This window comes from Pseudocercospora fijiensis, assembly GCF_000340215.1.
Source record: "Pseudocercospora fijiensis CIRAD86 unplaced genomic scaffold MYCFIscaffold_3, whole genome shotgun sequence".
In the NCBI taxonomy this organism is placed as follows: domain Eukaryota; kingdom Fungi; phylum Ascomycota; class Dothideomycetes; order Mycosphaerellales; family Mycosphaerellaceae; genus Pseudocercospora; species Pseudocercospora fijiensis.
In genome coordinates, this window is record NW_006921534.1 from 1,609,655 (window position 1) to 1,877,096 (window position 267,442).

A 267,442-nucleotide genomic window follows, 5' to 3' on the forward strand; every position below is an offset into this window, starting at 1 on the left:
AGGATTCGAAGGCCACACTTCGCGCTCATGAGGTGGTCGTGAATCTATTGGTGGTATCGGTGCGCCATAGCGATGAGGCAGCGGCTCCTGAGCGTCCGGTCTGGGCAGCGCGAAGCGTTCGCCAGGGTAGGGAGGCAGTGACCTCGGATGCGCTTCATGGTAATGGCCATCGAAGAAAGCCGGGTGTGCGTGAGTGGTCTCGTATTGCTGCTTCGCTTGGAGGGGCACGACAGCTCTTCCTGCAGTTGGCTTGGTGCCTCCAGGTGGCTTTGGCCCATAGCCGCCGCACTGGAAAGAACCACGCATGCAGTTGTTGCATGTGGGCTTGCTCTCGTCACACTTCTTCTTGCGCGCGCGGCATGTGTGACAGCCGGTCTTGGTGCGATTACTGAAGTTGCGCTTGCGTCCCTTCTTGAGATCATTGTCGCCGTTCTGGGCCTGCTCACCGGCATGAGGTTGTGATTCCTGTCCGTCGTCCTGCTCGTCTGGAGGCGAATCGCTCCTGCGTGCTGCATGCCCGGAGCCGAACTGCTGCTGGACTGACTGCGCCAAAGCAGCAGCGACTTCTGGTCGAGGCCTCGGTGGAGGCGTTCCAGCTGTGAGTCTGTGGACAGGCGATGGTTCTCGGACGTAGTTACCAGTTTGTGGATCTCCAAGACCTTCCTGATCATGATCATCCGAGTAGGTCGGCCCTGGCGATGGCATGCCACCATTATGGGTGGTGACTCGTCGTTTCGGCGACTGAGGAGTGGCTCCAAACGGCGCGCCATCTCGGACGTCTTCTCTGGGATGGACACGAGGGGATTCTGCTCGCTTGCGCTTGTTTGTCTCGGGGCTGCCCAGCGGCCGCTCGGCATTCTGTTCTGTCGAAGGCCGCGTTTCCGTTGGACGCCAACCGTGAGACTGATAAGGCGCCGGCGGATGCGACTGTTCCGAAATGCCGTTACTTCGATATTCGACCGGTGGCAATGTTATTGGGCCCGGGCGTGCCGCAGACTGTTCGGGCCGAAAAGAGGTGTTGTTTCGATGGAGATCGCCATTCACAGCGGTGAAGGCACTCGCAGCAGGCTCCGTAAATGGCTTTGGCAGACCAGACGGTCGACCTCCGTTCAAAGTCGACCCATTCAGAACGCTGGTCTCTTCTCGCATTGGGGAATCAGCTCGCACGTCCACTGCTCCCACTCGATCGGGCCGGGTCAAGCGGGTCTGCAGCATCGAACATGAGCAATGGCAGCGTCCACGGGGTGTGCGATGTGGTTGTTGGCCGTCTCGGCCGCGCACGTCGGTTCGGCAGGTGTCAATATCGGACGGGGTGCTGCAATGCAAACAAATGCTTGCCTTGTTCCACGGTCGTGCGTGAGAGGCGCGCTTAATGTCGGCTATTAAACGCAACCAGTGACTTCACCCAGTTGTCCGTGCAAGATGCTGCTTCATGGACGATGTGCGGCCGTGGCCTGCGTTGCTCAGCGGTATGGCGGGAGCGAGTGGAGGCCAATGGTGTCGCGGGGAGTCAGGCAGAAGCAATGGCAATGGCAATGGCAGAAGCAATGGCAATGGCAATGGCAATGCTGGACGCTGCTGCAGCCCGCCAAATTCCGCCGGTCAATCCTGGGCGACGACGTGAGCGCGTGGGGAGGGCAAGGGCAGGGCAGGGCAGGCAAGGCTGGCCGACGCAAGGAGCGAGCACAGCAGAAGGCACGGCGGAGAACGGGCGAGGGCCAAGAATGCGGGGAGTCATATGGATGGCTGAACAGGACCTCTACCCACTGGCGACCGAGACTGCTATAGTAGTGCGAGCTTCGCTCGCAATGAATTCTCAGCCTTAGTCGCGCTCTTGCAAAGGCACGTGCTGCTATAATAAGATATTCCTACCAAATCTCCGTGCTTTGGTCCTGCCTCCAACTACAAAGCCCATGCTGTGACACCCCAATCACTAAACCTGATTCCAGCCTTCATGTATTCGATCACCAAGTACTTTCTCGATGGCGAGTTCCTATCTCTGCTACGCTGACACACGTTATGATGTGCTTCTACAGAGCGACTGAGGCCGCAGACGCTTGGGTCGTGTCGCTTTGACCATCCATGGTGAAGGGAGGTGCCCGCAATTGAGACGAAACTATCGCCAGCGACTCCTCTCACAGCAGGCCCTACCGTTAGCATGTCCCCTTTTGGCCACTTTGATCCGAAAGAAGCATCAAAGGTCCTGTTTCGTGATAGACACCGGTCTTTGATCGAGTCTACAACGACTGAAACGTTTACTTCTTTCGGGCACACGGATGATTACTGCCGCGTGAGCGAGATAACAGCAAACTGGTCAGATAATCTCGACAGAATTTGAAAATCATTCCTGTACAACGCCGAATTTGCGGAAAGCTCGCCCAGTCGCTCGCATGTGGGTTGCAGACAGGAATTGACCGCCGAGAGATCCGCCGAGGCAGGCCATTTTGTCCCAATAACGGCCCATACAGCCAACATATTCCCGAATTGTCTAGCTAGCGTCAGCACGCCCATCTAGGGTAGACCTAGGATGGTCTACTTACGCGTGAACAATACTGTATGCATTGGGTAACTTATACCTCTGCGCATGGTTCAAGTATCGAATCGACTGGAACCCAGCCCAGAGACACGCCGTCACAGCGTCCTGCACCATCAGTTTGAAGGCCACTGTGCCCTCCAGATCGCAGTGTGCCTGGTCCAAATTGTGTAACACGTGGTCCAAGAAGGGGCGTCGAACGAGGTGGCATGCTTTCCAGTACTCACACCTGAGCCTTAGCGAGAGAATGTCATCCGGTGCACTGTCATCGTTGTCCCAGCGCAACGACGGATCCAGGGCCCTTCTCCATGAATTGAGGCTTTCTTGGTAAGGTTGGAGGCGTTGAATGAGATCGGTAAAGCTGTCAGAAGCGCTGACTGGGAAAAGTTCCGAGCACAGGCGATGCAACATGTCGCACAGCATGATGTAAGAGATGTGGTGAAGTTGGACATATCTCTCGTCAGGGTCTTTCCACAGGTTAGAGTCGTAAGGTAGAGGAACCCGCGGAAGGAGCTCAAGCGTAGTGTTTGTTGGCAGGTCTAAATCGGCTGCGACGGAATCCCACATCAAATAGGCTGTCCATGCTGCCAGTACGACCTCTTGCTGTCGCGGACTCGTTATAATAGGTTTCTGGGTCTCCTCGCGGAAGTGCTCTCTACGGAGCAGATGCAAGATGCAGCGACTTGCCTTATCAATCCAGCTCATTGCAGTTTCTGGCTTAGCGAGACGCCAGTGGTATAGAGCCACTAGGAGAAACATTTGCGCATGCGTACGAGTGTCGCCGTCAAGTTGATCACCAACAATGGAGATAGCGATATCGTAGTAGCCTTTGGCGACTGCCCCTTTGTCCGAGACATCGATCGAAATTGCTCCAAGGGCGATGGCCAAGCAAACAATGGCATTCTCCGGCGATCGCTCCAGGAGACCTTCGCTGGGGAAATAGCCCTTAAGTTGGTTTTTAAGCCAATTCTTGTTGATAAAAGGGTTGAGAAGATAGTCATTCTCCAAGTAGCTTGTCAATAAATGGCCTGCAGTCGCAGGATCACGATGCCTGAGGACCGGAGGCATGTAGCACGGCTGAACCGGTGATGCTGGACCAGACCTTTGATCAACATTGACCTGGGCTGCTGCAAAGATTCTTCTGACCTCATGCCACGATAGTACGAGGTTGTGTAGACCTCTGAGTGGAGATTTTGGTCCAGTTGAGCAGAAGCTCGTGTAATCTTTGCTCCGTTGCAATCCTGGGTGCCTTGCTATAGACGCTGCATCGCCCTCGAGCGTCGCTATATCGCTCTGGAATGAAGCTATGCGTTTGCTCGCTTTCTCATGTAGTTTTTCCCAGTTCTGGACCACTTCAAGCGCTTTATCTTGTAGCTCAATACTTCTGAGCCTTCTTGTTCGGCCTCTTGTTCGATGGCAAGGCTGACCTATGCGTTCGCACCGGCTGCATGGTGTGAAATCAGAACACTTCGTTCTCAGCTCCTTACACGGGTCGCATGCCTATCTCCATCAGCCTAGGATCGATTGCTGCGCCTGTGGACTCACTTGTGCTGCCCGAGATTCTTTGGCACTGGCGGCTCGCATCTCTAGCTTCGAGAATGAATGGAAGAGGTCGCGGAACCATTCAGATGTGAGCAGTCCGCCAATTGTCCGTATGCGTCCAGGGGAGCCTCGGAGACTGTCAAAAGTCATCGCTATTCCGAGCATTGCACAAAGTGGGTATCCCACGCTACGCGATCGTGTGGTCAAGCACGATCTGGGCCGTCTCAGCAGGTACCGCTGAGTCACCAGGTCTGCAAATATTGATTTTCTGGTGCTGGTAGGCGGACGGGCACTTCAACCCTGATGCTTTCGCTCGACCTGTGCATGTAGGATCAGGTATCCAACGAGAGGCAGGAGCGTAGGCCTCTGCAGCATCCTTGCCACGTCACAGAGGCGACGGAAGGCGCACTGTCCGAAGTCTCTGCTGAGACCCTACACCGGGTCTCTACGACGCCTGGTCCAATCGCAAACAATTATCACTCGCCCACCGCGCCATGCCAAACGTTGGAATCGCGCTTCTGCAAGTATCCCAGCTATGTCACACATATTCAAAGTCAACATATGGAGTGGGTAGCACTTTGAGGCCCCTGCTCGGATCGACTCTGTCGTGCAAGAGGCACGGTCGTCCACTTCGTCCAGATGCCAGTAGCATGCCACGTCGGATGAAGAATGAAGGGCAGAGACTTGGCAAGCAACTGTGGGAGAGTCCAGCTTCCCTCGGCCGCTCACAGCTCCTGTCAAACTCCACAGGAAACACACCAGGTAAGACCCCAAATCATGATCCGGCGCCCCAATAATGACGCTAGAGTGCGTAGGCCATGCCCGAGCAGTCCTTCACAGGCGTATTCGAGATTGGGGTTCAGTCCAGCTTGCGAAGCATTCCAAGGCTGAAATTGGACTTCACCCAAGGGCCTGGGCTGCAGTTGCAATACACTTGCACATTCAACTACACTGGCGATACCCCATCAGAGCACATCCCCTCCAGAAGGACGAGTGCCGCCATCCTAGCACTCGTGCAGTCACTCAATGACTCGCCAACCGATCAGGCAAGGAAAATATGCAAGAAAGTGGTAGACGGCGTCACGGTGGGCCGCGCAAGCTTCGAGCGACTCACAGAAGGCGAGAAGTCGAACTGGAGACTCCAGATCGCACAGCTCCAGAAAGCAAATACCAGCGAGCGACTCGATTATCGTCCCGAGGTCCAATGGATGGGAGTGCTTTGGGATGCTTGTCGACCAGACATCAGAGGCAAGTTGAAAAAGAACATCGCCTTTCGTATTCGACTATTCAAACAGTTGATGCTTCGCTTGATTGGGAGGAGCCCAAGCATAGCTGTCTATATGGCTGGTAAGAAAGTTTCCCTACAGCGAGGGACTGACTGATCCGTGTCTAGCATGTCCTTCCAAATTGTTGCCTTCGCAGTTGTCCCAATGCAAGACATCGGATATCGAGAGTGCTGCAAAGCTCGCAGTGGAATGTCGCTCGACCATAGTCTGGCCGACCTGAGTGAATACTGTATAGACGTCGTAACGTACGTATTGTAACACGTCTACTCCAGGCATTGCATGACTGACTAGAGCAGAGCGCCTATGGCGGATGGAATGCAAGCCCTTCAGTCCGCTGGCGCAAGTGCTGAAGGGACCAGAGTTAGTGAGATGGCTTTGTCGGGCGTGAAGTATCTCGGAAGCCCAATAGACTTGGTCCAGACATATTTGATTTCGAGGCGTCCAGCGTTCGGAAACGACAGGCGTCAAAGGAAACTGCCGATACACCAGGCTTCAGTCTGGCGATATTGCGGCCTTGTTGCTGAGCTCGAGAGTCAGATACTCACTTTGCGGCAAGGATATCAGACGGCTCCTTACCTGACGCACGATGGTCATGATTTCTACGACCGCTGGAGTGGGCTGGAAGTGATCGCAAAGCTCTCGAGTGGACGTTGGTGCTGAGGCAGCAAGCTCTCTTGCGGCTCTCGCGCACAGCTCGTGTGCAACAGCCTCTGGAATGATGCTGAAAGCTAGAAAGTTCTGCGACATTATGTACACGGTTTTTGTGCGAATTGTTCCTTTGTGCCGGTGATGCCCTCGCTTGTTGTCCACGAAATATCACGTGATGTGCGGGAATACCCATTTCAACTCCAAGAAAAAGAACTTGCCTACGCAGTATCTGTCTACGGCCCTTGCTTTTGATTGACTTGCAAGGACAGTTCTCCCACCGCTAGACACATGCCCTTAACTACGCTTTGGAGTATATCCGGCTGACACGATAGAAGTCGCAAGTCTTCGACAAATTGCTTGCAGACCCATATCATGAACCTTACTGCCTTTTCCCTCGGTATTCTCACATCGTACGCCAGGCAGAAATTCCACAAATTCGTGTCGACGATCTTTCCAGCCTCTACCCAGTGCCCGCTCTTGATGTGCAACACGGCAAGGTCAAGAAGTGCGCATTCGAAATCCAGGAACGCCTGAGGCGGCAAATCTAACAGATGCTCTTGATGAAATTGGTATGCTCGGGCCAAGGTATTATTAGCTATCAGGCTTACACGCTCACTGTCTGGTCGCTCTGTACGCAGCCGATGAACCACCCAGGCAATGAGGCTGTCTGCAGCTTCCAAGGCTGCCAAGCGCGTCCCTGGCAGGTCGTTAATCCCGGGTTCGGTGGACTGAAAAGCGTCTCTCGAAGATTGCCATGACACGGTATCGAGCGCATCCTCCTGAATGCTGAATGCTACTCGGACATTTGCGAGGTCTGCAACAGAGAGATAGCTGAGACACTCTTGAAATATCTCTGTAGGTATGTTGCTTGGAGTGCTGCAATGTGGCTTTTTAGGTCCCATGATGACAACCTTGACATGGCGTTCTACCCAGAGTGGAACGGCTAGCGAGCAACGACTGCATATTTATGAGCTCGGCGGAACCTTCTCGAGCGAAAACGTCCCAAGCTATGCCTGAATCAACGGATGACTGCTGTTTTCGAACAACCATTAAACATGAGGTGCTCCGCAGACCATGCGGTGTATGCTTACATGGATCACTTTTGATCGAGCCGTGATTGGTCGTTCAGAAAAATCAGAGCCCGCGATTCGTTGCCGAGGACCTTGCAAAGCCAACCCTCTTGACTGGCCCATCATCGTCGATTCGTCGGCAATCAGTCTGCTCGCTATAGTCTGGTCGCCATGGACTTAGATTCACAAAGCACGATTGTGATGGTGAACTGAATGAATGACTATGATCGAGCGGATAGACTAGTTATTTACAGAGGCATGTTGTCCTGTTCCCACTTAGTAACGGCATCAGCAGCAGTTACCTCCAAGTTTTCGGCAGGTTCCCAGGTATCTTCCCAGCGGACTTTGTAGAAAGTCTTCCCATCCCACATATGGCGGTCGACGATTCGATCCACCTCCCAGAACGGTACTTTGGGACAGTTTAGAGCGCACTGCAGGGAATGAGTGAGTTGCTGGAGCCTAGCAGATGAGACTGTTGTATCGGTCTGTGATTGCTTCCGTACACGTGGACGACGTCGGCGGTCCTGCAAAACTTTTTAGACTGCGCTTATAGGACTCACACTACGGGTCCAACATACCTGCCAAGAGCTCAACGACGGCCTTGCAGCTCGCACTCGGCCCAAAGGGTGCGCGACGCTTGAGGTGCTGGCAGTCTCTTCGTAGTGCACAGGCGCAGGCTGTGAGAGTGCACCTGTGGTCTCCGCAGCTGAAGGTGTGCGCACAAGCGACAACGCTTCTGGAGACACACAAGCGTGCTGCGCGGCCTCGCGCGAGGGGTTAGGCGTTTCGAAAGGGCCGAGAGGTGGAAGGTCCGCAGTCTGCAGAGAGACGAAAAGTTCTTCCTGATTCTGAGGCAAGGAGATCGGCTGCAGGCGTGCAGGAAGCCCACGCTCTGGGCCATTGTAGAAACGAATATTGTCCATCCTAAGTGAGAGACAGTGACACAGGTAGTAGCGTTGCGCGACCACGAGGGGAGAGGTACGGCGCCTTATTTGTATGTTGCCAGAAGTGTCCGGGCTGTCGAAATTATACAACTGCCGTTATCGTCACTCCACAGGCATAGAAATGCCGCCGTCGCCCGGCTACCAACTTTCCACCATCCTCTTGCCTGTTATAGACAGCTTCAGCCTCCATCTGCCCGGCTCCGCCTGGGTGACGGGGACCTTGGGATGAAGTCAAGGAATGCAAATCAAACCACCCGAGGAGCCTGCTCAGCTCAGAGGCCCAGGACCTCGTCTGCTAGCCAGGGACTGAGGGCATGTTCGCATAGCTGTGCCACGCAGCGACTATGCAGTACGATGGGTTTGCGCGCCGCACTTGCGCAGCGACGAAGCCAGCAGGCGCGTGATCGAAGGAGCGTGAGCACAGAGCTGGTCGCAAGCGAGGCGAGGCATGGTCTAGATTTGTCGATGCTGGCCGTGACTGTGAGCGGGAGCCTAGCGCGATTGGTCGTCGAGATATGGGCGACAGAGTAGAGAACCATGTGGACGTTGAAAGGAAGAAAGGAGCGTAAATACTAAGGAAGTGGGCGGAAGGCCGGGAGTTATATTAGATCCCCACGCCGGGCAGTCGCGCTCCGGGCTCGAATAGGCAAGTCGCTAGCCCGATGTTTCGATAATCGCGACTACCGTTTAACGAAATATAGATTTTCTAAAAGGAAAATTACGTAAAAACTATGCTAAAATTTTAAAATCGGCTATAGTAACGACCTAGATAGCTATCTTCTATATACTAGGTATAGTTTTCTATTTACGAGTTTATATTCTACTATTTTCTAGTAAAAACTTTCTATTCTAATTAAAAAATCGTATACAGACTAAAACGATAAAGATCTTTTTCTAAAATATATCGCCGTATATATAATAGCTTAGGCGAAACTCGGGAATTAGCTATAGTAACGACCTAGGTAGTTTAGATTACTTTAGATATACTAGATAGTACGATTCCTTATCTACGAGCCTGTATCCGTCGATAGGAACTTTCTAATTAAAACTAAAAAAAGTCGTCGTTTTTTCTATATATGCGCTCTAAAATCCGAATAGAAACGGCCTAGACGAGAGATATCGTGCGAACGCTAATTAGTGTGAAATTTCGCCGTACTATACCCTATATACTTAGAGTCCTATCCCCGTCTAGTCTAGAGATAGATCTTATATATAAACTAGTGTTTATATAGCTCGAAGAGCTATAAGTAAAGGCCGAAGAGCTATAAGTAAAGGCTAAGGCGACAAGCGGGGTAGGGTGAGCTAGATTCTAGAAGATTCCACGGCGGCTATTGCCGTGCCGCGCTAGGTAACAAGGCGGAAATCGTTATAAATCGCACTTTTTAAATCGCGCGCCTTTCTAACAACAACTTTAGGTATTAGAAAACACTATTTAGAAACGCTTATAGTAAGTACTATTAGAAACGCTTATAGTAAGATAGTCTAAAATATCTAAAGTAACTACTTCCGGAATACGCCTATAGTAATTACTATCCGGAATACCTATAGCGAGTACTATTCGAAATATCTATAGTAGATAGTTCTTTCTAAGTAGGAACGCTTATAGTAAGTACTATCTATAAGGCGTATAGTAAGTCTAATCTAAAACGCCTAAAGTAATTTTAATCTAAAATACTTATAGGAATTCTAATTTAGAATACTTATAATACTAAGTACTATTTAGAACGCGTATAGTAACTCTAATCGGGAGCGCTAATAGTTAGTACTACTATCTATAACGCTTATACTAAGTTTTATTTAGAACACGCTATATAGTAATTCTAATCCGAAACGTATATACTAAGTCCTATCCGGAACGCGTATAGTAAGTACTATCCGGAACGCGTATAGTAAGTACTATCCGGAACGCGTATAGAAAGTCTAATTCGGAACGCTAATAGTAAGTACTATTAAGAACGCTTATAGTAAGTAGTACTATCTAAAATACCTATACTAAGTACTATTTAGAATACTTATAGCAAGTTATATCCGAAACGGTTATAGTAAATACTACTAAAAACGTTTATAGCGAGTACCCTATATAACGCCTACTACGAGTACCCTATAAAATGCCTATAGCGAGTACTCTATAGAATATCTATAGCGAGTAGTACTATCCGGAACGCGTAGGATAAGCCTTATTTTAAACGCTTAGTATAGTTAGTTCTATATAGACCGGAACGTTTCGAACTGTTTATAGTAAGTACCTTATATAACGCCTACTACGAGTACCTTATAAAACGCCTATAGTAAGCACTCTATAGAATACCTATAGCGAGCAGTACTACCCGGAACGCGTAGGATAAGCCTTATTTTAAACGCTTAGTATAGTTAGTCCTATATAAACCGGAACGTATATAGCAAGTCTTATCCGAAACTAAATACCTATATTAAGTACTATCCGGAAGGCTTATAGCGAGTAGTACTATCCGGAACGCTTATAGTAAATACTATCTAAAACGCCTATAGTAAATAGTATTCGAACTACCTATAGCGAGTACCCTATATAACGCCTACTACGAGTATCCTATAGGACGCCTATAGCGAGTACTCTATAGAATATCTATAATACTAAGAATAAGTCTAATTTAGAACGCTTATAATACTAAGTACTATTCGGAACGTATATAGTAAGTCTAATCCGGAGCGCTAATAGTTAGTACTACTATCTATAACGCTTATACTAAGTTTTATTTAAAACGCGCTATATAGTAATTCTAATCTAAACGCTTATACTAAGTCTTATCCGGAACGCGTATAGTAAGTCTAACTCGGAACGCTAATAGTAAGTACTATTAAGAACGCTTATAGCAAGTAGTACTATCTAAGATACTAATAGTAAGCACTATTTAGAATACTTACAGCAAGTTATATCCGAAACGCTTATAGTAAATACTACTAAAAACGCTTATAGCGAGTAGCAATATTTGAAACGCTTATAGCGGTAACTATCCGAGGTATCTATAGCAAATAGTACTATCCGGAACGCTTATAGTAAACACTATCTAAAACGCCTACATTCGAACTACTTATAGCGAGTACCCTATATAACGCCTACTACGAGTACCTTATAAAACGCCTATAGCGAGTACTCTATAGAATACCTATAGCGAGCAGTACTACCCGGAACGCGTAGGATAAGCCTTATTTTAAACGCTTAGTATAGTTAGTCCTATATAAACTGGAACGTATTAAAGGACGGAAACTAATACTACTACTACTACTAGCAGTAATAGTATAGGCTACCGAGGGTAATATAACCTATAGCAATATAGGCAACTATGTTTAGCATAATAGGATAACAAGACGGTTGCTTAGGCTAATAACTAGAGCCCTGTAACATAGGCATTATAGAAGTGTGATATAAACAATATACTATACGAGGTTAGTAATCTATCTACAATATAGAAGGAGGCCTCTTATATAGGCTTAAAACTTAGCCTAGGTATATAGGGCCGGTTACTAGCTAATATCCCTCCCTTTCTTCGTATCTAACTAGACACGCTTTACATTGTACGCTTAAAACAAACAGTTATATAGTAACCTTAGGCATCTTAGCTAAGGCTATTTTTTAGAGACTCCGTAATAATACCCCCGGGGTAGCATTGTTCCTAGATTCTATTAACATGCAAAAACAACTTCCTAAGCATCTAATCTACTACGCTAACTTACTACTGCTTCAATGCACCGTAATCCTTACTAGCAATAACCTTATTAGCTAGTCGACTGTCCTAAACTCCTCCGTAGGTATTAAAGCTATTAGCACTAAAGTACTCTGCCTCGAAGCGAGCTTAATTGACGAGGAGATTAGTAGCCTTGTCCTATATAGCCTTCTCCTACTCGCGTAGATAGTCCTTAAGCTCCTCCTTACTAAACTAGAGGATTTGTTTAACTTCGTTCTAAATAACGTAACTTAACTAAGGAATTCTACCGACTAGGGTATCGGAAATGCAACTAAGGCCTTCGACTAAGATAGTAGTAGGGAAGGCGAACGGTACGAAGGTATTAGAACCTAGAAGGGCGGTTAGATTGCGGTATACCTTAGCAACCTTAGCGACGGTTAAGTTGTCGTAGCCCTTAATCTTAGTTCCGTCGATAATACGAGAGTAGCCTAGGTCGATTAATATACGGTCGCTCTCGGGCTTTAGGTCGCTATACGGAAGGTATAGCATCTAAATAGAGACTTCGCATTCTTTTAGAGGGGTAAGGATCTACTAAGCTACCTCGCCTTCGTTAGGCTAACTATCGAATATATAACCGAGGTCGTCGTTAGTAAGGTGCTTGTTAGTAAGCTTGCTAATCTTGTTTAGTAGAACTAGGCTACGGGTATTAAGCTTCTTAACCTAGTTCTCGAAGACCTCTAGTTTGTACATGCCCTCGATAATAGTTAAATAGGCGGTCTTATCTTTAGATATAAGAGAAACCTTAATGCGTAGATAGCTAGCACCCTTACTAGCTGCGAGCTTAACTATATCTTATCCGAGACGAGAAGTCTCCTTCGTAGGGCAGTTCTTATAACCGCTATTACCTATCTTAAAGTACTTAGTAGGCTTAGGGACGGAGATAAGCTCGTATACGTAATTAGGTCGAAGGGCAACGGCTAAGAGCTATAAGGCGGGATACTAACGGACGATTTAGTTACTTACTCTATAGGTTTAAAGGGTATTACGGCCTTCCTACTTAGACTTAGGCAGTTTACGCATATACTAAAAGAATATACGAAACTCCTCCTATATTAGGTCGACGATAAGAGGAAGGTACGCTCTATAAGGCGACTATATCTAACCGAAGACTCGAGGGAAGATAGTATTGCTAGTCTATCGAAAGCGGTCGAAGGAAGTGCCTTAGCCGAGAATGCTAGTAATTAACTTATACCGACGCTTAGTTAGCGTAAGATCGCGAGTAATAGTACTAGTAGGGTTGAATACGTAGAGTCCTAGGGAGGTCGGGGCGGTAGTAGGGCGTCTAGGAAACTAGTTAGTATAACTAGTCTTAAAGGCAGCGAAGGTATCCTAATTAGCAATCTCGCGTCTAATCTTTAATAAGCGACCGATAAGAACACTCGTCTTAGCACTAGCGTAAAGACTATAGACCTTAGCGGCCTTCTTAATATAGTTAGCATATATAGTAAACCGCTCTTTACCTAGCTTGCTAAGGTCGTCGAGCTATTAATAGATAGATAGGGCGGTAGGAGCTTTGCCTATATCGGCTTTAGGAACTATATCGATGTTAGTAATAAGGTACGCAATAGAGTCGCCCTTATAAGAACTATAGATATTCTTAGTTAATAGGATCGGCGAGAGGCCTCTATCTCTACGCTCGCTAAAGGAGCCTTCGAAGGAGACATCTTCTAGTAGTATATCTAGTATATTAACATCCGAGTTACTATAGTTAGTACTATAGTTAGTACTATAGTCGGTACTAGAAGGAGTACTATACTTCTTAGTAGCCTTACGGAGGGCCTAGCGAGCATACAATACCTTCTTACGTACTGCTTCGGCCTTAGCGCGCTCGTCTTTAACTTCTTAAGGGACCTTACGGTTGCGGGTCGAGCGACGATCTTTAGCCTATATTTCTATAGCGAGCGCAAGACTAGTAGCCGTATCGGCCTCGGTTTCTAAGCGAAGAGCCTTACGTTTAAGGACATCAACGATAGGAGCCTCTTAACCTTTAATAATAAAGCCTATACTATTAATACGATAGCCCTTCTCTTTTAGTAGATCCTTAGTTGTTTATACGTTAAGATCGACCTAGACAATCGCATCGTAGTGCTTCTTCTAGTAGGCTATCGTAAAGTCGTTAAGCGTAAAGGACAAGTTAAGTAACTACTTGCCTACCTTCTTACTAGCGGTAGATACGCGATAGATTATAGTATAGGAAAGGTACTCGGCGCCTTAACGACGGACCTTATACTTGTTAACGAACGAAGAGACCTACTTAGTACGCTCTTATCTACCGTAGGCGAAGTTAACAAGGCTCTTAGGAAAACTGCTTAGTCCTCCCTAATATTCGAAGGCCTAGTCGAGGGTCTTAAAGCGTAAACGAATCTAGGTACCGGCCGTCTCGAGGCTATAGACGATAGGAAAGGCTTGTTCGATATCTATATCGTTAAGAACCTCGCGCTTAAAGATACGCTTACCGATAGACTAACGCAAGTTGTTTATACTATATATAACTAAGATAGTAGCCTTCTTAATATTCTTATTAATAACGCGTAGTAGGGTGCGAGCGTTCTAGATCTTCTCTTAAGGGTCTTTAAGGGCGGTAACGATCTAGAAGCAGTGCTCGAGGCTAGTTATAGCAGCTAAGGCGCTATCGGATAGGGCTTCGATCGGAACTAGGGCGGCTAGGCTTAGGTTAATAGGGGTAGGTAGGTCGTTGCTACTACTAGCGCCTAGCGGATTCGGGGCGCTAGAAGTTATAGTCGACCGAAGCGGAAGTAGATTATAAACGAGCTTATAAGTGTATTCGTTGCTTAACAATAATGTTTAAAGGGTTTAGATAGAAGGGGGGGGTAGTTAGGCGGTAGTAAGTTAGTTAGTAATCGAGTAGAAGAAGGAGCTTAGGAAGCTCGCTTTAAATATAGTACGAAGGTAACGTAGTCCGTATATTCCGCGCTAGTAAAGCAAACGGATAACGGCTATATATAAAAGTAAAGCTATATACGAGACTTCTTTATTATTAGGGTAGGCTAAAGTTTAACAATCGATTTAGCTAATTGCTAGTAGCGACTACGCGCCTTTTATTAAACTTTAGCTATCGTAGACTCTCGCGTGCTCGAAATGTGACTAGTTAGTTCGAGCCCCTAGTAGAAATCTATAGTAGTAAGGCTAGCGGGACTAATAATACCCCCGAGGTAGTATTAGCTTTTCTCTAGAGATACTCGGTAACGAGGAGCAAGTCGCCTAGGCCTAGCGTAGCTAATCCGTTAATATATTAGCCTATAGCACTGCCGTTATAGGTATAGCATTACCTTTTATATTAGCAAGCACGTAAAGGTAGTCCGTGCGTTTACCTTCTTTCTTCTTCTAAACACTAAGCTTAATAGCCTAAGGTCCCTATTCTTAGAGGCTATCGGCCTAGGTTGCTATATCTATCTAAGATCTAGGAAGGGAGAGGGTTAGGTTCGGCTATTTTCCTAATGCTACCCCCGGGGTATTATTAGGAAAACACGCCTCGTATAGTTCTATCTAAGGAAACAAGAGTAAGGGAATGAAGTTACAGCAACATCTCGAAGGCTAAAGAGCAAAACAATAGACAAAGTAAAGGCAAAAGAGGGCAATAACTATAAGCATTAACACCGTAGGAACAAGTAGTAAGGACTAAAGCTATAGGGCGGCACTATATTAATAGCGCGGAGAAGGCAAGAAAAACAACGTAGTAGAGGCAGGGAAAGACAAGCAATTATTTAGTCTCGGGATCTAGCTATAATTCTAGGCGGTCTTCGTCGCTAGACTAGTCGAGCTCCTCCTCGGAGTTAGAGTTAGATAGCTAGAAGTCTAGTTTACTATCGGAATTAATATCGGAAATACTCTACGCGTAATTAATACGTATATAACCCTCTCTTTGTTTATAAGTTATTTCTAATAGCTTACTAAGACGTATCTAGGGATGCGTATAGTTGTTAGGTAGAACAGGATCTATAATCGCGGTAGGATCCTCCTCTCGATAGGCATCTAAGGTCGGTAGAGGGTCTATAGAGGCATTAACTTCCTCCTTAGTCGGGGGAGGGCGGGCAGGCTCTCTTAATTCGACGATCTTCTTTAGGTTAGCCCGGGGGTGCGAGTGCTTCAAGGTAGCACTATTAAGTTCCTAAAGACGGTACGTAGAACTATCGTAAAGGACCTCCTATACTCTATAAGGCCCTTTCTATTTAAAGGCTAACTTATAGGAGTAACTATATTCTAGCTCCGACCGGTATAGGAGAACTATATCGCTAACCTTTAGAGATTCCTAATTAATAGCATTATAGTTATCGAAATACTGCTTAGCCTCTTTACGAAGGCGCCGTTGTCGAGCAAGACCCTCTTAAGAAGTAGCAGTTATATCCTTAAGAGCCTTAGCCCGTAGGGTAAGAAGATCTGCCCTCGTATAAATAGACCCCTAATCGTAAACGCTATACGTGCGATAGGACAACTTAATAGGAAGAACGGCGTCCCTTCTAATTATAAGCTCTACCGGCGTAAGTCTAGTAGTATCGACAATAGTAGTTCGATCCGCCTAGAGAAGGGCTAGGACCCGGGTAGAGATAGGAACCGACCTATCCCCTCTATTAGTTATCTTAGATAGGGCATTAATTAAAGACCGATAGCTACGTTTAATAATAGCATTCGACTAGGGATAGTATAGGGAGATGTAAACGTTTTTCGCCCTATACGAAACAAGTAGTACTTAAACTTCTTTAGCTATATTATTCGTAGCGTTATCTAAGATAATCTCGTAAGGTATTCCCTAGCGGCAAAACAGATCTTTAAATAGGAAGGTAGCTATATTACGAGCATTAATAGCGCCGCAGCCCTTATAGAAATAATAGGCCTCCGGCTATCGAGAAAGACTCTCTCGAATAATATACAAGCTATTATTGCGACTAAGATAGACCCTATCGCTATACTATCGCTCTCCGACTAATTAGGCAGTAGGAATACGCAGCTCTCCTAGACGTCGGTAGCTATTCCTAAAATTGTACTTAGGATAGCTCTTATAGTAGCGGGAGACATTAGCCTATACGCCGTCCTACTAGTAGCGCCGACGAAGGATATCGAAGGTGCCCTCCGCCGCCCGGTAGCCGAGCTTATCGTAAACGGAACGAAGGATCTCTTATCGGGTTGCTAGGTCGTTAATAATACGCTAGAGAGGTGTATTAACTATCGCTTATCGCTAAAGGATTCGATCTTTAACTAGGAATCGTCGAGAATAGCGAATAACCCGACGGTATTAACTCCTTAATAGGCTAGGCGCTTTCTTCGTATAGGTTAGGAAGTAGGCGATATAATAGGAGTCGTCGGAGTAGACTCTATTAAGGATATTATCCCTCTCTAGTTTATCCGCCTTAGCTTTAGCCTAGTCGTTATCGTTAGTAGTAGGGCTCTCGTCGGGTAGGTTACTAGGTTAGCCGCTAGGTTAGTCGTCGGTAGTAGGCCTAGTAATCGCTAGTATAGTATTAATATAGAAGGTAGCGAAGAAAGTGCGGTTAATTACCGTATCGATATCCTCTTCTTCTATTATCTCGGCGATGTCCTCTTCTATAGCAGGCCTTCTAGAAAGGCTATCTAGTCTAGTATGCTTCTTGCTAGGAACGTAGAAGACGTCGAAGTTAAACAAATAGATCTAGGCAACCTACCGAGCTATCGCAGAGTTTAGCAGGTCGGACGCTATACGGTTAAGCTAATAGACTAGCGTCTAAGTATCGATTTCTAGACAGAAGAATATACTAAAGAGCTATAGTCGGAACTTCTTTAGAGCCTTATAGACTCTAAGGCATTCTCGCTTGCTAGTATCGTACCGGGCCTCGATCGGTTTCTATAGTCCGGAGTCGTATCTAATAGGATAACGCAAGGATAGCTCCTTACGGTTATACTATATTAGTATCTCGCTATAGCCTTCGCCGCTCGAGTCGATAGCAACAATTATTAAACCCGTACCCTCTAAGTAGTTAATAGACGTAAGTGCAGGTACGCTAACGAGTGCCTTAGTTACCTTGTCCTTAGCCGCTTAGTATACGGGGGTCTATTCGAATTTAGCATCCTTTTTAAGTAAGGCGTATAAGGGCTTGTATACTAATATAAAGTTTTCGACCTAGATATAGAAGTAGGAGACTACTCTAAGCTAGGTTCGGACATCCTTCTAATAGGTAGGATCCGGCTAGGATACTATCTTTAGGACCCGTGCATTATTAGGATAGCGGCCGTTCTTATTAGTTATAAACCCGACAATGTTTATTCGTTTATATAGGAGCTAAAGCTTCTCTCTATACACCGTTAGGTTAGCTCGCTCTAGGTCGCAAAGGACACTATCGAGGTTCTAGATATATTCGAGAAAGAACCTACAAATGCTAGGCTCTACTTCTTTATTGTCGTACCTGGTTTTAGGGCCCTTAATGCCGATATCGTCGAGGAAAGGCATCGCTATATAGGAGATATAGGCCGCGAGGACTTAGTTTATAATGCGAACGAACTAGGCTACGGAGTTAGTTGCCCCTTAGGGAAGGGTAGTTTGTCTATATAGCCTAAGAGGTATCTCGAAACTAGTAAGGTCTCGGCTATTAGGGTAGAGAGGAATTTAGTCGTAACCCGAGAAAACGTTAACTAGTAAGGCTACAACACAGTTAGCAAAGGCTTCCGAGAACCTATTAGTCTCTAGAGGGAGGTTAGTATCTCTAATCGTAACTGCGTTAAACTTTTGCGTAGCGTTAATTAGACGGTACTTCTTTAGTTCCCTAGGAGCTGTTTTCTTTTAAACTAGGAAGTATAGATTACGATACGAGGCATAGGAAGGCTTAAGTGTGCCGGCCTTTACGCGCTACCGTATTATATCCTCGACTATACCTCGTAGGCTTAGGTTTAGCTTAAAACCTAGGTAGGCCTAAGGCTTATATTCGATCGTTCGGATCTTCTACGGAGGGGCAACCTCCGGGTTAATTCTGCCTAGGTAAGTAAAGTTATATGCTAATATAGCTTCGCGATTATACAGAAGCTTATATAGCAGGTTAAGCTTAAGATCCGAAAGCTCTATACTAGGTTTAACCTTCGCAAGCCTTTCCGGTATTAGCCTTATACCCCTAGGAATAGTAGAGAACTTTTTAGTAATATATCTCTAGTCGTACGGACTATCCCTAGGTAGTAATGTTGCTTCCTAATTAAGACACTTTTGTCGCTAGTTAGGATTCCCGCTAGGATTAGACCTATCGGTAATATGTACGCTACCTTTTACGGGCTTAATCTTGTTAGCTACCCTCTTATATAGGGTATAGACACTAATCGATTGTCGAACCCGAGCTCTCTCTCTTTATCGTTAGGCTTAGAGATTAGCGCAACAAAACAGCGCGTAAACTTCCTTAGAAGTCTCCTTAAGTCGATAGGTATATAACTAGTAGTCCTAATTTATAACGCCGGCGAAAACGTTAGATTCGTAATAATACCCCCGGGGTAGCATTAGACTCGCGCTCTAATTAGTTAGTTCGGGTAGACCCGCGTCCGGTAGTAATACCTCCGGCGACGATATATAAGATAGTATTATTACCTTAACTCGGGCATTAGGTATAGGTAGTCGTAGTATTATACTCGCTATCGCTTCGAGCACTCGTCTTCTTAGTACAAATCCTAGAAACTTGCCTTAGCGTACGGAGCGGCGCACTTCTAGAAATGACCTATTTAAGCTATACTAACTTATAGCGCAGATTGCCGGGCTTACAACCGCGCCGTAGCGTTTCCCGAAGACCGTCTAGAAGCAGTAAGGATATCCTCGTAGGACTTGTAGCTAGTGTTGCCGATATAACTAGTAAATACGACTCGGTTGCCCTTCTAGTTAGCAATAGTTCCCTCCTAGGAGCTATCGTCGCAGTTGCGCTAGATACTACGAGTTATACGAGACTATAGTCGACCTAGAATAATTAGCGTATTTAGGTCGGCGGCAATCTAGAAGGTAAAGGAAAAGCATATGCCGAAAGCGTCTGCTATAACATTGTAGTAGGTACCTACTAGCGCAACCTCCCTATTTACTCCCTATATGCCGAAGGAAATGTCTCTGTTTATTAGCAGCCTAAGTTGTTTAGCCTAACGCTTACTTATAATAAGTAACTCCGAACCATTATTAGGCATTGCTAGCATCTATTAACTGTAGCTCCCGATAGTAACTTAGGTATAGATAGCGGGAACGACGGCGAAGGAACGGGTAACTGCGGAAAGGTCTATATTATTAGGGATAGAATAAAGTTCCTTAGGTCGAGGAGGTCCTACTCGACCGATTTGTTAGCTAGTAAATCGGACAGCCTTAATAGAAACTAAAACTAGAGTAGGGTCGGGATTATTACTATCCCCTCGGCCTATCTCCTTAACTCCCTCTTCGTTAGCATTGTCGATAGTCTCTTAGTTCTCGTAGGTTACCGATTCGCCTTCTACTAACTCTTAGGCACCTAAAAATTTAGGAAGGAACTATAGGGAAGAGACGTCGATATAGTCTTCTCGTCCCTATTTCCTTCGGAGGGTAGCGAGGTCTTTTATAAAGGTAGTATCGTTAGGGATTCGGCTCTAGAACAGGTTAGTAGGCAAACCGTATACTAGTAGCTCTCCTATAGACATATTAGACTTAAGGTCTAGGAACTATAAAGCCTAGAAGAGAGCGTTTGCCTTTGTGTCTAAGGAGTTAGCCGGGCTAGTACTATACTTTTTTATATACCTATTAAAGCGAAAGCTCTTTAGATCGGATAACTTTCGCTTATAGGCCGGTAGGTTAGCTAGACCTAGGGTACTACTAATGTCGGTAGTAACATCCTCTATATCGACCTCTAGAGTCTCTAGGACGACTAGGCCTTCTATAGGTAGGGTGCTAGGTACGGTGCTAGGTGCGGTGCTAGATCGGGTAGCGCGGTCTATAGCTGTCTAGAGAGTCTTAGTTTTAGCGGTTAACTCTCGCTATTGCTTAGCCTTATCGGCTGCCTTGTTCTTTAGTACCCTAGTAGAGGCTGCCGTATATTAGGGCTAAAGAGGCTATACGTGATTGGTATATAACTAGGCTAAGTAAAGCTAGGGTCTTAGTACCTTAGGCAGGGCTTGGCGCTTAGCAATAGGCTAACTTGCCTACCTTCCTCCCTCTCCTCCTAGCTCCTTATCGAATACTACCTATACCTACTACCACCCTATCTACCTGCTAATAGACCCTTCTTATATAGTATTCGATCTACCCTTCGAGGGCAGTAGCTAGATAGTTCTTATTTCAAGCTTTTAGCGGTATAGCTACGAATAAGACTAATCTAACTATATTGTGCCTAAAGAACGGGACCTACACGTACTATTCTATTAAAACAACCGTACCAATCATTAAGCAAGGCCTTCTATACGGCCTATTATACTAAGTTAAGCACATTAGAACGATACTCGCTAATTCCGCTATACCCGTATCTTAGGGGCTAACAATACATTATTAGTGTCGCCCCTTATAATAGCTAGTTTATTACGAAACAACAACCGTGCTGCCGCTAGTAGCGCTAGCAACGACAACGCTAGCGGCATAGTGCCTGCTAAAGCGCCTCCTACTAAAGTGCCTACCGGAGCACCTACTAAAGTGCCTCCTGCTAAAGAGCCTGCTACTAGGCCTACCGAAGAACCTATAATTCTAGGTAACGACCTAGAGTTGCCTATTAACGACATTCTTAGCAATATTGTTAACCGTCGATATAGCTAACTAGCCTTTAGCCCCTAGCTAGTAGCGAGGCTTTAAGAAGCTACCTAAAACAGGCTTACTACCTTGCGTTAAGAACAATAGCTAAAGGATAATCTTCTCGAGATTCGCCGCCTCTAGGAATCTCTAACAACAACTACTAAGCTAATAGCAGGACCTTCTTTACTACCTATCTAAAAGAAGGACGCTAAACTTAAGGACTGCACCGTATTTAATAGCTCTAGTCGAAAGCAGTACAACGACTACATTCGTAACTGTAAACTTAACTAGCGCAATGCACTAAGAGCGCTACTAGACGACTATTCCTTAGTCGTATACGCTATATAGTACATCAATAGCGACCTAAAGCGCATATAGGATAACTATTTCGACTCCCTCGACGACTAGACCGCTATTTAGTAGCAGACCTATAAAACTATTATACTAGATACCCTTAGAAACCCTATACTAAGGCAACAATATGCTTAGGACCTGTATCTTCGAGCTAAATAGAAGACTAATTAATCGGCTCGCTTATTTAAAGCCTATTTAAAGACCCTCGAGGATAACCTTCCGCCTAAGACTAATTCTATATAGATCTCGGAAATACGCCTAAAACTTAGATAGGAACTTATCCTCGAATTAGACCGTCGCCGTGTATTCGAACAAGCCAACCTAATACGCATTTAATTTATAGTCGAAGTAGAAACAGCCGAACGAGCTATCTAGCTCTAATAACGACTAGAATCGAGGATCCGGCTAGCTAGTACTAACCGCGGCAATCGTAGTAGCCGCGGAGGAAATTAAGGTTCCTACTATAACAACAATGCTAACAATAGGAACAGTAATAATGACCGTAGAAGAGGCCGTAGCCGCCGGCTATATAGAGGAGGCCGCGATAGGGGCCGTAGAAGGGGCTCGTATCCCTATAGTACTAATCGCTTAACTAACAATAGCAGCAACAGCGGCTATAGCAACCCCCTAACCGGATTGAAGTGCTTTAATTGTAATAGTACTAGCTATCTACTAGGCTAATGCGACAAACCTAAGGACTAGGCCCGAATTGACCGTGCTTCCGCTAAGCATAGGAAACACCTTTTAGCCGCTAATACTACCCTAGTCGGCTCTTTTAATTAGTCGAAAAAAGAGTAAGCGCCGCACTAACTGTTAGCCTTATACGGCGTAAGACTATCGACATTGTGCTAGCTATTATACGTACCTGTCTTATATCTAGGCGCGATACTAACTATAAGGCAAAGGTTATACTAGACCCCGGAAATTCAGTTAGTGCCCTTATTAGCTATCGCCTAGCTAAGCAATTAGACCTCCGACAACTACCGAAAACTAACCTGCCAACCCTTGCTTAGTTTAATAACGCTCGGCACTTAACCTATAGGGCCTACTATATTCCTATAGTTCTAAAAGACGACCTCGGAAATAAACGCCTACTGAACTTCACTACCTACGCGGTAGATATAGATAGCCTCCTATCCGACATTGTTATTAGCAACCCTGTTCTTAAGTACTATGCTATAGTTATAGACTTAGGCAGTTAACAATAGCGATTTAGAATCGCTAGGAAAGAGGACATTAAACACATTAATGTTAGCGAGTGTCCTAATGATATTAGGGTCCTATTTATTAGCAACCTAACACTAGCCTCCGCCTTAGCTAATCCGACTACCGACCTGCTCGGTAGTAATAACGATAAACCTGTGCCCCCTAATAGCATAGACCCTAATTAGCTCGAACGTATACTAGTACCTATTCGAGAGACCTATATTAATATATTCAAACATTACCTAGCATCGACATTGCCTATGTTTAAGGAGATAGATTATAAGATTAATATTATAGAGGGCAAGGAGGTTCCTTTTAGCCCCCTCTACAACCTTAGTAAGCGAGAGCTTGCTATATTACGTGAGTACCTAGAGGAAAACCTAGCTAATAGCCGCATTCGGTACAGTAACAGCCCTACTAGTGCCCCTATCCTATTCGTACCAAAGAAGGATAGTAGCCTACGCCTCTATATCGATTATCGTAGGCTTAATACTATTACTATCAAAGATCGCTGTCCACTTCCTCTTATTAATAAGACCCTCGATCGCCTTTCTAGTGCCTACTACTACACTATATTAGACATTAAGGACGCCTATTACCGCATTCGTATTCGCAAGGGCGATAAATAGAAGATAGCCTTTCGCACTCGCTATAGCTATTTCGAGTACTTAGTTATGCTATTTAGGCTAGCTAATGCCCCTGCTATATTCTAGTCCTACATTAATCGGGCCCTATTAGGCCTATTAGATTACCTCTATATAGTTTACCTAGATAACATCCTAGTTTATATACACTTACCTAATATTGCGGAGTACTAGGCTATAGTCCGCAAGGTCCTTAACCGCCTACGAGCCTATAGACTGTATTGCAAGCCTTCTAAATGCACCTTTGCTGCTAAGAAGGTAGCCTTCCTTAGTTTTATCGTATTAACTAATAGTGTTAAGGCTAATCCTAATCGGATCAAAACAATTACTAAATAGCCTGTTCCTACGTCTATTAAGGAGCTTTAATCGTTCCTCGGCTTCGCTAATTTCTACCGCCGTTTTATTAAGGGCTATTCGAGGCATGTAATGCTATTGACTAAGCTTACTAAGACTAAGGCAAACCCTTCTAGAGAGTTCAGGTAGACTAACAAAACGCAAGCCGCTTTTAACGGTCTAAAGAAGCGATTTACTAAAGTCCCCTTATTGCACTATTTCGTGCTAAGCAAACAGATCCGAATTGAGACTAACGCTTCACAGTTCGCTATATTAGCTATTATGTTACAACAGGCTAATAACACCTACTAGCACCCGATTGCCTTCTTCTCGAGGAAGATAATTAATGCTAAACGTCGCTACGAGACTTACGAGCAAGAGCTCTTAGCTATTGTTAAAGCCTTCAAGCATTAGCGCTACTATCTTAATAGTGCTTAGTATATAATTCAGGTCTATACAGACTATAACAACCTCCGTAGCATTACTAAGGTTACTAGGGTTATAGGTCGACAGGCTAGATAGGCCGTCTACTTCGCCGGGTTTGATTTTAATATATTATACCGGCTAGGCGTAAGTAACCCTACCGATAGCCTATCGAGGCGACCTAATTACGACAGCGAGACCTAATATATTAATTCTTTGTTTCCAACCCTGTAGTATAAGATTGCTATAGCCTATATTGTTAATAAGCAAGCGTAGGATAAGCGGACTTCCGGACCCCGCGGCGACAACAAATACTATAGCGGAGTTGTCGTTCTTCTAGTATACGTTAAAAGAAAGGACGTAGATCGCTCGAGCTATAATAACTCGATTAAAGACATTGCTATCTATAGTAATAGCCTATATAGCGACAGCACTGTAGAAGAGGTTATAGTAGTTCCGGCTGCTAGTGCTATTAGATGCATATAATACGTACCTCGTTCGATAGCACGGGTGCTATTAAATAACCTTGCAAATAGGGATAGTTAATCGTTTATAGATAAGCTGTTGCGTGCTTAGCAGAGGGACGCCTTTGCTGTCGAGCGCATTAATAAGCTTGTAAGTAGGCGGGCGACTCGATCTAGCAAGAGTAATAACAATTAGTCGATCGACGACAAAGGTTACTTAAAGTTTAAGGGCAGGTATTATGTCCCCGCTAAACAATCGATTAGACAAGAGCTTTTAAAGAGGCACTATAATAGTGAACTCGCTAGTTACTATAGTATAGAGAGGTCGTACGAGTTACTATCGCGTATATACTACTAGCTAAATAGTAAGCGGCATATAAAGGAGTATATGCAGACCTGTACAGTATACTAGCGAGTTAAAGCACTAAAGCACTTACTATTTAGCGAGTTGTCTTTACTCCCTATTCTAAAGAAGCCTTTTGCAGAGCTTACAATGGATTTTATTATAGGTCTTCCCTCTACTAAGCGAAGAGGAAGCAAAGACGTCTTTAACGCTATACTAGTTATTATAGACTAATTCACTAAGGGTGCTCGTTATATTCCTACTCGAAAGGATTAGACTGCTATTAATATAGCTAAAGCCCTATAGAACAATATCTTCTGCAGCTATTAGGGGACCCCTAAGGGGATAGTCTCCGATAGGGGCTCGACATTTATATCGCACTATTAGAGCGAATTATGCCTATAGCTGAGACTAAAGCATCGGCTATTAATAGCCTTCTATCTACAGACTAACGGTTAGATAGAGAGGCAAAATGCTACGCTATAGCAGTACCTGTATAGCTACATTAATAAAGACCCTAACAGATAGGTTAACCTTCTACAACTAGCCGAATTCGTGTATAACAATAGTGTGCATTTATTAACTAAGGTCTTACCCTACATAGCTATAATAGGCTAGAACGCTGCTATGCTATAAGACCCCCTATCGCTCGAGGCCGAGCGTAAGGAAAGGGAAGCGCGTTAAATACCCGAAACACTAGCGGCTATTAAGAGGGTTTAGAAAATGCGGGAAATCTATACTAAGATAGCCGAGAAGTTGACAAAGGCTTAAGAGTACTAAAAGACCTACTACGACAAGTACTATACGCTAAGGACCTTTAAACAAGGCGACATAGTTATACTAAGCACTAAGAACCTCCGCATCCGCAAGTACCTATTACCTAACGGCAAAACAAGGCCTAAGCTCGCACTAAGATACATTAGTCTATTCCGCATTCGAGAAGTTAAGGGCTCCTCCGCATAGGCCTATTAGTTGTAGCTTCCTCCTTATTATACTATCTATAACACCTTCTATATATCCCTCCTTAAGCTATATTACCTACGCGAGGAGGATGAAGCCCCTACTAAACATAAAGATATACTAGCGGATAGTAAAGAGCTATAGTCTATAGAACGTATTCTAAAGCACTAGACTAGGCAAGGCAAGAAGGAGTACCTATTGAAATGGCAAGGCTATTTACCTAAATAGGACTTATAGGAAGCTAAAGGTTCCTTTAAGGACATAACTAAGTTGTTAGATAAGTATTAGACTAGTGTAAAGAACAAGAAGAAGGCTAAGGGCCTATAATGTTACCTAGGAACAATACTACCCCTAGGGTGCTATTAGCTAACTAATTAGAGGCAAGCAATTGTTAGCAACAAAGGACAATAAGACTATACTACTATAGAATCTACCTCTTTACTAGCGCACCCTGCAAGACCCTTCTCTTAGCGCCCCTCTTGTTCCTCTATTCTATCGAGGCCCTAAGGCCTAAGCGATCGACGAGGGCGATACGCGCGCGCGTACGAATAGCGGTAAGGAAGATAATAGCGTCGCGCTACGAGCTAGCAAAGGGCAGCGCGGCTAGCGCGGCTATATTAGTAACAGTGTTACGGGGTATATTGCTATTCGAGAAAGGAAGGATACCGCTATATTAGTAACGGTGTTGCTAATATTATTGTTAGTTAAAGAAGGAAACCGGAAGCAAGGTAAAGTTAGCGCTAAGACGGCTAGCGCCGCTATTATTAACATTACCTAGTCGCTACTGTTATTAACCTTACCTACGTTAAAACTTTAAGGCACCTTTAATTAAAACTTTAATCAAACTTTGAGGCTAAGTTAAAACTTTAAGCCGCTCAAAAGATTAAGTAGACTAATAGACTAACTAACTAAGGGCAAAACTATAGAGCTAAGCTAGCCGGGGTCGATCTTGCGGACAATAGGTTACTCCTCGATCTTTCTAACCCTTTAAGCGAGGCGAACCTTAACTACTGCACTTATAATAGCCTTTACCTATAGAAACTAGACGAGCTGTGTTTTTTCTAAAAAGTAAATAATAGCCCTCGTAATAATAAGAACAAACCCTCGGAAGTAGACAACCCTCGGAAGCGGACATTACTAGGTCTTTTAAGAGTAGACGCAAAGAACTCGATACGATATCACTTAGAACGGAGGTAGTGCTACAATACCCCGTATACCTACCTATTGCAGTAGGGAAGGTACGCTCGTATTATAATTAGTCGATAGTCCTTAATTCTTGTAGCTTTATGTCCCTTTACTTTATTATATGCAAGGATAGCGCAGTTAGAGTTAGATATTGTATTAGAAGGTGAGGTTTGATATAGTTACATAATCAGGTGGTTAAGTGTTTAATTTAGCGCGGGCTAAGCAGCTTATTAGACTTGCTAAGTTAGCGGCAATAGAGGTCGTAGAATATAGACAGGCTACGAGGGCGCGGCCTTTAGAAAGGAAGCGTGTATTAGGGCTAAAGAGGCTACACGTAATTGGTATGTAACTAGGCCAAGTAAAGCTAGGGTCTTAGTGCCTTAGGCAGGGCTTGGCGCTTAGTAATAGGCCAACTTGCCTGCCTTCCTCCCTCTCCTCCTAGCTCCTTATCGAATACTACCTATACCTACTACTACCCTATCTACCTGCTAACAGACCCTTCTTATACCGCACTAGGGCGAGTAGGGTTCTAAGGGGTCTTGCCCTTGTTTTAGGACTAGGTCTAAGACCGTATAGCAGCGTAGACATCTATACTGTTCTTAGTAACCGCGTAAACATTAGTAACTGCGTCCGGATCCTAAGAAACAAAGTTAACCTTAATAGGCTTAGTAGTACTATTACTGCTCCGCTCCTTAACCTGTTTTGCCCTAACCTTCTAAGTTTCTCGTTTAGTAATAGCGGCGAGGGTACTGTTCCTAGTGTCCTTAAACTCGATCTTGCCGCTATACTTCTTTTCTAGAAGGGTCTTTAGCTAAGGCAGCTTCGGGGCTCTCCGATCCTATTCGAAATCAATCTTATCGCCGGTGTCTATATAGTAGAATCGGCTATTTACTTGTATAATAAGCTTCCTTTTAAGAAGCTCTTTCTAGATAGGGTAGGACGATTAGATATATTTAAACCCGCTATATATCTAGTACTTGCTATCTAAGTTAGAATAGATCTTCCGTATAGCGTAGACATCTACTAAAGGGGCTTTAGGGTAGTTAGGATCTGAAACCTAGTAGACTAGTAGTATATCGCCTAGTATAGTAGTATTAATAACCTCCCTAACTCGCTATAATGCTTTCGCATTTAGGTTTAGCTAGGCTAGGGATTTAGCTAAGTCCGCGATATCCTAAGAGTGCTTAGTAATAGTAGGAGTTACGGTCTTAGGACTACTTTGCGATTTAGGAAGGAACTTAGGTCCCTTGCTTCCTAAGGCTTCTTTCCTAACCTACGCTAGGTTATTCCGGTCTTCGCCGTAGATAAACTTCCTCGTATTAGCTATACTATTAATATCGGCCTTAATATATACTAGGACCTCTTTGTATTTCCTAAAGCTCTTAGGATCGGCCTCGCTAAGCTTATAGCGGCGGAAGATACGCTAAGCTATAGGCTACGGCAACCCCTAGAGGAGCAGCCTCGTTCTCTAAGAGTTTTCGAGGTTACTCTGTTCGATGCTATCCGCTAACTCGACAAACTCGCGGATATACCCCTTTAGGTCGTTATCCTTAGTACGCCTTACTAAGTAGAGGGACTCGAGCTACGTACGACTGCCTTTAATACGACGGCTATCGCGCTCCCGATACTCCCTTATAAAGGCTATCTTAAAGGTCTCCTAGTTAGCATTAGACTTGTCGTCCCTTTCTAGGTAGCTAACTAGGGTTTTAAGGGTTCGGTAAAGCTTAGAGGAGGTAGTCCTCGTAAAGGACCGAATCTTATACTAGTCGGATTCTCTATCGAGCTCGTAATTAACTAAGCCTTCCTTAAAGCGCTTAATATGTGCTATAGCGTTCTACCCTTCGAATAAGGGATTTGTACTGCTCCCTAGTTCTAGCGGGCGACGCTTGCTCTAACGGAGAAGCTTAGTTTGCTTCTCTATTATCTTTATAAGGACAGTATAGAGCGCCTCTAGCGTAGAGGGCGTAGGAGGTTCGCTTATATTAACTAGTCGCCGCCTAATTTCTTCGTTAATAGGATTAGGGGCGTTTTCGGATTCAGAAGATTCCGCTAATTCTTAATGCTCGTTTTCGCTAGAGCTAGAGCTTATCCGATTGCTTGTAAATTAGTTAAAAAGGAATGCTATATAAAGTTGAAATAAAATGCTATATAAACGTGTTTTTAGTATATTTAGTTTATTGTAATATTGCTACGCGAGAGAATAGTGTATTAGGCTGTTTTCCTAATAATACCCCGGGGGTAGCATTAGGATTTAGCCCCCTAGGGGTCGCCTAGACACTACTAGGAGCTTTAATTTAGTAAACTTAGGCGAGAGCCGCTTAGAGGGAGAGACTGCAATCTCTGTTTATACCTAGATATTAGGACTAAAGAGGCTATACGTAATTAGCATGTAACTAGACTAAGTGAAGCTAGGGTCTTAGTGCCTTAGGCAGGGCTTAGCGCTTAGTAATAGGCTAACTTGCCTGCCTTCCTCCCTCTCCTTCTAGCTCCTTATCGAATACTACTTATACCTACTACTACCCTATCTACCTGCTAATATAACCCTTCTTATATAGTATTCGATCTACCCTTTAAGGGCAGTAGCTAGATAGTCCTTATTTCAAGCTTTTAGCGGTATAGCTACGAACAAGACTAATCTAACTATATTGCGCCTAAAGAACGGGACCTATACGTACTATTCTATCGAAACAACCGTACCAATTATCAAGCAAGGCCTTCTATACGGCCTATTATACTAAGTTAAGCATACTAAGCCGATATCTACTAATTCCGCTATATCCGCATCTTAGGGGCTAATAATACATTATTAGTGTCGCCCCTTATAATAGCCGGCTTATTACGAAACAATAACCGTGCTGCCGCTAGTAGCGCTAGCAATAACAACGCTAGTAGCACAGTTCCCGCTAAAGTGCCTACTAAAGTGCCTCCTACTAAAGAGCCTACCGGAGAGCCTATTAAAGAAGAACCTATAATTCTAGGTAATAATCTAGAATTGCCTATTAACGACATTCTTAACAACATTGTTAATCGACGATATAGCTAGCTAGCCTTTAGCCCCTAACTAGTAGGGAGACTCTAAGAAGCTACCTAAAACAGGCTTACTACCCTACGTTAAGAATAACAGCTAAAGGATAACCTTCTCGAAATTCGCCGCCTTTAGGAGGCCCTAATAACTAATACTAAGCCGATAGTAGGGCCTTCCTTACTACTAGTCCTAGTCTAGAAGAAGGATGCTAAACTTAAGGACTGCACCGTGTTTAATAGCTCTAGTCGAAAGCAATACAACGACTACATTCGTAACTATAAGCTTAACTAACGAAACGCACTAAGGGCCCTACCAAATGACTATTCACTAGTCGTCTATGCTATATAGTATATTAACGGCGACCTAAAACGCACCTAGGATGACTATTTTAACTCCCTTAATAACTAGACCGCTGTTTAGTAGTAGACCTACAAAACTATTATACTAGACACCCTTAGAAACCCTATACTAAGGCAACAACACGCTTAGGACTAGTACCTTCGAGCTAAACAAAAGACTAATTAATCGGCTCGCTTATTTAAGGCCTATTTAAAGACCCTCGAAGATAACCTCCCGACTAAAACTAATTCTATCTAGATCTCCGAAATACGCCCTAAATTGAGATAGGAATTGGTCCTTAAATTGGACCGCCGCCGTGTATTTGAATAGGCCAATCTTATACGTATTTAATTCATAGTTAAAGTCGAAACTGCTAAACGAGCTATCTAGCTCTAGCAACGACTAGAATTAAGGATCCGACCTACTAGCAACCGTAGCAACCGTAGCCGCGGAGGAAACCAAGGTTCCTACTAAGACAACAATGCTAATAATAGAAATAGTAACGATCGTAGAAGAGGCCGTAGCTGGCGGCTATATAGAGGAGGTCGTAATAGGGGCCGTAGAAGGGGCTCGTATCCCTATAATACTAATCGCTTAACTAACAATAGCAGTAATAGCGGCTATAGCAATCCCCTAACCGGGTTGAAGTGCTTTAACTGCGATAGCACTAGCTATCTACTAGGCTAATACGACAAACCTAAGGACTAAGCCCGAATCGACCGTACTACCGCTAAGCACCGTAAGCACCTTTTAGCCGCTAATGCTACCCCTGTCGGTCCTTTAAAAAAAGAGTAAGCGCCGCACTAACTATTAGCCTTATACGGCGTAAGACTATCGACATTGTGCTAGCTATTATACGTACCTGTCTCGTATCGGACACGTATAGGACTAACTATAAGGCTAAGGTTACACTAGATCTAGGAAATTCAGTTAGTGCCCTTATTAGCTATCGCCTAGCTAAGCAATTAGACCTTCGACAACTGCCTAGGACTAACCTACTAACCCTTGCTTAGTTTAATAACACTCGGCACTTGACCTACGGAGCCTACTATATCTATATAGCCCTAAGAGACGACCTCGGCAATAAGCGCCTGCTAAACTTTACTGCCTACGCAGTAGACATAGACAGCCTCCTATCTAAGATTGTTATTAGCAACCCTATTCTTAAGTACTATGCTATAGTTATAGACTTAGGCAGTTAATAGTAGCGATTTAGAATCGCTAGGAAAGAGGACATTAAACACATCGATGTTAGCGAGTGCCCTAACGATATTAGGGTCCTATTCATCGGTAACCTAACACCTACCGCAGCTAACCTAATAGTCGACCTATTAGGCGATAACGATAAGCCTATACCCCCTAATAGCATAGACCCTAATTAGCTTGCTCGTATACCGGAGCCTATTCGAGAAACCTATATTAATGTGTTTAAACACTACTTAGTATCGACATTGCCTATATTTAAAGAGACGGATTATAAGATTAATATTATAGAGGGCAAGGAGGTCCCTTTTAGCCCCCTCTATAACCTTAGTAAACGAGAGCTTGCTATATTGCGTAAGTACCTAGAGGAAAACCTAGCTAATAGTCGCATTCGGTATAGTAACAGCCCTACTAGCGCCCCTATCCTGTTCGTACTAAAGAAGGATAGTAGCCTACGCCTATGTGTTAATTATCGTAGGCTTAACGCTATTACTATTAAAGACCGCTATCTACTTCCTCTTATTAATAAGACCCTCGATCGCCTTTCTAGTACTTACTACTACACTATATTAGACATTAAGGATGTATACTATCGCATCCGCATCCGTAAGGGTAATAAATAGAAAACAGCCTTCCGTACCCGCTATAGCTATTTCGAGTATCTAGTTATACTATTTAGGCTAGTAAACGCCCCTATAACATTCTAGTCCTACATTAATCGGGCCCTTTCGGGTCTATTAGACTACCTCTATATAGTTTACCTAGATAACATCCTAGTTTATATATACTCCCCTAATATTGCGGAGCACTAGGCTGCAGTCTATAAGGTACTCGATCGCCTACGAGCCTATAGCTTATATTGCAAACCTTCTAAATGCACCTTTGCTACTAAAGAGGTGTCCTTCCTTAGCTTCCTCGTATCGACTAAGGGTATTAAGGCTAATCCTAACCGGATTAAGACTATTACTAAGTAGCTAATACCTACTAGTATTAAAGAGCTTTAATTATTCCTCGGTTTTGCTAACTTCTACCGCCGGTTTATTAAGGGCTATTCGAGGCATGTAATGCCCCTAACTAAGCTTACTAAAACTAAGGCTAACCCGACTAGAGAGTTCAAATAGACTAACAGAGCATAAGCCGCTTTTAACGGTCTAAAGCGACGCTTTACTAAAGTCCCCTTATTATACTATTTCGTACTAAACAAGCAGATCCGAATTGAGACTGACGCTTTACAGTTCGCTATATCGGCTATTATGTCCTAGCAATCAGATAATAACTATTATTAGCACCCGATTGCCTTCTTCTCGAGGAAGATAATTAACGCTAAGCGCCGCTACGAGACCTACGAGCAAGAGCTCCTAGCTATTATCGAGGCCTTTAAGCACTAGCGCTACTATCTCGATAGCGCATAGTATACTATTTAGGTCTATACGGACTATAAAAACCTCCGTAGAATTACGAAGGTTACTAGGGTTATAGGTCGACAGGCTAGATAGGCCGTCTACCTCGCTAGGTTCGATTTTGATATATTATACCGGCTAGGCGTAAGTAACCCTACCGATAGCCTATCGAGGCGACCTAATTACGATAGCGGGACTTAGCAATCCATTAATTTATTGTTTCCAACCCTATAGTATAAGATTGCTATAGCCTATATTGTTAATAAGTACGCGTAGGATAAGCGGCTTACCGGACTCCGCGACGGCTTAAAGCATGTTAATACTCTTACTATATTAATAGTACGTATTAAGGCAAGAGCTAAGGATACAGACAGGAGAAGTTATAATAACTCCCTAGTCGATATCGCTATATATAGTAATAGCGATTAAAGCACTAATGCAGTTAATCTAGCTACTAGTGCTATTAGATATATATAATGCGTACCTCGTTTAACAGCGAGGGTGCTATTAAATAACCTTGTAAATAGGGATAGTCAATCGTTTATAGATAAGCTGTTACGGGCTTAGCAGAGGGACGCCTTTGCTACTAAACGTATCGACAAGCTTGTAAGTAGGCGAAAGACTCGATCTAGTAAGAGTAATTAGTCGATCGACGACAAAGGTTACTTAAGGTTTAAGGGCAGATACTATGTCCCCGCTAAACAATCGATTAGACAAGAACTTCTTAAGCGACACTATAATAGCGAGCTTGCCGGTTACTATAGTATAGAGAGGTCGCACGAGCTACTATCGCGTATATACTACTAGCTAAATAGTAAGCGGGACATAAAGGACTACGTAAACACGTATGCCGTATATTAACGAGTTAAAGCACTAAAGCACTTACTATTTAGCGAGTTGTCTTCACTCCCTGTTCTAAAGAAGCTATTTGCTAAGCTTATAATAGATTTTATTATAGGCCTTCCGCCTACTAAGCGCAGAAGAAGCAAGGATATATATAATGCTATCCTAGTTATCGTAGACCGATTTACTAAGGGCGCTCGTTACATTCCTACCCGAAAGGATTAGACGGCTATTAACCTAGCTAAGGCGCTATAGACTAATATCTTCTGTACCTATTAGGGAACCCCTAAGGGGATAGTCTCCGATAGGGGCTCGATATTCATATCGCACTATTAGAGCGAAATATGCCTACAGCTAAGACTAAAGCATCGGCTATTAACAGCCTTCTATCTACAGACTAACGGTCAAATAGAGAGACAGAATGCTACCCTATAGCAGTACCTACGCAGTTACATTAACGAGAACCCTAAGGATTAGGTTAATCTCCTATAACTAGCCGAATTCGTATACAATAACAGTGTCTACTTATCTACTAAGGTATTACCTTATTTCGCTATAATAGGAAGCAACCCTGCGCTGCTATAAGACCCCCTATCGCTCGAGGCCGAGCGCAAGGAAAGGAAAGCGGGTTAACCTAAGACACTAGCGGCTATTAAGAGGGTTTAGAAGATGCGAGAAATCTATACTAAGATAGCCGAGAAGTTGATAAAGGCTTAAGAGTACTAAAAGACCTACTATAACAAACACTACCTTCTAATAACCTTTAAGCAAGGCGACATAGTTATGCTTAGTATAAAGAACCTCCGCATCTGTAAACACCTATTACCCGATAGCAAAACAAGGCCTAAGCTCGCACTAAGATACATTAGCCTATTCCGTATTCGAGAACCGAAGGGCATACAGGCCTACTAGTTATAGCTTCTACCCTATTACACTATCTATAACACCTTCTATATATCCCTCCTTAAGCTATACTATTAACGCGAAGGCGATAAAGCGCCTGCTAAGTTAGAAGAAGTCTTAGCTAATAGTAAAGAACTGTAGTCTATAGAACGTATCCTATAGCACCGGACTAGGAAAGGCAAGAAGGAATACCTCCTAAGGTAGCAAGGCTATTTACCTAAATAGGACTCGTAGGAAGCTAAAGGATCCTTTAAGGATATAACCGAGTTGTTAGATAAGTATTAGACTAGCGTAAAGAACAAGAAGAAGGCTAAAAGCTTATAATATTACTATTAAGGCCTAGGACAATACTACCCCCGGGGTGCTATTAGCTAACTAATTAGAGGCCGGCAAACTAGGACAATAAGACTATACTAGGCGCGCTACGACGCGTTAATTAATTAATCGCATGCTCTTTCAAGGGCTCTACCTCTTTACTAACGCGCCCTATAGATCCCCCTCTTATTCCCTTATTCTATCGAGGTCTCGAGGCCTAGGCAATCGGCGAGGACGGCGCGGCCGGCGCGGCTATATTAGTAATAGTGTTGCGGAGTGTGTTGCTGCTTAAGAAAGGAAGGATATAGCTATATTAGTAACGGTATTGCCGAGTTATTATTAGTTAAAGAAGGAAATTAGAAGCAAGGTAAAGTTAGCGCTAAGACAGCTAGTACCGCTATTATTAATATTACTTGCTATTGTTACTACGCCTACGGGCACAACCTTACCTATACTACGAGCCTAAGGCACCTTTAATCAAAACTTTAATTAAAACTTTAAGCCGCTTAAAAGATTGAGCGACTAATAGACTAACTAACTAAGGGCAAAACTATAGAGCTAAGCTAGCCGGGGTCGATCTTGCGGATAATAGGTTACTCCTCGATCTTTCCGATCCTTTAAGCGAGGCGAACCTCTACTACTACACTTATAATAGCCTTTACCTATAGAAACTAGAAGAACTAAGTTTTTTAAAAAGATATAATTAGTTAATACTTAAAGGCTGCTAAACCTAACTAATTAGGGCTAGTGAAACTACGATAGTAAACAATAGCCCTCGTAATAACAAGAACAATCCCTCGTAATAACAAGAACAACCCTCGGAAGCGGACATTGCTAGGTCTTTTAAGAGTAGACGCAAAGAACTCGGTACGATATTACTTAGAGCGGAGGCAGGGCTGCAATACCTCGTACGTCTACCTGTTATAGTAGGGAAGACGCGCTCGTATTATAATTAGTCGAAGGCCCTTAATTCTTGTAGATATATATTACTTTATAGTTTATTATATATAGGGATAGCGCAGTTAGAGTTGGACATTGTGCTATATTAGAGGTAAGGTTTGACATAGTTACATAATTAGGTAGTTAAGTGTTTAATTTAGCGCGGGCTAAGCAGCTTATTAGACTTGCTAAGTTAGCGGCAATAGAGGTCGTAGAACATAGACAGGCTACGAGGGCGCGGCCTTTAGAAGGGAAGCGTATATCAGGACTAAAGAGGCTATACGTAATTAGCATATAACTAGACTAAGTGAAGCTAGGGTCTTAGTGCCTTAGGTAGGGCTTAGCGCTTAGCAATAGGCTAACTTGCCTGCCTTCCTCCCTCTCCTCCTAGCTCCTTATCGAATACTACTTGTACCTACTACTACCCTATCTACCTACTAACATAACCCTTCTCATACTAGATCCTAGAAACTAGCTCTCGTATCTCCTTTAGCTAGGCGGGGGGGCGGTAGCCTTCTTTTCCTAGTAGAAGGCTAAGTACTATCTAAGCGAGGCTGCGAATCTAGGAAAGCCCTATCCGATTAATAGGGGGCTCCCCGGCTATCTAGCCTGCAATCCGTATTTGCTATTAATTAATAGTCTTAGCAAACTAAGCAAGGCCGATAGGTAATTAATCTATCTCCTCCTTAGGCGGGCGGTAGCTTATCTCGAGCAAGCGGTGCTAAATAGGTCTTCGACCCGGAGCCGAGTCCTTAGAAGCTAGCTATAGTCGCAGACTAGGCCCTAAGCTATAACAGTCCTAAGGGTTTGCAGCTTTTCGGGTTAAAGCGATGCTCTCGTTAAGAGGTTTCTCTGCTTATCGTAATAGCCCCTCGAGATACTTCTATATCGTCTATATTGTAGGCTCTTGTCGTGCCCTCGCTTCGGTTATAGCTATTCGTGCCTAGAGACCACCTTTAATATACCTAAACCTGTTAGATATAAAGAGATAGCCCTACCTTCGGCTCTAATAAAGGACGGAAACTAACACTACTACTACTACTAGCAGTAATAGTATAGGCTACCGAGGGTAATATAACCTATAGCAATATAGGCAACTATGTTTAGTATAATAGGATAACAAGACGGTTGCTTAGGCTAATAACTAGAGCCCTGCAACATAGGCATTATAGAAGTGTAATATAAATAATGTGCTATACGAGGTTAGTAATCTATCTATAATGTAGAAGGAGGCCTCTTATATAGGCTTAAAACTCAGCCTAGGTGTATAGGGCCGGTTACTAGCTAATAGTATATAGCAAGTCTTATCCGAAACTAAATACCTATATTAAGTACTATCCGGAAGGCTTATAGCGAGTAGTACTATCCGGAACGCTTATAGTAAATACTATCTAAAACGCCTATAGTAAATAGTATTCGAACTACCTATAGCGAGTACCCTATATAACGCCTACTACGAGTATCCTATAGGACGCCTATAGCGAGTACTCTATAGAATATCTATAATACTAAGAATAAGTCTAATTTAGAACGCTTATAATACTAAGTACTATTCGGAACGTATATAGTAAGTCTAATCCGGAGCGCTAATAGTTAGTACTACTATCTATAACGCTTATACTAAGTTTTATTTAAAACGCGCTATATAGTAATTCTAATCTAAACGCTTATACTAAGTCTTATCCGGAACGCGTATAGTAAGTCTAACTCGGAACGCTAATAGTAAGTACTATTAAGAACGCTTATAGTAAGTAGTACTATCTAAAATACCTATAATAAGTACTATTTAGAACACTTATAGTAAGCTATATCCGATACGCTTAGCCTTTCGAGTATACCGCCTCGAGTAAATATCCCCGGATTAGGCGTAAACGACTATATAGCCTCGAGTAAATACTACCGGATCGGGCGTAAAAGATATATATAAGATCGGAAATACTACTATTATAGCGGCGAAGCCTTACGATACGTACTACGACTACTATGTCCTCCGAACCGGTCGCGAACTAAGGAGTTTTAACGTTCCTCGGATATAGCTAATTAGAGGCGGCTTTTAGATCGTTTTAAGCCGTACTAAGCCTAAAGTAGACCTACGGTTTGTTAAGTTATTATTATATTAGAGATAGCGTAACCGCGTAATACCGCCGCGAGCAAATACCGCCGGATTAGGCCTAAAAGTTAGATATACCCTTCCGGAATACTACTATCGCGGCGGCAACGCGTTATAGAGCACACCGCTTCGAGCAAACACCGCCGGATAAGGTGCATACGACGAAGACGCCCTTTTCGAGACTGCTATCGAAGTTATAGCTCGTCGCGGCATACACTGCGACGTCTACGCCCTTCCGAATCGCTGAGGTATTGACGTTCCTCGCGTCCACCAATCAGAGGCCGCGGTTGGCCCGTTTTGAGCCGCACTAAGCCTAAAGGGGCCCCAACTTTTGTTGAGTTGTCATATTATTGAGATACAGACGTTCGGTAGTTACAGCAATTGGATTATTGGCTCGTTTACACTCGCTGCTACAGAGAAAAAAGTCGGGTGGCATGCCACTCTCCCATCGCGAAATTGATCAATGATCTCGACAGGCCAATCTTGTGGTTCTGCGAATGACGCGGGCTAACAGGCGATTCTGCATAATACCTCCCAAACACCTTAGACTATAGTTGTCGAGTGCGGTTTCTTCAGAATCCGGAATCATACAGTACGAGCTAAAACACCTTGTCCTTCTCCTTCTCTCGCATCTCTTCCCCCTGCGTATCGCATACCTCGCATACGGGTTCAGTTTGGATGCCACTCAAGTGCTTTGCATGTTGAAGTGCAGAACTCTCTAGCCAAACATTCGGAAACCAATCTCTATCCCTGTACAATACATTACGACCAAGTGGATATGGCAGGTCCAGAAATTTGATTGTCAGAGAGGACAATTTCATCAAGATAGCGTCAGGTACGCTTTTGAGCGTGTAGTCTCGAGCGATTCGAAGAGCAGCAAAGCCAAAGCCATCATTGTTGCGCGTCTGGGTTCTCATGGGCTCCTCTTGGTCGCCATTGCCCTCTCGTAGAACTTCGAGAAGACGCTTTGGCAACCAAAGCTCAGTATACCTACCAGGCAGACTGTCAGTGTCACCGCTTCGCTTCACTCCATGCAACTCTCATTCGGATTATACTTACTCTGGCCGGTAATGAGGACGTCGTCCTATTGGAACTTGGTCAGTTTGCACCCAATATTTGAATTTCGTTCTGTCTTCCCCGGCTAGCCATTGTCCAGCTACGGAATAAGGAACAGCGAAGTTTGCTAAATCCGCCTTCTGCACGTCACCGACAAACAAGGTCAGCTTAGAAAAGTTTGTGAAACCTGATAGTGCTCCCATATTGGCTGGCCATTCTTCGTGATCGTAAGGGGCTATGGCAAAATAACCCTCACCAATTGCAACATCGCATACAAGATCCTTGAGCTCGCCTGGTTCAGTCTCCAGAAACCTCCGCACATAGTCCATCGTGTCGAATACAAAAGTGTTACCATTCCACAGCGCAGTGGTGCCGCAACGGCCCAGGTACTTGCAGCTCCTCAGCACTGCCGTAGGAGCTCTCAAGATTGATTTGCGCTTGGCTGGCTCACCCTGTAGGGTCGCTGCTTCTCTCTCAAATCGTCGACTTTCTGCAGAATTTAGAGCATGGCTAATGTTGATGCATTGACCTTGAGGCAGCACGAAGGAGAGTATCAAAATACCCAATTCGGCGGGGAGATTGACAATGCGTAGACGAGACACATGAGTATGCGCGACACTTGAAGCTGTAGGGTAGCCCAATCTTCGAGAAGAGCCGGGGGCAGATTGATGACCGTGCCTCTTGCGCTTTCCAGGCATGACGATGGTGTGGTGTACTGTAACGTCCGAAATGCCAACATTGCCCGAAGAAATATTCACTAATGTTTGCTCTGTGGCTTGACGAGTGATTCTGAAAGGCAGTGGGTCAAACAGCGTTTCGAGGCAATTCCAGTGGCATTCGATTGTGCATACAGAATCATGTCTCATATGCTTTTGACCGATATGCCGCATTAAGATCAGGAAGGAAGGGGCCCAGCAGATCGGATGCTGAGGCGCTGGAGGCGGATTATTCGACTCCAGTCTTTGGATTTGAGACCATGTAAACGGGCGAATGTGCTTTCATGATGCGAAGACCCGCATAATCCAGTAGTAGGACTCCCCCAAGTCTCTTCCAAAGCGTTGTTGCTATTGAACACGCATCAGATGTTCTTCACTCTAGAGTCGAGCGCGAGCCGGTCAGGAGCAATCAGATCCAGTGCGCCGTCCATGGTCTCTTTAAAAGCCAGCAGCTCCTGTTTGGCCTTGTCCGTGAGGTTGGAATTGTTGCCGTCCTCAACCCGGATGGAGGTCTCGATGATCCAGCTGCCGCTTGGGTCGATAAGCTTTTGGTCCTTCGGGAACAGCACTGTCGATGAGATTGGATCTGAAAGATCAGCGCCGTGCATCCTGAACACCTGAGAGCTCTTACCTTGGGAGTCTGGGGCTTGTCGCATTCGATACAAGCGAGTGACAACATTGTTGTGAACAAAGCGGTTGGCTTCTGTAATGAATTGACGTCTGAACTGATACAAGTCAGGCTGCCTCAGACGCTGGAGTTCATCTTCTGTGGCCGAGTGCTCGTCGTAATTCCGGGCAATGTAGTCTGTCAATCCAGGGTCCGGAAGGGCTTCTGCGCGGAAAGTCCATGGCCCAGCCTCAGCCTCGCCAGATTCACGGAAATGAATGTCTCTGATGAGCTTGTGGTAGTTGAGTTGAGGAGCTTGCTTTGGAGCTTGCTGCTTTGCCTGTATCTGGACGAAAACGATGAGACGAGGTTCAAAAAAGGAGAGGTGCAAGATCAAGCCTACCTTCTTCGAGACAGCGGCGTCAGGTGCCTTCGTCTGCCCATAGATGGCCACTTGCTGCCATGCTGGGACTGGCTGCGAGCCTGTCACGCCTGCCAATATGCTGAGAACCTGAATCTCACGAGCGCGTGGAATTTGCGAATAGAGCAAATACTCGCGCATGGTGGCGGTTTGAGTAAAGACTCGAGGCCTTCTTCCGTTCTTCGCCGGTCTCGGACAAGTCGTGATAGATCAGGCGGGTCAAGTCCGACAACCTCGCTGGAAATGGCACAATGGCGTGAGAAGCGGCTGGGATGTGAATGATTGCCGCTCAAATCGCCGCTCGAGGCGTGCGAATGCCGACGAGAATCTACTATATGCGACGGCTTCAAGATGCGTAGAGTGATGCGGAGTTGGCCGCAGGAGTGTCAGAGATAAGAATTCGCATGTCGTCTCTGCCCAAAGTGATAGACGTGATTGTCGCGTCGCGCATGTGATTGTGGTGTGGCGAAGGTTTCCAAGCTTCGCGTGTGATTGAACGAATCCCGCACCACTAGGGAGGCCCATACATACCAGATTGTCAATGGAGGTTCTCACCGCCTCCTCTACTAGCCCACCTCTACGACTAACTTTCTATGTTTGCCCTCGCACTACACTCGCTATTGACTCGCAAAATGCCTCTACGTATCGATCTCTCGCTATAGAGGGCTTAGATAACCTTACAAGTTAATAGCGGCACTATATAAGGCGAAATCCTACAGCACCTTATATAAGAGACTGGTTACTAGATAGCTCTTTCTACGCTTTATCGGAGGCTCAAGGAATGGGGGGTTAATTATAGCTATTACGCTTACTATAACCGAGTCAATAATATCGAGGCACTAAAGATCCGAGTCGCATATACCTTCTCCGCTTTACGCTTAACTAATAAAGAAGCGGTTGAAGTACTAAAGATAGATAGATTTAATATTAGCTAGCGGAGATATCAACGGATACGTTAAGAGCTTAGATTAAAGAAGGCATTATCGCGAGATAGATAGATAGAAGCGGAAGAGGAGATAGTAGAGGTCTTATAGGAAGAGCTCGAGAAGTCTACGGTAGAGTCCTTTAGCCGACGGCACCTATATACCTATATTAGGTCCAAATACAACATTATTAGTAGAGATCGGCTGTATCGTATAGCTTGCTTACTAAATCCTAAAGGGTTGCGAGTCCGCCGCGAGCGGGCGCGAAAGTACTATAGAGCGATTGTTATACTAGGCCCTAGCTACGCAATATCAATAGATGCTTACTATAAATTCGAGCATTAGGGGATACAGATCTACGCAGCTATTAATGTCTACTCGCGTTACATTATCTAGGTCTACGTAGGGATTACTAGCCGTATAGCTGTATCCGTACTCGCTCAATATATTGTAACGATTAAGAACAGTAGTATAATGCTACAGATTATCCGATTAGACCGTAGGGCGGAAACGATTCTAGCCGCGGACGCTCACTATACGACTCGCCTTACGACTCGCCTTGCGACTCGCAGTAACCCGGATCCGGAACCAGAACTAGAACCACTGGCTTTCGAAGACTGCTTTAAATACGGTACGAGCAAGATAAACTAGCGGATCGAGGCATAGTAGCGCTAGCAAGTACCCGCATTGAATAGCTAGAGGGGCTATTTTTACGAGTTGCTGCGCGAGTTACTATACGATGCTGAATTGCTAGCCGATCGGATTGCCTTCCTTACAGTCTATATACTAATTATGCGCTATAAAGTCCTCGAATTTGTTTACCTCTAGAACAGCTATCGGATTAGGAAGCAGGCCAATCGACTATACGTCGTACTAGGTATTCCGTATATTCTACACTATTATCTAGAGCTGAGCGGGCATTCTCATTAAGGTATTCCTGTGCCTAATAGCGTACTTAATAATATAGAGCAAGACCTTCAAGGATTCGGTATATATTAGATTCTATAGTACTCGCTACAGACTCGCTAATAGACTCGCTAATTCCTAGATCTTAAAGCCTACCTACCCGAGGCTACGCTTACTTAGTGTTAGATAGCATTGTAGACTCGCGGCTTCTCGTATCTAGTTAGTAGTAGCGAGAATAATAGCGATAGAGAGCGAGTTTACCGCTAGGTATACTTACTTCTTCGATAGCTAATTGCCGAGCATATAGCTATAGGGTTAGGGCCTAAACTAATAGAGTTGGATAAGCCATTAGCAGCTCGTAATTGGACGTTAGGTAGGGCGAATACCGGGGCTAGATTGATTGAGTTTACAAATGATATATACTAATCTAAAATAAGGGATTTGCGAGCCGGCCGCGAGCCGGCCGCGAGTCGCTTATTTCAGTTCTATTTCCTTCTTAATCTTTTAATTCCTATCTTGTTCTACCTCTATACTACTGCTATAGTTCTACCTCAGTTCTACTACTAACAATGCCTGTCTAGGGTACCTTTTATACTATTACCGGCGCCAACTATACAATACTATTAAAAGTATACGCATTCTGTAACTAATATAGTCTTGAGAACCCTAATCTACTAACCGAGCGATTTATACGCGAGCCGTTAGTAGCAGCCGCAGCTGCTGCCGCTGCTGCTACTGCGAGTTTAACTGCGAGTACGGTACGAGGCTTTAATGCGTTCCCTTCTCTACCTAAGGCGGCGAATACTGTACGCAATGCTGCTATTTAGTAGTATAAGCTAACTTTTCGACTAAATGCTAGATCTCGGAGCCTCTCGCAACGTCTACTAATACCTATACAACTATTAAAGGAGCCAATAAAGGTATTATTTACCTGCCGCTATTCAGTTTTTAGCTAGCGAGTAGAGGTTTCTCGTAGGGGTAGAGTCGACCTATAGGAATATAATCCGCTAGTCCTATAGACTTCTATTACTAATATCTAGTCTAACAAAGACTTCGAAGAAGCCAATATGTTACTTATAGACTAGGTTCTTAGTCGGATTAACGCTAAGGACCTACCGCAAGGTAGCGTCTATTAGGTCGACGACTATGCGGACTACTTCTTCTATACTAATTTCGATAATGAGCGCTTGTTACTAGAGAAAGTCGCTTCTAAAGCACTCGGCCTAGGACTAGTTAAAGAGGCTCTTATACTCTTTAAACCGCAAATAGGAGGGAAAGCAACAAAGCAGCTACCAATCTATTACCTTAAAATCTGTATCTAACAATAGCGGAAGCTATAGCAATAAAGGCAACTAAAGCGGAAGTACCGGCTAAGTACTCCTACTACGAGTAGTAGCGCGAGTACTATAGCGAGTTAGGACGGGGTTATTCTATCTATAGAGATTAAGTAAGAGAAGCTATAGAAGGAGAAGGTAATCGATATAAAAAAGCCGCCTGAGTTTATTAACCTAAGCGGCGAGGACACCGCGAGGCTACCGCGAGTTACGCCTATTCTAAAAGAGTCGAGCGAAGCTAAGGACTAGCAAGATAGCTAGCAAGATAGCTAGCAAGATGGCTAGTAATATAGCTAGCAAGATAGCTAGTAAGATAGCTAGTAATATAGTTAGTAAGATAGCTAGCAAGATAGTTAGAGCGGACAGAAGAGTTAGAAGCTAAAGCGTGCTTAGAAGCTAGTTGATCTATTGTCTATAGAGATACGATCGAAGAAGAAAGGAAATAGAAATGTAGACTCGCAGTAGACTCGTAGTAGACTCGCTATAGAACTCGCTATAGAACTCGCTATAGACTCGCTCCTTAAACATTATCTACTAGTGGCTCGCGATCGCTATTTGGCTATAGCTCCTTCTATATCGTATACACATCCTTAGACTTAATAATGGCCTTATTCTTAAGCTATTTGAACTACGAGAGGTAATATCCTTCTAACTTATCGAACTTAGCTTCTAATACCTTAATCTTTGCCTCTAATGTAGTATTCTTTGCCTCTAATATAGTATTCTTTGCCTCTATAGCCTCGACTCGCGCCTATATCGCGGCTAGCTCGCTATTTCTATCCTCTTCTTCAACCTTAATCTCGCTAGTAGTATAGCTACTCTTGCCCTAATACTTGTAATAAGCGTAGACTCTCTCTCCTTCGATATCTAGTACGCGACACTTATAGCCGTTATCGTAGCGAGTACAGAAGTAATATAGCGATAGTACTAGCTTTCCTTGCTTAGTCTCTATAATAATACCCGCAGCCGAGTATTTACGTAGTCTGTTTAATGCTACCTTCTTCTTTTATAGATTTGCGGTATCGTCGAGGAGGTCTTGCTATATCTGCTCGCTATAGTACTAGAAATCTTTCGTATTTGTAGTCGTAGGACGTCGAAGGCTAGAGCGAGTTAGCAGCGAGTCTATAGCGATACGCCTCTTAGCTTACGATAAATATAGTCCTCCTACTAGTAATATAGGTACTAAATCGGGTGCTAAAGCACCTATAGCAGCTATAAGAATAAGGTCGCGCGAAATACCAGTTATAGCTCGAAACGGTAGTAGTAGTAGTAACGCTACTGTCGCTATCGCTATCGCTGTCGCTATCGCAGTCGCTATCGCTGTCGATAAGGGTACAGGAAGAACAACATAGCGAGTCTAGGCGCGAAGTTATAGCGAGTCTAAGTAAAGTTTGCGATATAGTAAGGAAGGCGCAACAATAGGAAGCGACAATAGACTGAAGTAAAGCCAAACCTCTATTGACAATCTGGTATGTATGGAGCTCCGTCCACCACCACCACCACCGACCGCGGCATCGGGGAGCTTGAGGCAGGAGCTTCCGAAGAACAAGCAGATTAGAAGCACGTCTGTATCCATCCTCTCACTACCACTACCAGCCAAACCCACCTCCTCAGTCTGCTCAATTCTCCGCCTCGAGTTGGGACTGCGATACAACCGCTAGCAACACTCAATCCCGAAGACCCGACTTGATATAGCATTCGACAACGCCGGAAGAAATCGGAGCCGTGTCTACGACTCGAGATCTCACTCCCTCGTTTCTACTACACCAGACAACACGCAATGCAAGCTACACGGATGCTATGGCAGCATCGCCAGCCTATGATCAGATTTCTGGGCAAGCGTCAATTGCCAAAGCGTACGTCCATGCCATTGATGCCACTTGCGGGACGAGCACTAACAACTTACCGCAGAAGTTGACCATTCGCCAAAGCCACATCCTGAATCACCCTCTCACGACCTACCACAATCATTCGCCAAGTACCGAGAACAAGCGATCCAACATGGTCCTCTCAAGGGCGGACAGCCACGACAAGCAGCTCCATCCGGCGGCGCGTCAGGACCGGCACCCATGAACCCGTATGGCTCAATTGGTGGAAAGAGCGCGAAGGAGCTGGGACCAATCAAGCCTGGCAAGGGAGAATTTGCGGACAGAAATGAGCTCCCAGCACGGTTTAGGAGAGTGCCTTGGAGCATGGCCGAGATTGAAGCCATTGAGAGTGGAGGAGCGAGCATGTTGGGATGATTGAGGGCCAGGATCGAACATTGGATGATTGGCTCTTGATATCACAGCATCTCAATGGAGCGCCTTATGGAGGATCTAGATACCAGCGAGCAGAGCGTTACAGCAAGCGAGTTCGCATTGGAGGTTTGGCATAGACCAAACGGACTTACCACCGGCTGAGGGAAGTGCTCCCCACTTGCATTTGTATATATGAGAACTATTGACGTACGGAATGAGAACAGATACACCACTACACAAGGTCGCCTTTCTCGTGGTGTTAGTTCAGGATGAGTAGGGATCAGCAAGATGTTTTCGCAAGTGAATGGTCTTGGAAGTCACGCGAAATCCCGCTCAGACTTATGACCTGGGAAAAACAACTCTCAAGCAAAACTTTCTCTTTTCCGATTAAAGAGAACCCTAAACATCCCATTTCCCGGTAACGAGGTCTTGCCAGCAGATTCGAGTGTAGGATGCTACAAGCCGATCCAGCGACTGCCTTTGCAAGGCCATCAAAACAGCTTCCAATGGCGTAAGTCCGTAGTCCTGCTGGAAGGACTCGAGGCTGACTTGCGCAAATCAGTGACCTCTATAGTGCCACTCTGGTGTCGGTTCAAGTTGACCGCAGTTCCTCTGCTCGCCGTTCTGACACGAAGAAGACCATGTCATCTCCCATGACTGAAGAGTTCAAGATCCCGCGAGGAAAGTGGCACCACGCCTGAGAGTCTCGAGTCCTATGCTAATGGCATTCTAAGACTGATCTGCGCGTATTCCAAGTACTTCGACAGTCTCTTCCGCAAGCAATTTGCCGAGAGCAAGAGTCTCCACTCCCAGCTATCAGACGTGGAGCCATGGGTGTTCCGCTGCTTCCTGGGCTGGCTGTACACCGGTGCCATCTACTACGACTTCGACGCCGCGGCCCCACCGCCACCTCGGCGACATAATGAGCCAACTACGAATGAGACCGAGGACGATGAGGATGGCGATGAAGATCTTGGTGGAAATCCGGTCACTTGGCCTTTCCGAGACCTCTTCGAGCTCTACGTGTTTGGCGACTACGACGCCATAGAATTTCGCATGTCTGTCATGGACTTGATCCAGGCAAAAGCATTGCAAACAGCGCCGACGCAGGACAATTTCCCCAGCATCAGGGATATCAAGTGCATCACTAGCCATGTCCCGTCAACTTCAGAGTTACTGCGGTTCCTCGCAGACGCCTGGCAGACCATGGCGATGTCATCAAGTTCTCCTTCTAATGAGGTGAATGATGATGATGAAGTGGTCTTTGAGATGCAAGAGGACATGGAACGCTTTCCAAAACCCTTTCTTGTGCTGTGTGCGAAGGCTGCTGTACGCAATGCACTGGCACTAGCGTGCGTCAGCTGCGGAGTTGAGAGCGATGTTGTGCGGTCTACAGCCGAAGAGGGAGCACCGAAATGCAATACGAAGGGTCACAGCTTCGAAGATCGCTTGGACTGGGACGATAAGGATCGCTGCGTCTATCATGAGCATGGTAATGACGAGCGGGAGAAGGCGCAGTGCCAGGAGCGATGGGCGAAGATCGCTTGGAGGCTTGAGGTGGATTGAAGACATACTCTGTGAGCTATCTTGCCTGCGAGCCTTGCGCTAGCTGTTCTCTGCGTGAGTGGCGCTAGCGTGCCTGACTTTGTTGCGAACATGTGAGCGCAAAAGCCGTTGTCAAACGCGGAAGTCAACCTCCCACATCACACGTCCGCCACGGCGCACTCGGCGCATCACATCACACAACTCTTGCAAGATCCAAGTTCCAACCAAATACCTTTCAGCGTCATCATGGCGACGCGCGCGCACGGCAGGTTATCCGTCAAGTAAGCTCTGACCTACTCAACTTCGGTCGCCGATACTGACAAGCTTCAGGAATCTCTACGTCCCCGAAACTGTTCACATCATTGTCGGACCCAAGAAGCGAACATTTGTTGTTCCGCGCGGCCTCATATGCGACAGATCCGACTACTTCAACAAGGCCTTCCAGCAACACTTCGAAGAGGGTCAGCAAGGAGCTATCACTCTGGTCGATGTTGAAGAATGGGTCTTCGAATGTTTTGTGGGATGGCTGTATACTGAGCGCATTTTCTGAGAGCCTCTCGATGAGTCTGTCGACCCCGAGGGACCTACACCGCGGACCAAGCCGGATAAATGCGAAGATCAGGACTTCGACGAAAACGATCGTCAAGATCCTGTGACATGGTCCTACTCCGACCTCATTGAGCTATTCATCTTCGCAGACCAATACGACACTCGGCTTTTTCGCAATGTGGTCATCAAGCATTTCCAGATCAAGATGCTGCAGTCCGAGCCCAAGGAATACAGCTTCTTCTCTATGCGCGAAGCCCAAGTCATCTTCGGGTGTTCACCAGACTCTTCAACGCTTTACCAATTTGCGCTCGACATGCTTGTATTCCGCGATGTTCCAGGTCCTTTGACGCCCAAGTCGGTATCTAACTATGCAAAGCTACCTGCGGCAGCCTTGGCTGCCATGACGATCAAGGCAATCCAGCTTAGACAGAGAAAGGATTGCATTGATTGTCACGAGCGCAGGTCCTGCGTTAAGAACAACCATCCAGATGTGGCACATTGTGAGCCTGATTTCTCTTTCGATATTTGTATCTGTCATGAACACGAAACGGAGCAGGAGAAGCAGTCATGTCGGCAGGAGTGGAAATGGCTGGATGAGGAGCACGGAATGGGCTTGATCTTCCCGGATTAGACGTGATTCCCTAGAGCAGGGGCACATCAGAGGCATTAAGATAGCAGTGATCACTGCAATCCTATGCCACCATGATACCTTCTACACTGCGTTCAATGCATAGTGGTATCCGGCTGAGAGGAAATCATTGCAAATTTTTCTCCGGCCTAATCAGCTTCTAGCGGTTGGCACATTCCTACTCCACTGCCCTCGACTGCACTGAGCCATACCGACCGTTTGTATCGTGTCGGAAGACGGCCTTGGCCGCAGCCGTACAGGCATGTTGATCCTTTCCGAGACCCTGGCCCTGGCCCTGGCCGCCAGGCCGCGCAGAAGGGAGATCAGCCTCCCGCTTACATTTGTTAACTGTTCCTGAACATCACTCATTGACATCTTCTCATTACAGTATTATTTTCTATAGCCATGGATTACGAATATCATGGAGCGTTACGAGACATCTCTAATGAGCATATGCCAATGCCGTCCACCTCCAGACCGGACATGGAGCAATGGATATACTTGGATATGGATCTCACGATCCCCGACGCAATGACAATCGACCCAAAGGATTTGGCGATATCGAATGAAAACGACATAGCCACTCAAGGCTCATTTGCTGACGGTGCAATGCCCCTCGATGATCAAGCGATCCCTCCAAGCGGTCAGCTTCACGACCCATCGCCCGAGCAGCCTGCAACATCATCATCCCTCGAGACCAAGGCGACAGCTTCTGTGGATCAACTACAGGCTCAGATCAATCAGCTTCGAGAAATGGTAGCCCAACTGGCAGAGGAGAAGCAAAGCCGCCAGCCTGTTCAGTCTCGGAAGCAGAGCCTAGACTCAGCGAGAGCAGACTCCATTTTTGGTAAAGGAGGTCTCCAGAGCACGAGTCACACGACACCAAATGCTAGCGATACCACTGAAATACATGAGCCTTCTCGCAATGTCGACGTCGAAACACATGCCGAAGACTCTCAGATATACTCGAGAAGAGGATCTGACAGCTCTGTTCCGAGCAAGCGCGGGTGAGTGTATCGAAAACTGCAAGGCGCGAATCAGTCCATTTAATCCACACTCATAAGGAAAATGCCACTGTATTTAAGAGACTCGCTAACCGCGTGCTTCCGCTTCTAGTCAACGCATTCCAGGAGGATATCCTTGTGCAAAATGCGAGCTTGCGTTCGACATACCCAGCCAGCTGAAGCATCATGAACGGAAGCATATGGCGAAGGAATCCAGGCCGTGGCCTTGCTCTCAGTGCGGCGAGAAGTTTTTGTTTCCCAAAGACCTGGCAAGGCATAAGGAACGGATTCACGGCATCACCAATACTGTATCTCAAAGCAATGCCTCTTCAGCCTCCATCAATCTAGACGACGATGACACCCGGAGTTCTGTTAGTATCTCAAATCAGGACATGGATGAAACAAGGCTGACATTGTCACAGTCTACGGAAGAACATTATTACTCTAAACAGAACTGGCAGTCTCGAGTCTCTACAGTCCGCCGACACGAAAGTCTGTGGCAGCAACGAGACTCTAGGAGCGGCATTACCAAACGTAAACATTCGTCTACCATGCTCGCGAGCAATCATCACCTAGGAAATGACGTTTTGAATGCCACGATACCTGAAACTGAAGCTATCAACACCACATCAACATCACACGTCGACGCAATCCGAGGGCTTCAGATACAGATTGATCTCCAACAGCAGACCATCGACAAGCTCGAAGTGAAACTGGCCAGGGCCGAACAACAAGCAGAAGCATGGCTCGAAGAGCGCAACGCATTCGCCAAAGTTCTTCAACGCACAGGAGGATCAGTAGCTCCACGGCCCGGATTATTCTTTGAGCAGAAGAACAAGCGATTACCATCACTAGCAGAGCGAGCAAAAGGCTGGTTGGGCGCGATAGACAAGATGCTCTCGACCAACTCCACCGGCAGACGTTCTGCTGAGGATGCACAAACCGGGAAAGCTCTGGAGCATATTTCATCAGCTTTGGATCGACTTGATCTTAGAGATGGTCATATTTATTAAGATTTCAGAAATGAACCCCCCCCCCCCCCCCAATGACCATTTCTCAGGCCGATTAGTTTTCATATGCAGCACACACTGCCATGCTTCAATGCTGTCAGAAAGTCTCCACACCCCGAAAGCGATACCACATATAAACCAGCCCAGGAGTAAAATAACATCACCACCACCCACAACCGCCATCCCCATCTCTCGGACTCCCATTCCTCACATACCCAAAATTTTTCTCCTCCGCCTCCCAAACATCCCGTCCTCCGCACCGCATTCTCCTAAGAAACCTTCAAAATCCGTAACCCACCCCAAGAAATTGAAACTCCTAATCAACCCACGGCGTAGTTATCCCCCAGCGCCAAAGAATCTTGTGCACCACTCTCAAAACGTTGAAAAGGCCTTCGTTAGTCGCAAATCGAATTCGTCCGAACCATGCATGTAACATGTTCCATTCCACGTCATCTTCATTATCACACATCCCACACCTAAAGTCTTAGGCGGAGAAACTCGTGGTGTTAGTTGGGTACTAGCTATAACAAATTCCAACTGCGCCGCATTACCAAGGTGGTAGGTAGGATAAGGATCTACCAGATCAGAAATTCTCCGTCTTCTTGACCTTGCGGAGGAGACGATTCCGACATACGACACAGAAAGTATACATAAAACCGCTCAAGATCAATAAGAAACATGTCCAACACATTCCCATTCTGCACCTACTCTGCCCTACCCTACCCTATTCACTTCAGCTAAATACCCTTCTCGCCTTAGCCTTAGCTAGCAAGCTACTAGATTAGAAAAAACCCCCCCATAATATCTATTAAAGATAATGATGAAAAATTGCCAGCCAGCAAGTATGCAGTACCTTAGTGTCATGGGTATCAATCAGATGTGCTCCAAGAGTGAGTGAGTCTTTGCCTGTAAAATTTAAGCAGCCTCGCCTCGCCTCGCCTCGCCAAAACCAAGCAAAACCCCAAGACTTCAAAAAAAAGAACACCTTCCTTCCTTCCCGAAAGATTCCCAAGCGGATGATGATGCTGAAAGTGACCCCCCAAAAAAATTAATCCGCGGTCCATGCCGCATGAACGCTGCAGTGTGTAAATCAGATCCCCCAGAGCGCCGTCGCTAATCAATTTATGCAGTAATCCAGCTGCCAGTATTTCCCGCTCCAGGATATCAAAGTAGTAGTTGGCAGATATGTACAGGTTGTGGAAGGAAATGGGGGGAGGCCTTGGTTCAGATGGCCTGTGTAGAGAGGTATGCTCCATATGTAGCCGGAGCTGGCTGTTGAGTTTTGCTCAGGCAACGCATTATGCGGGTTGCCTTCGCTGTTGTGAAGTCTCGGGTGCATCGTCGCCCGTCTGCTCTGCTTCGCCGTCCTTCTTCGATTGCTGACTTGGTCCGGACGACGATTCTGGCGCCGACATTTGGCTGGGCACGTCTGTCACGGTGACGCTCACGGGTAGCCATTTGCGGCCAGGGGCGTAGATGGCCGTCGCTACGGGCACCGTCGGGCTTCCTTGTGCAGACGTGACCATTGTGCCCTCACTTCCGCTTTCAGATGCAGAGTCATCATCAGATTTCAGAGGATTGTTGGCAAGGTAGACCAGCTCCGACCAGACTTGCCAGTGAAGTGCGATGATGTGGGTGAAGCGGCGGATGATATCTTCGTCTGCATCCGCTGGTGTGACAGGCGCGGATGGCACAGGCTCCATGACCGCACCAAAACCCATCGAGGTGCGATTTGTGGAAGTGACTTGCGGCACAAGCATGTCTTGAAGGTCAAGCGCCGACATCCGCACATGTTCGGCTACGCGCGCTTGAACTTTGGGGACCAAGTTTCGTGTCAGGACAGCAGCATGTCTGGTGAATGATTCAGAATCGGGTTGGAGGTATTCGGCAAGCTTCTGCTCCACGACGTTGAGGAGTTCGACATCGAATAGTGGGTTCTGCCCGCGCGCCACAAGTGACACGCGAACAATTTCAACAGCGATGTTGTCGAAGCGGTCGGCAAAACGTCCTTGCACACCGACGATGGCCGAGATGGAGCTTTGAAGCATATCGCACGCCTTTGCGAAGTCTACTGCGCTCATCCCAGGAGGTGTTATCTCCTTCAGTACGTCGCGGCACACGTACTGATACACGCGGCTGTGCAGTTCCACTCTCAGTGCGCGCAGGCGATCAGTATCCAGGTAGAAGGTCTGCGGACACATGTGCGCCAAATCGTTGTTGAGCATGTCCCGGATGAGACCGAAGGTGAGAGCATCGAGGTGGGAATCTTGATCAGGCAGGCACTCTTGCAGCCAATCTCGAGATTCAGGCATGTTGATCTTACCAATCGCTATTCGGTGCATGTTGTATCGCCGTTGAAAGTTGATCGTGTCATCGATCAAAAGAGGTCGCATGTGTCTTATCTGATGGTTCGCGACGTCCAGCTTCATGGCCTCGAGGATGTTCATGAGCTGCCTCAACCCCGACACAAGCTTCTCGTGCTTGCCTTCTGTGGCGCCTCGTCGGATCTCCTTTTGCATGGAATCTACCAGCATATCCCGCATGGGCGCACAGTGATTTTTCAGGACCTTTGCTAGCCAATTTCCGAGGTCGACAAGGTCACACACTCCGTTCTGAATCTGTTGCATGATGTGATCGACTTCTAATCGCTCCAAAACAGCCTTTTGGTCATAGTCTGGAACCAGTGTTTTGAGGATGTCCCGGATCGCATGAAAGATCTTGGGCAATCTCACCATGCAGCCTCTCATGCATCTGTTCCAGTAGTCCTCGTTGTCCGCGCTCGTTGCCCGTCGTGTTGCGACGAAGTTGAGCATGACCAACTCGGCCTCAAGTGCTCGCCAATACTGATCTGCTTGCAACATCTTCTGCCTGCCTTTTGATCCATCCAAGTTCGGTCGGAAGTGTAGTTCGCGGTCAAAGTTGACATCATGCCGTAGCTTGGGGTTGTTTATAATTCGAGGCATGTCGAGCTCAGCTAAGCTTTCGGGTGTGATTGGAGGTCTTTGGTCGGCGTTTTCGAAACACCACGAAGCATGGTGCTGACCACCGGGGTCCATTTCCTCGTGGATGTATGCGCAAATGTCCAGGAAGATCTCGTCGTCGGTCGGGTTTGAAGTATCAGGATTGTCTGATTCAAAGTCCATCGGCGAGGGAGGTATTTGTTCGAACTCAGGTTGTGGAGTTGGTGCTTGACCGGGAGAGTAGGCAATGCCATGTGTCTCAGACGTTTGTTGTTGTGCATCTTGCGCCTCTGTCACCTGCGCCTGCTGCGGTTCCTTTCTTGCCGATGCTACGCTTTTGTCTCCGGTGTAAACCGATTTCCTACGCGCGTGAGTCGGGCTTGAGAGCGGGACCTCTGGTTGCCGGCACTCGTGATTCGACTCTCGTGGATTATGCATGATGGCTGGGGTGGGGCGGGCCCAGCCTGCAGATGGTGCTCTGGTCTTTATGTGCTCTCTTCGATGTTCGGAAGGTTAATTATTAAGGTTGTGCTACGGTGTATGGTGCATCGAGCGGTATATATGCCCCCGGAAAGTGGCTCAGATAGAGAGCAGACAAGGTCGGAGTGCGGACGCTGTGGATTCCACAGTCGATGGCAGAAACCTGATATGGGCGAGTCAGCGCTGTACAGACGAGGCAGCACACAAAGGCCACAAATACAGATACAGCGGCTGCTTGCATTCACGACAGCTGCTGTCCAACCCGACAACCGGCCCGTCGATGTGCTGGCGGACGGCGGGGAGTGTGGATGGTATGGCACGATGGCTTACCTGCAATGCTCGCGGTGCAGTGGTGTCTGCGGGAGGTGGTGCCAGTGGTAGCCGTCGCGCAGGAGTGTGTTTCGGGGGAGCAGTGTGAAAGCGGAGGGGAGGTATGGAGTGATCGTATGACGGGAACGGACTATGGCATTGCGGACGACAAAGGAAACGAAGCAGAGAAGGGTGGCACTACGAGGAGCGAGTGCAACGAAGAGGGTAAGGAGCGAATCAATAATAAGAAATGGAAGCAGAAGCGGCCGTGGAGGGTGGTAAGGATGGGGCAGTGGCTGCTCTGCGGGTGACGGCGTCGGCGTCGCAGGAGGGCCAGGCCAGGCAAGGCAAGGTACAGGCTGGCTGGGTAATAGAACTAATGAGAGAAGAAAGCGTGAAAGAGAGTCGTGGAATAAGTTAATGCGCGGGAGTAGGTTAACGTTAGAATAGCGGGATATTGACGTGCAGCAGCAGCAGCATGCATGCAGTCTATGCGCGGTCAGAAGCAAGGCAGTGTGCAGAGAATGATGATGAATTCCACCTTCCCATGTATTAGAACTAAGTTAGGGGAAAGGGGGCCTGCACGGTGGAACATGGTTCTTGTTGCTCACTAGCACGGCGAATCTGATGAGAGTAGTAGTGAGACCAGACGACGCATCCAGGGGTCCGCTCTCTGAAGCCTCGGAAGCTACCAGTGCAGAGCATCATCTACTGTATTCGATGCTGCATATTGTATGCTGCGTGCACGCTAGAAACATATTCTACATACATGCCGACCAACGACGTCTAGGCATGAGTGAGGCGAATCGTCATCGGCACGCAGCGCAGCGCAGCGCAGCATGATGATGATAATAACAACAATACCAATTAGTGTGCATACATGCAGCAGACTGCAGATGTCGAAGCCACCCGCCGTGCTCTAGCCGAATATCATCAACGCTTGTCCCGCCCACCAGCAGACCATCCCAAGTTCTGTGCTCCTCGCTCTTCTCTTCGCAGTCTTCCCACTGTCCACTGTCCAGTCCAACAGCCTGTGCGTCTTACCGTCTTCAACCATCCACAAGAATCCTGCTGCGGCCCGACCAAGGTATATGCGTGCAGCGATAGTGGTCTGACGGGTGTTGGAGTGCCTTGCCAGAGTCATCGGTCTCTGCTACTGCTGCAAGGACTCTCCCTCGACCGCGCCTCAGACATGGTGCACGGTGGAGGCGGGAGTTGCTCCCGCTTCGAGGTACGGCGGCATACATTACATGTACCTGCAGCGCAATGCGTGCGTGCGTGCGTGCGTGCGTGCGTGCTCCGCCACCATTGCTGCGATGGATGATGTTGTCTTGTCACATCACGCGTCCATGGCACATGTTGCTGGCCGTAGCGGAGGCCAGCGGATATGTTGGCCAAGAATCTGGTGTCGTACTGTATATAGAATTAGCGGGACCATGCCAGCCAAGCAAACAAAGCACTCCCGAACAGCTTTGGCTCGCACGCGCAATATGATAGTTATGTTGGTGATGTCGGCCGTGTTGCCATGTTGCAGACGTCCGTTGGCCACCGATCACCACGGCGACCCAACCATCCAAAACTCTATGTCTGCCTTGCCGGCAACGCCGATCCCAGGCTAGACAGCCTCGCGCGCGTCGCTCAGGCTCTCACTGAGATGATTTGCACTGATTCGACTGCATGTCGTCTTCAAGCATGGCGATACTGCACGCACTCCGATGCTCCACCCGCCGAAAGCCCAATCGGCACAGTCATGCAGATGGAAGATTGCATTCGCCAACCGTGAGTAGGTGGCTGCGATGCTTGCAGGGATGTTCGATTGACTGAGCTGTATGGCACGACGACGAGCACGCAGTGGTCCGTCTCACCACAGTTATTGTAGAACAGCAAACCCGATCCTTCGGGCGGGAAATGCTTCTTCGACCATCTGTCAATGTCGCAAGTGGTTGTCACGAAGCTTAGCGGCATCATCACACTTTGCCTGCTCCCGTTCATCTACAAGATGTTTGAGACAGCGTTTCAATCCGACGCGAAACATCAGAACCATTGCCATCCAATGCCATGCCGTGTCAAGGAAGAAAATCGCATGCCTTTCCCTGATCGCGGCCTTACAGCTGCTAGAAGCATGCGCAGTGTGAACAAGACCAAAGGACATCCAATCGCCTTACATGCCGAGACTTGCTATGAAGCTCTCGATGATCCTCATAAAGTCAGCCTGAACCTCTACCATTAGCCTGTGCTCAAACATTCCTGCAATATGCAGCGCCTCAGCAATCTCGCAGGCCCCCTCACACCCCTCCTCTGATCTCACTGCGAAACGTACTTCACAGGCGTAAATGCGCCAGCACACTCCTACAGCTCAGCCAGCCGGTCTGGAGCGATGCGTTTGCTTGAACTATCATTCCAAGGTAGCTAGCGATGGCCTTTTAGATGGCACCTTGGAAAACGGCGCCCTGACAAGAGATCATGCCATTCCTCATCCTACCGACTCAGAACATACCCGCCCCACCATTAACATGAATAGTATGACCATTAATCCACCTCGCGCCTCCAGGTCCAGCCAAGTAAGCAACAACATCAGCCACTTCCTCCGGCGTCCCCATCCTCGTCTCAGCAGTCGCATCCTCTTCAATCATCCTCCTCAAATCCCCCGGCATCTTCATCATACTATCCGTATACCTCCCACCCGGCGCCACAACATTCATCGTAATCAACTTCTCCTTCGCATAAGCCGCGGCCAAAGTCCTAGTCAAATGCTCCAAAGCTGCTTTCGAAGTACTATCCAGAACGAGTCCCCCGCCGATAAGAGGACCGCTCCCTCCCACTACTCGAGCTGCCGTTGAAGAGATATTGGAAATGCTTCCACCTTTTGCAATCACGGGAAAGATGGATTGCGTCAAGAGGTACGTAGCCTAAACATTCCAGTCATAGAAGTCATGAAAGTCTTTCGGCGTGATCGGATTCTAGAATACGGCATTAGAGCAACGATGAGAAATCCAACAGTGACTGCTCTTCCACGAATCTGACCCGGCCTCGCCAACCTACGAGAAGACCAACACCAAGACGCCGACCAGAGACGTTGGGTCAATCCGTCCTCAGCAGTCGACCACCAGAATGATGCCGCAAACGAGCACTGTTCTCATCAGTCACTCGTCCTCCAGGAGGGACAGATGTCGATCCATTGAGCTGAAAGCATCATCACCGCCGTAAGAAAAACCCGCCGAATGATCGCATCTCCAGACTCGCAGTCCGAGCACCGCATATCTCCTCAGTCCAGCAGTAGGAAGATAGAAAAGTGCACCTTCTTCCTTCACTCCTTCCGCAGCCTCTTAAGTCCCAATTTCCTAAAACACTCCCACTCCCCATCCTCCCTTCGAAATTTCTACCACTCCTCCCAAATCACACGCAAACAACCCATCCCTTCCAGATCCAACCACAATCCCACACCCACCTTCTTCCAAGTTCCACATACACAATACCACCTTCCAAACCCCCCCCCCCCCCCCCCTCACTATATATCAATACTCCATAAACTTCTCATCTCAAGCTCGATATTACAAGCCACAGGAGTATCTATACTCTTCTTCCCGTTTTATACCTTGGAAATTCTTTTCTCAAAACGCGAAAACCACACCCCCCCCCCCCCTTGTTTCAGCGAGGAAATCCAAAATTTTGAGACGGCTCACGGCAGGATGAATGAATGAGGAGGGAGGGGTCGCTTTGGAGGATTGCGTCTATGAAGATGGATTGGAGTTGTGGTTGGGAGTTGGGGATTTGGCCGAGAGGAAAGGGTGGATAATGGATGGATGTGATGATTCTGCTTCTAGAATTCAATGGGGTGTTGGAAGGGATGCTGCCGTTCCCATTCTCTTCCAAAAGCGCTCAGATTACGGTGGGAAGGTCTGAGTCTGCGACAATGAGATATGTAGGAGACAGGTCCTGTATTTAATAGAAAAGAAAGGAAAAAGATGGCCGTGGTTCGTGTACTTAAACAGTAGGAGCTCACTTTCCACCACCTCATCAATGCCAACAGTACAAGTAAGTCAGCACTATACCAATGTAAGAAGAGATGCTCAAGCCCACCTGGGGACTGTATTTTCACCCTAAAATTTCAAGGATCTATACCTACCAGAGAGATATGTACAATTAGATATCAGCACCACCTGGAAATGCAAGTACTGCCTGAACTTCTTCTGCATGCACAGATTCTATACCCTCTCAACGCCTGCCTTTTTGCCATGCCCTGCCATTACGAAAATGTATCATTCTTCTGCCGCTAGTGTCTGCCTCATCAGCGGAGTTCCGCTTTTGCTCGCCCATCGCTTGAAAACGGGCGATGTGATTGAATCTGACGTCTCAAACATTCAACAGCCTCTTCAAACACATCATCAGCTTCCTCTTCATGCTCCTCCAACCAAGATCCTGGCATGCTGCTCCTACCATGGCACCCATACTATGAGTGCGGCAACTTGTCAATAATCCTCTCCTCACTAGGAGTCTCCACAAGTCTTTGCCTGCCTCTGCTACTTTCAGCCTCATCATCAATGGGACTTCGATCTGGACTATCAGTAGGACTCTGTGCTCTCGAGTCGCTCAAGTTTCTCCTCTTGCTGCCTTCCATCCAGCCCTTCACACCACCAATAAGACCCATCGCATATCCTGCCGCGAAATCCAAATTCGAGCCACGACCTTTGCTCGGCGTGCTGCTGCGTGTAGCATCTCTCAGCAGGCGATCGCTCGGGAGAGGGGATGGCGCAGGACTGTCTCTACCACCTGCAGACAAGCCATTCCTAAGTGAGCCAGCTGCAGAAGGTGCAGGACTGCTAGGTCTGCTAGGCTGCCAGAATTGTCGCAACTCCTTGCTGAGCTCCTGTCCCGTCGTTGTCCAATTGTTGCGGACGGTATCCCTCAACTCCGAGACGTGGCGTTTGATGTCCAATTCGTTCTTCTTGAGCCAGGAAATGTTCAATTCTTGTCTGCGCGTGCCTCTCTTCAATTGTCTTGCAACATACTGCTCGTAATCTCTCACAATCTTGGTGATGATGCCTGTCGTCGAGACGCCTTCTGTCCGTTGTGTGACCAAGAACATTCCCTTCTCCTTGATCGGTTTGTACACATCGTCGCCCTCGGCCGCGGCATATGGAAGATCATCGTGCGCAACAAAATCGATCTTATGCTTCTCCAGGAAATCCAGATCAATCACCCAAGGACAATCCTCAATGACCTCGTCAACCCAACGACAGTGTCTGACACTCTCTGCTCTTTCCGCAGCGCTCATCACAGTCAGGCCCTTCCTCTTGTGCGTTTCGGTATCACCTGTCACACCAACAATGAGGTAGGTATCGGGAAAGGCCGTCTTGGCTTGCTGCAGTACTCGCGCATGCCCCAGATGAAACATGTCAAACACACCATCGGCGTACACTCGCACAGGACGATCCTTGGGCGGTGGGTTTGTCTTGTAACCACCAGCAGGATCAACGAGACCAGCTTTGGGCGGGGCTGCCATTCGCATTGTGCCTGCCTCTCCATGCTCGCCCTGGCCATCTGCAGCGCCGTTCGCAGGCATAGATACTCTGTTTCCCGTGGAAATGGTGATCTGGGGCTTTTCTTGTTCTGTCGCTGCATTGGCCTTCTTACTGCCATTGGTCGCAGAACTGCTGGCTCTTGTGCGCTTCGATGGAGGATCCATACTGTTCGCATCTTTGCTTGTTATTGCCTCATCGTCGCCATTGACATCTCTGGAGGCAGACTGCACGGCCGGCGCGGTTTCCGACATGGGGGCGTTTTTCGCGGACGAGGTCGCTCTTTTGCGTTTAGGAGGCATTGTGATGAATGGATGCGTGATGATCCAGAGGCAGGCGCGTGTCGGTGTAATGTGAGCTGGCAGGCGCGTCTTGCTTTCTCAAAATCTATCAAGACGTTGATCAAGAGGAATCTTGAAATTATAGGAGGACAGGCCAGGTCAGAGCTTCCGTTCCCATGCACGTTCCACAATCACGCTGTCACGCAACGGGCCTCGGGAGTGGAGGATGGAGCCTCCGATGCTTCTTTGTGCTTCCGAAATAAAAGAACAACGAAGCTGATATTATGTACGAGTCAAGTCTACATCCCCTTAACGAAGTCCGTGGTTAAGCTATCAAAATCAAGAAAATCATCGTGCATGCAGGCTTTTCCAGCTGAACAGCATGTGAACTTACAGTTATGCGTACCTACGTCACAAGCAATATACGCTTCGCCTTTGCCACACTCTGCCACAGTTCCATTTATCACGACAGCACCAAGCTCTCGCCTCTTGCCATTGATCAAGCGATTGGTCGGCGTCGCGAGCTTGCACATGTGGCGCAAAGTGACATTGAGATCAGGAATGGTGGGAAAATGTTCGGTCCGAGCAAGCTGCTCGCCCAAGACGCTGTGCTACGCATCATACAAGACACATTTGTGCGCCGCGCGGAACGGATCATGCAAGTAAGATTTCCATCGTCTGTCTAATGCCACCCTGCCGCGTCCTGTTCGTTGTAGAGAGATCATCCGCTCCCGGGCAGCCATGCTCCGATGTAAAGGCTCGGGTAAACAGCAAGCCGGAGACGTATGTCGTTTGGAAAGAGGTTAAAGGTAGAAGTCTGTGCATCGTCAAAAGGTGTCGTCGTCCGTAAGTAGCTGCTCTTGGTCTCGTCGCAAAGTGGGTATCAATTCCAGAAGATTGACTGCAAAAGAGCTCCTCACTTCGTCTCCTCTTTGCTCTTCTCACCGGCCTCAGTGTCAGTGGGTGTGGTGGTCTTCGGGGCCGCAGTCGACGTGAGCCGCTGTTTGCTCTCCTCAGCTTTATTCGACAGATCAGTTCCCGTCGCGGTGGCTGTTGGCGCAGGCGTTTCCTCTCGCGAATTTCTGTCTTCTGCTCCATTCGGCTTCGGATCGCTTCGCAGCTGCTCTTCGTCCTGCTCCTCGGAAGAGACATCCTCGACGTCTTGAACACGGTCATCCATGTCAATGTCACCGTCTTCGTCAGAATGGCCTGTCAGAATCTCAGTACCGTCACCGAGAAGAATGATACGGCCACCCCGACCTAGCATGCGTGTCCGCTGATCCATATCCATATCATAGTCATCCGGTGAATCGTCGAAGCGGTGATGCATTCCCGGACCGCGGAACTCAGCTGTGACATTATTAGCTTTGCTCTTCGCTTCATATCCTGCAAGCTTATGCCGAGAGGATGCAACGCATACACGGTGTGCAGCCATCACAAGCTCTAGCGAAGTCAAGTGTGAGAAAGGAGAGGGTCAAGACTTGCCGTACTCAGGTGGCGCGCAAGGACCATCTCCGTTCGCAACTCGCTCGCCAATCATCTTGTACCACTCCTCCTTGGTCTTGTCTCGAAGAAGTCCAACAATGATCATGGTCATGTTGTCACAACCAACTCCGCCAGTCTCGCTGTTAGATGCTAGGCAGTTGTCCATCATGTTCTCACAAATAGCGTGCAGCTCTTGCTTTGCGGCAATTCCTCTTCGGACAAATTCGACGACGGCTTGTGATGATTGGCAGTCCCAGATACCTGTTCATTATCAGCCTCGACGCTCTCGTGACATCTGTAGGATGGTCTTGCTCACCATCGCAAGCAATGACGAGAAATTCGTCGTCATCGCCAATCTCATGCACGGTCACATCCGGGTATGCAGTAACAATTTGCTGCTCCGGAGGCAGGTCCGCACTCTTCTTGAACTCAAAGTCTCCAATGGCTCTGCTGAGCGCGAGGTTGCCGTTCACACGGCCGAAATCGACGAAGCCGCCTGCTGCGCATATACGTGCCTTCTCGCCCTCATTCTGAGGCTTGTGGTCAAAGGACAAAGGTTTCGCACGTCCTTTGATGCCGAGAACGGATCTCGAGTCTCCAGCATTGCCCTGTGCTGATCAGCGCTCTGCACTTGACAAGTCGATGCGCAAGTCAAGTCATACCACATAAATCTTGTCCTTGGTAGCAATAGCCACTGAAGCTGTACATCCCGATACCTCCTCTTCATATCTGGGATCTGGAGAGCGTATTTGTCAGCGATCAGGTTACTAGCCAGAAAGCTGCAATGTATGCGCAACAACCTACCACTGAGGATGGCACGATCGATAGCCAAAAAGCCGTCTTTGAGCGCTTGTTCGAAGTCCTTGTTCTTGAATGACTCTTGCTTCGCGACGATGTTGTGCAGATGCTCGCCGGTATATAATGCCACCTTGTCGCCTCCATGGCCATCGTAGACACCGAAGAAGGACACTCGGACGTCTGCTGCGGCAGGTTTGAGCTCCTCGTCGCCTTCGAGCGCTTGTAGATCGAGTACTGCCGCATGCGCGTCCTCCATGCTTATTCTCCATCCTTGCATGGCGCTGACGCCAAATACGACTCGGTCATCTTGACCTTCGTCTGATTTCTGCGCAAATGGTGTGGTCAGTCGCGTTTAGAGACTCGAGAGCCTTTCCAATGGAGCATCACAGTCACATAGCACTGGGCAGATGGGAGTCATCGCGTCACGTTCAAAATTGGAGGAGTAATTGCCGGCTGCCGTTGCCAACGACGAGGAGGAGTGCATAGCATACCTTGTCCACTACGGGCTCTGACAACGTCTGACCCATGCTTCCTTCTGCTCTCCGGCGCTGCGAGCAGTCTGAATGTGTGCAATAGCGAAATTTCGATCAGGGCGGTAGGAGGAAGTGGGGTTGTTTGGACGAGGTTGGCAGTCGCGTGACGGTGTATTATCGAGTTTGAGTCGGCGCACCGTCAGGATTGCACATATAGGTAGGGGAACAAGCGATGTTCGTGCGGGCTAGATTGTGGTGAGAGCAGAGCCGTCGCCAGTGTCTCGAGAATTAGCGCGAGGTGTGATGTTGTTCGAGTGGAGCCCCCGGTAGCGTGGAAGGAACTGTGACGTTCAAAACTTCAAGCTAGCCAAGTCGAATTTGCCTTCAAACTTTCCGTGGCAAAGCTCACGCAAAATCCTCACCTCGCTGCCTGCGTGAGTATCGTCAAGGCAAAGCTATTCTCAATGCGATCACGCCTCTGTTATCATAATGCGGTCGCGCCCAGAACCGGCATCTATCCGACAGACAAAGGACATGCTCGGCATGCGTGCCTGGCCAACCGCCGGGTAAAGAAGAGCCGCCGGCAAGCTCCAGCATGCATACATATATTATTATAGCAATCTTTCAGCGCAATTACATATCATTGATGTATTTCGTCTAGGGCTATACAAGTCAGCCAACAGACCCTTCATGACGTGTCTGACAGCATCAACGACGTCTTCCAGTGCATCCATACTAACAATACCGCCATCAACCTGTATGCCGGCGTGGTTTGATAAGACAATGCCATCGTATCTGACCTCGATGCACATCTTTGCGTCTCGTACGTTTTGAATCCACTTGATCGCAAACGGCTTCCCGCCAGACAGCTCCTTCCAGGTCTTGATCAGCCAAGGCATCTTCTCCCAACTCCATGCACGTCCATGCCAGACATGATCGATTCATTTCGCGCCTGCCTGCCCGCCTCCTTCAATCTCTTCTGCAGAACTGGTCTGTAAGCCCAAGGTCTGCTCCAAGCCTATGGTAGAACACGTAGTTGCTAGTATTCACATCATCATGTATCCACTAAGCCGCCACGTGTCGACTGTGAGAATGCAAGCAGTAAAACCCGGATTCCCCGTTGAAAAGGTAAGCTCATCATCGTGTGGCATATGAAGCTGGAAGAATCGTGGTCCTTCTCCATTCCCCTCAGCCACATCCTCACTCGAACTGCTCCCCGCGATACTCAAACAGTGGGGCAGGTTCAACTCCTTTGCAACCTTTGCTACAGGGAGCTCGCCCCAAGGATGATAGATCTTATTGACACTAACAGCAGAGAAGCCGATCGGAGCTGCAACCTTGTGTCCCTAACTCTCACGTGCGGTGTCCCGCTTGTTGGTATCCACAAGCATCCGTGTAATGATCTTATGTCGATAGAACGCGTGTCGATTCGCGAGATGGGTGAGAGGCTCGTCGGAATTCGAAGAAGCATAATACCATCCTCCCTCGTTCAACTTCTGCAGCGCTTTTTTCTTCCAGCTTATTCGCATCGGTATCGAAGGGCCGGACTTCGCCATCATTGAACTTCCGGAAAGTCTCTCGCTAAGACGCCGCGAACTCTCGAGTCGTTCGGTATTTCTCGTTCTCGTTCGTGGTAACCATTGCTAAGCTCTCGATGCTATTTTCCTACTGAAAACGATAAGAACGACTTCACACCTACCGCTTACTTACGACGCAAAGAAGGCGACGCGTGAAGGAGGGAGGTCGTCGCGAATGGAGTGACGATCATTCAAGATTCGAATGGCTGGAAACTCAACCACTCCACTTGACTGAACGCAGCAAGTGGAGCTGCGGCTCGATGCGATCATCATCGTCATCCACGTCTGAACCTCACGCCTTTCCACCCACGACATCAAGAGCGACTCTGGAATGATACACGGTAGCGAGATTGTTTATTGCACTTACCAAAAGTGTTTTGCTTCATCGCTTCATCTCGACAACATCATGCTCAGACCCCGCAAATCCACAACCCATTCAAAACTCCCGAATACTCGCTCCCTCTACTCCTCAACCCAATAAATCCCGCTAACCTCATCCCAAAAACATGCAAAATGGTATCATATCCTTCACACAGCAAACAAACCAAAAGTAAAAACAATCGCTCAAAATCTCAACTCTCCTCCGCAAAGCGTTCCTACTCCTCCAATTCATATTCCAAAGTATGATCCTCACTACACTCCGAGCAATAAAATCTACTCAAACCCTCACAAGTCACAGCCTTCCTACTACACATATCCTCACCCCACACGTCAACCGAGTAGCCGCTAAGCGAGCGATTGGCGCAGAATTCGATGGTGTCGTTGATGATGTACCAGCCGCAGCCGCAGTAGTAGTAGAGGAAGGTGTAGGAGCACATATTGATATAAGCGATCCAGTCGCGGGAAAAGAAAATTCGGGTTTGGTATTTGAATGTGAAATGTAAAATGTGCGGATATACCTAATACCAGCTAGTTAGCGAAAAAAAAAAGAACAGAAGAAAAGGTAAGAGTATTCGATCTACTATACCGGAATAATGTGAGGGTTTAAGATAAGCTCGATATATTAGTTACATACGAGAATAGCCTCTCTTGGAGATTTAGACAAAGAGATAAACAAGACACCTCCCTTATATGACTTTCTGCCTACCCTTTGTCAGACGCTGCGCCGACGCCGCCGCCGCCCTCCTCCGCCTTTGATAATGCTAGAATATTCGTCAGGCGGAGGACCAGCCAGGGCTTCCCTTCCCTATTACAGCGGTATCCGCTGTATAATGAAGCTTCAGGTTCGTCGGCAGTTCCAGTCTTCCAGATTAACGGATCCCGGTCGGGTTGTCTTGCTAGAATGTATGTACCATGGTCATCCTCACCCTGAAAATTGTTATCACATAGGGACATTCGACATATTCGGCTCAAGTAAACAGCTTCCTTCATCATAGAACGCTGATGAGAGGAGTGGTTGGAGTTCAGCAAGTCTCGTTGTCGAGAATACATGCTTTCCTAGTCTCCGGGAAAGATGGAAGCCTGTACTGTACGGCCAGCGGCGAGCGAGACCCTGCATTTCTTTATCGCAGAGCCGCATTGAAGGCCATTGGCCTGTCCATCGATACCATGAGTGACGTCTAGATGAAGAGGACACAAACACGAGCAACCAGTGCTACGTTACAGAACTAGCTCTGCTCGGGTTAAGATACATCGAGGTCCAGTGATTCCTCCTTCTTTCCATTTCCAACCCTGTCCTTTTCCAGCCGCATACAATCAAATGGGTATCTCTTGAAGGAAAATAAGGAAAAGAAAAACACATGCACCTCTCGTGACTTCCTTCCAGCGTACAGTCATGTCCAACCCTTGGATAATCCACTACATCCCGGCTTTAGAAGCCGGTAGGAAACGTTCCTTCGTAATCGTAACAAGCTCATCCACGAAAGTGGTCTCAGGCTTCGCAGTGCCAACAGCAACTTTGAGACCATAAGGCACGGCCAGGTCATCTTGATCGTCGTTGGAGAATTCGGTTTTGCTGTCAGTCTTGATGACAGTCTCACTATTCACGAGAATGCCTCCCCAGTCATTTCGTTGTTGCTTCTCACTGCCTCGAGATGAGTCTGATGGATGCATTGGCTCGTCGACAAGTTCATGCGTAGACGAGTGCTCGTCAATACGGTCCATGCTTTCGCGTGAACTAGAAGTTTGACCTCCAATCGAATGCTTTTTGAGGTGTGCCATGGGGCTCGATGCAAGTGCGACAGAAAGCTTGCCGTGTCGACGATGCTTCTTAGGCTTTGGGATCTTCCGAGACAAGAGTGGACCAAACGACGCGTGGATGTCCTTTGTCAACATGGTGTGGTCGGGCGAGCCTGCGTAGCATCGATGGCGAGCCTCGAAGAATGTTCGTGGTATCCTGGTGACGGCGTCCGAGGCTTCGATGGAGGCATGCATGTCGCCGATGACTGTGAAAGCGTACAGCGTCGTTATCGTCGATCGGGTTTGCAGTCTGTGCGAGTAGTGTGCTGAAAGTGGCCGAGCCCAAAATCTTGCTTGGTTTCTCCATTCAGCAGGAAATTGCTGGGTCAATGTCACCATGGCTTGCTTCACCATCACTGCAAACTGCTGTTCATGTGGTGCTCGAGGGATCGCACTGGTGCGGTTGTCGCAAAAATCCACGCACTGCTTCACCAAAAAGCCATCCAGTTTCTCGAGAAACAGAGCCTGCCATTGGAATGGCTTACCAGTAAGGAGAGGCTGGTCCGGTAGTTGGTCTTGGCAGTCTTTCCTTACTGCGATGTCAAAACCTTTGCCATTTGGCTTCGGAATCATCGCGAAAAAACTGAGGTAGGTTCCGGGTTTATCCATGCTTATCAGGTGCTCGTTGTAGCGCTTCAGTCCGCCCATATGCGCATCAAGAATGTTTTGCGGGATCTGCATAGCTTGAGCTATAGTCCTACCCACATGCTGCACGTTGGCGAATTTGAACCCAGCGTTCAGCATGTTATTGGTTTCATCCTCTGACAGCTCCTTGGTGATGAACATGAGCTGGCCTTTTCCGAACAGGTTCAATCGAAGGGCAGACTCAACTTCAGCCAAACTTCTCTCTTCGGATGACTTATTCCGTTTGTGATCCTTCGCTTCGACCTTGAGTGTCCCTGTCTCGATGATGTTGTCGTATAGGACACCAAGTTGTTCAACTGGAAGGTGCATCGACGCAGCCAACGAAGACGCCGCTACGCAAAAGCGTTCTTTGAAGACCAGTGCATAGTTGCTGTAAGTTTCTGCGTCGTATATCACGCTCGATGACGAGCTGGCCGGACGCGATTCCTCACAAGTACTCTCTCTTTCTGCAGCGAGATGGCTCTTCATCTTTGGAATCAATTCGCTTACGCCAGACCAGTGAAATGTCACTCGATAGATCCATTGGAAAACCGGATGGGTGGTGTCAAAGTCCTCGTCAAATGTCCTATGGACGTACTTGTCTGTGATCTCTCGTGATGGTAGCACACCATCAGTGGTGACAAGAACTCGACCTGTGGGATCAAACATAGCGCATGCAAGCATGACTTTCTGGGATCTGTTTCTCAAGATCCGGTATCTGGTCCGGGTAATGAGCAGAACGCCCAGGACCATCAATGCTGCGGTAGCACAGAGGACGCCGGCGACAATCACCTGAGTGTCGCGAGAATCGATGTCTTTGCCAGAATTGACGGATTGAAATTCGTATTGGCAGCTCGTGGAGGCTGTGAAGTGCATTGCAGATATGCCTCCTGCAAGTGCTGCCGCGCACATCACACGTTTCCACCACGCACTGATCCATTTTTCGCGCAAGTTGTAGAATAGAACCAATACTGTGAGGCAGTCTCCGATGGCGATGACGATCGATGCTGCCAGATATCGAGAGCTATAGTTGAGCCTGTAATTGGCAACACCGAAGTTTCCTAAGTAGTGCATGCCTACCACCGACAAGCCAGCAAAGACTCCTGTTAGTGACAATGCAGCCCAGTGAAGGATTGGTTTTTTCGCTGGAAGCTCGGCGGCGGAGAAGGCGATGGTCAGTCCGAGGATCGGCAGAAACACAGACAGGACTGTGTATCCGGGATTGTAGACAAGCTGATATTTGGGCATGCCATTTCCGAGAACGATTGCACGGTTACCAATGAAGTGCATACACCAGATTCCGACAAGTCCCATGGAAGTGGCGCATGCCACTGTCTCGGCCCTGCAAGAGCCATCAGCCATTTTCATCATCGAGGTCTGCTCATTTCCATACCAACTTCTGACGTTTCCGAACGCTGTACCACGGCGGTGGAGAATCTCGACGGTCAGGAGACATCCTGTCAGGCTGGCGAAGTAGGAGGCTGCTACAATGCCAGGATCAAAGGTGCTGGGAACGACGGTCCCTCGCTCGTAGGCCATGGCTCAGACGGGGAGCCACGCGTTCGTCGTGAAGCTCTCAATTCTCTAATCAGGCCAGGTTGTTAGCACTGCTCCGGGCGTTGAAGTCGTGAAGCATATCTCGAAGCAAGGCGGTGTTGCGCTCAGCGAAGATGCGAGGTCGATGAAGATGTTGTGTTTGGTCGATGTGGTCGATGTGAAGGCATGCACTCGGAGCGGAATTGAAATTGCGGTGAAAGTTGTGATGTTGAATGCGAGTTGAGGGACGGCAATGTCTGCCTCACTTGTCCTTGGATATATCGCGCGATAGTGAGTCAAGCCAGCGCAGCGGGCGAAGAGGAGTGAAGTCGTCAGATGCAGTGAAGTGAAGAGAGTGCAAATGAGGGACGGTTAGATTAGGCTGCACAACAATAGACGTCAAGTCACAAGGAGATGAGGTGTTCCCAGGATCAGTGGTTGGTAAGTCGATGTCGTCTGGCGTCCTCTCCGCAAGGGACCAAAAGCGGTGTTGTACAAAGCTGAGCCGTGGGGTGTTGGACGTCAAGCGCGAGCATTTGGACGGCAGGCCGAAGGAAGGAGCGAAGGCGCAGGCAGAGGGCAGAGGGCAGGAGCATGCCGTGCCTAGCAGACTGACCAGACTGACTGTACATAGTGTGCCGAGGGTGGGAGGGTGGCGCTCAATGCTCTGGTCTGAAGCGCAGCGCACGAACCGTACGGCACCTCGCCAGCCGCAGCGCTGTGCATCCACTTGCATATCACAAGCGGAATCATTGGATCGCGCTTTTCGAGCCACAGGTGAAGCGAATGCCGGTGCTGAGAACGGCAGCACTGTGCCACCTCTGCGCTGCCTGCATTCGTGTTCGGTGTGCGACAGAGACAATATGCGCTGCTTGTCGTGTGACGCTGGAGTGGCCGGTCAGCAAGCGCCGGTCAAGAATGTTAGATGTAGGTGAAGCGAAGATGCAGGTGTAGTTGCATGCCCGTTCAGGTCGGCGACTTCGAATTGCGGAGACGACAGGGAGAGACGGCGCACAAGACAGACGCAGATAAATTGCAACTCCCCTGCCAACGCGTCTGCAAACACTTCTTGGACCTCATCGACAGCGTGTAGATGCGCATCGCCTGATAGCATCTACCTTTTTCCACTTGTGATGCCGTGGAGGAGTGAAAAGCATTGGTCCGACAGCCTCCCTCACCTCACGCCGCAGCAACCACATGTCGTGTCCTGGAGCGTTCCATGGCACTGCGATGCAGCATTACGCGCTCAGAGTTCGAATGTACTCCTGTTCTGCACTGAATATCACAAGATCGAAAATTCTTGTTGGCGCGGCGTGTCAAAGGAGAGAGTTTGGCGTCGCAGAGTCTTCCGGGTTTTTGGATCTTCATGTTCCTTCGCTTGCGCCATGCCCGCACGTGGCTTTTGGGGAACCCATCCGAGCATGCGTACAGACAGACATTATTCCTGCCATCGATCATCAGAGGCGGACAGATCAAGTATTAATATCAAATCAACAGTTGGCGAGATTGAGACATGCAATACACGCTATCAACAACGCTGTAGTACAGATAACCCTACACTGTCAAGCACTGTCACTGATCACAGCAGCATCTCATCATCCATGTCCACAACCAGAGGCTCAACGCACGGGCTGTAGCCCACCATCGTTCCCGCGCCGCTCCCATCACAAATCAACATCTGGTGCTGCTCCGCCACATCCAACAAGTCAAGTGAACCAACGCTTTCGCAGATGGACGAGAGATCGTCCTCAACCACGTCCAACTCCTCGTGAGCATCGCGTGGCCATGCATCCTGTTCTTCACCATCCTCTATTTCACCCGTCAGCCCCCTTCTCCATGCACATGCGAGGCTCTCCGGGCTACTTGAGCACACACTCCACCTCCCAGCCGTGGTGCTGTGACGGTCGAGAATCTCGTCGTCCAGATCCGAGCGGCTTTCATCAAATTGCTTTTCGGGGGGCCTTGGTGGCAGAATGTCTTGGAAAACTTTTGATTCAAGAACATCTTCATCTGCGGAATGACCGTGCCCTGGTGTAAGGTCGGACGTGCTTATTGGCTTCGGCGGGCTGGCTGAGGTAATGCCATGTGCATTTGTGTTAAGAATGTGCCACAAGCGGAGAGACAACGGAGGCTGAAGAACAGATTGTGTTTCGTGCGCGATGTCGTTGGCGTCATCGTCCTCGGAGCAAGAGCCAGCCCGCCTGCAAAGCTCCGCCAGCTTACTTCGCAATGCAAGACTCTTCGCCTGAGCGCCGCATACATGGCTCAATGAGTGAGTGATTGTCGGAAGCAGTGCCGCTCTTGTCGAGATGTGTTCGAGGTAACCTGGAGCCCAAAGTGTCGGAAAACACTCCGAAAGGTATCTTGGAGATTCATGGCTGATTACCTTTGCAGTCGTCCACGGACGTTTCACTGGTCGATCTATTGTGTTCATTAAAGCCGCCCAAAGCGAGTCGAGATACTCGTTCCGCATTGCGTGTGCATCTATGCTTGGCCTTGCATGTTGGGCGAATGTGCGTTTCAGCTGCTGGGAAGAAGTCGAATCTTCCACTGACGTCCAATTTAGTGCCGCTTCGCTACCATCATCTTGTATTTGGGCAGGACATCCATGCTGCTTCGTTCCCAAAGATTTCGTCATCCTCGTTCCGAAAGATTCATTGACATGTCTGTATCCGTCTTCTTCAAGAACCAGCAAATCATCCTCGACGCTCTCTTGCTCTGGCTGAGTCCTGCCAGTCTGCGAAGATGATGCACGCAAACCATCCTCTGGCCTTGGTCGTTGGTGCTGAGAGGCGCGCGAGAATTGTAGGTCGAAGCATACGCAATTGAGATGAATAGCTTCCACACCCTTTGGCGGCCTTACATCACGGACGGGCACTCCTTGCTGAAGCTTGTGTTGTCTCTGGCTTGTCGTTGAAGCATCGTCATGTTCAAGATGGATGGCAAATTCGTGGCAATCACTAAGTAGATGATCGGTACATTGCTTAGACGAGGCTCTCATGCCAAATTGCTGCCAGAACTGAGTTTTATGAGCGATGAGCACAGCACCTGTCTCCTTGGATCCAATCGCTCACTTACCTTAGACTCGAAAAGTGCCTCAGCCAAGTGTTCCACGAGAACCTTTTCCTGATCAGCGGCGTGATCTTCCTTGAATGATATTCTCATCATGAGATGATAATTTTGTCCTCTTGAAATCCATGGCCGACTCGATGAACTTGATGTCAGTGCTGCGATTGTAAGTCTGGCGGGATCATTCGCGTCCTCTCCGGACGAAGCAATGTATGCGCGGCTCGTGGCCTGCAGTGTGAGATTGGAACCTGGCGAGATCAGATTCAAAACGCCAAGATCGATACCGTACTCGGCCATTGAGATCGGTCATCTTGGTGGCATGTCTTGTTTTGTGATTGTCTGATGGGAGCACTTGCAGGCGTTCATCCTTGAAGGAAGTCGCATACAATAAACTTCCCGACACTTCCCGATGCCTGCCAAGCGTCCTCACCCTTGCTCTCTCGACACCGCGTTTCTCTCCAAACTACACACACAACCAACATGGCCTCAAAAGGACATCTGCTGCGGCAATTGTGCCGCCAACAATGCACTGGGGCTCTGCGACAACATGTCCGCCAGTTTGCAAGCTCCAATCGCCGGAGTACAGATGGTGTCTTCCGGGCCTTGACTGGCGAGCGCGTCCAGAAGCCATGGGTTGAAGCATTTCGAGAACAGGGCCAGGGCATTATTGAAGGCTCAACACCTACTCAGACTCCCACAGATCGTAATCTCTCGCCCAAAAAGATGTCCGACTCGTATCACAGCGTTGTATGTTCTTGGAGACCTAGAGCTATGCATCCTCGTGGCTGATGCGGTAAGTATAGGTTCTGCCGCTTGCGCAAGAACCTTGGTTGCTTGACACATACATGAATGCATCCGGCCATATACGCATAGGAACCATCCTCATGGACCTTGATGCACTTGCCGGAGTCGTGGCTTACAAGCATACTGGCGACGGAGTGACGACCGTCACCGCCGCTTTTGACAGAATCACGATCAATCATCCTCTGACAGAAGTATGCGACCTAGAGTACAGCGGACAGGTGACATACGCTTCTGGACGTAGCAGCATGGAAATCACATTACAGGTGGCAAAGGCTCCTCCCGCAGGCCAAAAGCCAAAGCCAGAAGACATTATGATCACAGCCAAGACCACTATGGTCTGTCTTGATCCGGCAACGAAGAAGCCGGTCAACATTGCTCCAGTACGAACCGACACAGAAGACGAAAAGAAAATGTTTGCGGTCGGTGAGAAGAATAGCAAGCTGAGGAAAGAATTGGCACAGAGGTCTCTCCTCAAGCAGACGCCCAACGATGAGGAAAGTGATCTCATCCACGCAATATGGCAAAAGCAGCTGCAGTACCATGATCCTCATGATCCACTTCGAAAGCCCGCCAATGCTCATTTCATGGATGCCACCCAACTTAGGACAGCCAGCATCATGCAGCCACAGGTGAGTGAAGCGAATAGCCAAAGCGCTCGCCCTGCAAACTCCCGCCTTGCAGCCCTCCTGTCGCGCTGGAACAGCGCCAATCGATTCATCTGGTTGCCAAGCGCATTTCCTCACTAATGACATCTGCTGACACTTCTTAGTATCGCAATCGACATCACTTTATGATTTTTGGAGGGTATCTACTGAAGCAAACATTTGAGCTTGCTTTCTGTTGTGCTGCCAGTTTCGCGCATACCAGGCCAACCTTCGTTTCGCTAGATCCATCGACATTTCAAAACCCAGTGCCAGTCGGATCGGTGCTGTACATGACCTCTACGGTGGTGTATACCGATCCTCCTCTTGTAGCTGGACAGAATGACCCGGCAGAGCAAAGCGGCAAGAAGTCAGAGCTCACCCGTGTTCAGGTGCGAGTTGACACAAAGGTTCGAGATGTTGAACATGGTACGGCGAAGCCCACAGGACAGTTCAACTACACCTTTACAGTGGAGAAGGACATTAAAGTCATTCCCAGAAGCTATACTGAAATGATGATGTACGTAGACGCTAGGAGACGGGCACAGAGCATCAGAGAGACCGTGAGACATGGTAATGCAGACGCTGGCAAGCAGGAACGCATCACAGAATAGTCCTCTACGATCTATTGCCCCTATCCGCATGCATGCACAGCTACTCGAAAAGGTAGAAGAGATGCACGGTATCTTGACATCCGTAGCTCGGGATCTGGGTGCATTGCAACTTCCAGATTCGTGCTCGTGTGAATTTCTGGTAGCTTTCCTGAGCGCAGCCTGACCGACTGCTGACCATTTCTCGCTCTCGCATGGCTCGCCTGAGCCGAGATCGCTGGCCCCACCCTGCGTCATCCAGAATTTCTCGAGCTCGATCAATGCCAGAAAGCAGACAGCTCCATGTGCTCTCACACCTCGCATATCACCGCTGGCAAATCTCAAGAGCACGATGCCCACACTGAAGCCACTCGCTACATTTGCGCCGCCTTGCAATACACGGACTTGGCTCTCAACACCTCATCCTCATCTACCGATAATCGCAACGGCATGTTCAGACAAGACAGTCCGCGTGTATTCGCTCCAGAATTTCCAACAACAGTCTGTGATATCAGGTGGGCACAAGCGCAGTATCAGGAGCTGCGCATGGAAGCCGAATAGCGTGGGCGAGAGTGTTTTGGCAACGGGCAGTTTTGATGCTAGCGCGGGGATCTGGAAGAGATGGGAGGAGGGCGCGGGAAGTGGGAGTGTAGGCGGGCTTGGAGCTGGCGGTAACGAGGTTGATTTCACTGGCGGACTGGCAGGCGGGGACAAAGATGGTGATGAGGATGATGATGAGTGGAGGTTAGAGGTCATACTCGACGGGCACGATTCGGAGATCAAGAGCTTGGCATTCTGTCCGACTGCTCCTCTACTGGCAACGTGTTCCCGAGATAAGAGCGTCTGGGTATGGGAAGAGCTGGATGAAGACAATTTCGAGACCATGGCGGTGCTGCAGGACCATGAAGGCGATGTGAAATGCGTTGCTTGGCATCCAGAAGAGCAGCTGTTGGCCAGTGGGAGTTATGACGACAGAATCCGGCTATGGCGAGAGGATATAGATGACTGGGCATGTTGTACGTTGCTCGATGGCCACAAAGGAACAGTGTGGTGGGTAGAATTCGAGCCTGCGAGTCGGGTGGGAAAGGTTACCAACGGAGAAGTGAGTACCGATGAGCAGAAAAAGGCCATAGAAGAGAGGACGAAGGCTGGACCCAGATTAATGAGCTGCTCAGACGACAAGACGATACGAGTATGGCGACGAATACCAAAGGACAAGCCAGAAGCGCCAACTGGACAAGGCCGCATGCCGACCATCTGGAAGAACAACGACTTTGAGGAAGAGTGGGTTGAAGAGGCACGATTACCACAAGTACACGAACGCCCAATATACTCGATCAGCTGGAGCGAGAAGACTGGTAGAGTCGTGAGCGCAGGTAGTGACGGTTTGATCTTTGTGTATGAGGAGAGGTGGAGATCCGGCGAAAGCAAAGACACCGAGATGACCGATCTGACGCCGCCTCCGGAGGCGAACGATGCTGTTAATCAGGCCAATTCGCCTACAGAATGGGTTGTGATTGCGCAGATCGAGAATGCGCATGATGTTTTCGAGGTCAATCACGTTGTGTGGTGTCCACGCTACGACAAAGGCAAGACTTTCGATGACGAACAGATTATTGTCAGTACCGGTGATGATGGCGAGGTCAAAGCATGGGTGGTTGAAGATTGAGGACGCCTATGCCGCCTGAATCGAAACGATTCATTCTTTCACACGCAAGCACGCAGAACTTGGAGCATTGGCGGACTTGAACATCACTTCGGCCCACGGCCTACCTGAGGGTGATGCGAATGCAATCCCTACTCTCGTTACCGATGACGCCAAGGACACCTGAAAACCTGAAAAGCTGCACGGGTCAAGTCAATGCCACGATCATCCCTCCGCTACGTCTGGCCGCAGATGCCATGAGTCGGACTTGGAGGCTACTGTCTCTGCTATGGCAGGTCATTACGGCCATTCAATATAAGCATGGGAATTTGCTTCTCTAAACATGGCCGCGTACAGGATTTCCTCCGGCATGTATTGCTACTTGATATGGCTCACCTGGACATCCTGCTGACTGCACTTCTACTCATCAGCTTTGGTGCAACTCAACTAGAGCCACCAGTTGTGCAAACACAGGTGATCAGAAGTGCGGTCCAGAATCAGGCGGAGTAGGTTGCGTGAATCGATATGCTGCTGTGATGCCATACCACTTCCATCGAGCGCCCGTATTCGCAATCAATATCACAGAGGTGCATGCCTGATAGGACTGGAAAGGATAGAGAGGTCTGGCTCATGGGTAATGGGAGGATCTCGAGAGTCAGGTGGGAGTTGGAAGGTATCGAGTTGATTACAGGAAGATGATGCAAGATATACTACACTAAAATTACAAAATCGACATCCGATGCTATGCAATGCAACGCGCTTTCTACGTCACTCGCCTCAAATCCATTCAAATCCCTCCCCATCTTGAATCCTCTCGCTATGCACATAACTGTCACGGTTCCTATTGCCAAGCCCAAAATCAAACTCACTCATACTCCCCTTCTGATCAAAATGCAACGCCTCCGTCTGCCCCGTCTCCATCCCACCATTTTGCAACGTAGGAAAATGCACCCAAGTCTGCTCCGTATACGCAAACCCATCCTCATCCCTCAAAGCTTTGAAATCTCCTTCCGAACCATCAAATCTTCGTGCCGTGAAGGGCCTCCTACCAGTGAACCGCTCCTTGCTCGAGTTTTGAAGAGACAAATTATTGTCGAGAGCTTCTTGCATGACTTTTTGCATTTTCCAGTGCGCTTCTTCGCCTCCCAAGATCTGTTTTGGTGAGATTTCTAGGAGCGAGCCGGGGAGGCTTGGGTGGGGAACGTAGTGGCGAGGAGGGAGGACTTCGACTTGCAGGATTGGTAGGACGCGGTGGAAGACGTCGTGGTTGTGGATTTCACGTGTGATTGGCTGGTGTAGGATTTCATGGGTGTTGACGATTGTTGTGTTGTGTGTTACTGCTGGGGTGTATGAGGTGTATTGTCTAGTGTCCTCGGTATTGGTGAGATCTACTACTCCATCAAGCGAGACTGGGCTCGAAGAGTTGTAGACTGGATAGTTGGGATTTTCGGATTGTGAGTCTGCACTTGAAGTTTTGTAACGGTGTCCATGGTTTGGTCGACTTGAATTTCTTGAATGGCTTGACACGGTGGTTTCTGGTATCACTGGTTGTAGTGACGTCTTTTGAATTGGACTGCTTCGGCTCGCCGCTTCTATCTGGCTTGCATCGTCGTTGCCGCCGCTCAGAGGCCAAGCTGGCTCCGCTGACTTTTGCAAAGATGAGCTGCGAGCAGGGACAGCTTTCGCGGGAATTGTTACGTCTCCAGAGTAGAGGTCTTCGTCTGGCTCGACGATCGGCGCGTGTCTGCGCGACCTCTTGACCTCAGACGACTCACTTCGCCGATGTCCAGATTGTACATTGTGTCGTTCTTTCTCCAGCGCCGCCCGGATAGCTCTTGAATCGTTCAGGTCTCCAGCAAGGATAGCTTCGTCTCGCGAGATGTTCTTGTTCGCGTATCCTTCCGCATATGGATCTTGAACTGGCCCAACGAGAACTCCCCGCGACCTGCTCGAATCACTGCTGGGTCGCTGCGATTGCTCTGAGTGTAATGTATTGCCCGACTCTTGCCGACGATGTTCTGCCGTGGCTAGCTCCGGGTCGCTGCGATCGATGGTCGAGGTTCGGAGACGCTCATCGTTGAGAGTCAAGTATCGCAAAGCCTCTGGTAAGTTTCTGTGTCCTGCTGTGTCAGGCTGCTTCTGCACATTCTGCCATTTCCCGTTCGGACTGGGTATGAATGGTCCACCTTCCGCGCTCTTCCTTGATCCTGTGTTTTCTCCAGCCTTTTCTGGACTAATCGGCTGTGGAGCAGAGATGTTGGTCTCACTCTTCTTGCTCTGGTGCAGCCCGTAAAACAACTTCTGCTTGAGAGACGACGGCATTGACGCTGCTTACAGTCTGCTTACCAGGCGTGGGTAAAGGCAGCAAACAGCACAAAAGCCATGACCTACTGTGCCATGGCTGGACAGAAGCACCACCAGCCATTCTCACTCACTTCCCAGCATGTCACGACTGGGTGGTCTAGTCTACCGCCGCGGGTATCTACCAGCCCTTCCCGTGCATCGGTTGTGGCTGACAGCTGACGGAGGAAAAGTGACGACTTGGTAAATCCATGGCTTCGCTTGGTAGAACTAGGCCATCAGTGCTGATAGTGCAAAGCTTCTGCGTCCTGCGAGAGATGTGTTCCGCTGCCCTCGCGAACAAATGACGTTGGCGCTCCTGAGTATGGTCACGGTAAATCATGGTCCACTCGGCGGCGGCTCCGATGATGCGTTGATTCAGACGATACCGCGCGATCTGCAACACGTCAGGCGTCTACGGCGCCCTTGACATGCTTGGCGGATCTGGCGAACCTCCCTCCACGATCCATCCACCGCACCAGGACTGCCACCATCTTGGAAACCTGGAGATGTTCCCAGGAACCTGGCCGAACCCTGCCAGCGATGTCAACCCACCCCCCCCCCCCCTGGGACCCCCGCGGATCCAGATCTCAGCAGATCATCAACCAAGCCTCGCCTGCAGATGGCAGCTTCTTCACATGTCTTGTCCCGAGGATACCCCGGTCCATGGCTTACGACTTCATGCTGGAGAGTGGGCAGTTCGGTCCGGAGCCCTCTGCGATCTGGCACGATAGGCTTGCACAGTATGCACAATGGAGCCGCGATAGCAGCTTGACAGCACAATGATGTAGCAATTTCTCGGGTGTGCGGTGCACAGCTGCCCGTATTGGCCTGATCGTCCAGCTTTGGCACCGCTGTCTGGGTCAAACTGCCGTTGACTGCATCACCGTTCTGATCGAGCCTCATCTACACCGATCTCTTCAGGAAAATCAAGCTTGCTGTTTGCCTGCCAACCAAACGCGTAGACACCCTCTTGGATTGGCGTGGCGTAGCGCGTCTTGGATCTTTCATGATGACGTTGTTGTACAAGTCGTTTGTGAGGTGAGTACATAATATGTCTCCTCTCACCAACTTGTCCACATCTTCACACATATCATTATCCATCAATCCACACTCTACATTCCATCCCAAATCTAGCAATCATGCAAGCCGCCAAGGAAGCAGTCAACAAGTTCACCAGCAAGCATGGTCACCATGACACTACTGTGCACGAGAAAGTAGCACCTTCAGTCCAGAACGAGACAGTCACACGAAACCAAGAGGATCGAGTGACCACCGCCATTGACAAGGAAGTGCACCAAGATCACTACCACACTAGTGTTCAGCCTGTGCACGACCGCGAGGTCCTTCCAGAGAAGCATCACCACAATCTTGTCGGCGTTGAGCACCGAAACATCGAGCACGATGACCACAGCAAGGTCAAGTCCACTCTTGACCGGGAAGCCGCCAAGTTCAAGGACACCACCGAGCGTGTAGAGGGTCAGCACACCACTACCGCCCAGCCAGTCGCTACTGGCGAGCACGTGCACCACCACGTGCACGAAACCATTCAACCTGTCGTCAACAAGCAGACTATCGAGCCACACGTTGTGCACACCACCGTTCCAATCCATGAGGTTCACCACAACGCAGCCCAACATCATGCTACTTCTCAGCTACCAGCTGTCAGCATGGCAGACTACAAGAAGCAGGGCGGCGCCTTGAATGGACGTGATGAGCGCTCAGATGCTTTCAATGGCTGCCCAAAGCCAATCAGCGGTTCCAGCGATGATGTCCACAAAGCTGGTGCTGGCATCACCTCCAACGGTAACCACACCCACGGCAGCAACGGTCTCACCAGTGATCGCAGCCGCGAGACCAATGGCGCCGGTGTAGGAACAGGTGTGGCTGCTGGCGCTGACAAGCTCGCACACAATGGCGTGCACAACACGACTAGCAATGACGGCACTCACGGTGGCTACTCTGGAAACCGATACAAGGACTTACCAGACAGCATCACCGGCCGCGACACTTCTGCCGCGACTTCTGGCGGTACTGGGGGTGTTACCGCAACTGGCATGAAGAACGGCAAGCCTTCCCTCCTCGACCGTCTCAACCCAATGAAGGATAGTGATGGAGATGGAAAGAAGGGTATTATGGATTAGAAACGATGAGATATGATTACGATTCTTGATCATGAAAATTACGACGATACCAGCGGATTAGCGTAGCGTATATACTACATGAATATTCACAACTCTTGGAACGAATTGTTTTCGACTTTCTTCTTCACGGATCATGACTTCCTCAGTCGCTTTCATTGCATTACGGTGGCAAACATCGATACAATCCTTCCAGAAAAGTAACATGTGCTGTCGCTTTTCAGTTTGTGGCCATTACTCGAGCCAAAGCTTATTTGGTCAAGTGTCGATAGAGGTGAAAGAAGAGCTGAGCTTGTTGCATAAAGATAATTGGAGGGATTGTGAATTCTTCTGCTCCTTTTCCAATGCGTCTCTCGGTCGCTAGCAAGGAGATTGCAAAACCGAGGAGTGAGATATGGATCAAACCTGCCAATCCCAACCAGCTTTTGACCCGTATGGGGACTGCAAGAGTGACGGAATGCCTTGTGCTCTGTATGTGAGGAGGTCAAAGGAGTTGATGCCGATGACCCATGAAAGGCATATATGTACGTTCGGCTATTCTGGTGCATTCGTTCACTTGCGATGCCGGAACAGCCGATTCAATGTGAACGCATGTAACCCAGTGTTGGGATATTACCTGACCCTGGAGTCGCTTATTGAAGCGCCGTGCAGACGCGGTCATAGATCACGATGATCCTGATGACATGTATCGACGGCAAGTTTCTGCTATAGGGAAGACTCGATCTGCCTCCTATCCCGATGAGGTTGTACACACAAGAGACTCGGCCACGGATGAAGACCCTAGGCCCAAGCGGAAGAAGATTGTAGAGCCAGCTTCCATCGCGAGCGACGATCAGCCAGGCTCGAACCCAGAGCTTCTGTCCACAGCCAAGGCAGGCGTGTTGGAGCAAGGCAAGACACTAGGGAAGACTGCTGCAGTTGAGCAGAGACTGTGCGAAAGCGAGACATCGTTCTCTAACTGTGAGCTGTTGAGACTGATCCAGACAAACAAAGCACAGCTTCGTCCTGCGGTAACATACGAGCAGCATCTCGAAGGTTATAAAATGCTCAGATATGTCAACGTAACTCCAGCTGAGGTCTGGGCTATTGTAGCCGAAGCTGACACTATGGGCGATGCATCGACGCAGGCGCTGGTGTCGAGTCGCGGTCCTGGACTTGTCAATGCAACCATGATTTGTATATTTACCAACTCACCATCTCCACCGCATCTACGATATACATTCGTTCAGTTCAAGTATAGTTGCGCATCATCGCAGTGCGCCGTGAGTTTGGGGGTAAGGAGCGTGGAATCATTCACTCACGAAGCTTCGGAAAATTGTGGGCCCCCAGCCATCTCATTGGTTGCCGACGCGTTTCAGGCTCCGCATCACGAACCCCAAGCCCAACTTAACGCTCTCGGATACATCGTGCTCATAGCAACTTTTCCAAAACATTGGCAGACTCAACAGCACGAACGCTCCCCTTACTCTTTTCCAAACCAACAGCGATCCGCATTGCGAACATCACTCGCAATTGCATAAGCAACACCGACAAGATGTCTCGCCTCTTCATTGCCAATCGGTCTGAGACCGGTATGCGCAAGAAGTCGGCGTACTTTCGGAAGCAGATGGCGGAGGAAGATAGAGAGATCGCAAAGCGTCTCGCTGAAGAGAAAGAGGCGGAAGCAGAGCGTGCAGAGGAAGCGCGAATTTCGAGGATGCCAGGATCCTGGACAGACGAGGACACAACCACGCCCAAGCAAACGGTCTACTTTCCGAACACTCCAGAGGCGCCGGAGAAGAGCGACGCCGTCGGACGCAAAGCATGGATTAGAAAGTTAGTTGCCAAAGAAGCTGAGAGACTCAAGCGCCAGCATGCCTCGAATATCATCACGCCGAGTCGAAAGCCGGGCTTGGAGAACAGTATGCCACTGAAGGAGGGCAGCGTTCGAGTCATTCCTGATGGTCGACATGAGGCTGTGAAGAAAGACCAACGCATCCGCAAAGAGACCTTGACGCCTCGAATTCCAAAGAAGCATCTCGATACCTCGCGCATTGCTAAGGCGGGTAGTGTTCGGCCCCGGAACGCAATTCATGAGAAGGACAAGGCGATCAGCGCAAAGCTCCAGTACGCATACAGCCAATATGACGACCGCGTGCGCCAGTTCGAGCAAGCGTCTGGCTGGGAATATGACACAGCGGTCGAGAGCGGCGCCACTGAATATTTGCACTCGGCCAGCAGCGCGTATGATCGACTGCTCAAAGACATCAAGCGTTGGACCGACGAGGTCCATAAGCATGATGCAGAGCTCGACGCTCACAGGGCGAAGTATCTCGAGCCAGCTCCACAGAGTCGATCACTCCAAGACGGCAAGACACCAAGCCATTGGAAGGGCAAGGCCAGCAAGATTGAGCATCTAGAACGCTTTCGCGCATTTCGAAAAGCAGCTCCACAACAAGGTCTGCTCGTCGCACCAGAGAAGACAGATACCTCCGAGTCTGAAGATCCTCCAGCGCCGAGATGTGCACGCGCGACCGGCGATAGCAAGTATAAGGATCAGTCCATGCCCACCTCCCCCAATGAGGTTGAGAATCTTGCTTCGCAGCACGTGTCGCCCCTGGAGCAACCACATGCCGAGGCCATTCAGTATATCGAGCCGACACCAGCGGAGCCAGCGCAGGTGGAGAATGCATTGCCACAGTCTGAGCAGTCGCACATCACCTCCCCAGAGCCGGTCGTCCATGCGCTCAACGGTGGGAAGAAGTCTACAGTACCAGCAGCAACCCCATCCCAACCATTGCCATATAATGGCGAGCGTCGGTGGACGCATCACAAGTGTAATATGAAGCATTGCAGAGCTCGTTCTCCCTTCATCAAGAACGACCCACATGCCGGCATTCACGATGATCGTCCTCAAGTACTTGGCAAGCGCCGCTCAATTGGCGATATCCTCAGCGTTGAGGAGTATGGTATGGAGACACGTAGAGTCCGGCAGAAGCGCAAACAATTCGGCATTGCTCTCGTGCATGTACTGGGCGCGGGATACCTTGATGACTATAGACCAACCGTTGTAAAGGCTCTCAATGACGAAGAAATCGCGAGCATTGCTTATGTGCCGGCCGCAGCGAATCCTCTTCTGGCGCCGGTGTCTGCGGTCAACAGCATCCAAGTCCAGGAGAAGTCTGACTACGAAGAAGCCATGGAGCTCTACGACAGAGGCTTGCATTTCGGGGCAGGCGGCCTAGAAGGCAAAGATGACGATGCCACGAACGGGCAAGAAGCCAAAGATGTTGAGGATGACGGAGGTCTCGAAGAAGACGAGCAAGTCCACGGATATGTCGAGCAGTTCATCATCGACCCAGTCTCCCATAACGGCGTCTACTTCATTCATCGTCACTCCGTTCAAGGCGAAATGATCAGAATCGATGTTCCTCGCGAAATCTGGCTGCGGCAGAATGACCACCATGAGGAGAACCTGGACCGAGCCCACATATCTATCCTGACACAGCTATGCGAGATCGCTGACCGTGACAGAAAAATGGACCCGAGTGTGGCTGGCCAGCGGGCGGATAGCAATCTGGATATGATTCTTCGAGCGGCCGCTAAATTCGCGAATTCTTACTCTTGGCTCGATCGCTGGACCTCACGTCTGCGAGTGCGCGAACTTTTGGACGAGCTGAACAAATCCTCGACCGCAGTTGATGGCGACGGCGACCAGACAATGCAGGATTTCGATGATGATTCAGATGGTCCTGCAGCACACGCGTTAAAAACGTTCAGAGCAATGCTTGCAGAGACTGAGATCAAGGCTAGAGCGCCAGCATCAGCAGCGCCAGCAGCAGCGCCAGCATCAGCAGGACAGGCGCCCAGAGTGAGAATCACTGCAGAAGAGCTGGAAATTGCCCCTACCGAGATTCTGCAGGAGGAACGTCCAGCGCCCCAACCTCAGACATTAGTTGATGGTGCAGAGGAGGCGCTTGAGGACACAATGAGCAACGCCGGTGGTGCAAATGGTCTTCCGGTGCATGTTCCTACCGGGCCAAAGAACGACCGTAGCAAGGGCAGAGACCGAGGTGGTGATAAGGGCATGGCAGGCGCAACCCCATCTGGACGCGAGCCAGGCACGGCTAGAAGAGAAAGCAATGTCCACACTGCTGCCAGCGCCACGACAGGTGGAAGTCGAGATACCGCGATGTTTGAAGCCTCGACTGGTGTTCCTGTTGGAGCTCCAACTGGCCCCTCAGCTGATCGTCGTCCGATGATTTTCGGCCACGACCGGTCTGAAGGCTCTGGAGGATCTGGTGCTGGGCGGATCGATGGCGGCGCTCCAACGAACGACCAAGACCGACGTGCCAACTCGAAGGGAAAGGGCAAAACCCGTATGCAGCCAGAGAATGGGGATCAGAACATTGCCATGCGAGATGCTCCAGACGAGCGCCCGAGGCAGCCTCGAAAGGAGGCGAAGCCAGCTACTACCCTGCCTACACTTGACGGCTCTTGGAAGCTTCGTCCGCGTAGAAGCTCTCTGACCTACGGGGAGGTGGATCAGGACATGCTCGATGCTGAGCGAGCTCTCAATCTGGGGCCTCGTAATTTCTCTGGCGTTGAACAGACTCCAGCAGAGCCACAAGAGATGGACATCGATAATCCTGACAGCAGTGCGAATGTACCAGACGATTCTCGCGGCAGCTCAAATGAACCGCCACCTACTGCTCCTCGAGGCCCTCGTAAGCAGCAGCAGAAGAACGGCCCTAAGCCTCGGCCATTGAAGATGCCGCTTCGTCCAGATAATCCAGATACTCCATCGGGTCCGCCTAGGTTGAGAAATTCGGATGCTGATGGTCGCCCAAAGAGCATGCCTCCTCGTCGGAATGAACATGCTGGAGGCCGATTCGGTAACGGAGATCAAAGTGCTGGACGAGGACGAACGCAGACTCGCGATGAGCAGGCCACGAGACAGGGTGGAATACAGGAGGATGGGCGAGCGCAAGTCGCTTCCAACCGTAAATTCAGACCCCAACATAGATATTCCGGCCAGCAGCAACAAGAGCGGCCACATCGTCCAGTAAATGACCATGCAGGAGACCACCAACATCAGCCCAACAGGAATGCTACACACCGTCCGCAGGGCAGCACCAATGCCCACAACAACCATCAACAACCGTCTCACGGACGCAATGGAGATTCTGCTCGCCAGACCCAGGGAAACGTGGACCCATATGCCCAAGCGCGGATGCAGAATAAACAGAATCGCAACAAGCAGAACCGTCTAAGAAGCAACGCGACGAGCGGCAGTCGTTCACACATCGAAGATACCTCGAAGTCTAAGTTGAACTACAACTTCAAGGGCGCGGCAGCTCGAAAGAATAGGCCGAATCCGCACGCAGAATTAGACGGCTCAAATGACGCGTGAAGCTCTGCAGCTAGACTCCCATCATGGTCTTGACGTCGCTGCTAGGGACTTTGGCGCAAGAGTTCGCGCTCGGTATGGCTACCAAGTGATCCACCACGACCTTGCACGGCCTTATGGCTCAAAGGTTCGATAGCAGCCCTTCTTCTGCAAATCCTTGGCTTGAAGCTCGTTTGTTGAGAATGCGGGGTGTGAGAGCATCTTCAGTCGACAAATCGAACAGCTTTGCATGGACCAGCTTAACATGTTCGATGCCAACGCTCTTCGGTCGAGATATGTATGGCAAGTGGCGCCACCTTGAATCCACAAGTCGGCCTTAGGGCTCAGTCATGGAACAAGGGCTAGGCTTACCCAATATCATGCACTTTCTTGCGTGTTATTCAGCACTGCTGATGCGTTCGGCACCGACGGAGAGCGGCATAATCTATTCTAGTGTCTCGCGTGGGGGACGGTTTCCTGGGTGAAGTCGATAATTGATAGTTACAGGGTTGATCTTGGTCTTGCGCAAAAGTTTCACCTTGTATCCTGGAGTCTGACCTCGGAGTCTCGGACCGTGGCATGTGAACGATGTGATGCCCGCCCGCATTATTGATGAGGGATACGAAGTGACGGAGATAGCGCCAGAGCCGGCGATGAATGACAGCTAGGCATTGAATTGGCCAGCGCGACCTGCGCAGGCAGATGTGAGGAAAGATGATGTAATCCTCCCTTCTCCGAGATTGCGATCAAGTGCGTGAGGTTTGTTCTCGCACTCGCAGTCTGGACGGCTCAATTAATCGACCTGTGAGAACAGATGCTGCCTCTGTGTGGGACTCATTCGATCAAAGCCGCTTCAAGCTTGCTCTTGTGTGGGTATTAATGGCCTGTTCTCGACTCGTGTCTTTCTAGCCTCGACTAAATGGCTCCAATTGTCCAGCTCAAGCACTTCTCCATAGACCAAGACGTCTGGTCGGAAAGGCTGAGGCTCAAATGGAGTTCACCGGGTAGCGTTTCATGTGTCTTGTCGCAGATTGCCATATCTCTTCATGACAAACCTTGATCAGTCTGAATGCCAGTAGTCAGAGGATGGCAAGTTGGGAAAGCGCAGCTACCCACCATAACGGCAGTGCTTTTTTCATGAGTCGATGGTGTCGAGAATGCAGGCCTCGAAGCTGGTTGCTGTCCAGGCTCCATAGCTTCCCGCTTCCAGCTCGGCCGCTCAGCCGATAGCCCTCACGACCCATGATCCATGATGTGGACGGGCTTCGATGCCTGCAATGCTTAAACGTTGCCCGATGATTTGGTAGGCAGCACACTGAGTTTTACTTCAATGCCATGAAATGAGATCGGGAGTGTGAACATGGTGGTATTTGAGATGTCCATTGTCAGATGTGATGGATGGCATTGAGGCTGGCGTCATACACGACTCAGTACCTGCATATAAAAGACACTACTGCACACCATGCCCGAGGCGTGGCCTTCTGCGCCAAGTGATGCTCCTGGAGATTGATGCCGCAGCCCAATCAAAAGATGCGCGAAAGGTCTCTTTGGGAGAAAATATCGTTTGTTTCACAGCTGCGCGCAAGCCACCACAGTCCCAGGCCGTTGGGTGGACAGGGGAATCGGCACACCGCATCAGTCCGCCAGGAAGTGCGGGTAGGGGGCTGCGTTTCGGTGTGGGTTGGAATGGTTTGAGATGCCCGCGGCCGGGACTTCGTCGAGTGGCAGCGGAGGACATGCGTCGGTATTTGCGAGGTTCAAGAGACATGGCAGCAGCAGTGCATTCGCGCATGCCGACGCAACCACCGCCGCCCTGACCCTCGACACCACCCCCACCGCCACCCCCATCCCCACCCCCAGCGACCCCAGCCCCGTGCACATCGACGAGCGAGGTGCAGTCACGGGCGGCAAAGCGGTCACCCACCGCCGCGAGAGCAGCCTGTTCAGCCTGACGACGACGGTGACCGGCAGCGCCAAGGATTTGAAGAGGAGTCTGAGCGTGCGAAGCCACAGGACGACGCTGAGCAGCGGAGCTTCCTCTCTCGGCAACAAGAGCAAGACAGGCAGCGCTGCCAACGACTTCACCCCGCTGAGCTCCGCCAGTCCGGTCGGCGACGACGAAGGGCGAGTCGTCGACGTCCTCAAGTCGCCGCTGCCTCCACCGTCTGCGCCTGCCGCTGCACAGCAGCCGCGTTTGAGGAGGAAGCTGTCGTTGAGTGCCAAAGGCCTTTCACGCAGCTTCAAGTCTACCGAGGCGCTTCCGGAGCTCACCGCACCAACATATCTGAAGAACCTTGCTGCCTCTTCGCCGCCAATCCATCGTACCAACACTCTGCCTGCCATGTTGGCCGCACCACCGCCGGCTCCTGTCCAGGGAGGCAGGAAGCCATCTGCCGACCATCGACCCGGCCTCCATCCTCAAACCAGCTTCAACAGTGTCGTGAGAGACATCTCTACATCGCACAGCAATGGAGCACCCCTCCAGCCAACGCCGTCGCTGCCAACGAGCATGCCTGGGGGACCTCTCAATCCAAATACAATATACACACAAATGCAGGAAACCGCGACGAAGCGCATGGCAACCATCGAGTATCTGCGCAAATTACACGAGGGTGACATGTTCCACTTCAATATGTACCACTATTCGCAAGCATCGTTGGCCACTATTCCGTCGATGGCGCACCACAAGCTCGGCAGGAGGGCCACGAATTATTTTTTGCTCGGATACAGTCTCCCAGCGGTCTTGGACATGAACTCAGGAACGCCGCTGGAGTATCTCAAAGCCCTGTCGGCCTTGCTCACAGAATTTGAGGAGTATCGAAATCTCAGCGGATTTGATGCAAGCGGGAATGCTGTAAGCAAAGGCAGGATGGGCTCAATGTTCAAGTCTGGGATGGGCTTTGGTGGTCGTGGCACCAAGGGTCGGAGATCGAGCACTGCAATCGCCCCGGACAATCTCTCCATCGACACGAGGCAGGCAGAGCTTCTAGGCGTCTCGAACTCCGGTCGAGGGTCTGATGTCGGCTCACCACAGGACATGAGCGTGCCCATCAACCCCAGCGGACACGAATTTGCATACCTGCTGACGCCACACATTCCTTTCGAACCAGATTTCATCACAACACTAGGCACACTCTGTGATACACTGGTTGATGTGTACGCCAAGCTCATGGAGATCATTGGTGGCCCAGACAGCTGCACTGCAGCAGTCGGCGATGCCTTTGCGAAGGCGGACAAAGCCATTCGAAAGATCCTGATATCAAACCTCGTCCGCGAGTTCGAAGACAACACTCGCGCAGGTATGAAGGGCGAGATCGCAGGCTTGGGCAAACTGACGCTCGGAGGTCTCATGTAGGACATGAGCGAGCCTCAGCTTGACAGCCAGAACTGTGGATGAATCTATGACATATGTTTCGCAATAATGACGGCACAATTGGAGGAAGAATCAAACGACACGACAGACTTAACGACTACAACCACATGATACCCTTTCGATTGCACAGGCAGGCGCTGGCGGGAGGATTTTGTGAAGCAGAGATTTTATCTAGCTGCGGTTCCGCGCGGCTTAACATGTACAGTGGATATAGCTGATATGTCAGAAACGAATGTGTACATCATCATCCCACTTCATCTTCGTCTTTGAGCCCCTTAATCCTGATAAGCCAGTGGTATCCTGCTCACTGCATATCTCCGAAAGATGCCCAGAGCAGCGTAAGGCGTGTATGATAGACTGCACTCTGGATTCGAAGTTGCAGAACAGATTGACGTTCCAACAAGACGGCATGCTTCATTGACATACACCCGTTACGTGCTTCCATAGTAGTTCCTCGATGATAGAGATATCAACTTCGGCTTAAGCCTCCCCCCAGCGACATCGGCCACCTCGGGCAAACAACTAACGCCATGAATACCCGCTCGGCTCAAGGAAGTTTTTTCTTACCACCACACATCATCAAACCCAATGCCTCACGCTGCATCGAAGATCATATAAAGCCGTACCTGCATAAATTATAACCGCGTATCAATGTGCATGCATTTCGGTCTTGTCGCTTTCCCGAGCCAACCAGCCAGCTAGCTAGCCAGTAGGAGTCATGAACTGTGGTTGGTTGTTGTTAGTATGACTCCTTGCATAAAGATTGCTTTGCTTTGACCGCTGTCCGCTGTCCGCTATTCGGCCGTTTCATTCAGTCATACGTCAATTGACATTGGCTTATTATTACTTGCCTGCCGGATTCCCTACTTTACTCCCTGAGTTTCTTTCGTCTTTCGTCTTTTGTTGTCCATCGCTACTTGACTCATACAACAAAACCGGGACGGGACGAGCACTTCAGAAGAAAATTTCTTCACTACTGCAACCTCAAACATCATCTCTTGGAAGACTCATTCCATTCGCATACAACAAGAGAAAAACAACAACAATGGCCCCCGCAGCCCTCACCCCGGAAACATCCGGTGCCAACACGCCCACCTCAACATCAGCCTCCGCCCTCACCCAAGCAGGAATCAAGCACGCCTTCAAAAACTCCCCAAGCGCCGGCCCCGATACATCGAAAATGACCTACACCTACACCCGCACCCCCCGCCCCGTTCCCGACCCGGACTCCGCCGAAACAAAAGCCCAAAAGACTTGCACCGACCACATGGTCACGGCACGCTGGACTCTCGAAACCGGCTGGGACGCACCGGAACTCAAACCCTACGGTCCCCTCGCCATCATGCCCTCCGCCTCCGTCCTGCACTACGCAACCGAATGCTTCGAAGGCTTGAAACTTTACCGCGGCTACGATGGGAAACTCCGGTTATTCCGCGTCGCACGCAATTGTGAGAGGATGTTGAAAAGTGCGAGGAGAATCGCGTTGCCGGATTTCGAGCCGCGGGAGTTGGAGAAGATGATTGTCACGCTTTGTGCGACGGATGGGGAGAAATGGTTGCCGAAGGAGAGGGCGGGGCATTTTTTGTATATTCGGCCGACGTTTATTGCTACGGATGCTGCGTTGGGGGTGCAGAGACCGAGGGAGGCGCTTTTGTATGTGATTGTGGCTTGTTTTCCCGATATGAGTAAGTCGATGCCGCCGGCGTTGAATGGTGCCGCGAAGCATGCGAAGGAGGGGTTGAAGTTGTTGGCGAGTAATGAGGATACGATTCGTGCGTGGCCCGGAGGGTTTGGGTATGCGAAGCTTGGAGCGAATTATGGGCCTAGTCTGGTTGCGCAGGGGGAGGCGAGGAGTAGAGGGTTTGATCAGGTGCTGTGGCTTTTTGGGAAGGAGTGTTGGGTGACTGAGGCTGGTGCGTCGAATTTCTTCGTTGTGATGAGGGAGAAGGAGACGGGAAAGCTTCAGTTGATCACGGCACCTTTGGAGGAGAGGATCATCTTGGAGGGTGTGACTCGTGCTTCTGTGCTGGAATTGGCGAAGGAGCGCTTTGCGAAGAAGACCAATGAGACCGAGGAGGTTGAAGTTGTGGAGCAGCGCTTCACGATGCATGATATCGTTGCTGCTAAGCAGGAAGGTCGTTTGGTGGAGGCTTTTGCTGCTGGGACTGCTTTCTTCATTGCCCCGGTCGGCCTCATTCACTTCCGCGGCATCGACCACGATATCCCAATGGCTGATGGCCAGAGCGGAATCTATGCGAGGTTGATCAAGACTTGGCTCGTGGATATCATGTACGGTAATGAGCAGCACCCGTGGGGCATCGAGGTGAAGTAATCGATTTCTGCCGAGCGTTTTCATAGTCGGGCGCCTGGAGTGTGAAGGGATTGGGTAATGGTCTTGAGTGTTCATAAAAGCAGATTGTAATGCCACGCTTGTGCGGACATGGGGTTGATGTCTCCTTCTTGGCTGTCCTCCAGCCGTTTCATCGCCGAATTCTGAAGAGGGTGTAGCTCGACTGATAATTTTGCATGGCAATTCTCCATGGCCGCGCGCCTGTGCCTATCTCAGGCCTCGTGCAAATACCTTGGATGCATGCAAGAGCTCAGCGATAGTCGTTGATACTCAGCTATAACAGTCTAGCCATGAGTATAACTCCGATGCGTTCTCAGCAAGAGCATATGGTAGAAACCATACCAAAACCTGCAAGTGGGACCGGGCGTAGACGAAAGCACTTTGATTAATGTGTGGAGATGCTTTTCAAGTTTGCTCCCTTCACCAAAAAAGTCAGCCCTCATCCACACACTCCCATCCCATCCCGTCACCCTCGTCACACTCACCCATAAGCACTCTTCAACTCCTTAACCGAACTCTTCGCAAGATAAATGGTCAAAACAGGAACCTTCCTCTTCCTCTTCACCATTCTCTCATCATCCTCATCCTTTTCGTGCAGCAGCTCAAACGCCTCATCATCATCATCATCCTCCTCCTCATCCTCTACATGCCCTTTCCGTGGCATCTCAACCATCTTCGAGCTCAAAGCATTATACTGAAAGCATTTCTCCCCTTTAGCGAGAAATTCTCGTTTCGAAATTTCGGCGATACTGATTGATTTACTCGCGGTTTTGGAGGGGGCTGTCAAGGCGATTAGGGCTTTTTTGTTTTCTTTGCTGTCGCTATTTTGTGAAGAGAGATGTTTTGTGATGGCCGTTGTGCGGCTTGAGATTTTGGTTGATGAGGATATTGAGAGGTTTAGGAGGTTGTATTTGTTGTGGAGGGTGGTTGAGTCGAGGGCCATGGGCGGCGGTTTCTATGGTCGAAGTCCGTATATCAGCCTCGGATGAACACGCTACACGTGAGAGCAAAGGCTGGTGAGCGCAGAAGGTTCAAGGGAAGGCGGCGGAGATTAGGCAGACGCGATGCATGTGACTTGTCAGAAGTTGATGGCGGCGGCGTAGAGCCGAGAATCTGGCGGCGTTCCGGGTTGCGGGACACGAATTATTGACTACGTGCTGTATAATAGCTCTTTCGCCTTCACGAAGTTGTGCTTGACGATGCTAACAAGGAAAGCATCAGCTGCGATGGCATGCACGATGCAGTGTATACATCATTGTGGTACGGAGATTCCATCAGACATCAGACACGTACGCTCTCAGCCTCATGTGTTGCGTGATGATTGCTTCTCACGTGTTTCTCAGCACCTAGCGCTGCTCGTTTCGCATTCCAGCATGCTTGCCCGGCAAACAAATGTGCCGACAGCCTGGCTCGCGAGTCGTTTGTTGTGCACCCACGACATGCCCTCATCAACAACGTGAGAGCCTACAATAGTATTACTAGTAAATTCCCACGGCACTTGGGATTGGGAGTGGAAGCACGACAGAAGCTTCTACCGTGCGCCTCTCAGGGGTGACGGGAGGGTGAGGGCACCTCATTATTATTGTCATATTGATGGCCCAAAACAGTCTGGCACGATCGCCCGACCAGCGCGGACGCGAGGAGGTCGATCGCGTCCGGCCAATGGGGAGGATTACCAGCTTCCTCAAGCTTCCGACGGGCATGCAGCCGCCGGCACCCATGCGTGGCTCTTGCGCAGAACGAAACACGCCTGTACTGGCAAAAGCTATTTTGCAGGTACCTCCATGCTGTTTTGCAGGTACCCACCCGAATCGGGGAGGCAGTATCCGCACTGGGTATAGTACGCTTGACAGTATAAACTGGCTAAGAATGGTATAGCGTGCTAGGCGCTCGACGCGTCGCGTGTTCTACTTCGTAAATTCTTATATTCTTTATAATTCAACGGTATAGCGATTCTAAGGTATTGTTTACTACTTAATATACCTATATCCGCTTCTTAAGCTCTTTACGAGTCGTCCGTACTAGAACCTAGCGATTTCTTCTAGGATACTAAAGACCTCGGAGATCTAAGACCTAGTAGTAATAGTCCTATTAGAGATAGTAGTTTTAGTAAGAATAAAAACGAAGAGGTAGATTTAAATAATCTAAATAATAAGGAGCGTCGTAAGTACGAATTAGAAAGGCAGGCGCGGAAAGAAGACGAGGATCGTAAAGCTGCTAGTAGTAGTAGTAATAGTAATAGTAATAGAGTAGTATAGACTGCTTAGTAATTAGCCTCTTAGGTTAAGAATAAGGAAATCGAGGTCGAGGAAGAAGATAATAAGTCCGTAGCGCCACTAGCGCTAGTGCTAGTAGACACCTATTATTCGATAGCGGTATATAAGCGTAAGGTTTACGCGTATACCGCAAAGGCGCGTTATAACCTCTATATTAAGTCTACGACTAAATCGCGAGCGCTTAACCTATAGCTTCGTAGCAAGATTATTAGTCGCTAGATATAGTGTGTAGGAGCTAGTAAACCGACTAATAAGAGTGCTAAGACGAAGAGAAAAGAAGCGACCTCTAAGCGCTATAGGTGTCTAGTGCGCCTTACTATTAAGGCTATAGATTCTATAAAGCCGGATAGTCGATAGCAAGTTAAGAGGCAGGTTAGCTCGTATAACTACGGTCTAGCGGATTCTACGCGCGACTTCGCGAGTTACCGTCGGCGGTAGCGTAATAAGGCTATATAGAAGGCTATTGTCGACGATCTAAATGCTAATGCGAGTATATATACGACGTTATATAGGTTTATAGAAAGCAACGATTATAAGTTGAATTCTTCGAAGTTAACCGGCCGAGTCTCGGCCGGTTAATATTTAGTTACTTCTTCCCTTCTTAACTTAACCCTCTTGCTTATAATACACTATCTATAGGCATTTAAATCGTTAAGGACCTTTAGAATGTTAGGCTCTAGGTACGGAAGGCTGTATAGGGTAATTTAACTGCCCTTAAGGCCCTATTTAAGCAGCTAACTAAGCTAGGTTTCTACTTTAGAAAGCAGGTAGACCTAAGGAACGGGAAACTCGACAAATTGCTCGTAATCAACCCTTAAATAGCCGAGTTGTACAAGCTATATCCGGACTACATTATTATTAATAATACCTATAAGACAAACAAGTACAATCGGCTATTGCTTAACATCGTGTCTAGTACTAGAGCTAGAGATATAATCCCTCTTAGGTACTATATTATAGGCAATAAGGATGAAGCTGCCTTTACGTAGTTTGCTAAGAACTTCTAGTCTATTTGCTAGGAGTACGATCTACTATAGCCTAGTCTATAGGTTACTAATCGAGACTGTAGCTATATAAATGCCCTCGATAAGACCTATCTACGCACTCCGGCTCTTATTTGCGCCTAGTATGTATTTAAGAACGTACAGGCGCAGGCACGGAAGCTAATGCCTTAGAAACAGGTACTTAATAAAGAGATAGGCAAGAATGAGTAGCAAGACGACCCCGACTGCGCTACCTTCGTAGACAACTTCCGGACCTGCGTCTACGCTAAAACAGTAGAAGAATTTAACTCTAAAGATGCCTTCCTTAGCAACTATAAGAACCCTTACTTCGTAGCCCTTCGAGACTATATTTAGCGTAAATACTAGCCTTATAAGCATAAGCTAGTATACTGCTTCTAGTAGCGCAAATTCCCTTTCTACGGGCAGTTAGTTACTTCTAGAGCTAAAGGCGCTTACTTAACTATAAAGAGGTAGCTTACTAGTAGGCGGTATAACATCCTTACACTCTTCCTTAAGCTAAAGCTATAGTAGATGATTAGGTACTCGGAGATTAAGGTACGAATAGGCCGAGAGCGGAAGGGTATACCTATAGTACTACGCCGACCGGAGTTTGCTAATATTAATACAAAGCTATATAGGAAGGCCTTATAGAAGGGCCTTAATTAGCTTAGATTAGCGTACGAAGAGATAGCTAAGCTTGCTAAGCAACTAGGTAAATAGCGCTCTTAATGCTTAGGCTGCTTTTAGAAGTTATAGGGTGTCGTTTGTAAGCATATAATAATCGATACTATTAAGTTAACTAGGTCCTTCGAATTCGACCCCTATATATACTTCGATAGGCACTAGCATATCGACAAAGCCGCGGCGCTAGTAAGGGCTATTATTAAGCTTAAGAGACCGGTTTAAGAGCTATTAGTATTGCTAAACAACCGCTATAGAAGAGGTAGAACGACTAGGAGATACGTCCGTGCTAATCAACGAGAGGCTTCTAGCTTCGAATACGTAGATTAGTTAAACCCGGCTTCTTAAAGAGGCTGTAGACGGCGTACGAGGGCATCTACTTAACAACCTCGTCGTACGGCAATATAATAACTACGACCTTTAGCTCCGCTAGTCTATACGCCTGCTAAGCGCTACGGCTTTATCAGCAACGATCTAGCTAGTATTTAAAGAGCCGCTATAGCACTTAATCGACAACGTCTAATAGCGCTAGTACCGCTAGTAGTGCCTTACTTAAAGCGATAGTTTATCTAGTTCTATAGCAGTTAACCTATACTACCGCAGGCTATAGGTCTACTAGCAGCGACTTAATCTACTATATTTAGTGCCGCTCCGCTACTATCAAACTAATAGGTATTTACTTAGTAATAGTATATACTAGGTTCTATAGCTCTACCGTTTATAGCTCTACTCCGCGGAGGTCTATAGTAGTAGTAGCAAGGTCTATAGTAGTAGCAGCCGGTGCTGTACCCTCGTAGTTATTAGTATGCAGGTTATAGCAATTAGTTCTAGAAGTCTTATATATCTATAGCCTCCGGAAATGCCTCCTTCTTAACCCTAAGCGTTACTATAGACAGCTATACTACTAGTTATTCGAATTGGTAGGCAGTGTAATGCTCAGATATGCTAAATTAGGTCGAATTACACTGTAAATCGTCCGTGTACGCACTTGTCTACATCAGGGTAGGTACCTGCAAAATAGCATGGAGGTACCTGCAAAATAGCTTTTGCCGCCTGTACTGCGTCAGGACTTGCGCGCCAGCCAATGATAATCCGCATCGCCAGCGCTGAGCCCGGCGGCCCACTCCTTGCTGTCGTGTCCTGCTTGTGCCTCCCGCTCCCATCGTCTTTCGTTCGCATCTCTGGGACAAACGTCCAACCTCATCCGCCGTGCGAACCCTTTCTACACTTGTTGCTTCGCTTCTTTCCTTCTCCCATGCACCTTGTCTTGTGTTACTAGCACCCGTTCTAATACATACAACTTCACGCCTCGCCGCCTCTTCCACACCCCCATTTGACCCTGTGTGCGCCCTTATCTCCGCTGTCCGTCGCCTTCGACCTCGCCCACTGGAGCAACACCGACACCTGCACCACCCAGCCGCAACCACAACCACGAACCGCGAGTGTCCAGAGGCTGTAAAAGTCTCCCGGTCGCTTCCAACCTCGATCACACCTTGACCCTCCTTCCCACCTCTTGCGACTCAAATGCGACAACGATAAGCCCGCTTTATTGTCGCATAAAACCTCTCTGCGCGCTTGATGGAGGCAGAAGCTTCTACGCAGCCTTTCTGCATTTGTTAGAGTCTAGCACTGCGCTCATCATGCAGAGCATATTTCGGCTGCCATGGGGCGGCGATCACAACCTCAAGTTGTCAGACAAGGCTCCTCTCGACAAGATGCGACCTATGGTAGAAATACCCATGCTTCAAGACTTGAAGAGAAAGCGATCTGCCAGCTCGGATGCTGCATCGCCACCGCAAATGCCGCCAGTCAAGAAACACCAAAATGAGTCTGTGCGCCAGACTTTCGCAGCTGTAGATAAACACTCCGCTCAAATGCCAGCTTCGGTAAACGACACATCTCTAGCGAGTCCCGCCTGGAACCGTCTGGCACCGCGAGAAACACCTGCTCCAGCTCCTGAAAACCCGTCACCGACATCGCTGGTACAGCCAAAGGAGGCGCGAGCTCCTTGCATTCCGAAAGCCATGCCCACAAAACCTCTTCCGGACCACTCCATTTCTGTTGCTGCACACGATGAGACGGCGCGCATGTCCAGTCTGACCCCGCTCCAGCAAGTCATTGAGAACGAATTCAACCTGCAGATTCTCATGAAGCATAACGAGCTTCGCTTGATTGAGCAGGAGCTTGCAAAGTGTCAAATCGCTCTCGAGCAGCTGAGGAGATGCGAGCTTCGTCCGTATCCAGGCACCAGTGAGCCATCGTCTGCCGTGACTCAAGGTACTGGCCCCGCCATCCTGCCTCCGGCTGGCTACTCGACTCCAGCGCACCCGCCACCTCACGGAGTCACCGATGGTCCATACTCGCGACATTACAGGCAGTGGCTGCTACACGATCCTCTTTTCGACTCAATTTCACCCGAGGCCATGGCTTACGCCGAAGCTAACGCTGGTCGTCCGACTCGTGGCCACGTGCGGAAGCCGCTCAACAAGTCGATCAGCAGTACGAGAGGTTCGGACGTGAACCTCAGCATACCGAACTATCCTCCACCAGCACCACCGAAGGACAAATCTGCACCTCTCGTTCTCAAGCGATCCACCGACGGTCAACTTGTCAAACTTATTTGCAACAACTGCTTGCGGGGAAATTTCAGCAGCATTCAAGGCTTTTTGAACCACTGTCGCATTGCTCACAAGGTCGACTATAAGAGCCACGACGCTGCAGCGCTGGACTGTGGACGACTGCTTGACGAGAACGAGAAAGCAAATCTGCCGGCCGAGACCCATGCTGCTCACGCACCGAAGCCAAGCGTCAGCCGCATCTCCACTTCAGCCGTCTCAACGCCTGTCAAGCTGCAGACTCATGGGAACCTGACGCATCCCATGAACACTCCAGCCGGCTTGCCTGCAGTCGCGCCTCGGCCTGTCCCTCAAATCCCCGCTGCACCGGTCAACAGACATGCACCGTCCTCGTTCGGCTCTGGTACTTTCAAGGCTTCTTCCCAGACTCCACGCCTCTCCAACTTCATGAGTAAGCATGGCATGGGTGGCGATCTCGAGCAAGCTGTGGCCGCTGCGCGTGCGAAGATCGAGTTCCACGACGAGGATTTGCTTTCGCCAGACACACCTTCCGATCCGAACTCACCTGTGACTCCTTTCGGCCCTGCTGGCCGTACTGTTGGTGGTTCAAGTTACTTCCCTCGTCCGCCCAGCCGCAAGGGATTTCGTCAGCCATCTCAGCGGCCTCGGCCATCTCCATTGGCGCCTGCTCCACCACATGAGTCGCACATCGATAGCCAGATGTCTTCGCCTCACGAACTCAATTCTGCCAACTTGAGTCCACATACCGATCTTCCCGGTATGGTTAGCGACCACGAGGATGATGACCATAGCGCTTCTGAAGAGGAAGTCCCACATGTCGAGGACGTCGCTGCTCGCCCACCTTTGTCCACTGGTTCCAGGACTTGCGATGCCATGGATATTGACATCGAGGAGGAAAACGTGGATGGCATTGATCATGGTGTGTTGATCCGAAGAAACAGTATGCTTGCTGGCGAGGCTCACGGCATCCGAAGTGCCGGCAGCCCGAGCAGGAAAATTGGAGGAAAGTGAGATAGCGGGCATTCTATCTCTGTCACGTGGCTGCAGCTGCAGCATCTCTCGACTGAACAGACTGCGAGCGCCTCTGGAAGCGAATCTTCTTTGACGGCGTGCATTTGTGAGTGTGTGGCACGATGGACGGCGTCCAAAAGTGCCAGTTGATAAGATATTGTGTGTGTGTGTGTGGAGACTACAACGAATGTGTTGCTGAAAGCAGTCAGCAATTGTATACGGCCTCGCTCAGTCTTTGAATAGATCCTAGAGCCATGGAAAACAACCAAATCTACTCTCTACAAGATACTTGGACCAAAAGTCTCACGATTTCCCATTTGCTTCAGCACCTACATCTTGTCCTTTACGGGACCATCTCGCATAGCTTACTTAGGTGGAAGATCTGTTTGGCGAGGGGAGGCATGTTTTGATGTTTGTCATACGTGTTTGGGAGCATGGCTTTTTGGGAAGGAAACATCACTGCCAGGAAGCAGTCTGTGACACTTTTGAGAATAAAGGGGCGGCTTGGAAGCTCCTCAGCGCATCAACTTGGGAGAATTCGTTTCGTTTCGTTTCATATCCTTCATTCCGACATCACTCTTCGCGAGACTGAACCTACTCATGTGACGACTGATTGTGGCGGCGGAACAGCTCCCAGAAAACCATCGACAAAAGCTTCGGCCTCGCGACTGACTTTCCCAGCATCACTTCGCGCGAGCGCGTTCCTCTGCGCAGTCAAAACTTCCGGCTGCTCCATAGCATCCTTCATAACTTCTCCCTCCTTCATCCAATACTCCTCAAACCTCTTCCTCGACGTGGCGTCCCTGACCGTACCATTCCTCACAACACCTAGCGCCTGGATCTTGCCAAGCGTAGCCTGGAGACGCTGTGCGTGATCCAAAATCCTCTCGCCGGCGGGCGTAGGTGACAAGAATGCGCGGCCGGTAGCTTGGAGCCAGATGATCCAACCCAAAACCCCGTCCGTCGTAGCAATCCCAAGACCTCGCCACACGGCCATCTTCCAATGTATGAAGTTAACATCGTTGACTCTAACGCTGCGCACATTGGGCGTATCGTCAAAATACGCAATCCACAACGTCTCCCCAATCGCCAACCCCAGTCCTGCAATAATCGCAATCGTCCGCCACCGCGCGCCTTCCCTACCGCTGAGAAACCCACTCGTCGCAACTCCCAGCGCGAACAGGTGGAATAAATGCGGCGCGAGAAGTTTCGGAATCGCGTAAATCAAGTAGTTCCTCGCAGCTTCCATCTCGCCTGCCTTCCCCAAAGAACAATTCAGCACCACATCCGGTCCATATCTCGCGTACAGTAATCTCGCTTCGAGCCCGCCTTGATCGAAGATTGTGCGGAGTTCCTCGTCCTGAGGGGTAAGAGGACGTAGAGAAGCGAGGCGAGTCAGAAGGACTCCCGCCGACGTGTGCAGGCGGGATTCCGTGAGGCGGAATATATTTTCTGGGGCGAAGAGGGGGAAGGTGGAAATTAGGGCGAGCAGGCCTGAGGTGAAGAGGACTGTTAGTGCGTAAGAGGTTTTTTTCTGGAGGGGTTTGATTTGGGTTGGTGGTCGGTTTTTGAGGCTTCGGTAGTAGGCGATGGCTTTCGGGAGGAGGAGAGGGCCGACGAGGAGGAGGAGACTCTGGATTCTAGGCGCGAGGTCAGTGGATGGAGGGTTTGGAAGGGTGTCTCGTTCGATGTGCTTACGTTCCCCAAGATACCATCTTCAGTACTACTTGCTACTTGTTCGAGTCGTGGAGATCGCGACACGGACAAGAAGTGATGTTGTTGGCTATGCTACAGCATGCATGTATGCTACGTGTCGTGTCGGCAAGTGTGGGCGAGATCGGCGTGCCCACCCAAATATTGATGGATGTCTTTATTAAAATTAAGTAAAGCGACACTCTGCCGAGGCCTCACAAGAATGAGGTCACCACTTTCACTTCACTCACAAGACTCTTGCATGTGCATACAATTTCCCCCTGTTTCCTTCGTCATATGCATAGATAATAGACTGCTATACCATGTCAAATGTCTGCCAGCGCGGCGACCGGACTTGCCATCACAAATCCTCTAGTGAAATACCGAGCACTCTTGGCTACCAAAGCAATCGCTTCTGATCCCGTACACAATCTATCCTGATCCGATTTTTGTGCACTCGATGCTGACGTCTGAGACAGGCACAACACCGCCTTGCTATACAACTGGCCAAGCTTTACGATCGCTTAAAGGATTACGAGCCCGAGCTAGAATATTCCCATAGGCTTGACCAGATATCGCGAGCCATTGGATCTCAAAGACGCATTACAGATCCCAAACAAGATGCTGCTGCTTCAAGGCAAGGGACTTGGCGATCATGGTTCGCTACCAAAGAGAAAAGAGATTCTCTTGCCCTCACACGGCGATTGACCTCCCACGAATCGGCCGTGCAGATGGATTCTCCAAAAGGCTTGATGCTCCACGGCGAAGTCGGCACCGGAAAATCAATGCTCATAGATCTCTTCGCAGACTGTCTACCCAATCGAAAGAAGAAAAGAAGTCATTTCAACACATTCATGCTCGAAACTTTTGCGAAGCTAGAAGCCTTGCGAGTCGATCGAAGCAGAGCTGGGATCTCTTCACTGCCGTCAGCTCTTGCTTTCGCTGAAGAAGATTATTCTCTCCTTTGGCTGGCCAAGGATATGGTTCAAAACAGTCCCATACTTTTCCTAGACGAATTTCAGATGCCGGATAGGGTGGCATCTAAGATCTTGACGAATCTCATGACGGGATTCTTTCAGCTTGGCGGAGTGCTTGTGGCGACTTCAAATCGAATGCCAGAGGAGCTTGCGAAAGCTGCAGGAGTAGGCTTTGCGCCCGCACCGCAGCAGCCAACGTGGGCATATTCTCTCGGCCTTAGGAGAAGAGGCCAGAGCGAAAGCAAGTATGGTGGCTACAATGAGTTTGCTGCTTTTCTCGAAGTGCTGAAAGCGAGATGCGAAGTCTGGGAGATGGAAGGTGCTCGAGACTTTCGAAGAATGGACAGCGGCAGTGTTGCTCCAGTCAAGGACATCGACTTCAACGACGCAGATTCCGGATACGTGACTGCTTCGGAAGCAAGTGCACCTGAAGACACATCATTCACTCCTACCAAGATGCCGAAACACTACATCATCACGGCTGATCCAGAGTCGACGGAGCGTGAGACCGAAGCATCGATCAGAGAAGCTCTTGATGGCCAATCCATCGACACCACCGCCTGGTCTCGAGCAGTCATGAATGTCTACGGCCGAGTTGTCGAAATCCCCCGAGCCTACAAAGGCGTCACAATGTGGACCTTCGAAGAACTCTGCAAAGCAACATTCGGCCCCGCGGACTACATCTCTCTCGCATCCAGCTACCACACCCTCATCCTCACCGAAGTCCCAATCCTAACCTGGCTAATGAAAAACGAAGCCCGTCGCTTCATCACCCTCCTCGACGCCCTCTACGAATCCCGCTGCAAACTTTTCATCTCCGCAGCCGCAGGTCCCGACGACATCTTCTTCCCAGAAGAAGAAATCCAGAAATCCAACGAAGAAAGCGACAGCGTCTACTCCGAAACCCTCTCAGAAGTCTACCAAGACGCAACAGCCCCCTTCCGCCCCAACATCCTAACCCAAAACCCCAACTACGCAGAACCACACCCGGAACCCGATTACACCCACGCTCGCCTAGCAGGTCTCCTCCGAGCCGACTCTCTCGACGACGGAACCCCCATCTCCCCCGGCGAACGCGGCGGTTCGAAATCCAACCCTTTCGCCCGATCGTTCGGAAAAACCGACGCAGAGTTACAAGAGGAGAGGAAGCAAAACCGGAAACCTATAGATCCCGACGAAACCACCGAAATCCGCGGACCCGCAGATTTCACCAAAACTTCCGCTTTCACGGGCGAAGATGAAAGGTTTGCGTATAAACGCGCGCAATCGAGGTTATGGGAAATGTGTTCTGCGAGATGGTGGGGGCGTGAGGGAGAGGGTTGGCATCGGCCTACGGCGAGGGAAATTCGAGGGTGGGAGAGGGTTCAAGGGAGGGATACATGTCGTGCGAAGGATTTTGTTGTTCCTAAGGGTTCTACGGAGGTTAAGATGGGGGGTGCGATTGAGGATTCTTCGAGGCCGGAGGAGAGTTTTAAGAGGGTTGATGGAGCGAGACTTGAGCCTGCGAGGAAGATTTCGTGGGTGCATTTTTGGGGGATGAGGAAATGGGGGAAAGGTGCTGGGGTTTGGGGGCGAGGGGTTGAGGGGTTGGAGGATAGGGGGGGTGAGAAGAGGTGAACCCATGACTGAATCAGAGATTTCGATGTGGAAATGGGGGAAAGGTGCTGGGGTTTGGGGGCGAGGGGTTGAGGGGTTGGAGGATAGGGGGGGTGAGAAGAGGTGAACCCATGACTGAATCAGAGATTTCGATGTGGAAATCGAGAGGAAGAGTGCAGCAGTAATCGGTCGAGGCTCCGCAGCAGCACCATATAGAGATCTTCATCGCAGTGCAATGACAGCATGCTCTGATCTCGTCAGCGCTCGGCGAAGCTCATATGCCCAATGCCCGCCACGGCATTGGAATCAAATGCACGTTATCTACTTCAAATTCTATTCCTACGCCCAAACGCCCATGTTTCCTGCTCTTAGCAAAGCATACGCAGATATGGATCGAGTGGTAATCCGATCGTGGTGTCCGTAGCTCTACAGATACAGAGATTGAGCAGCCACGATATCTCGTCGAACCTTGGTAAGAGACTGTTCGAATTTCTCTTTCAGTTCCTCACTTCCCATGACCTTGGCAGCTTCCGCAGTCTGGCGGAGAAGCTCCTCGAGGCGGCGGAAGAGTCGGATGAGGGATCCTTCGTAGACATCTGTCATTGTGCTGCGGACATGATCAATCAGTACTTGCAGTTTCAAAATTTGAGTGGTGGTGAGCACTTACCAGATCTTTGCGAATGTCTCGCCATGGCACCAAGCATACACGACCTCCATCAGCTGAGGCTTAAAGGATTGCAAGTATTCCTCTTCGTTGACAAGGACCTTGCACTCCATCGAGACCTTGGCGACCTGTCGAGCTGCGGCCTGGACTTCCCTAAAGGCCTTGCCGAGCTCTTCCTTCAGCTGTGGCGCGTCATCGCTCTTCTCCTCGAAGATGAAACAAGATAGAACGGCTGCGCACTGCTCCGGTGTGAGATCGTTGAAAAAGCCGTTGAACAAAAGTTCTGATATCACAAGCTCGTCACCAGTAGAGATCTCGCACGCCACGCGAGCCTTGATTTGCACGACATCTGCTTCGTTGACGAATCCTAAACGGCGAAGGACACGCTTGCGATTCTTGAGCTCGTCGAGCTGCAGCACAGACAAAGCATCTGTCATCTTCTTGCGAAGATTCTTGATCTCAGTCCCGAGCTCGACCTTGGCAGCGTATTTGTCGTAAAGCTCAGGTAGACGCTCTGACTTGTGCAGAGGATGCGAAAGCAGCTTGTGTTCCAGGACTTCAATCTTGCGGAGGAGCTTCTTGAATCCATCATCGTTGATGCCCATATTCTCAATCGGATCCAGAATGGCTACACCATCTGGAAAGCGGCGCGAGATCTCCTCAAGGGCCTTGCGTACAGTATTTCGCTGCTCTTGTGCTCTCAGGTCGTTGGGCATGAATACTCTAAGATGACCGACGCTGTCAATCGTACCATTCATGACGGGTACAACCTCCATCTTGCTCTTCTCGCCTGGTGCAGGTGGTCGAACGCCTGGAGGAAGGTCATCCTTGAGTTGACTGCGATCCGGTGGAGTCACATCGGCAGCAACATTCATGATGACATCAACCACCACACGTTGCGAGGATGGGATGTCTTCTGCAGTCTGATTCCGACCAGGCCTCACGTTGGTGAAGTTGACGACCGCACCCCAGCCAAAGTCGTGATCCTTGTACTTGATCTTGACTAATCGACCGCTCTGCAGGAATCTAGTCAGGTACTGTGGATGGTTGATGACTTTCTTCATATCGTTGGCGTAGTTCGTGAGGCTCTGACGCAGATCGTAGTACTCCTTGATCTCGGCCTCATCTTCAATGATCATGTCAGCACGCTTCTGCTCCAGCTCCATCAATTGCTTCTCCAGTCCAGAGACCGAAGCAGCATTCTGAAATTGGAAGAAGCAGCGCTCCAGCATAAACTCTGGGCTGATGCCCTCAACTCGAATAAGGTTGAGTACCATGTTGTAGCCAAGATGGAAGGCGCTGTTGAGCTTGTCCTGTTCGCCACGGACAATCTCCTTCGCCACAGTGGGATCCATCTTTTCGTCGATCATCATGATCACAATACCTCGCTCATCGAGACCTCTTCGACCAGCGCGACCTGACATTTGAATAAACTCGGAAGGTGTTACCCAGCGCTGGGTGACACCATCAAACTTGCGCACAGAGGTGAAAACGACGGTCTTCGCCGGCATGTTCAGACCAATCGAGAAGGTCTCGGTTGCGAAGAGGACCTTGATGAGACCTTCCTGGAACAGAATCTCGATGGTTTCCTTCAGGATGGGAAGAAGACCGGAGTGGTGGATGCCAATGCCACGGCGTAAGAGTGGTAGAAGATGCAAGATCTGTGGCAGCTGCTTATCCTCTTCTGACAGCATCTCGATTGCGGAATCGAAGACCTTTTGCACCATCTGCTTTTCCGAGTCATCGTTGAATGCCAGTTGGGACATCTGCAGAGCATAGGTCTCGCATTCTCGCTTGGAGAAAGAGAATACAATAACAGGGTTGTAGTTCTTCATCATGATCATCTTGACGATCTTGTAGATGTCTGTCGGACCTTCCTTCTTGCCACCCTTGTTCGTCTTCTTATCCTTGCCTCGGCCTTTTCGCTTAGCCATGGGATCAGACCCGTCATCGCCGGCCTTTTCAGCAATGGCGGCCATAGCCTTGTTGAAGTTCTCCTCTCGAAAAACCCCCTTCTCGTCCACAACCAGATGGATCCCTTCGGCACCAGCTGGAAAGAAGTAGTGCTGTAGTGGAGTCGGGCGGAAGTCGGTGTAGACGACGTGACATGGCTGGTTGTGAGTCTTGGTGATCCATTCTGCAAATTGCATGGCATTGGGGATGGTGGCAGACAGGAAGACATAGCGCACCTTGTCTGGCAAGAGGATGATGGTCTCTTCCCAGACTACACCTCGTGACTTGTCACGCATGTAGTGCACTTCGTCGAAGACTACCCATGCAACCTCACGCATGATCTCGCTGCCGCGATACAGCATAGATCGCAGAATCTCGGTAGTCATGACGAGACAAGTGGCGGTGGGGTTGATGGTGACATCGCCAGTCATCAAACCAACGTCACCGAACTCAGCCTGGAACTCACGATATTTCTGGTTGCTGAGCGCCTTGATCGGACTGGTGTAAATAATTCGCTGGTTGTTCTTCAGACATTGCGCAATGGCATATTCAGCGACTACGGTCTTTCCCGCGCTGGTGTGCGCGGAGACCAGAACAGACTCATTGCGCTCGATGGAAGCGATAGATACTTCCTGGAATGGATCGAGTTGGAAGGGCCATACGCGCGCCGGCTCCTCTGGGCGCTTGTGCTGCGAGATGGGCACGTATTCGTAGTCTGGTGGCAGTGAGACTTGATGCCGCACTTGGTGTTGCAATACAACAGCCTGGTCTTCCTTCTGCGCCTGCAGTCCCGCCGCGGCTGCGACCTCACGCGATTGCTCAGTCTCGAAAGTATCTGCTACAATGGGCTCCGGCTCATTCTCGCGGCGTTGTCGCTTCTGGCCACGCTGGTCGTCAGAGGATGGTGTTGCTGTATCAGCGCCAGCGCCAGCGCCAGCGCCATTGCCGCTCGCGGGATCCTTCGTCTCTGTGTGATCGTGTCCGATGGCCGCAGCATCTGACATGGCCACGTCGGCGCTGCCATTTTTAATGTCTCCGTTCAGGCTGCGCTTCCTGCTCTTTTTGTGCTTTGCGCCGCCATTCGCTTGCGGCTTCTCATCGAAGACATCGAACAAGTCGTCCTCCATGATGGCCCTCTCTGCCCGTGGTAATTTCGAGGAGCAGAATGCACGTGTGAGTGAGATGACAATGTTGGAGTGCTGGTGGTTTCTGCCGTTGTTTGTACCAAAAGTTCGATCGAGCTGCACGTGCACGTACGCCAAGCCGCCAAGCACGATCTAAAACTCAAACCTTGCACGGGGATCGCCGCAGAGCCGCACTCTCTCCGCAGGCCCACGCCCACGCTCCGAGCCTGATCCGGACTCGCATCAGCAACACCTCCAGCTACAATACACCTGTGACAGACATTCTGATTTCACGCCATAATTCAGCTGACCTGACTATAACAGTAGTGCCGCATACTGCAACCGATGAAAGTCGACATGTCGCCGCCTCCGTGCTCTGAGGCCACCAAAAGCTTCGCCTCGCTCTGGATCCTCACCACTTCAGCCACGCCCGCAACGGTCAACTTCGACCAAAACAAGCACAAGATGGCCGCACCCTGCGCCTTAGCCGCACCTAACGATCAACGGTATGAGTGAGAACGTGCCGTGAGACTCCGACCGCCAGTCGCAATTATTAGATCGCTACGCCAGCCGTGATTACGGCGCTCCTCCCACGGCTCCGTCAACTGCCTCAGCTGGAGAGCCGAAGCACAATTGTCCGCGCTATGTACCTTTGTATATGCACAACATGGTATTGCATGCTGCTCCACCCTGACTCTTTCTCCGTTTTTCCTTCTCTTTGAAACTAATACCGACCCACTGACACGCTGACTCAAAACACTCATTTCACGACGCTGGATACGAACAGCCCAGCATGATTACAGGGCTCGTCGTTGGTCTCATCACAGGCATGCTGGCCGCCTGTGTTCTCGTAGCCTTGATTTTCACCTATGCGCTGCGAGAACGGAAGAAGGCTGCTTTGCGGAAGAAGGGATACCTTTCAGCGCCGCCGACTCCAATTCAATTCGAGGTCACACCTCCACCACCAGGAATGGTAGAGCTGGAGTCGCCAATTGAGACGCCTGACCGAAGTCGTTCAATAGCATCGACAATGCAGAGCTATTCGCCTCCACCCTCACGTTCAACTACCACATCAAAGAGATCGATGTGCAGCAATTCACTTCCACCATCTCGGTCTACTACGAGATCTATGACCGGTATGATCAGTTCCACCGCGCGGACATCAAGAGGCAGACGTCCTCGAGATATCGTTACTGCCCGCTCACCTCTAACACTCGCAATGGAACCATCGACTGGGATCAGCTCACCAGTAAGCTCAATGCGTGCTTCAATTATGTCACCACCGTCGCCGAGGACCGGTATCTGGAGTGGTGCGAGAAGTCCCGTGAGCCTGCAGGACTTCCCTGTGAGCATACAAGAGGACGATGAAAAGATTAGCGTTCGAGCACCATCGCCAGCATTATATCTCGACACCTTGACTCCTGGTCCTCCAATTACAGGGTACTACGCAACACGCAAGCCTGTACCCCATCGCAACATGACTGTGGTTCTTGAAGGGGACTCTCGGCCAGCTAGTCCACAAGAAGATTCAAAACCATGCTCTCGAGCACCGTCAGTCAGCGGCGAATCTTTCAACTTCAATGCCTTTGACACACCAGTCGTTCAGACTGCAACAGCATACGACTTCACCAAACCAGCCAATACATCTCGACATTCCGTGATCCGACTTGACGAGCACGGCAAAGCGATGATACCAGATCAACCAGCAGCGACGGTACTGCAGTGAAGCAGAAAAAGAGCTCGATCTCCCAGCTTCGATCGCGAGCAGTCCAACAGCATCACCTCCGAATAATGGCCACAGTGCCTTCATGATACCCGATGATTGTGACGACGTAACGACTTGTATATATCCCACAAGCCGAAGCGAGCAGAGTTGGAAGCTCGCGTGATAATGGTACTTCGGTATAATGTCTTAGGCAGAATCAGAACTGGCATAATTTACTCGTTGGTCGCCTCCTCTATGCATCATTCTCAGTACAGCAAGTCGAGTTGTCAGCAGGTGTGTTGTCTTGACGCTTCTCAAAGGCTTGATCACCGCCTCGTCTGCACTTTGTCATGGTTCATCGGCTCTCCAACATGATGAGATCGAAGGAAGATCCCCTGTTGTGTCAGCGTCGACAACACAACGAAGGATCAGGACCTTCTCCTGCGCTATCGAGAACAGACCGAATGAAGATCAGCTCTGATGACGTACTCTCAAATGATCTACGCTGCACGTGAGACATGAATCATGGCCGTGGGGTACGGCTCGGTCCGGAAGATGCGGCTATAGGTAGCTTCAGCATAGCTAGCTCTCATCATCACCAACATTGAAAGCTCACTCAAGACATTATCATTGCAAAAATGGGCAGCCGCCTCTCCAAACCCAAAGGTCCAGCCGGGAGAACAGAATCCTCTGTCCCGGCCAGACCCAACGTGCCCCGCGCGATTAATTCCCGTACAATCGTAGCCCCAGCCGCAGCCGCAGTTGGGGCTTTAATACTTTTCGTATATGCACGAACCAGTATTCGAGCTGCCAAGGCTAATGCTCAGAGGCATAGAGATGCAGATACTGGAGGCGAGGGGTTGAGTTTGTTGGCGGAGCATCGAAGACGGCATGGGATGGCGAGGAAAGTTGAAGGTGATGAGGGTGGGACGGTGAGGCAGTTGGGGAGGGAGATTTTTGGGGGCGGTGGGAAGAAGCTTGAAGGGGATAGGGGTAGGGAGGGTGTAGATGGGGAAGATGAGATGAGTAAGATTTTGAAGATTAAGGGTGGGAGGAAGCGGAGTGGTGAGGAGAAGTGAGAGGTATGGGTGTCAGAGAAAGAGAGGATTTATGGTCTGTGGGAAGGTGTTGGAAGCCCTTCTTTGGGCATCGGATTCGCTCAGTAAGAGCGAATGGTCGACTTTGATACACCTTACACGTCGTTTGACGATGCTGTTCAGGACGCCAGAGTCTTGAGCATCTAAGATCCTGTCCGCGACTAGACAAGCTCTCATAGCTGGGCAAGACCTCAAGCGTGGCTACGACAAAGATCTATCTATGCGGAAGCCAGCCGCTACTTCGCGCTACCTTGCTGCGTGACTGGTGGGTACGTCTGGAGAGGTCAAAAGTCATGCTGACGCTATCGGAGAGATGTATCCCTTCAAATTTGGGGCAAACAGTCTCGACATTCGGACGTCGAATTGCCTCACTTGCCATCAAGGTCTCTTCCCATGGTTGACTGGCCCTGCATTGCGCCACCTGGAACCCTATTCTTGTGTCAGAGAGATGGAGCTGGCACGAATTAAGGCGGCGCAAGAGCGAGCAAGCTGTGTAAAGACATCATTGCTGGGTATATCATTAGTCTATAAGTCATTACCTGGACGGAAAATCCCGTCCTCCCAAGCTACTATTTGGAGTGTCCGGACAGCTCTGCAGGATTCCTGCTCCCTCCCGGTTGTCCTTCCTGGCCAGGCAATTCCGCTGCATGCCATCCTTTCGAACTCGACATCTCTTGCGCCGCTGGACTTGCAGCATCCATTTCTGATATTGGGGCATTATGAGGCGCTTCGACGAGTTCCTTGATTTCCCGACCACCGTATCCATTCGAGCCCTCCATTCTTGCTGCATCAGAGCCCTTTCTTTTCCGATAGAGAAAAAATGCCGCACCTCCCAGCACTGCAAGTCCAGCGATCACTCCAATAACGATCCCTGCGATTGCTCCCCCACTTAGACCGCCGCCATCGCTGCTGCCACTCGCAACAGATGACGAATCAGATCCCGTAGAATTCGAAGAAGAATTCGAGGATCCAAATGAGGTATCCAAAGGTGTAGGCAAGGGCGCTGGTGGTATAGCTTCGCTTCCAGGATTGAGTCGATTGTTGCGTATACAAGTCATGAAAGATTTCGGAGCAGCCAGAGTGATTGGCCTTGCGGAGTCTGCTATAGGCATGAAAGCAGTGATGAGTGGTGCCACGAAGTAATTGGCGTAGTAATAATTCTCGAGCGTTGCGGCTCCATATTGCGACCACATCAAGCTGTAGCTGCCGTTGATCGTGCAGATGGATTCGTTCACGAGCGACTGGCTACCCGTAAGAGCTCCGCCAAGCGAAGGTGGTCCTCCGCTGACCGACATTGGCAGAGATTCGTTGAAGAAGACTTTGCAGGACGCAGGGAAATTCTCCGTAAGCATTCGAGCCAGGTCGGAGCAGACGGTCGGTAGCGAGGTCGAGTTAAGGTTGCCATCTGGAGCGGAAGTAGGGTTCCCAGTCAGATTGACTGAATACTGGTTCGTCAGATCAAGAAAGTCGTTCACGCAGGTCTCGTCGAGCGCCTGCAAACACCCTCCAGAATCGTTTTGGCCCCTCTCGAAGGTGTTCAGTGTGAATTCGTTGATCCACAAGTAGCATGCATCGTAGCCAAGGTCGTAGTTGTTGGAGAAATTCGAGTTGCCTGGAGAAAACCATAAGGAGAGTTCGGTAATGTTACTATTCCCGGTGGAATTATATGACTGATAAGCTGTTCCTGCCCAGCTGATGGGCGAATTGGTTGTGCCCACGTCTGGATTAAAGGAGACGAGACTTGTCTATCGAAGAAGTGTCAAGATGAGAGTGGTCAGTGTGCTACTTGGATGACATACCGCATTGGCGTCTGCGAAACTCCGGTTGCACAGCTGAGAACCATTGAACGCGCTGTCCCGCGCATTACCTGGCGCGCCGGCATTCAATTGAGCCGCCGTAAAGCCTACGGCCGACGTAATAAGAAGGATTCGGGTTCGCATGGTTGCTCCAGATGATAGCAAGCAAAACGACACCTGAAAGGGGCAAAAGAGAGAAACAGAGCAGGATGCCTACCTGTGCCGCTCCGCTGTGCGGAAATCTGTAAACAGCTGAGAAGCAGAGTTTCAAATCATACCGTAAGTGTTATGGTGTAGTCAGATGATGTCCTTCTTCAGGTCTAGAAAGAAGCTAAGCATTCAGCCTCTTGTACAGTACCACCCTCTCGTACAGCTAGCCTCTAACAGCTAATAATTTGAGCGCCACTGTCTACATAGACCTCGGCGGCTCGGCCTTGCCGCCTTGGCCTGAACGGTTATGGTGTTATTTCCAATGCTTTGAGTGCTAGTCCTGAAGCGTATTCGTATTTCTGCCAATGTGGTGCTGATCATGTCTCTATCTGGATATCCCGTTTTCTGGATCGGGTATCTGGTTTAGGGAAAACTGATGGTTGACGAGTTGGAGGCTTCAAAATGTACTGATGGAATACTCTCGTACACAGCGCATCTGTATCTGTTTCTGCCAATGTACATGAAATACACCTCTACCATCCGGTGATCACCTGCGATCTCGCACGAGCGCTCGATCGATGGAGATGTTCATTGATAGGGTACGACACTATCTATTGTGTTAAGGAATCCGCAGTCCGCGAGACAAGACAAGACCGAAGAACGAATTTCTGACTACGGCTTCGAGAGCTATCTACCTTGCTCTCTGAACTTGCTGCGCATGCCTTGGGCCAGGCGGCACCTACCGTCCTTCCTCTGCCCCAGTAGTCCGATTTCCACCAACCAGGGAAACAGAGTACGGGATTCGTTGAGCTTCTGTGCCTTCTGCAACAAAGTGTCCGGCCTGCCCTGCAAGTACTTCGCGATCTCTTCGAAAAGCTCTGACCAGATCGGATACTTCTCCGGACTGCGGGAAGACAGTAGAATCTTTCGCGCATAGATATGTCTTATGGCTTCTTCAAAGACGATATTCTCGTCTTCGTCTTCAATTTCTTCATCCTCCTCATCGTCGCCTTCTTCATCGTCGTCGTTCTGAGCGACATCTTCGACATCGTCCTCGTCGTACCGGTTGTCATCGATTCTTTCATCAGCATGGGCGCACCGCATGCCTTCAGGATTATCCGACCGCCAATAAGATAGTTGCCTTGACGAGTTAACTTATACTCGAGCTTGTCAAGCAAATCTTGGCTTACTTGACATCGAATATCATGCCATGGCTCATAATCCTCATGTCGCCTGTAATCCGACAAAGGCTTGACATCATCTATGACATCTTTCTCGGTCCAGAACATTCTTGCCCAGACTATGGGTAGCTCAGTGCTTGAGCCTGATTGCCATTGAGTCCAGACACCGGTCATGACGACATCTCCATCCTTTGAGACTTGGATCATCGGCAGCATCTGGATGCTTATCAGGATCAAAGGTCCAGTTGTCGGCATTGAAAAAGTAATAGCGCGAGGGAACACCGAGCATGTCGATCCTGTCATGTCTGTATAGCGCGCCATGGGTGACGGGCAGACAACTCTGTCCGTTCGGAGCCTTTGCTATTTCTACTCGAACTCTGTTGCTGCTGTACTTCTTTTCCACGGCATCGATGAGCGCTGGACTGTGACCGAAGCCTCCACTGAGAACTATAGTCGAAGTGCGCTGATAATCGAAATGCTTCTCGATGAGGGACAGAACTTCCTTGATGCCATGCTTGATGATGTCTTCCACCAGGTCAACCTCAACTGTGATGCGCGCAGCGGTCGTGCCAACAAATTGCATGGGCCACGGCCACTGCGTACCTTGCCGAGGTTTTTTGAAGTCCTCAAAGTAGGAATATGCCTGTCGCCGAAAGCTCTCGTCGCGGATGCCGTGAACCTCTGCAAGATATGAATTGATGTCTACTCCGAATTCGCGATGCCAACTCAAGACTATTGGCTTACCCGAGGGAGCTCTCATCGGATCTGCTACGATGAATTTTGCCTTTGTCCAGCGTATCATTGAACACATTAACGAGAAGCCCCCGGGGGGTACTTTAGGCTACAATACTAGGTCTCCTGCAATCTTCTTAAGACCGGCAAAGGTGGCTTGAGGCCGAGATTATATAACGGAGTCGAATTGCGAGCTCTGCTTACGAACGTTTTGAACGCAGGCAGTGAGCATAGTAGCTTGAACTTGACACAGCTCTTCTCTCGGGGTCTGGCAGTGCTTAGTCCAGAAGCCCTCGCCCGTTTTGACGTGGTCCTACCCACGCAGCTGGTCGGTCTACCATCTTGCAAAGGCTTCTCGGAACTGACGGTGGTGTCCAGGATGACGACACGCAGGTTGCTGAGTCGGTGGACAATGTGGAGGAAGTCTATACGCGTCTGAAATTGCAGTGCTGAATGTAGTTCTCCTGTTGCGGACGTGCTGACTGACAGGTGTGTTGTTCTCCTCCACAGCAGGAGACCATCTGCCGAATGCAGTAGCGTCCGTATCTTTAGCAGCATGCCGATGACCTCGACAGGCCACACGACTGCCCGACACGTTCTCATACATACGCTTCCATGCATAGGCCTGAGGTGTTCCGCATTCCTCGTATTGTGGCCTGAGACTTGGCATGACTTTCCATAGCTCTGGCTCGCATCATTTGCAGGGCAGACGCGTTCCTATCGATGGCTCTCGTCAATCATAACGCCTGCTGTGGGAGATTTCCAGCGTTCACAGGTGCAGCCACTGAAGGCGTTCAGAAGGACTGGTGCCTGGAGGTGCCTGTCGATTCAAGTCATGTGCTCGAAGGAGAGAGCTGGCGGCGGTGGGGTGGCGAGTAGGCGCGCGAGATCCATGATGGCGGTCATGCAGAAGATGCACTGCCACGCAATGCATGCAAGCTTGTGGGTGCGAATGTTTGTGAGGCTGTGTCAGGAACCTTCGTTTCAGAATCGTGGGTTTAGGAACAAGGTGCTGACGGATCCGCTCCGGCTCCTGTGCAGCGTGTCTTCATTGAGACGTCAGGGCACGTATTGTTTGAGATGGGCAGGCAGAGTGGCATGAGGATGTGATGATGTTTGCGAAAGAGAACTTGCACGGAGAGAGGGAGATGTACAGCAGAAGCACTGAAGCAGCGGGGACCGGCTATTGGCCCTCGCGATTCGGGTAATGAAACCCAATGGGGATTGCGGGTGAGCGAACATGTTCACAGTGCACACGCACATGCCGAGAGCCGCTTGAACATTTGATGCTATTTTTAATTGATTGTTTCGATCGAACCGGATGACGACTTCAGAGTTCACGTCCGCACCTGTGACGACCAGGACACATCCAATTGTGTGTTCGCAGCCGGCATATGCGACGTCAGATGGATCCTACCGTGTACTTTCACTCACGTTGCTCCCAATCCATTCGTCCGCTTCGCCTGTGACTGCCGATGTGAAGTGCGCTGAATCCTTGCCTTGCTTGCTGTTCGTCCTGCGCCGCCTTCCCAGCGCCGTCGCCAATCTGTCCAGTGCCAGCGTGTCAAAAAGTGGTGCAGCGACATTCTTTGTACCCTACCCGTCCGTCCAAAAAGGTGTCGAGCGAGCTACCTCCATCTGGTCGGCGGCCGCTAATCACTGTGAATCCTTCAGCGCCGCCAGTCCACAAGCGCTGCGCTGGGCTGGTGCTGCTGGGTCCTTTGCGCTTCCGACCAACATCCCAAACGATCGCACGTCGCTCGCCCGCACACTGCTGTGCTATTCCTAGCGCAGCAACACACCTCATCGCTGCACGCACCTGGAGCGCACGCCCAGGAACAGGGCAACCATGGACTCACTCAACCCTTCCCCGTCGCCTTCGGCGCGTCAGCAGCCTCCCAATATAAGACACTCTGCGTCCGCTTCGCCTCATCCGCCTACGTTGGCCGCTTCCTTTGCTCCTGATGATGCCAGCAGCGCCACACAAACAACCAACGGCCCCGCAAGCAACAGCAACACCTTCGCGACCGCACTGAACTCCTCAGGCCACTTCGCCGACCCCAGCTTCACCACCGATTACGCTCAGCAGGCGCGCGCGCAGTCGCCCTTTGCACCGCCCTTCCCGGACTGCCAGCAGCAGCAACACCAGCAGCAGACGAACAACAGCAATACCTTCTTCCACACACAGAACACTGCCGAGTCCTTTCCTACCTTCGACATCAACCAGCCGAGCTTCGACCAGAACGGCGGCTTCGACCCCACCCTACTCGCGACCGATATCAGTCCTGCCTCGCTAGACCTCCTGCCTGCCGACGCAGACTTATCGAGCGACCAGACGCTAGAACTAGATCCCATGGCGACCATGGCGCAGTCACACTCGCCAACTCCTCCGCATCTCGTCGCAGACCAGACCACGTGCATGTCAGGCAGTCCGAGCCCACATGCCTCGCCAAGATTCGCACAACCCACCTACCACATGAACAGGCCGCGAAACGTTTCAGAGTCGCTTGACCCGTCAAGTGCCATGTTTCCGCAGGGGGCGAATGAGTGGATGGGCATGAATGCATACCGATCGCACAAGCGGACACCCTCAGACAATCATTCAGACATTTCTTCCAACCATGCCTCGCCATATTTGTGCACCTTCGACAGTTTTGACGCTCACTCATCTCCTATGCTCAATGCATCTAATGACCCAAATTTTAACGACAATCTCGATATGCAGGCATTCACGCTCAACGACCAGCAAGCGCAACATTTCTCGCACAGTCCAGCTCACAGCCCTGGACATTCACCTCATCTCATGCCTCAGCCGCAGCAGATGCTACCTCAGTTCACATCGCAGGACGCTTTCGGCTTGGGCACGCATATGAATGGCGTTCTGCCACAGCAACCAAACGGCATGGACATGTTTCCTGGTACGGGCATGGAAGCTTTCCCGCAACTCAACAACGACAGCTCCAGCCCCGGCGGCCGAGCAGATCATATGAGCCCGCCCGAGATCAACATTGATTTCGCACCACCTTCGAGACAGCCCACCGACAGCTTCAAGCAAGAGAAGTCGGAAGATGCGCTGTCTCCGCCGGCACGGAGTAAGTTACTGCCAGACTTCCCGTGACAAGAAGATTACGTCAGCTGACTCAATTCGCAGTGAACCGCAACCGATCGAAGTCAGACTCGCATGCTGGCTCAAGATCTACGTCACCTGCGCTCGTTGGCCGTGGCAGGTCTCCTTCTGCCGGCAGTACCGGCGGGAATCTTTCGCCATTTGATAATAGCGGCTCACGTCCTTCGTCACGATCCTCGTCGCCAGCGAACGGAGGTCGTAATGGTTCAGTAGGCAGCCGCGCGCGAAGCACTAGTAATGCGTCCGATCAGCGCGACTACATCCTGGACCTGGCTGATCCTGGACGATCACCTGCGAGCGGCGACAACAAGGGGCGTGTGCAAAAGCATCCGGCGACTTTCCAATGCAACTTGTGTCCAAAGCGCTTTACGCGAGCCTACAACCTGCGATCGCATCTTCGAACACATACTGATGAGCGTCCATTTGTGTGCACCGTTTGTGGAAAGGCATTCGCTCGTCAACACGATCGAAAACGACACGAAGGCCTGCACTCTGGAGAGAAGAAATTTGTCTGCAAAGGCACGCTCCAATCTGGGTCGCAATGGGGATGTGCGAGGCGCTTCGCACGTGCAGATGCTTTGGGTCGCCACTTCCGCTCTGAAGCTGGTCGCGTGTGCATCAAGCCTCTGCTCGACGAAGAAGCAGCTGAGCGACAACGTGCTTGGATGGAAGAACAGCAACAAGCTCAAGTTGCAGCCGGACTCGTGGCTCCACAGCCTGTGATGGGCCAGCCTCAGCCAGTGGACATGATGGGCAACTTCCTCCCCGCAGCACTTCTACAGCAGTACCCAGCTCTGGCCGGCATTGACTGGAGCAATGTGCCTCAAGGCAACCCTCCAGACGATGAAGCTTACTCCGGCCGAAGCTCTTTTGATGCTTCTAGTGGAGGAGAGTATTACGAGGACCATTCAGAAAATGAAATGGGATACCAGGATCAGAACATGGGTGGTATGAATAACAACATGAATCATATGGGCATGAACAACATGGGAGGTATGCAAGCACACATGGGCGCATATGGTGGGACTACAACCTCGGATTATCTGAGTGATTTCGAAGGTCGATGATGACTTTACGGCCGGCAATAAACGAACCAGCACGACCCGTATCTTCGGAAGTGCTATGATCTCGTCCCATCGCACGAGGACGCGCTTTTATTTGGTTGGAATTTTGGATTCGTTGCATCTGATACCATGAGCGGACTGGCGGAGCAAGACCTGCTTCCAGGCAAGGATCGAAAGGATATAAAGGCGTTTGATACTGCAAGATTTTGCGTAGTCGATGATACCACCTTGAAGCTAGATTAGCAGCATATTGCACGTGAATTGAAACACCTCGAACAACGACCCCGACCTTCTCACCATTCTCATTTCAGTTGCATCTGCTCTCTTCATACACACAGCATTCGGCAATAATGGGCATGTCAAGCGAGCAACTTGAATGCGGTTGCCGAAAGTAGAAAACGATACGTCGATTACGATGGATTCAAGATCCGTCATTGCCCTCAACCCATCACTCGTGACTCCTCGGACCTCAAGAAGCCTGCACCTCCAGCTGCTATCCGTTCCTCCATGTCTCCAAACATGTCACTCTTTGGCAGCCGCCATGGATCACACAGGTCTGCACGTCTTCTCTGCTTGTGCGCCTGTCCAAGCATACACCAAGCCCTACCACCAGCGACGTACGCACAAGAAGTCGCGTGGAGGATGTATGAAGTGCAAGGAGAAACGTGTGCGCTGCGATGAGAAACAGCCGGCCTGCACACGCTGCGCCCGTCGATCGCTTGATTGCCAATATCAGCGCAGTCCTGGCTCTGAAGATTCAGTAAGCGCCAGTCCTCCCGAGGTTACGCACCACGAGCTATGCCGAGAGGAAACGCCGCCAATGCTCTCCTATGAACATGACCTTGCGTTACAACTCGGGCATCCTGAAAAGACTTTGACGAGAAGCTCAACTCAAGACCAATTGCTGAGGCATTATGAGCTTATCACGGAGCACGGTCTCGTTATGGGACCAGAGTCGAAGATGTACCACGAGAGAGTTATGCGAATGGCTGTAGACGTAAGTAAGCAAAAGAGTATTGAAGATGGTATCTCACTGACTATAGCACTCATATCTTGCGCATACACTACTTTCCATCGCCGCGCTTCACCTTACGAGATGCAACATCGACGGCTACGGCCAAAGCAACCTGCTCCACTTATCTAGTGCCCTGGAAGATTTCCAGCATGCCATTTCGAAGCCTATCTCACTTGACGACTCAGACGCTCTGATACTCACAGCTTTGATGGTCTCAATCCGATACTTCGCTTCTTGGGACGACAGTCCGCCTGAGAAGTCCTGGGTCTTCTCTAACGATCCTCAGCGACTGAGCTGGTTTACAGTCCAGCAGGGTCAATCTGCCATCCTTGCCCAAGTGAGACCGAATCACTGCCGCAGCGGCTTTCTCTCCAACTTTACAGTACAAGCCAAAGACCTTCATGGCAGGGATCGGCGTTTACCACAAGGACTGTTTGATATATGCGAAGTGACGGATCCACGAGGACCACGAGGCGTGCATGCAAACCCGTACCACGACATTGTGCATGCTCTCGCACTAATAGTGCCTCTGGAGCCTGGAATCAACAGCCTGATGAAGTATATGCACTTTTGTGCTCGAGTGCACGCACGATTCGTCGCTCTTGTGGAGAGGAATGAGCCTCGGGCGCTCCTGATCTTGGCTTACTGGTTTGCTCTGTTGTGCAACGTTGGAGACGTGTGGTGGTGCCAGCAGAGGGCATGGAGAGATTGCACCGCCATCTGTATGTTTCTGGACCTCCACGATTGCGATGAAGTACGACGGCTTCTGGATTTCCCAGCTGAGGCATGCGGGTACATCCTCTCCGGGCGAGACAATACCTGCTCAGTTCTAGACCCGCTTGGAGATTGAAATCGGGAAAAGCGACACCTAGATTGATGTTATTACTGGCACGAGCGACCTTAGTTCGCAGCAATGAAGTGACTTCAATGCTCTTGCAAATCCTCTTTGCGTAGACACGACGGTGTCGTCTTCGTCCAAGTAGCGACGGTAGAGATTCCGACGAGAGATGTTAGCGCTCGTATGCCACCACTATCGACATGGTATTATCCGACGGTCAGCTCGCCGAAAAAGGCGTCGCAGAACATATCATCGAGATGGGACTCTTCTGGTTGTCGATGGGATCAACTCCGTGAAGATGATGTCAGAGTATTAGGAGCAATCTTGATCCTTCGAAGGTTTGCAGGACTGGCAAGGGCAGAATATCTTGAATAGAACAGACACAATGTGCCTAGCGTACGATAAAGAAGAAGATGTTGATGCTTCAGAATAAGAAATGGTTCATCTGTGGGAGGGTCGACGTGTGCACAGACTGCATGATAAAACCTGGAGAAGTCTCATCATATGAGTACATGCCTTGTAGTATTGCTAGCAATTCGCTGTTGTTCTCACGCCACACCACTTGAGCGGCGATATACTGACTTGGTGCGGCAATACTGTAATGCAGTCGAGGAGGAAAGCGCGCCGCACAGACTTTCTGCCTGAGGTTTACATTTTCGATCCGTGCACCAGACTTTCTGAAGTTGTTTCGTCAGTGTTTGCCCACGAAGTAAATCCATCACGACCACGCTCAACCCATAGTCGACACCGGTTCTGAGTGTATGTTCGGCGTTCCCCGCGTCTGCCGATTCAGTGTGGTGCGATTTGGCCGAGATCAAGAAAGAGTAAAAGTTGCAACAAATTTTATCAGGAACTTGAGTCACGAGCCATCAGTCACATCTCAGAGGCCAATCCCCAAGCCAGCGCGGCAGCGCAGTATAGCGACCAGAAACCTCCGCAGAATGGCGACGAACAATGCGCAGGGCGCGAACAAAGCGGCCAGTCTCGAACACATTACCTCTCAACTTCAAACCCTTGGCATTTCCGAGCTGCCCAAACCGCAAGGAGTTCGTTTGCACCCACAGCACAACCCAGTTGATGTATATCGAGCCGTGATTATTGAGAAACTGCAAGACATCGCGGGCGCCGATCCAGAGATCATTAACAACGCAGTCCAATGGACTCAGGATCTCAAGCATGGAGATCTCGTTCTTCCCGTGCCGGCTTTGCGATTGAAGGGCAAGAAGCCAGATGAGCTGGCCAAGGAGATCGCAGAAAAGCTCCAGTCACCACTTTTGGAACGAGTCGAGGCTGAAAAGACCTTTGTGCGCTTCTTTTTCAAGCCAGAGCATCTTGCCAAGCTTGTGATTCCAGCAATTCATCAGCAGAATGCCGACTACGGTTTCAACCCATCGCTTGGTCTCGAAGACCCTTCAAATCCAGCTTCTCGACACAAGAAAGTGATAGTGGAATACTCCAGTCCGAACATCGCGAAAGAGTTCCACACTGGCCATCTGCGAAGCACTATCATCGGAGGCTTCCTGGTCAAGCTGTTTGAGCGTGCGGGATGGCAAGCTATCTCCATGAACTATCTCGGTGATTGGGGAAAGCAATACGGCATCCTTTCTGAGGGCTTCGAGAAATATGGAAACGAGGAAGAGCTTTTAAAGGACCCAGTGAAGCACCTGAATGAGGTCTACGTCAAGATCAATCGCGACAACTCCGAGGAGCAGAAGCCCGCGAAGGTGCTTACAGAGAAGAAGACTGCGCTTGAGCAGCTCAAGAACCCACCTCCACCAAAGAAGCCAGCTAAAGGCAAGGAAGCTCCGCCACCACCACCAAAGTGGACCGATGAACAGGAGCAGGAACTCCAAAACGTCACGGCAGAGCTGGAAAAGGTTCAACAAGAATTAATCAATAAGCCCAGCATTGACGAAAAAGCCCGTCGCTTCTTTAAGCGCATGGTTGACGGAGATCCAGAAGCACTGAAGAATTGGCAACGTTTCCGACAGCTGTCAATCGATGCCTACATTAAGATGTATGCTCGCTTGAACATCAAGTTTGACGACTACAGCGGCGAATCGACCGTCAAGGAAGAAGACATGGAGAAGGCGGCCAAAGTGCTGCAAGAGAAGGGTATTAGCGAAGAGAGCAAAGGTGCCATCATTGTTGATCTGGCGAAGCACGGACACCCAACGTTGGGCAAGACGCTTGTCAAGAAGAGTGACGGTACATCACTTTACCTCACCCGTGACATCGCTGCCAACTTTGAGCGTTACGAAAAATACCACTTCGACCACATGATATATGTGATTGCCTCGCAGCAGGATGTTCACGTGAAGCAATTCTTCACGATCTTATCGTTGATGGGCCCGCCGTACAAGGACATTGTTGAGAAATGCAAGAACATCAGCTTCGGCATGGTCAAGGATCCTAAGGGCCAGACCATGAGTACTCGCAAGGGTACAGTCATCTCGCTGGCGGACAGTCTGGATAACGCGAAGGATTTTATGCACAACGTGATGAAGGGGAATCGAGAAAAGTATGAGCAGGTCGAGAATCCAGAGGCTACCGCGGACATCCTTGCCATTTCTGCCATCATGGTCCAGGATTACAGCGGCAAGATGGTCAATGGCTACAACTTCGACATGGACAGGATGACCAGCTTCGAGGGTGACACTGGCCCGTATCTGCAGTACTCGCACGCCCGCCTGTGCTCCATTAAGCGGAAAGCGGGAGTGTCGGACGGGGAAATGGTGAAGGCAGATCTCAGCCTTATCACTGCCAAAGAAGGAGTGCTGCTCATCCGATCACTTGCACAATGGCCGGATGTCTTCCTCAACACGTACAAGACGCAGGAGCCCGTCACTGTGCTCTCATATCTCTTCAAGATGTCGCATATGCTCAGCTCGTGCTACGATGCGATCGACAGGAACAACAACAACGCCAAGACGCTGAGCGTTATGTATGCGGACAGCGCAGAGAAGAAGGTGGCTCTGATGGCAATGTACGAGGCGGCCAGAATTGTGCTCAACAACGGCATGCAATTGCTCGGGCTTTCTCCTGTGCAGAGGATGTAGAAGAGGACGGAGATGCATGGGTCCGGCGTTTCGGCGAGCGAGTTCATGTAGCATGTTAGCATGATGTGGCAGCCAAACGCCCAGGATACGGCGGGAGTCCTCCTGCGACGGGTCTGGGAGACATGATTGTCTCCGTTAGCTATGCCGCCTCTTATCACTGATGGCTTGAGATAGACCGAAGTGTTCATCAAGCAACGTCTTTTTCTCATCTTTGCCTCTCATGGTTGTCGCACGGCAGATCCAGAGCCACAGTCTGATCGCCTTCGAGCATTCCTGCTTTGCGGAGAGCTTCTCCGTACTTGCGTTTCACAGCATGCAAACGCAGACGTGGAGCCTCGAGAGCCTGTCTCATCAGGCTTCGCTTCTGCCGCCAATCGTGTTACCAAGGTACAGCTTGACATCGGAATGACAAGGACTTACGGACTGAAAATGTCGACCATTGTGTTGTAGCAGTTCAATAATCTTCGACGTCACGTTCCCTCGGTCGAAACGGTCGGAAAAGCTTCTGGACCATTTCACGCCATGTGCTGCACCGCACCCACCTTTTATCACTGGTGGCGTTCGGGGAAATGGCGGTGAGGCAGACTCTGGCACGGCTGCGAACATCTAGGAACCAGATGTTTTTTTTTGGGGCTGTGCTGTGCTGTGCTTCCGATTTCTTCCACTTCGCGATGTCGTGCATTCGGATGAAATGGTGAGATCTGGGATTCCAGGCAGAGGCTTCTCCAGACTCCAGGTGCGCGCGAGGTGGGATGTTCATTGTTCCCAGCACTGGAGAGGCGTGGCGCGAAGAAGAACTGCGATCGCTCTGACTGCAGGCGTTTCTCGACCACGAACTGCTGGAGGTGTTTGCCGTCATATGGCATATGGCTGGGTGAAGGTTTGTGACAGCCTACTGTAGTAACTGTACCTCTGCGTCTCTGGCCTGTCGGTGGCATCCACCTCCCGCTGCAGGCCCCGTCGCCCATTGTGTCTAGTTTCCCAGCACCAGCACCCCAGACTTTGGGCTCCCATCGGCCTGTGGCAATTTCACCTCCTCCAAGGCCCGCTTGCTGCCCATCCATCAGCGCCGCTTACTGCTACTACTGTACTGATATGATTATGCGCCCGGCACCTGCGCACGCACAACACGCTGCGAGTCGCCGCCGCCCGTATAAGTTATCCTGCTGCGCTGCATGCCGCTGCCGCTGCCGCTGCCGCTGCCGCTGCCCACCCCGAGCTCTCGTGCTGTGACTCTCCGCTTCTGCACACCGGTGAGCTCCAGCAACCAAACGCACGTCAGTGGCCAGGCGCAAACACTCATCCGCCTGCCTGTTCCTCTGCCGCTCCTCGCCCAACAATGACCTTGCGCTATCCGAGACATCGCACAATGAATTCACCACCACAAGCACCCTCCAACCAGCCTCGACGGTAGCACTTGACACCGACACTTCCTCGCTTAGCTAGCGGCACCGCCCGGCATCGCGTCACTCAGACCAAGCATCGACCATCGCTACTTGCGCCAAAGTTGACCGCAGCCCTCTACACACGCCTGAGGCCGCAGTCAAAAGATGCCTGAAGGGGGAGCCTCAAGCCGCCACGGTCGCAGACTACGACAGCGATGGCAGTTGTGTGAAGCCCGGAACCGAGGTGTCCGCGAAGCAGAATGCCTCCGCTGGGAGACGCCATGAGCCGCAGAAAACGCCATCTCGGACACCGAAACAGGCGCAGGCCACGACTCGACGAGAGCCCAGTGACTCGGGTTACTCGTCACAGAACAGTACTGCGCAGGCGCAGGCGCAGGCGAAGGCGAAGGCCATGCCTGCCCCGCTGTCAATCCCGACCCAGAATGCAGCACGTCAGCCGGCATCGACACCAATGAGTCCCACCAAGTCCAACACCAAGAGACCCATCGTTCACAGACACGACAGTGGTCGTAGTAGATCACAGACCACTGTGCAGCCGGCATCGAAGCCGCACGACAAATGCGACGATCGCAACTGTCGAGATCCCGACTGTCCAACGAGCCGCAACAAGGAGCGACGCAAAACGATGTATGTGTCGCAACCGCTGCCATCTCCCGCAACAGCGCATCCATATGCGCAAATTCCGCCATACCAGTATGGTCGGAAAATGCCTCCTCCACCGCTACCGCTGCAGCGAACTGCATCCCGACCTGGCCGGCCTCAGAGCTTCCATGCTGGCATGCCATTGCCATACTCTGCATCGCAACCAGGTCCGCCGCCTGCTCAGTCGGCTTATTACTACACCCAAGGCTATGGCCAACCATCTGCGTACGCCGCGACACCTTCGAGCCAACAAATCTACGTACCCGCGTCGCCCGTCACTCCCATGGTGCCTCCTTCGCCAACGTCACCAAATGCTGCTGGCTATCCTGGCTATCCGGGAGGAATAATATCTGCACGCATACCCAACCCGAACGTTGCGGGCATGGAACCGCCAAAGCTAGCTCCCAATCCGGGTCTTCCAATTCGAACCTCAGCTCGACGACCTGACAATCGGCCTCCGCCAGCCACCTATCCAAACGATTCAGCGACGACCAGCGACTCAGAGACTGGCTCCGACTGCGAGTCTGAGGAAGAGTATCAGCGACGCAGAGAGGCTGCGGGACGTCGGCGACGACGCTCTTCCTACGTTGACCATCGATCGAAGTCTCGGCCGCGAAACAAGTCTCGTGGTCACGACGCTGTAATTGCAACGGTGACGCGCTCGACTCACTCGCGCCGTCCGTCGATGGGCAAATCATATTACACCGACTCATACGTACCCACCCGACGAAACAGTCTGAGAGACCCTCGAACAGAACGCCTTCACCGAGCGCCGTACTCTGACAACGGCCCTGGCTATTCGTCAGACAATTTCGACTCTGACCGAACTTCTGGTGCTGTGGTCCATACTCGACACAGCGCGCCAACATCGAAGCAACATAGTCGTCGGCCATCCGTGTCGACCAATGCTTCATCAGGAGGCACAAAGGCAACAACACTATCGAGCGTGACCGATTATTCACGCGCGATCATAGAAGACTCGCGCGGGCGACGTGTCGTCTACTTGTCAAAGGAACAGCAAGCTGAGCTCATCAAGCAACACCAGCGACAGAAGCTTCAAGACTCGCTTGACGAACAGGAACGCCTTGCGAATATGCGCTTCAACGCTGCTAGCGATTACCAAAAAGAGATGTCTGGTGGGGTTGATGGCTATCAGATGAGCGCCGAGAACATCAAGAACTTGAATCGCACGTCGAAGCCACCATCTCGATCGCATATGTCAGGTCGGAGCGGCAAGTCAGCCGGGTCCGGCTCTAAAGCGTCTCGATCCAATGGAGTGAAGATCCACGCTGGTGGTACTGTTCTTCACGTCGACGGAGACATGGCGATGCAAGTCCGCACTACTGATGACGGCGAAGTTCATCTCGTACTCGGCAATGGACGCGAGATTGAATACAACAGCAGCTCCAAGGGAAGCAGCCGGTCCAGAGTCTCTCGAGGAAGAGACAGAAACCGCATCCCAGAAGCCGATGAAGGAGGCTATGAGAGACCTCTTTAAAATCCTCGGCGATTCTGGAATCGAATCGCACACACGAACACTTGACGATTTACCACGATCTATCACATCATATCACGACATACCTGTCCATGTCCACGTCCATCTGGCCTTTTCAGCATCACAGCGTTCCAGCGAATCTTGCAGCGATTTTACCACCCTTCCCAAACCTCCTTGGCTTGAGCGTTCAACTTTTTTTTTCACTTTCTATTTTGGATACCCAACCCCAATATCGCTTACCATTTTGACTGTGACTGGGTGAAGAGTTCTGAGCTCCGAAAATACGAGAACATGACAAGACCTGTGAGGGAGGCAGGAGGGAGGGAGGGGGAGAGGAAGAACGAATTTTACGAGTACGAGGAAAAGGGGAAAAAAAGTCGAAAAGGATTGATGATTTTGAGATATTTGAAAATGTTTCTTTTTTCTTTTCTTTTCTTTTTGCGCTTTGATGCTATGCTATGCTGGGAAACCCGCCCCCACCCTGTTTGTTTTGCTTCTGAAACAGGGCATGCCAAAGATTGATGAATGAATGAATGAAGCAGCTTGGAAGAAGGAAGTGTTCGACACAGGTTTTCTTTTTCTTCTTGGCTGCTCAAATTTAGCCCTGTGAGCGAGGAAAGATGATTTTTCTCTTCTGCTGTTTGTTTTGTTTTGTTTTGTTTTGTTTTGTTTTGTTTGTTAGCTATATATACCCCTCGTGAGCGTTCCGGAACGACTAGCATTGTTGAATTGAATGATGGATGGATGGTACGGTACCTACTTCTCCGACACCCCCAAGAAGTGAGGAATGAAAAAAGACTGATGACTGCTGCTGGTACGGAAGATGGATAATGAAAGGAATGGAATGGAATGGCAGATGAACGAGAATGCAATGCAATGCAATGCAATGAATGACTGTACGAAACTCTTTTTATCATCGAAGGAGATTGAGATTGCAAAAGAGAAAGCATCACTGCTATATATGTATATCGTATCGATACGATCGGATCGCACTTGGAAACGCAGTATCCTTCTCATTCATGTCATGTCATGTCATTGCATTTCATTCATACTACTCTCTACCTTATCCATCATGCTGTCTGTACGCTATCTACATACCATCTCATGTGGTATCTCGGCTGATCTACAAGCGAGAGAGAGCACTCAAAACCCAAACACCTCCAAATGCCGCTTGCTTGCTTGCTATCCACCAGGGAGAAAAAAAAACCACCACCAAATTTCATCTTGTCTCGGAGTATCTCTTCCTTGCACTTGCCATGCATCGCACCTCGGTCCGCCACGTTACAGGCGACGGCAGCCCAATCCGTAAATAATCCGGCCACGCTTGGTGCCCAAAGTCACACAAACAAGCGTGGGATTGATTTAGAAATCCTGCGTCCGAAGAACTCCAGCGTTCATCACACAGGAGCTAAAAGTTCCAATTCGTTCCACGTCGGTGCAAAAAAATTTTGCTCATCAGATACCACTACCACTAGTCTTGTGGTAGGGTGAGACAGAAATGCAGGAGAAGTCACCGTGTCAACGTGGCAGGGATTGCTTCGTCGCCCTCACGCAGGTGCAGTGCGAGCTCTCATCAACTTGCATACCTTTCATCCTCTGGGCCAGTTGCATGGGGTTCGCAAAGAGTCGATCATGCTTCTTGCACCACGAAGGCGTTCGTCTCATTCCAAGTCGCTGTCTTGACCGCCGCGGCGGTAGCCTCCCGAACGCCCACCACGGTCCTTCTTCTTGGGGGAGCTTTGTCGCGTGCTTCGATATTCAGATGAGTAGCGCGGGTTCTCAGAGGCGCGTGGGCGGTACTCGTCGTAATAGCTTGCAGTCCGAGTGCCGCTAGACTCGGTGTAGGCTGTTGTCAGGGTCTCGGATTCTGGGCCAGCTGTGTAGGAGAAGTCTCTCTTCTTTGGTGATTCAGAGCGGGACGAAACACGGTCGCGATGGTTCCTGCGTGCTGAAGCAGGCTTTGATGGGCTGGATGACTTGCGGGGAGAAGCATGGACTGGGGGAGGTGGTGGAGGAGCGCTGGCCTCTCGAGCCAGAGCAGACGCTGCTTCTTCTGCCTCTCGCTTCCAGCGACGCTCCATCTTTGCAGCTTCATGGCGTGCTCGTCTCTCTGCTCGCTCCTTTTCTTTCTCCTCGTCTTTCTTCGGCAGAAGGTTCTGGTTGGAAGACTCGCTGAGGACGGTCTCGGTCATGACATCGGATCGATCGTAAGCGCTGCTGTCGTATGCCTCGCTGTCTGCCACCCGGTTCATGCCACCGACACGCGCAGGCTTTTCCTTCTTGTACTGCTTGACATCGCGGTCACGGTAGCGCTTTGAGTGGTGTCCATGTGCAGGTCCATGATATTCGGTGTCAGCGTCAGTGCGAAGCTCAGTCATTTCATCTGTAACAGTCCTAGTGCCGTATGTGGTGGTGTAGTCGGTGAAGTCGTCCTTGTAGGTCACGGAGTGCGTCTTGCCCCATCCACGCTGTGCCAGTATACCTTTTCTGCCCTTCTCGTCTCTGCCCACCACCGAACGTGCTTGATGCTTGGCCCAGGCAATACTCTGGGTGCCAGCGATAGTACCGCCGCCCAGCTTCGTGCTCTTTGTTGCATTGCTCAGCGTCTTGCCGTCTGGGCCCTTGCGACGAAGGACTGTAGACTTGTAGTCATCCCAATCGCCTTGACGCCATCGAAAGCCACCATTCTTGGCCCAGAAGAAGAACCAGATCGAGGCAATGACCATGGCAGCGCCAAGAATAGCGAAGAGTGCGAAGAAGCCCTTGTTGTTGAAATCTTGCGGCGGTCTGGTACCTGCTCCTGGATGGAAGGTTGTTGCTGCTCTCGGGACAAGGGCGGTTCGTGCTTGGAGGTCTAGGGATTTGGCTGGTGATGCAGTGTCTGGCTGGGCATGGGCATCGCGGCGGACCAGCTTCGACGCGAATTCGTCGAGGTCGAGCGAGGACAAGTGTAGATCCGAGGTAGGCGCTTGGCTCTGACTGCCTCTAGCAACAGCGAGGAAGCCGGTCGCTGGCAATGTGGGAGGCATATTGCGCTCTGGTATGGGATGAAATTATTACCGACTGTGCTGCCGGCCGAAGCCCCAGCAGAAGACGGAGTTGTCGTGCAGTCGAGATCGTGCTTTGCGGCGATTGCAAATGCCGCTAGAATGTGCTAAGCTGGTGCGTAATGATGGAAGGCGTGTGCTGTTGATGGACGCTGGAATGCGTGGCCGTAGCGGTGGTTTCGATGCTTTCTCTGCTCTTGCCCGCCATCTCCAGCCTCGCGCTTTCTGTTTACCCTGTCGACGTTGACGAGGAAACCACGCTACGTCACTGCGAACGAGGAACCCTGAAATAGCCGCTGCGCTCCACCTCCCCGACCGACATGCATCAACACCTTTCCGCGCTCCGGATGCATCTCAGTCGGTGCTGCAACACCTTCTGCTTGTTAAATAACAGTCTCCGTCTGCCTCAACGCCCACAGCCCGGTTCTCCTTGCATTCAACGCAGCTGCGGAGGATAAGCAGCATGAGGCATGCGAGTGTCCATAGCGGAAGGCCGCGGCACCTCGGTATGTTGAGGACGAAGACGAGCGTGATGGACGAATGGCAGGGCAAGGCAAGGCAAGGCAAGGCAAGGCAAGGCAAGGGAGGGGAGGGGAGGGCAAGGCAAAGCATTAACGTCGAGCTGGGCGAGAGTTTCGACGACCTCTCAGTGCTTCAAGATTGCTAGACAAAAACTACTGTTGCGACTTCTGCAGACACGAGTCCTGTATCATACCCTGAACCTCTCCCTCTCCCCTAACACTCGCCCATTATAAGTTATTGCCTCTTGCTACTCACCCTACGCAATTCCTAATTAACCAGCCATGGGTATTGTTTCCTGGCAGCCTGCAAAGGCAATATGGACCCTCGTCGCCATCATCATCAACGCCGCGCGACTGCCAGTATGGGTGATCTGGTACCTCCCTGTGTCTATGCGACCACACCCAGCATGGACCTACAGGCAGGCGATCATGGTCGAAATCGTGCGGTCGTTCCTTTGGAATGCTTCAATGGTTCAGCTCAAGACTCCGCTGTCTTTAAAGCCGCTCGCTGAGCGACAGAAGTGGAAGGTCGCCCAGCCAGCATCTTCGACCGCATACACGGGACCAGCCAATGCTGATCCCAACATCAAGCCGGAATCGGTGGGTGGAACCTGGTACCCAACTCCACCTCCACAAGGTGGCTTGAACAAGCCAAAGATCGTCGTCATGCATCTCCACGGCGGTGCATACGTTATTGGAGATGGCAGGACGAACGACGCTGGTTTCGCCGCGAAGACTTTGATCGAGCAGACCCCGGCCACGCACGTGTACGCTCCACAATATCGCTTGTCGTCGAACCCGGGCGGCCAGTTCCCTGCGGCTCTCCAAGATGCGATCACCGCGTACGCATATGTCGTCGAAGTCGAGAACATTGCTCCGAGCAAAATTGTCTTGTCTGGTGACAGTGCCGGCGCCAACTTGGCGCTCGCGTTGACTCGCTACCTGACTGAATACGGTCCTTCGATTGGCCTCGGGCTTCCCCTCGCAACTTGGCTTTGGTCGCCTTGGGTATCGCCTTTGGGATCTCTCACTTCAGAGAGCTTCAACAAGAGCGAAAACAAAGCTACGGATTATATCACAGCTTCTTTTGGCGCCTGGGGTGCACATAGCTACCAGCCTAGAAAGGAGACGGGCATCACCTTGGACCACCCCTACATCAGCTTCACCAACACACATGTTTTCTCGACACCCGTTCCAATCTACATCTCGACCGGAGAATGCGAGGTCCTCTATGGTGAAGACGTCAGACTGGCCGAAAGCATGGCTTCGATCAAGGGTAACGATGTGACGCTACAGGTCGAGGAGCACAGCGTCCATGATACAATCCTGGCTGCTCCGCTTGTTGGCTTTGAGAAGGAAGCTACTCAAGCTGCTAAGAGAGCAGGAGATTGGTTAAGAGAAATCGATAAGACTGCAAAGTTGTAAAGTGGGAGACGGAAATATGCGAAGAGCCAGATACTGTATCAGCAAGAGCATCAAGACCTGCAGTCGGAAGGATAAGATACGCGCACGTGCCGCGCTCAAGTAATTCGGCTTAATTACATTGCATTCACAAGAGACTGCTCAGTTTGCCGGGATCCTGCCGAACCTGGCGATTATTCGTGCAGAGGGGGCAAACGGCCGTGAAGTCCAGACTCCCTCTCATATTCATCTTCTGAGACGCTGATGCATGTCAGAGAACAGATGTGGGTACCGCTGAAGGAGAAACGAATGAAGTCAATATCCTGGCAACCACGAGGTGCACGACTTGCAGCTGCAGTCAGAGCTATGGCTCGGCGTGATCCGATCGTTCAGAGCAGCTGCATATTGTATCGCCGTCGAAGCGAGCGAACTTTGATTGCTGACCACTTCCAACAGGCCTTGAACCAGACTCGACACGAAAGCGATAACAGCAATTGAATTCATCGAGAAGATTTGTCACGACTCCAAGAACACTCCATGCGCCTCTATCATTATTGCCCTCAAGCCGAGACCAGCGTTCACCGCGAATTCCTCTTGCGAATAACGCTCTACCTCCACACAGTCCCTCGAAGCTCGGTGCCTGAGGTACTGATCCTCGCTTGCGAGGGCCTAACGATAAGCTGGGCAAAACGACCACTTCCTACTACGAGTATATTGCGCACGCCAATATATATTAATACTATGCTTAGGCGGCGTAGAATGGCCATTTTGGAATCATTCTGTCTATTTAGAATATTTATGCGACGTTGTGTTATAAAGATATAGTCGATGCCCGAAGCCGACTCTAGCTTCTAGCTAGGAAAACCGTATATACCTGGGATCTATTAACAACTAATAATACCGTAAAAATATGGCATTAGTATAAGCTTGTAGCGCGTCCAATTTTAAGTAGGAAATGTATAAGGTAGCAGCGTATAAAGTATAGTACTAAAGGATAATCGCTAATTAGCAGAGGTTACTCTTAAAGCCGGCTTTAGCACTAAAACTAGCACTAAAACATTAAATCCCTAACTACTACCAATATTCCCGATATGCATATAAGCTTATAGCTGTTGCAAAGGCGACTAGGGAATATATAAAGTGTTTGTATATGCCGTATCGTATTTTAAAGATATACTTAACCCGTAGAGGAAGTCTTTGTCTAGTCGACTATTATGCAAATAGCGCTCTAATGTAGGGCGCCGTGTCGCATATGCGTCTATCTCTTAGAGCGTATTATAGGCGTTTAAGTCGAGCTCTTTTATTGTCGCCGTAGTAGGCAAATGTCTAAGCCTGTCTTAGTTAAGTAGGTCCATTTCTATATAATACAAAGTACTAACGCCGCCTCTAGTAAGCAGCGCGCTCTCTAGCTCTTTTTAAAAGACTTCCTCTTCCGCCGCCCTTCCTCTCCGAATTCGAGCGATCTATATAACTATACCTTAATTACCGCCGCCGCCGCTATGTCCTCCGGCGACGAAGAAATAGGCGAAGCCGCCTTACTAAAGCGTCCTAAAGATAAAGAGATAGGAGATAGCGACGACCTCGAGCAACAGATTAATGTTATATCGGAAGGTATATAGCTTACGTCGATAGCAGACGATACCTTTAACGATGCTAAAGGTCGAGAAGCTTTACAGAACGATATAGAAATCATAAGACGCGAGCGCCTTATAGCTATTATAGTAGAGGCCGCTCGCGCTAGCCTAGTTAGTAATCTAGCTAAACCGGCAGTCGAGGAGCAGTAAGAGGAAGAGATTAATAATATCGATAAAGACGATATCGATACTAAATTAAGTAATAAAGAAGAGGAAACCGACGAGGAGGATACGAACGCTAATCCCGCTTACGAGCGCCGGTACTAAGCAAGGGTAGATAATGTAGATAATACAGATAATACAGATAATGCAGATAATGCAGATAAAGAAGATAAAGATATAATCGAAGACAAGAAGACTAGGGTAAAGCGCCTCGACCGCGAGAAGCGTATGCCTATAGAAGAGTTTAATAAGGCGATAGAAGAACTCGAGCGTCTTTAGATCGGTCTAATTGAGCTTATCTAGCGATAGGTAGGACAACCGGGTACACAAACCTATCGCCGCCGACTTAAGTATATTATAGATACGTTCTCGGACGAGAAGCTTACTAATAGGCGACTTATACGTAGGCAGCTAAAGCAACTAGTCGGTACGCCGTTCTTCGACTAGTACGATCCTAAGGATAGTATAACCGAGTTCGATTTAGCTACGATCGACGCCTAGATTAAAACTACGGCGCTATTGTAGTACGACATGCTACGGAACGAGCTGCTACCTAACAAGAAGGCTAATAAGGGTACATACGTTTTCGAAGACTCGCGTAAGATAATGCGAAAGCGCATTACCGTGCTAATAGGTATCGTAGTTCGTTCGATCGCGTCGACTAATGCCTCTCGCCTTTATAAGGCCCTTAGTGTGTATCTAGTAGCTAGTAGTTGCCCTCGCTATATACTCGAGGTCCTTAACAATATAGGCATCGTGTCTTCGTATAAAACCATTTAGCGCATTATAGTAGAGAATGCTAAAGCGCAGATAGAGGCAATCCGGACGCTTGTATAGGATCTAGATAACGGTTAATAGTATGTATACTAGGACAACTTCAATCGCTAACGTAGAATACACGAGCAGACTACTAGCGATACTAGAACCTTTAATAGCTTTACTACCTCTTACATCGCCCGCAATCTATATATCCCGAAAGGTAGCCTAAAGCAGAGCATATTGCGGTACGATGTCCCTCTCGACCCGAGCGATATTATTAACAACATCGTAAACGACTAATATAGTCGACAGATCGCTACCTATTTTATAGACTAGGCGCTCGGTAAGCTCCTCGGTATAGAGATCGATTAGTATATAAAGAACTAGTCTTCGTCTACTAAATTTATTCGTCTAATATTTCTAAAGATCAAGCCTCTAAAGATAGATCCTCCGAAGGTATACTCGATGCTACTATCTATATACGATAAGGCGACGATCAAGGGTATATATAGTGTTATAGACGACCTCTTCCTCAATTTCATAGGCCTTAATCGCGATAGCGACTTCTTTAAGGAGCGGCTAGTTATCTCCGTCGGGGATAATATAACTAATATATGTAATCGAAGCACTTAATTCGAGAGTGTTAAGAGTAAGAACGCGTACGATACTCGCAGATTCATCCTTGCCTCGCTAGTATAGTTCTACACTTTTATAAATATCCTCTACGGCCTACTAAAGACTTACTAGAATACTAATAAGGATAGAGAGCTACTTAATTATTGTTTCTAAGAAGATGCGCGCTTCCTAAATCTAAAGCATCTTAGCAACGAGAAGCCTAAGTTCTTCCTTATATAGGGACTAGTAGAAACTAGTTTCGATAGCCGCATTGTCGTAGTGTTCGCCTAAATGCTAATCGACGAAGGCAAGATGCTACCTATTCGAGGAGATAAGAATCGTCTTAATGCGATAAAGAGGGCTGTTAAAGACCTAAGAGCGGTTAAATATATCGACATCCTATTAAAGATGTATAAGAAGCTATTTACGGTTAACGCCTAGCGCGGCGTAGCGACTCTAGTACTAGTGCTAACTCCTACGAGTGCTAGCGGCGCTCGTGCTTCTATAGGTACTAGCGGTGCTCGTAGCAGCGCTCGTAGCAGCGCTCGTAGCGGCGCTCGTAGCGGCGCTCGTACTTCGACGGATGCTAGCGCTCTAGGGCGCGATAAGTTCTTATCTAGTTCCTTAATAACACTGCCGGACTCGGCTAACCGCTTACCGCCTAACGCGCCGGATCCGGCCTTTACTACTATATGTCGTATGTTGCAGATATACATCCTCTTCTTTACTACTAAGAAAGCAGTATGTAAAGCGGATATTAGACATCTCCGCCGTGTCGTCGATCTGCTTATTTAGCTATTCTTAGGTAATCGCTAAACCAACTATAGCCGTATGCTAGTCTATCTACGGTAGTTGTTAAGTAACGCGGCGGATAAAGTGTTACAAGAGGCGATCCTTACTTCCGGTGTCGTAGTTAGGGATCGTAAGGGCTATGCTCTTGCCTCTAATAAACTAGTTAAGTTCTATAACTACGATTACTCTAAGGATATAAAGAAGTACTCTAATTCTACTTATAGTATCGACGCAACCTTCCGTAAGGTCGCCTTAAACCGCGAAGCGTCTCGCGTAGCTAAGCAGATCTTCCGTACCGGTCTTAGTATCAAGAACAACAACACTTATAACCGCAAAGATATATCTGTTATAGTATTCAACCTAGCCGAGAAGATCTTAACCGAGGGACAGGCTAGCTAGTAGAGAAAGGCCGGTGCTCTTTCGGATAATATCGAGTAGCTTAGATACGACAAGCTTGCTACTACTATCGAGGAGCTAAACACTGCCAATCTCCGCCTATATAAGGGCCGTGCTAGCCCGCTACTTCGCTATAAACACGATAAGGATACTGCTAAGCGCGAAGAGGGCGGAGGAGATCGTAGTCCTCTTGCCGCTACTAGCTAGAATAATGAGGTATAGGCGATTCGTAGGAGTGATAGCTTCTATAAGCTTATAGAAGGCAATCTCGAGGAAATAGACCTAACCGGGAATTAGGGTAGTAGTCTGTTTGTCGGGGCTGGCTTAGATAGCGAGATGTAAGGCCGGAGCTAGCTAGGTAGAGGCAGTTAGTCCGATATAGGCCAAGATAGAGAGTTAAGTAGTAATGGTCGAGATTTGGACGGTATTGCAAAGGCTGGTTGCTATATCTAAGACGTAATATTATACTGTCCCGGGTCTATATCCTCCTAGGCCTTATAGCCTTAGGTACGGTTATATGCTAGCGGAGATAGTCGCTGCTCTTGCCTCGAAAGTGCGATAATAGATAGCCGTTATTGTTGCCTTACTATTGTCGTGCTGCTATTAGTAGAGGCAAACTTTACCTACGCGGCGTATATCGACCTCCGCTTTCTAACCTTAACTTCTTCTTCTTCTATATATATATACTAACACACTAACACCCCTAGCAACACACTAGCTGTCGGCTCTTAATAGCAACAGTGTCGATACCTCTTTGTCGTATATAGGTAGCTCTATAGCGATCAACACTATTCCTTGCTAGTTCTGCGGCTTGCTACCGATAGAGCCGCTTATCTAATAGTTGAGGTTCCTCGGCAGGTGGTTTATTTAGTCCTTTCTCTTCGAGGTTTAGTCTCCGATGGGCTTTACTAAGCAAGACGTTGCGAGGCGACTCTCCTAGCGAGTAGGTGTACTATAGCTTTAGCGGGCGTCGACTACGCATTTAACCGAAAGAGTATAGTTATTGTTAGATCGCAGTCTTATCTTAGTGCAACAGACTACGGGTCTCGGGTGGATTAGCGGAGGTAAAAACTCTTTAGTAAGGTATACCTATAATACGGCTGACGGTCTAACTCGGTAAAAACTCTTTAGTAAGGTATACCTTAAGTAGCGGCTCGATAGCGACTCTCCTACTAAGTAGGTTAATAGACTAAGTGGGTTAATAGATAGAGTGGGTTAATAGGTTCGTAGCATTGCTATAGGTCTAACTCGGTAAAAACTCTTTAGTAAGGTATACCTTAAGTAGCGGCTATAGGCTTCCTACGTTCGGATTCTTTATAGAATAACATACGCGCATCTAGTTAAGTCGGCGTAACGCCTTCGTTAGGACTGTTAGTTATAATAACCTTATTACGTAAGGGCCTCTAGTATACTTAAGCCCGAAGGCGCTTAGTCTTAGTCTTCACTGCTATACGACTGCAGCCCTTTGCGCATTAAGACTGCTATTCGACTACAGTGCGTACCGAACCGAACCGATCGAAAGCGCATTAAGACTGTTATCCGACTATAGTGCGCCTCCTCTTCTAGTAAGCGTATCAACATTGCTATACGACTGCAACGCGCTCGACAACCCTTTTCTGCGGTGTCTCTAACACTAAGGGCGCGGTTACACTCTATTGTTGTCTAGGTACTAATAAGTGTCGCTTTAGCGAATAAGCTGTTATTGTTTCGCTTAATAAGTCCCGTCCTATATACCTTGTCTTCGGCTATGCGTACTATAGTTAGTAATAGAATGCGTTAATTATTGCGCATTGCGCGTAGCATATAGGCTATATATAATGCTAGTATGCTTCGGAGTGTGTGCTTCTACAGCCGCTTAGTGCCGCTAGTTAATCAGATCCCCGGACGCTACTGTTCGTTTTCTCTGCCTTGTATAGTAACCAGTTATCGGAATAATCGTTCTAGGGAGAGTCTAAGTAATAGAGGGCGTTAACGTAAGAGGGCTATCGTAGCTTCTCGAAGAGTGCTTGCGCTCGATGCATGTTATCGCCTTACGTATCTATCCTTGCCGTATATATTGTAGTGCTAATAGCTGCGGTACAATAAGTATAGTGCTAGTCTCGCTAGTCTCGCTAGTCTTACTAGTCTCGCTAGTAACTTCTCGCTAGTGTTAGTAACTTCTCGGGTTTCGGAGGCGGTTCTTAGTGCCTAAGGCGGCCGTCGTTATCGTATTGGACACTTTTGTTAGCGCTATTTGCTAGAAATGCGCGCAATCGGCGTATCTCGCTACATTGGTAATATACTGTTATAAAAGTCGTAAAAGTCGTAAAGTCGGTATTGTAAATACGCGGAAGGAAGCAGCTATAACGTTTAATCCCACTAATCAAGCGCTCTGCTATACTAAATCCGGGGTCTTAGCGGGACTCGGTATCCTTGTCGCTTCCTCGAATTTACGCTTCTCGCCTAGCTCTTATATACTATCGACACCTACGACTATCTACAAACCCTCGTCGCAAAGAACACAATAGAAAAGCCTGCTTAGCGAGCTTATAAGGACACGATAGAAGAGCCTGCTTAGCGAGCTTACGAGGACATAATAGAAGAGCCTGCTTAGCGAGCTTACAAGGACATAATAGAAGGGTAGTAAGGAAGGACCTTATTAAATGCCAATTCTAGCGCCAATTCTAGCGCTAGCTCTCGTAGAAGCAGCTGAACCAGGCATCCTACATTATATACCGGCTCTCGCAGAAGTAGCTAAACTAGCGCTAGCTCTCGTAGAAGCAGCTAAACTAGGCATCCTATATTATACACCGGCTCTCGCAGAAGTAGCTAAACTAGCGCTAGCTCTCGTAGAAGCAGCTAAACTAGGCATCCTACATTATATACCGGCTCTCGTAGAAGCAACTTAACTAGGCATCCTACATTATACGCTAGCTCTTATAGAAGCAACGCGATCGAGCGTAGTGTTACGGCTTACTTTTCCGGGGATAGGATAAGGACTTAGCGAGCTTATAAGGACATAATAGAAGGGTGGTAAGGAAGGACCTTATTAAATGCCAATTCTAGCGCCAATTCTAGTGCTAATTCCAGTGCCAATTCTAGTGCTAATTCCAGTGCCAATTCTAGTGCCAATTCTAGCGCTATTTCTAGCGCCATTTCTAGCGCTATTTCTAGTATAGGCTATAGCTAGTTTCTTATACGCCAGCCCTCGTAGAAGCAGCTCAACTACGATACCTACGACTATCGACACCTACGACTATTTTATACGCTTCGCTCGATAGTGCTTTACCTACTCCTCTTCCTACTCCTAAGACTACGAATAACGACTACGGCTACCCTCTTTACTACCTACGCGGCTACCTACACGGCTGCTGCTAGTTATGCTATACAAGCCTTCGCTACGCTTAGACAGCTTCCGCTTACGACCGCCGCGAGTCGTTAAGCTAGCGGCATTAAGCAGATGTTCAGACTGTTCGGCGGTACGAAGAGTCGCTTCTAAAGGGCGTAGTGGACTCTGGACTCTACGGCCTTAAGAAGGAGAGGCACGGCGCTTATCTCCGGTAGATGTAGATGCGGTAGGACGGGCAGGGCGGTTACGAGTGCTTCTTGTTACTAGAGCCTCTTCTTCTATAATAGCAGTCTCTCGCTAACGGGCTTTACGAGCTTTGTTAGCAATTGCGAGCTTGCGGGTAGACTCAGCCTTAGCGGACTTCTTAATAGCTTTACGCATAGCTGCCTAGTCGTCGGTCCGCTACTGTAAGCGGGTACGTTAAGGGCGTAGCTGCTCTAGCTAAGACGCCTAATCTACTGTCTGCTAGTTGTCTATACTAACTCTAGCTCTAGCTTTAGTACTAACGTCCTCGCCGCGGTTAGGTTGCTTGCCCTTAGCCTTTACGCTCTTGCGGCTATCGGCCTTCTTCTTCTTAGCCTCCTCCTACGCTACGTATACCTCTAGAGCGATACGGTTCAACTCGGCGATAAGATTAATAATCTGTTATAGTCGATCCTATCGGAAACTATTACCCGAAGCGTCTAGATCATTCTACTGCTTAAGACTAGGAGCAACTTTGTATAAGTCCTCTACTACTAGCGCTTTACCTAATGCCTAATCTTCGGCGGAGTCTATATAAGTGAAGATGTCGCATATACTATAGATGAATTTGTCTAGTATAAAGAAGCTTAGTACGATCCGGAAGCGTCGGTTTGTATTAGGAAACAGCTTGTCTACCTACTTAGCGTACTAACTATATACGAAAGGAAAGGCGCATCCTACGCGAGTACCTTTCTACGGCGAAGTAACTTTAGATAGCGCTATATTAGTAGGAGCTCTAGTATCTATATCGAGGAAATCGGACACCTCCGGATTGCAGATATTGCAGCAGAGGCCTTCTAGCGTAGTTATCGATAGCTCGTATATACGCTTAGCCTTACCGAGGTAGGCGTTAATTACCTTACGAGGACAGAGATTCCCCGGTAATAGTAACAGGTGCGAGTTAATAATGCGACGCTACGGCTCGGGTACCTTCTCGCGACGCTCTAAATCATCCTTAGTCTAGGTCTTTAGTCGGCTAGACTGTAAGAACTCGGCATCGTTATCGTCTATAATACTACCGGCATTAGGGAATTCGTCTTCTTCCTCTGTACCTTCTCCTAGCATCTCGACTACTCGTAGACGGCTTAGGCGCATAGGTGTATACGGCTATCGAGAGCGAGTTTAGATAGATGTTGTAGCGATAGAGATAGTACCCGGCGGTGCATCCTTAAAATTATCGAATACCTAGTACGGCAATATGAAAATGCTATACGCCTATCCGACAATATCGCGACCGCTACGACCGACACGCTATACTACATCCTCGACATCCTTCGTAATTAGAAACTTAAACTAGATCGCAATCTTAATGTTAGGGACATTTAAGCCGATACTTAGTGCTAGGGTGCTTACTATTACTCGGATTGGTCTACTACGCTTACTAAAGATATTATATCGCTCCTTTTGATCGGCTTCTACGATATACGAGGTATAGAAGGAGACAGTAAGACGGACATCTACGCCGCTACTATTAAGGATAGGATTATAAGAATACTTCTTATTCTAATCCGGGCTGTCCTTAGTTATATACACTAGACAGTTGCGAAGGAACTCGACTATCTCCTATACTAGTATACGCGCGTCCTAGAAGATAATAGTCTTATTAATTTCTATTAGAGTAGCTTCACCGTCCTTTACTCTACGTACAATCGCGAAGAACAGACTCTTATAATTTCCGAGCTCCTTAAAGAGAAGGGGTTTAACGATATAGGTAATGTCCGGACGGTCGATACTACTACGGAAAATCTTCGTTATATATAGCGTAAGGCCAACTTCGCGAAAGCCGGCGTTATCGAGGATGTATTGTTATATACTAGCCTCGATAGATAGCGTTATAGACATACTAAGCTAGACAGTATCGCGGCGTACGATTGAGCATAGCTAGCTAATAGCAGCAAAGGCAGTACGGAAGTCCTTCTATTTCTTAACTAGATATACCTTATCGATCGCAATAAGACTAATGCGGCGGCGAACGTACGGCTTTGCGAGGAGATCTCGAAACTCTAGCAATGTAGCCTGTTCCGGACCTATAATAATGTACTAGACTTTGCTATCCTTAATCTTCTTATACTAGTCTAGATCCAGCTTTTTCGTATCTACATTAATAACTATCGAGGTTACTAGCTTAATATCTCTATTAAGCGCCTTAATAGCTGTATTCTGTTCTTCTTCGAGGCGGATAAGCGGGCTAATTACGATCGTAGTTTGCCCTATTAAAACCGAGAAGGACTAGAAGATTATACTCTTGCCTTTACTAGTACGTACTGCGATTAGCGCATCCGACTATCTAAAGGTAATTGCGTTAATTCTATCGACCTAGATGTCTCGCGGCGAATAATCGCGCTCTAGGTGCATCTACTTTAGTACGCGGCGTATACTAGCCTCGATAATATCGCGCTAGACGTCGACTAATTGCGGGCACTGCATTGTATCGTAGATTACCTACTATAGCTGCTATAGTAACATATTAGGAATATCGGCGCATCTCTCTATAAAATGCTATAGGTATTGCGCCTCGTTATTAGGCAAAGGTACAGCTGTATTAATACCTTCTAGGCGCGTACGATAAGATACTGCGGATATGCTAGCTAGAAGGCGAGCTAGGTTGCTATTAGCTATAGTAGTAGTAGCGTCTTTCCTCGGCCGACCTCGACCTCTTCTAGATCTACTAGCGACGGCGGCGGCCCTCTAAGCCTTGCTCTGTTTCGGCATGCTTACTTAATGCGCGTACGTATGTGTATAGGTATGCGTAGGTGTCCGAGATAGTGTCGTTGCGACTCGATTGCGGATATTAGAAGCGGATATTTAGCGGGAATAAATAGGTTGCTTTATACGTAAGAGGTTGAAAACAGTTACGCGCAACACTGTCTTAGAGTGTGCCTAGTCGCGCTAGACAGTGCTAGAATGTGCGTATTAGAAGTGTTAGGGTCTATATATTCAAAAAGGTGGATTTTGGCTATCTTAGTCCGGGCGCCTATACTATAGCAACGTATTACTTTAATGACTTAGACAACACTTAGAGGAGATTTACGGTATAAAGAAGGCGTAGATTACTAATTACTAGTATTGGAAGTGGTAGTGTTAGTATCTTTTCTATAGCACTTCGATAGCGACTCGAACTACTAATATATTCTAATACATAGGTTAGAAAGTATATAATTTCTGTAGCTATAAGTTCTCGACAATATATTAATTTAACTGCGGTATGTAATTTTTTGCGCTGCGCTCGAGGTCCATTTTCGCATTGTCCTATATAAAATAAGCGTAGTTGTGTCGCTATATAATATATAAGGTTAGAAATAATGTTATCTAGTGATAGAGTTGCCTAGGTTATCGTTAGGCGCTCCGCTAGAGCCTTGGCTTCGCCAACCTGAGGCATCTACGGAGCGACTAAGTGGAGGTAGATAACGCTCTGCTCGTGCTCATGTCAAGATCTCGAAAACCGTAAATCCGGCTTAGCCAACTAGTCATTGCCACGCCTTTCTGCAACCTCGTGTACTGCACATGGCAAGCCGCTTTCTTCGCTGTCAAAGCATGGCTCTCCACTGTTCTCCGCTGATCTTTTTCTCCCTTAAGCACATAATCGCCGCAAGTGGTTGATGGTAATTCCAAAACAGTACTAGCGCATCCTCATGTGAAGGCTGAGTCAAGCTTGGCGTTGCTAAGTTTGGCCAAGACTAAAGTTCCAAACATCTGTAAGCTCGCTTGTCAGTCAAGATCTCACTCGGCGGCTTAGCCGATCTTACCTTCTTTCCATCAACTTCTTGTCTTTTGCTGCATTCCTTCGAACAATGGAACGCCTTAGCCTGCCTTGCCCTCCAGGAATACCATGCTCAGCCGTGAGGATCGTGGCAGCGCTTACAATCTATGCAAGCAGCACCGCCTTTGCATGAACGCCAAACCAGTCATGACGATCATGATCATCTGACAGTGAGTGTAGTTCGAGACCGGTGGTGTATAAGATTCTGAAGCCCTGAGACCAAGATCATTATCCAACATCGGAACTAAGCAATACCATCAGCGTCTCTGAGAGCCTTTCGTTATTTTCTCCTAGGGTCACTCGTTCAGACTCCAACAGTATATATCTACACAACCCACCTGCATATCAATACCTCACACATCACACAACATACTTTCACTCAACCTGATCATCATCCTCATCCTCCTCCAGCAACATCAGAGGCAACAATGCTTTCCTACACTTCCATCTTTCTCATCTCCCTCGCCGCCATCGGCTCCCTCGCAGCTCCAGCCAAGCGCGACGGCAACTGGCACGACCAAGGCCTCACCGCCTCCGAAGCCGCATCAGTCGCCGCCGGCTACGGCCAACTCATCCGCCAATACTCCACCGACCTCGCCAACCAACTCCTAACCCCCAACTTCACAGACTACTCCGAAGGCGTCAACACCCTAATCAACTCCTGTCCCCAAGGCCCCTCAGCCCAACCGCTCCCTCTCCTCTCCGCAACTTTCTCCACCCGCGCCCAATTCGAGCAAGGTCAAGGCGAACAACCTCCCATCAACTTCGAACAGCTAAATCTCTGGTATAATCCCAACTCCGTCACAATCCGTTGGAAAACCACGAATACCGTCAATCTCACTGATGCGAAACCCGTCATCGGGTTGATTACTATGGAAGTCGTCAAGGCTGTTGATAGTACTGTATACCCATACCAAATCAGTACGGTTTACTCGGAATTCGATTCTGGCGCTTGGTTGCAGAATTTGCAGGAGGCTGGGATCTGTTCTGGTTCGAACGTCGAGCCTGTTCCGAATCCTGGGGCTCCTGCTCCTACTGCTACCTACTCGGCTCCGGCTAAGGATGCTCAGCCTACACCTCCTGTGGTCACTGAGATCGCTACGGCATACACCACCGCTTATGCTACTGAGACTTGCACAGAGACTGCGGCTGCGGCTGCGACTTGGAGAGCAAGATTTATGGTGTAGGCCGGAAAGGAAAGGAAGGAAAGGAAAGGGAAGGATTTTGTCATTTTGAGCGAAGGTGTTAGGTTTCGATATCCCTATTTGGTTGGCTAGATGTACTTCTTAATGTCTTGAACGATGACGATGACGATAAGCAAGGGAAGATGACGGCAAAGAAAAACCAAATTCATAATCAGTGTCCAAATTCAAATCCTATTTCTTACTACAACTCCCCATCAATCCGATTATTTCTCGCATAACTAGAATTTCGGTTCATGGATACATCTCTTCAATCCCTGTTATAGAAAGACTGTGTCAGATTTTTTTGGATCTGATCGATGGTAAGGATCAGATTCAGATTATGCCGCGTACTATGCATTTCCCGCAGACTGCGGCAGGTTCCCATATCCAGTAAGGACATCCGTGAGTTTCGTAGTTGATGCAACGGTATTTTGCATCTGTGTTGTCGTCGATTGGGCGTGGGTTGAAGGGACGAGAGATTTTGGGGTCGATTGGTTGGCGAGGCATGGTTGGGAGAAGATCGATGCAGTTGAAGAGAGTAGAGGTAAGGAGAGTGTCGGTAATAAGTCAAGGTTGCGGTGATTGATCCATTGTATACGTTTTCTGAGCTCATACGAGGCTTTTGCCACGATGCTGCGTGAAGTGATGCCGTCCGTGTACGTAGTCTCTATAGCTGCTGTTAGATCATCGTTCTATTTTATATTCGCCTTCCCAATCGTACAAATACATAACCACCACACCAAGAAGAAAAAACTTCACTTGGGTCCGGGTCTCTTAGTCGAGGCGGTCTCATAATAATCGGACCAATAGTCTGAAAACCCGCATTCTCATCCTCAGCTTTCCCAGCAATGACTTCAAGACCCGCCTCAGCTTCCATATGGTGCTCGAGATCCATCATCACCATAGAATACTTCCTGAGAGTGGGCAATCCAGGGATCACATTCGGTACACCATCTTGACGAGCCTTAGCGGCATCATCAGGCACGACAACAAATCTGATGTCGTGGAAGCTCTTGTTGCTCTTTCCAGCCTTTCTTTCCTATTCTTGACTATCAGGGCATGTCTTGTTGTGTGTTTGGGTGCAATGGGTGGCTCAGCGATCGATTTCCTAGAGCATCCAGAAGATACCGGGTGACCTTGGCGAATATGTCTACAGTGACAAGAAAGTTGGAAAAAACACAACAACAACAACACCACAAAACCATCCAAACAAAAGAAGAAGAAGAAGAAAAAGTCCTTCAAACCCACTCACGACCCCTCCCTCCCCGCATCCCGTTTCACCGGCACCCCATACCGTCCCCGTTCCTCCTGACTCTGCTGATACGTCGGAAGCGACGTCCGTTGATACGTCGTCAACGGCACATCATTATTCCCATTATTGCCATTTCCTTTCACTCCACCATCATCACAAGTACATCTGGCCAAAGCCCAATACCACCAAGGAGTCCAACAAGCACTGAGATCATCGTAGCAATGACATCCCAAAGCTTTCCTTCTTTCGAGCATTTTTGTTCGAGCGCGGTAGACGAAAATTGAGCTTAGGATGGATGTTATGAGGACTATGATAGCGAAGATGAGGATTATGAGGCGGTAGGTTTCGAAATTGGAGTCGGAGTCGGAGTCGCGGGTTTGTAGGAGGTGGGTTGGGGGCATGGTGGGTGAATGGATTGATGGATGGGGGGGTTTTTTTTGGCTTGGTTGTTGGTGGTGTAGTTCGGATTCTTTTGTGTGATCGATTGGGAAGATCCTGATCTTGGAGATTTGTTCGATGCTGTGCTGTGGTGATATTGTATGCGAGCTACCACCCAGTCACACCGGATTGCACTGCGCCTCCTAGCCGCAGCCTGAAGCGCTATATGAATAGCTACAGCCCCAACGCCCCATACTATTCCCAGCGCTTTGTGGAACGTTGGCTGCAGATAGGCTTGCTCATACATATTTAAGCACAATTATATACATGTATTGGGTTGGAACTTGGGCGTGCACATATACGACGAGCGATGAAGCCACCAGTGCTTAGTAGCCGCCGCATGCGGCACAATCGCATGCATGCAATCAAGCGCGTTGATATTTGCAAGGTACTGTACAGTTCTACTTACCGCCCAACCAAGACCAACGCCCGCGCCAGCCTGAGGACTTCGATTGGCTTGACTCTCGCAAGTCGCAGACCTCTTTCTCATCAAAAAAGACGAGAACGGCTTCACTGCCTCGGACTTTGACGATACCGTCCGACCCAACGCGTTCGATGGCAACCTCTCCTTCTACCTTGGCTTCTTTGAACGATTGCCCAGCCCAAGTGACTTTCTCTGTTAACTTTTCATCCACCGTTGGAGCTGTGAGGCGCTTGACATATGCTTGTCGGCCGTGTCCGAAGCGTGCATAGCTCTTCTGTTCGGCAAAGACGTTGAACTCGGCTGTATAGTCGTCTGTGGAATTTGCATAATATGGCTTCATATTGATGAGAGCGAGTTTGCTTAGAGTGCCATTGTTGTAGAAAGCATAGCCAGAAAAGTGGTCGCTGCTGAGTGATGTTGGCGTGTCTAAGGCTCTGATCTGCACTCCCGCTGTGGCGAAAGCTTCGGCGAGGAAAAGCAGACCGGTGTACCCTGGAAGCACGCGCTGGGGACCGCGTTTGGAAGTTGTAATAGGGTATAACATGGAGTAAGTGGAGAAACCTGGAGATCCGTCATCACCGGCGGTATTGCTTTGCGTAGTCGATTGGAAGACTAGAGTTGCGCCTTGGTGCAGATAGCATGCCGAAGCATTCCGTACAGCGTAGATGAGCTCTGTGTCGACCTCCCAGAGCGCTTGTGCGAATGTGTCAGAGACATTAGGGTTTCCGGAACAGGCGATGGAGTTGAATTCTCCTATGATCCAAGGTGTTCCAGAATCCAGAGCTGCTTTGGCCGATGGCACGATCTCGGTGTCGGCGTACTCCACGAGCCCGGTGTGGTTTAGAATATTTTTGATAGTGGCGAGTGCCAATCGTTTAGGATCACAAGCTAAGATCCAAGTCAGCAAGCACAAGCCTGCATTCTGGACGACAAGTTTGACTTACTTGCAAAAGCATACGAATGTATGCTGTACTCCGCCACTTGCCCAGCAGAGTTCACTCCCGCTGGAATGATATCAGCAGGCCTAACATGGAGCGGCGTCTCATCCGTAGTCGCCGAAGAAGCCTCCCAGCGGGCCTTTCCAAGCTCATTCGAGACCGCTTCTCCAGCTTCAGCATTCACAGCGGTATCAATCGCAGCAGTCCACTCCTTCCACTGCTTGACGTAGTTAGCAGTACTATTCTGCCACCTATCCGGATCATAATTCGTCGGCTCATTTCCCAACTCAAAATACTTGACAAGATCCGGCTGGTATTTGATCGAGGCGACCGCCATATCCCGGGCGATATCCAGGCTATCATTACCAAAATTAAGCGTCGAGATGAATTTTGTGCCCTCGGGGAAATTCGACCAGCTCTTATAGTAATCCGGACCAACTGTCGTGCGGTAGACTCCTCCTTTTGCATTCGTGATCCTGACTGGGTTGCCTGCAGATGGATCGAAGATCATGCTGTCCATGGTAATTCCACCAGGTCGAATCTCCGGCTTGCCTCCATGTTCATGAAGAAGACTCAACGCGCTGAGTGTGAAATTGTTCGGGCTACTCGCATTGCCGAAAAACTCGACCCAAAACGCAGGCTCGAAAGAGAAGCTGGAGAAGGACGAAGTGTGCTTGATCGAAGCTCCAGATGCCGTTTGTGGGATGTGCAGATTTATAGCACTACTGCTTGAACCATGTCTCCAACCTCCTGCCGAGACGCAGCCAGCAATGCCCAACGTGGCCGTGATGATGCTTTTAGATGCCATATTTCCAACTTCCAGGACCTTTCATCAAGTAGCACAATGCCTCTCTTCACTGCGGCTGAGATTCTCAGCTTTAGTAGAAACGTCTCTCGACATGAAGTGGAGCCGATGAGCATCCATCGCGAGGTCGCTTATACCACTGTCGTGTTTGTGAGGGGAAGGAAAGGATAGAGCATAGTTGGAGTTTATCCGCGAATCTCGTCTCGCCAGGAGTTGCAGTTCGCCTCCCCGGTCCGAGATGGACCGAGTGTTGGTGCCAGGATCGAAGACCGCAGACGCAGACCGCATTCAAAGGCACGAGGACATGGCTTGTCGTGCATCTCATTATATGACGACGACACAAGCAAAGAAATCAAGTCACAAAAGAACACTTCCCGGTATCCTCTATCGACACTCCTTCTCAAAAGCCTGTAAAATTCCAGCTGAAGAGGCGGAACAAGAGGTTAGCTTAGCGTTGTACATACGTAAAAGCGCTTTGTTGGTCGTTAGAGTGCACACACGTTGGTGCATAGATGTATGCCAGACAGCTGGAAAGAAGTACCTCGGCCTGAACCCTCAGTCAAAAGTCCATCAATTTTCGCCCTCTCACACAAGATCTCTTTCAATCCGCCCATCTTTCCTGTCCCAGCGCCGTTACAAACTCCTCCTTTGCCTACTCTTTTCACACACACACATCAAAATGGTGATAAAGATACAGGGTGAATCGTCAAAGTGCCGTGCAGAGCGACACTTGAGAGCAAGAAACGCTGGGAAGCGCTTGCAGAAGAATGTCCAAGAAGCACATGCTCATGTGACAAGGCTGAACATGGTCGTGCGTAGGATGTGGCCAACGAAGCCAACATCGTTCTCCGAAATCCCTTTTTGATCAGAACGGGTTGTGCTCTATAGCTCCTCCAGGTGCAAATGCGCAAACCACCTGTAAGCGCCAGTTTCATGTCGAACAAAACTCCGCTCCAAATGCTAACAAAGAAGGTCCGACCCATGTGAAGTGTCGGCGGTCGTGGCCTGTTGCAAGCGTGGCCTAAGTCAGACAATATGTGGTGGAAGTGTCAAGTGGTCGTTACTGTGAGTGTAGAATAATGATTTTTGTGTCGCGGCCGTCATGCATGAGAGTCAGATCTCAACGCTGCTGTGAGCATTAGTCGAGTCCTAAGGCTCGTCTTTGTTGATCAATGGCACTTACTCTGCCCCTGCGGTTGCCGCCCATTTGCTGTACCTGGCCCTGCGGGAAGAATTGCTGCGGCATTTGATATCCGTAACCATTAAGGCCACCGTTGACGCCAAGCATAGGATTGGCGAATGCCTGCTGCCCATAACCTGTCTGCATTCCAATGCCAGGCGGCATCATTGGCGAGCCACTCATGTTCTGCCTGTATGGATCGACCAGTTGCGGAGCTGGTGATGCCGCGCCGTATGGAGTCATGCCAGCTGGGCTACCATAAAATGCTGGAGTCCTGGCAAGTCCTCCTTGCGCAAGTATTGCTTGTTGATACTGGAGAGGGTTGATCGGGCTAATACCAGCGTTAGACATGGCGGGACTATGAGTGTACTGCTGCACGTACGGATCAAAGCTGTTGGAGTCCATGCTGACGGTTCGCTGTGGGTCGGGACCGATGCCCTGATCCATCATCTGTTGCTGAGCATTTGAGTAAGGTGATCGACCAAAACCGTTCTGAGCGGTGTCGAGATGTGGCAGATGACCATTCATTTGCCTATTCTTTGAGCTGGAGCGGCCATCATGGCTGACTGGTGTACCGCCGTGTCGAGTCGGCATGCCCACCTCGTCCATGAGACGCTTATAGCCTTGTGATGGTGCTGCCTTGAGCTTTACGAGCACATTGCGTACATTCTCGAGGCATTGTGGTCGGATGCTCTCGTCAAGGAATGGGGTTGTGAGAACCTTGAAAACGAAAGTAGCTCCGCAGGCTTGGTCAGAGATGATGTCCGTGAGAGTTTGGTCTTCAAAGAAGAGGGCCTGCAATATGTTGTCGCGAGCATCTGCCTCGTTGCGTTGGTTGATAATCTTCAGTACGGTGAGGTACGCGACCTTGTGCGTGCAGAGGTGAACGAGATGCGGGATGAGTCTTGGCGCTAGGACGGATCGGCGTCGGGGGAAGGTGCACGTGTCGAGGAACCAGGTGAGGAGGAGAGCGCCGTTCGAGTTGGTTGCCAGTTGCACGCTGTGGAGTGCAATGGCAGCTGCCATCAGACGCTTCTGGTCATTCGTAGCAAAGTGGCTTTCCAAGCAGGCACGCATGGCGCGAGCACCGAAACGGCCTTGAGCGACATCCCACAGCCTGTTCAGCATCGTCTCGAAAATGAAGTTATTGAGCGGTGCCTGGAAACGCAAGCAGCATTGCATGACATAGTTGCCATACTGGTCCAAGAACAGATTGACACCATGGGGCTTGAGTGCATTCACAATCATCTGCATCTGAGAGGGTGTGCGTGCCACATCAATGATCTTCTGCGCAGCCCAGGTACCGTTCTTGTGTACACCAATTTCGGCCAGATGAGGTGCAATCTCCGTGAGCATAGCTTCTTTGGTCTCCTCTGCGCAGTGCTCGAACAACTTCTGAACGACTGTGTTGCCAAGGTAGTCCGATGACAGCTCGGAGATTTCTGGCAGCATATCCATGGCGATGTTCTCGATCTCCATCGGACTGCACGAATTATTGTCGATGCGTTTCCTGATCTCACGCAGACGAGGAGCGTCGTGCATGCGGCTGTGGCTTGGCTCCTGAATTGGCGGCATCTCGGGAACGTAGTAATCGAAGCTCATCGCCTCTTTAAGACTTTCAGCAATTCGGCTCCGGTCCTCCTCAGTTGCACCAAAGTCGCCCACAATGTTGTAGATCTCTTCACGCATGTCGAGCAAGTTCGGGGTGATCAGAGCGGCAGCAGCAGTCTCAGCATTGATGTTGCCGGATGTGTTACCTCCCCCGAGCGAGCTATCGATACGATTCTTCGAGACGAATGGATCTGGGCTTGGAGAGGGGTACGCGCCATTCGCTCCTGGGGTGTTCGATGCACTCTGCTCTTTCGCGAATCCAATCCTGATGGGTCCGCATCCAGGGAAGATCTCCTTGCCGTTGCACTGAGCCTTGGCCGCAATGGCGCTTTGAATATTCTCAAAGTTCACGAAGCCACAGCTCTTGTGCGTTAGCACTCTGGCGAACTCGATGGGGCCATACTGGCTGAATATCACGTTCAGCGACGACACCGTCGTTGAAGAAGGAATGTTGCCCAACCATAGCGCTCTGGTTGGTGTCTCCAGGTTGGCCTCCAGCCCGCATTCGTAGGACTGCTTCTTATTTAGGTTCATGTTATGGACAGCGGCCGCAAGACCACTAAACTCCGAGCCGTCATTGCTCTGCAGATCCGCTGCGGTGATGCTGTTGTCCAAGCGTGATGGCGTGGGCATGTAGCTACGCATGGCGCGTGATGATGGCGAATCGAGAACGCCGGCAGTGCGAGCTCTTGGTCTCGTTTGGCTTGCGTAGTTGGCAAATGCCTGCACTTCAAGATTGTGTTGTCTGACGGCCTCGTGAATGGCCGCAGCTTGGGCAGCAGCGGCTTCCGACGTCGGGGTCATGGTGCCGCTGTACAGCTGTTGCTGCAGCTGCTCATATTGATCCAACTCATCCTCATCACCATCTGCGTACTTCTCTTTTGCGTTCACCGAGTATGATCTAAAGCGGTTCGCGGTATTGCGGTTGTTGTAAGCGTTGAGTGCTGCGAGATCGGCAATTGTGACGCCATTCGCTCGCTGTTGACCCATGAGCATGTCGTGAGTGAGACTACTCCTGCCAGATTGTGGTGTATCAACTAGGCCGAGATAGTCCAACGTCCTCACATCGCCATCGGCAGGAGATCCATTTGGCGAGGATGGTGCATCGGAGGATCTTATGCTCTGCAATGTGCTCGCACGCTCTCGACCTGCCAACCAATTGCTCGCAAACAGAGAGCTGCCAAACGGGCTCGTGTTGAGCAGGCTCGTACGCTGCGGCATGGAGCCAGCTCTCAAGCGTGACAGTAACGCTGCATTGCTTGCTGGCGGGCCACGGGCGCCGGCGGTGGTGTCACCCTTGGCAGGCGAGCTCGCGCCGGTGTATGTCGCGCTGGACGGCGTCTGCTGGCCGGACTTGGGTACAAGCGAAGACTGCGAGCCATTAAGAGAAGACATGACAGGGAAGCGCGATGGTACAGTGCCCGCTCGAGTTCTTCGCAAGGATGAGGATGCGGAGTTGTTCGGACTGCCGCCAGTAGCTTGGCCAGCGTCGAAGTCAGGGAAGCTGTCGCTGCCGGGCGACTCTGGAATAGTTTCTCGTAGTGGTGTGGAGTGTCCACTGCCAGTCGTGGGTGGTCCCCAAATTTGCGGCGTCAGACCTTCTTGCTGCTGGATCTCACGTGCGCTGCTGCCAAGTTAGCTCCAATGCTCAAGCAACGTATGTTTTGGTTTTGATATGTAGATGCCGTACCGCTTGGGGAAGAGACGACTGCCGTATTCCTTGGACGGGGAGCCAGCTCCAGCACGACCATTGCCCAGCGGATAGCGGAGGCCTGACCCTGCAGGCTGCTCAATGGGCGAGTTGGCCTGCGACGTGTTGGCAGACCTCGACTGATTCATATTGAGTTGAGGCAAGCCCTCGAGGTTCAGGTGATAGTCTGGGCGGTTCGAGGGAGCCATTATCAATTAGAGTTGGGGAGAGGGTTTCGTAGTAAGAAGGCAGTGCCGGAGGATTGCCTTGACTAAAGGAGTGTGGGTGGACTGTGCAACAGTCTCAATGTACAAGCGACAGCGACTTTGGTCGGAGGTCCGTCGAGGCGCGGCTCGCACGAGGAGAGGTGGTCAAATGCCGGGCGAGCAGTTGATGGGTAGGTATGCGGTGCAATGCGATATGAGTTGATGCAGTGCCCGTGTCAAGTCCAGCTTACCATGTGATGTGATCCTGTCACAGAGCGGCCAGCGTGCACAGCACAGGAACAGCAGCGGGTGCGGAGGCTATCGTGTCGTGTCGTGCTGCTGCGACGGCGGCGGGCACCACCAAAATCTTATCGCACAGTGGAGGGCGGTGGGTGAGGTGGTGCAGAGAAGGGGTGCTCGCGTGCGAAGCGGAACAGCGAGTCTCCTGTCTCAGCAGATCCAAGGAAGCAATGGCTTTGTGATACAGGGCGGCAGGCGCCCGGCCTCGCTGGACTGTGACGGGTTGGCGCTGAGACTCGATGTGTTTCGATGTGGCAGCGATATAGGTCGGGGTGGGCCTCTCAGGAGCGTCTCGAGTCGTGGAGATGGGGAGCGGAGGTGAGGTAAGATGCGTAGGCGTGGCGTGGCGTGGCGTGGCGGAACGGCGACAGCAATAGACAGAGCCGCAGCGATTGCGGGCTCTGGAGAAGTGGAAAAGGCGAGCGGTGCGGTGCGGTGGCAGCGGTGCGGTGGAGGGGTCCTGTGAAGGTTACGGCCACCACAGCATGCCAGACGCCAGCAGTAGTAACTTAGTCGGCGGTGGTAAGAATTGTCGCTCGACCGACTCCCTCGCTGCAGCGCAGTGGAAGCCAGATGGAGGATACAAGGGTCCGGACAAGCTAGCCTCTTCAAGCTGTAGCCCGTTTCACCTCGTCGCCGTTGAAGCTGACTCGAGGCAGGCAGGGCAGGCCGTCCGCAGCGTCGTCTTGCTTTGCTTCACCCATTATATAGACCAGCCAATCCTCACCAGCAGTATACATATACTGTGCTGCTGCGTGCGTGCGGTCGTCAGCGCTCCTCTCTGTCTGCCCGACTCCTTGCAGCATGGCGGCTCTTCATCCACCGGCAGGACTCAGGGGCCCACGCCCAGTTCTCCTTCTCGAGAATCTCTCGCAAGGAAAGCCGCCCGCCTTCCCATTGGCTCGTCAGCCTGCCGCAGGAAACGTGAAACAGGTCTAAGCAGAGGAAAGCGCGCCCGCGACTGCGGAAGCTCGTGTGAGAGGCTACTGACACGGGATGCTGATGGCCATATCACATTTCTGCGTCTCAGTCGTGCATTCATCATGCTGCTGGTAGAAATGGCCCGCGTGGCCGCTTGTCTGCTCATACATATATCGCATATCGCATACATGCGTGTGGTATCACAACCCTCAAAACGCCCACCGTAAATGCTGTTCGATGCAAGAAAAAAAAATGTTCCTGTCCAGGCGACGCGCCTCCCGCTCCTCCTGATACACTCTGAGCGCACAAGGCAATGTGTTATCGCCGCCGTGAGACCAAATCTCGAATCTGACGGCCCACGTCAGCAACCGCGTCTACGATGGCCAATTTATTTCTGTATCGACGTGCTTCCTGCTCCTCTTCCTCCTCCTCGTGCTCCGCCTTGTCTTCGTCGTAGAAGACTGCAGATAGATTAGCATTGCTATAGCAGTCGTATATAGTAGAAACGTGGACTTACTTCCAGGCTTGATGAACCAGCTCACGATGAAAGCGCAGAAAAACGTGGCGCACAAACACACAAACACCGTCTGGTTAAATTTGCCTACGGTGGCGGCGAAGATGGCGCTGAAGACTGCGGGCGCTACGACTCTCGCGAGAGAATGCAGTAGTCCAATGGCCCCGAGCAGTTGTCCAGTACGATCGGGAGGCACGTGTTTCGTGAGTGCCGATTGTAGGGTTGGCGATCCAATGCCACCAACCGAAGCGATGACTCCAGAAAGAATGAATACTGGACCAGACCTAGCAAGTGTATAGCCAAGATATCCCAACACATCAAAGAAGATGGCAAATCGAAGAATGAACAAGTCGAAGTTGTCGCACCCCGTGTTCTTGCTTCGTAGCTGATCAGCCTTCCCACGCACCAGGCGAGTGAGCAATGGCAGGACGACCAGCAGACAAATCACTCGACTGCTGTTGACAATCGTCATGTATTTGCCAGATTCAAATGTTTCCCATCCGAATTGCTGGCGCACGTATATGATCCCGACAGCAATGCTGCCCATTCCAACTCCAAAGACGATGGTGTCGACAGCCGAGAGCACCAGAAGATTTCGTCGGAGAGCTCGACTGCTTCCAGGACCCTTGGGTCGAAGAATGCGGAGAGGTTCAAGCAGGTTCAGCGAACGCAGTTGATTGATCCAGTCTGAATTCGGATCACGCTGCGACATGAGGTCCTCATGCTTCTCCCGTGCCAGCTGTTGTCGTTTCTTCGACAAAGATTCCGGCACTGCCAGTCCAATGAACAAGACAAAGCCGACGTGCACACCAGCCATAACCCAAAATATGATTGCAATCTTGCCTGTCCACTTCACGATGTAACCTGCAACGATAGGTCCAAGTGCGAGGCCGGTAAACAAGCATCCGTGAAAATATCCAAATGCGACGCCCCGTACATTCGGCGGCGTGCAGTCGGTGGCATAGGCATTCGCGATGGACATGGCCAGCATGAAGGATCCAGTCAGTCCATCCAGAGCATAGCTGGCAAGCAGCACCCAGACTGGGAACTTGGTCGGGAAAGTTGCCGCACAGATGGTGATGATCTCGCCGCAGATCGTTCCAAGACTCGTAGCGATAAGAATCGGCTTGCGTCCATAGCGATCCGAGAGTGCGCCCAGCTTCGGAGCGCTGATAGCAGACAACACTCCAGCAATGACGGAGCCCCACAAGTAAAACATCGACGTCCTCGCGGACACCTCAGGTATGGCGCACTGGTCATTGTCGCCACCGTTGAAATCGACCGGAGCCATGGCAAATCCAGGCACCATCGATCGCTCCGCAATGTATTCTCGACACACCAAATCCAAGATCAAATTCATCTTCGGCGCAATGATGCCACCAAATGCGCAAGCCATGATGAAGAATGGGCATAGAACCCACCATATCGATGGTCGCCTGTACCAAGGCAAATGTGCGAATTCTATGCTCCCCGGCCACGACGGCCGCCTCTCTTCCTCCTCCTCCTCCTCTTCTCCTTCTCCTTCTCCATCGTTCGACGCCGGCGATCGCGGTAAAAGTGGAGATCGTTCGCTTGCGAGTTCTTGTTCTGACACTTGATTCACCTTGATACCAGGTGTCGCAAGCTTTGCTGCCTCTTGCGCCTTCTTCTGTTTCGCCTGTTGTTGTTCGCGCGCAAGTGCCTCGGAGTCCAGCTCGACACCGGCCTCGAAAGCTGCTTCGCTGGTATCCATGATGTAGTAGTCCCACGTGTGTTTGCTGACCTCTGGCCGCTCTCCACTGGTCCTTGCGTTTCTACGTTTTCCAGATCCCCGCGAAATAGATCGAGCGCCAGACACACACCACCTGGTACCGATAGCAAGGTCGGTATTGCAGTCCCGCGCAGTGGTGACGACTACATTAGCTCACGCTCGATAAGCGACAATAGCTCTCCTATCGCTCTACGCGACACTGCAGAAAGTAGAGGAGAGATAGATAGCATGGTAGTGTGAGAATGGAATCACGGCTATCAGTAACTATAACCAATTCTGTGCTCCTGGAGTTGCTCGGTAGTAGGTCCGTGGTTGATTTCCAACAAATCGATGTGATGGCTTGAAAGAGCAAGGACCAGTGTCAGCTGCCGACTGGTCTTTCTCCTATCGGCCCACCTATTCTTATCGCCCTGTCCTAGACAAAGCTCACCTTTTTTCCTATTTGACAATTCTATGCATTCTCTGTGTTCCTACGTTTCATGCTGCGTTGGCAAGTTCCTCAATACGACCACAACAAGGCATGACGAGGCACAGAATCGATTACAAACACATCTGGCAATCCTGCTGCGGCAGAGCTACGCCAACTCGTCACCATTTCTCCAACACGGCACCCCGTGCAGTAGCGTGCATTGCGGCTCCTTTGTTCTGCCGTCGCTGGACGGCTAACGGGCAAAGAATAAACACCGTCTCCTGTCCGGCGACTTCACCTCGTTCTTAGAGGCCAAGCATACGCCTACATCTTACTGTACAACGTGGCAGCGTGGCGTGGCTCCTCCGGCGGTCCAGGATTCTGGGTGACACGACTGCCACCTCGACTCAAGCAGAGGCTCGTATCCCGCTGCCTGACATTCGCATGGCAGCATGAAAACGAAACCGAGCTGCAAAGTCGTGTCGCCATGCATTGCAAGGGACTGTGATTCGCTGCGTATCGATCGTTCCTTGCAGAGTAAAAGCCAAAACTCCGAACCAGGTCGCTCGCGAACCTAGATTTCGCTGAGCCGAACAAAGAAAGGTGACGACAAGGTGATCGCGTTGCTGTCGAGAATGGACCAGAGGCAACAGTGCCATCTAGAGGAACCTCACTACAGGAGCATGGAAAGCAGATAAATTGAACAAGGTGAAGCTTCAAGGATTTCCATTTGCTCAGGGCCGTTCGAGCTTAGGCTATAGGGCGAAGCAAGCAGCTAAAGGCCTTCTTATCTGCTCCCGGTAATCAGGCTATGGAGTCACCACGCATCATCCCGCGAGTCGCAAGAGTCTTGTCGCTGTCGTTTGAATGCCTGAGAACCTTATGTCTCGGGCGGCACAACCGGATCTTTCACAGTGGCCACTTCATGGTCACATCATCGAGACGTACTAAGGGTCAGAGAAATGCCACTCTTCGGTATCCATCTAAACTCGACCAGGCAATGCAGACCAATATCAGAGACACACAACATCAACTCGCTACGGGGCTGACATGTCCAAGCTCCGGTCGAGAATATCGCCTTTGGCATTGCAGCAAAGGTTCTCCTGCAAGCGCATCGGCAAAACAGGCAAGCTAATATACGAAGAAACGCGGTCCCATCAAAACTACAGTACGGGCGCCAGACAGAATTCAAAATCTTGAAAAGCAAAATGAAAATGGAAACATCGAAACGGCCTCAAAAGCTGTTCATTGGACTTACTGTATACTAACCAGCGCCACAAATAGGTAACGCTTCTCACAATCCTTCGGCTGCCTAGATCATACGCCCAACAACCTTCTTCGCCCCTCTCCCATACCAAGTCCTCTCAAGTTTCCCGCCCGTAGCATCATCAACACGATTAATAGCATTCTTCTTCCGATGACGAATAAACCTCCAGATTTTGAAAGCGATGAAAGCGACGATCAGGATTGCGAGGACGGAGAAAGCGATTGCGGAGTTGCGATGATACGTTTTGTACCAATCTAGTTTCTGCTCTAACTTCGTGGTGTTGCTGTTGCTTGCGGCGGAGGTCTCGAGGGAAGCTTTGGCTTGTGATGGGTAGGGGTAGACTGAGGTGGTCATGGTGGTTGCTGTAGGCATGACGGTGGTGGTGTGCGAGCGCGTGGATGTGGTGCGCAGGGTAGTGAAGGTTTCGTCGTCTGATGATGACATTCTGGTGATGTGGTCTTGTGTAGAAGATTTTCTCTCGGGATTGATTGCTTCCAGAGCAATTTGTTCGTGTAAGTCTTCTATGCTGTGCGAAAGGAAATACTTTCGTGTGTGTGGAAGTGGATTTTATTAACACTTTCTTCTAGTGCACAAAGAAAGCCTGGTGAAGGCTAATGCGGTGAATGGGACAATGTTATGAATGGAAGAGGACAATGGTGAGGTTACAATGAGAGCTATTCAGGAAGACAGCCCTCGTGCATTGTTGTTCGACAATGGCGAGCTTACAATAGCCAATAGCTTTGCAGAGGCATGCGTTGCTGTGGGATGGCGAACTCGTGATGATATGCCTCACCGCGGTGATTACATGGACCCGCTTGCTGAGAAGCACCGTCACCTGAGCTCTCCCGTCTACACAATAGCTGTTCTCCTCTTGCAGGATCTCATCATCTCACTAAACAAGACCAACAAACGCACGAACAGCATCAACACTGGCAAGCGAGAGAGCCCACGAGGTTAGCAATAGCTTCTCTTCACGCGTCCTTCATATTCGGGGCACATCGCTTCAAATTTCAATCCTTCCAATCAATGTCGCACTACTCCCTACCAGCGCCAGACTCTGCGTGCACTCCACCGAAAGGAGCGCGGATCTGGCAAACTTGTCCTGAATATCCTCAAATAGCCAACCGCTCCTACAGAGAAACATCACGAAAGAGAGCCAGTTGAAATTCGAGAGGCTCGGTTTTGGGATATCGACAGAGACGACATATACAGTAAAGGAGGAAGGCTTGCCTTTTCGTTTGAACGAGGTTGATAGCGATCAGCTGATGGATATGAAAAGTGTGATACGTGCTCAGTAAGGAGAAGGAAGTGAGAGCTGTGTCACTTCACTCAATGTCGATCGATTACCTTAGCTCTGAACCAAAATTTCGTAGCTAACATCCTCGTAACGCCTGTGAAACTATTGTACAGGGCTCACTCAAGGAGAACCTAATCATGATTTAAGAAGTATAAGCCAAGGTCCAGCTCACTCTACATTTCTCTTTCATAGCATCATGGCTCAGCAGACTCCAAACCCGTCGTCTGCACCATATCAAAGAAATTAAAATCTCGTGTATCTCACACCTCATCATCTCCTCGTCTTTGATATAACTAGGAAGCTCAGACATGGAGCACGAAAACCTAGAATCAATAGCGACCCGGAGACCACAGGCATAAATGTAGGAATGAAAAGTCATAATCAACGGCATGTTTCTTCCCAATACATGTACATGGATTCAAAAATTCCAAGTCCCGACCTCGCTCCCACGAACACTCTCCTGCGAATACATAGAGGATGCAGCCGACCATCTTCCTGGACGGACTCCGTTTCTCTCTGCCTCGCCCATGTCTCTCTCCGTCTCTCCTGCATCCCTCCTTGGTGCTTCTTCGAATCCATCATCCTTCTTCCTAGTCAGACCGAAGTCGAATCCTTGATCGGCAGGTCGCACTGGACCAGGACTTCTTGGGATCACCGTCGCTCCGAAACCTTGGGGCCGGGATGGGTGGCGGAGTGGGACGGGAGGTGTCGATGGAAGACCTTTTAGGGCGTAAGGGTTGCCCATGCTGTCATCCCAAACGGGATCCGAATGGACGCGCTGGACGGTCTTGTTGCTAGTGTAGTCGAAAGGTGTTGGCGATGGGAGCAGTGGGGAGGGGTGTTCTGCGCAATGTTAGTTTGATTCTGCTGTAGGAGGAGAAGATTTCTTACCTTCGATTTCGGGCTCGTAAGGTCGCTGAGAGAAGTTCGACGCCTTAGACTTGCTCTGGTCTGACGGGGTTGGTCCTTGAGCACGGTGGATTGTACCGAGCTCTATTCCCTCCTCCTGCTCCTTGCTTTGGCGCTTCTTCCCAAATCGACGCCACAGCACCAGCGCGATGAAGAAGATGATAAAAGCACCAAAGACAGAGGCAATGATCGCAGCGATCGCACCACCACTCAGGCTATTGAGCGTGGAACCTTCTTCGGCGAGTGAGTCCGAGGGAGTGGCGGGATTCGCAGTAGTTGGACTAGAACTTGACTGCGTAGGACCCATAGCGACCGAAGAGCTAGATAGAATGCTTGCAGTCTCGCTTGCCGGCATGTGTACTGTCTCAATTGCTGTTGGAACCGATGCCGTAACTGTGATGGCGGCTCCAGACATTGGCACGTTGATATTTGTGGCTGAAGTAGCATGAGATGGTAATACAGGAGTGAAGGCGGGCGGTGTTGTAGGAAGCCGCGGCGAGTATACTGTGCTAGTCGCGATAGCAGTCCATTCAGTCGCGGTAACGATCTCCATTGTGACGGAGTCGGATGCTGTGAATTGGAAAAAATGCAAGGTCGAAGCTCAAGGGCCGAGTGTCGAAGGCGTTGCAGGAAGGCTAGTATGTGTATGTTTTTTAGAAGGCGAAGCGATGTTGGCCGGAAGATGTTGTGGTGGTGATGAATGTAAAAGAAAGTGGCAAGACAAATGGAAGAGAGTATACCATAGCGGCAGAACGTATACATGTGAGAACAAATCATAGTGAACCGTGCATTCATCATGTGAAGGAAGTGAGCGGCGGTCGACCTATAGCATGTTGCGGCGTTTGCTAAAAGTGAGGAAAGGGTTTGCCATTAGCACATGCAAACATCAAAGTAAAAGAAAAGTGAGATTGGAAAGGTGCCTGTGATGATACTCAAAGTTGTTTTTGCCTACCTTGAAGCTGAGGAGAGCAGCTATTTGTGCACAAACCTGTCTTCGCCGATGAAGTGATAGGCTCGTGAGCCAAGCTTCGACCAGACCGCGCTTGGCGATTGCTTTCGTTGCACCGACAAAGCCTTTGGTGGCTCTGATAGTGATGGTTTTGTAGCGCTGTTGACCTTTGGTAGACTATAGGTTAGTGTCATTGGCTGGAAACCGCCAGGATACGACTCTGGAGTCTCACTGATGGGCGAAAGGATGTGTTCTCGATCTTCAAGCCGAGACAGGCGCCGGCCAATGTCGGATTGCGTAGAGGGCAGGACATATCCATTGCATTTAACATCGTCCAGAAACTCGTCGATTGTGCCAGTAATCGCATGCACTGTGGCTGGCCTTACGATGGACGAATCTTGAGATGAGACGCTCAATGCTTGCTTTGGCTTGCGTGCAAATCGAAGTGTCGATGGCTTGCATGATTCTGACCTGAGCTTTTTGTCATCCTTTGCAGGTACATGCTCCATAAATTTGACGTCGTCCATAGACGTCAATGAGGCTTGTCGTTTTGAAGACGGCGCAGGATTCAGGATGCTCGACCTGTGTAGAGGATGGTTCCTTGCGCCGATAGAGTCGTATTGGTTGTTTCGAGACATTGCGAGACCAGCTCGTATGCGATTTGCAAGAGAAGAATGGGAAATTTGCTGTTGTTGCGGAAATCCAAACTGGCAGTGCGAGCTCATTTCAGTACGCAAGCACTTCTTTGTATCAAGATGGTAAGACACTATTCCTGGGCAGACAATGCGATCCTGGGCATCTCAGACAAGCAGTCTTTGTCACGCACACTGCCCTTTCTCCCGGGTCAGATGCATGCTCAACGATGCGCAGGGCATGCTTCGCGCAAAGGAGGACATTCTTCCATTATGGCTGACCAATTCCGAAATACCAAGCAGTTGGATTCGGAGCAGGCCTACCGGGGATGCAAGGCCACGATTGCGGATGAGCGACAAGACCATTCCTTTCTGGACCGTCGTCGCAGCGATAGAGATGCCAAAGTCCTCTTCAATGCGCTCTCTCAATGTCTTGTGATCTCGTTTCCTCGTATGCCCGCAGGCAGTTCTCAGGCTTCCCGAGTTGCTGAGCTCATTCTCGACATGTGTTGAAGAGCATTGGCGGTCGGAAAAGTATTGCTTTGTGCATAGCTGTTTCGATGTGGGATGTATGCGAAGAGATGTTGAGAGCAGCGTGAAAGCGACGCGAGGTTGTGAAGCAAGAGGGTTCGGCAGCAGATCCGAGGCCGAGGACGAACCATGGATGTCCTACAAAAATTATTCAGTGAGATCCATGGGGTGATGGGGACACAAGACTGGCTGGGCTCCGCGTAACGTCGCTACAAGAATCAATCAATTCGAGACCAGACCGGTACCACCCGACCGTCTCGAGCCATGCGCCGTCGCAGAGCACCACGAGAGCCAGATCATCCGTCGTAGAGAGAGGGCCCTAGGTATTGCGTCCTCCTCCGCCATGCTCATCTCCGCCGCCTCCATTCACAGCCGTCTCGTCCAGCTTGCCATTGCAGTAGCCGTGCTCATCGGAATCGCATGGTTCTTGGTGCCCACTTCATACCGTCTGCCCAGGCACATCGGCGTACCACACGTGTCCAATCCCAGCTCCACGACACCCACGATCAAGCTTCCACCCAAGCGCAACCATCCAATCGATCAGCTCACGCGCGAGGCCGATGAGGAGTACAAGGCCATCTTGGCCAAGGAGACGAAGGATGTGCACAGTGCTGCAGAAGCGTATCGCAAGCGCCGCGGAAGACAACCACCTCCGCTGTTCCATGTGTGGTTTGAGTACTCCAAGAACAATTCAGCCATCATAGTGGAGGACTTCTTCGACCGCATATACGATGACTTGAATGCTTTCTGGGGCGTTCCGGCTAAGCAGATCCGTGAACAGGCGAACGACTTCATACATCGGATATCGGTCAGGCATGGCAACGCGACAGGGAGGACAGATATAGAGAGGCGGGAATGGATAGAGCTGTGGAGAGACATGGTGCAGAGTGTAGCACCTTGGCTACCAGATGTTGATCTACCAATCAATGTCATGGATGAAAGCCGGATAGTGGTGCCGTTTGAGGAGATTGATGGTTACATGGCCAAGTCAATAGCAAGCAGGAAGATCGTGCCTTCGTCGGAGCTTAAGACAACCTTTGGAAATCTACGAGACTTGGACAAACATGCGCCGCCTAAGTTTGATGCTGCCTTTGCTGGTGAGGGTCCATACTGGTCAATGGCGGTAGTAGGATGTCCACCAGACAGCCCCGCTCGAAAGGCGTATATCGAGACGGATTTCACACGACCTCCGCCCCTATCGACAGATTTTCCAAAGAACACCTTCCACGGATACGTACAGAATTGGACGTTTACTCAAGACCCGTGCGAGCATCCTTCCCTCCAAGGACTACACGGCACTTTCGTAGAACCCATCTCAATCTCGAACTCCCGGAAATTCTTCCCCATGTTCGGCGGATCCAAACTTCCCATGAACAACGAGATCCTGCTGCCACCGGCCATGTACTGGACCAACGACCCCTTCTACTCCGGGGGCGACGACCACGGCGGTGTATGGAAAGAGAAAAAAGACCGACTCATCTGGCGAGGCTCAGCGAGCGGAGGCAGAAACAAAGCCGAGAACTGGACACGCTTCCAACGACACCGCTTCGTCTCCATGATCAACGCAACCAACATAAAACGATACGAACAACACCCGGACCAAAAACCCCTCAACTTCGTCCTCCCAGCCAACAACACCTACGACCTCGCCGTCCAGCAGCCCTCCGCCCCACCCACAGCCTTCAGCGACTGGGTCCAAGAATGGTCCGACGCAGCCGTGGTCCACCTCCTCTGCTTCCCAGCCAACAACGACCTCCCCACCTGCCCCTACACCGACCCCTACTTCCTCGTGGAAAAAGCCATGCCGATGAAACAACAATACTCCCACAAATACCTCCCGGACATCGACGGAAACTCCTTCTCGGGCCGTTACCGAGGCTTCCTTCGCAGTACCTCTCTCCCCCTCAAAGCCACCATTTATCAAGAATGGCACGATTCCCGCCTCATTCCGTGGAAACATTTCGTGCCCATGGATAATACTTTTATCGATATCTATGGGATTATGGAGTTTTTTGTGGGGAATCAGAAGATGGGGTTGGAAGGGCATGATGATGTGGCGAGGGAGATTGCTTTGGAGGGGAAGAGTTGGGCGGAGAAGGTGTTGAGGAAAGAGGATATGAGTGTGTATGTCTTTCGGTTGTTGTTGGAGTTTGCGAGGTTGTGTGATGATGATCGGGAGAAGATGGGGTGGGCGGAGAATGATCCGAGAGCACGGGCGCAGGCTGGAGGTTGAATTTTAGGATGGATGTGGTGGTATGGGCATCATGGTAATAATGCTACTGCGTTTCAGCGATCATATCTCAATCTATCGAAAGAGCAACTCTCCACACACAGGTTCAGTGCCACCCACCCATCCATGCATACATACCCTGCTACTAAATGCTCAACATAGCACATGCAACTGCCCAGGACCGATCATCACTCATGAAAGAAGCCGACACGCTACTTCCTCTCAAAAACCCTCACCCTCTTATCGGCAACCTTCTCATCCTCAGGCTCATCAATCTCCTCCAACTCGCCCTTCTCCAAATGATAAATACACCCATGCACCTCCAAACCCCTCTCCCTCATCGCATCAATAACGACAGGGAACCTCTTGAGATGTTCCACGCCATTCTGGACGTTCTTCTTGGCCAGAAACAAACCCCTCTCCTTCTCGTCCATAGCCTCCAACTCGTCGGCATACTTTTCTCGAAGCGTGCGAAGAGGCTCGAGCCAAATGTCCAAGATGTCTAATTTGGAATTCGCGAGGGAGGCTGCGACGCCTCCGCATTGGGTGTGGCCGCAGACGACGATGTATTTTACTTTGAGGTGGAAGACGGAGAATTGGACGATGGAGCGGAGGGAGATGTCGGTTGGGTTGATGATGTTGGCGATGTTACGGTGGGTGAAGACATCGCCGGGCTTGCAGTTCAGGATTGTGGTTTCGGGGACTCGCGAGTCGGCACAGCCTAGCCAGAGGATGGGAGGAGCTTGGCCTTTGGCTTGGGTGGGGAAGAAGTTTGGTTCTTTTTGTTGGACTTCTTGGGCCCATTTTTTGTTGCAGTCGAGGCAGTGGTGGTATGCGTCTTCTGTGGGAGCAAGGTCACATGGTTAGTTTCGGCTTTTCGAAGGAGTGTGCAAGATGAATGTTTTGGGGGGGTCGGTCGCAGTGTGCAAGTACCATCTCGTATGTAAAAGGGAGTGCGCTTGGGTGCAGTGCGGTGAAGGTTTCGGGCAGCAGCAGGGAGAGGTGGTGTTGTTGTGCGCGACAATGACGGAGGCCGACGTAAGCGGGCAGCAGCAGCAGCAGCAGCAGGCAGTGTGACTCGCGTGGCAGTTGGCCATGCTGCAGGCACCGAGGCCATCAATGTGGTGGGAAGGTGTGGGCGAGGGCAGCATTTCGCCTGGGGAAAAGATGGAGTGGTGACAGCGGAGTCACGACGTACGTACCGCCGGCCATAGTATCCTTTGCCTTCGATTCTAGAATTTAGGCTTTCGGTGTGCTGGTGCAGATCGGTTGGCGGCTTTCTTTGTGTGTATCTCCAGGAGGACGATGATGGCGGGCTGCGAGCAGAGGGCGGGCAGTGGCGTAGCTCTCTTTGTACTGTGATTCGAAGGGAGGGAGTGTCAGGAGCAGTGCGCAGTGCGCAGTGCGCAGTGCGGGAAGGCGATTGCTGCGTCACCGTCACCGTCGCCGTCTGTCGCTCTCCGGAGAACTCTCTCTCACTGCACTCAACCGATCGATCGATTCTCGGCGGTTTGGCGTCGGCCTTGGCTCAGCGAACCTTGCGCCCGACATCAGCTGGCCATCCTGGTGCATGGCTGATGGCCACCCAAAATGTCGATCAGAGTGCTCCTCCCTACTACCACTACCACTCACTGCTATCGTCTACATCGGCTCATGCTACGAACATCGTCCGCTCTACACCCCAGGATGTCACCACTACGCACCATTTTGCAAGCCAGCCATTGACCGCACCTGCCATAGAATATTGCGACGAAGCTCATCCTTATCGCTGGTCTTGCGCAGTGCCAACCCTCGAGGATTCCCCGAGCCCTAGCTACCCGCCCGAGCCCTAGCATATCCCTATACTAGCACCACTGTAGAATCGCCTCTGTATCAAATTACGTACTCTTTCCGCCTAATATAGGCTGTTTCTATTCCTAGTTAGTATTATTAATAGGCGCGTAGGCGCGCTACCTAGGAAGTCGCGCCTTCGAGTCTATATTCGTATAATTCGTATTTCTTCCTACTTTTGTAGTAGATTGCCTAGTAACTATCGAAAATAGCTAAATCTCTATTATACGAGGCTTATATCGATAACTTTCTTACTAACGATAGTATCGCCGCTACCGCCGGCGGCGCTATAGAGATAGTAGTAGTAGAGGTAGTAGTAGCGGAGGTAGTAGTAGCGGAGGTAGTAGAATCGGAGGCAGAGGTAGTAGAATCGGAGGCAGAGGTAGTAGATTTAGTAATAGAAGAGACAGAACAGGTAGTAGAAGTACTAAGAGGTCGTATATATAGTCGATTAGTCGACGCGCCGTATATAAGGCTAGAGTATCTATTATCGTACGCGTCGGTATCGCCGCGGCTATAGAAGGCGCTATTCTTAAAGGTAGTATTAGTAGAGCGACCTCGAGGTCTAATACTACGAGAAAACGACTTTCTTTTAAAATAGGCACTCGAGCGCTATATCTACGAATTTAGCGCGTAATACGGATACAAGTTTAAGGAGTAGAAGCTAAGGAAGAATAAGAACAGCGCTAAATATAGATACTACTATATATATAGCTGCTTTAGCTAACTAGATAAAAGGACCTAGAATAAAGGCAAGTCGAAGTTATACTCGAAGAAAATAGAATATAAATTCTACTTCTACGCTATTATAATCGACCCTCTATAACTAGAAGGTTAGTAGGAAATTCGTTACTCTAGCGACCGAGATTACTATCGCTATAACTACGGACCTAATAATATTATAGTACTAGCGACTTACCGATAACACTCTCGTACGACTTAGTTTCTCGAGGAGTTAAAGCGGCTTTAGCAGTCTCGAATAGCTACGTCTAAGATTATAGTATACTTCCGCGGCCGTAGCGTTCTATTACGGCTATACAATATAAAGAACCTCGCCTAGGGACGTAGTATTAATACTCGAAGGGAGTATAACTAGGCTTAGCGGACTATCGACTTGCTAGATAAGAATAGTATCTTCTACGACATTTAATCTAATAGTAATAGCTTAATTAAGTCTATAGTTGCCCTCTATCCTATATCGCTCTTAGCCTTTAAGAATACGCCTTATATACTCGTTCTCGATACTACGTATTCTACTAATCTATATAACCTCGAGCTACTAGATATTGTCGCTACTAGACCGATAAATAATACTATTAAGCTCGGCGTTAGTCTAATTAGACCGAAGCCTAATAAGAAGGACTTTATCCGGCTATTATAGTTACTACGGAAAGGTCTCGAAGAAGCCGGTTATCTAATACCTTACGTTATAAGTACGGATCGAGAAGAAGCGCTTATCTACGCCGTTAAGAAGGTTATTCCTAAAGCGCTTGTTATTATATATAACTAGTACCTATAATAGGATATTCTTACTCGTGTTTAGAAAGAACGAGGCGACTTTGTATAGATTAAGGCTAATAGCTTATAGACTAATAGTCTAAGTACTAATAAGTTCTTATAGTTGTTTATATATACTATAAGAAGTTAGTTAGAAGAGGAGTTTAATAGCAACGTTAGCAAACTAGATAACGTATATCCCTAATTTAAGTAATATCTATATAATAACTAGTAGAAACATAAGGAGAAGATCGTCTACTACTAGACTAACTAAGTCCTTTACTTCGGCGAGAAGGTTATATCTCGTATAGAAGTATACTACGGTCGGATTAAATAGTAGCTTAACTATAGTAGCCGATACGATATCTACTTACTCTTTAAGTCGCTTCTTAACTAGTAGCACTAAGGATACGACCGCCGTAGAGTCTAGTTAGCTAACAACCTAAAGCGCTACTATAAGCTATTAGTAGAGCCCTTCTTTGCGAGTATCTCTCGTATTATTAGCAACTACTGCCTTCTCGAGGTTTATAAGGTCTACGAGCGCGCTATTACCCTTCTAAACACTACAACGGACGATAACGGCAATAAGATAAAGTACTCGGCTTATTCTTGCTCCTATCTATAGTACCGCTATAACGATTACCTAACGAAGACCTATAGCTATCCGTGCCTTTACGAGATAATAAAGCTAATAGAAATAGGTAGAAAGCGCGCTCTACTATTGCTATATTACTTCTACGTCTACTAGTTTATCGACTTCTTACTAGTACGGAAGTAGGAGGTTAATCGACTGCTAGTACGGCTCCGAGAGCTATAAGTAGTATATAGCAACCGTAAACCTCTTACTAGCGGAGTAACGTTGTATTTAACTAAGCGTATAGTAACAGCTCGAGAACTCGACGATTTAAACTATACTATAGTAGCTAAGAAGCAGAAGATAGCGATAGTAAGGACCGTAGACTTTACCTTAGAGCTAGGCGTGTCTCTTATATAGCTTCGTACGATAGTTGCCGAGTACTGTAAGTATATAAAGAGCTAATACCGTACTTAATAGTGCCCTTACTAGAAGGCTAATCGTACTTGTAGCTCTACTTACTATCTAAGTAGCTTCGAGTACTATAATCTGTATATCGAGTCTTTACTTCTAGTAGCTCTAGAGCTACCTTCTAAGCTAGATACGCTCCGCCGAGAGGTTAAACACCTACGTACTTATAAACAATAACGACTATAAGCGGAAGAAGAGCGAGCGAGATAATAAGCTTACTATAGCCGCTAGTAGGCAGCATTATATAAGTAATAACAACGATAGGCTACTTAGTAATACTACTAGTACTAGCAACAATAACAATAGTCGCTTATATAGCTAATAGAGCGGCTACTTTATTACTAGGTACTATAATAATAGCACTATTAGTTTACTTAGCAGTAGTACTATATACAAAGCTAGCATATATAGCATTACGCAGTTACAAGGCTTATAAGCTAGTATATATAGCATTACACTAATATAAGCTAGTAGTGGAAGTGTAATAGCAACTGTGTATTCGATAGATACGTAGGGAGGTAGAAGTTCTAAGTACGGAAGGGGGCTCTCGTAGCATGCTAAGTCCGCTTTGTCGATGCCTTAGGCTCTAACTCTCTAACTACTCCCCTAACTACAAGTCGCAGAGCCTGCGATATAGTGTCGCTATTGCCTTGTCTAATATCCTACCCGTTATAACGGTAGATTATATAAAAGAAGATTGTTTATATACTAATTAGTCCCTAGGGTATTATACAAATTAGTCTCTTACGCTAGTAATATGCTAGTTACTATGTCTAATCTGTATCTCTAACTATAACTCTAAGTTAACCTATATGTCTATGCTCTTGTATTAATGCTTAGTAAGCGAGTGTAGGTAATAAGTTGTAGAGCGCGTAAAGTCGTACGCTAGGAAAGTCGGTCGATATAGGTAATAGGTAACTATTGCGGAGGTGTCGGGGGTATCGCTCGATCGTTAGTTACTAAGTATTATTGCGTAGGTTGAATCGGTAATATACTTCTACCTTCCTTATAGCCTTCTTTAGGTACAGTATACGCGGCTACGGAAGCCCTTCTAGTATATCGATCTGCTATTTTGCTAGATGTCTACTTCTAGGCGTAAACTTCTACAAATGCTTACGATAATGTAGGCCCTATAGTAACTTAGTTCTATTAATAGTCTATAGCTCGAAGGCATTGTCTATATTATCGCTTAATTGTTTAATACGGAAGAGGCTAGTCTAGGGTAGTTGCTAACTCTTTTAACGGATTAACTAATTCTTAAGAAGGACAAGATTACTAGGCCTAATTATAGGATGTGTGTTTATAAACCGATAAAGACGCCTAATACGCTTAGCTAATGCTGCCTTGCTACGGCGGCGCACTTCCGAGTGCACGCGATACCGGGTTGTAAGGTATTCTAGTATATTAAAGAGGCTAGTATATAGCACCTTTAGCTATTAACTCGTAGTAGTAGCGTTAACGTCGATTTCGGGCTTATTGTTAATTAAATCAACTATTGCTATATTAGCTTCTTTAACGCCTTCTAATACGTTAATTAATTCCTATCGTCGTACGGAAGGATAGAGATCGGCCTTGTCGCTAAGCTCTTCCGGTCGGAGGCCTAACTTAATCTCTATAGGTAAATATCCGATGCCCTCGATATGCCTATAATTAGCATGCCTTACTGCCTTAATAGCATCTATAACCTAGCCGCTAAGTTGCTTAATCGGGTGTCTATTTAGGTCTATTAGGTAACTATTGTTGTTGCGCTTAAGTAATCGACGAATAACTCGGTTTAATATTTCTACGGAGCTAGTAAGTCGCTTACTTCCTATAGGCCCTAGCATTGCGTAGATGCCTCTATCCTACTAAAGGTGCTCTATTACTATTACAAACTTAGTGCCGGGGTTATAGAATGCTACTATAGGGTCCGTAGAAGCATTAAAGACCTTATCTAGTACTATATATATAGTCTCGGTCTCCTTATCCTCTAATGGCTTTACTTCGCCGAAGCGTAAGAAGATATTAGCGACTATAAGCAAATATCGATACAGCTTCTTACTAACTCTAGTACGCTTAGGCGGAAACGGTCCTATTAGATCAATCTCGACGACTTTACTAGGGTACAGAGCATAGAAGACCTTATATAGGTATGTTAGGTTAGCTAGTCTCTAAAGAGCGCAATAGAAGCAGCCTCTAACGTATTTAATAATATCGCTATATATACCTAGCTAGAACACTCGGTTAATAAGCTTCTAGTAAACGATACGCTTATTAAAGTGTCCTGCTTTATCGTGTAGCTTCTATAGCAATAGCACAATCTCGTATAGTAACAAGTATAGTACTAGGATTCGTCGCTTGTTAATCCGATCCGTAACAATGTATCTCTATAGGATGCCTATTACTATATTATATCGATAGCTAGCGGCAATAGTCTTAAAGCTCCTATAGACGGCCTTAGTCTAGATTTAAGGGATCTGCTAATATTTGTAATATCTCACAATGTCGCCGTACTATTGCTTAGTAAGCGCTAAGTCCTTATCTAATAGCTTCCCCGGTATAACATTCGGTACTTTGTAACAAGAGTAATCGTAGTAAAGATTATAGTATATTTAGCTCGGGTCGCTACTCTTATATATATAGAGGATCTCGTGTCCGATCTCTAGGCAGTCTAGGATAGGCACCTTTATCGTTGTTTCCTCGGTTAGTCGCTTAGGTTCGCTAAAGGGTATCTATAGTAGTAGTTCTTCGGTACTAATGCTACCGGTCGGTACTATTACTATTTCCTCCTCCTATTCCTTCTTTAGTCGATCCCTTATATATATAAGCGCTTTGCTAAGCAAGTTCAAACCCTAATATTCTCTCATCCTGTTAGCCTTATATCCTTTAAAGCTAATTCCCTATATTCGATTAGTCGGTAAGGCCTTAACTAGTTTACGATTACTAGTACTAAGAAGAGATTCTAGTAGCATCGGGTTTGCTTTAAACTTTAGGTAGTTGCCTTGCTTAGTAATGTCTTCCCTCTACTCGTTCTATAGCCTCGGTTGTTAGCGTAAACTACGTACTATGCGGCCGAGTAGCTTCTGTTTAGTAGGATTGTCGGTATTTATAATCTTAGCGGCGGTCTCGAAGTTACGATAAATTTCCGCTTTCCGCACTATTATAAACTGTTTAGCAGTATTAAATGTAAGGCCCTCGTATTCGATGTTATTACTAAGGATATACTATTAAGAAAGGAAGCTATAAGGCTATAGTTGCTAGAAATATATAGGTCCTAGTTGTCGATTAATAGCGTTGCCGTAGGTGTCGCATTTGTCGCCTTTAATACGAGTGTTGCAGGTCCTACAGGTTACGACAACTCGTATATTATTAGTATCGACCTCCTCGTACGTAGTATTGTTCTTGCTTGCTAATTCGATGCTGCTAAGCATATATTTCTCGTATCTCTCCCCTCCGCCGAAAAGTTTATTTAACGTCTCGTTAAAGCCTCCTTTGCTATCTTTCTATATCTACAAGTTATTATTATTATATGCGTCTAACTCCTTCCTTAGTTCGATAGTCTTAGCGTTAAGGTCCTATTTATTGTCGTCTTCGAAGATCGTACGAGAGAGCGCATCTACCGCTACGTTACGAGAGCCCTCGATATACTCGATACGGATATTGTGCTATCGAAGGGTGTCTTACTAGCGTGCGTAGATCCTATCTGCTTAAGCGTTAATAAAGCTAGTAATAGGCTTATAGTCCGTATAAACGACGGAGGTAACGGGTCCCTAGAATATATACGTATGTTTGCCTATAAAGTATACGATTAACTTTAGCTCTCGCTTATAGGTGCCGTAGTTTCGCTCTGTCTTACTAAAGAGGTAGGCGTTATAGAGTATCGGTACCTATTTGTAGATAGTCTTGCTATTATAGGTAACCTCTTGTCTCTATCGGATAAAGCAACCCGCTCCCTTAGTAGAAGTATCCGAATACATCTCGTACGGTAGTATCGGGTCGTGTCTATGCTATTCTACTACGGATGCTACTTGTTTCTTAACGAGGTCGAAGCTTAGCTAAGTAGCCTTATTCTATTGCTAGTCTTCTAGGGTATCGCTTATTAGTCGCTAGATAGGTATTATTACTTCGCCTATGTTCTTAATATATTCGCGTATAGTGTTAACAATACTGTTAAATCTTCGTATATTATAAGCGTTCTACGGTACCGGCTAGTCTAGGATCTTCTATACTCTCGCGGGCTTTAATGCCTTCCGTCCGCCTAACTTATATATGTCTTTAAGCATCTCTAGCTTATTAAAGCTAATATAGACTTTCCGGAAGAACAGCTTTATCTTTACGAATGCTAAGCGAGGGAGGAGGTAATCTCGGATAAAGGGCTATTAGGCGTTCTAGTCTCGGTGCGCTAGTAAGATATCGTCGACGTAAACGGTTATATATAGCAGTTGCTATTCTTAGTCCGAGCCGACTATTATATCGACGGCGATAAGTAAAGGTTCTAGCTCCGGTAGAGGTATTGTTTTAAAGGCTACGTTGCTATACTTATTTATAGTAAAACTCGAAGATCTAGTACCTATTAGTATACGCGTTAGTTAGAGCTGTCCGATTGTAGGTACGTAGAATGCTAGGAGATGCCTATTAGTAGGGTAAATCGATATTGTTTAGTATACGTCTTTAATGTTAAACTTCGAGAAGCATCTATAAGTTAGGTTGCTAAGGAATTCTTAGCTCTTCTTTATTAACTGCATCTGCTTACTACTTTCTTACTCCTATATATAATAGTAGTTAAACGTAAGGCGTAGGCGTAGTTTGCTAGGCTCTGCAACGATAACGCAGTTAGTATTCTATTTGCTAATCTTACTATTAGCTATAACTATACTTTCGAAGAGGCTGTTCTCGAGACCTTCCGTAGTATACTTAATTAGCTACTATTCTTTGTCTGCGCTTATTCGCTTCGGCTTAGCGCGGAAGACTTATATGCCCTCCTTTAAGATCGTACGATGTTGTATTAGGTCCGTAGTAGGTCTAAGGTCTCCTTATCCGAGTACTTCTAGGTTACGATAGGTCTATAGGACCTAAAGAACTTCTAGTATATCCGAGTTAGGTATTAAGGGACTAAGCTTAATCTCCTTAGTAGCAATCTACTCCTTTAACTCGGCTAGGCCCTTGTTTGTATTAATCTCTCGGCGTTCGACTTAGCAAGTAACGGGATATTTCTAGGTAGAAGTCTCGGCGCCGATACTATTACTTTAAACTATATAATTATCGATCGTTTCTACTAGTTAGTATTAGAAGCAGAAGTGCTCGGTACCGTAGCGGTAGGTTGCCTCGGAGATATCGTAGTGTCGCTTAGAGTAAGGGTTAGGGTTGTCGCTTACGTAATCGCCCTTTGCCTCCGAAACCTTATATACTCTAAATAGTCTAATTCTTCGAGAAATGCCCTTATTTACCTTAGGGTAAAACTATAACCCTAACCCTAACCCTAACCTTAACTCTAACCCTAGTGTTTCTATAAAGCTCTCCTTCTATCGTAGCTCGGCGCTGTTAATGTCGACGCTATAGTTAGTATTTATATTAGTACTAAGCCTTTTCTCGTTATACTAAGGACTTAATAAAAAGCCTAGCCTTTCCTACTAGTAATCTTTATATTACTAAGATCTATCTCTTCTAAGTTACGGTTTAGCTCTTCTATATCTATATCGTTATCTTCTTCCTCCTCCTTACTACTACGTTTTTCTATTTCCTTCACTTCCTCTAGACTTATTAAGTCCTAAATGTCTATTATAAACCTTAGTAGATCGCTATACTTCGGTATTATTTCGATATAGACGACTTACTCCCTAATACTAGTATCTCTAACTTCTATAGCTCGGTCCTTAATACGTAATACAGCGTCGACCTAGTCTAAGAATGCTAATCTAAGAATAAGTAAGAGGTTGCTACGTTCCTTAGGGCAATAGATAGCCTATATATCTCTCTAGATGCCTCTAATATCGACGTAGAAGGTCGAGAAGTAGGTAATACTAACTAAGCTACTATCGGCGACCTTTATATTAAGTAATAGAAAGCTAAGGAGTTTAACCGAGTAGAGCCTTAGCTTTATGCCTTTGCGGAGGTATAGGTAGATAACGTTTAAATCTAATCCTTAGTCTATAATATACTAGGTATAAGGGACCTATGCCTCTCTTTCTCTCTCGGTATTATAGATCTTAATCGGTAATATATATACTTTAGTCTTCAAATCTCGCTAACGCTAGCGGCTAATGCTTGCCTATACCTATGCGGTAATACTATTGCTATTACCGCTAACTATAGCACTTAAGCTAAGCTAATACTCCTTTATTATTTCCTCGGCGGTAACTGTAGGCATTCCTTTACCGAAGCCGGTAGCGGCTATAGTCGATAATTGGACGGCCTTTATTACCTCTATTATAACTGTTTCCGGCGGCACTATCTCGCACAGCTCTGTTACTATAATGCTGTCGCTCTCGGCTAATTCTATCCCCTCTAGTATATCTTCCTCCTCTCCGGTTACTCTCTTCGCCTTACGCTTACCTACCTTACGGAAGCGTAGTTACGAGAATAGGTGCTTATACCGGTTGCGGAAGAATAGAGACTATTATATAAGCTATAAGATTAGCAAGCGAATCTCGAGGTTGCTAAGTACCTTCTTTATATCGATCGGTAGCTTATTAAAGAGGCTATTAATAGGCTTTATAGGCTTAGCGCCTTTATCGACCTTTAAGGTACGTGCCTTTATCGGCTTAATAACGCGTACTATTAGAATGTTTAGTATATCGGTGTCTCCGTTACCCTCCTCGTTATAGTAGACCCGCTTGTTTGTATAGCCTACTAGCTTAGTAGGCTTACTATTGCCCTAACCCTTAGCTTTATTAGTGTCTATATCCTAGCTCTAATCCTTCTTACTAATCGTAATAGCGGCAAGCAATTCTTTAGATATCTTCGTGCTAGCCTAACTTATAGAAACCTTAATATAGTAGGCATCCGCTAATATAGGGTTACTATTTCGTACGTCGTTTAATAGTCGATCTCTAGTTAGTAGAGGCCTAGGAGGAGGTAGTCTATTATATTCTCGATTGCCGCTATAGCCTCCGCGGCCCCCCCCGTATAACCTATAACCTCCTCGATTGTTACCGTAGCTACTATCGTATCTACCTCGATTGCCTTTACCTCGATTAGCGCCTAGGTTCTTAGTAAAGAAGTCCTCTCGCTATTCCTATATAAGATATATAAGGAACCTGCTCTCCTATAGCATTAATCTCTAATCTTCCGTATAGATATTGTTACACTCAAGGTATCCGCGCTAGCCGCATCCGTAGCAAAGTAGATTGTTAAACTTATATCGGTACTAGATTATGCTATTAATGTAGCTATTCTAAGACCGGGTTAGGTCGACGTCTCTATCGCGCTTACGGCTACGGCGGACTACCGTATAATAGTACTCTAGCATTAGGTTGTTCTTACTATATCTAGGTCCGGTATTGTTACGTAGTATACGCGGCTAAAGGCCTTAGCGCTACTAAGGAGGTCCTTGCTAATAACCTGCTTGCTAAGCTAGTAGCTATATTGCTAGCGGGCCTTAGTTTCTCGGTAGTGCGTATAGCGTACGTTGCTACGGCGGTGTCGGTAATAGCGAGGTATAATAATAGTAGCCGTTGCTATATTGATATAGGTAGCCCTATTAGTCCTTAGCTTCCGGCGGAGCCGACTGTACTACATTAGTATCGGTATTATAAGGCTCTATAGTATCTTAGTACTTCTTTAAGCGTTAATTAAGGTTATATAGTAACTGCTTGCTAACCGACTAATATATAGCCGCCTCCTTTAGCACTTCTATGTGTTTATGCTCCCTCTGTTCCTTCTTAGCCTTCTCTTTATCCTTAATAAGGCGCTAAGCCGCCTCCGCCTCCGCTAATGTCGCCTTTAGGGTAGACTGCTTCTTACGCTATATCTCGGTACGAAGCTTCTTATCTACGAGGCTATTAACGAAACCCTTAATAGCGATAGTAAGAACGGTGCGCTTAGCACTAGTAGCGGTGTTATTATCTTTGCCGTTTGCCTAACGGAGTAGGACTATGCAACGATAATAATATTCCCTTAGGTTTTTATCTTTCTTCTATGCTACTTCCGTAAGTGCTTCGATAGTCTCGACGGAGTTATTAGCTAATAATGCTACGTTTAACCATTTCGTAAAGAACCTGTCCTTAATAGTCTATATAGTAACCGCCGTAGCGTTGTTAACGTAAGGTCTCTATACTAGGTCCTTTAGTTCTGTATTAACCTATCGTAATACCTCGCCCTTTATTTGTATATTAAAGTCTTTATACTACCGGACTAGGTTAGCTCTACTATTAACCTAATCCTGTTATCGCTTAAATCGATCCTACTAACGCTCTGCGTTACTCTTAACTTCTTCGCCGACAAACATACTAACTAGCTCTAAGTTAGCTACGCCGGTCGCTATGTTTAGTGCTAGTAGCGGAGGAACTAGTAGACTTCTTAGTAGTAATAGTGTTAATAATCGTAACGATAATGTTAATAATCCGGATAAAGAAGGAGGTTTGCTGCCTTGTCTCTAAGGAGAGTTAGGTAGCGAATACGGCGGTATGTATGTTTTAGTATTAGCGTAAGACCTAGAAGAACGCCGAGAGCTACTTCTAGATAAGGGATAAGACCGTAGTAATTGCGGACGCCCCCTTTTACTTAGCTCTTTACACTAGTATAATAGGAATTTTCTAGTACCTACGAGGTCCCCGAATGCTTCCTTTAGTTGTTCTATATAACCCTCCGAGAGTAATCTCTGCCGTACTAATCGCTAACGCTTCTAAAATTCCCACTTCTACTTCTTCTTATCGTAACCGCGTAGGTACTTATAGTGATTTCGTACTGTTCTATAGACTTGTCGAAACTTGATATGCCCTATACTACGAGATTAGCGATATAGATTAAGCCCTAGGAGAATTCTATTAATCTCCTTATCGCTATAGATCTACTCCTTTCCGCCGGCCTGTTTCTATAGTAATAGGGAGCTTGCTAAGGTTCTAGATAAGGCCTTTAATGCTTTTAATACTAGGCTTTGCCGATAGATAGTCCGCTTAATGTCCTCTTCGTTCTAATCTCTCTTACTACTTATTCGATAAGGTATTTCTATAGGATTACCCTAACTATAAAATCCTTTAAAATTAGCAATCTTCTTAGCTAACTCTAGGCTCTTAAGATCCTAACTAGCACGCTTCTTCCGTACGACCTTCTATATGCCTCTAATATAGTTCTACCTGTTCCTACCTTCCTTAGGCATATATAACCTACTTAAGCCTCCTATCGGAGCGGGTAGTTCTCGATATATCGGGCTCTTCGGTATATCGCTACTAAATATAGGTAGGCTCGGTAGGTGATTTCCGCTTACGTAAAGCCGCTATCTACGCTAATATAGGGCTTCCTATATGTCTCGTGCTTTCGGTAGGGGAAATTCTAATATATACGTATACTATTAATACTGTATTCGTGTCTTCTATAAATAATACTATAGGGCGATGCGTGCGCCCGGTCGATACTATTACTATAAGATACTAATACTAAATAATGTTTAATATGCTGTTATTGTTAATGCTGTTACTAGTGCTATAAATGCTGTATTCTAGTGCCGTATTCTAATGCTGTATCGTCTCGCTTCTCGCTTAAACTGTATATACTAAACGCCTATTACTATGCCTTAAAACTACCTAGATATATCGCTATCGCTATACTTGCTATTCTATACCGATAACTATTGCACTTTTAGGCCCCTTACTACTCGCTAGTAGAAGTGTAATAGCAACTATGTATTCGATAGATACGTAGGGAGGTAGAAGTTCTAAGTACGGAAGGGGGCTCTCGTAGTATACTAAGTCCGCTTTGTCGATACCTTAGGCTCTAACTCTCTAACCCTAGTATATATAGCATTACGTAGTTACAAGGCTATAGGTCGTAATCCGCTTAGACCTAAGTAGATAGCAAGTAATAATACCTTGAATTTTGCTATACTACTAATTTGCTAATAAACTTTAGCTTTATAGCTACTAGTAGCAGTATAGTAGTTGCCCGGTCGGAGGGGCCTATAGCGACGCGATTATCGCTTCTATACGCGATTTTGTATAGAATAGCCGATCTCATAATCTCGGGTTATGCTAAGGCTCGGGCGGGTAGCTAGGGCTCGGGGAATCCTCGAGGAGTGCCAACACGCCACGTCCCGTCCCGGGCGAACCGAAATCCATGCTACAGCCATAGAATATGCATTTCTGAATTTCCCGCTTTCCCCCCCCCCCCCACCACCACGCAACATGCCCTTGCGCACCACTTGGCACAACGACATCGCAACTTCCATACCGACACACTGCAAGCTTGACGAAATCACAAACATCCTCCATAATCATGCCTTCCTAATTACCATGAGTCCCATTGTGACTAGGTACGAAGAGGCGGAACGACAAGGAGACAAGATCAAATACCATGTCTGGGAAAACATTGACCTGCTGCCGTTCGGACTTTGGAAGCATGAGATTAAATTCAACTGCTCTTTCGAGAACAAGAACGATGGCGTCACCTCCTGGATAGAAGCGCCGATGGGACTGACGAGCAAAGCCGTGTACTCCGTGAAGACGCCAACTGATCCCAAGCACGTCGAATCAGGGGGCGAATGCGTGCTGGACGAGAGCATCGACAGCTCTTGCAATTTCTTTCTCAAACCATTTGTCGAGGCGACGATGGTATCAACGCGGAAGAAAATGCATGCTCGCATTCTTGCAAAAGCGAAGGCTTCACCTACAGCCGACCCACCATCCGCATAGCATTGCTCACGAGCATTGTATTGCTTGGAGAGCCCGACTTGTTGACATTTTCTTGATACCCACCAACTTTGAGAGCATATCACGACAGATGAAGCATATACTATGCAAGACTTTTTTCCACAGAATTACATTCCTCACATCACAAGTGTCGACTGACTTCGGCCATTCTGGCGCTACGACTCCTTCTCACTTTCTATAGCTGAACCCGAAATGTCTTCTTCCGACCGCATCCTCACACCTGTTCTTCTATACAACAGTCTCGCGAGGCTGCCCGGTGGTCGGCGAGCTTTTCGATGCCTTACTTGTTCTCGATGCTCACTCAACACGGCATAGCGGATCGTTGCCGGGTTCCCTTGCGCTCCAAGCTAGAATATGCAGCATGGATCCGCATCCTGGGACACAGTTGTCAGATTGCTTCCTTTCGATGACGTGGGTCATACGAGATCTGCATGTGCGACAAGTTGGTATGCTTCTTTGTCCGAGGTCTCGACATTAATAATGCTAGCGATCTGGTGGAGGCCTTTCGATGGTCTGAGATGGTTATCAGTCCGAGCAAACCGGCCACCTTTTGTTCCTGGCATTTGTCTTCAGGTCTGGCAAACATCTTCAAATTATGGCGCAGAGTGCGAGAATTCCGTCGAAAACAATGGATGCCATAATAAGCAAACAGGCCCACAGTCCTTTTAGCTCTCAGCACATCATCAAATCACCTCTCAGTCCCACACGATGCCTTCAAACAGAATTGCCGGTGCAGTGCGATTCGAAAATACATACCGGAGTAACGGCAGTAAGTATGCATGCACTCATCGTCAATGTCACTCCACATTCGGCACTGCCACAAGATGCTTCTTCCATTATCGCACGAAGCATGACGGTGAGAAAGAGGTGAAATGCCCATCTTGTGACAAGAAGTTCACCTCTGTACTCGGCTTGCAGATCCACCTCGACGCTCATGACGGCATTAAGATCAAGTGTCCGGTGCCAGGCTGCCCCAAAACCTGCAGCCAGCGCGGCGATGTGCTCAGACATCTGAGAGGTGTGGCACACAAGATCGATTTACCGATAGTGGACCAAAAAGGCGCCAAAACTGCAAAGTACTACGCGGATTGCAGGTCTAAGTATTCGGAGTGGTGCTCGCAACAACACTTTCACGATCCAGATCTTTCCTTCTTTGAGTCGCAAGTGTTTCCGTCCAACCAGTCGCACGTGGACGTCGACGCAATGTCCTCTTCAGGTGTCGGCATTGATCGCAGCGAGCAGATTCAGCAAACTACACCAAAGTCGATCATCGATGATTTTCAGCATACAATCATTTTCGATCACGGCAAGGTTGTCAGAGCGATCAGCCAACACAAGTATCGCGAACATTTCGAAGAGTATTTCGGCAAGAATACTCGTCGACTGGAAAAGCTCCGTGGACCTTTGGTCTTTCACGGCCTGATGGCTATGCAGATTCTCTCTTGGGAGCAGCGCAGACGAGATCGACCGCTCGATGATGGAGATGACCTCTTACTTTGTTTGCTCGACACCGCAAAACGGTTTGACCTCGACAGCTATCACATGCTACCGATCCCCTACGAAAACCACGCCAAAAGCGTCCTGTACGGGTGCGTATACGCGTTGTACTGCATGATCCAATATGACCCCAAAACTCTGCTGTACACTGACGTCTGCCACACGTTCGAAAAGCTTGGAGATAAGCACGATGTCACTGATGTGCAAGACTTCATTGAATGGAAAGACGTACATTCGAAGGACCTTGGCACGATAACGGATGCGTACCGCGACTCATGGAAAGACGCATACCTCCGAGCTGCGGCACGATGGCTGCAGAATTCTTCTGACAACGAATTTAGCTTCATAGAGCTTGTCCGAATCAATCTCGACAAACGCATTCAGCAATACAAAGTCGGATGCGCTCTCCAAGAGTTTGTGGTCGAACACAAATCCCCCGATCTGGTCCGCTTTGCGACCATTTTCTCCTACGACAATGAGGATGACACGAGTCATGAGTTCTTCGTCGAGCAATTCCAGGATCTGATGCCCAATGCCTCGCAAGAGTTTCGTCACAAGGCGTGCAGTTCTTTGCTCCTCGCCAGCGCCTCCGCCTGGTATACTTGCTGGCCAGAGCAGAGTTTTACAACCCTCCTGGAACGAGACGTCGAGCGCTTCAACGAGATGTTTGAGCATGATGATCCGCCAGCCTATCATGGTCGCACTGATGACGAGATCTATCGCTTGGTGTATGGTTGCTATCTCATGGCAAGGATGAGTCCGGATACATTGACGCCAGAGAACTTTGCCAAAATCATTGAGAGCTTTCTGATACCACTGATCACGCGCGGAGGTGCTTCTATGTCCAAGACAAGTCAGGCAATCACCGACCTGAAACTTGATACCTCGTCTAAATACGTGTGCAGCGTTGTTAAGGGAGTGCTTCAAGGCTGGCTGGAAGGGAATGAGCATGATGGAGTGCAATTGCTTGAAACCCTTCTGAAAGGGCTCATCGAATTCAAGCTGGAATGCATGAACGCGCTGAAGTTGCGAAGCAAGAAGTCTTAAGTACTCCAAGACGGTTGTGTATTTGAACCCAAGATAAGTTGCCCTTCAGCGTCGTTGCTTCGGCTAGGAGAATTCTGGTTTCTGATCCGCGCCCTCAACCGGCTTGGTATAGCTCAAACGATCTCTATTATAAAATTCCACAGCAATCTAGACAGAATCATTAGCTGGGCTATCCAAGAAGTCCCGAAGAAGAGGTATATTCCTCACCTTATGATCCGCAGCCCCACCATCCAAACTCCCACTCTTAACACAAGTCATCTCAGGCATCACCTCAAGCTCAGTATAAAGCGAAGATCCACACGTCGGACAGAACTGAAACTCCAGAGATTAACAACAACAACAAACAGGGCACAGCAAAAAGACACACTCACCCAATGCTTATTTATCTTCCCCGAAGCTCCCACCGCATCATAGTCTTTCGGCTGTCCTTGGGTGACCTTGAAATTCGTCCGAGGCACCACGACATTGCTCGTGTATGCTGCTCCCGTCCACTTCTGGCAATCGGTACAATGGCATAACGCAGTGACCGCCGGCTCGCCCGTGTATTCGTAGCCGATGGCGCCACACATGCAGGATCCTTTGGCCATGATTGTCTTGTGATGTGATGAGCAAGTACTGTATGTATGCTTGTTGGTTCGAGAAAAGTCGGAAGTTCTTGGGATAGACTAAGAACGAACACGAACGATGAGAGGATGAGGACTAATATGTATGTCTGTAGTCGTGTGGTGCGAACGCGCAGAATCCTTTGTACCCACTGCCGTTGCTACCTTACCTTACCCCTCATAGACAGACCCAGACCAGAAGGCGCTGGATGCGGCATTACAATAATCAATCGGCCTAGAGCTCCTGCAGCTGGTGCGGGCACGCGGCGTAGGAAGGTTCCGAAATCCATCGGGCGTGTGGAAAGTCGGCACGTTCCTACTTCATGCATACAAAAGTCATGCTCGTATTAGTTAGTTTGGAACAGAAAATTTCGAAGAGAAAGGGGATGAAGAACTGCTTAAAAGTTGATATCCTGCCGTTAGCGTGCCGCTCACCACGGCCAATCAGATGCGGGTATGGACTATTATCACATCAACACCTTGATGGTTGTCTGGGCTCTATCTTGACTTCATCTTCTATCAAGCGGGTTGAGGGTTTGGTTTGGGGGTGATGATAGATTAGGTGAGAATTGGAGAGAATGGATCTCGCATTGGCTAGAATAGGGAGGGGAAGGTGCATTGCTGGATCCCATCATGATGTTACAGTACCCTGCGAAACACTTTATTCATGATTCATCACACCTCGGAACGAACCAACGCGTCGAGCGTTTGTAAGTAACGCCATCCTCCTCCCATCTGATCAGCCAGCATCTGGACTCTCACTAACGAAGAGCCACAGTATGCCCTCCAAACCTCTCCTTCTGTAGAGCGCGACCAGTTCATTTCATGGTGAACTTTACTTTCACTTCTGAAATCTCACATGCAGCAGCGGCACATGGTCCAAGCTTTTAGGCAACAGTAGGTCGAAATTTCCAGCCAATCAAAAATGTTTGTTTTCGGAACTTCTTTTCCACTTCGTCTTCAAACCCCCGTCACACATGCCACCGAGACTCAACGTCGCCGACACACCTCGATACACAACTGTTGCTCGCGCGCGACCTGACGGGGCGGCTTCAAACATGTATGAATGGGTCGAGCGACGCCAACGCCGATGGGGCGAACCTCTGCAGAAGGTGACGGGATGGGGCGATAACTACGTTGGAGGTCGATGGGGCGAACCTGTAAGAGGATCCGGCGACTCCGCTGGACGTCGATGGGGCGAGCAACGTCGATGGGGCGATGACTCTGTTGAACGTCGTTGGGGCGAACCTGTAAGAGAATCCGGCGACTCTGCTGGACGTCAATGGGGCGAACCTGCAATCAGCAGGCTACGCGCACAGAGAGAGTATGGTCACGCGATGTCGGATTGGCTTGCATACCTCGCAAACGCTTCTCGCGGTACCAGCTGGGGCGAAGCTCCAGACTCGCATGACGGATGGAACGACTCGGGCTGGGATGCTGCTTCAACTGGTGTTAGAGAGTGTGACGAATCGGATTCTGGCGACTTGGCTGTCTCAGATCACTTTGACGGTAGGGATCAGTCGGATGGCTGGGGTGGCGAATCGAAGCACTCGCGAGCGGAGGCGCACAAGGGCTGGTCTGACTGGGGAGAGGAGCCCGGCGCCTCGGCTTTCTCAGATCACTTTGACGGTAGGGATCAGTCGAATGACTGGGGCGGCGAACCGAAGCACTCGCGAGCAGAGGCGCACAAGGGCTGGTCTGACTGGGGAGGGCATTCTGGATGGCGAGACGAGTCCGGCGACTTGGCTGTCTCAGATCACTTTGACGGTAGGGATCAGTCGGACGGTTGGGGTGGCAAAGTGAAGCACTCGCGAGCAGAGGCGCACAAGGACAGGTCTGGGTGGGGAGAGCATTCTGGATGGGCAAACGCTTCCAGCTGGGAAATGGACAGCTGGGGCGCCAGCATGGAGTCTGAACATTTCGACGGTTGGGACGCCAGCATGAAGTCTGAACCTTCCAACAATTGGGACAACAGCATGAAGTCCGAACACTCCGACTCCAGCTCTGAGTCCCTCCTGACACCGAGTGCAACGACCGACTCTTCGCCCGAGCCATCGTGGGGGACCAGACAGTACTCGCCAATTCAACGCCAAGACGAGGAAGTGAAGGAGCTTCGCCGACAGTTGGCTGAGGAGAAGCGCAAGAATGCAGAACTTGGTCGACGACTCTACACGCTTGAGAACGAGCAGATCGATCCAGGTAGTACTGTCTTGGGCGCTATTGGAGAAGACGACACCGCTGAGACAGCAGCATTCAAGCGGTTCGTGGAGGAGCATACGCCACGAAGCACATCCTTCACGCCTAAGGCTGCTCGCAACATCTCTGCCACAGAAAATTTCGACTCTCCACCCAACAAATTGTCCAAGGCAACTCTCGAGAGCATCGCCACCAGCCTTCCTTCAAACAAGTTCCCAACTGGAAAAGAACGTGACTCGCAAATTCTCAAACGGGAAGCCAACAACGCCCATCCAGATCGCCTCTCTGGCACCATCCACGACACTATCTACGGCACACGTCCAGTCTTCTTCACTATGAGCGATGAAACCACATTTGCTGACGTCCTGCAAGCCTGGAAGGAGCGGAGAGGTATCGAAGATGATGGACTGGATCTGGCTCATGAGGTGGAGTTGGTCGATCTTGAGAAGACGGCAGGCATGGTAAGTGAGACTACAATCTCCACTGCGGCTTCAAGTGCTAACATTAACTTCAGCTTGGATTTACTAATGACCACCACATTGAGCTGAATCTCCTTCAATTGGATGAGGGAGGCAGCGGTGAGAGTGATGAGTGGCTAGAGGCTGGATGGTAGAAGTACAATGAGTATTACAAGGCTCCTGGAAGGCTCAAAACGGACTCAGAATGCGGACGAGTCTTGGGGGATCTTGCTCTATGGCCATGACTCCAAGAACAAATGCTACAAAAAAAAACGCTCGACTGCTCTAGGATAGCGCAGCACAACATACGTGTACCAACGACGAGCTGCAAAAACGCCACAGTGCGTCTATGCAGCAATTAGGATAGCCCCAGAGCACACCTAGAATGCAATCACACTCATATCCCAAGCCACTGGTCATCTTTCTCTTTCTCCAATGCAATCGCTCCAATCAAATGCTCCAATCTCTTCTCTTCGATAGCGCAGCAAACCATCCATACCAACGACAAGCTCCTCACATCCCAATCTCCCCAACCCTACGTCTCATCTCTTCAACCACTGCACAACCTCAAGACGTAGCCCCACCCCCACCACCACCACCACCCTGACGCTTCAAATCCCGAATCTCCTGCATCATATCCATCATCATCTGCTGCTGGCGCTCCACAATAGCAAAAAGCCTATCAACTCCCGTATCACTCCCAACACTAGGCGGAGCAGGCGAAGAAGAAGAAGCCGCAGGCTGAGGCAGCAACACAGTCTGAGAATCCGGCCTTGGAAGATTGGGCGTGAGGATGATAGTAGACTTTTCGGTGGTCGCGATACTATCCACAGGCGAGTGCGACTGACCTTTGGAAGCGGCACGATAAAAGTCCTGAGCGATGCCCGTCGAGACACGTTTCTCAGGAGCCATCTTGGACTTCTTCTTCTTCTTCTTCTCCGAGGCGCTGACATGACGTTTCTTTTCCGCGCTGGTCCGTCTACTGCCACTACCAGGGACTTGAGTGTCGTCATCATCACCACCACCACCAAAGCAGATTTCAGGTTTCGGAATCGCAGTGGCGATTTCGATAGAAGCCAAACGCTGATGAAGTCGAGCATTCTCCGCTCGAGCCGAATCATTCAGCTCTTCGATTTTACTTTCGTAATCTTGCGCCATGCTGAGAACTCGGTCGGAGAGTTCTTGAAATTGATCGCTATCCTTTGATCGGCTTTTTTGCAGCGAGCTGGGAGCGCGAGGAGATGGGGAGGAGTGCGCACGAGGAGATTTTTCGGGATCGATGTTGTCGTTGGGTTTCACTAGCCATTTGGCTCTGCCCATTGGTGGGGATTGTCGAATGACGAGGTCTTTGGGTCGGGTTAGGTTTGGTCTGTTGTCGAAGATGCTGGGTTTCGGCTTTGGTCGACCACCGGGAGTCCATGGAAGTTCGTCTGGGGAGGGTAGACTATCGGAGATCTTCTGCTCTTCCGACACTTTCTGTAAGCGTAGTCTCTGAGGAGTCTTGGCGTCTCGCTTCGGCCAAGGTACTGGTGGCTGGAAGGTCGAAGAGGGAAGATATGCTTCGCCTGAGCTATTTCGCAGCGGTGATGGCATTGCGCTGGGATGGTTGGTCATTGGGGACTGCTCTGGTCGCTGCGGCGTGCGTTTGAGTGGGATTGCAAACAAGCCTTCAGTCGATGCTTCCGAGTGAGCGCTGACTGGGCTCTCCACGGTTTCGTCTTTGACCATATTTTGTACATCGATATAGGCTCGGTCGAACTCACCAGGTTGCGGCGAAGGGGACTCGGAGTCAGGAACTTCCGGTGGCATCAATATGCTCGAATCATACTCCATGAAGGAGGCAATGGAAGGGTCTTTGGCCAGTTCAGGATAGAATACAGGGATGGTTCCTGTAGTAGAGAGGCTGTCCTGGGCGTTGTGGGCTGGTTCACGAAGAGTGTTCATTGAGGTCTGGAGCTGAAGCTTCTTCTCCATGCGACTACCGGCACGCCCAGGAAAGTGAAGCACAGAGTTGCGGTTAGTGTCTGGCGAGTAAGCGCTGGGAGAGTATTCGATGACGCTTCGGCGCTGATTGCATTCATTTGGCATACTGAAGCCTTCGATGCCAAGTGCGTTAATTCGTGACTTGGCGTCATTAAATGCAGATGGATCCATGGCGTCCGCAACCACAGACGCCCGCATGGAGTACATGCTTGCTTGAGTGACCAGAGTGCCTTGACCGCGATTGCCGAAGCTAGCCTGCCTGGAGGTGGGAGTGATCGAGATGCTTGGAGTAACAACCTGTGGTGTTCTCGTAGGCGTATCATTGCTGATGCTTTGAGCAAGCTGAGACTGTTGAGCCAGCCTTCTCTGTGCAAGCACCTCTGGCGGCGTGTCTTTTGCTGGTGGCGTGGGCGGAGCCTTCCCGTCATCTTGGTGCTTTAGACTGTGAGAACGGCCGAGGGCGGTGTTGGCCTGTGTATTACGCTGTGTGCGCTCGTCGTTCGCTTTTCGGGCGGCATCAAGCTTCTTCTTTGATGTCGATCGCGGTAATTGCCATGTGATGTTCTGGGGTGTTCGATGCCCGAGAGATGTTGCAGCGCGAGGCGGGTCTGATCGCTTTGTCGCCGATGTGATGTCAGCAGCATCCGAAGTGCGGCGGGAGAAGAGGCCTTTCGGCTTTGATGGTGAGCGAATGAGGCCTCGAATTGGTGGTGGGTCGACGAGCATAGCGCGTGCCTTGACGCTCATTTGAGTTCCATCAGGTGACTCCACAACTCCATCTGCTATCGGCTGCGGAGTGACAGCTTTGCTGCGAGCGCTCCATCCGAGCCGGCTGAAAAAGCCTTTCTTAGGACTCTTGGTCGCTGGCGTCTGCTGCTGCGCCTTGATCTCATCAGTCTTCCTGGTGGAGGTGGTCTGAGGTGTGGCAAACTCTTCTGCAGCGGGCTTGGGGGTGTGCGTGTATACAGGTACGCGCTGTTCTTCCCGGCCTAGTTGCTTGTGATCGTGCGACTCGCGGCGATCTTCTATGAATGCACGCTGTGTGGGTTGCGGCGTGTTTTCTGGCGTGGTGCCCAAGTCGAGGACAGGCGACTCTTCCTGGCCAGCGGCAAGAAATGGGCTCATTGTGGTGACATCTGAGTCGCGTGGAAGTGTTGCCATATGGCGCGCGACTTCCTCTGGATCGAGTGTTGGCAGTGGTTGTGCGGTGTCGAGGAGGTTGAAGTTGTGACGAAGCGCAGGGTGGACGATGCTTGGCGGAGTATTTTCCCTCCGCGAGAATTCCTGCTGAACAAACGCGTTCGTCGCCAGCATGTACCTGTTGTGGCGGAGGGCCTCCTCCGAAAACGCATTGCGGCCTGGCTGCCGACTTTGCAGCGAGAGGAGGGCATCGGCCTCGTCGGCCCTCGTGTCGCCCATGTCCTCAGGTACTGCCGAAAGGGAGGGCCGGTGCTTGGTGCTCGTCTTGCGCTTCGAGCGAGCGGAAGGGGAGCGGGAGAGCCTGTCACTCATGTTAGCGACAGCCGAACTTCACCCAAACAAAAACAAAAACAAAACGGCGCAGAGGAGGCGGTCGGCTCGGCGGTTCCCTAGCGAACGGTCAGTGAATGCTGCTGGTGAACATGTGTCGAACAATGGCCAGGAGTGCCCGGAACTTACTATTGATGGTCAGCTGGGGAGGAAGAGGGGAAGAATTCAAAGGAAGCGAGAAAGCGATATAACGCCCATGTGAAGTTGAGCGTTGGGCCCAATGCGGAAGGCACAGCATCTCATGCAGAGCCGTTGAGAGACCGTAGCAGCAGCAGCTCGACCATTCACTCAGCGTTGCCGCAAGATGTGGGAGAGGGACTGTGTCGATTGTAAACAGCGGCTCGCCAGATTGACTCTCTGTTAAGTAGCTATCGTCGTTTTTGTTCATCTTACAATAGGATGCTTCTCCAAATGACCTGTACGGACCAAGCAGTGAAGCGCGCTCTTGACAAGAAGGCAGTCCAGTCGCCACTCGAAAGATTCCCGCAAAGCAGATAGAGAGTGATTATTCGCCTGAAGCGCTCACATACAGTCAATTGGCAATGGTAGGTCCAGAGAAACCCGACTTGGCGTTGTTAGCCTGAAAGCTCCCGCGACGTTTAGAAGCACGAGGTCTTGGCATCGATGACCGAGTCATTGAATTTGTTATCGCAGATATCCAACGTCAACGACGATATCTGCACTTGAGTAAATGTGTGAGCTAGTCATTAATCAAAGGTACAGCAGGCAGCTGGAAGACTCACATTCCGTAAACCTCGACATCGCACGCTCAAAAATCAACTATGAGCGGTCAATATATGCCTCGTGGGAGTGGGTGAGCCTCAGACTCACTTGTGAACCACCAAAGCTTTCGACTACGCTGCTCGAATCGGTCTGACCATGGACATCTCATTTGTGGCCATTCGAAAAGGGCCGCGAAAACCCCCTCAAAGATTTCTCGATCTCCTCATCCTCTCATCACCACTAGATGTTAGCAGCAACCCATCAAGGAAACCAAAGAAAAATGAAGCTTCCAGTCAACACTTTACGATTCAAATGCAACAAAAAAGCTAAAGCGGGCTTTGAAGAGAATGCAACAACAAAACAAATCAAGGCTGTACGGGAAAACCTGGTATGAGTGCCTTGTGTAGCAGTAGTCCTGAGAATTCGCTCCATCTTTAAAACGCCGCGCGCCCAACTGGTATGATCCGGAAGAATGGTGTCTATCTGGGGGCACCTCGCACCGCACCGCATCGCATTGCTGGCCGTTTCGCTCTCGTAGTAGCCGTGTCGTCTTCCATCTGCGAGGCTTCTTCGTCATCGCCTACAGTATCGTGCAGCCCTTGCCCTTTCCTGTGTCGGAATTAGTCATGAATCTGAAATATCTGTTTGCGGACACCTCACGCTTCTGCTTTTTCACTGCTGGAGGCTCCAAAGCAGCCACGATGGCCTCATCGAAAACATCCTTGAGCTTGAACTGCGTCAACGCCGAGCACTCGACGTACTTAACGGCACCGAGTTCCTTAGCCATCTTCTCGCCATCTTCCTTCCTGACAGGCTGCATCTTTTGCTTTGCGAGCTTTTCTCGCACTTGTGGGTCATCTCTCAAATCCGTCTGTGTGCCCACAATCAGGCATGGCACGCCAGGACAGTGGTGGTGTACTTCTGGAAACCACTTTTCTCTGACGTTCTCGAAGGACGCAGGCGATGTGACTGAAAAGCAAACGAGGAACACGTCGGTTTGGGGGTATGATAGCGGTCGTAGACGGTCGTAATCTTCTTGTCCAGCGGTATCGAAAAGTCCAAGAGTGTACGGTTCATCGCCAATCCTGGACAATGTCAATTGATCAAGCCGCATTGCAGCTTATGCCTTGCGTACATCACCGTTACTGCATAATTGTCGAATACTGTCGGTACATATTCCGACGGAAACTTGTTGGTGGTATAACTTATGAGCAGGCACGTTTTGCCCACGGCACCGTCACCCACAACCACGCATCTGGAGGGAGCCTCGTCAGCCATTGTCTCTCAAAAGATGTGCGCCACTACTTGAGGTATTCGCGCCCGTGTTGATGCCGCGCAATTGCAGGCAGTGGTAGCGTCTGGTCGTCCGGTTGACTCTCATTGTTTCCGTCTTTCCCGCCCTTGAAACACCTCCTGAACGCCCGCATATCACCCAGCTGCCAAGGGAAGGAGCGATATAAGGAAAGGAAGCATACTTTATCGTCGCGACCACCATGCTGGGCGGTCTTCACGCTCGCCGCAGAGGTCTCTCACAGTGTCTCCTTCACGTGTCCGCCGCGCCGCTCTGTACCTGTATCACGAAGCTCACTCCTGCGCCAATAGCAGCTCAGACTCCTGCAGCCGATTCTCAGATTGTTGGCGAGGTGGCGCGCGTTGATCTCGGTTTGCAAGGAATGTGTCTTTTGCCAACGCAGCTCTCAGCGCAGCAGGGCGAGGGCGAGGGCGAGGGCGAGGGCGAGGCTTAGCAGGCGTGTGTACGTGTCGTGGTCGGTGGTGCTGTGGGTGGTATTGTGCGTGTCAATGGAGCGCGCGGTGCAACGTTGGACCAGACGGTTGTGGCGTGCAGTTTTCCGAAGCCTTTTTTTCACGTGCCGGCGCGCGCAAATCGAGGGTTCCTGGATGGTAGGAAGTGAAGTGGAGCTGTCACATTCACACTCCAGCGGCACGGACACGGGAACGAACGGGCGACCTTGGACGGTGAGATGCAATGGCCTTCGGCACTTTCCCAGCGTCGGCCAGCGGGCTCACGGGAGCCGACAAAGTGTCGATGCTGGAACAATGCCACGGCGATATTGTTGTGGTGCGCTGCTCGGGCATGCGATTGTGGTTGTGAGTCTTGCACGCACAAAACGTCAGATGTTGGGCAGTAATAATAACAAACTGAGCAATTGCAGGGAGTTTCACGCAGCATCAGCATCAGCACCGGCGCTTGCTTGCTCGGCCGTGTTCGCCGCCTGCACGCAGGGATGCGAGCCTGCTGTCAGGTCCAGCAGAGGTGCCACCAAGCATCTGAAACAAAGGGACACAACTCAGTGTTTGAAAAGAATATCAGGAGGCTATCTAGAACCATGTGCCGCCCATCATCTAATAATCATGCTGTGCCGCCGTCCGCACGAGGCAACGCCCGCATGCTTCCAAAACGCCATCATGCTCAAAACGCTTTCCCATGCAATACATATGCAACATGCAACCTGCTCCGTGCGGCCAATGCTATCCTGTCCCTCATCGCTCATGCCAAGCTCTAGATCCCAACAAAATGCAAATTGTCCATTTCATTTCATGATGATTTCCGAATCAGTTGTGTCCGCGAATTGTGCGATTCCTCCGACTCGTCATCGTCTTCATCAGGCTCGCCGTTGTGGTCCAGCAGTCTCGTGCTCGATGGACCGGCGTGTGGATCGTCGCCGTGATCCGCTGGGAACTGGGTTGCTCCAATCACAACTCCTTTCACCCCTTGATCTATCTCGTCCAGCTTGTAGTCATTCATCAACAGTGCCAGCACAATGCACGGAATCGCCGCGAACACCGCAACCTTCAGAATCCTGGTCATCGTCTCTTGATAAGCAAGATTGATTGCATTGCGTGTTGGACTTCCCATCGGCCAACCGCGGGATGCAAGTGTGATGTTGCCGAAGATCTCGGCAGCCTGGTCCTGCGTTTCGGGTGGCAAGTAGAGCGCCAGCTTCTTTGGAACGCTAGACGTCCAAATTGCGCCCGAGATGCCACTACCGACAGCACCACCAATTTCCAAGAACGTCAGGAACAGCGCCGTGGCTGCAGCAACCTCCGAATGACTGGCTGAGGCCTGCACGCCAAGTTGCGCAGGTACATGGGTGAGACTACCACCTACGCCTAGGAAGATCTGCGTGCCGACAATCGTCGCTGGTGACGAGTCTTCGGTCCGGTAATGAATCATCAGGCCAAGGCCGAGCACATAAAGCATTGTGCCCAGGACCATGAATTTCTTGTACACCTTGGTATACTTGATGGCAAAAGAAACAACAATCGAAGTGATTGTCGAAGTGAAGGTGAATGTCTGCACGATGCGGCCGGCTTTGGTGAGTGGGAGGTCCTGGACCACCAGGAGATATGACTGAAAATATGGGTATACGGAGAGGTAAAAGGCCACTGGGAAGACATCAGCATACAGCCTCTGAGTAGGTCGGAGTTGGAAGAAGCACTTACTGAAATAGAAGAAAGAAAGAGCAAGGCCGCATAGGATGGTTTTATTCCTCCAGAAGGCTCTAGGGAAGAATGCATGAGGAGCCAGGGTCTTGTTTCTCTCCCAGAATGGAATCGCAATCAGACAAGCAGCACCGACCACAACCATGGAGATCAGGTTGGGGTTGTTCCAGCCAGCTTTGGCGGCTATTGTCAATGGAATCAAGATGAGCGTGAACGACACGCAGATGAGAACAAGTCCAAGAAGGTCCAATTCGAACCAGAGAGTTTTGATGACCTCCCACCATGATTCACCGACAAACGGCGAAGCGGGCAAGATACCACGCATCGCAGCTTTGCGCTGGTTGATGACAAGCGCCAGCGCCAAGGGTAAGAAAGCAACAGGCAGCACGACAGCCCAAATACCATAGCCCCATCTCCAGTTTAAGTTCTTCAGTATCGTCTCAGCCAAAGCCGGGCCAAGCCACACATTGACCAGGAAAGGGATGTCCGGGATGGTGGAGCAGAGAGCTCGGTTCACCAAATCGCTCGTATCAGCGATGAAGATCTGAATGAGGATTTGAAGTCCAGTAGCTCCAGCAGAGTAGAAAATTTGCGCCGCTGCATAGGTATTGACGCTGGTAGAGGCGGCCTGTTGGATGAAACCGATCACGTAGAATAGCACTGAGAGACCAAATGCTTCGAATCGACCAAAGACATCGGCAACTTTGGACATGGGCGGTTTAACAACGGATAGAACGACACCTTGTATCACCAGGACTGTCGATACCATGGAGTGTGACTTGAATGCAGATGTCGCAAAGATGGTAAGGTTGGTGGTCGTTTGTCCCTCCAATGACGTCGCGTATGCCAGCATGGCGACGCCCAAGTATGCGGCGTAGAGAGCGAATCTGGACCATGTCGACGAGATAGCCTCGAGTCTCTTGACTCCAGCTTGTGCCGACTCATGGCTGCGTTCAGACATGACTGAGCGCGCGTCAGTGTCGGTCAACGGTGTGATTTCGCTGGCGCTGGCGCCACCCTGTTCGCGTTTCGCGGAGAAGGCGGGCGAGTCTCCCGGGCCGGCGGCTCTCTCAACGTCTGAACGAGCAGCATCAGTGTCCTCCACGGTGTGAAGCGTTCCGTAGGCCGTGGTCATGGTAGTCACATTGAATATAGGGATGTCGCCAGATGCAGAAGGTTAAGCTTATCAGATGCGGATCAGAGCGATCAGATAAGATGGCGACGGCGGAGGGGAGGCATGCATGCTTCTGTAGCGATGCTGCTGCTAAGCGATGGATATATTATGACGGTGGAGATCGGGTGCCAACTGGATCGTCCCCCTTGCCTGGTGTGAGTGGACCTGAAGGAGGCAGCGGCCCTGCGCAGCCAGCAGCCAGCAGCGCTGTGGTGACGGCGGTGCGCAGCAGGCGACAAGAAAAGGCGAGAACAGGCAGTGCAGCAGGCGCACCCGCGTGTCGATTGGCCACCGTTTCGCAGTCGCTGTCGCTGTGCAGCAAATCGTAGCCACGCACGCAGGATCAAGTAGTCAAGAGATGCGCTTGATCAGCTGCAGAGAAATCATCATCATGCACCACCACAATAGGCACCGCAAGCCGGCCCCGGTCTCGGCTGGATGGATTTCCCCTACGACGTACGTTTGCCTTTGCCTTCGTGGCTTGCCGTGCCCGTGCCACGGGTACTGTAATCATAAAAGTTTCGTGGGATGAGTGCAACAATACAAGGTGGGCAGGTTCGGAAGAAAAAGGACCTGCAGGACGGGATGCATTCTGCATGAAGAGGTACGCCGTGTGACCATGACCATGCCATGCAAGAGCGCACCTCGTTCCCGGTTCTTCCTCGAGGGACTGCCTGTTCTGCAGAACGATCAACGTCTTCCCCCGAATGCTAGTGATCGGTGACGTCCAGTCCAGCGAAATCCAAGTGGACTCGACAAGCTCAACTTCCGGCCAAGCCGCTTGACAACGTGCAACGTGGTGAAACGAGATCTCACGTCTCAGGGTCCCGAAACTATGTTTTTTTCTCTAAAGAACAGGCCAGCCGTTCAGAGGCGCCGTCTCGAAAAGGGAAAAGTCGAAGTCGTGGCAGGCATGGCATGGCATGGCAGGGTACGGGCTAAATACAGCGTCTTCGCGCATCGGAAGGCTATCAATTTTCCCCCATTCTGGGCTAGCAAGGGTTTGGGCCAATTGAAAACTCGGCTTCGCTGTTAAGCGTAAAAGTAATAGCCCTCCGATGCGCGAAGACGCTGTACAGCTGCGCAAATACCCGGCCGGACAGCGGCCAACCGTAGTGTTGAGCAGTAGCCTGACGACAGTGACGAGGTAGTTCGCACGAAAGCAAGGTGTGCGAACGGCCGAACAAGGAATCATCATGGCTCATGCAACTTCGGCCCCTCCAAAGACAGCTCTTGTCCATATACCAGCTTCGGCAAGATACAATAATGCTGATATGGCGGTCTGATAGGGCGAAACATGCATTGCAACCTTATTTGATGATGACTGTGTTTGCTGCACGATCATCTGATATCATCCCGCGTGATGGATATGGTGCATGCATGTGCGGCAAGTCTCTCGACTCAGGTATTTATCATAACGTGGCTGCTAAATATACTTTCGCTCACCCAGTGCACCGCTCCCAAGGCTCTCTATACCTGAGACCGAGCCCTTCAAACACTCTCCGCTCCGCTTCCTCGATGGTCTTTGCACGACCTTCCTTGCCCTCCTTACCTTCCCAGCTGAAATAGCCCTCAAGGTCAACAACTTCGCCGTTACCTCGATTGCGAACTCCAGAGCTGTCGAACTTCCAGCCTTTGACATTTTTCGCATAGCGCCTCAAGTCCCTCTCGAATGTTGTCCCGCCACTCCAGCCTACTACAGCACAACCCACGGTTCGCCACGGAGAAATGATGATGTCGACCCGTCTGTGGATGTTGGGATTCTTTGCCTGTGCATTCTCGGCCAGATCCTGAGCTTTTGAAGGCCAAACTGGATTTTGCCATACAACGAGAGCCTTGTCCAGTGTGTCAAACCCATGCCCGCCGCCTCCAGCGCGAAACGGAAGCGTCTGCTGATCTCTCTCGGAGCTGGCATTAGATACAGTCAAGGTATGGGTGATCCACTCTTCTTCCTCGAGGCTGCCTACAACGTCATTCACCAGATTCAGCGTGCAGCTCTCGTTGGGATGAGTGACCACGATGTCGACATCTCCACTAGCCTCTTTCCCTCTGCGATAGCCACCAACGATAACGGTCTGGATGCCATCATCGCGAACCTTGACTGCATGTTTGCGAATCACTTCGCATATCTGTTCAACCTCTGCACGAGGTATGAGGTCTTGAAATTCATCGTAGTATTTAACTCCAATTTGCTGCACACGAACCAGAGTCGACCACCCGTACTCAACAATGTCGTCCAGCTCTCTCCAACCGCGGTCAAAATAGAAATCACGAGCGGTGGCAACACCGACGCCCCAGATGTTGTAGAACAGCCGAAGGACCTTGAGATCCTCGTCGTTCCGAGCATCCTCAACCGCTTTGATTGTGCCTGTGTTCTTCCATTCGACCCAAAGATTTGCGATTTTGCTATCGCATCCTGGCAACGCTAAGATCTCCTTCGCAGTGCTGAACTTGTGAGTGTAAGCAGCAATGGCAGCAATGGAAGTACTGTATGCTCTCACGCCTATCTCATCATTCGTGAGGAGTCGTGCTTGCTTGATCTCTTTCAGTAGAGCGATGAAATCGTCATTTGGATTCGTCATTGGCGTCAGTCTTTGACACGCGTACTTAACGCGTGACTTGACCCACTTCGGCATCTCAGGCGTATCGCTGGACGACCCTTCATATTCTGTAGTTGTTTGCTGCAGCAGATGAGCGTACTTGGCACTTGTCCCGTGTCCGGCTTCCCAGCTCGATGGATTGGCAGACGGAGTGACCTGGTGCGGGTGGTGATACTGGCGTTTACCAAAACGACTATACTTCGGCTTTGCATGTGAAGCATCATCTTGGGCTCGCTGGAGGATCTCGCTACCATCGGGTGGATTGGATGGTTCACCTGCGGGAGCATGTTGCAAAGTAGCGGTGAGCTTGGCGGCCTTTTGAATAGGTGGATTGTGCTTCAACGTCGCTGTTGTAGCTTCATCAACTGCTTGCAAAAGACCCATATACGTCATGTATTGGTCAAGAGGCAGGACATGACCGCTTTCTTGAGAGTCCGTAACCCATTCTATGCTGACAACTTTTACAATTCGGCCTGGTGGTAATACCTGCTCTCGCGCAAGGCTAGCGTTTAGCTCATCACGCTTTCTCTTCCTCGATAGCGCCTCGGTATCTTCAGATATAACAGTCCTTGCAGATGCACTGATCTCACACTGCCATTCTGTGGTATGCAATCCTTTGGCTTTGAGGTCGAGGCGGATTCGTGGTTTTTTGGTAGCTTTACTAAGTACGATCTCTGCCTCTCCAATATCATATGTATGGACTGCATGTGCCGCGTCCAGAGCTTCTTCCAGTTCATGCAAGTCTTCTGTGTCGAAATGAGTGGGCGATATGTAGATCGGTGGCCAAGAGCTCAGATCCAATGGCTGGGGCCCATCCTCGAGGGCAGTCGGATCCTGGTGTGCTGGCGAGGAACCATCGTGGTTGCCTTCATCCAGAGTCGAGGCCTGCGACACCGAGACATAATGAGCCATATCCAAAACCTGCAAGCTGCCGAGCTAATGTCGTATCCAAGTACTAGGAAGTGTTGTGGACCACTATCGCGTTCCAAGACTGGCAGCTTGCAATGTATTTGTTTTGATTACTAATCGTATATATATCTCAACTACCGAGGCTAGTAAACTTCAATAGCTAAAGGCTCTTAGACTCTATAACTATAGGCCTAGGTATCTTTATATTATATATAATATAGCTATTTATAAGGTTCTAGGAATACGATACTAGTTTTAGAGAATATTATAATTTTAGTTTCTATATATATCTATACCCTAGTTTATAAAGGAAAATTTACTAATCTTACAATTCTAAATTATAGTTATGCTTTTCTAAGTTATATAGTAGTTTGTTCTAGCTATAGTATATAGTTTAGTAGGGCTTAATATAAGTACTAGTATCTAAGTAGTAGTTCGCTACTAGTCTAGACGCGCGCTATTAATTCCCTTAGACTCTTAATTAGTAGGCTTTAAATATTTAGTTAGAAAATTAAATATATCTATAGCAAATACTAAGTACTACTTAGCTAGTCACTATAGTAAGAGAGAATAGAACTTTAGCTATATACTAAAATAGCGATTTAGACTTCTAACTTTAGTAGTAAATTTACTAGTAGTAAAAGTTATTAAACTTAGCTTAAAATATATAAATAAAACTTAATTATTTAGGCTATATATAGAATATATACTAAAAGAATAGATATACTACCTTAGTAGAGGCCTAGATATATTATATATAACCCCTAATTACTAGTAGCTATCCTCTAGCTAGTAAGTCTAGTAGTATAATTCTTAGAGATTAATAGCTTTAAGCTATACTATCTAGCTATTATAGATTTAGCTATTATACTAGTTATTTCTATTACTCGTCCTCCGATAAATTATATAGTTTAAAGTATAGAATACTAATTAAAATTACTAACTTCGAAATAGAGATAGTTCGATTAGTAGAGGTCGATTAACGGTTCGACTAATAGTTCGATTAATAGTTTAATTAATAGTTTAATTAATAGTTTAATGAATAGTTTAATTAATAGTTTGATTAATAGTTTAATAAATAGTTTGATTAATAGTTTGATTAATAGTTTGATTAATAGTTTGATTAATAGTTTAATTAATAGCTTGATTAATAGTTTAATTAGTAGTTTAATTAATAGTTTAATTAATAGTTTAATTAATAGTTTGATTAATAGTTTGATTAATAGTTTAATTAATAGCTTGATTAATAGTTTAATTAGTAGTTTAATTAATAGTCTAATTAATAGTTTAACTAACCGTTTAATTAGTAGTTTAATTAGTAGTTTAATCAATAGTTTAATTAGTAGTTTAATTAGTAGTTTTAGTTTAATAGAAATTTTAATTAGTATTTTACTAGTAGCTAGTCCCCCGATAAATTATATAATTTAAAGTATATAGTACTAAATTACTAACTTCTAAATAGAGATAGGTCGATTAGTAGGTCGATTAGTAGGTCGATTAGTAGATCGATTAGCAGTTTAATTAGTAGTTTAGCTAGCAGTTCGATTAGTATTTTAATTACTAGTAACGGTTTAATTTAAAATTTCGTTAGTAGTTTAAGAAGTAGTTTAACTAGTAGCTTAACTAGTAGTTTAATTAGTCGTTTTATTAGTAATTATATAAATAGCTTAATTAACTATTTAATTAATAGTTTAATTAGTAGTTCGATTACTAGTTTCAGTTTAACGAAAATTTTAATTAGTATTTTATTAGTAGTTTCTTTAATAGTTTTATTAGTAGTTTTATTAATAGTTTTATTAGTAGTTTTGTTAATAGTTTTGTTTCTAGTTTAGTTAGTGGTCTTAGTACTTTAATTAGTAGTCCTATTCGTAGGCTAGCTCGTAGTCTTGGTAGTTTTACTAGTAGTTTTATTAGTAGTTCTGTTAACAGTTTTATTAGTAGTTTTATTAATAGTCCTATTAGTAGTTTTACTAATAGTTTTACTATTAGTACTATTTGAGTTATTAGTTTTACTAATAGTTTTACTATTAGTACTATTTGAGTTATTAGTTTTATTATTAGTTTTATTATTAGTTCTATTATTAGGTTTACTAATAGTTTAGCTAAGAGTTTATCTAATAGTCTATCTAATAGTTTACCTAATAGTTTAATTAATAGGTTTGTTAATAGTTTTCTTAATACCTAGTCCTACTAATAGTCTAATAGTCTAAAGTTACTAGTAGCTCTACTAATAGCTTTATTAAAATTAATAGTACTATTAGTAATCTTACTAATATTTTCGCTACGGGGACCTTTATACTAGTCGATAGGCTTTATATTTAGTAGGATATAGCTATATCTAGGTCTTTAGTATACGTTAAGCTCCTACTAAATTTTTATTAGCGTATTACGCTTATATCCGGGATTCGTTAAGCGCTTTCGATTTACGTTCTATGCTAAAATCCGGGGTAAGTTAAATTTCCCTTTAATATTTGTTTCGATTGACGTTCTACGCTAAAATCCGGGGTAAGTCAAATTTCCCTTCAATCTTTGATTGCATATTACTTCTGCGAAATTTCTTAGCCAATCATTTCGGTCTTGGCGGACAACTTGGATTTTCGCGGGCGGTGGCCGCGGTGTCTAGATTGGCAGCTGCGCTGCCAATGAAGTGATTCTATGAGCCCACGTGGCAGGTTGCTGTCATTCCCAATCCTCACAGCCGCCAGAGACCCAAAGCATGCAGTAACACATGATTGCGTCTTGGATATGACGGCTTTCTGTCATCGCCAAAAGTCGAATGCGATGTGAGACAAGAGTCAAGATCGTTCTTTGTGAGGAGAGCGTCGAAGTGACGCGATCATGTCAGCAACGACGGGACCGTGCACTCTTCGCGATTTCCTTGTCCCTGCGGAAGCGATTACGACTCTATCACAGACACGACACCATCTCCATCACCACACGACTTCATCGATGCAGATCGTGTAAGATGTCTCCCGACAGAGGCTTCGAATATCTACTATGACATCGTTCGTTCCACGGAGCGTGTTCCCGACACTCGAGTCGCTGCCGCGATCATACTACCTTGGCCATCATGCCGCGGGTCTTGCAAAGATGCGGACAATGCTCTCCCAGATTGACCTCATCGTCGAATGCAGAGACTATCGCATTCCAATGACTTCGCGTAACCCTATGTTCGAAGACAGCCTGGCTGGAAAAGAGCGGATGATTGTCTACACCAAAAAGGACCTAGGGAGCAGCGTCATCAAGGAAGACAAGAAGGTACATAGCGGGCAAGCGAATGCGCGGAGAGCACAAATGCTGATGTAAGTTGCATTTTGTAGAGAGAGCAAATGATACGCAAATGGCATGATCCATCGAAGGTCGTCTTCTCCAACCACAAGGACAGAAAAGATGTGCGCCGGATTTTGGACTACATCAAGGAGATCGCTGCTGCGCGTGGGAGTCTTACTGGATCTCACCTGATGGTAGTGGGCATGCCCAATGTTGGCAAATCTTCTCTGCTGAATGCGCTGCGCCGCGAAGGTGTTGGCAGGGGAAAAGTTGCCCACACCGGAGCTCAGCCTGGAATCACTCGTAAGATTGGCACTGGCGTCAAGATTGTACTGCCGGACGACACGGGCTCCGGCGCCGTATATCTGCTCGATACGCCTGGAGTGTTTATGCCATACGTGCCTGATGCGGATGCCATGCTTAAGCTCGCACTTTGCGGCAGCGTGAAGGATACAGTGGTGCCCGCATTAAATCTTGCGGACTATTTATTGTTCCTTGTAAATCTGAACGATGCTCGAGTCTATGCGGACTACTCAGAGCCCACGAATGATGTGATGCAGCTCCTGGAAGGCATGGCAAGGAAGACGGGTCGTCTCATGAAGGGCGCGCAGCCAGACTTGGAGGGCACAGCCATCTGGATGGTCCAGCGCTGGAGAACAGGCCACCTGGGGACATTCCTCCTTGACGAGGTATCAGAGGAAGCCATTGAAAGGTATAGAAGCCTCTCGCCTTCCAGGAGCCTCAACCAGGCTCGCAAAGCAGGCAAACAAGCACTTAGAGATAGGGCGAAGGCACGAAGAGCAGGTACAAATGAATAGGTAATGTATTCGTGCACACTGTAAAACCATTTGCATGGGACAGCATTTGCGAGTTGCGAGTCTACAGGACCATCTCTTTGACACAGTTTCATGTCTGGAAGACAATTTTATGCTTTTATGCTCTGCCGGTGATTAAAAATGTGCCAAGAATCGGAATCTTGAATCTGAATCAACTCCGATTGTCTCCAACTTTCAACTCCTCACTGCAAGCTCGAGTCGAGGCGAGGCGAGAGCTCCTTGCGCATTCACAACCTGGAACCGCATCGCGAATCCGTCGCGCTTCCGACGCCATGGTCGAAACGTGAGTTCAATCGACTCAACATGTGGCAAACGTCAAATGCACTGACAAAATCGCACAGAATGGCATCGGCGGTCGCGTTGCCCGAGGACTCGAGCGACATCCCAACTAATGGCTTGAAGAGGCGGCATTCAGGAAAGGAGCAGGCAAAGGACGGCGCCGAAGACAGCAAAAGGCGGCGCACAGGCAGCTCGGGTAAGAACTCACCAATAGCCACTCCGACCGAAGGAAATGCCGCAGAGAAAGAGCAAGAGACCATGTCCACCAAGGTCGAAACAGCAACACAGAAACAGCCTACCCAGAAGGCAGACGACACTAGAAAGTCGCGCAGAAAGAGTGGTGTCACAGATGAGAGGCAACGCAGCAAGCGACTGTTTGGCGCGCTCCTGGGGAATCTCAATCAGCCTAGCGACAGAGTCTCCAAGCGGCGAGGAGAAATTGAGCAACGAAAAAAGGCTGAGCTCCAGAAGCAGGATGACGAACGCCTCGAGGACCGACAGAGACGGGTTGAGAAGCTCGCCATCCAGCGAAAGAGACAACAGATCAGGCTTGATGAAGAGAACGTAGGTTGGCCGTCACATAAGTCGGTAGAGGCAGACATGCTGATGGACAACCAGATGCGCATACGCCACAAGCAAATGCTGAACACCGCCAACTTCTTGCAAACGAGGACCGAACCGAAACTGGTATGTCGCAGACTTTCACTCTTCTTGAGATGCTGCTTTGCTGACAGACTGCAGTACTATCGACCATGGGACTTACTTCCAGACGAGGAAGATCGTATCGAGGACCAGATCAGAGATGCAAAAGCTGAGATCGACAAGGACCTTGATGCATGGGACAAGGAGAAAGAAGAGCGCTTGGAAGCGCTTGATGGCTCTTCTGGTATGCTTTTGAACACTCACCCCTGCCTTCGGGCTTAATACTGACCATACGACAGATAGCAAGCCCGCGAAGGAGACTGCGGTGACCGGAAATGGGCAGCAATCGCCTAGTGAAATCGAAAAGAAGAATGGAAGGAAAGGAAGTGATGCTGACGATCAGATGAAGTCTGATGATACTAATAAACCTGACGAGATTGCCAAATCAGCAGAAATTCCAGAATCTGATCAGAATTTGCCCGATGACGCTGAATTGAGGCCTTCGGAAGCTGGCGCTACAAATAATAATGCTGACACGGCAGTCATGAAAGAGGCACAGACTCCAGTCGAGGAAGGAAAAGACGAGGCAGACGATGAAGATCATGTTGTTGAGGGAGATGAGGATAATGTCATCTACTAATACATCAAATTGTTGTCTTCGCATGGTGCTTCTTCGTGCTCGAGTACGTGAGGTAGCTTTGGAGGTGGTACCAGCACTGGAAGACATTTCCTCTTTTGAGGTTAGATTGTTGATCGTCTCCGAGTACTGCTTTTTCACCTGTCGCGAGTCTACCTTCCAATCTCATTGTCTCTCGTGAACACAATCTACTTGCCACATAATTGCGTATACTCCATTCTCAGTGTCGATAATAATATAGTCGACCGCGGCCTTCTAGCTCATGTCAGAGCTCCGTAACCGAGGCTGTAATACAACACCGCTTCGCCGAGTCAGCAAATCCCCATTCTACCCTGCCATGCGATACCATACATAAGAGTTTCAGAACAACCATCCTCTACACTTCTCGTGACATACCATCTCGACCTAGCAAAAATGGCTCCTCCAGGCAATATCAAAGCCCCCAAAATCCGCCCCTCAGACATCGGCAAAAAAGTCCAAAGTCAATACGCAACAGTCAACGGCAGGAAATGGCGTAAGTAAGATCCCAAACAACAAAATCTCCCAAAGACACTTGCTCTCACGACTTATACAGACTACCTCGACACCCCACCCCAAGGTCCCCAAAAAGGCACAATCTTCCTCATCCACGGCTTCCCGGACATCTCTTTCGCCTGGCGCTATCAAATCCCTCTCTTCTCCTCCCTCGGTTTCCGCAGCATTGCTCTCGACTGCATGGGGTACGGAAACACAGGCACGACCTCAGATCTCAGCGCCTTTAGTTTTAAAACCCATGCCGAAGCGGTCGCGGGGATTGCCAAAAGTCTAAAAATCAGGACTGCGGTTATTGGAGGACATGATTGGGGAGGAATGGCTGTGTATAGAATTGCTCAATGGCAGCCGGAGCTTATTAGTCATGTTTTTAGTGTGGCGACGGCTTATGCGCCGGTGCATGAGAGGTATGTGAGTACGAGGGAGTTGGTGGAGAGTGGGAGTGTGCCGCAGTTTGGGTATCAGTTGCAGTTTGGGAGTGAGGATTGCGTGGTTGAGAAGGCTGTGAGGGAGGGGGATGAGAGGAGGATGAGGAAGTTTTTGTTGGGGATGTATGGGGGGAAAGTTGGGAGTGGGAAGAGGTTCATGAGTGGTGAGAAAGGGATTGATTTGAGCATTTTGGAGGATGAGGGTGAGGAGGTTGGTATGAGTCCTTTGTTGAATGAAGAGGAGTTGGAGTATTATGTGAAGGAGTTTTTGAAGAATGGTATTAATGGTCCTTGTAATTGGTATAGGACGAGGAAGATTAATTTTGAGGATGAGTTGGGTTTGGAACCGGAGAGGAAGAAGGCTGTGAAACAGCCGACGTTGTATATTCTTGCGACGAAGGATGCTATCTTGACGAGGGAGATGAGTAGGGGAATGGAGAAGGCGATTCCGAATTTGACAAGGGCTGAGGTGGACGCGGGTCACTGGGCTTTGTGGCATACGCCGGATGAGACGAATGCGATTTTGAAGGATTGGTTGCTGGGTGTTGTGCTTGGAGGGAAGAGCAAGTTGTAAAGCTGAATTTGAGTAGGCTATACGACCTCGATCCGTGCTGCTTCAGCCCAGGATCCATTCTCTGCCACGCTTTCTTGTCGAATTCTGTAGAGCTCATCAATGAAAGCAGGTACGAATGTTCCTGGTCCCTTCACATCTTCTCGCTTTGCTGCTCGCTCAGCAGCAATTTCATACATCAATGATGCGCTCACAGCAGCTAGGAGCTTATCTTCGCGCTCGACGGCCATGACGCTTGCAATCGTGGTGCCGAGCGAGCATCCACTGCCAGTGATCTCGCCAAGATACTCGTGTCCGTTGCTGAGTGTGAATGTACGCTCTCCATCAGAAATGACATCTGTACTGCCTGTCATAAGGACGATGCTGTGCTCGCGTGCAGCAGTGGCCTTGACGAGGGTGACTCTTTCTTCCAATGAAAGTTGTGATGCTCCTGAATCGACGCCATGTTGCTGGAGCCCTGTAGCTCCTGCCACCGTGCGGATTTCTCCCTCATTACCTTTGATAATATCGAAATAGCCCCCTTCCATCAGCGCCTTCACTCCATCTCTTCGTTGCTGAGTGGCGCCAGCTCCTACCGGATCCAACAGAGTTGGGCCGCCGACAGTATTGTACGCTGCTAGTGCCTTCAAGTGGTTGCTTCGAATCTCAGGTGTCGTTGTACCCATGTTGATGACGAGACTGCCTCCAAGACCAGCGAGATCTGGTGCTTCCAGACCATTGTTCGACATTATTGGAGATGATCCAATGGCGAGAGCGACGTTGGCGGCGAAATTCTGAACTACAAGGTTCGTCATGTTGTGACATAGCGGCTTCCTGCCGGCCATCCGCTTGACTACTTGAGGAGCTTTCGAAACGATATCTTGCCGCAGCAGCTTCGGCTTTGCTAGAGTAGTGGCGAAAGGTGGTGGTGTCCTGACCAGTCGAAGAAGATCTGAAGCAGCTTTTCTCGCATCGTCTGCAGCAACAATGGCGCTGACTACAGCCACACCATCAAGCTTCTTCTTCGCGGATGCGGTCTGGAACAGCACACGCTGAGCATTGCTGGCGTTAATGCCACCTATGCAAACTGTATTGACATCCAACCCCTTCTCTGCCAAGGAGTTCAAGATGAACTGCACCCCAGCAGTGCCTATGATGGATTTTGTGTTTGCCTTGGTCGGGGTGGCGTATACGGTTCCAATACCTAGATAGTCGGCCCCATCTTTGGCAGCAATCAAGGCTTCTTCTTCATTATTCGCGGTGACTCCAATGATAGCATCAGGCCCAAGGATCTTGCGTGCAGTTTTCAAGTCCAGGTCATCTTGCCCGACATGAACGCCTTCCACTCCAGCAGCCAATGCCACATCGACGCGGTCATTGATCAGTAATGGCACATTTGCCGGCGTTGTGACTGCATGCAGCTGCTTTGCTATCCTCACGAGATCCGCAGTGTCTGAGGTCTTGTCTCGATATTGCACGATTGTGGCACCTGTATGCACGTGAGCAAGGCATGTTCCAGCAAATGCGACTGATGTCGTACCTCCAGCCACGGCATCTTTCACCACCGCGACCAGGTCTTTGCTTCCGAGAATGGCAGGCGTTGAATCAGTGACGAGATAGAGCGAATAGTCTACCCGGAGCGGAGCCATGACTGCATGTGAGCCATGTGACTCGATGAAGGGGGGATAGAGTGCTCTCGGAGTGGCTTTCACTCTGTACTGAGCCGAGTGACGACTTGCGCTTGCCGTGGGTTGCCTAGAACTACATGTACATCATGACTTTTGGCCTGTCGGAGCTGCCTGCTGCCGGCGTGAAGGGTGTCGCAGAAAGTGGCATGATGAGTGCGTGCGTCAAAGGCGCATGTGTGATCTTGCACGCGCATGGCATCTCGGTTGTCCGGGTTGAGAACTAGCGCACGGGTACCCGCACGGCCCTTCGGCTCAGCATCGCTTCAATTCGCCTCTCTCTGCCTCCGATTCTTCCTTCTTCCTCTCACCCACAAACACTTCCACCTGCGATCCCCATCAACACCTCAGTATCCTGCCGTCAGCAGCCATCCACAAACTGCTCCCCAGCAAACAGCAATACCACCCTTCACACCCGCCAGGCGAACTCCCGTCGCCGCACTTCTTCATCATACCCGCCCCTCGAGGACTCTACCAACACCCGCACTGCATCACCGACCACAGCGCAGGGTATATGTATTCGTCCCACGCGAACGCCTTTCTAGTCGGACCGCCGCCTTTGCAGCAACCATTCCGCTTACTGCGAAGACCTCGTAGTAGTGGCCACGAGCGCAACAACGGTTGACTCTCTGCCTAAATCCATCACCCTGGATCATCACAGAAATTCGCCCAAAATTCCCGCTACAAAGCGCCTAGCCTAGACACGCATCAGCAGCAAACGCTGACGCTGGTGTCTACTGTATGTCTCTACCGACATACCACCAGAGATCGTAATCGCCATATTCCTCGTTCCTCCGCCGCACCGAAACCAAGTCTACCACAGCCTCCTCACGCAACACCGCAACCATGGCCAACGTCAACATTCGCCGCGATGTTGCTGATCCCTTCTACCGCTACAAGATGGAGCGCCTTCAGTCCAAGGTTGAGGGCAAGGGTAACGGTATCAAGACCGTCATCGTCAACTTGAGCAACGTCGCCCACCAGCTGGCTCGCCCGCCAAACTATGTCATCAAGTACTTTGGCTTCGAACTTGGCGCCCAGACCAACATCGACCCCAAGGACGACCGCTGGATCATCAACGGTGCCCACGAGGCCAGCAAGCTGCAGGACCACCTCGACGGCTTCATCAACAAGTTCGTTCTCTGCAAAGACTGCAAGAACCCAGAGACTGTCATCAACATCAAGGATGGCGACATTTTACTTGACTGCAAGGCCTGCGGCAAAATCTCAAAGGCTGACTTGCGCCACAAGTTGTCATCGTTCATCTTGAAGAACGCTCCAAAGAAAGGCAAGAAGGACAAATCCACCAAGAAGGCTGATCGCAAGGCTCGCAAGGAAGCCGAGAGGAACGGCGAGGCAGACGACGCCAACGGCAGTGGTCACAGCAATGGCGACAGCGGATCTGACCATGCTGATGAGGACAACGGAGACATTGACGGCGCCAGCGATGACGAGCTTACGAAGCGCATCAATGCCGAAGCCAAGGAACTCAACGAAGTCAAGGATAAGGAGGTTGAGTGGTCGGTTGACATGTCGGAGGAAGCTATCAAGGCTCGTGCTCAGGCCCTTCCTGACGACCTGAAGGGCGCCCTCTCCCTCGAGAATGGCGACGAGGAGGATGATGGCGGCAACGTCTACGACGACTTCGGCAAGTGGATCGAGACCAAGGCTGAGGAGGAAGGTGGCGTGGCCAAGGTGAAGGATGTCGACGTCTATCTCAAGGCAAAGGACCTCGGCATCGAAGCAAAGCACCGTACCTTGACTGTGCTGGCTCAGACGCTGTTTGATGACAGCATTGTCAAGCAGATTCCAAGCCGTGCCAGCATGCTAAAGAAGATGATCACTTCCGAGCGCCACGAGAAGGCTTTCCTAGGCGGTATCGAGCGGTTCGTTGGCAACGACAAGCCAAATCTCATCCCATCAGTCAGCGCTATCTTGCTTAAGATTTACGAGGACGACCTTGTCTCAGAGGAGGTCCTCAAGGCCTGGTGCACCAAGGCTAGCAAGAAGCACGTCGACATTCAGACCTCCAAGAAAGTTCGCAAGAGTGCTGAGAAGTTTGCCGAGTGGCTCGAGAACGCTGAGTCTGACGAATCGGACGAGGATGACGAGTAAAAGCTCGTCTTCAAATTGCTACTTACAATGCTCTAGCTTGCTTGCTTGCTTGCAATGGTTTTGTCGTGCGTTCAACCAGACTGTCAACTCCACTCCACTCCTTTAAACTCTTGGCTTTATAAACGCTCAAAATGGGTCTGCTTTATCTGCTTTCGGGCGTACGTAGTTTAGCTCTGCTCTTCTGATATAGATGGCTTTAACACAAGTGGAGTCTGCTTTGCACACTATTACATTCTCGCCTCCCACTCTGTGAACCCGAGGCGCCAAGATTGCTTGGCACATGCAACGCGCTCCACCCTCACTTCATCTTCGACTCTAGACGTCGACTTCTTTAGTCAACATGTTCTACCTCAGATCACTCGCGTAACTCCTTCCAGCGATGCGCCGATTTTCAACCGGACTTCTGCACGTTCTCATTCCTGCGCACCATGGATTCGTCTCTGCGTAATCTGAAAGATCTCAACAACAAGATCGGCGAGCTACAGGCGGCCCTGATCAAGCGATATGGCAACCTCATCGGCCTTGCAGCAGTACGGATGGAAAACATGAACTTCACCCTGAGCGGCGACTGATTTTGAATCTGCGCAGGTCAGAAACAAGCAGACCGATCGCTCTGTCACTGCAGTCACACAATACCAGATTCAAACCGAGACTGCTGCGCTAGTATGTAGCTGGACTTATGGCTACATTTCGAAAATGCTCGTACTCATACTGATGATGTTTTGTAGATCCGCGCTGCTGAAGAAGTCCAGAGTCTCATCCGCCAAATGCAAGAAATGTGGCTTTTCGGACAGCTGAATACTCTGGATGAATCGAAGGCGCAGAAGCAGTCGGATGAGAATGCCGCTGTTGTGGCTGATTTGCTGAAACTTTTGCATGAGAAGAAGAAATCCGCTGAAGGGGGCTAGGCCGATTGAGTGTGCGGTGGACTCGTGAAAGCTCTGCTACCAATCCTGGATCTTGTGGCGAGGCGACAAGTTTAGCGACATTTTGGCATGGGATGTGGTAACGACCCAAGATCTAGGTAAAGTACTTTCACGCGGCAAGTCCGACGGAAGACCCCACTGCATCTGGAAGAGTTGTGTGCTAGGACTGTGCTCGATACTGGTGTTGTTGTCCAGCAGACCGCAGACGGCGTCTGCTACAAGAGCAGTTCCGGCTGCTGAGGGTCAAACAAACATCGATTCACTGTGACCCAACTTCACACTCCGACAAGAAAGTAACGCGATAATGAAACAATCAGGGCCAGCGCAAGGAGGATAGACAAGGCCTTTCTAAAACGCCTCTAACTTCTGAATCTACATTGTCACACAAGCATCACTACTTCCCACCTCTATTCTACTCCAACCTTAACAGCCTCTCCGCATTCCTCCAAGCAATCCCCTCCAACTCCTCCTCCGCCACCATCCCATCCTCTTGCAATTGCCTCAAAAACTTCAACCCCAACTCATTCCTCGTAAAAGGAAAATCCACACTCAACATAATCCTCTCAATTTCCGTCTGCCTCACAAGACAAGCCATCGGCGCAAGCGAAAACATCCCACTCGTCGTCACCCACACATTCTCATCCCAAACCCGCCTCAACCCCCTCCCCAACTGCACCCCAACCGCAGGATAAACCCTCGTGGTAATACTCTCAATCCTATCGAATTGAAACGGTAACATTTCCCCCATATGCCCCAGCACAATTTTCAATTTCGGATACGCATCAAAAACTCCAGCGGAAAACATCCTCAAAAAATTCACGGCGCAGGAAGAATGCCAGCCCCATCCAAACTGTGATAATGCCGTAGCGATCGCTTCCGGGTAATTTCCATCGTACAGCAAAGGTTTCGTGACGTTGTTCGGGGAAGGGTGGATGTAGATGGGAACATCAAGATCTTGGGCTTCACGGAATACAGGCCAGAAAAACTTTGCGTCGTAGAAACGACCACCCGTGGTATCGTCGATCAAAGCTCCGACGAAATTCAAGTCTTGTATGCATCGGCGCAGTTCGTTCGCTGCGGCTTCGGGTTCGTTCATTGGTAAAATTGCGAAACCTTTGTATCTCCCCTTTGGGTTTTTTGAGATTTGTGCGGCCATGTCGTCGTTTGCGGCTGAGCAGGTTTTGGAGTCGATGGGGATTGTGTTGGAGACGTGGGAGACGATTTGGGTTGTTATGTTGTTGTCGTCTAGGTTTTTGAGGCGTTGAGGTCCCCATTCTTGGAGGGCGGGGGTCATGGTGCCTACGATGCCGTTTTCGTCGTTTGGGTCGGGGAGGCCTTTTGTTTTGTAGTAGGAGCGGATGTGGTTGCTAACCCAGTGTTCTTCTAGAGTTATGATTTTGGATGGGAGGGACATGTTGGATTTTTGGTTGGAATATCTTGGGAAGACTGTCTTCGATGCTTATGATCTCTTGGTCGTGAAAGATGTTTGCCTTTCGTGTTTTATATGTTTGATCAAGAGCTGAAGTGCTTCGAAGATAAAGTCGGACTTTAGGCGTCTAGGAGTATATCCGCTTGGTTCCTGCACGCGTCACAGCGAAGCCAACAACGTCATCCTTCGAAATGTTAGCAAGATCTGCAAGTGAATACAAAACTGTGATGAGTGCTTGGCATATTCGGTTCATGGTGCAAATTGATGGAAGCTATCTGCAGTTCACAAGATAGACGCAGGATGCATGCGAACTCAAGACGGGTTGCTGAGAACGAAAGAGGTCAACCATTTGGCTTCAATGCCGCTACAAAAAGGTCTATACAGTCGGACGTTCCAAAGCTTCCATCCTGACACCAGGCTTGACAATGACTCTCGGCTTGGTCATTCGCTGATGTACTTCCTTCGTCGTCCATTCAGGTCCCATCGGCAGACGTCTGGAACGCTCATACTGCTCTCTGGTCTCGAAACCATGAGGCAAAACAGGAGCGAAATACTTCTTGCCTTTTCGATCCTGTTTCTCAGAAATGATGACATTTTCAAGCTTGGCATCTTTGCGATCTGCTTGCCTGACGCCTGCAACTTTCGTTTTGTGTAGTGGATTATGTGCTGCGCGTTTGTTCGCCTTCTTAATTGATCTGGAGAGACCGTCGCCTGTCCAAGAACCCCAGCCTGGAAGGTGATTGGATACCTCTTTCTCGTCTTCTGAAGCTGCAAGATCCGCCTTCTCTGCCTGGAAAGCTGCAACTACTTCGTCTCCGGCGAAAGCACTCTGTTGAAGCTGAGCTGAAGTCATGGCATTGGACGGCATTTCGGCTTCGGAGTCGGATGCATCGTCGCCATTATGGGTCGCTGTCGTCAAGCCTTGTCCATTCGTTTTCAAGTCAGCCTTCTTCGAAGGCTTGGCTTGAGTATCCTGATTGGTAGGATCCGAACGCAAGATGAGGTCCGCATCAACCTCTGATTTGTTCTTCGACTGGTTCTTGGCCTTCTTGAACCAATCAATTCCAGCGCCATGGTCATTAGCAACAGTCTGTGGTAGCCCTTTGGCGAGCGGTCCACTCGTAATGGCCTTCTTAGAGACACTGTTTGTCGTAGGCCTTGCTTTGCTTTTCTCGGTGATGATAGTATGCTCTGTCTCTCCCCCATCATCTTCCCCTGCATCGAAGTCATCCGGGGCCTCCATTTCATGCCTCTGGACCTTTGTTTGCTGTCTCGATTCCTTGCCAGCGGGCCCGAATATGGCTCGACCGAGGCTTTGATCCTCAACATCACTTTCTTCTTCGCCATCTGCAGTAGCCAGATCTTTTCGTATACGCTCGATGTCTTCATCGTTCTGCTTTCGCCTCCGCTCTTCAGCAGCTCGCATGAACTTCAAAGCAGCAAGACCGTTCTTTTGCTCACCATCAGCCCTCAATGCTTCGAGTTTCTGACCATTAAAGACGTCATCGTCGTCACTGTCGTCGGAATGAGGGCTGCCATCGTCATCAGACACATCCTGACCAGCAATTCGTCTCTTGAGCTCCTCGTTTCTTCGTGCCTGCTCAACGACGCCGTCTCGAGCTTCATCGTCCCAAGCAGATCTATTCGTCTGCTTTAGTGATTTCGCCCATTTCGAATCTTTATGTTTGGTACTCATTCGTGCTTCAGCCCGTTTGCGATCATGCTTCTCCTTCTCGCCTTCGTCCTCAAAGCCCAAACCTTGCAGTGCGTCTCGCTCATTTTCGGCATTCCTCTGGTTCTCCTTACGACGCACTCTTCGATAGCCCTTTGACTTGATCTTGGCTATACGCTTAGCTTTGATCTCTTCACGGAAAAGCAGATCTCTCGCCCTTCGAAGCTCTGCACGCCGCCGCTCCACTTCTTCCACAGGCAAATGCTTCTCCGCCAAGCCCTCAGCCTTCAGCAGCGCGGCCTCGACATCATCCTCGTCAGCGCCAGTCTCGCCATCTTGTTTCGTCTGCAGCCCAGACTCCTGCATGATGCGCTGAATGCTTTCTTCGAGCTCATTCGCAGGAGCTTGCTGTGCTGCAGGTAGGAATTTATCCTTGCCAACTGTGATGCCTTGATCGTCCGGGTGCTGGAGTGGAAAGCTCAAAAATTCTGCTCGACGGTTCTGTACGACTGTATCACGCCATCGATCAAGCTGTTCTTTGGCTTTCTGTGCAGCGATCTCACGATCGATGCGGTCCTGCTGCCTCTTCGGCAACGGTGCTGCCATTGCTTTAGGCTGATGTTTCTTTTTCAACTTTTTGTTTTCTGCGGCTAGCTCGGTGCCGTCTGCAAAGTCGTCTAATGTCACGACCGACCGCTGAGGTGCTTCTGATTTCTTCACGCCAGGTTTTGCATCAAGACCTTCCAGAAAGTCTTGCAGACGTGCCGCGCCTTCCTCGTCCACTTCGTCGTCCTCAAATTCTTGGAATTCATCCTCGTCACTGTCACTGTCATCATCGGCATCGTCCTCTTCATCACTCCCACTTGCTTCATCACGGTTGTTCGCCTGCTCATCCTCGCTGTTGTCGTCAAGCATGGCGGCCAGGTCGACTGCGTCATCGCCCAGACCTAACCCTTCCTCATCTTGACTGTCACCACTGTCATCTTCGCTCTGCGGCTCCTCGACCAAATCAATATCGCTTTCTGCATCATCTCTCCGCTGAGGTGCTTTCTTCTTGCTCTTCGGCTTCGAGCTGCCTCTAAACGTGAAGCCTTCGAAACGCTCGTTGTCGCTCTCACCAAATGCCTCATCGGAGTCGAGGTCGCTATCGTCGCCATTTTCTGCCAATCCGCCTAGCACAATCTCGTTGCCATCGCTGTCGCTGCCATACTCTAGATCGTCTTCCTGGCCGGGCCTTCGACGCTGATCGGGTCGCTTTCTCTGAGGCTCTTCTTCCTCGTCTTGATCTTCATCGTCGTCATGTCGCCGTCGCTTCGGCCTCGGTCCATCATCTTCGATTTCGCCTAATCGATGCCGCGGTATGCGCTTCTCTGGGACTAATTTTTGGGCTTGCGCATAAGCGTTCAGGCTGCGCTTCTTGTTCTTGGTCCGTGGATTGTTCTTCGGCTTGCTACTGCTCACGTTGAAGCGAGCGATTCGTGCCGGCATTTTGGTAAACAAAAAAATGTTGAAAGCGTGGCAGTCGCAGCTTCCGTCTCGATTTTGTCTCGAAATCTTGGCGTCGATCCTGAGTGGTCTGTGCGCACTTCACCTCCGCTGTTCTCCGCCCCGCCAACAACATCTCCTTCACGATACCATCTTCTTGAAAGTATAGGGCCAAGATGCAGCCATCACCGATCCTTCAGAAAGCCATCCGGCGACTGGCTTTGACGACGAAACAAGGACCGCACAACTACTACAAGGGAAATCGAACCGGATCGATGGGAAGACATACCAAGTACGGAGGATATGTAATCGACTACAAGAAGGTCAGGACATATGTGTGTCCAGATTTGAGTAACTTCAATGTAAGCCTTGGTTCAAATCGCTCAGGGGATTCGGAAACTGATGATTTTATAGTTGACACCATTTGTCTTATCGCGAATCGGGAGGCCGGAAAGGGACTACTTTGGACACACCGAGACTAATAGCCGAATGGATGGAAAGGAGTATATTAAGAAGTGGAAGAAGGAGGGCGGATATATGTGAGCCAGCATTGAGCATTGGAGGAAAACATGACTTTGCAGCATACATCGGCCGCTGAATCGCGTCGCCCTGCATCACCTAAGAGATGGCATACGGGAGACGACAAGGCCAGAAAGAGGCTCAACAGCTAGGTTCGATTCGCGTGCTGAATCATAGGGAGAAAGACGCTATCTAGCGATGAGGAGGAGATGGAGCTCGTGATAGGGAACGAAAGCTCTGGAGACGGAAAGTGATACCCAGCATAGGCCAAAATAGAAGCTGCAGAAGAGACAGAACTGCGTAGTTTGTTCAACAAGGCCCTTTACCTGGTCTAAGAAAACACCCTCTGATTATCTAGATGAGCCAAGACAACCAACGCGATACGAATGGATGGCGGAAGAGTACGGCAGTGCAGTGACAAATCTTCCTTTTCCTGATGACTTATGCGAAGCGCACGACGGAGACTCAAGATTAGCGCTCGGCTATTTCCTGTCCAGGTAACACTACCGCCTGCGATCTAATTGTACTCAAGCGAGGTGCGGCAAGGCCTGTGGCGGCTCACTAATAGCCACGACCGCCGCGTCCGCCGCGTCCACCGCGTCCTCCACGTCCAACTCCTCTGCCACGACCTCCGCCTCCGCCTCGCTGCTGATTCGGGAAGAATGTGAAGTTGTGTTCACGAATCTCGGCAGGCGACATACCCTCCGGCCGCTCGACGTCTGGTCCTTCGCGCTCCATTCGCAGAGTCAGCGCCTGCTCTTGCGCTAAAGCTGGCTTCGAATAACCACGCTGATGAGACTTCTGGATGGTGCTGCGAAGGAATGTGGTGAAACTCCTCGGATTCGGAGGAGTGATGTCCATGTGTCTCAAGAAGGCTGGGAAGTCATTGACTTGCTGAATCTCCTTGACCTGTAAGCACGAGTCAGCAGTGGTTTCGAGGATGGGTCACTCCAGGTGCTGCGATTGATTTGTTAGAGTGCGCAACGCGATGTGGAGACCACCGCTGCCGCTTTTGACCAGGAGTTACGCGACAGTACTGACAAATTACTCACCTTCTCTGCGAGTTTTGCTGCTGCTCCATTTGGTGGTGCGCCATGTCGGTCGAACAGCTGGTCCCGCAGCTCAGCGAGCGTCAGCTTCTTCAAAGAGCCTGGGATCACACAGTCAGCGAGTGCTGTCGACTCCGAAAGCGGTGGAATGGGCAGAGATGCTGGCTTTGACAACGCGACCAGGGCTTTTGTAGCAGCGCTGAGTTGTCAATGCATGGGTCCACTTACCGTCTTCCTGCTTATGAGTGCGAGTGGAGCGGACGACCTTGCGCATGACATTTAAGAACATTAGAAGTCGATAGGACGTCTTGCTGGCTTCGAAAGTCTTCTGAAGTCGATATCCGGAGACTGCGCTGGTTTCGAGGAAGCTCAGCTCGGCCTTGAACATAAATCGGTCAGCACACTGTGTCCAACGTGACAAACGTCACCACGCTCACTTCACGGAGTCTTGCGTGTCATGCACTTACCATATCCCGCCCTCGCTTGTCAAGCATCCAGACCACATTTCGCGTCACAGCCTCCTCTATGATTGCCTTAATGAGCTCAGGAGTGACGTCGACTTCGCTGATAAGAATCATGATGAGCAGATGACCTAGATCGGGCACCTTCTGCTTGTCGTGACTCCCAGCGATGAAGCTCTTGATGGTGTTGTTGGCCTCATTTGGAATCTCGGGGCGCTCGCAGGCCAAGCAGAGGAGCAGATGGAACAGGTGAAAGTAGCTCTCGATGGCCTTCTCGGATGCCGCCGTCAGAGTGGACTTCGGTGGCTCGTCGCCATCAAAGCTGTTGAAGCCACGGCCACGAGTATCCAGGTCCTTGGCTTCTAAAGAAAGCTTGACGACGACTTCGTTCATGAAGGAGTATATGACCTTGTCGGCCGATCCAGCGACATTTGCTGCACTGGAAATGCCTTTGAAGTGGTTGTCAATGCCATTTCGGACGCGCAGCCAATGCTTCTGCGCAATTGGCAAGGGAAGCCAATGCTCGAAGGACAACCCCTGGATGGACCGCCGCACTTGCAGGTTCTTGAATGCCGTTTGTGAGAGAATGTCGAATTCTGACTGGATGCTCTTGCCTTTGATGTGGACGCCAATGCCGAGATCCAGGTCGTTGAAGCCCTGCTTGAGGGTGAAGCATTGCAGTTCTCGCGTGCGAATGATGTTGTATTGCCGCATCACACGCCCGAAGCCGTTCCATGCTCGCGCCGCAAGTAGCAGACTCTCGTCATCCAAATGATCACAGATGACCAGCAGCAGCTCTTGTGGCATGTCGATAAGTCTCGTGGGAACGTGGCTTGGGTCTGCGGAAGTCGTGCTGCTCGCGCCATTCGATGTGAGTGAACTCTCTGACGTAGGCGCATCAGACATTTCGACATCCTGGTCGGATGCTGGATGAGAATGCGAGGCTCCGAAGCCGCACTTGTTGCACTGGAAAGTGTCTTTTGTCACCAAGTCGCCGTAGCCATCGGCACCAGTGCCCTGCCATTGCTTGCGATCAACCTTGCCCCCATTCTCGCCGTACATCTGCTCGATTGAGTCGCTGAAGAAGAATGATAGCATCTGTATGCAGATGCCTTTGAGTGTGTAGGCTGGCGTGTATCCATCGCGGCTGCTCAGGATGTTGATGCAGATCCTGTCATCGAAGACATTTGGGTGTGAGACACTGCTCTGGATTGTGATGTCTGGCGGGACAAGCGGGTAGCTTTTGCTGAAATGGAGTGTTAGGTGTAGCGGAGTCTCGCCTTCGGGCTCAAGCACAAGGCACGCGTTGTTAAGGTCCGCGTCGTCGATGTGGAGTCTAATGCCTGGATATGGCTTGTCTCGAAGCTCGTTGAGGTCCTTCAGGCGGCGCTTGAGAAGGAATTGTTGGTCGGGGGTCATGTTGCTTGAGATCGCTCCGCGCTCGACAGCTGGGACAGCGCAGCGGTCTGCGAAGTGACGGTCCCGGCTTCGGTCGAGGTGTTGAGTTGATGGCTCAAGGCTGCCGTGTGGTTTCTCGATTGCTCTGTTCTGGACGGGCGATGTTATTCCTGCTCAGCTTTTCAACTCGGTCGTACCAGGAGATAGATGTCGCGAAAGATGTAGGTTGGCAAGTGAAGTTTGCTTTAAGACCCACTTTTGCTGAAGGCACCGCCTGAAGCTTCCACCGCAAGCTTCATGTGACACAAAGCGGGCCGCTGGGGCCGCCAAGGACGGTGAGTGCTTTGGCAAGACTTGCGACCAGTCCATCGAATCACTGCGAGCGAAGGCATTGCCATCATGTCTGAGACGTACTGTAACGCCCATAACGATACCAATGAGACGTGAGCCAGTTCGAATCGCAGAAGCAAAGTGAAGACAGTCAGTCATGACTCGTGTCTCTTGAGCTTTGTTCGAACCATTCTTGAACTGGAACCAACTACAGCTTGGAAGAAGCCTTTTGAGTCGGGCAATTAGACAAGCCGACGCAGCATACGGCAAGACCTGGAGAGTTAATGAGCTGCTCTTGTCGCGAGTCCTCTGGCTGGAAAAAAGTACGCCCTCGAAATCTGAAGGTTGAAGCAGCCGTTCCATCGTGCACGTTCGAGCTCTGAGCGATCCTTGATGGGAGTGAAAGCAAGACTGACAATGACATACTGACAGTATTTGTCCTTTCCGCGCGGAGACTTGAATTGGGACCTGCCATGACTCGTCAGCTTGATCGACGCGTACATACCATCCGGGCGTTGTACCACGCAGAGTTCGGATGGGATGATGGGGCGTACGTAGTCTGTTTCACCGTGAGCGAGCAAAGGCCGAAGCCAGCGGAAGATAGAAGAGACTCTTCTGTTGGAACTTGTCGACACCATCGATAAGTGCTGTGAATGTTCTCGTGCGCTTATATGTCAATGCAGAATTCTGTGCTATCATATGCAAGTTAGGACCGCTTCCAGATTGGTAGAGCAGGCACTGATTACAAAGAGACGTACCAGGATAGTAAGGAGATGCCGCAATCGGCGATGATTCATCTTGTCGTGGCGAATGATACTGGAAAGGGGCGAGTCGGCTTCGAATCCGCCTGCCCAGTAATCATCCACCGCCTTTCTCAGATACAATAGAAGCAGGGGCAAGTATATGCTCAAGCTGATGCAGAACGGGTCTGTGGTTCTAACCTGGCCCTAACCACTTCCCCGACCTTTATCATATTAGAGCCTGTCTGGCTGGAACATCCTGGAGAAGACTCGATCTTGCTTCTTCATGAATCCCAATAACGATAGGCAATCTAATTGACTGCTCTCCCAGTACACCTGCATCGATGAAATGTATCCAGGAACCCTCTGAGGCAGGTTCCGCGAGAGTTGGCATGTTCATTCTGTCGGCAATCTGTCTCATCCAACCACATGCAACGGGCAGTGAAGCTCGTAAGTCGATCACATTGTTGCCACTCTCGCGAATCAAAAGACAGATCCTCGGGGACCGAATCGAGCGCACCACACCCAGCCTTCCAGCTAGCTAAGCGCCATCCCACGTCACAAAAGTGTCTGTCATCGAATGCCTCATGCCAAGTATTGTTGTGTCCTTCAGCAACGCACGTTCGATTGTCGGAAAGCATCCTCCCGGAAGCGAATTCGCGCCGATGGCTCTGTGGTTGTCGCCGCGGGAGCCACGAGTGCTTCTGGCGGCCAAAATCGTCACCAGACCTGATTTGCCCCTCGGCATAATGACTTTACGTTGATCAGCTCCGCTACCGTGTCATCTCATCGTGGATCTTGTACAAGTACGCCCCTTCGCAGCAGCACCATACCTAGTGGCTGATGGAGAAGCACCTTCTCTGAAGCCAGATATTTAACCTTTGGTAAGTTGAACCAGACATTGTGGTTCTGGCGGTCCCGCTGGACCTTCATGCACTCTCCTGGGAGTTGCGTATCGTCAAACGCACAAAGCAAATCATATCCTTTGTCCCTTTAACCAGGATGCACACGTGAGTGAACTCCCATGCGGCGGAAGGTTGCACCGGATGACTGGGTCTGGGAACAAACAGAGTTCATTAGGAAGAGTTCCCAAGTGCTCCTATTCGGTACTTGTAAGAAATTCGACTGGGGAGTGACCAGTTGCAGAAAGGACGTTGGAACTCTGGCCTGAGCGCCGCCAATGGCCTGAGCCTAATTTAATTTCAAGCCGTGCACGCGCGAACGATCGGTCTGTGCTCTGCTCAGTAAGTAGGTGAGAGATGTAGATCTCGGAGTTGGCCGCCGTTGAGCGTGAAAGCTGCGTTCCATGTTAGATGGCCCACTCTGTCTATTCCAAACACGAAGTTGTCGTCGTTCCCATCGTTGAAAATTCGTCGCCCGCGTGCTCTGGCGTGATCCTTCGTCGAGTTGACAGCAGCCCTGAAACGCAAGGATTGACAGCATGGATTGTATAGTAGGTCGGACATGCCCACAGGAATCATACCAAGATCACAACCAACATGGTGTTCTCTCAGGCCTACTATGGCGAACGACGGCGACCGGACCGGCAGTTCCAAGCGTGATGTCTCCTCTTCGTCCCCTGCCGCCATAACTTGACTCCGGCCGACAGGAGATTCCGATTGTCCGCGGCAAGATGAGAGAGTGTTCGCCGAGGTTTCGAAGGTCACATCTTGAGGAAGGCTGCGTCCATATCACAGAAAGCACGGAACGGCGTGCTTCTACAGTGCTTTCAGTGTGATTTCAGCCCGCGAGTGGAGTCAGCAATGAGAAGGATAGAACCGGAGCACGAGAGCGTGCCTTCCCTCTAAGTCTCGATCCACAGCGGTGCTGATAATGAAGCGTGATGAAGGAGCACGCAGTCCACAAAATGATCGCCTGTAGGCCAAGGTCTGGATACAGATAGCTCAGTCGACAGATCGCGAACAACTACCTGTCAAGAAGCGCGCACATGCTCCGTGCTATGGAATCAATGGCAGAAGGTATACATCTCTGGCACGTCGCCAGACTCCGGCGCATCGAGACCACATTCGCTCGTTCTGAAGATCTCATGCAGCACTGTCTTGCGGGCTGTTTCCGATGGCTTAGGCTCATCGATAATCACCTCGCGGTATCGCCTTTGCTCCACTCAGCGTCGACCCATTCGCTTGGTGCCCCCAGAGCGCAAATGATCCCGGCCAAGCTACTGTGCGTATTGTTCAACGAGTGGCTTGCTATGCGTCGCACAATGTCTGCCGCGTGATCAATAATCGATGCGCTTATCCTTGTACAACTCCGATCCGTACCAGTGTGTCGGGGGCGACTTGGTGCAGCCTGTCCCCGGGTCAGCTACACTCTACAGTACGGGAGAGATTGTGACCACGCAATGAATGAGACACTATGGGACCGGAAGCGTGTAATACCTCTATTGTTTGTCAAGTGGTCACTGGTTTGATGCCATTTCGCACTACCATCCAACAAACAAGCACAAAGTCCATCGCCGCAATCACTTCCTGGACGACGACGAATTTTCCTTCTTGGGGAGCACTGAGGCCTTCTTCTTCAGCGTGTACATTGGCGAGGTGTTCTCTCTGCAGTCGCCTGTTTCGATGTCAGCAACCAGTCAAGCCTGGGCGCCCAAATTGCGATGACACTGATAGCCTTACCGCACTTCTCGTCAAGCCTGTATTCGATGGCAACAACGTTTGCCGGACACCGCTTATGGGTCTCTTGATACTTGATGCCTTGAGATGATCAGAATCAAACTGCATTCATCGAAGTCGCGACACTCACACCAGGCGCGCACGGTGTATCTCAGATGACCGCAGGCGTATTCGACTTTGGTGTAATCGCACATTTTGCTCGTCGGTCGTGAACGTCTGTGGGGTGTTGTAGCCTTATCCGGTATGAGTCGGCGTCTATGCGTCGATGGTCTGATGAGGGAGCTTGTCCGGTGGAGAGATCTTGGAAGAGGCTCTGTAATGTATCTCAGGATCCGATTGTCCCCGTCGGACAAAACTGGTCGAAACAGATTGTCTTCCGGCAGGTTGCGTCCATCCCAGTCGGCAGCTGAACAATCGGCTTGCCAGCGACACGGGCTCCGTCGGCCCTACTGTAAATGATATAGATTCTACGGCTACACGTTATGTATGTGTTACCAGAGCCCTTCCAGCCCGCTAGACATGCAAGATGCGAAGACTTGCTGCGGCACAATTCGGCTTTACACAGTCGACGAGTGGGGTACTGTAGTCCTCTGAAGAAATCATGAAAGAGTGATGGCTGAAGGCCGGGACGACAGACCAGCAGTATCCGCGAATAAGATAGCAGCGTGGGTGATGGAGCTTGCGATTCGTTAATCGCTGCCCCAGCGTAGTGTCTTGGGTGAGGAAAATGACTTGTAGAATGCCGAGGAGGATCTAGCCTGCCCATCCCCACGCTATATTAGCCATGCCATGGCAACTGCGAACATCAACCACGCTTGGATGATGATGAGATGAGCTCAAGCAGAAGCTGACACGAGTTCTCGTCTCCGTGTGGTTGCCATATCAGAATTCGATTTGGAGAAGGCACATGTTCCGCGTGCTCTGCGATGGCTGACGCCGCCCGGCTGCTTGGATGGGTATCCGGGTGCACCGGCCTGTCCCATCGACAAGGCTCAGATGCACTGGCAGCGAATCATACGTCTCTGGGAGACTCGGCATGTTTCCAGCACTGTTTTGCCCGTTTTGAGCTGGGACATTGAACTTCAATAGAGAAGCGTCCAGGCTTCGGCCGCCCGGGCAATTGCCATGTCTAAATGCCCGTAGGTGTTGATGAAAGACGCCACGATGCAGTTGAGTAGGTCGTTGTGCTGGAGAGAATGTCAAGGATCTCGGAGCCGTGCAGGCCATGTCACCCCAGCTGGTTGTCGAGCTGGCGTAGGCGTAGGCGTAGGCGTAGGCGGAGCCTGCTGGAGGACTTCCCACGCCACAAAACCCTCGCACGGTCGCCGCTGTAACGCCTCTCCAACCCGGAAACGCGTTCCCGCCCAGGGAGATCTGCGATGGCCCGATGGGATGTCGAGCGGTGAGGGTCTGGTGCATGACAAGAAGTTGTAACGTCAACACTTCCTGCATTGGTCCGAATCTTGCATTCCTTGCATTCGCTGCCCACGAATCTGCATTCCGCCATCCGGTGCTTGCTGCAGCGGCAAGCAGTGAGCATCCAGCAAACCTGCGAGATGGATCGGTGAAGAGGATATCCGTATCGTCGAAAGAGACGGCCGCCGAGAGAAGAGACCCGAAGCACTGGGATGCCTGCGTAACATCCGTATGCTTGCCACATCCATTTGTGATATATCTCAAATCGGGAGCAGAAAAGCCTGCATCTGCCATCGGCCCACCAACTGTGGATGTGGCCTCTTCATGCATCATGAGGTCCTGTCATGCATGGACGACGAGTGCCAGACTGCTTGACAGCCTGCCACTAGAATATGTACGGCATTGGCTTGACGCTGTACGCTGCGCATGAGCGACGGCCATGCTGCTCGTGCATAGCGGCTGGGGGTGCACGACATATCAGAAAATTTTCCTGGGGCTAGATGCTGCGCGGTGGGGTGGGTGAGAGGGAGAGGCCCGCCGATTATATATAGCGAGAGGACATTGACCTTGTGTTCTTCGGGGCGACATGGGCGCGAAAGATCTGGTTTGGCCAGCGTTGTTGAGAAGCTGATGAATGCGTAGAAGAGCAACTGTGTGTGAACTCAGCCTTCGCCTCGGATCCAGGATATCAAAATGCTGAACCAATCGGATGAGATGCGCATCTTGCAGAGGTACCCCCAAAATGGTATACTCACTGCGACTTCTCACGATTTCGAAATTGGCACAGCTTTCTGACAACTGACAACATCGGCCTGAGGTTGAGGTATGACCTGCGAGATGGTCCATATTGAATCAGATAATACATCCATCACTCATACACGTCTAGTCTGCATATCTACAAAAACATCTCGAAACTCCTATTCGAAATCTCCTCCACCTTCATCAGCGTCAAGCCAGCCGCGACACATTTGCACAGCACGACTCCATTTGTTGAACATCTTCTCCGACACTTCTGGGCTGACATCGGGCGTAAAAATTCTCCTGTCCTTCTGGTTGATCGCTTTGAGCTCGTCAAACTCTTTCCAGACGTCGACAGCGAATCCAGCCGCGATTGCCGCGCCGAGTGCTGTGGTCTCGCACATGGCAGGACGGTCCACAGGAATGCCGATGATGTTGGCCTGCGCTTGCATGCAGAGATTCGAGTTGGACATGCCTCCGTCGACGGCTAAGTTTGAAAGCTTGTGCCCGCTATCCATCTCCATAGCGTCCAGGATTGCTCTTGTTTGGAAGCATGTGGCCTCCAGAGTGGCTCGCGCTATATGCCCTCGCTGCGTATGCTGTGTGATTCCGAATATCGTTCCCTTTGCATCGTCGATCCAGTATGGTGCGAAAAGTCCCGAGAATGCCGTTACAAACACACATCCGCCATTATCCTCCACCGTGGCCGCGAGGTCGGATATCTTGTGTGAATGAGTAATGAATCCAAGGTTGTTCATGAGGAATTTGACGCCTGATCCCGCAACAGCAATTGATCCTTCAAGTGCATACACAGGTTTTCGCTGACGCCCGAAATCGTACGCGATTGTTGCAAGCAGACCGTGCTTGGAGATGACTGGTTTCTCGCCGACATTGTATAAAAGGAAGCAACCCGTACCATATGTGTTCTTGGCTGAGCCTGGTGTGAATCCTTGCTGCCCGACCAAAGCTGCTGACTGGTCACCAAGACAGCCTGCTATCCGCATGCCCTCGAGTGGGCCTGATGCTACGCGACCGTATGCGTCTGGATCCGAGGAAGGCACGATACGTGGTAAATGAAGCTTATCGATGTCAAGATCGAAGAATTCCAGAAGCTTTCGATCGTATTGGACAGTATGTAGATTCATGAACATCGTTCGCGATGCATTGGTGGAGTCTGTCACGAAGTACTCCTTCTTCTTGCCATTGAGATTGTACAGCAACCAGGTATCGACAGTCCCAAAAGCAAGTCGTCCTTGATCATATGCCTCCTTCACCTCTGGTACGTGGCGGAGCAGCCAGACCAACTTCACTGCTGAAGGGTATGTGGACAGTGGCATTCCAGTCATTTCAGAGAGGTCCAGGCCTAGCTCGGTCTCTTTCTGCTTCAACTCTCGAACGAGACCTTTCGTTCGAGTATCAGGCCATGCGATTGCATTATGCAATGGTTCGCCGGTTTCGTTGTCCCATACAAGCGCAGTCTCTCGCTGGTTGGTGAGACCAATCGCTCGAATATCGCGGATCTCATGTCCAAGCTCTGTGAAGGATGTGATGCACTTCTTCATGCATGCTTCTGCGCTCGCAACTAGCTCTTTCGGATTGTGTTCGTGCCATCCTGACTCGGGATAGTGCTGCTGGAATTCATGCTGGTGACTCGCGACAGGCTGGCCAACGCCATCGAAGACGATAAAACGTGTACTAGTCGTTCCTTGATCGAGAGCTCCAATGAAGAACTGAGCAAGGACGTTTTCATGACTCGTTGTGAATCGTGGGAGAGGTGGTCGCTCTGGTTTGAGGCCACCATGGACTGGCGTCTGTCGTTCAACCTTTGTCGTGCTTGCGCCAGCAGCTCTTATTGCGCTTGGCACTGACTGGGGCAGGTTGGACGGCAGTGTCTTGGTGACCTGTTCTTCTGCTGACATATCTGAGCTCCGAGGAGTAGCAGCAGCAGGGAGCGATTCCCTCAAGATTTGATCCATTCAATGCTGCGAAAGGGTGTATGTGTTTCTGCTGAAAAGATGCGATGTCAAAAGCGTTACAGAGCGACTCTCCAAAAGAAAGAGTATTGAGTTGAGGAAGCGAATACTCTTTACTGATGTAAGTATTGCAGCAGGTCCACTCTCTCCACTGTCGCCAACGTTCTCTAAAGTAGACATTGCTTCGACCATCTCGGGGGTCCGAAAAGTTGTGCATAAGAAATTGCCGAATCAACGCCGACGGTCTATGTTTCTGAGGTTGGTGAGGTTTCTCTCGTGCTTTCAGACAAGCAATAATGAAGTAGGGGCTCGATGGTCACTAAATCGCTCGGACTGATCGATCCAAAATGGTCGATTTGACCGTCTTGCAGGTGGTGAGAGTAGGTTTGGGCCAAGGATGCGAGAGGGGCGTTCCATAAATGGTGATTGGTCCACATCGCCAAGACTACAACGTGTGAGCTACTCATACGGGGGATCTCGAGTTGTAAGGAAAATCGCGTCCGTCTTCTGTGTCATCCTACGCCAATTTGAGACGCATATTATCTTACGCGGTGTATACACAGAGCTCATTCTAGGTTATTTGATCCTCTTCCGTATGCTCCATTATACGGACTATACAATGTCGAATAATTGTAGTCCCTTTACCAATTCTGCGCGTAACTGAATGTCGTTCATCGTAGTATAAGTATATTATACAGCTTCCTCCTGCAACCCAAGAGCTCGGCGAAAGCGCTGACGTTTCACTCCAATGCTTCCATTCGGGTCCTCGCCTAATGCTGTAAGCAAGTTCGTTAGACTTGCTTGCGAGAATGTTGCGATTGCGGCTGGCGTAGCAGGAAAATTGTCGATTAGAGTATTGGTTATGCTTCGTAGCGGTATAAGAGCGTGTTCGGGCGAAGTAAGCTGTGAATTAGCGAGGCGAGCAAGGTTGTTGGCATCGCTATTCCAGATCTATTAGCTCGAATAACATAGAATAGGGTCTGTATAGCTGTATAGTACCTTGAGGAGATACGTGTAAGTATCCGAGTTTCCATCTCCTGCATCTGCTGCTGCATCTGCGCCATGTGTTGCTGCATCTGCTGCTGCATCTGCGCCATGTGTTGCTGCATCTGCTGTACCTGCTCCTGCAGAGTATTGACAGCCGTCAAGATCGCGGCACCGCCATCTACTGCTGGCAGATTGGCAAAGCGTCTGAAGTTGTCGGTAACAATCTGAGATGCGTCTGCAAGCGCCGGAAGGTCGGGCGGGGTGCTAACGTAAGAAGGCATTCCGAGCTAGAAGAAGTATTGTCTAATGCGCCGATGTTCTGTCTGAGAGCTTGTGTAGTTTGCGATGCTAACAGTAGTGCTGTGTGTTCAGTATTCTGTTGTTTGTTGATAGTTTGTAAGAGAGCGCAGCAGGCGCCCCTACAGCGCCAGGTTCGCGCTCGGCTACGGCTACGGCTACGGCTTCCCCCGCAACGCAGACAACGCTGTAATTATTAATAATTCTTTCAACACCCGTCTTTCAAGGCACTTTGGGTTAGTTGTCCCAAATCAACGTCGTTTCTTGATCAATGCTGATGAAAAGCAGCGGAGTGGTTAACGCGCTGGCCTGCTAGACATCCTCGTCAAGTGGACTGATCGTTTTAAACGATCAACTCAAGCCAGTCTCTTCGGAGGCGAGAGTTCGAATCTCTCAGGTGTCGCGCTTCTCTTTTGCGTGAAACTGGTTGTGTTGCGTTGCGCTGCGAGGTCATCGAGATATGGCATTTTGACATCTTGAACTTTTGATATAGGGTTGCCAAGCATTGTAGAATATTCGATGTTCACTGAAGCGCGTGCCAAGAGACGCACGGATCCCGACTTCACTCATCTTCCTGTCGCCCAACTCGCGTGCAGTGGTCTATTATTTCTCGCCACTTTCTTGTCGTATTGTCCCTCTTCATGGTCGTCTGACCCCGCACGCTGTTAGAAATCGGACAGATGCCGTCGAATTCCTAGATCGCATCGTTGCGCCTTCTTTGACGATCCGCGTCACGTCCGCGAGATCTCTGCTCGCCGATTCGCTTGAGTTATCCCATATCGCTATGATCTTGTGCCAGGAGGCATACAACGGTACCGCGCTTTGACGAGGCGAGACACCGGCAAACGGCAAGTGAGGTTGAGCCTTGACCTGCAAAAGCCAATGGTCTCTGGCATCGTTCGGCTCGAGCTATGCGTCCCAAGACGCTCAGCAGGGCAAGCTTGCACAGCTTCAACATATATGATACCAGTCTCGCGAACTTTTTGCATGAAGATCTCTGGAATCATGAGTTCTAAAGCGCGGGTTAACTTGCCTGCGGATGTGGTTGGCTCTGAAAAGAAAACTTATTGGAAATGCCCGTGAACGTTTGCCGACTTCGATCTCGAAAGAGTTCACCACTATCAAGCGCCAAAATCTGGATTGTCATCGTCGGAGTGGTATCTGGAGCTTTCTTGATCGCTATTGGTCTTACTGATCCAATGCAAGAGTCGATGATGTTTGGCCTCGTCGCCGGCACGGCCGTATTTCTAGAAGCGGGAAACGGAGCGAACTTCGCCTTGGTCCCTCACGTCCATCCTTCGGCGAATGGCGTGCTGTCTGGGACCGTTGGAGCTGTGGGAAATCTCGGAGGCGTGATTTTCGCTATCGTGTTTAGATATCATCACACGAATTATGCGGAGAGTTTTTGGATCACTGGAGTCATGGTCATTGGTATGAACCTGGCCTTGTGCTGGGTCAAGCCAATACCTAAGGTACAGGTTGGCGGTAGAAGTTGAGCGGCATGATTGGCCATCGCGAAGGGTTGTGGATTGCAGCTGAAAGACTCCGTATCTACTTCCAGAGCTCTGGATCTGACATGCAATGCTCCCTTAGAAATGCTGGCTGTACGTTTAATTGTCTCGCACAAAGCCTGGGCCAAACTTCCGCTCTCTGAAATATGTCGATGCGCTTCTCGAAGTGCTTTCAACACAGACGGCAGATCAGGGTCATGATCTCAAACGTGCAGACAAAATTCCACAATTCGTTGCGTACATCGTATATACTGCAAAGCTCACAAAGATGCCCACCAGTGCCGGGCTCGCTAAAGTGCATTAGACAGTACAGGGTATAAAGCTTTTGGACACGATTTTCATCACTAGGCATACCAGCCTCTGCTCCCAACCTGAGTAGGCTGTTCATCGTCCCGATGAGGTATCAAAGGCTGCGTGATGTCAAACGCTTTGATCAAATTTTGCCAGGTCGAATAGTCGATCGAGAAGACGGATTGATTCTTCACAGTTCTCTCCGCTCTTTGTTGCTCCAGATCTCGAGGCGTCGTGAGGACTATGGAAAAGAATCAGCATAAGTCACGTGTCACTCCAAATTCATAACTTACCAAGTGTCGCCAACCCATCATCATCTGGCGCGATTCCGGCATTGCCCTCCTTGATCAGGAACGAGACGTAGAAGAGGTTTTCCACAGTCTGGCCAAAGCTGTGTGGATTGACGACAAAGTCAAAGAGCGAAGGCGAACCGGTTGATGTGACTCTGTATTTCTTGCAGAATTCTTTGGCTCGCTTGGCGTCCATCTGACCTTCCTCGGACTCAATGCGCTCGGCTGCCGTGCTCGCTCTCTTGCAATGACGGCGAAGGAGGTGTCTGATATTTTCGCATTGCTGAGTCAGAGCATTTTGATCAGGTGCTGAAAGATCTTCCTTGGCCAGCGTTTCCGGTCTCGACTCCTGGGCATTTCTGTCCTGAGTCTGACGCGCTCGTCGTTGCGTCAACACACGCACCCTCTTCTGGACCGATAGCGGCCCTAGCAGGAATGTCGGGCATGGCGGACGGGAGTTGTAGGGAAAGCAGGCATGGCGGCCGATGACTTCCCAGTCTAAAGGTTCGTCATTATCCTCATCGTCCTCTTCCTGTCTCTGTCGTTGTGTCTGTGTTCGCGGCGCGTCGCCGTTGTCCATGCCTCCATTGCGCATGAAGTGGACGCATTTCGTGATGAATTCGTCTACGTCTAAGCCGGTGCTATTATCGCCAAGCACCATGCTCTGAGCCTTCTTCACGGCCAGTCCTGAGACATCGACCAGCAGTCTTGAATCGAGCATAGCATCGCCGGTCTGCTTGATATTCTTGAAGTTCTGATTCGCGCGATTGAGGGTATCCTGGAGTTCTGTGCCATGGCTTCTGAGGTAATCGTCGCGATTTTCTGTATCATAGCATTAAAGAGAGTCCAGCGCTGCATAGCACGGAATACGCACCATTGAATTCGCGCTGGAGGGCACGCGACTTCCGCTTAATCTGCCTTCGTGTATCCGCATCTTGATTTGGATCGTAGTATTTCTTGAATTTGGCAGCCTCTGGATCCTCGTCGTCGTCTAGATCCTCCTCTTGGGTGGCCATTGTGACGCGTTTGCGCTTCTGACCACGCGACTGATCGGTGTCGTTTGAAGAAGGCGTTGGCAGGCTCGTTCTGGGCTCGATCGCGCGCCCTTTGCCCTTATCTCGACGCGGTCTGGGATCGCAATTCTCTTGGTCTGATGCTTGACTCGGATCGGGCGTCTCCGTGCCTGCGCGCGAGCCGGCGACTGTCGAAGGTCTATTATTGAGACGCGCCATGGCTCATAATTGGACTACAGCTACTTCACTGTGCCGCTGCGTTGTTGGGAAAGGGAGAGGTGCCGCAATGTGTCTCCTCAGGCCGAGAGCGTCGCGGAGACTAACGACGTGCCAGGCCTCAGTTCATGGGAGTCACCGCAATATATCAATAATAGAGGTGAAAAACTCAGTCGCGACACGTCGAGAAGTGAGTTCTGGTGTGAGGTTGAGGTTGAAGCGTGAGAGAGTTGTTGTCTGCCCCTTGAAGCTCTCGGCGTGGGAAAGGAAAGTTTGGAGACGCGCCGACGATTCACTTCGCTTCAACTCGCGACGTGGCCCAAGCTCCCATGACTATCACGTGGAGTAGAACCCAAGACATCTGATCATTTCCACGTTTGCTCATTGTGTCTGTGTCTGCGAGACGTATCACGAACTCCTTGACACCTTTCCCTAGATGATGACGGGGCGACGACAATGGGATGGAGCCGTTCACGTTCGCCAGCTCCTCCGAGCTGCACATACCAGTCGGCGTGAAGGTGTGCGTTCATCTTCGCAAGCAGTGTCGTGGCATGGCATGGCGTAGACTTATGCTGAGATTTGGTAGGAACCGACTTGAAGGCGACGAGAAGCCCCTCCCATACTCCGTCCTCCTCAAACGACCAGACTTGCGACACCGAGGCAGCAATCTCAGCTCTCATTCCGAGCTCTATGTGACTGTCCAGCCGTTTGCAGACTCGAAGCCGCTGACTGTCCACTCTCAAACACCGTACAAGCACTTTAAGCATGGCAGAGTATGGAACCAGTGGCTGTCATTGCCTTTGAACTACAGTACATTGCCTGTCAATACCCAGCTCGCCATCACACTTTGGGATGTATCGCCTCTCAACCCGAAAGGTGCGCACTCAAGTCACCACATCCCGTTTGGAGGCACGACTATTCCGCTGTTCGACGAAGATGCTACGTTGAGAACAGGAAGGCAGAAGTGCAAGATATGGCGACATAAGGCAGCAGATGGCTTCTCAGATACCACAACACCCTGGCAAGAACTGAGAAAGCGAGGCAGATGTGGTCAGCAGGAAGAGCCTGTGATTGTTGATGAGAAGCAAAGTCGCCGAGATGCCGAACTTGAGCGTCTGGTATCGCTCATGAAAAAGCATGAAATGGGCGAGATTCCAGAGAACAGATGGCTGGACCAAATGGTCTTTCGACAAGTCGAAAAGCTCGAACGACAGCAGATCCGGGATTCCTCGAGGCCTACGCGCCAGACCATTGGCGAGACGAACGGCGAACACAGCAGCGATCCGCAATGTGCCGACGGTGATGCAGATCATGATGATGGCAGCTTCTTCCTCTACATCGAGTTCCCTCGCTTCGACCACGCCATCGTCTTCACCGACCACGAATACCCACCTCCTCCGATATCGTCCATTAAGACACCAGATACGCAAACAGCGAACGGCGTCAACTTCAAGCCTCCCCCTGAAGTACAGCTTGGTCCAGGCATTCATTCCGAAGCCCTGAATGACACCGATGGTGCCGGAAGACTGGTTGGCATCTACGATCCCGAAATTGGATATGCAGACAATCCTGCTGAGCAGAAGCATCGACGACTCATTCGCGGTCAGCGTAATGCTATGGACCGGGATTTGAAGCCAAATCCCAAGATGCGAGACTTCTTGAATCGGATAATGTCGTATGGCCCCACAGTGGAACTCAGCGACAAAGAGAAGGATGAAATATGGCGCTTCCGTCACCATCTGACACGCGATAAACGTGCTCTCACAAAACTTATCAAGTCAGTAAATTGGCTAGAACCTGCGGAAAGCAGGCAAGCCATTGCACTGCTCCCCAAATGGGTCGACATCGACATCGATGATGCACTTGAGTTGCTGGGCCCGGGTGTACGGCATCCATCTGTTCGTGCGTATGCCGTACACAGGCTCCGCAAGGCTGATGATGAGGAGCTGCTCTCTTATCTGCTGCAACTTGTTCAAGCCCTGAAATTCGAGAATCAGCAGCGCGTGCGAGAGGACGATGACGCAGATTCATCGCTCGCTTCATTCCTAATTGCCCGCTCAGCAGCTAATCTGAAACTTGGCAATTACCTGCACTGGTATCTCATGGTTGAGCTGGATCTGGACGACGACCAGTTACAAGCTTCGAAGAACAAGAAGCTTTTCGCACGTGTTGAGTTCGACTTCATGAAGGAGCTCGATACATCACCCGAGGGCAAAGTGCGACGTAACATTCTGCTGCGCCAAGGCGAGCTCATCACAGTGCTCAGCAAGATCAGCAAGGATATTCGTACTGGCAAGGGAGATCGTCTGCGAAAGATCGACTCACTCAAGAAGATGCTTGCCGACCCGAGAAATGAGCTTCTGCATTTTGATCCCCCGCTGCCTCTACCTCTTGATCCAGAGGTGAGGGCAATCGGCATCATTTCAGATGACTGCAACGTATTCAAGTCGTCGCTTTTGCCTCTGCTGCTCAAATTCAGAACCGACACTGGTGAAACCTATCCTCTGATCTTCAAGACGGGCGACGATCTTCGACAGGATCAGCTTGTCATTCAGATCATCGCTCTCATGGACCGTCTTCTTCGCAAAGAGAACCTCGATCTCAAGCTCACGCCATTCCGGGTCCTTGCGACATCTATTCTTGCTGGTGCAGTTCAATTCATACCCTCGCAACCTGTCTCTTCGATCCTTCAGAACCCACAATACAAAGGCTCCATACTAGGCTTCCTTCGAGCTCACAATCCACCTGTGGCCGATGCCCCGGCAGTCCTTGGCGTGCGAAAAGATGCCATGGACAACTATGTAAAGTCTGTCGCAGGCTACTGCGTCGTCACCTACCTCCTCGGCGTCGGCGACCGACATCTCGACAACTTGCTCATCACAGAAGACGGCCATTTCCTGCACATCGATTTCGGCTATATCCTTGGCAGAGATCCGAAACCCATGGCGCCACTTATGAAGCTGTCGCGAGAAATGGTGGACGGCATGACAGGCGGTACACCAAACAATCCTGAAAGCCAGTTCGAGACGTTTCGGCAATACTGCTTCACTGCGTACACCACTTTGAGGAGACAGAGTTCTCTCATTCTTAACCTCTTTGCGCTGATGCAGGATGCAGCTATACCTGGTCTTGCTATATTTCCTGGCGAGCAAGCCGTGCGTAAAGTTGAGGAGCGATTTAAGTTAGATGTGGGAGAGGAGGAAGCTGTGCGTTTCTTTGCTCAGATGATTGAGAAGGAGATGGGTGCTTGGGGACCTGTTTTGATTGATAAGTTGCATGGCTTTACGCAGACTTGGAGGTCTTGATTGCAAGGCATATCAGGTACTCACATGCATCCACTCTCAGGCTACATGCCCTAACAGGTGTGTCTGGTTGGACATCTAGTGCCTCGCGCTGAAGCTAAAATCAGAGAACATCTCACGCACGTGAGTAGAGTGAGGCCTGATAATGTGCTTGTTGACCATGCCACTTTGGGCCTGAAGGATTCGTCAGCAGAGGTGAACTTACCCTCAACTTCACAACTCTGCTCTCTGCCAAGCAAGTCAAAATATTGGACTTCGATCTGGAATGTCTGCGCGGAGCGTATTCGTCGAGGTTGGAGCTTCGTCCGGCACGCTCAAGTGAACAGCAGCGACAATGGTAACAGGCTCTCGCGCACTCCCACTGATTTTTCTCACATCTTCAAGCCCTTATGTGCCATCGGGACGCAATGCTCGCAACCACGCGCGAGCTGAAAGCGCAAGAAGAATCAATGGACCTGTCGCTCATCAAAAAGGCTTTTTCGGTACATTCTCATTGGATCTAAAGCGTACTACTATGCCGACGGAGCGCGAAGCTCCTCCCAAGAAGTTGAAGCTCAACGAGCAAGACCATCTTCCTTTCCTCGACAGCTCTCAGGCTGTGGCGCTTTCCGAGAATCTGCCTGCTCCTATACGCTTCATGTCCGTGGACTTCACCCCAGGGCGCGTTTCCCTGCCACCGAATGTCAACTTTGAAGATGTGCTGCGAGTAGCCGCATTCCACATCCGTCGCAGGGCCGCACAGATGATCACTAATGATCCCGTCCGGACTATGGATGCTCTCCGATGTCGCCAATGGTGCTCAGTCTCCGCGGCCTCCGCTTCGATAGGGAGAAGTCCTACCTGGATAGCGCGATTGCCTGCGTTGTCTCAAAAGTTCGGCAAGTCGTGACAGGCGTAGGTCTGGAACAGAAAATGCTACTTTGCTACACCGAAGCCCTACACCTTTTGCGATCTGGCGTTGCTGATCCAGCTTTGCACGATAGACTGGACATGCTTGCCGCCACGCAACTTCTTGCCATCTACGAGATGCTGGACTCAACGAGCAATGAGTCTTGGCTACAACACGTAGCAGGCGCAGCGGCAATGGCAAAGCTCCACGACGAAGGAAATCTCCGCTTAGTGTTTGCAGACGCCCATAGAGCCTTTATTGACAACATTGCGATCGAATGGTCCATTCGCCTCCCTCTTCTGGCCAGAGCTCATGAGTTGCGTTGTCGTCTCAAAGCCTTCATACTGCGAAGCGAGCAGCAATTTGTGAACAACAGGAAGACCTCGCCGAAAGAAGTCGATCTGCTTGGGCTCTGTTTGATTACTATCATCATGCTTGATCGTCTCATCACCGCCTGGCGAAGAGATCTCCCTTTAAGGGGACGAGATCTGGAGGCAGACACGCAAGAGCTTTGGAAGCAGATGATTAGACTTGAACTGGACGCTGCGGAGAAGCATCCTGGGAAGGAGGTGCTGCGGGCGTTTCAGAGACAGGTGAATTATCCTGTGCTCACTTATAATGAGTGAGGAGGCTTCGCATTTTAGGAGAAATGTTACATGAGTTGCCTGCGATCACGGCGGCGACGATGAGTGCTAAGTCCAGATGTCACCGGCATGTACAGAGTGCTCGATATCGTCGAAGCAATGACTTGTGAGCGGGAAGACTGGATTGTTCACAAATCTTCACTCTGCTACCAGCTCTGCAGTGGGACTATACATGTGTCGACCCAAATCCGAAACAAGAGGCAATGAAACAAACCTTTGGAGTGCAGGAAGCACCAGCAATGAATGCAAATGTCGAAACAGAGGTGTTCCTGATACAGAGATCAAGACATAACCCGACACCGTGGCATTGCATCAATTGCGAGATCGAATCGGGAGGAAAGGCGGATCATTGGAAACAAGAAGTGGATTTTGCATAGTCTTCAAAAAGCCAACTGGGATATCCTACGCCTTCAATTCGCATCAGATCTCTCAAGTTCGCAGGATCTTGCACCTGTTTTCTCGTATGCACCAAGCTGCTAGTCACATTCCGCAAACTAGCGGCGTCCACCGACGATCGGAAGCACCAGCTCCTCTCCTCCATCGAGCTCCTCTCCTCCAACCGACTTCGACTTTACGCGCACTGGCATCTCCGTAATGGCTTCGACCTGGGCCATCATGGCACCAACATTCGTCGCAGCACTTTCCTTCTCCTCCTCCTCCTCCTCCTCCGAGTCCGCCATCCTCTGCAGGATTCCGATCGCCTGCTTAACATCCTCGCTCTTCAACCTCTCGTTCCTACGATTCGGATTCTCCCGTAGACGCTGCGCATTGATCCTGACGAGATACCTATCAACGGTCAGCGGCAGCCAGCGCATTCGGAGAGCAAGATCAGACCGACTCCACCGCAAGTTCGACGTCGGGTTCCATTTTCGCCAACTCGGCCAGGTCAAAGACCAAATTTCTTTGCCACGCCTCGAACTTCATGAGCCGGCGCCGTTTCCGTGTGGCGGGTTTCGTTGGCAGCAAATTCTTCGGGAGGAGACGGAGGAGATCGTGACGCCAGTGTGCGATGATGGTGGCACAGGCGCGCGAGAAGCGCTGTTGCTGTTGTTGTTGAAAGGAGTGTGGCTGGGGGGCTCGGGGATGTCTGCCGGCAAAAGGTCTGACTGAATCATCGGAAGAAGCTGCGTCGTCGACGTCCGCCGGGTAGCGCAAAGGATTGTAGGCGTGCTCTTCACCGTTCATTCGGCGGCTTGGTAGAGCGTCTTCCATGTCGACTTCGAGGTTGGCGGGCGACATTGTGATGTGTCGCGGCATGGTAAAGGGGCTGATGAAGCTTGCAGAAAATGTTGGAAAAGAGTCTCGAGCCAACGTGAGAGGCAGGCGGGACGTTTGACGTTGGCTCGAGCTTCATGCATGTGGACGGTAAGACGGCCGGGTTGGTGCGCAGCTTCGCTATGATGAGCTCTCGAGAATCTATGCAACCTTTTGTTAGCTCTCTCTGCCTCGCTTCTGCGTGAAGACGAACTCCGTGCCACCTGCATGCAGTAAAGCCGCTATCAAAGAAGCATTCATGTCCATTTGAAACAAGACCAAAAACTACAAGCCGCCACACCCTCCTCAATTGTGACTCCAAACTACCACTCTCGAATCGACCCATCAGGCCCATAAAACTCCTTGCACTGCCACGGCAGCGTCTCCGCACTAATCTTCCGAATCAACTCCTCATCAACCTCGATCCCCAACCCCGGACCTTTCGGCGCATCCACATACCCACCCTCTTGAATACCAAAAACACTCCGATCCTTGAGATAAGTGTTCAAATCATACTCCCCACCATCACTCTCAGTATTGTAATGCATCCCCAAACTCATCTCCAAAATCACGAAATTCGGCGTCGTCAATCCTACGTGCAGAGAAGCTGCGAATGCGATGGGGCCCAGGGGACAGTGCGGAGCGATAGCTACATCGTAGGTTTCTGCCAGTTGAGCCAGACGTTTCGTCTCGCTGATTCCTCCTGCGTGAGCGATGTCGGGTTGGAGGATGTCGATCAAGGAGTTTTCGAGGAAAGGTTTGGCGTCCCAACGAGTGTAGAGACGTTCACCCAGCGCGATGGGAATTGTCGTTTGATTGCTAAGCTGTTTGAGAGCTTCCGGGTGTTCGACCAGGAGAGGTTCTTCGATGAAAAGTGGTCGGTGCGGTTCTAATGCTTTTGCCAATTGCTTTGCCATAGGTTTATGGAGACGGCCATGGAAGTCCAAGCCGGCGTTGAGACCCAGAGATTTCACGACCTTGAGCCTCTCCACGGTGGAGTCTAGGACTGAAGGGAAATCCAGCCAGTTGACGTCTTCAGTGGCGTTCATTTTTACACAAGTCAAGCCTTGGTCTTTTCGGGCTTGAGCTGCGGTAGCTATGTCGGAAGGCCGATCACCGCCAATCCAGCAGTAGACTTGGCATTTGTTCCGGACGAGGCCGCCGAGGAGGTCGTACAAAGGTACGTTGAGACGACGTGCTTTGAGGTCCCACAGTGCTATGTCGATGCCAGATAATGCGGACATGAAGACCGGACCACCGCGGTAGAAGCCTAGGCGCCAGATGAGTTGCCAGATGTGTTCGATGTTGCTGGGAGAAACAATCATTAGCGGTACATCAAGTATCAGATATGTGGGAATTGCTTACTTCGCTTCCAGTCCAACGATTCGAACGATTATCTCGTCAATTGCTCCCTCAACTGCGAGGTCGTGGCCCTCGAGTGTGCCTTCGCCCCAGCCTACGCCTCCATCTTCATCGGTGATCTTGACGAAGAGCCATCTTGGCTTCACTCGAAAGCGTTCTACGGTCTTGATCTTGGCCATTGCTGTTGAGATTTAAAAATCGGTGGTCATGTTCTGGAGTGTATGAATCGAGGAAGTCCTTGCTTGGCTGCGGCTTTTGACAAACATGCAACCGATCGATTTAGTGCGAGGGTCACTCCACCACTTCATTGGGTCGTCCATGGGGGAAAGTCTCTAGGACGGGCCATCTTCGGGCTGCGCTGTGTGGAGGTGGGAGCCAGGTTTGGGTAGGGATGTGAATCCACCGTAGATTAAGAATCGCCCCTGTATACACCATATATTATACAGGTGTATACCGGGTATATACAAATGGCACTAACCGAGGCTGGTTTGGTATATAAGTCTATATACAAAAGGAGATAACGATGCTTGCAGTACTAAATAGTATGCTATATAGTAGACTAAAGGGACTACTAAATAGGCTAAGTTGTTGCTGCCTATAGAAGTGCTATTGCGGCTTCTTCGGCGGCTACTTTGTAACCTTCGTCGTCGCTGCCTTCTATATATAATAGACTCTGCGACTATATATCGAAGCCTTAGTTAATAGCCTCGGCTTCCTATAGACTCTAAGATAGTTGTTTCTTATATAGCTCTCGTAGTATATCTTATAGTAAGTCGAAGTTGTCGTCGTCTAGTAAGCCGTCCTTAATCTTGTACTTAATCCGGAGGTTCTAATAGTAATAGACTAGTATCTCTACGACCTCTAAGGATAGTCGATTGCGGCGGAGGTTAATAATAAAGCTATAAGCCGACTAGTTGCGCTCGGTAGCGCTAGTTGTTAGATAGATAGATAGTATAAGTATATATAATATAGACAGCTCCGGAAAGTAGTCTTTAATAAGGTTGTGCTACTACTATAACGGAGTTATTACCTTCGTAGAAGCCTATATAATAGAATTAGTAAAGACACCTCCGCGGTTACGTAAGGTAAAGAGATTAGCAAGGAGGCTTACTACGCGAGTCTTAATCTCTAAGCGAGACTTAGGTATATACTCGTAACTAGGCAGTATACTACTATAGCCTTAGTAGCAGCAGTATATAGTTAAGAAGTCTGTATAGGCGGTTAACTCTTCTAGACCGACAATAATGTTCTATCGCTAAGGGTGCTGTCGCTCCTTTGCGTTAGCAAGATAGGCAATTAGTATAATAGGCCTATATAGCTCTTTATATCGCATATCGATTATTTCTTCGAGCTCTTTATTACTAATAAATAGGTTGTTCTAGGAGGTGTTATAGAGCTACTTAAAGCAACCGTAGACGTAAGATAGTAGTAGTTTATCGGCTTCGAGAGAGATAGTAACTTAAAGGAAGGGCTCTATTAGCTTAATATAGTTATCTAATTGCTTCTAGAAGTCGCTACGCTTAGTAATCTAGCAGACCGTCTACTAAGCTAACCTCTAAGAGGCACTTGCCTTATTCTAGCCTTCTAGCAGGCGGTATTCTTATACGCGGAGCTCTTAAATATAGTTACGGTTCTCGAAGACTGCCTTTGCGTAGTATAGCTTGCCCTACTAGCGGGTCTCTCCTAGTAACTAAAAACGCCGCACCTTGCCCTTACTAATGTCTAATAGCAGTTCGAATAGTAGGAGGGTGTTCTTAAAGTAGTTAGATACCGCTAGTAGGCGCGTAAAGAACTCGTCGATAGTATAGTATTAGTAAATGTCGTCTATAAGAAGTTTAACTTTATAAGAACAGCACCTTAATTGTAATACTTTTAGGTTTGTAAAGGCTAACCTATTTAGGGTTAGCGTATCTAACAGCCTAATAGATAAGCGCAGATAAGACAGGAGGGAAGGTCCGTTAGCGGGCTATCGGCGGTCTAATAAGAGGCGACCTTCTACCTTTAATCTTCGATATACTAATTTCGCTACCGCCGATATAACATTCGCATTATTAGCAGTTAGAGCGACGACCTTGTCGCTATATAGCTCTATAGCCTTCTAAAGGCCTTTAGTATAATTTTCCGCGGTACTATAATAAGCGCCGACTTTCTTAGAACCGACGAAGTATACCGCCCGAGGCGTAACCGCTAGATAGTTAGTATTCGACCTCCTACTATTATTAGTCTACCTATTAGTTATAAAGGTAATCCGGTAGCTCTTAGAGATATTAGCTTCTATCTCCTCTTTTAACTCCTCGTAAATACGAGGTAGATACTTATATATAAGCTACTAGCGAGTCGGAGGTTTAAATGCTAGTCTTAGGCTCTTTAACTAAGTAAGGAACGTTAGATGCTTAGTAATACTTAGCTAGTTACTAGAGGCAAACACCTACTTAGCAACCCCCTTTAAAGCCTTCTTATACTCTTTAGGAGTTATAACGTCGACGTAGCTATTATTGCCGATAATAAGAGTCGTTTGCTATAGCTTAGGTCGATATAGTAGCTTATCTCCGTTACTATCTAGAAGGTCGCTTGCTAACTTAATATCTAGATTATCGGCAATAAGGTAAGGCTAGTATTTACTCTACTATTCTTCTAGCAATAACTTGTACTTCTTTAGGTACTAGACTATACGATTCCTCGCGTTTAAAGTCTATAAGTTACTATAGAAGCGATAAGTTACTATAGGGTATGTCTTGCTAAGAAGCACCTCTCGAGTAACGAGAGACTAATAGGCGTCCTTAATATACCTACGCTTATTAGCAACGAAGGGTTGTTATTAGCTAGAAGACAAGTTGTTAGATATAGTAGATAGAAATCGATAGAAATAGGTCTATATAAGAGATAGAATCTAATAGGCAGTCTGCTATAGAAAGAGGAGGAATTCTATATACAAAATAGTCTATTATATCCTCTATAACTATATACTCTGCGCTATTTTCGTTCTACTAAAGATATAGCTCTTCCTTATCTAATTTTCTTGTTACCTAGCCGTCGTACCTTTGCTATATCTCTAGCCTTTCTACCTCGTCGCATTTTGTATAGCAAACACGATAGCAACGCGACAAGACGCGAAGTCTAGCAGTATAAATATAACACCTCTCGTAGGCAGCGACTCTAGCTAATATAGTGCGACTGCTAGCATAGCGGCCGGTTACTAGTAGCCGCCGGCAGCGACCCCAATTGGCACTAATAACCTATAATTATGGGCCCTATGGGTGTACACAGCACCTTCATTTCCAACCCCTGTATACATAGTGTATTACACGTTGTATACACCATACACTGGATGGTGGACTCCATCACTAGGTTTGGGGGTCACCTGTGGGTCTGCATAAACTCTACTCTACGGCTGCCACATCTACACCTTTGCCGTGCGGTCCATCTATCCCGCTATACGACTGGTGATGTTCGTGATCAGCATATCTCGACAGTTCTGTAGACGTCTCGCCGCCTCGATCAGAAGTTCAGTCTCGCCATTGGAAAAGTCATGCGATACCACCGCCAAGAGAGCCGCACAGCCGTGAGACGAAAGCAGGGGTAGCAATCGTGCGGGATCCTCGATACTAGCACATGTGCTGAGATATCGACCACATAATTCTCTCTCATCATGACCATGCGTCATACTGGGCTGATTGTATGTTCCAGATATGTGCAGGCTCGAAGCTCGCTGATAGGCCCAGACGATCAATGAGGCGAGATAGACGGACATCGGCCTATTGTGTAGGGCGATTAAGGTAACAGCCGGAGCTGCCTAGGCTAAGTTCCTTAACCCAATCCCCCAATCCCCTTAGGGCTATAGGACTTGTTCAACTTGTCGACATTGCCGTAGATAAGGAACATTAATGTAGGCACTACATAGCTCTACTGTTATCTAATCAGGCCCTTTGGTATAGTGGTTAATTACGCTCTGCGGTACAGCAACGGAGCGTGACCGCTCGAAGATCGCCTATCGAGCAGTTATATACCTCTAGCCTTGTCGCTGCATCACTCGTAGAGACTTCCCAAGGCCGGAGGTAGCACTGCTTAGGGTATCCGAGAGCGGTTACAATCCATGTACTTGCGTTATGCTCGATCGAGAATGTCTCTTTCATGCTAGAGTAACCCGGGTTCGAATCTCGGAGGGGTCATCTTCTTTTGCTTAGGTGTTGTCCTTTTGCAGAGGTGTTGTGTTGCTAAAAGTCGCTTAAGGATCGGATAGTAGCTTCGTATAGTAGATCCACTGTCGCTATATTATAAAAGAGTTAAGATAGATAATTATATAGAGGGGAAGGTTAATTATAGAAGTAAGCTCGTCGCTCTATTATTATACTATTTAATAAGTCGCGCTATACAATCGGAGGGATAGAAATTAGCGCGTGTCTATGTCTTTGCCGAGTATCTGCCGTACTATACAAATTAGGTATAGAATACGATCCGGTACGAAAGCCTTTCTTGCCTCTATCTGTTTACAACCTCCTAGTAAGCCTTAAGGTTAAGAGCTAGCTATTTTAGCACCCTCTCGTATATTCTATTACTACGCTAGTATACTAAGAGCCTCGAAGCGACTATATAAGCTTACTACGAAGAAGAAGGAAGCCCTTAAAGCCGCTACCGCTAAGAGATAACGACGTAAAGAGCTGCTACTATTAAGTAATAGTCCGGAAAAGCTAGATACTAACGACGAGTTACTAGATTTAACGAGTTCTTAGCGCTAAGATACCGTAGATAAAGAAGACTATACTTCTAGTAATTATAAAGAAGTCGAGGTCTTTAAATATACTATATAGTAGAACCTATATACGGACAAGTAGAAGGAAGCCTTACTAAGCGAGTGTTATCTAAGCGAGTTAAGCTACGAGTCGCCTTATAAAGCCGTAGACTACTAGTTTAACGACTAGCGCGACAAAGGCAACAACCGGCTTATATTTAGTCTTAAGAGTGCTATTATAATAGCCTCTACGGACAAGGTAAAGGCTAAACACTTCTACCGTAGCTCTAGTATAACGGACCTTAATTTTAAGCGCGTATATACTATACTAGCTATCTAGAATAGTTAAGGCAAGATAGGCTTACGCCTCGAGTTTAAACTAACCGTTATAGCTAAGCTAACTAGTGTTCCTAACGAGCCTATAACTTAATAACTACGGCGGACTTAATAGGCTTCTTAGAGACCGCGGAATATAGCGACTTAGTAATAGTTAGCTGCCCTGCTAGCTAAAGGTCGCTCGGAAGATAAAGCGGCTTCTAACGATAATAACGACGACCTTACTAGCTTACTAACGGACCTGCGACACGCCCTTGCTTAGCGGTAGTCCTATAAGAATAGATACTACCTAAACAAGGGTAGATTGTACTAGTTTAGCGGTCTAGACAAAGCAGAAGACTACTGCAAGATCTATCCGGAAATAGCCGCTAGATAGGTTAAGGGGACTAGAGAGGCTAATCTAGCTAGAAGGCTAACAATCGACGACCCTAGAGCGGCACTAGTATTAAAGATATAGAAGCAACGAGACAAGCAGTTGTCTAATCTATTTAGATAATAAGCTAGTAGTAGTAGACGTGCTTTCGCACTAATAACGCTAACCCTAGTAGTAATCTATAACTATTATAGCTAGTCTAATAGCAAGGGTCGTAGAGGCGCTATTTCTAGGTCTAATCTACCGGCTTCTAGTCTACCGGCTTCTAGTCTACTACCGCAATTAAGTCTAGTTAGGGGCTTAATCGCTTCCTATTAATCTTATACTACCGATAGAGAATTAATAGGCTTCTTTAGCTAGTTACGTAAAGAGTTAACTAGTAGCTAGACTAAGCGATACGCCGATATAGCTAAGATTAAGTATATCTATAAGGAAGGCGACTTCTTACTTAAATAGCTTAGAAGGGTCAAATTAAGCGATTAGGTCCGCTATAGACTTAAGAAAGGCTAATATACTCGATTTATCGCCGTAGTAGGGCGATATATATTAGGGCTAAAGAGGCTATACGTAATTAGTATATAACTAGGCTAAGTAAAGCTAGGGTCTTAGTGCCTTAGGCAGGGCTTAGCGCTTAGCGTTAGGCTAACTAGCCTGCCTTCCTCCTTTTCCTCCTAGATCTCTATCGAATACTATACTAATCTACTACTATCCTATCTATATACTAATATAACCCTTCTTATATAGTATTCGATCTACCCTTTAAGGGTAGTAGCTAGATAGTCCTTATTTTAAGCTTTTAGCGGTATATCTATAAAAACTATTAATTTAACTATATTACGCCTAAAGAACGGGACCTATACGTACTATTCTATCGAAAACAACCGTACTAATTATTAAGCAAGGCCTTCTATACGGCCTATTATACTAAGTTAATCGTACTAGGCCGATACCTACTAATTCCGCTATATCCGCACTATAAGGGGCTATAATATATTATTAGTATTACTCCTTATTATAATAGCCGGCTTATTACGAAACAATAACAACCGTGCCGCCGCTAGTAGCGCTAGCAATAATAACGACAACGCTAGTAGCATAGTACCTACTAAAGTGCCTTCTAAAGAGCCTACTAAAGAACCTATAGTCGAAGGGGGTAACCTATCGTTGCCTATTAACGACATCCTTAATAATATAGTTAATCGCCGATATAGCTAACTAGCCTTTAGCCCCTAGCTAGTAGCGAGACTCTACGAGGCTACTTAAAACAGGCTCGCTTCCTTACGTTAAGAGCAATAGCTAGGGAACGACCTTCTCGAAATTCGCCGTCTATAGGAAACCCTAATAACTAGTACTAAGCTAACAAGTTCTTCTCTACTACTAGTCTAAAAGAAGAATGCTAAACTTAAGGACTATACTATGTTTAATAGCTCTAGCCGAAAGCAATATGACGACTGTATCCGTAACTACGAACTTAATTGGCAGAACGCACTAAGCGCTCTTCTAGACGACTATTCCTTAGTCGTCTACGCTATGCAATATATTAATAGAGACCTAAAACGTACTTAGGATAACTATTTCGACTCCCTTAATAATTAGACTACTGTTTAGTAGCAGACCTATAAAACTATTATGCTAGATACTCTTAGAAACCCTATACTAAGGCAATAATATACTTAGGACTAGTACCTTCGAGCTAAGCAAAAGACTAATTAGTTAGCTCGCTTATTTAAGGCCTATTTAAAGACCCTCGAGAACGACCTTCTAGCTAAGACTAATTCTGTATAGCTCTCCGAAACACGCCTAAAACTTAGGTAGGAGCTTATCCTCGAATTAGACCGTCGCCGTGTGTTTAAATAGACTAATCTTATACGCATTTAATTTATAGTCGAAGTAGAAACAACTAAATAAGCTGTCTAGCTTTAGTAACAACTAGAATCGAGGATCCGACTAGCTAGTACTGACCGTAGTAACCGTAGCCGCGGAGGAAACTAAGGCTCCTACTAGAACAGCAATACTAATAGGAGGAATAGTAATAACCGTAAAAGAAGCCGTAGCCGACGGCTATATAGAGGAGGCCATAATAGGGGCCGCGGAAGGGGCTCGTATCCTTATAATACTAACCGCTCGACTAATAATAGTAGTAGCAACTATAGCAACCTCCTAACTAGATTGAAATGCTTTAATTGTAATAGCACTACCTATCTACTAGGCTAATGCGACAAACCTAGGGATTAGGCCCGAATCGACCGTACTACCGCTAAGTACCGAAAGCACCTTTTAGCCGCTAATGCTACCCCTATCGGGCCTTCCTATTAGTCGAAAAAGGAATAAGCGCCGCACTAACTAGTAGCCTTATACAGCGTAAAACTATCGACATTGTACTAGCTATTATACGTACCTGTCTTATAGAGGATACGTATAGAACTAACTATAGAGCTAAGGTTATACTAGATCTAGGAAATTTAGTTAGTGCCCTTATTAACTATCGCCTAGCTAAGCAATTAGACCTTTAACAACTAAATAGGGCTAACCTGCTGACCCTTGCTTAGTTTAATAACGCTCGGCACTTGACCTATAGGGCTTACTATATTCCTATAGTTCTAAAAGACGACCTCGGCAATAAGCGCTTGCTAGACTTTACTATCCACATAGTAGACACAGACAACCTTCCATTTAACACTATTATTAGCAACCCTGTTCTTAAGTACTACGCTATAGCTATAGACTTAGGCAGCTAATAGTAGCGATTTAGAATCGCTCGGAAAGAAGAAATTAAGTATATTAATATTAGCGAGTGCCCTAACGATATTAGGGTCCTATTTATTAGTAACTTAATACTAGCCTCTACTTTAGCTAATCCGACTACTAATCTTCGCAGTAGAGATAACGATAAACCTATACCCCCTAATAGTATAGACCCTAAACAGCTTAAGCGTATACTAGAATCTATTCGAGAGACCTATATTAACGTGTTTAAATACTACTTAGTATCGACATTGCCTATATTTAAAGAGACGGATTATAAGATTAATATTGTATAGGGCAAGGAGGTTCCTTTTAGACCCCTCTACAACCTTAGTAAGCGTAAGCTTACTATACTACGTAAATATCTAGATAAGAACCTAGCTAATAGTCGAATTCAGTATAGCAACAGTCCTACTAGTACACTAATCCTGTTTGTTCTAAAGAAGGATAGTAGCCTACGCCTATATATTAATTACCGTAGACTTAATACTATTACTATTAAGGACCGCTATCTACTTCCGCTTATTAATAAGACCCTCGATCGCCTTTCTAGTACCTACTTCTACACTATATTAGACATTAAAGACGCCTATTACCGCATCTGTATTCGCAAGGGCGATAAATAGAAGACGGCCTTTCGTACCCGCTATAGCTATTTCGAGTATTTAGTTATACTATTTAGCCTAGCTAATGCCCCTATAACATTCTAGTCCTATATCAATCGGGCCTTATTAGGCCTATTAGACTACCTCTATATAGTTTGCGACTGTTTGCCTAGATAATATCCTAGTCTATATCTATTTACCTAATATTGCAGATTACTAGGCTATAGTACGTAAGGTCCTCGACCGCCTACGAGCCTATAGGTTGTATTACAAGCCTTCTAAATGCACCTTCGCTACTAAAGAGGTACCCTTCCTTAGTTTCCTCGTATTAACTAATAGTATAAGGGCTAACCCTAATTAGGTTAAAACTATTACTAAATAGCCAACCTCTACTAGTATTAAGGAGCTTTAGTTATTTCTCGGCTTCGCTAATTTCTACCGTCGGTTTATTAAAGGCTATTCGCGGGATATAATACGGTAATACCCCTAACTAAGCTTACTAAAACTAAGGCTAACCTAACTAGAGAGTTTAAATAGACTAATAGAGCATAAGCCGCTTTTAACGGTTTAAAGCAACGCTTTACTAAAGTCCCCCTACTATACTATTTCGTACTAAACAAGCAGATTCGTATTAAGACTAACGCTTCGCAGTTCGCTATATCGGCTATAATATCGCAGTAGTCGGACAAGGACTACTACTAGTACCTAATTGCCTTCTTCTTACGGAAGATAATCGATATAGAGCGTCGCTACGAGACCTACGAGTAAGAGCTTTTAGCAATCGTAGAAGCCTTTAAACACTAGCGCTACTATCTCGATAGTGCTTAGTACGCTATTTAGGTCTATATAGACTATAACAACCTCCGTAGAATTACAAAAGTTACTAGGGTTATAGGTCGATAGGCTAGATAGGCCGTCTACCTCGCTAGGTTCGATTTTAATATACTATATCGGCTAGGCGTAAGTAACCCTACTAATAGCCTATCGAGGCGACCTAATTATAATAGCGAAACCTAATATATTAATTTATTATTTCTAACCCTATAGCACAAGATTGCTATAGACCTTATAGTAAAGTAAGCGTAGGATAAGCGGACTTCCGGACCCTACGGCGGCAACAAATACTATAGCGGAGTTATCGTTCTTCTAGTACGCGTTAGAAAGGACGTAGATCGCTCGAGCTATAATAACTCGATTAAAGACATTGCTATCTATAGCGATAGTACTACCGAAGAGGTTATAGTTAATCCGGCTACTAGTGCTACTAGATATATATAGTACGTACCTCGTTCGATAGCGAGGGTACTATTAAATAACCTTATAATTAGGGATAGTTAATCGTTTATAGATAAGCTGTTACGTACTTAGTAGAGGGACGCCTTTGCTATTAAACGCATTAATAGGCTTATAAGTAGGCAAAAGACTCGATCTAGTAAGAGTAATAGTTAGTCGATCGACGACAAGGGTTACTTAAAGTTTAAGGGTAGATACTATGTCCCGCTAAACAATCGATTAGATAGGAGCTTCTTAAGCGACACTATAATAGTAAGCTTACCGGTTACTATAGTATAGAGAGGTCGCATAAGCTACTATTGCGTATATACTACTAGCTATATAGTAAGCGGGATATAAAGGACTACGTAAACACGTATGCCGTATATTAACGAGTTAAAGCACTAAAGCACTTACTATTTAGCGAGTTGTCTTTACTTCCTGTTCTAAAGAAACTATTTATAGAGCTTATAATAGACTTTGTTATAGGCCTTCTGCCTACTAAGCGTAGAGGCAGTAAGGACATCTTCGACGCTATCCTTATTATAGTAGATCGATTTACTAAGGGGGCTCGTTATATCCCTACTTAGAAGGATTAGACAGCTATTAATATAGCTAAAGCACTATAGAACAATATTTTCTATAGCTTTTAGGGGACCCCTAAGGGGATAGTTTTAGACCGGGGTTCGACGTTTATATCTTATTATTAGAGTAAGATATGCCTGCAACTAAGACTTAAGCATCGCCTATTTATAGCATTCTATCTATAGACAGATAGCTAGACTAAGAGGCAAAATGCTACCCTATAGCAATACTTACGAAGCTATATTAACGAGGACCCTAACAGATAGGTAGACCTCCTATAACTAGCCGAATTCGTATATAACAATAGTATCTACTTATCTACTAAGGTCTTCCCGTATTTCGCTATAATAGATAGCAACCCTATAATGCTATAGGACCCCCTATCGCTCGAGGCCGAGCGTAAGGAAAGGGAAGCGCGTTAAGCCTCTAAAACACTAGCGGCTATCGAGAGGGTTTAAAAGATACGGGAAATCTATACTAAGATAGCCGAGAAGTTAATAAAGGCTTAAGAATACTAAAAGACCTACTACGATAAGCGGTATACGCTAATAACCTTTAAGCAAGGCGATATAGTTATACTAAGTACTAAGAACCTCCGTATCCGCAAACACCTATTACCTAATAGCAAAACAAGGCCTAAGCTTGCACTAAGATATATTAGCCTATTCCGCATTCGAGAAGTTAAAGGCTCCTCCGTATAGGCCTACTAGTTATAGCTTCTACTATACTATACTATTTATAATACCTTCTATATCTCCCTTCTTAAACTATACTACTACTACGGGAACCCTAATAAAGAAGCCCCTACTAAACATAAAGAGATACTAGCTAATAATAAAGAGCTATAGTCTATAGAGCATATACTAAAGCATCGGACTAGGCAAGGCAAGAAGGAGTACCTCCTAAGATAGTAAGGCTATTTACCTAAATAGGACTTATAGGAAGCTAAAGCCTCGTTCGAAGATATAGCTAAGTTATTAGACGAGTATTAGACTAATGTAAAGAATAAGAAGAAGGCTAAGGGCCTATAATGTTACTAGAAAGACCTAGGATTAATGCTACCCCTAGGGTGCTATTAGCTAACTAATTAGAGGCGAGCAATTGTTAGTAAAGACAAGGCTATACTACTATAGTAAGCGTATACCGAGTGTCGACGAGCGCGCTATAACTATTAACTAATCGCCTGCTCTTTTAAGGAATCTACCTCTTTACTAGCGTACCCTATAAGGCCCCTCTCTTAGTATTTAGACCCCCTCTTCTATTCCTTTATCCTATCGAGGCCCTAAGGCCTGTATAGTCGGCGAAGGCGCGCGTATAGCGAATAGTGCTAGTAGTATATTAGGGGAGCGGCGTACGGTCCTATTAGTAATAGTATTACTAAGTGTATTGCTAGGTTAGAAAAGGAAATTAGGAGTAAGATAAAGTTGGCGCTAAGACGGCTAGCGCCGCTATTGTTAACGTTAGCTACTCGCTACTATTATTAACCTTACTTGCTATTATTCCTATATCTATAAGAACGACCTTACCGCACTATAGCCTAAGGCTAAAACGCACTATACTAACTAAGCTAAAAAAGGATTAAGCTATTCGAAGGGCTCGAGGCTCGAAGGGTTAACCGGTCGGTTAATAGACTAACTAAGGGCAAAACTATAGAGCTAAGTTAGCTAGGGTCGATCTTATAGATAATAGGTTACTCCTCGATCTTTCCGACCCTTTAAGCGAGGCGAACCTTAACTATTGCACTTATAATAGCCTTTACCTATAGAAACTAGACGAACTGTGTTTTTTAAAAAGATAAGATAAGATTAGTTAACAATTAAAGGCTACTAAACCTAGCTAATTAGGGCTAGAGCCTAGCGAAACTACGATAGTAATAATAGCCCTCGTAATAATAAGAACAACCCTCGGAAGCGGACATTTTTAGGTCTTTTAGAGTAGACATAAAGAACTCGAAACGACATTACTTAGAACGGAGGCAGTACTATAATATCTCGTACGCTATCTATTATAGTAGGAAGACGCGCTTGTATTATAATTAGTCGATAGCGCTTAATTCTTATAGGTATATATTACTTTATTATATACGAGGATAGCGTAGTTAGAGTTGTATATTATACTAGTATTAGAAGGTAAGTTTTAATATAGTTATATAATTAGATAGTTAAGCGTTCAATTTAGCGCGGCGAAATAGCTTAGTTAATCTGCTAAGTTAGCGGCAATAGAGGTAGAATATAGATAGGCTACGAGGGCGCGGCCTTTAGAAGGGAAGCGTGTATTAGGGCTAAAGAGGCTATATGTAATTAGTATATAACTAGGCCGAGTAAAGCTAGGGTCTTAGTGCCTTAGGCAGGGCTTAGCGCTTAGCGTTAGGCTAACTAGCCTGCCTTCCTCCTTCTCCTCCTAGATCTCTATCGAATACTATACTAATCTACTACTACCCTATCTACCTACTAATATAACCCTTCTTATAATATATTAGTAAGGAAGTCCGTAAGTAGCGACTTACTCGTATTAATAAGTCGGACGATAGTCTGTTCGTTAATTAGCCGTAGAAGCGCTATAGAAGCGCTATTTTAGTAAGAAGCGAGGATTTCCGGTTATAGGTTGGCGGCTTAATAGCTAATATTTAGCTTAACTAATATCGCTTCTTAGTCTACTAATACTACGTATTTTTGTATAGTATAAATTAGAGGAGTATTAGATAGATATAGTCTCGCCTCTTTGTACTTGTAGTAATAAAAAGCAATGCGTTGTAGTATTGCGCTAGTATCGTATTAGTATAGTTAAAATTAGCTTCTTAAGTCCAGACCCGCTAAGCTCCTACGCCGAGCGGAAGCCGAAATTTCGCTAGTTTCGGTATAGAGGAAGCGCTCGTATTCGCGAATTTCTAATATATTAGCGAGCCTATATCTTTACTAGACATACATATTTTTTAAAACAGACAACGGGAGGTTTCTTAGCGATATCGATAGTATTATATCCTACCGAAGCAGAAATAAAGACGTATTATAGTAGTGTTGTAGTAGTACCCTATCGGTAGGTATAGATTCCGGCTTTCGAAGCTATAGTCTCTAGATCGATACGCGATTGCGATACGAATATATTAATATACTAACTACGCCGCCTTCGATAAACCTAAGGTAACACTAGCGACAGAAACGGCATAGAACCTACCAAATTCCAAGCTCTTTTATCGTAATAGCTACTAGTAGCGTATTAGAGGTATACCGATTAGGTGTGTTTATAGGTTTTGCTAATTCCTCGTAGATTGCCGATAGTTAAGAAGACGAAGAGGACCTTATCCGAGATACTACTACTATATTACCGACAACTGTATTACTATCGTTAGCTATTTAGTTAAGAAGCTTATTACTATAGCTAGTATTGCTAGATCTATAGCATACAGAAGCTATAATAAAGGAGCAAGCTGCTAATACTACGCGTACTATTATAGAAGGAATAAGATAGGAGATAGACGAGTTAAGAAGCTATATTGCTAAGCTAGAGACAATCGTTAGAATAAGTAAGACTATAAGGGAGTAACTATTAATATTAGCGATAACCTGCTCGCTAGAACTACGATCCTACTATTGTTTAAGTGTCTAGTTAGTTAATAGCATACTATATAAATTTGCCGAAGTCTACGAAGCAATTAGCCTCGTTAATATACTTCTTAACCTATGCCTTAAGTACGTTAAAGGACAACTTAATAGGGTTGAAGTCTAGCGAATATATAGGTAGGTATCGAAGGTAGACTCTAGCCGCCGCGACTATATCCTTTATACGCTAAGTACGGTAGATTAACGCGTTGTCTATAATAAGGACTATACTAGGCTCTATTTAAGGCAGTACTATATGCTATAACTACGCCTTAAAGATCTCCGCGGTTATAGAGCCTTAGTAAATAATCGTACCGTCGAGATAGCTATTAACCGAGATAGTAGGTAAGATACTCTATTACTTTAACCTTACCGCCGACCCTTCCTTAAAAATAGGGCAGTTAATAGGACCGTATCTATATTTCTGCTATCTAGTACGCTTATTAGACGCGCTCTCGTTAATATATACTACCTTCTACGCTAGTATATCTATTTGCCTTATTTTAAAGTTATCTTAAAGGTCCTAGTTCTATTCTACCGCAAACCGTATCGCCTTCTTTCTCGTCTACCTATGCCTCTTTAAAACTCGCGATACCGTCGGTTAGCTAATAATAACGTCGTATTCGTCGTATAGATACTATACTACCTTATTTTAATAGATATATAGTTAGTCGTTAAGGAATTCGAAGATACGCTATATAAATAGGGTAGGTTAGTTAAATTGCGACTATACGCGCTTAGCGATACTTATATTCTTAAAGATTAGTAATAGCGACCGTAGACGACCTAACCTCGCGAGGTCTTTAATATAGAATATACTAAATAGGCGATAATTATTATAGATCTTATCGATACTACGCCTAGCGATATTTAGTAGCTCGGAGATAGCAATATTAGATAACTCGCTCTCGTCGAAGAGGCGCTTAATCTTATTAAGCTAATAGTCTAGCAAACGCGCTATTAATAATACCTTCGAGAGGTATATACTATAGAAATAGCGACGACGAAGTATAGGTAAAGTATTATTTTAGTAGAGAGGTAGGAAACCGCTAAGAAGCTAATTCTATACTAATTATAGTGCAGCTACACTGCAGCAAGTTCTATAGTCCTCCGAGCGCATAGCGCGACATATTGAATAGCGTAATAGTTAGCTAACCCCTAACTGCTCCTTCCGTTTCCGTAATACATGCAATGCCACTTTCTACCGCTACCCTTAATAGTAGTCTTCGATCCTCTAACTTCGAAATGCCCGGGCTGCGAGTTCTATATGCACCTCGTTAATCGATTTCATTTGCCCGCTATCGCGGGAGAGGTCGAGTCGCTTCGCCGAACGCGTTTCTAATTACATGTCCTCTGCTATTACCTCTTCGGCAAGTGTGCGGATAGTACTCTAGGATACGGCCATCCGCGTAGTACTAGTAGCGTGTGTACTGCGATAGGTTTTTCGATTAGCTTAGTTGCGGACTAGGCGTTCGCCGGACTAGGCCTAGGCAGAAGCGTAGTACAACTACGTCCGATATAGCGGAATACCAAGAACGCGAAAGTGAATGCCAAAATCAATACATACTATAGATAGAATCCAAAGTAGGCTCCTAGGAGCATTGTTCGGGTTACGCTAAGACTCTGATTTCTTTTACTTATGCTTTCTTATTGTACGTAGGAGAGCTATCCGTATTACATCTACAATCAAGCTGTGACTAAGGTACATACGCATTAAGCTCCTACCGCCTGCTTCGCTACCTCCTCCTGCTTACGGTATCTCTAATTAAACTGTAATTAAAGTATGTATGTATTAAGCTCCTATCGCCCGCTTCGCCCGCCCCTCTTACTTACGGTGTCTCTAATTAAACTGTAATTAAAGTATGTATATATCGAGCTCCTATCGCCCGCTTCGCCCGCCCCTCTTGCTTACGGTATCTCTAATTAAACTGTAATTAAAGTATGCATATATCAAGCTCCTATCGCCCGCTTCGCCCGCCCCTCTTACTTACGGTGTCTCTAATCAAACTGTAATTAAGGTATACATGCATTAAGCTCCTATCGCCTCCTTCGGCAGCTTCTCTTAATCCGCTAAGCTATTACAACTAGGAATCATCGTTATTACTATAAAATAGACTAGGCTAACGTGTAACAGCCTTCCTCTTCGGTAATCTCTTAGCCTGCCTAGCATCTATAGATATACTAAGCTTTTGAGTGAACTTGGCGATGAATTCGACCTTATAGCGGATGTTGTACTCGTACGTTAGGTCTAGGTCGTGCATCTTTACTACCTAAACTATCTATTTCTTCTCGTTTCTAGCACGTACTTCGCGGAAGAAGCGAGAAACGGCTTAGATCACCTCGTTGATTATCTATATAGGGTCGACGAACACGACTATACTGCCCTCGTACAGATTAATGCCGGTACTACAGATAGGCGTAGTAGAAAAGATCTACGCTAGGCTACTGAATTGATCTTACTAGAAGTCGTCAACCAATTTCTGTAGGGAATTATCGCTAGCTCTAAGGAAGACAACTAGCAATCTATCTTTCTAAGCTTTAAGGGTGAAGATTTTCATAATTAGTAGAGAGGAACCGAAGGCTATACCCTTTTTGCCGACAGTTTCGGGATCGGCTTTTTGCTTGTCTAGAATTAATGCCTTTAAAGCCTTATATCTCTCGCTGCCGGCGACCAATTTATCGAGATGCTTAATAATCGGGTTGTCTTTTCTGTTATTAAATAAGCCTAGCATCTCCGCTTAGTCTACGGTGAATCGAAATCGCTAGTCTTCCTCTTTGTAACTGATAAGAACCTTTACCGACTTTCCTTCGGCATTTTCTTGCGTTACGTAGTGTCCGGCATCCTCTAGAATCTGAGACTTCTTTGTTACAGACGCAAGATTCAGTATAGCAAGTGAGAACTCTATATGAAATTTGTCGTCTAGAAGAGATAGGAGTAGAGTAAAGACGCGTAGCATAGTTAACTCCCGAAAGTATTAGTGTTTACTATCCTTAGCTTTCGAGAGTAGCAACTTCGATATCTTATCCGCCTCGCGCGTATTAATCTACTCGCGGTGTTTTAGCGTTAAGGGGGATAGCTAGCCTTCTTTTAGCTTATTCTTATCGGGCAGGTTTATAAGGAGCGCTCTATTGAACCACTTCGTAGAAAAATCTCTCCGAATCATTACTTACTTAAGGTCCCTTAAAAGCTTATCTGCCTCTTTATCTAGTTCCTTGCCTCTGCTACTCTTCCTTAGTACTACTAGACTCTTTACGCGCTTATCGAATGCTTCGATAGCGAGGTTCTTTAGAGTTAGATAGGAATTCTAGCTTCTCTCCTCGTCGATATTGCTATCCTTATCGCGTTCCGAAAACTGCTGCAGAATCTTAAGTAGGCTAACTAATACATATATACCACTGTCGTAGAATGTGCCTGAAAACGCCTAGAACTCTGTATTGCCGAGTATATATGTGTTCAGTCGCTCTAAGTGCCTTATAAGGGCAGTGTCTGTTTAGTAGTTCTAGTAAATCTCGTCTACCGCGACGAAGTATACTAGGATAAGAGTTCGCATCGTATTATACTTCTTTGTCTTAACCGTCTTATTGTTTTTTATTAGAAACTCGTTAGTCTTTAGTTTATTCGCGACGTGCTTTCGCACGTCGATCTACGCTCGGGAATAACTTAAACCCTCGAGCGCGGTACTAAGCGTCTTACTATAGCTATTAGTAAAGAGGACGTATTTGTAAAGACCTAGGGGTAGGTCTGTATACTAGAACTCTGTATGCTCTTTATACCTAGACTAGTCTTTTAGGTATCTATTGAACATTCTAAGCCTGTCGCGAGCTTTATTAAAGGTCCACTTCTTATGCTAATTATGCGTAAGACCGTGCTTCTCCGCCTACCTCTTATGCTCTCGGAGGTAGCGCTCGTTATAGAGAATCATCTCTAAGTCGGCTTTTTCTAGATCGACAGCTATCGGGAACTTATTTATAAAGTTCGTACTAGAGAGACCTTTACATAGAAGTACTACTTCTTAAATGCCTTCTAAAACAGTCCAGCGCTCCGCTATGCTTCCTAGGCAGTACGGGTAACCTAGGCCGTCCTCTAGTCGACCTCCGGGGCATAACTTATACTTCGGGTAATTTGGAAGACCGGCTAGCTAATGCGCAAGTTCCGATAATGCTATAAGGGCCTCGATGATCTCTTCGGGCTCCTTGCTATCGAGATCTTCGCGCGTATCGATCTTGTTCCTCTATCTCTAGATAGCCTTATGCTTCTTATATTAGCGTCGATTCAAAACTATAAGGAAGTAGGCAATAATCGATTTGCCTCCGGACATAAAGTCGCTACAAAAGAAACCATTCAGATAATCCCAGGCCTCTAGCAAATACCGAGCTGCAATAACCTAGAGCTGCGAGATTCTAGGCTAGTAGGTAGGCTTGAATGCCTAGAGTAGCACCTTAAATCGCGGATCCTTAAGGTTATTTACCTTATAGCCTAAAAAGTCGGCTATTAGCTAGAGGTACTTTTCATCCGCGTAGGTGAGTTTTTCCTTCGATCGATTAGCGAAACTCGCGTGAAAATCCTTATCTTCTATGTCCTCGACGCCGCTATTTCTAAAATTAAGAAATTCGGCATCCTCTTTACTCTTAGACGCTTGTCTGAACTCCTCTTCCTCTAATAAGTCTACCGGCTTATCTTCTATGCCGGTAGTAGCTAACATTAATCGGGAGGGCAGACGTAAGTGCCTACGCTTAGGCACTAGTAAGGACGTCGGACCAGAGCTATCCTCTATATCTATTCCATGCTCTTCTGAAGCTCCGGGCTCTTGTCCTGCATTGCTAAATTCGTTAATTAAAGGCGGATTAACGTCTATATCCGATATATACTCTCCTAAAACTCTAGGCTCTTGTTCCGTATTGCCTAGCTCGCTAATCAAAGTCTAATTAACCTCTATGTTTATTCCGTGCTCTTCTAAAGCTTTAGGCTCTTAGCCTGCATTGCCCGGTTAGTTAATTAAAGGCTAATCAACGTCTATGTCCGATGTATACTCTTCTAAAACTCTAGGCTCTTGTTCCGCATTACTAAGTTCGTTAATTAAAGTCTGATCAAACTCGTTACGCGTCCTATGCTCTTCTAAAGCTCTAGGCTCTTGTTCCGTATTACTAAGTTCGCTAATTAAAGTCTAATCAAACTCGCTACGCGTCCTATGCTCTTCGAAAGCTTAAGATTCTTCTCTTCTAATATACGGCCACTAAGCTATACGCTCGGGTAAGGTATAACGGAACAAAGACCGGCGTATAGCCTCCTACTTCTTATATAGCTATATCAGCTTGTCTCCCGACTTGCGCTTACGGCGAATCGTAACCTTCGATGCCTAAGGCGCGGGAGCGCTAGTTACGATTTTCTAACTTCTAATCGTAACCTCGTTCTCTATCTCGGATCTCCTTGCCGATTCATTCTGCAAGGCCTAGAGTGTTACCGTTCTATAGATAGAGATCGGCAGATTGTGGTAGAGGTAAGACACTGCGGACTAAAGGTCTTCGTTATCTAAGATTGTGGATAACCTACTATCGCGAGGGTCGTACTAGATTAGTGTATTAGTCTAGGCATTAAACGCAATTCTCTTTAAAGCCTTAGTCTTGAGTTTAGTAAGGTCTAAGGCTATAGCGCCTTTGAAACGACCTCCTAGAGGCAAGAGTGTTGCGAGGCTTATTATAAAGGAGTCGGGATTCAGAGCATTACGGGAAACATTAGGCCCTATTTGCTCTTTCGTGCGCTCCGTAAGCTAAGAAGTAGCGAACACTTTAATAGACGTATATTCGTTAAAAGGGCGGCGATCGGGGAATGTTAATTCTTGCTCGTCGCTATCCTCTTTATCCTCCTCGTTATCTACACTAGATAATGCTAGCGGAAAGGTATGCCGCTCGCGCGATGGATTATAAACAGGAATCTCTAGACGGTCGGCTAATTAGCGCTATCTCAGACTATACATATCTCTAAAGTTGTCGGACATACGAAGCTTCTATCTGTCGTTGTCGAGCGTATCCCGTAGTAGTAAAGTCGTAAACTATATAGGGACCTTAGGTGTGCTACGGTCGCGTAGAGGTGACCTCGCCCTAGCTTCGGTATCCGCGTAAAGTAATAACATTTCCGAGATGCTGTCTAGAAAAAAAATAGCCTTCTTCTAATAGTTAGCGCTTTCGCTATTGAAGTGAAGGCCTTCGGTATCCGCGTTAAGTAATAACATTTCCGAGGCGGGAGGACGCCGGTCTTTGATATCTAAAGGAAAAATAGGCTTCTTCAAACGGTTAGCGCTTTCGCTATTGAAGTAAAGGCCTTTAGTCGTAGGCGGTATAACCGTATTATGCTAGGAGTTTGCGACGCTAGGTAGGGTTACAATCGGCATAGAAATAGCAGAGACCTTACGATCGCTACGAGTAACGCGCGCATCTAATCGCCTAGCGGAGTTAGGGGAGTCGACGTCGCCTTTCTAATTTCTACGAGTCGCTATCTAGTTCTAGGAGTGCTTGCTTTGTAACTACAAGTACGGAATAAACCTATAAATTATCTTAACGCAGTCTGCCTCTTCGAATTTACTATAGTGCCGCATAATAGGCTCTACTACGGAGTAGAATTGTCCGGTAATATACGCCGCGACCTCGTCTCGGATTCCACTCTATAGCTGCTTCGTTACCGGAGTCTTCTCTATATCGAATATTCCTCTTGTTCGGCTTTCCTCTATATAGGCATCCTTAATCTGTTGCTATAGGCGTTTGTAGTTTGAGAAGAAGGTGTCGAAGGTATGCTTATAGTTTAGGTCCTATTTGTATTCTGCGAATGCGCCGTCGTTTAGCGCTACGACCGTAGCTATAATAAAAGTGCGATACGCGAATGTTTATAGTAAAGAGATTATATAATAGCAAAGTGAGAATTACATATAGTAGGGTAACGCGCGCGATACGCGCCCCGCGATATATAGGGCGTGCAGATAGGGATAGCGCGAAGCTTATTTCGGCTACAAAAAAAAAAACCAAACAACAAAAAAAAAAGTATGCCTACTTTGTCTCTATTCGTACCCTTCTACTACAACTAAGATAGCATACAGATCAATTAGTAACGCGCTCGCGGCCGGATTAACGTATATAGCTGCCCTCCTTACTTCTACTAAAACACCGGCATAACTAGCGCCTAGCTACTAAGAGAGACAGAAGCAACGCAACAAGAAGAAGAAAAAGAACGTACAAGAACACCGCAACAAGCTATATTAAGCGTACAGAGACGGACTATAGTCGAGGTTCGAAAGAGATAATATCCTACGCCTACCGCGTAATAAGCCTACGAAAAAGAATGCTAAAGCTCGTATAAAGGCATAGCTCGACTTATTTGAGAAAGAGGTATGTTCTATATAATCCTAAGCGACCCTAAAGACTGTTGCTCTCTACCGTAACGACCGACGCGGGCCTCAACCTTAATTAGACCTTAATTGAACATCTAGCTCTATATCTACTAAGCCTTACTCCTCGCCGTAACGACCGACGCGGGCCTTAACCTTAATCAGACCTTAATTAAGTATCTGCCTCTGTATCTACTAAGCCTTACTCCTCGCCGATACGACCGACGCGGGCCTTAACCTTAATTAGACCTTAATTTAGCATCTGCCTCTGTATCTACTAAGCCTTACTCCTCGCCGAGACAACCGATACGGGCCTCAACTTTAATTAGACCTTAATTGGATATCTAGTTCTGCATCCGCCTACGCATTATATAAGATATCGAGGGTCCTACATTTTAGGGGCTCTACTGCCCTATACCGTACCGGTATAGTTACATAGGATATAGAAGGAGAAGAAGAGTGTCTCACGTTGTCGGAAGCGGTACTAGTAACATCGACATATCCGGACGTCCTACGCTATCCGGAGTACTCGTGCTTTCGTACTGCTAGGAGGTTTTAGGATATTGTTTCGCCGATGTGGATGCTAACTAACGACGTTGTTAGCATAACTCTCTCCTACGCTACCTACATCTATACTTTCGCCTAATATAGTATAAAAGCGAGCACGAGGATAGGGAGGATAAAGAGAACGAGGAGGATAAGGAATCTAAAGAGGACGAGGAGGATAAGGAGGATAACGAGACTAGACGGCATTAAGGTAGTAAAGATAACATTCCTGCTACCGACGACGATAACGACGATAATAACGATATATACGCCCGCGAAGAACGTTACCCTAGGCGTGCTATAGACGCTCGTCGCCGCGTAAAGGAGTTAAACAATCCGTTAACTAAAGGCACGCGAGGCACTCGAGCTACTATATAGAATCGCCTAAATCCTCTAGACACTCTACGTCCGCCTGTACTAATCCCTTATAAGTCTACGACTACGCGACGCTAGCAGATTACCGGCCGAAAAGAAGAGCTTAAGTATGCACACCTCCCGGAGGGCTATATACACATATCGGAAGATAATTTCTTTTAAGATACAAGCAAGCGGAAGGGAGAATTACCTAAACATAGCGCTCCGCTATCAAACCGAAAACTAAATAATCGCGGTAGCAATGTCGGCGGCAAGCGGAAGAGGGAATCATCCGAATATAGAGCTCTACTACTAAAGCGAAAGGTAGATAATCGCGGAGGCAACGTCGGCGGCAAGTAGAAGACTATATCGACAAAGATTACGGGAAAGGTAAGTGCTTTACACTATCAGTCGTAGGACAATGCTTATAAAAAAAAAAACAGGCGTCGTCGCTCTCGAAGGCTTCTAATAAAGACGAGGCGGAGGTGTTACATAGGCTACCGTTTAAGGACATTCATAGACGTTAGGTTTAGGCATATAGCGCAGAGCTAGAAAACGAGCTTAAGTTGTTTCTTAAGAGCACGTATGGATTTGGTATAGCTTTCGAAGAAGTCGAGCTAAACAAGAGTACGGGAATTGCAACTAAGATATATAAGCACGTGCGTCGTAGTATAGTACCGATAGGGATAGAGACAGAATTGATTGGTATAACTAAGGGCTGAGTAGATACTATATAGCGTAGCCCGTCGCACGACTGCGTATTCTTGGTTCTAGCTAGGGCTTTTGCGCTCCTCGGGCCGCTCGGGTCGCGTTATATATTACGTCTTCAAACTCAACTCTACTTCCTCTTTATCGCTATTACCTTGCTCGATGAACTCTACTATTTACTATACTAGCCGCGTAACGTAGAACATTGTCCTTCGCTGCTGTGTTTCGATGCTATTAGCATTCTAGAATGTGAAGCTCTTCCTAATAGAGCATACGCGTCTGTCGAAGTTAAAGGCTCAAACTAGCTCGAGGACGGTGTATGCATATATGCTATAGTTTAATCGAATAAGTTCCTTAACGGGGAGATCTTTCGAGGTACGGGTATGTTTTCTTTGCTCTATAGCGGTTCTGACCGACATTTCGGAATGACGAAGCTCTTCTTAGCTAAGCACACGCATTCAGAGGAGTCGACGGCTCAAAGCAGTCAAAAGAAATTTCACGTGCCCTTAGACCCTATCTCTTCTTATCGAGGCTTGCCTACTCGACTACGTTAACGCCTGCTCTGCCGACTATGTTGCCTCTAAGGGCTTCGAAGCTCAAAGTGGAGCGGTAATGGAATTTGACGGCGTCTTCTATATTAGGCAGGGCGAAGCGCGAATACAAGGCTAGGCTATCTTGTCTCAGCCACAGTCTGGGCCACGGAGGCTTGGTTTCCCTTTGTATACAGCGGCATACTATTAGAAGCATATATGCCCGAACGATATTACAAACTCTCCTCGTCGGTTAAGACTGTCCAACACTAGGACGAGGACTCACACGTCGATCAAGACGAAGATATCTAGCAGAACTCGGATAAGGATTCGCATATCCACTAAGATAAGGATTCCTATGTCGAACAAGACGATGTCAACTTAGACGAAGATCACTCTTGCCGATAGTGATGCTTATGCCCGACATACACCCTGTCAATCGGGTTATTATACTACAAACTTTAGCCACGCCGTAATCCCTTTTATTAGACGAGGCGCCCTTATTAGAGTTTGATTCTATATAAGCGAGACGCTACTACTAGAGATTGGTTCTATACACGACGTAATATATAGAACTTGATTATACTTTAATTGTACGCGTAACGCCTCGTTATGCTTTGATTCTATACGTAACGCCTTGTTGCTTCTATATATAACGCCTTGTTATACTTTGATTCTACGCGTAACGCCTTATTATATTTTGATTTTGCGCGTAATACTCGCGCTAGGCCTTGATTTACACTTGGCGCTCTAATTAGAATTTGATTCTATACGTGACGCTACTACTAGAACTTGATTCTGCACGTAACGCGTAATTACACTTTGATTCTTATACGTGACGCGTAATCACACTTTGATTCTTATACGTAACGCCCTTATTACACTTTAATTTACTATACGACGCCTAATTAGAGTCTTATTGCAGCATCGAGGATACGTACCTCTATTACCGTTGTCGCCCTTCCTGTAAATTCGACGAGGAGATAGCGCGCTCTACTAGTAGGTCTAATCTACGTTAGCAAAGATCAATATTAACTAATCTGTTGTAGAGAGAACGCGCTCCTACGATAGCGACCTCGATTTCTCTAACGGCGCCGCTCCTATTGTTAAGAGGCAAATACGAAAGAATTAAGCCTAGACTGCTACTATAGAGAACATGCTTCGGAGGCGCCGGATCCAAGAAGAGCTAGAGATGGAGGTTACTACAATCAGCTCCGACTATACGCCCGCCGCCAAGTACGCTTTTTGTAATTACTAGCGCTACTAGTGCAAGTGCCGGGATGCAGATTAGTTTAGAGGTCTAGACGATATAATACGAAAGGCATTTCTCTAACGACGACTGCCCTTTAACGAGAGAGATGTCTTTAATGTACAAACTTGTCTATTCGGTCTCGTTTATTAGCATCGTTGGATTATAGCCGTTACCTAGACTAGGGATTTCCTAGGAGCTCTAGATAGCGACTCGAGCGTTCCTTAGGCGTACCTCCCTCTTTTACTCGAAGATCGTACTTTTCAATATATAATTAGCGTTCGAGGTTTCGATATTGTATACTAGCTCGGGTATAGAGGCCCTTTTAATATTACGAGAATCTATAAGTACTTCGACGAGACGCGATGCTTTCGATTACCGCAGATTCGCTATAATCTAAAACACATAACTATAGGCATCCTAGTTATAGGGCCTTTATATAGGTGCCTACGCCCTAACTGTACAGTCCGATACTACAATCTACAGATTCGACTAGTAATACAGATCTTCCTTAGCCGACTCGACAGTACTAAAGCTCGCTCGCTCCTATACAGCTCCTAGCTCTAATGCTCTCCTATTACCTACTCTCATCTCGACGAGAACAGCCTATACGGAAATCCTTCGCATACTATATATAAGCTTTTCGTACAAAATAGCTATCGGACGTCGGTATGTGCAGCTAGTAGTGTCTGCTCTAGTCGTTAGGTGCATCTCGATCCTCTATGTCTCTCTAACATCTAGGCTAGAAATGCTACGAACATCAATGAAATTCGTATAGCCGAAGAAGCTTAGATACTAGCATTTAAGCGTGCTAGACTAGATAGCGTCCTTACGAACCTAAGCACTTATGCCGAGTAAGGCTGCACTTACCTCCACTTCTAGCTAGATATGCTCTATTACTATATGCAATGCTACTTTCTACCGCTCCCCTTAATAATAGTCCTCGATCCTCTAGCTTCGAAATACCCGGGCTACGAGTTCTATATACACTTGGTTAATCGATCTTATTTGCCCGCTCCTACGGGAGAGGCCGAGTCGTATCGCCGAACGCGTTTCTAATTATATGTCCTCTGCTATTACTTCTTCGGCAAGTGTGCGGACAGTACTCTAGGATACGGCCAACCGCGTAACACTAATGCCGTCTATGCTGCTACAAGTTTTTCGATTAGCTTAGTTACGGACTGCTTTACGATGAATCAAAAAGACCGCAACCCGACTGCTTTAGGCCGTATTAGGATCAAGTCGAAGCAGAAGCGTAACACGACTACGTCCGATATAGTAGAATACTAAGAATGCGAAAGTGAAGGCCAAAACCAACATATACTATAGATAGAATCCAAAGTAGGCTCCTAGGAGCATTGTTCTAGTTATATTACGATTCCGGTGTTGCTGCTTTTTTTTTCTTTTAGTTTTTTTTTTTTCCTTAGAAGAAAAGCTTTTCTATTGTATATGAAATAAGCTGTGATTAGTATATCTCTAATCAAACTGTGATTAAAGTATGCATGTATTAAGCTCCTATCGCCCGCTTCGCCCGCCCCTCTTACTTATAGTGTCTCTAATTAAACTATAATTAAAGAATGCATATATTAAGCTCCTATCGCCCGCTTCGCTAGCTCCTCTTACTTGCGGTATCTCTAATCAAACTGTGATTAAAGTATGTATGTATTAAGCTCCTATCGCCCGCTTTGCTAGCTCCTCTTACTTACGGTAGCTAGAATTAAACTGTAATTACAGTATGCATGCATTAAGCTCCTATCGCCCGCTTCGCTAGCTCCTCTTCCTTACGGTATCTCTAATCAAACTGTAATCAAAGTATGTATGCATTAAGCTCCTATCGCCCGCTTCGCTAGCTCCTCTTGCGTGCGGTAGCTCGAATTAGGCTGTAATCAAGGTACACACGTATCAAGCGCCTACCTCTCGCCTTAGCAGATCGGAATCTTGGTTATTAGTATAAAATGAACTAAGCTGACGTCTAGCAGCCTTCTGTCCCCCTAATTTCTTAGTCTCCCTACCTCTATAGACATATTAAGCTTTGGAATAAACTTGCCGATGAATCCGACCGTGTAGCGGATGCTATGCCCGTACGTAAGTCTTAGGTCGTGTGTCTCTGCTAGTTGGGTCTCTGTTTCTTCTCGCTTCTAGCATATGCTTTGCGGACGAAGCGAGAAACAACTTAGATCACCTCGTTAGTTAGCTATATAGGGTCGACGAACACGACTATGCTGCCCCTATATAGATTAATGCCGGTACTGTAGGCAGGTGTAGTAGAAAATAGCTCCTTGCCCGACAACTGCGAGGGAATTGTCGCTAGCTCTAGGAAGACAACTGGCAATCCATCTTTCTACGCTTTAAGGGCGAAGAATTTTGTAATAGGTAGGGAGGCACCGAAGGCTGCACTTTTTCTGCTAGCAGTCCTGTTGTCACCTTTCCGCTACTCTGCACTTAGTCTCTTTAAAGCCTTGTATCTCTCGCTGCCGGCGACTGGTATATCGAAATGCCTGGCGGTCGGGTTGTCTTTCTTGTTACTAAACAAGCCTAACATCTCCGCTTGGTCTGTAGTAAGACGAGATCGAAAATATTTTCTTTTCTTTTCTTTTTTTTTTTTTTTTTTTTTTTTTTTTGGCTAGGAGATGTCTCCCCCCTGCCGTGTATTAGACATACGATTTTGCATAGCGAGTCGGGTCTGCGATTTATTGTACAGAAGAGAAAATTATAAGCAGTTGTTAGAAGATTTTAGTGCCCGGCCGATTAGCCCTATATATAATTTCCGAGGCATTCCTTCGTAGATAACCGGATCTAAGAAGTGTTAATATTGCTAGCTAAAACAGGCATTCCGCGGATGCTAGGGTCTCTAACTTTATATTATCGAAACCTAATAGTATAGGGCCTATTTTCTATATAGGAGGTATTACTAAAGTCGCTATAGCTGTCTATTATTACTATAATACTTATTAACTTATTTAATCTAGCTCTTTAATATAGCTTATCTTATCCCTATTTCTATAACCTATTAACTACGCTATTCGCTATTTAGTCCGTTAACCTAAGGCTCCTTTATACCGAAAGAATAGTTTAAATAGATATAGCCCTTTATAACTAACTTCTAAGAGAAACACAAGGGCGCTCGTTATAAGGATAGGTTATCGTAGCGGACGATATACTACTATCGTTATCGGCGTAACTTTAATCGCAATCGAGAGCTAGGTATTAGTATCTATAAGGTAGAGTTTTATAAGAACCTATACGACGCGTCGATAGCTATAATCGTAGTATTCGATCGGAAGGCGGATAAGGAGCCTTATAGCTATAAGGTCGCTCGAGGAGACCGCGATTCGGCGTATAGTAACAACAATATTTATAGTTATACGATAGACTATATAGTAAGGTTAATATAGTAGATTAAGTCGTATTACGAAGCTAACTAGTTATAGGATGTAAGGGCTTCTAGTAACGGCCTCCGGGTTATTATCGAACACTTAATAGATTAGTATAACTATAAAACGGCTTATATATTCTACCTGCTAAAGGAGAGTACTAATATAGGTCGTCTTACTATTATTAGAGCGCACTATGCAAAGAAGGGTATTATAAAGTAGTCTGCTAAGAAGAACCTAAAGAGGGTGTCCCTAACTAAGAAGGGCAATATTCGATTATAGCTAGACAACCTTAATCGTTATCTCGGCCCTCTTACAGACGATATAATAGGCGTAGGACTTTCCTATAAGGCTCTCTCTATCCGTATAGAGGCATTCTAGTATAAAGGTGTTATATAGCAGGCCGACTAGTAGCGTAAGTTGCTAAATAATAGTATTGCTAGAGATATAGGTTCCTATTTCCGGTCCCTATTTCCTAGCTATTAGTACCTTAGGCATTAGCTTTCCGACTTTCTTCCTAATATACAAATTTCGATAGTAACGACTAACCGTCTATATATAGTTATTTCTCTTCGATACGACCTATAAAACGTCCGATAATAACTTCTACCTATTTATAGTCTATATCTGTAATGCCTTCGGCTTCTAGATACTAGGGGGGCATATATTGCTATAGAGCTAGCGAGTAAAGCTACTTAAGGCTAGGCTTTAAGTATTAAAGAAATAGGCACCCGGCTAGAAGCCTATAGTAGCTATAACTAACGACTCGGCTTAAGAACAACGCGCTATTCGACTAGCATTTAAAGAGGAGGAAATAACTATGTATCTCTATTAACGATACGCTAAAGAGACCTTCCTACGACACTTCCCCGAGAAGTAGTATCTATAGGTTTAGCGGCTGTTCTCCTACGCGATTTACTACGCCCGTAGCGACGTAGAAGTTATCGATACTATTAATAGAATAGTATAGGAATTAAG

The 267,442-nt window shown here is 48.5% G+C and overlaps 81 protein-coding genes across 81 annotated transcripts; 38 read left to right on the forward strand and 43 right to left on the reverse strand.

Annotated features, from left to right (window-relative positions):
• Positions 1-1,251: 1,251 nt before the first annotated feature.
• MYCFIDRAFT_173058 (uncharacterized protein) lies at positions 1,252-2,250 on the forward strand (the record flags this gene model as incomplete). The annotated part of the gene is made up of 6 exons (XM_007926430.1): positions 1,252-1,356; positions 1,410-1,628; positions 1,663-1,787; positions 1,821-2,064; positions 2,096-2,210; positions 2,237-2,250. The coding sequence occupies 6 exons, from the start codon at positions 1,252-1,254 to the stop codon at positions 2,248-2,250; spliced, it is 822 nt and encodes a 273-aa protein (XP_007924621.1).
• A 286-nt stretch (positions 2,251-2,536) lies between these two features.
• Positions 2,537-3,601, reverse strand: MYCFIDRAFT_195178 (uncharacterized protein; the record flags this gene model as incomplete). The annotated part of the gene is made up of 1 exon (XM_007926431.1): positions 2,537-3,601. One exon carries the CDS (start codon positions 3,599-3,601, stop codon positions 2,537-2,539), a length of 1,065 nt encoding a protein of 354 aa, XP_007924622.1.
• Positions 3,602-4,893: 1,292 nt separating this feature from the next.
• MYCFIDRAFT_173060 (uncharacterized protein) lies at positions 4,894-6,080 on the forward strand (the record flags this gene model as incomplete). Its single annotated transcript, XM_007926432.1, has 5 exons — positions 4,894-5,430; positions 5,469-5,484; positions 5,513-5,610; positions 5,653-6,004; positions 6,031-6,080. The coding sequence occupies 5 exons, from the start codon at positions 4,894-4,896 to the stop codon at positions 6,078-6,080; spliced, it is 1,053 nt and encodes a 350-aa protein (XP_007924623.1).
• Positions 6,081-7,282: 1,202 nt separating this feature from the next.
• Positions 7,283-8,567, reverse strand: MYCFIDRAFT_214577 (uncharacterized protein). Its single transcript, XM_007926433.1, has 2 exons — positions 7,658-8,567; positions 7,283-7,603 (listed from the first exon to the last, which is right to left on the reverse strand). The coding sequence occupies exons 1-2, from the start codon at positions 8,000-8,002 to the stop codon at positions 7,328-7,330; spliced, it is 621 nt and encodes a 206-aa protein (XP_007924624.1). The 5' UTR covers positions 8,003-8,567; the 3' UTR covers positions 7,283-7,327.
• Positions 8,568-40,559: 31,992 nt separating this feature from the next.
• MYCFIDRAFT_195181 (uncharacterized protein) lies at positions 40,560-41,366 on the reverse strand (the record flags this gene model as incomplete). The annotated part of the gene is made up of 2 exons (XM_007926434.1): positions 40,560-41,150; positions 41,208-41,366. The coding sequence occupies 2 exons, from the start codon at positions 41,364-41,366 to the stop codon at positions 40,560-40,562; spliced, it is 750 nt and encodes a 249-aa protein (XP_007924625.1).
• A 4,677-nt stretch (positions 41,367-46,043) lies between these two features.
• Positions 46,044-46,887, forward strand: MYCFIDRAFT_162855 (uncharacterized protein). The gene is made up of 2 exons (XM_007926435.1): positions 46,044-46,244; positions 46,300-46,887. The coding sequence occupies exons 1-2, from the start codon at positions 46,169-46,171 to the stop codon at positions 46,629-46,631; spliced, it is 408 nt and encodes a 135-aa protein (XP_007924626.1). The 5' UTR covers positions 46,044-46,168; the 3' UTR covers positions 46,632-46,887.
• A 247-nt stretch (positions 46,888-47,134) lies between these two features.
• On the forward strand, positions 47,135-51,367 carry MYCFIDRAFT_195182 (uncharacterized protein; the record flags this gene model as incomplete). The annotated part of the gene is made up of 8 exons (XM_007926436.1): positions 47,135-47,139; positions 47,300-48,120; positions 48,385-48,454; positions 48,504-48,634; positions 48,725-49,222; positions 49,739-50,357; positions 50,777-50,888; positions 51,041-51,367. The coding sequence occupies 8 exons, from the start codon at positions 47,135-47,137 to the stop codon at positions 51,365-51,367; spliced, it is 2,583 nt and encodes an 860-aa protein (XP_007924627.1).
• Positions 51,368-52,662: 1,295 nt separating this feature from the next.
• MYCFIDRAFT_195183 (uncharacterized protein) lies at positions 52,663-54,762 on the reverse strand (the record flags this gene model as incomplete). Its single annotated transcript, XM_007926437.1, has 1 exon — positions 52,663-54,762. One exon carries the CDS (start codon positions 54,760-54,762, stop codon positions 52,663-52,665), a length of 2,100 nt encoding a protein of 699 aa, XP_007924628.1.
• Positions 54,763-55,084: 322 nt separating this feature from the next.
• MYCFIDRAFT_173068 (uncharacterized protein) lies at positions 55,085-57,415 on the forward strand (the record flags this gene model as incomplete). Its single annotated transcript, XM_007926438.1, has 13 exons — positions 55,085-55,148; positions 55,180-55,198; positions 55,226-55,305; positions 55,362-55,520; positions 55,582-55,699; positions 55,728-55,909; positions 55,942-55,983; positions 56,010-56,208; positions 56,252-56,518; positions 56,557-56,892; positions 56,920-56,964; positions 56,998-57,319; positions 57,344-57,415. The coding sequence occupies 13 exons, from the start codon at positions 55,085-55,087 to the stop codon at positions 57,413-57,415; spliced, it is 1,905 nt and encodes a 634-aa protein (XP_007924629.1).
• Positions 57,416-57,446: 31 nt separating this feature from the next.
• On the forward strand, positions 57,447-58,228 carry MYCFIDRAFT_173069 (uncharacterized protein; the record flags this gene model as incomplete). The annotated part of the gene is made up of 4 exons (XM_007926439.1): positions 57,447-57,816; positions 57,842-58,013; positions 58,042-58,062; positions 58,093-58,228. The coding sequence occupies 4 exons, from the start codon at positions 57,447-57,449 to the stop codon at positions 58,226-58,228; spliced, it is 699 nt and encodes a 232-aa protein (XP_007924630.1).
• Positions 58,229-59,195: 967 nt separating this feature from the next.
• Positions 59,196-60,925, reverse strand: MYCFIDRAFT_162856 (uncharacterized protein). Its single transcript, XM_007926440.1, has one exon. It carries the CDS (start codon positions 60,884-60,886, stop codon positions 59,564-59,566), a length of 1,323 nt encoding a protein of 440 aa, XP_007924631.1. The 5' UTR covers positions 60,887-60,925; the 3' UTR covers positions 59,196-59,563.
• A 625-nt stretch (positions 60,926-61,550) lies between these two features.
• Positions 61,551-63,800, reverse strand: MYCFIDRAFT_152279 (uncharacterized protein). The gene is made up of 6 exons (XM_007926441.1): positions 63,688-63,800; positions 63,203-63,521; positions 63,061-63,134; positions 62,715-63,006; positions 62,395-62,659; positions 61,551-62,283 (listed from the first exon to the last, which is right to left on the reverse strand). The coding sequence occupies exons 1-6, from the start codon at positions 63,721-63,723 to the stop codon at positions 61,830-61,832; spliced, it is 1,440 nt and encodes a 479-aa protein (XP_007924632.1). The 5' UTR covers positions 63,724-63,800; the 3' UTR covers positions 61,551-61,829.
• Positions 63,801-64,309: 509 nt separating this feature from the next.
• Positions 64,310-65,682, reverse strand: MYCFIDRAFT_173074 (uncharacterized protein; the record flags this gene model as incomplete). Its single annotated transcript, XM_007926442.1, has 11 exons — positions 64,310-64,326; positions 64,355-64,469; positions 64,510-64,621; positions 64,658-64,708; positions 64,747-64,999; positions 65,027-65,232; positions 65,267-65,326; positions 65,380-65,531; positions 65,557-65,572; positions 65,610-65,640; positions 65,676-65,682. The coding sequence occupies 11 exons, from the start codon at positions 65,680-65,682 to the stop codon at positions 64,310-64,312; spliced, it is 1,020 nt and encodes a 339-aa protein (XP_007924633.1).
• Positions 65,683-65,842: 160 nt separating this feature from the next.
• MYCFIDRAFT_134426 (uncharacterized protein) lies at positions 65,843-66,064 on the reverse strand (the record flags this gene model as incomplete). The annotated part of the gene is made up of 1 exon (XM_007926443.1): positions 65,843-66,064. One exon carries the CDS (start codon positions 66,062-66,064, stop codon positions 65,843-65,845), a length of 222 nt encoding a protein of 73 aa, XP_007924634.1.
• Positions 66,065-66,827: 763 nt separating this feature from the next.
• Positions 66,828-69,587, reverse strand: MYCFIDRAFT_214580 (uncharacterized protein; the record flags this gene model as incomplete). Its single annotated transcript, XM_007926444.1, has 1 exon — positions 66,828-69,587. The coding sequence occupies one exon, from the start codon at positions 69,585-69,587 to the stop codon at positions 67,044-67,046; it is 2,544 nt and encodes an 847-aa protein (XP_007924635.1). The 3' UTR covers positions 66,828-67,043.
• A 127-nt stretch (positions 69,588-69,714) lies between these two features.
• Positions 69,715-70,486, reverse strand: MYCFIDRAFT_210761 (uncharacterized protein). The gene has a single exon (XM_007926445.1). The coding sequence runs from the start codon at positions 70,318-70,320 to the stop codon at positions 69,847-69,849; it is 474 nt and encodes a 157-aa protein (XP_007924636.1). The 5' UTR covers positions 70,321-70,486; the 3' UTR covers positions 69,715-69,846.
• Positions 70,487-71,085: 599 nt separating this feature from the next.
• On the reverse strand, positions 71,086-72,764 carry MYCFIDRAFT_210762 (uncharacterized protein). The gene is made up of 2 exons (XM_007926446.1): positions 72,663-72,764; positions 71,086-72,603 (listed from the first exon to the last, which is right to left on the reverse strand). The coding sequence occupies exons 1-2, from the start codon at positions 72,750-72,752 to the stop codon at positions 71,164-71,166; spliced, it is 1,530 nt and encodes a 509-aa protein (XP_007924637.1). The 5' UTR covers positions 72,753-72,764; the 3' UTR covers positions 71,086-71,163.
• A 369-nt stretch (positions 72,765-73,133) lies between these two features.
• On the forward strand, positions 73,134-74,739 carry MYCFIDRAFT_152284 (uncharacterized protein; the record flags this gene model as incomplete). The annotated part of the gene is made up of 3 exons (XM_007926447.1): positions 73,134-73,400; positions 73,457-74,086; positions 74,227-74,739. The coding sequence occupies 3 exons, from the start codon at positions 73,134-73,136 to the stop codon at positions 74,710-74,712; spliced, it is 1,383 nt and encodes a 460-aa protein (XP_007924638.1). The 3' UTR covers positions 74,713-74,739.
• Positions 74,740-74,987: 248 nt separating this feature from the next.
• MYCFIDRAFT_152288 (uncharacterized protein) lies at positions 74,988-76,357 on the forward strand (the record flags this gene model as incomplete). Its single annotated transcript, XM_007926448.1, has 1 exon — positions 74,988-76,357. The coding sequence occupies exon 1, from the start codon at positions 75,041-75,043 to the stop codon at positions 76,355-76,357; it is 1,317 nt and encodes a 438-aa protein (XP_007924639.1). The 5' UTR covers positions 74,988-75,040.
• Positions 76,358-76,363: 6 nt separating this feature from the next.
• On the forward strand, positions 76,364-77,032 carry MYCFIDRAFT_207135 (uncharacterized protein; the record flags this gene model as incomplete). Its single annotated transcript, XM_007926449.1, has 4 exons — positions 76,364-76,573; positions 76,596-76,769; positions 76,808-76,920; positions 76,946-77,032. Exons 1-4 carry the CDS (start codon positions 76,471-76,473, stop codon positions 77,030-77,032), a joined length of 477 nt encoding a protein of 158 aa, XP_007924640.1. The 5' UTR covers positions 76,364-76,470.
• Positions 77,033-77,110: 78 nt separating this feature from the next.
• On the reverse strand, positions 77,111-78,655 carry MYCFIDRAFT_195189 (uncharacterized protein; the record flags this gene model as incomplete). The annotated part of the gene is made up of 1 exon (XM_007926450.1): positions 77,111-78,655. The coding sequence occupies one exon, from the start codon at positions 78,653-78,655 to the stop codon at positions 77,111-77,113; it is 1,545 nt and encodes a 514-aa protein (XP_007924641.1).
• Positions 78,656-79,774: 1,119 nt separating this feature from the next.
• On the forward strand, positions 79,775-80,900 carry MYCFIDRAFT_210763 (uncharacterized protein). Its single transcript, XM_007926451.1, has one exon. The coding sequence runs from the start codon at positions 79,816-79,818 to the stop codon at positions 80,815-80,817; it is 1,002 nt and encodes a 333-aa protein (XP_007924642.1). The 5' UTR covers positions 79,775-79,815; the 3' UTR covers positions 80,818-80,900.
• MYCFIDRAFT_173084 (uncharacterized protein) lies at positions 80,896-87,428 on the forward strand (the record flags this gene model as incomplete). Its single annotated transcript, XM_007926452.1, has 21 exons — positions 80,896-81,014; positions 81,039-81,088; positions 81,120-81,170; positions 81,207-81,415; positions 81,456-82,076; positions 82,120-82,220; positions 82,254-82,350; positions 82,382-86,202; positions 86,252-86,330; positions 86,372-86,378; positions 86,411-86,512; positions 86,543-86,663; positions 86,690-86,713; positions 86,748-86,808; positions 86,851-86,936; positions 86,962-87,007; positions 87,031-87,079; positions 87,120-87,186; positions 87,213-87,245; positions 87,266-87,308; positions 87,339-87,428. 21 exons carry the CDS (start codon positions 80,896-80,898, stop codon positions 87,426-87,428), a joined length of 5,877 nt encoding a protein of 1,958 aa, XP_007924643.1.
• Positions 87,429-87,878: 450 nt separating this feature from the next.
• Positions 87,879-89,537, forward strand: MYCFIDRAFT_195192 (uncharacterized protein; the record flags this gene model as incomplete). Its single annotated transcript, XM_007926453.1, has 1 exon — positions 87,879-89,537. One exon carries the CDS (start codon positions 87,879-87,881, stop codon positions 89,535-89,537), a length of 1,659 nt encoding a protein of 552 aa, XP_007924644.1.
• A 44-nt stretch (positions 89,538-89,581) lies between these two features.
• On the reverse strand, positions 89,582-90,159 carry MYCFIDRAFT_173086 (uncharacterized protein; the record flags this gene model as incomplete). Its single annotated transcript, XM_007926454.1, has 7 exons — positions 89,582-89,652; positions 89,684-89,726; positions 89,753-89,807; positions 89,864-89,919; positions 89,949-89,967; positions 89,991-90,117; positions 90,153-90,159. The coding sequence occupies 7 exons, from the start codon at positions 90,157-90,159 to the stop codon at positions 89,582-89,584; spliced, it is 378 nt and encodes a 125-aa protein (XP_007924645.1).
• A 211-nt stretch (positions 90,160-90,370) lies between these two features.
• MYCFIDRAFT_162874 (uncharacterized protein) lies at positions 90,371-92,013 on the forward strand. The gene has a single exon (XM_007926455.1). The coding sequence runs from the start codon at positions 90,601-90,603 to the stop codon at positions 91,885-91,887; it is 1,287 nt and encodes a 428-aa protein (XP_007924646.1). The 5' UTR covers positions 90,371-90,600; the 3' UTR covers positions 91,888-92,013.
• A 176-nt stretch (positions 92,014-92,189) lies between these two features.
• Positions 92,190-98,357, reverse strand: MYCFIDRAFT_207137 (uncharacterized protein; the record flags this gene model as incomplete). Its single annotated transcript, XM_007926456.1, has 15 exons — positions 97,430-98,357; positions 97,280-97,378; positions 97,245-97,252; positions 97,173-97,205; positions 97,095-97,127; positions 96,833-97,065; positions 93,399-93,794; positions 93,338-93,349; positions 93,308-93,314; positions 93,238-93,281; positions 93,195-93,207; positions 93,089-93,126; positions 92,899-93,018; positions 92,409-92,860; positions 92,190-92,385 (listed from the first exon to the last, which is right to left on the reverse strand). The coding sequence occupies exons 1-15, from the start codon at positions 97,477-97,479 to the stop codon at positions 92,190-92,192; spliced, it is 1,734 nt and encodes a 577-aa protein (XP_007924647.1). The 5' UTR covers positions 97,480-98,357.
• Positions 97,064-99,759, forward strand: MYCFIDRAFT_214584 (uncharacterized protein). Its single transcript, XM_007926457.1, has one exon. The coding sequence runs from the start codon at positions 97,507-97,509 to the stop codon at positions 99,472-99,474; it is 1,968 nt and encodes a 655-aa protein (XP_007924648.1). The 5' UTR covers positions 97,064-97,506; the 3' UTR covers positions 99,475-99,759.
• Positions 99,760-99,990: 231 nt separating this feature from the next.
• Positions 99,991-101,189, reverse strand: MYCFIDRAFT_214585 (uncharacterized protein; the record flags this gene model as incomplete). The annotated part of the gene is made up of 2 exons (XM_007926458.1): positions 99,991-101,114; positions 101,173-101,189. The coding sequence occupies 2 exons, from the start codon at positions 101,187-101,189 to the stop codon at positions 100,073-100,075; spliced, it is 1,059 nt and encodes a 352-aa protein (XP_007924649.1). The 3' UTR covers positions 99,991-100,072.
• A 307-nt stretch (positions 101,190-101,496) lies between these two features.
• Positions 101,497-103,760, forward strand: MYCFIDRAFT_134295 (uncharacterized protein; the record flags this gene model as incomplete). The annotated part of the gene is made up of 3 exons (XM_007926459.1): positions 101,497-101,589; positions 101,646-103,164; positions 103,312-103,760. The coding sequence occupies 3 exons, from the start codon at positions 101,497-101,499 to the stop codon at positions 103,758-103,760; spliced, it is 2,061 nt and encodes a 686-aa protein (XP_007924650.1).
• Positions 103,761-104,165: 405 nt separating this feature from the next.
• On the reverse strand, positions 104,166-107,483 carry MYCFIDRAFT_202861 (uncharacterized protein; the record flags this gene model as incomplete). Its single annotated transcript, XM_007926460.1, has 2 exons — positions 104,166-104,346; positions 104,407-107,483. The coding sequence occupies 2 exons, from the start codon at positions 107,481-107,483 to the stop codon at positions 104,166-104,168; spliced, it is 3,258 nt and encodes a 1,085-aa protein (XP_007924651.1).
• A 790-nt stretch (positions 107,484-108,273) lies between these two features.
• MYCFIDRAFT_173093 (uncharacterized protein) lies at positions 108,274-110,429 on the forward strand (the record flags this gene model as incomplete). The annotated part of the gene is made up of 14 exons (XM_007926461.1): positions 108,274-108,490; positions 108,517-108,742; positions 108,774-109,194; positions 109,220-109,304; positions 109,349-109,365; positions 109,407-109,479; positions 109,506-109,593; positions 109,656-109,670; positions 109,702-109,716; positions 109,797-109,895; positions 109,930-109,946; positions 109,993-110,232; positions 110,266-110,310; positions 110,353-110,429. The coding sequence occupies 14 exons, from the start codon at positions 108,274-108,276 to the stop codon at positions 110,427-110,429; spliced, it is 1,635 nt and encodes a 544-aa protein (XP_007924652.1).
• A 2,447-nt stretch (positions 110,430-112,876) lies between these two features.
• On the reverse strand, positions 112,877-113,777 carry MYCFIDRAFT_202862 (uncharacterized protein). Its single transcript, XM_007926462.1, has 2 exons — positions 113,419-113,777; positions 112,877-113,369 (listed from the first exon to the last, which is right to left on the reverse strand). Exons 1-2 carry the CDS (start codon positions 113,487-113,489, stop codon positions 112,916-112,918), a joined length of 525 nt encoding a protein of 174 aa, XP_007924653.1. The 5' UTR covers positions 113,490-113,777; the 3' UTR covers positions 112,877-112,915.
• A 350-nt stretch (positions 113,778-114,127) lies between these two features.
• MYCFIDRAFT_207141 (uncharacterized protein) lies at positions 114,128-115,420 on the forward strand (the record flags this gene model as incomplete). Its single annotated transcript, XM_007926463.1, has 7 exons — positions 114,128-114,771; positions 114,803-114,873; positions 114,908-115,009; positions 115,052-115,083; positions 115,115-115,234; positions 115,267-115,345; positions 115,377-115,420. Exons 1-7 carry the CDS (start codon positions 114,698-114,700, stop codon positions 115,418-115,420), a joined length of 522 nt encoding a protein of 173 aa, XP_007924654.1. The 5' UTR covers positions 114,128-114,697.
• A 374-nt stretch (positions 115,421-115,794) lies between these two features.
• On the forward strand, positions 115,795-118,611 carry MYCFIDRAFT_214589 (uncharacterized protein). Its single transcript, XM_007926464.1, has 2 exons — positions 115,795-117,233; positions 117,293-118,611. The coding sequence occupies exons 1-2, from the start codon at positions 115,991-115,993 to the stop codon at positions 118,333-118,335; spliced, it is 2,286 nt and encodes a 761-aa protein (XP_007924655.1). The 5' UTR covers positions 115,795-115,990; the 3' UTR covers positions 118,336-118,611.
• Positions 118,612-118,873: 262 nt separating this feature from the next.
• Positions 118,874-120,197, forward strand: MYCFIDRAFT_195202 (uncharacterized protein; the record flags this gene model as incomplete). The annotated part of the gene is made up of 3 exons (XM_007926465.1): positions 118,874-119,333; positions 119,551-120,069; positions 120,127-120,197. 3 exons carry the CDS (start codon positions 118,874-118,876, stop codon positions 120,195-120,197), a joined length of 1,050 nt encoding a protein of 349 aa, XP_007924656.1.
• A 735-nt stretch (positions 120,198-120,932) lies between these two features.
• MYCFIDRAFT_214590 (uncharacterized protein) lies at positions 120,933-123,437 on the forward strand. Its single transcript, XM_007926466.1, has one exon. It carries the CDS (start codon positions 120,947-120,949, stop codon positions 123,242-123,244), a length of 2,298 nt encoding a protein of 765 aa, XP_007924657.1. The 5' UTR covers positions 120,933-120,946; the 3' UTR covers positions 123,245-123,437.
• Positions 123,438-124,419: 982 nt separating this feature from the next.
• Positions 124,420-126,790, forward strand: MYCFIDRAFT_195204 (uncharacterized protein; the record flags this gene model as incomplete). The annotated part of the gene is made up of 2 exons (XM_007926467.1): positions 124,420-124,497; positions 124,781-126,790. The coding sequence occupies 2 exons, from the start codon at positions 124,420-124,422 to the stop codon at positions 126,788-126,790; spliced, it is 2,088 nt and encodes a 695-aa protein (XP_007924658.1).
• A 1,098-nt stretch (positions 126,791-127,888) lies between these two features.
• On the reverse strand, positions 127,889-129,816 carry MYCFIDRAFT_214591 (uncharacterized protein; the record flags this gene model as incomplete). The annotated part of the gene is made up of 1 exon (XM_007926468.1): positions 127,889-129,816. The coding sequence occupies one exon, from the start codon at positions 129,814-129,816 to the stop codon at positions 128,449-128,451; it is 1,368 nt and encodes a 455-aa protein (XP_007924659.1). The 3' UTR covers positions 127,889-128,448.
• Positions 129,817-130,481: 665 nt separating this feature from the next.
• Positions 130,482-131,780, forward strand: MYCFIDRAFT_202864 (uncharacterized protein; the record flags this gene model as incomplete). Its single annotated transcript, XM_007926469.1, has 1 exon — positions 130,482-131,780. Exon 1 carries the CDS (start codon positions 130,638-130,640, stop codon positions 131,778-131,780), a length of 1,143 nt encoding a protein of 380 aa, XP_007924660.1. The 5' UTR covers positions 130,482-130,637.
• Positions 131,781-132,272: 492 nt separating this feature from the next.
• MYCFIDRAFT_173100 (uncharacterized protein) lies at positions 132,273-132,523 on the reverse strand (the record flags this gene model as incomplete). Its single annotated transcript, XM_007926470.1, has 3 exons — positions 132,273-132,347; positions 132,377-132,436; positions 132,479-132,523. 3 exons carry the CDS (start codon positions 132,521-132,523, stop codon positions 132,273-132,275), a joined length of 180 nt encoding a protein of 59 aa, XP_007924661.1.
• Positions 132,524-143,064: 10,541 nt separating this feature from the next.
• MYCFIDRAFT_173102 (uncharacterized protein) lies at positions 143,065-143,846 on the reverse strand (the record flags this gene model as incomplete). The annotated part of the gene is made up of 9 exons (XM_007926471.1): positions 143,065-143,106; positions 143,163-143,235; positions 143,265-143,346; positions 143,377-143,448; positions 143,484-143,550; positions 143,581-143,658; positions 143,701-143,744; positions 143,780-143,797; positions 143,825-143,846. 9 exons carry the CDS (start codon positions 143,844-143,846, stop codon positions 143,065-143,067), a joined length of 498 nt encoding a protein of 165 aa, XP_007924662.1.
• A 27-nt stretch (positions 143,847-143,873) lies between these two features.
• On the forward strand, positions 143,874-144,632 carry MYCFIDRAFT_195207 (uncharacterized protein; the record flags this gene model as incomplete). Its single annotated transcript, XM_007926472.1, has 1 exon — positions 143,874-144,632. The coding sequence occupies one exon, from the start codon at positions 143,874-143,876 to the stop codon at positions 144,630-144,632; it is 759 nt and encodes a 252-aa protein (XP_007924663.1).
• A 1,055-nt stretch (positions 144,633-145,687) lies between these two features.
• On the reverse strand, positions 145,688-146,355 carry MYCFIDRAFT_210767 (uncharacterized protein). Its single transcript, XM_007926473.1, has one exon. The coding sequence runs from the start codon at positions 146,280-146,282 to the stop codon at positions 145,878-145,880; it is 405 nt and encodes a 134-aa protein (XP_007924664.1). The 5' UTR covers positions 146,283-146,355; the 3' UTR covers positions 145,688-145,877.
• Positions 146,356-146,720: 365 nt separating this feature from the next.
• Positions 146,721-148,489, reverse strand: MYCFIDRAFT_134216 (glycoside hydrolase family 79 protein; the record flags this gene model as incomplete). Its single annotated transcript, XM_007926474.1, has 2 exons — positions 146,721-147,631; positions 147,688-148,489. The coding sequence occupies 2 exons, from the start codon at positions 148,487-148,489 to the stop codon at positions 146,721-146,723; spliced, it is 1,713 nt and encodes a 570-aa protein (XP_007924665.1).
• Positions 148,490-149,783: 1,294 nt separating this feature from the next.
• On the reverse strand, positions 149,784-153,176 carry MYCFIDRAFT_114365 (uncharacterized protein; the record flags this gene model as incomplete). Its single annotated transcript, XM_007926475.1, has 2 exons — positions 149,784-152,901; positions 152,968-153,176. Coding segments are annotated over 2 exons (3,327 nt in total), but the record flags the coding sequence as incomplete, so codon positions are not given.
• Positions 153,177-154,425: 1,249 nt separating this feature from the next.
• MYCFIDRAFT_162893 (uncharacterized protein) lies at positions 154,426-156,582 on the reverse strand. The gene is made up of 2 exons (XM_007926476.1): positions 154,912-156,582; positions 154,426-154,848 (listed from the first exon to the last, which is right to left on the reverse strand). Exons 1-2 carry the CDS (start codon positions 156,302-156,304, stop codon positions 154,769-154,771), a joined length of 1,473 nt encoding a protein of 490 aa, XP_007924667.1. The 5' UTR covers positions 156,305-156,582; the 3' UTR covers positions 154,426-154,768.
• A 1,797-nt stretch (positions 156,583-158,379) lies between these two features.
• On the reverse strand, positions 158,380-158,688 carry MYCFIDRAFT_195209 (uncharacterized protein; the record flags this gene model as incomplete). Its single annotated transcript, XM_007926477.1, has 1 exon — positions 158,380-158,688. The coding sequence occupies one exon, from the start codon at positions 158,686-158,688 to the stop codon at positions 158,380-158,382; it is 309 nt and encodes a 102-aa protein (XP_007924668.1).
• A 1,361-nt stretch (positions 158,689-160,049) lies between these two features.
• On the reverse strand, positions 160,050-162,127 carry MYCFIDRAFT_195210 (uncharacterized protein; the record flags this gene model as incomplete). Its single annotated transcript, XM_007926478.1, has 3 exons — positions 160,050-160,474; positions 160,619-161,049; positions 161,529-162,127. 3 exons carry the CDS (start codon positions 162,125-162,127, stop codon positions 160,050-160,052), a joined length of 1,455 nt encoding a protein of 484 aa, XP_007924669.1.
• An 868-nt stretch (positions 162,128-162,995) lies between these two features.
• Positions 162,996-164,885, forward strand: MYCFIDRAFT_202868 (glycosyltransferase family 90 protein; the record flags this gene model as incomplete). The annotated part of the gene is made up of 2 exons (XM_007926479.1): positions 162,996-163,118; positions 163,176-164,885. The coding sequence occupies 2 exons, from the start codon at positions 162,996-162,998 to the stop codon at positions 164,883-164,885; spliced, it is 1,833 nt and encodes a 610-aa protein (XP_007924670.1).
• Positions 164,871-166,298, reverse strand: MYCFIDRAFT_182234 (uncharacterized protein). Its single transcript, XM_007926480.1, has 2 exons — positions 166,085-166,298; positions 164,871-165,723 (listed from the first exon to the last, which is right to left on the reverse strand). Exons 1-2 carry the CDS (start codon positions 166,092-166,094, stop codon positions 165,095-165,097), a joined length of 639 nt encoding a protein of 212 aa, XP_007924671.1. The 5' UTR covers positions 166,095-166,298; the 3' UTR covers positions 164,871-165,094.
• Positions 166,299-179,574: 13,276 nt separating this feature from the next.
• Positions 179,575-180,200, forward strand: MYCFIDRAFT_202869 (uncharacterized protein). Its single transcript, XM_007926481.1, has one exon. It carries the CDS (start codon positions 179,679-179,681, stop codon positions 180,075-180,077), a length of 399 nt encoding a protein of 132 aa, XP_007924672.1. The 5' UTR covers positions 179,575-179,678; the 3' UTR covers positions 180,078-180,200.
• A 603-nt stretch (positions 180,201-180,803) lies between these two features.
• Positions 180,804-182,639, forward strand: MYCFIDRAFT_195213 (uncharacterized protein; the record flags this gene model as incomplete). The annotated part of the gene is made up of 1 exon (XM_007926482.1): positions 180,804-182,639. The coding sequence occupies one exon, from the start codon at positions 180,804-180,806 to the stop codon at positions 182,637-182,639; it is 1,836 nt and encodes a 611-aa protein (XP_007924673.1).
• A 147-nt stretch (positions 182,640-182,786) lies between these two features.
• MYCFIDRAFT_135492 (uncharacterized protein) lies at positions 182,787-183,226 on the reverse strand (the record flags this gene model as incomplete). The annotated part of the gene is made up of 2 exons (XM_007926483.1): positions 182,787-182,951; positions 183,011-183,226. The coding sequence occupies 2 exons, from the start codon at positions 183,224-183,226 to the stop codon at positions 182,787-182,789; spliced, it is 381 nt and encodes a 126-aa protein (XP_007924674.1).
• A 992-nt stretch (positions 183,227-184,218) lies between these two features.
• MYCFIDRAFT_195214 (uncharacterized protein) lies at positions 184,219-186,050 on the forward strand (the record flags this gene model as incomplete). The annotated part of the gene is made up of 2 exons (XM_007926484.1): positions 184,219-185,898; positions 185,952-186,050. 2 exons carry the CDS (start codon positions 184,219-184,221, stop codon positions 186,048-186,050), a joined length of 1,779 nt encoding a protein of 592 aa, XP_007924675.1.
• Positions 186,051-186,084: 34 nt separating this feature from the next.
• On the reverse strand, positions 186,085-192,224 carry MYCFIDRAFT_207149 (uncharacterized protein; the record flags this gene model as incomplete). The annotated part of the gene is made up of 21 exons (XM_007926485.1): positions 191,607-192,224; positions 191,267-191,386; positions 190,792-191,216; positions 190,637-190,740; positions 190,451-190,610; positions 190,390-190,430; positions 190,331-190,353; positions 190,267-190,295; positions 190,190-190,234; positions 190,130-190,146; positions 190,018-190,090; positions 189,970-189,988; positions 189,881-189,929; positions 189,512-189,852; positions 189,436-189,467; positions 186,480-189,406; positions 186,435-186,441; positions 186,386-186,407; positions 186,309-186,339; positions 186,198-186,275; positions 186,085-186,155 (listed from the first exon to the last, which is right to left on the reverse strand). The coding sequence occupies exons 4-21, from the start codon at positions 190,686-190,688 to the stop codon at positions 186,085-186,087; spliced, it is 4,017 nt and encodes a 1,338-aa protein (XP_007924676.1). The 5' UTR covers positions 190,689-190,740; positions 190,792-191,216; positions 191,267-191,386; positions 191,607-192,224.
• On the reverse strand, positions 190,421-192,224 carry MYCFIDRAFT_162904 (uncharacterized protein). The gene is made up of 4 exons (XM_007926486.1): positions 191,607-192,224; positions 191,267-191,386; positions 190,792-191,216; positions 190,421-190,740 (listed from the first exon to the last, which is right to left on the reverse strand). The coding sequence occupies exons 1-4, from the start codon at positions 191,624-191,626 to the stop codon at positions 190,712-190,714; spliced, it is 594 nt and encodes a 197-aa protein (XP_007924677.1). The 5' UTR covers positions 191,627-192,224; the 3' UTR covers positions 190,421-190,711.
• A 210-nt stretch (positions 192,225-192,434) lies between these two features.
• MYCFIDRAFT_152322 (uncharacterized protein) lies at positions 192,435-194,557 on the reverse strand (the record flags this gene model as incomplete). Its single annotated transcript, XM_007926487.1, has 2 exons — positions 192,435-193,539; positions 193,597-194,557. 2 exons carry the CDS (start codon positions 194,555-194,557, stop codon positions 192,689-192,691), a joined length of 1,812 nt encoding a protein of 603 aa, XP_007924678.1. The 3' UTR covers positions 192,435-192,688.
• A 196-nt stretch (positions 194,558-194,753) lies between these two features.
• MYCFIDRAFT_173111 (uncharacterized protein) lies at positions 194,754-196,188 on the forward strand (the record flags this gene model as incomplete). Its single annotated transcript, XM_007926488.1, has 14 exons — positions 194,754-194,772; positions 194,798-194,982; positions 195,011-195,047; positions 195,073-195,120; positions 195,149-195,317; positions 195,350-195,381; positions 195,408-195,417; positions 195,456-195,516; positions 195,548-195,594; positions 195,624-195,674; positions 195,701-195,801; positions 195,839-195,909; positions 195,938-196,130; positions 196,163-196,188. 14 exons carry the CDS (start codon positions 194,754-194,756, stop codon positions 196,186-196,188), a joined length of 1,050 nt encoding a protein of 349 aa, XP_007924679.1.
• On the reverse strand, positions 196,153-198,207 carry MYCFIDRAFT_162909 (uncharacterized protein). Its single transcript, XM_007926489.1, has one exon. The coding sequence runs from the start codon at positions 197,761-197,763 to the stop codon at positions 196,213-196,215; it is 1,551 nt and encodes a 516-aa protein (XP_007924680.1). The 5' UTR covers positions 197,764-198,207; the 3' UTR covers positions 196,153-196,212.
• A 2,988-nt stretch (positions 198,208-201,195) lies between these two features.
• MYCFIDRAFT_162912 (uncharacterized protein) lies at positions 201,196-202,465 on the forward strand. Its single transcript, XM_007926490.1, has 2 exons — positions 201,196-201,537; positions 201,600-202,465. The coding sequence occupies exons 1-2, from the start codon at positions 201,277-201,279 to the stop codon at positions 202,365-202,367; spliced, it is 1,029 nt and encodes a 342-aa protein (XP_007924681.1). The 5' UTR covers positions 201,196-201,276; the 3' UTR covers positions 202,368-202,465.
• Positions 202,466-204,298: 1,833 nt separating this feature from the next.
• MYCFIDRAFT_202874 (uncharacterized protein) lies at positions 204,299-206,229 on the forward strand. The gene is made up of 2 exons (XM_007926491.1): positions 204,299-204,457; positions 204,518-206,229. The coding sequence occupies exons 1-2, from the start codon at positions 204,358-204,360 to the stop codon at positions 205,474-205,476; spliced, it is 1,059 nt and encodes a 352-aa protein (XP_007924682.1). The 5' UTR covers positions 204,299-204,357; the 3' UTR covers positions 205,477-206,229.
• On the reverse strand, positions 204,856-207,252 carry MYCFIDRAFT_152334 (uncharacterized protein). The gene is made up of 2 exons (XM_007926492.1): positions 206,993-207,252; positions 204,856-206,941 (listed from the first exon to the last, which is right to left on the reverse strand). The coding sequence occupies exons 1-2, from the start codon at positions 207,099-207,101 to the stop codon at positions 205,494-205,496; spliced, it is 1,557 nt and encodes a 518-aa protein (XP_007924683.1). The 5' UTR covers positions 207,102-207,252; the 3' UTR covers positions 204,856-205,493.
• Positions 207,253-207,475: 223 nt separating this feature from the next.
• MYCFIDRAFT_152337 (uncharacterized protein) lies at positions 207,476-209,473 on the forward strand. Its single transcript, XM_007926493.1, has one exon. The coding sequence runs from the start codon at positions 207,984-207,986 to the stop codon at positions 209,250-209,252; it is 1,269 nt and encodes a 422-aa protein (XP_007924684.1). The 5' UTR covers positions 207,476-207,983; the 3' UTR covers positions 209,253-209,473.
• A 207-nt stretch (positions 209,474-209,680) lies between these two features.
• MYCFIDRAFT_195222 (uncharacterized protein) lies at positions 209,681-210,160 on the forward strand (the record flags this gene model as incomplete). The annotated part of the gene is made up of 3 exons (XM_007926494.1): positions 209,681-209,782; positions 209,841-209,915; positions 209,981-210,160. 3 exons carry the CDS (start codon positions 209,681-209,683, stop codon positions 210,158-210,160), a joined length of 357 nt encoding a protein of 118 aa, XP_007924685.1.
• Positions 210,161-210,590: 430 nt separating this feature from the next.
• Positions 210,591-211,592, reverse strand: MYCFIDRAFT_187227 (uncharacterized protein; the record flags this gene model as incomplete). The annotated part of the gene is made up of 1 exon (XM_007926495.1): positions 210,591-211,592. One exon carries the CDS (start codon positions 211,590-211,592, stop codon positions 210,591-210,593), a length of 1,002 nt encoding a protein of 333 aa, XP_007924686.1.
• Positions 211,593-211,983: 391 nt separating this feature from the next.
• Positions 211,984-214,767, reverse strand: MYCFIDRAFT_187228 (uncharacterized protein; the record flags this gene model as incomplete). The annotated part of the gene is made up of 2 exons (XM_007926496.1): positions 211,984-214,565; positions 214,734-214,767. 2 exons carry the CDS (start codon positions 214,765-214,767, stop codon positions 211,984-211,986), a joined length of 2,616 nt encoding a protein of 871 aa, XP_007924687.1.
• Positions 214,768-214,933: 166 nt separating this feature from the next.
• Positions 214,934-215,616, forward strand: MYCFIDRAFT_162925 (uncharacterized protein). The gene is made up of 2 exons (XM_007926497.1): positions 214,934-215,126; positions 215,179-215,616. The coding sequence occupies exons 1-2, from the start codon at positions 214,941-214,943 to the stop codon at positions 215,305-215,307; spliced, it is 315 nt and encodes a 104-aa protein (XP_007924688.1). The 5' UTR covers positions 214,934-214,940; the 3' UTR covers positions 215,308-215,616.
• A 726-nt stretch (positions 215,617-216,342) lies between these two features.
• Positions 216,343-218,212, reverse strand: MYCFIDRAFT_152343 (uncharacterized protein; the record flags this gene model as incomplete). The annotated part of the gene is made up of 3 exons (XM_007926498.1): positions 216,343-216,433; positions 216,561-216,711; positions 216,800-218,212. Coding segments are annotated over 3 exons (1,653 nt in total), but the record flags the coding sequence as incomplete, so codon positions are not given.
• A 1,327-nt stretch (positions 218,213-219,539) lies between these two features.
• On the reverse strand, positions 219,540-220,275 carry MYCFIDRAFT_210775 (uncharacterized protein). Its single transcript, XM_007926499.1, has one exon. It carries the CDS (start codon positions 219,900-219,902, stop codon positions 219,573-219,575), a length of 330 nt encoding a protein of 109 aa, XP_007924690.1. The 5' UTR covers positions 219,903-220,275; the 3' UTR covers positions 219,540-219,572.
• Positions 220,276-221,673: 1,398 nt separating this feature from the next.
• MYCFIDRAFT_152346 (uncharacterized protein) lies at positions 221,674-222,302 on the reverse strand. The gene is made up of 3 exons (XM_007926500.1): positions 222,031-222,302; positions 221,904-221,981; positions 221,674-221,838 (listed from the first exon to the last, which is right to left on the reverse strand). Exons 1-3 carry the CDS (start codon positions 222,092-222,094, stop codon positions 221,744-221,746), a joined length of 237 nt encoding a protein of 78 aa, XP_007924691.1. The 5' UTR covers positions 222,095-222,302; the 3' UTR covers positions 221,674-221,743.
• A 1,931-nt stretch (positions 222,303-224,233) lies between these two features.
• Positions 224,234-225,973, reverse strand: MYCFIDRAFT_133838 (uncharacterized protein; the record flags this gene model as incomplete). Its single annotated transcript, XM_007926501.1, has 1 exon — positions 224,234-225,973. One exon carries the CDS (start codon positions 225,971-225,973, stop codon positions 224,234-224,236), a length of 1,740 nt encoding a protein of 579 aa, XP_007924692.1.
• A 565-nt stretch (positions 225,974-226,538) lies between these two features.
• Positions 226,539-227,152, reverse strand: MYCFIDRAFT_182243 (uncharacterized protein). The gene is made up of 2 exons (XM_007926502.1): positions 227,027-227,152; positions 226,539-226,967 (listed from the first exon to the last, which is right to left on the reverse strand). The coding sequence occupies exons 1-2, from the start codon at positions 227,122-227,124 to the stop codon at positions 226,718-226,720; spliced, it is 348 nt and encodes a 115-aa protein (XP_007924693.1). The 5' UTR covers positions 227,125-227,152; the 3' UTR covers positions 226,539-226,717.
• A 176-nt stretch (positions 227,153-227,328) lies between these two features.
• MYCFIDRAFT_173121 (uncharacterized protein) lies at positions 227,329-227,627 on the forward strand (the record flags this gene model as incomplete). The annotated part of the gene is made up of 4 exons (XM_007926503.1): positions 227,329-227,376; positions 227,408-227,500; positions 227,539-227,567; positions 227,597-227,627. The coding sequence occupies 4 exons, from the start codon at positions 227,329-227,331 to the stop codon at positions 227,625-227,627; spliced, it is 201 nt and encodes a 66-aa protein (XP_007924694.1).
• Positions 227,628-228,339: 712 nt separating this feature from the next.
• MYCFIDRAFT_210778 (uncharacterized protein) lies at positions 228,340-228,993 on the forward strand. Its single transcript, XM_007926504.1, has one exon. It carries the CDS (start codon positions 228,385-228,387, stop codon positions 228,805-228,807), a length of 423 nt encoding a protein of 140 aa, XP_007924695.1. The 5' UTR covers positions 228,340-228,384; the 3' UTR covers positions 228,808-228,993.
• A 173-nt stretch (positions 228,994-229,166) lies between these two features.
• MYCFIDRAFT_134131 (uncharacterized protein) lies at positions 229,167-230,419 on the reverse strand (the record flags this gene model as incomplete). The annotated part of the gene is made up of 3 exons (XM_007926505.1): positions 229,167-229,354; positions 229,407-230,225; positions 230,278-230,419. 3 exons carry the CDS (start codon positions 230,417-230,419, stop codon positions 229,167-229,169), a joined length of 1,149 nt encoding a protein of 382 aa, XP_007924696.1.
• Positions 230,420-231,093: 674 nt separating this feature from the next.
• MYCFIDRAFT_214605 (uncharacterized protein) lies at positions 231,094-234,076 on the forward strand (the record flags this gene model as incomplete). Its single annotated transcript, XM_007926506.1, has 1 exon — positions 231,094-234,076. One exon carries the CDS (start codon positions 231,094-231,096, stop codon positions 233,935-233,937), a length of 2,844 nt encoding a protein of 947 aa, XP_007924697.1. The 3' UTR covers positions 233,938-234,076.
• A 641-nt stretch (positions 234,077-234,717) lies between these two features.
• MYCFIDRAFT_195229 (uncharacterized protein) lies at positions 234,718-235,449 on the forward strand (the record flags this gene model as incomplete). The annotated part of the gene is made up of 1 exon (XM_007926507.1): positions 234,718-235,449. The coding sequence occupies one exon, from the start codon at positions 234,718-234,720 to the stop codon at positions 235,447-235,449; it is 732 nt and encodes a 243-aa protein (XP_007924698.1).
• Positions 235,450-236,961: 1,512 nt separating this feature from the next.
• Positions 236,962-238,300, reverse strand: MYCFIDRAFT_210779 (uncharacterized protein). Its single transcript, XM_007926508.1, has 2 exons — positions 238,087-238,300; positions 236,962-238,029 (listed from the first exon to the last, which is right to left on the reverse strand). Exons 1-2 carry the CDS (start codon positions 238,260-238,262, stop codon positions 237,045-237,047), a joined length of 1,161 nt encoding a protein of 386 aa, XP_007924699.1. The 5' UTR covers positions 238,263-238,300; the 3' UTR covers positions 236,962-237,044.
• A 3,027-nt stretch (positions 238,301-241,327) lies between these two features.
• MYCFIDRAFT_173126 (uncharacterized protein) lies at positions 241,328-242,301 on the forward strand (the record flags this gene model as incomplete). Its single annotated transcript, XM_007926509.1, has 7 exons — positions 241,328-241,496; positions 241,544-241,645; positions 241,706-241,843; positions 242,019-242,052; positions 242,120-242,186; positions 242,222-242,248; positions 242,287-242,301. The coding sequence occupies 7 exons, from the start codon at positions 241,328-241,330 to the stop codon at positions 242,299-242,301; spliced, it is 552 nt and encodes a 183-aa protein (XP_007924700.1).
• A 19,468-nt stretch (positions 242,302-261,769) lies between these two features.
• Positions 261,770-262,268, reverse strand: MYCFIDRAFT_173128 (uncharacterized protein; the record flags this gene model as incomplete). The annotated part of the gene is made up of 6 exons (XM_007926510.1): positions 261,770-261,785; positions 261,812-261,828; positions 261,867-262,026; positions 262,083-262,100; positions 262,128-262,197; positions 262,238-262,268. 6 exons carry the CDS (start codon positions 262,266-262,268, stop codon positions 261,770-261,772), a joined length of 312 nt encoding a protein of 103 aa, XP_007924701.1.
• Between the last annotated feature and the right edge of the window lie 5,174 nt (positions 262,269-267,442).

Bases quoted from the DNA above. Each gene is read 5' to 3' on its own strand.
- MYCFIDRAFT_214584 (XM_007926457.1), top strand. From the start codon at position 97,507: ATGCAGAGCATATTTCGGCTGCCATGGGGCGGCGATCACAACCTCAAG.
- MYCFIDRAFT_152346 (XM_007926500.1), bottom strand. From the start codon at position 222,094: ATGTGCGATTACACCAAAGTCGAATACGCCTGCGGTCATCTGAGATAC. The intron at 221,982-222,030 runs GTGAGTGTCGCG...GATCATCTCAAG, and splicing joins ATACACCGTGCGCGCCTGGT to GCATCAAGTATCAAGAGACC. The intron at 221,839-221,903 runs GTAAGGCTATCA...ACATCGAAACAG, and splicing joins CAGGCTTGACGAGAAGTGCG to GCGACTGCAGAGAGAACACC.
- MYCFIDRAFT_210775 (XM_007926499.1), bottom strand. From the start codon at position 219,902: ATGCTTTCCGACAATCGAACGTGCGTTGCTGAAGGACACAACAATACT.
- MYCFIDRAFT_214589 (XM_007926464.1), top strand. From the start codon at position 115,991: ATGGACTCACTCAACCCTTCCCCGTCGCCTTCGGCGCGTCAGCAGCCT. The intron at 117,234-117,292 runs GTAAGTTACTGC...CTCAATTCGCAG, and splicing joins GCTGTCTCCGCCGGCACGGA to TGAACCGCAACCGATCGAAG.
- MYCFIDRAFT_162912 (XM_007926490.1), top strand. From the start codon at position 201,277: ATGACATCGTTCGTTCCACGGAGCGTGTTCCCGACACTCGAGTCGCTG. The intron at 201,538-201,599 runs GTACATAGCGGG...TGCATTTTGTAG, and splicing joins TCATCAAGGAAGACAAGAAG to AGAGAGCAAATGATACGCAA.
- MYCFIDRAFT_152334 (XM_007926492.1), bottom strand. From the start codon at position 207,101: ATGGCTCCGCTCCGGGTAGACTATTCGCTCTATCTCGTCACTGATTCA. The intron at 206,942-206,992 runs GTACGACATCAG...ACGTGCATACAG, and splicing joins GAAAGATGCCGTGGCTGGAG to GTGCCACAATCGTGCAATAT.
- MYCFIDRAFT_162909 (XM_007926489.1), bottom strand. From the start codon at position 197,763: ATGACGTATATGGGTCTTTTGCAAGCAGTTGATGAAGCTACAACAGCG.
- MYCFIDRAFT_210761 (XM_007926445.1), bottom strand. From the start codon at position 70,320: ATGCAAGTGGATGCACAGCGCTGCGGCTGGCGAGGTGCCGTACGGTTC.
- MYCFIDRAFT_202869 (XM_007926481.1), top strand. From the start codon at position 179,679: ATGAGTCCCATTGTGACTAGGTACGAAGAGGCGGAACGACAAGGAGAC.
- MYCFIDRAFT_214577 (XM_007926433.1), bottom strand. From the start codon at position 8,002: ATGGACAATATTCGTTTCTACAATGGCCCAGAGCGTGGGCTTCCTGCA. The intron at 7,604-7,657 runs GTATGTTGGACC...AAAGTTTTGCAG, and splicing joins CGTCGTTGAGCTCTTGGCAG to GACCGCCGACGTCGTCCACG.
- MYCFIDRAFT_162855 (XM_007926435.1), top strand. From the start codon at position 46,169: ATGCAAGCTACACGGATGCTATGGCAGCATCGCCAGCCTATGATCAGA. The intron at 46,245-46,299 runs GTACGTCCATGC...AACTTACCGCAG, and splicing joins CAAGCGTCAATTGCCAAAGC to AAGTTGACCATTCGCCAAAG.
- MYCFIDRAFT_210778 (XM_007926504.1), top strand. From the start codon at position 228,385: ATGCCCGTGAACGTTTGCCGACTTCGATCTCGAAAGAGTTCACCACTA.
- MYCFIDRAFT_210779 (XM_007926508.1), bottom strand. From the start codon at position 238,262: ATGGCCAAGATCAAGACCGTAGAACGCTTTCGAGTGAAGCCAAGATGG. The intron at 238,030-238,086 runs GTAAGCAATTCC...TGTTTCTCCCAG, and splicing joins ATCGTTGGACTGGAAGCGAA to CAACATCGAACACATCTGGC.
- MYCFIDRAFT_210763 (XM_007926451.1), top strand. From the start codon at position 79,816: ATGCAAGCCGCCAAGGAAGCAGTCAACAAGTTCACCAGCAAGCATGGT.
- MYCFIDRAFT_152337 (XM_007926493.1), top strand. From the start codon at position 207,984: ATGGCCAACGTCAACATTCGCCGCGATGTTGCTGATCCCTTCTACCGC.
- MYCFIDRAFT_152279 (XM_007926441.1), bottom strand. From the start codon at position 63,723: ATGGGTCAGACGTTGTCAGAGCCCGTAGTGGACAAG. The intron at 63,522-63,687 runs GTATGCTATGCA...CCATTTGCGCAG, and splicing joins CAGAGCCCGTAGTGGACAAG to AAATCAGACGAAGGTCAAGA. The intron at 62,660-62,714 runs GTGAGCAAGACC...GATAATGAACAG, and splicing joins TCTCGTCATTGCTTGCGATG to GTATCTGGGACTGCCAATCA.
- MYCFIDRAFT_210762 (XM_007926446.1), bottom strand. From the start codon at position 72,752: ATGATGAGAATATCATTCAAGGAAGATCACGCCGCTGATCAGGAAAAG. The intron at 72,604-72,662 runs GTAAGTGAGCGA...CATAAAACTCAG, and splicing joins AGGCACTTTTCGAGTCTAAG to TTCTGGCAGCAATTTGGCAT.
- MYCFIDRAFT_162925 (XM_007926497.1), top strand. From the start codon at position 214,941: ATGCAGCCATCACCGATCCTTCAGAAAGCCATCCGGCGACTGGCTTTG. The intron at 215,127-215,178 runs GTAAGCCTTGGT...ATGATTTTATAG, and splicing joins CAGATTTGAGTAACTTCAAT to TTGACACCATTTGTCTTATC.
- MYCFIDRAFT_162874 (XM_007926455.1), top strand. From the start codon at position 90,601: ATGGCCCCCGCAGCCCTCACCCCGGAAACATCCGGTGCCAACACGCCC.
- MYCFIDRAFT_182243 (XM_007926502.1), bottom strand. From the start codon at position 227,124: ATGGCGCAGATGCAGCAGCAGATGCAGCAACACATGGCGCAGATGCAG. The intron at 226,968-227,026 runs GTACTATACAGC...GATCTGGAATAG, and splicing joins CTTACACGTATCTCCTCAAG to CGATGCCAACAACCTTGCTC.
- MYCFIDRAFT_162893 (XM_007926476.1), bottom strand. From the start codon at position 156,304: ATGGCTTGCGCATTTGGTGGCATCATTGCGCCGAAGATGAATTTGATC. The intron at 154,849-154,911 runs GTAAGTCCACGT...TGCAGTCTTCTA, and splicing joins CTGGTTCATCAAGCCTGGAA to CGACGAAGACAAGGCGGAGC.
- MYCFIDRAFT_202862 (XM_007926462.1), bottom strand. From the start codon at position 113,489: ATGATGTCAAGCCTTTGTCGGATTACAGGCGACATGAGGATTATGAGC. The intron at 113,370-113,418 runs GTAAGCCAAGAT...TAACTCGTCAAG, and splicing joins GGCATGATATTCGATGTCAA to GCAACTATCTTATTGGCGGT.
- MYCFIDRAFT_214590 (XM_007926466.1), top strand. From the start codon at position 120,947: ATGTTCGGCGTTCCCCGCGTCTGCCGATTCAGTGTGGTGCGATTTGGC.
- MYCFIDRAFT_162856 (XM_007926440.1), bottom strand. From the start codon at position 60,886: ATGTCGGAAACCGCGCCGGCCGTGCAGTCTGCCTCCAGAGATGTCAAT.
- MYCFIDRAFT_210767 (XM_007926473.1), bottom strand. From the start codon at position 146,282: ATGCCCCCAACCCACCTCCTACAAACCCGCGACTCCGACTCCGACTCC.
- MYCFIDRAFT_162904 (XM_007926486.1), bottom strand. From the start codon at position 191,626: ATGGTGGTCGCGACGATAAA. The intron at 191,387-191,606 runs GTATGCTTCCTT...GGCTCCCTCCAG, and splicing joins ATGGTGGTCGCGACGATAAA to ATGCGTGGTTGTGGGTGACG. The intron at 190,741-190,791 runs GTGAGGTGTCCG...ATTCCGACACAG, and splicing joins AGCAGTGAAAAAGCAGAAGC to GAAAGGGCAAGGGCTGCACG.
- MYCFIDRAFT_202874 (XM_007926491.1), top strand. From the start codon at position 204,358: ATGGCTCCTCCAGGCAATATCAAAGCCCCCAAAATCCGCCCCTCAGAC. The intron at 204,458-204,517 runs GTAAGTAAGATC...CGACTTATACAG, and splicing joins AGTCAACGGCAGGAAATGGC to ACTACCTCGACACCCCACCC.